The following is a 231,820-nucleotide window of genomic DNA, read 5'->3' on the forward strand; positions in this document are numbered from 1 at the left end:
CAAACTCAAAGGGAACACAGAAACTTATATATTAAAGTTAACAAGGTGACAGCTCAACCTAACTAATAACAGTAACCGAGGAAACTAAAGAGCATCGGTAATCTAAAGAAAGGCACACATGTGACAAATAAAAACAAATTGGAAGTCCACGAAAACTTAAATTAACTGAACATAACAGTGACACAAGGACTGTAAATGTACTGTATAAAAACCATGGGTAACACTTCATTTTCGATAGTCTACTTTAGACATTCTACTAACTATAAGTAACTTTGCAACTACTGTATATGTCAACTTATTCTACTAACCCTAACCCAACAGTCTACTAATAATGAGAGTTATTTGACATGTAGTTGCAAAGTTACTCATAGTTGGTAGATTGCCTAAAGTGGACTGTCAAAATAAAGTGTAATTAAACTGTGTATAAAGGGACTGATATTATTTTACAAAAAATAATATCAATTATTTTACATAATAGTCACAAATATTATTTATACTCATAGTATATATTATGTGTATGTATTATAATTAATAATTAATTTATATATATATATATAGGCTATATATATATATATACTGTATATATATATATATGTATATATATATATATATATATATATATATATATATATATGTAGGCTGTGTGCATGTGTGTATGTGTGCTGTATAAGCTACCAACAAATACATGTTTAAATCCTCTTGGTATGCTCCTATTAAAGCCTCTTCAACAAATTGTTTTCCACAGGAGAAAATGCAGCAGTTGAGGGCAACAATCATCAGCAACAGAGAGGATGATGAAAGTGTCTATGGTAGGTTTATTCTACGCTCATCTGTTCAATAAATTTGAGATACATCGCTCATACAAAGTCTGATACAAGGCCCCAAATTTCTATTTGATTCCAAGAGTTTTCATAAAGGTGTTTTTATAAGTTCTGATTGGATAGACATCAAAAGACTGTTTCTCTGCTTGTGTTGATCATTCTGCACAATGATTAATCAATCTCAAAATATCTCATGGATCAGCGAGAAATGCTGTAAAGATTAAAGCGAGAATATGACAGATACAATAAAGTCACTGTGGGTGAGCAAGACGAAATGGAAATATATAGTACTGTATGTCAGTTAACAGGCATCTTTTCTCTCCATCAGATAAAATCAGCATTATTCATCACACGCCAAGTAAGTGCCCTGTCATGAAAGCAAGAAAACTTTCTCTGTTGCTGTTACATCTCTCTATCTGTATCTGTGGCAATGCAGCTTTTTTGTTTGTCTCAGGGGAACTGTTAGCGAGAAGAATGGCTTTTACATAAGGGTTTCAGACTCTGTGTTGGGGTAAAATGGTCTTTGAGAAGACATAGTACCTTTTATACACTTCTGTTAGTGTCTCTGCGATTTATGTGACTGTCAACGTACCAATATAGAGCCAGCTACCCTTTACTAAGCTCTGTATAGACCATTTCACAAGATGTAAACAACACTGGTCCAGAAACACTTCCTGTTTCAGTTTGTAACTGTTTTCTTTATTTCACATGTAAAGAAAACATCTTAAAGATGCTTGTTTAACTTTTTGATTCAATTTTAAATGTTCTGTTGGTTGTATTTTATCCCAGCTTTTATGAAGTGTTAAAAAACTGAAACAGTAAGTGCTTCTGGACCAGTGTTGGTTACATCTTGTGAAATGGTCTATACTCGTGAAAAAAGTGTCTGATAGTTTATTGAAGGGATGAGGTGAGGATGTTTCCCTGTAGTGCTAAATGTGTATATGTATTCTGTGTAGCTGCACCTGCAAATGAGTGTCGAAGATCAAGTCAGCAACTGGACACAGAGTTCTACAGTAAACCACTTAAAGGACAGAATGTGAGTTTATGAGGGACGTTTTGTACAAGTACTGTTCCTCAAGAATTCTATATTACTTGGCCTGCAGATTGTTTTAACCAGTTAGTAGTCTTATTTATTATCTATTCTTTTTTTCTAGTCAAATTTCTTGAAGAAGGCAGACAAGCAGTAAAAGTAAGTAACAAACAAACCATTTATCATTTTCTTTAAATAAAAATGTGCACAGTGATTTTGTAAGTTGTAATGATTGAGCCAAAGCATAACACATATTTAATGCAGTACGTGCCACAATATGTTGTCACCATTATGTCAAATGAATGAATTAATTTATTTTGTCTTATTTCAGTCATCCTGTTTGAGGATTTAAAATGCTGCTCTGAAGAAAAGCATTACACAGGAACTGATACATTGTAGGTTATATCAACACAGTACAATATATCGCGGAAATTTGTAGCCAAACTGTGTTTTTTTTTTAGCGAAGTGGTGGCTAATTTGTATGAATTCGTACAATCCCAAATTTGTTAGGGTTAGGGGTGGAACTTCATGCTTCCTTTCTTTGTTTACTTTTTTTAAATCATGTTTTCATATGAATCACTTCACATTCATACAAAAGTGCCATCAAGTAAAATATTTTTTTTTTCTGATGAGATTAGGTTAGTTGTATTAAAAAAAAATGACCATAATGAATCTTATCATATCCCACTATTTACTATTTTACTATCCCACTATTTGTTTCTTGTTTATATTTTCCTTAATGCTTCATAACATGTGATTGACTTCTGTAGACTTTAGAACCACTGCTCACTTTTACTTTTATTACAAAAATATATTATTTGGACAACACATTTATCATTTCTTTAAAATGTCAAATGTATTATTTATATCCAATAAAGAGCATTAAATGTGAGACTCCACTATAATTTGATGTCTTTTTAATGTTTTCGGTTTCATTGTTTTAAGGGAATTTTAGTTACATTGCATGTTCTGGTCCTAAGGGGGTGCTGTGCTACTAAGCATGGCGATTGGATTTCTCATGTTGTATGGACAGGCATTTTGATAGATGAAAACAAAGCCATTGCACATCCCATTCTCCCAGTGGACCTCTCAGTACCATACGGATCACTGATTATAAGTAAGGACACAAACAAGCGTCTGGGAGAAAGCATCTACAGAAGTGAGGTCTTCCCACACGCCACTTCTGTGTCAGGGGACACAGATCTAATGCGGATCTGCGATTCGAGGCAAAACCCCGGGAGCGGCGCTGCTAACCCGCTCTGCCTGCCAACCCTAGCAGCTGGACACATTTGCATTATCAATCATGCTCTTTGTGAATAATATGTATTAAAGCCTCGCTGCTCTGTAGTGCTTGGATGAGCCAGTTCTGCCTCCAGAGATGATTCGGCTCCTGCAGCCTTGGTGGCATTTGTGCCGTGTGTTTGCCTGTCACCTGCTGCTCTGGGAAAGAGATGGGCTTTCTGATCTTGGGCTGGATCAATCTTCGACATTCCTTCTTCAACTATGAGAGTGTTGAATCCAGTATGAAAGAGCACCAGCCTGAACAAGATAGGGAAGCACACAGGCCCTCCATCTTATATGAGCATTCAGTTCACATGCAAGAGAAATATCAATCGGCAGCATCTAATCACCACTGTTAGTTGCCAAAATAAATATGATCATTTATATCACTAGTCCTTTGCCTCTTATGGAAATTACCATCAGGAGCTCTCACTTTTCTCAAGCTGGAAGAGAGATGATAAACCCTACACAAAGGATTAAGTCTTCCCTGAAGTATAGAGCTTTATCAGGGGGAGTGAAGGGCAGGATTAGGATTCAAATGCACCAACAATACTCTCATAATACCACAAACTGATAGAGATCCAACCCAGCTGAGGCTCACAGTCGACTGCAAAACTAACACAGTCTTATCCCAAGAAGTCATATAACTGACGTCTTGGGACGTCTTTTGACCATACAGTACGTCAACATCCGCCTTTTTAGGGTACCCTTAAACGTCGGTTACATGACGATCCCGGGCCGTCATACAACTGACGCTTTACCTTTAACATCGGTAAGGTGACAGGGTAGGTCAACCCATTCTCATCCTTTAGCGCAACGCATTCTCACACCAAGGCGTCACCTTTGACCATGCTTCAATATTTGACGCTGTACCCGCCCTTTAGCGTCAGTTACATGACGCGATCCTACGGCATCATCTAACTGACGCTAAAGGAAAGCGTCAGTTAGATGACGCGGTTAGGTTTGGGTCTGGGGTGGGGGTAGGGTTACACTCGATCCTAGGGCGTCATCTAACTGACGCTAAAGGGTGCCTAAAGCGTCAGATATTGAAGCATGGTCAAAATGCTTCCCAAGGAGTCATTTAGGTGACTCCTTGGGGGTGAGAATGGGCTGTTTAGCGTGGGGTAGGTTAGGGTAGTCTCATATTACGCTAAATGATTTATGATGCCTTGGGTTCGCGTGAATATTAACGATAAAAGGTGCCATGTGCGTAGTATAGCGCCGTTTTGTCATATAGCGTTCTATGTGACGCTAAAGGATGAGAATGGGCTGGTTTAGTGGTAGGTTTAGGTCTGGGGTAGGGTTAGGATCCGATAACGTCATCTAACCGACGTTTAAGGGTACCCTAAAAAGGCGGATGTTGACGTATGGTCAAAAAACATTCCAAGACGTCAGCAAAACCTATGGTAAATCCAGACAATAACTCTGCCATATATCAGCAATTTCCTTTTTATGATTTAGACTTCATTGGATTTTATTTTATTTAAACTAACCTTTCCAAATTTCTGTGGTAAAAAGGCTCTTGCGCAGATATGTAAAATTATAGTTCCCACAGTTTTTTTTTCTTTTTTTTTTTGCATAACAGATGCCCACGGGTCTACGAAAACACAATTGCACACAAAAATGTATTCTAGTCCCTGTCCCTGGGATTAATACCCAGAATTATACACAGCTGCTTTCCCTTTGCACCCTAATAAAAATCACGCAATTTCACAGCCAGTGGCATTCTCTCATCCCATAATCCCCCTGCATGTGTACAGTACATGTGGCCCTCCTCAACAAGGGCCAAGGTCACTGTCGGGGTACCTCCGGTTGATAAGAAGAGCTTTGATTTGGGGTTCCTGCCTGGGAAGAACCAGGCCGTTAAATGGAGTCCACCACAGTAGGATCCCCCCACCCCTAGCCCCCCATTCTGCCTTTACGCTCACCAGTGTCCTTATGAGCAGCCTGAAGCAATGCCAAAGTGTTTGACATTAACTGAAATGCATTGAAATGAGTCACATAGAAATATGTTTTCAGAGTTAAACCTGGCTTTAAATGAGCCACAAACCTTGCACCGATTCTCAGTCACCACGCAGCTCTTATTAGTGTAAATGGCACTCTTCATTAACATGTTGCTAATGGCTTGTCCTCTTAATGATGAGTGTTTGTAATGCTAAGGACAATGCATGGAGTGATTGCGAATCAGCAGATACAAGAGCCAGGTGTCCTCTGAGTGTGTTATTGCTGACTGCACCTCAACAGATGTTTAACAAAAGACTTTGTTGGAATACTGGCAGGAGAAAATCATCAAGCATGAGGCACTGACCTAACTTTTCACTTGTTATTTTAATGCAATGCGTATAACGTATTTGATATTTACAAACTCCCACAATGGGCTTGTTATAACAGCTATGTTATTAAGTGCCTAGTCATCTGTTATGTAAAAGACCTGCAAATCACCTTTTTTCAAAGTAAACTAGAGGCGCTTAAGACGTACACTTGGCAAAATAAAGACAGCATTAATCAAGCATAGAAGAGGAGAAATCAAAATCCCTGTGGCTGAATGTGTTTTGAGAGATACTGGAAAACCTGGATACAGCTGGGCACAACTGTCTCTCCTCCTAAAAATAAAATATCTGGCTAAAGAAGAAAAACAAGATAACCATCAATTTACAGTACATATTCTGGAGATAGAAGTAGTTCTGAACAGAATTCTGTTGTGATTTAATCCCTCAACCTTTCCCCTGGGTGTTCCAGCTGGGCTTTTAATCTCTGCCTGTGCTTTCTTTTGTAAACCTTTCACAGGCACAGCAGAAGCAGGGACTATAATTCAGTAAGTCCTTCGCAAGCACTTTCTAAAATGCCATCCGCCCCCCAGCGGAACGTTTCAATCCTCCATCTCCTCTCGCCTTGGTTCTGGTGTTTTGGTGCCCCCTTCCAGAGCTACTTCATTCCCCAAAGGGCCCAACAGCATCTGGTGCAAGGGCAAAGGTACACAGGACAGCACAGCCCCTGCCGACCCCTCGCCTGTCTGATCAGGGGCCAAAAGAGACCCCTGGAGTGTGGCTGTACCCCTGAGTCTGTGGCTAAAAGCCCCTGTGCTGGAGCTTTGGGTAGATTAACAGCACTGTTCCCCAATGCAGGGCCTTTGTGCAGCAGCGCCCAGGCGAGGCCAAGCTGTCTGCGGCCACAGGGATGCAGTAATTCCACCGCAGGTCAGCGGCTCTGCATTTTTAAGCAGCCCCTAAAAAGGTCACTTCCGCTGAGGCGAAGCCAGAAGACTGTCTCTAGGAAGCCCGGTGACTTGCGTTCCCCACCAAAGTCGCTCACAGATTGAATCAAAGGCTACGATGATAAACAGGGATGGCTAAAGGCTTTATCTTTTATTTGCGCTCCGCTTCTTCTAAGAGGGAGTTGAGTCTTTGAAGCTGATGGTTGTGTTTTTGCAAGGATGTTTTGGCTGCTTGATGTCCTCATGAAGGGCTGTGGTATGTTGGGGAGGTTTGATTTAGTGTGTTTTTATAAGAGTTTTAGTGGTTGAACAAATACTGTAAAGCATGAAAGGACTGATTGCAGAACATATTTATATTTAATAAATGCTTGGACCATTTCCAGACCTTGTGGATGCATTCTGCATGCAATGAATGTAGACTTAAAGTTTACTTGGCTTTTTAATATTTATACTCTTTTCAGCTTACCCTACCCAAATGTCAAGGTGCTACAGACTATTCTTAAAGCTAGGGTGTGCAGTTAGTTCCGTAGAGGCTAGCAATAGCAAGCTAGTTTTGAAAGCAAAAACTCACACCCTCTCACATGAACGTCAAAGCAGAATCTGCAAAGTGTCACCCCAGACAGCAAACTGACATTGAATCAACGTGGAAACGACGTCTCTCATGACATTGAAACAACGTTGATTTTGCTCATCGAATTAACGTTGAACCAACGTCAGACCCGGCATTCTTCAAAGCTAAATGAAAATTCGAAAATTGGTTTGCTTTCATAACGTTGAAACAACGCGTTGATTTCAAGTTGATTTTCCGTTAGTTTTGAAAGAATGACGCGTCTGACGTTGGTTCAACGTTAATTCGATGAGCAAAACAATGTCAGATCAACGTTGTTTCGATGTCATGTTTCCACGCTGATTCAATGTCAGTTTGCTATCTGGGACAAGAGGCTGTGTTAAATTATCTCATGTCTCATATATATACTGTATATATACTATTTAAAACACTTCTATTATTGATTGTTATCAAAACAGTAGAATTAAGCATCCAAGTTGATTGTACTTAAAAATTTAAGGCAGCAACTTTTTTTTTTTTTGCTGTATATACTCAAATGAATAGTGTTGAAGCTAAGCTAAGCTACGGTGGCCGAGAGAGCTCACCGCGCTGCAACCTGATGAAGACGCATGCAAATACAAAAAAAAAAACTTGTGCAAATATAAAAACGCATGCAAATACAAAAAAACATCCACAAATTAAGAAAAACATCTTCATCAGTTCCACAACACACGTGTGCTCCAAGTACTCACAACACCACCAAATACAGAAACGCTGCAAGTAACACGTCCACAACGGAAATGTTTCCGGGGAACCAAATAAGTGAACTCAACTGCAAAAAAGTCAGAATTGCTAAATATAAACTTAAATGATATTGATGTTGCACAGTTTTTGAGTGTGCGTCTGCTATTTTTACAATTTTGTAAAAGTCTGGATTGTGAGAAAGTAGCAATTATCTATTTTTTTCTGTAGCGGAAACAAGCTTCCATATCCATCACAATCTCATAGTAATTCTGAACTATTTTTACATTTTGATAAATTGGTGGCCAATTCATGAAAATTTGCATAATCTCATTTGTACATTTGCGCAAAATCCGCTTATGGCTCGTTGACAATGATTTATGGATGGACCTTCATGCTGTTTCATACAAATTCATAAGAAATCTGCATCTCGAAAAATAGTTAGGCTTTGCACTAAATTAACTGCTTTTGTTCAGAAAATAAGTTCAAATGATCATAGAATGAGATTATGACAGAAGCAGTCTTGCATTGACATACTGTAGTGAGGTGTTTAACAAATAAGAGCATCAACATCACAACAAAAGCTTGTTTAATATATACTGTATACACACACACACACACACACACACATACATATATATATATATATATATATATATTTGCATTTATATTTATATTCTGAACGTATAAACTATATAAATATATCACACAGTCCTCATAACTTAAACAACCAATAATTTACAGAGTGAGGTAGGGTAGGAAGGGAGTGGGTTGTGATGTCATGAGCAGAACAGAAAATGGGCGGGTTCTCGGATCACCAGTATGGATGTTGTCATTGACAATGTATATTGACATGTAAACCAATGCAAAACCCAATCATCAGCCTTAAGTGCTCGGGACACGGCAGAAGGTTCCACACAAGCCTGATACTCGCGGCAGCCCGGGGAAGCATAGCTCTGGACCAAACTCGTTATGCTAGCACATCCGGGGACAGCAGCACAGTCGAGCCATCTTCTCTAGAGGACTCCAGCTCACCTTGTGATGCGGCGATATACATGATTTCATCAGCCGGGGGACCGAATGAGGCCATGGGCCCGCGGGCAGGCCGGCGAACTCACTCGGGACCACGCGGGTTGCAATGTGAAAGACGGGGTGTGGACCGTCTTAGGTCACCCTAGCCACTAGCCGAAGTATTATCTCACGTGGAGAAAAATAGATCGGGGTGTTGATGAGGGGACTCTCACTCTATTGAGCTCACCGAGTCTAGACCGCAACTTGTTTTTCGAAAATCATATTTCATATGTAACAAGAACAGCCTTTTTCCACCTTAGAAACAATGATAAGCCACGTAACATGCTATCAGTTTCTGATGCAGAAAAGTTAGTTTATGCATTCATGACCTCGAGACTACATTACTATAATGCTTTATTAGCCGGTTGTCGTGCATCCTCAATAAACAAGCTACAGTTGCAAAAGTTCTTACTAGGTCAAGAGGATATGATCATAACACCGATTTTATCATCTCTACACTGGTTACCTATTAAGTTCTGTATCAATTACAAAGTACTACTAACCTATAAAGCCCTAAATGGTTTAGCTCAGCGCAGTCTCATCCCAAGACGTCATACTACTGACGCTTTTGACCATACGCCAACATCCGCCGTTTTAGGGTACCCTTAAACGTCGGTTAGAAGATGTTATCTAATCCTAACCCTACCCCAGACCTAAACCTACCCCGTCACCTAACTGATGTTAAAGGTAAAGCGTCAGTTGGATGACGCCCCAGGATCGTCATCTAACCGACGTTTAAGGGTACCCAAAAACGGCGGATGTTGACATATGGTCAAAAGCGTCAGTTGTATGATGTCTTGGGATGAGACTGTGTTATTTAGCTCCTGTGTATTTAATGGACCTTCTATCGCCCTACAATCCATCACATTCTTTAAGATCACTAAATTCGAGGCTTCTGGTCATTCCTAGGATATCTAAGTCCACAAAATGAGGGAGGGCACAAAAGGAGGGAACAAAGACAGTGGGGCTCGACAGCCTTAGTCAAACGGGTTGGCTCGTATGGTTGGGTTGCGGAGAGATTGTGTTTTTTAGCATCTACTCCTGTGTAATGGAAATCATTATGAATATCAGCTCTGCTAATTATTTCCCATCTGCCTTTCTGCTGTTATTTTTGAATGCTGCCAAAAAATTTTACAATTCTACAACATATTTTTTACAGCTCAAAATCACCTTAAATTATAACACAGTGGATATTTACTAATCAGAATCATCCCTATCACTATCAGAGGCATCATCCCATGTAGGTCTTTCTTGTTTCCTGTGAAATATTTGCACAATTTTGGCACCAACATAAATCAGTACAAGGCAGTCTTGCGGACATACAGGAACATCGTCCAGTCTCACATTTGCTATGCTTGTAACTGCAGTGGACTGCCTGCAACACACTTTCAGGGGCAGGATTTCTAGTCATCCAGGTCACTGTTAACTCTCCATCCTCGAGGTGCCATCCATTGCCAACAGGTGAAGGGGCACACATAGCTTTCAGAGAAGGTCTCATTATGGCTGCTTGATAGTTTGCCCTTTTGCAGTGTTGGTACAGGGGGTCACTTTATCGGGGGCATGGATAGTTCTGGATGACGCCATGCAGAATGCTTTGCATCTTGCATTGTTCACACTTTTGGCAGATGACTGGCCATACAGGTGGGACACATATGTGCAAAGCAGCTTAAAGGTCACTGGTCTTGGTTACCCAGCTTTGTAAATGCAGTCAGATATTCCTCTTTCTCACAAGCAATAGAAAATGCCTTTATTTTGCCTTTGCCATAAAAGGCACTTGTAGAGTCACAACCTGAGAAGGTATGGATCCCAATAAGTGCCAAACACACACGTGTGCCAAGAGCTGACGACACCTTAGCCAAGTCAATGAGCCTTGTTTTGTTGCCAACCTCCGTGGAAAAAAAATACAACCTACATGGTAAATATGGCTGCAGACTTAAAGAGTAACTAAACACTAAACACTAAAACTTTTTTTAGTTAATGATCTGTAAGAATGGATATTTATTAATACCAGTCATTGATTCAAGTAACTTTTTTGACATTTGTTTATAAAGTGTTTTATTTCTACAATATATAGTGTAAAAACGTCTTACTGCTGCCCTCTTCAGGTTGAACAGTGGCTACTGCAGTTGAATTTTCCTATTGGATGTTCCGCACTTCGTGACGTACCCAGGTTTCAGCTCACCACGCGACCTACGCCTTTGGAAGCATAAAAACTATCTTGTGTCGTCAAAAGCACTGTAGGAAGTCAGGAATTGGAATTGTGAGTATTGAAAATGATCAGGACAGAGTGTTTTAGCGTCTATTTTGTCCCCTCTATCTCCACTGGGGTCTGCCCACTTTTTCAGCATTTTCAAATATTGCCAGTGGGTGGAGTCAGGCTCTTACCAGGGGTTTAGTTACCCTTTAAAGGGGTCATAAACTGGCTTTTTAAATTTTATTATATTGTTGTCTGAGGTCAACTTATGACGTTCGCTTGGTTTTTGCATTTGAAAACTTCAAAATTAATAAGTAATAGGTTATTTTGTACCCTAGTTTTGAGCCTATAGTTGAAAAACGCTCGTTTTTTTTGGCCGTCTCGCACTGAAGACTTGGAAGTAAATGCCCACTGCTGTGAGTGGATAAAAGTTTTGCATATTATAATGAGTTTCAACTCACCTGTTGATGCACTTGGGGGAAATTGTTTTGAAAATGTCCAATGTTGTAAAATGGTAACCGGAATGATTCGCCCATACATGTTCGACCCAGAGTCTGTGTGTTGCACAATTCCTGTCAGATCCAATATAGACGGCGCAGCACCGTTCTTTAATCTTAATCAGTCTGAAATGAAGCAAACAGACGGACAATGTTTTATCTCATCAGCTGGAACGTCATTAAAAATAAAGTTGATCCATGCAGGCCTATTGGAATCCAGAGGAAGCATATGCAGCGACTGTCTTCTTCCACTGTCTTCTAGGCCAATGTTTTTGCATGTAGCTATGTGTGTAATGGGTGGGCGGGGCTAAACCTGCCGTGTTGAAGTAGGCGTTGATCTTCTTCTGCGGGGGTGGTGTTTCTGTTTTATCCTCTTTGACGTCATAGTTCCCCACTTTGAAAAACGAGTCGTTTGCTGAGGCTGGTGTCAATAAAAGCAATGTTTGATTTCTCAGTTCATCACCCCTAAGCAATCACTGCCACATCAGTATCAGTGCTCTTGATGACTGCAGTTTGATGTTCCTTGTGCATGTAAAAACAGCCTGGTGTCACATTCCCCATGGTCACATGTCAGATCGTCAACCGCACTGGGAGTTTGTAAACCCTCTATTACAGTCAGTCACACAGTGACACAGGTCTCCATGTGCTATGTACAAGCTTAAGTCCTTGCCCACAGTGGTAAGATCAGCCTCTCGCCACACAACATAGAGGAACTCTGTCAGTGCTTCTTTGTTTGTTCCATATGATTGTGTTGTTGTCTTCTGATCTCGTCCATAAATTTTCACCAGTTGTGTACCACCAGCAACTCTATGTGACCTTTCTAGATTTTTAATACTCATTTTCGGATACTGGTCAATCACAAAGTCTATCTGTGTACAGTTGTGTTTCAGATCAAGCTTGACTATGTACTACACTATAGTGTCTGCAAGCTCTCCTAAGGTACTTGGTATGGACCGTATGGTTTGAATGACTGCCATGCCATCAAAGAGAATAGCTCCATTTACCTTTGATTTCCAATAAAACCATAAGAGCTAACAACGTTTCTGCCTGTGAGAGATGGTCCTTCTGGCGTTTGCCTCCGAAAGTAATGTACTTGTCCGTTTTCTTACAAATTAAACACGAGGCAGGAAGCAAAGGACCAGCAAAGGCTACTGGCAGGCCGGTCCTGGACCTAAATTTCTTTGTCGGATATTCAACTGTAGCGATACTAACGTTACTACCTGATGTCACAGAATGGCCTTGATTTTGAGGGATGCTGTGTAGCGCGTTTCTTGGCCGCATCCAAAGGCTTTTTGTCAATGAAATGTCTGAAGAAAGTAGAGTGAAACCCAGTGTCTTCGGGAACATTGTGAAACTCGACTTCTAGACAATGTTTGTATGTTTCTGCTATTCTATGATTCTCACCTTGCAAACCAAGCTACCATTTGACGCAGTTTCTGAATGTACTGTATCCCACTGTGTGCGTGTAAAATCCTTTGTTTCTTCTTTCTTTATGGACATGAGATGCATGTACTGTAGCATTGTTTAAAATACTCTTTATGGACTTTTGAAGGAGGTTTGGGTATAATTTCCTCTTCTTCGCTACTTGATATTGACAAGAAGGACGCAGACATATTGGACTAATGTTTACCTGTTGTCCCAAAAAAAAAAAAAAGACCACCTTATTGGTCTAGCGAGAAGCACATGATGATTGTTCCCCGAAGCCAAAATATGATTACGCGAGCAAAGAACTATTACCGATTTAAACAGTAATAAAAAATAAACTGAAGGATTACACATGGAGAACAGTCATTCGTTCATCAAGTAACGTACAATGCATACATTCTACCGGTGTGTTTATTTTAATGTCTTTATATTAATATGGTTTAGGAGAAAATATTGTGAAATTGAAAAAAATGTCACACATTACCTCAATAAGAATAAATAAAAAACAACTCTCCTTGTGTTAATTCATCAATTTCTTCATTACTACTCTTGGATGAAAAATAGGAAAAATAGGAAAGAGGCCACACTATGCATAAAGTCACTAATGTTTCAAACAGTCAGTTAATAAAAGACAACAACTGTTAAACATATAACAAATGAACATACAAAGCACATATTAGTGTTCCGTTTATAAGAAACAACTTACTCTTGGATGAAACAATGAAACACTGCAATGCAAAAATTACTACAACACAAAAGCCTCTTAACAAAATGGTGGCAAAATCACCCATATTTCAAAACCAGACCCCCACTACTATTGGGTCTCATCAGAATTAGCTGCTCTCCTCAGCAACGAAAGAGATTAATTGTCCCACCCACCACATGTGCAATAATAGCTTGACTCCATGCCCAACCAATCGAGTGCGCAATGGCAGTCCACAGAGTAATTGAGGTGATTTGGCAAGCTCTTCCTCGCATACATCGTTCCATAAAGACATCCTATGTCACATGAGGACTGCCCACATATCGCCTCAAGGAGACCTGTGCCAAGGATGTGGTGTAAACATGAACTGGGGCATTGGGAAACCAATGTGTACAAAACAAATGTGTATGTGAATGGTCTCCATCAGCATTGTGACTCTGACTGGGCTGTAGGCAATGTGCTGATTCTCAGTGGGTGTAAATATTGCCTCTGGTCTAAAATTAGACATTTGTCCATGTAAGAGATTGCAACGATGTCCTGACACCTGCCCACAACAGTTTCAGGAGGCACATATTCATTTTTTATCTCATATGATACTCATGCTGTCAATACAGTAAATGAAACTTGAATAGGGAACCATAGGAAACTTGATACTTAATATTCGCTCAATCTAATTTTATGCCATGGAATAAATGAAAGGAATAAAATGACTGGGAAATTTTCCCAGTTTCTCTCAGCCTGAGGCGGCTTTAATGGCTTTTCTCCACTTGGATGCAGGTGAGGGGGATTTGATTCCAGCTGAATCATGTAAGAGCCTCCCCCCTGCCTCTCTTCATCCAGGTGTTCAGCCAATCCCTTTGCTTTCTGCCACTGGACGATCGCCATATTCTTATTAAATCCTGCAGGCAGGCTGAGCACAGCCTTGACACGCTGCCCTCCATTTTACAGAACCACTGCACAGCGTTTGTACATGCTCATCTGAAAAGCAGGGAGGAACGGAGGTGAACATGCACATCAACGTGCATATGGATCGTTATTTATGCATTTGGGAAACATTTTGTGAAATTTAGGAAAGGGAAATGTAATTCCTTCGAATGAATGAACAACTTTTAGACTTGTTATCAATGAATATAAAATGTATGCCCCACAGCATTAGAACAGGTCCCTCTTCCCATCTCATGACCACCCAGAGCAGTGTCTAGCTTCAACCTGTCAGACTCCACAACAACCTACAATTTCCAAACAGACTAAAGTGTAATTGTTGAGGCATTGACTTTACGATCTTTACAAACTCTTTAAACTGTGACATTTTGTAGACAACCCCTTGAGTTTTACAATATATGGTTTAGAGCTGAATTTATCGTTTCCTAACTGCCAAAAACACGTTTGGCTGGTTTCTCTGGAGAAACTATAATTTGTCCTTTTTCTCACACTTAGCCTGTAATGAGAAAAATAATTTGACTTAGGACTTAAAATAAATCTCAGAGTTTGTCTCTATTTAGATTCTATCACCATGCTTATATACCCGGGGTGCCAGCTTTTACTGCATTAGTTTTGATAAGCTGAGCTTTTCTTACCTGCAGTCAGTGACACCGCACACTTCCACTAGGCCCCATATGCAAATTATTATTAATGGTGATTAATTTACTTGGCATCCTGTGCTAAGCCTGGTTATTAGAAAACGAGAGTGAGAAGAGTGAAAAATACTCCCAGGTTGCGTTTTTTAAGTCCCACCCCCAACCCAGCTTCCAGTGTTGCTATAGAAACTCCCAATCAGTGACTGTTGTGCCCATGCGCTTGGCGTGGGTTTCGGTGGCGCAGGTGGAATGCATATGGAACAATGGCCCATCTGGGTGTGCCAGTGGCGCCCATTTTAATCACACCGTTTCCACTGTGCTGGCTGATGGAGACATTGAGTGGGCTGTTGGGAAGCCGCCAGAGCTCATCTACGGTGGGCAGAAATGGACCATAGAAGGAAGGTTGCTTCAGATTTGCTCACATGCAGACTTTTGAAGGATTAAGTCCATTGGTCAGCCAACAAATCATCTTATACTTGATTATTGTAGTTTGTCTGCTCTCTGTATTTATTTCTTGTATTTATAGTTTTCTTATTTGAAGGTGCACCTTAGGCAAACATCTATTTTCAAACGGTTTCTTGAAAATAAAATAGATGCTACTGAACCCACATCTTTCTGTAAGTATGCTCACCCAAACCATTATAACCAAACTGTAATGCAAATGCTAAATATTGCAGTGGACATGGGGGTGTATGCTTAATGAATCATTCAGAGCACCTTATCAATTGAAGCACATTTAGAACACTGAGCATAACTAGAGCAGGTTAATTAAAAGACAAAAGCCAAGGGGGTGCCTGGCAACTCTCCTGGTCCAAACCTATTTATGCCATGCTGGGCGGATGGGGATTTTGGGGCTAGGAATTTAATATTGAGTTCCTCAATATTGAAACCCAGCAACATTGCTTCTACAGATACATAAATAAGTCAAGACCGCACCATTCTTTGTACCTGTCCTATTTATAATGGTGCTATCAAAGACGCAGGAGACATAAAACTTGATTGCTAAATCGCATAGTGCAAATGTTTTTTGTAAGAAATCAGAGAGTGTGTAATCTGTGTGATATGATGAAACTAATTCGTCATTTTCATGAGCTTTCTTTTGAGATTTAAAGTGCTCTCAACAATCAAAAAAAAAGTTTTACAGATGGCCTCCAAATGTTTGAAACTGAAGGGGCTTAATGCTTTGAGACTGCAGAGTTGTTTAGTTTAGTTTAGTTTAGTTTAGTTTAGTTTGATTTTTGGTGCCCTAGGATTTGAAATTGAATTTATCTTGGCATAGTTAAATAACAAGAGTTTAGTACATGGACTCGTATTTGAAAAACACCCCTGAAAAATAGGCAAATCTCCAACCAACACCGACTGTGACGCAACAGTCACGATCATTAATATGTGCACCTCCAAAACTCTGCATGCCAGCCCATGTTCAATGACAGGCAGAACTGCGAAGCAGCCGAATCATCTGAAGTTCTGCGGGTGAAGAGACAAGCAAGGATCATAGGGAAAATGGCAGGTGATGGAGACAAATGTTATGTTTCAGGGAGTGCAGGGGATGTGAGGGCTTTTCATACCCTTCCCACAGAAAACAAATGTTGGTAACACTTCCTTTTACAGTCCAGTTACCCAATGTAAATACTATGTACTTATTTTAAGGGTAACACTTTACTTGAAGCGGTGTGCATAAGACTAACATGACACCTTCATAATCATGACATGAAGGAAGTTTTATGTATGTTTGTGACAACTGTCATTGCTCCGTAAGGACATTTTTAATGCAAAAAATGACATTGTTTGAGATGTCTTTGTTATGACACCTTGACATAAACCAATACATTATAGCCTGTCAGTGTCTTTGTCATGACAGCTTGATATTACTAAGACAACACATCCTGTCATAAACATGACATAACAGATAAATTATCAAACTTAACCACATGACAGTTTAACTTCATTTTATGTCAAGTTGTCATAACAAAGACACTGACAGGTTATGATGTATTGGTTTATGTCAAGGTGTCATAACAAAAACACCTATGACAATGTCAAATTGGCATTCAAAATGTCATTATTGAGCGAAAGACTCGTAATGACAGTTGTCATAAACATGCATGACATATGTCATGTCATGGTTATGAAGGTGTCATGTCAGTCTTATGCTCACCCCTTCAAGTAAAGTGTTACCTGTTTTAGTAACTACAATTACTGGGTAATTACTAGTACTAATCCTGAACCTACTCCTAACTAAACCTACCCCTGTTCCATGTAATTACCTTATATTAGCCAGTACTTTAGGTAAGTACACTGTAAGTACTGTACTGTAAAAGGAAGCGTTACCCAAATGTCAACAGGCGTGGTTGATCTTTATCTGTAATCGGATACCGGTATGCAACAGTTTAATTGAAAGTAACAATTATACATAACTAAATAGTATGCCAAAGTATTTATACTGAGGTTATTTTTTCTTGCCTGGGTTGTCATATAAATTTACAAAATAATACTGTAGATATATTTGTAAATTCCCTTTTGTCAAATAATTTTACTTTCGCCTATTTCATCAACAGCACATTAAGGGCTAACTACGTTAGTTTAGTTGCTCACAGATAATGTTAGCTCACTCAATCCTTCTAGCTAATGTCACATTCTCCACCAAATAAGTTGAAGCTATTTATTTGACAAGGCATCTAACGTTCATTTGTTAGTAGTCCATTGGTAGTCCATAGTCCATTTGTTAAAGGGGTAATGAACTGGCTTTTTATTTTTTTTATATCAACTTTTTTTTCTGAGGTCAACTTACGACGTTCGATTGGTTTTTACATTAAAAAACATTAAAATGAATAAGCAATAGGCTATTTTCTACCCTAGTTTTGAGCCCAGCTCAATAACGCTTTTTTTTTTAATGGGCGTCTGCAAGTAAATATCCACTGAAGTGCCCACTGAAATGCCCATTGAAGACTTGAAAGTAAATGCCCACTGCTGTGAGTGAACAACAGTTTTGCATATTGTAATGAGTTTCACTCTCGACCTGGTTTGTCATCACGAGGTAGGCAGGCCTAAACTGGCCATGTTGAAGTAGACGTTGATCTTCTTCTGCGGGAATGATGTTTTATTCTCTTTTTCGTCATAGTTCCCCACTTTGAAAAACGAGTCGTTTGCTGGGGCTGGTGTCAATTAAGCTTTTATTGGACTAACAAGGACGTTTTCAGTTCTGAAACTTACAGGATATTGTTATAATATGATGACCTCTTAGAAGTCAAAAGCTCAAGGAAAATTTGATTTCTCAGTTCATCACCACTTTAAAATGTTTTATTTTTTGAAAACTGACGTATGATTATTTTGCACACTTGTATTTCAGAATGTGTGAAGAGAAACAGTGAAACAGCCAGAGCAGAACTCCTCATTACTATTCATGACCCTTCCAAATAAGGTAAAAACAGACCATTTCATTCTAGGGCCAATTTCTAGAGTTGAAAATGGACCTGTAAAGCAGTATCAGTATCACCATTTGCCTCACGTAGTGCAATACATCTCATTCGCATAGAGTTTATCAGGTTGTTGATTGTGGCTTGTGGAATGTTGGTCCACTCCTCTTCAATGGCTGTGTGAAGTTGCTGGATATTGGCAGGACCTGGAACACGCTGTAGTATACACCAATCCAGAGCATCCCAAACATGTTTAATGGGTGACATGTCTGGTGAGAATGTTGGTCATGCAAGAGCTGGGATGTTTTCAGCTTCCAGGAATTGTGTACAGATCCTTGCAACATGGGGCCATGCATTATAATGCTGCAACATGAGGTGATGGTCATAGATGAATGGCACACGGGATATCTGTGCATTCAAAATGCCATCAATAAAATGCACCTGTGTTCATTGTCCATAACATAAGCCTGCCCATACCATAACCCCACAGCCACCATGGGCCAATCGATTCACAACGTTGACCTACATGCATGCACTCTGCCATATGCTCTGTACAGAGAAACCGGGATTCATCTGTGAAGAGAACACCTCTCTAAAGTGCCAGACACCATTGAATGTGAGCATTTGCCCACTCTAGTCGGTTATGGCGACGAACTGCTGAAATGGTCGAGACCCCGATGAGGACAATGAGCATGCAGATGAGCTTCCGTGAGATGGTTTCTGACAGTTTGTACAGAAATTCTTTGGTAATGCAAACCAATTGTTGCAGCTGCTGTCCGGGTGGCTGGCCTCAGACGATCTTGGAGGTGATCTGTGGTTGTGAGGCCGGTTAGAAGTACAGGCCAATCCTCTTAAACGCCTTTGGAGATGGCTTATGGTAGGGAAATGAACATTCAATTCATGGGCAACATCTCTGGAGGACATTCCTGCAGTCAGCATGTGAATTGCATGCTACCTCAAAACTTGCAACATCTGTGGCATTGTGCTGTGTGATAAAACTGCACATTTTCAACGCATTCTCACCCCAAGGCATCACCTTTTGACCATGCTTCAATATTTGACGCTTTAGGCGCCCTTTAGCGTCAGTTCAATGACGCGATCCTACGGCGTCATCTAACTGTCGCTAAAGGAAAAGCGTCAGTTAGATGACGCAGGGAGGTTTAGGTCTGGGGTGGGGGTAGGGTTACACGCGATCCTAGGGCGTCATCTTACTGACGCTAAAGGGCGCCTAAAGCGTCAGATATTGAAGCATGGTCAAAATGCTTGGGGGTGAGAATGGGCTGACATTTTAGAGTGGCCTTTTATTGTGGCCAGCCAAAGGCACACATGTGCAATAATCATGCTGTCTAAACAGATCTGGATTATCTCAACAAAGGGGAAGTGCTCATTAACACAGATTTAGACAGATTTGTGAACAATATTTGAGAGAATTTTGTGTACATAGAAAAAGTCTTAGATTTTTGAGTTCATCTCATGAAAAATAAGGGCAAAAACAAGTGTTGCGTTTATAATTTTGTTCAGTGTATATATACTGTATATTATTATTATTAGTAGTAGCAGTAGTAGTCGTAGTAGTATTTGTTGACATTTTATGTTAAAGGGTTAGTTCACCCAAAAATGAAAATTAAGTCATTAATTACTCACCCCCATGCTGTTCCAACCCCGGAAGACCTTCGTTCATCTTCGGAACACAAATAAAGATATTTTTGATTGAATCTGAGAGCTGGATCACTCTTCCATTGGCTTCCTAAGGAACTGGCTCTTGACGGCCCATAAAGTCTTTAAAGAAAATGTTTAAATGTTCCATGTGCCTACAGCGGCTCAATTATAAGTTTATCAAGCGACGAGACTACTTTTTGTGCGAAAAAAACATAAATAACGGCTTTATTCGACTATTCCATTACTTCCTTATTGGCACATGCGCGAGAACTGAGACGAGGACGTTCTCATTCGACCACTTCTTGTTACCGGCTGCTCACCGCTTACGAGTTTTACCGCCCCCTACCGTATAAGATGATGATAAGGCACACTGTCGTTTTTTGAGAAGATTAGGCTTTTAAGTGCACCTTGTAGTGCGGAAAATACGCTAATTGAAAAGCGTATGTACAGCGCGCATCTTCCTCTGCTTGTAAACAGAAAGTTTTGCACTTCCAGCTATATCAGCACATCATCTTATACGGTAGGGGGCGGTAAAACTCCTAAGCGGTGAGCAGCCGGTAATAAGTCGAAGGAGAACGTCCTCGTCTCAGTTCTCGCTCATGCGCGCCAATTAATAAGGAAGTAATGGAATAGTCAAATAAAGCCGTTATTTATGTTTTTTTTGCACAAAAAGTAGTCTCGTCGCTTGATAAACTTATAAATGAGCCGCTGTAGGCACATGGAACATTTAAACATTTTCTTTGATGACTTTATGGGCCGTCAAGAGCCAGTCCCTTAGGAAGCCAATGGAAGAGTGATCCAGCTCTCAGATTAAATCAAAAATATCTTTATTTGTGTTCCGAAGATGAACGAAGGTCTTACGGGGTTGGAATAGCATGGGGGTGAGTAATTAATGACTTAATTTTCATTTTTGGGTGAACTAACCCTTTAATGTAGTCAAGCATGTACACTTTCATCCCAAGCAGGATTATCTTTACAGACAGTTGTTAGTAGTTATTTTTCATTTCATCCAGAGACTTTGATTGCGTCCATTTCAATACAACTGGAAATCACTATGATAAATCAATCTTTCGTTTTACTGTTTGACTAAGCAATTTATGTTAACAGTACCAAATGCAAGATGCAAGAGACGTACTGTATACACATTTAAGCATGTAAAAAGACGCATTTAATCCAGCAAGAAACCATATGTAGAAACTCTGATGTGTGTGCATAAGAGTCCCTGGAGACACTGTTGTGTGTGTTTAGACGCAGGGGGTTGCAAACTGCTCAAGTTTTAATTAAGTCGCTACTCTTGGCACAGCATAGTGGGACAACCACTGAGCTTCATCAGACATAAGCAATTACATTAAAAAAAAAAAAAAAACCCAGAAGATTTTAGCTGGTAATATCACTACCTGAAGGCCATAAAGATATTGCATGCTGCTTAGAACAAACTATAAGAAAAAATAAATAAAAAAATCAGTAGAAAAATGTAAAAGGTTCTGGTAATGTTCTGCCAGTAGATTACCCGCTAAGGATCACAACACAATGTGATGTGCTATTCAAAACAAGGGTAAACATTTGTGAAAAATTCTTTCATATTCCATCATAATGGGAAAAGCACTGAGCCTCATCGAACATAAGCAAATAAACCCTCGAAGATTTCAGCTGGTAATATCACTACCCAAACAGTAGGGTTTAATAAAATGTCTGTAAAAAATCAGAATGGAAAATTTCTTATATTAACAGGACATTGTGCCCTATTTTTCGTTTTTATAAGTGAATGCAGCTAAAAAGTGAAGTGTCTCAATAACCTCTAACATTTCTGTCAAGATTAACATGTTAAACCCACACTGCCCTTATGAATAATAACTGTGTGATGGATGCTAATGTAGGTGAGATGGACTGAGAATGTATGTTCTCATGCCACTGTGATCTCAGTGTGTGTACGGTTATGCCCCGTTTGCCATCTGCAGCGGAGGGGTGGAGGGCGTAGCAGTACAGTTAAGGTATTGTGTGTGCTCTGACAAGAAGGGGGATGAATCTTTTTCTTGTCTGAAATAGAGGAATGGGAGATGTGGTGAGAGCCAAGTCGAGTACAACTCAAGAGCTTAAGAACTGTTTTTATTTTCAAAGGTGTCATGAAATACATTGAAACTGTTGCTGAGAGAATTTTAAAAGTAATTGTGTTTAAATTTAAGTTTAAAATTGTCTAAAATCCCTACGCAGTCAAGACTGACTGCCAGCGAGGCTCATTTGTTACAATCTTGGCTCAACATTAGACAGATCCACCTACGGATTTGCTGTCACAAAGAAAAGAACATTCCGGAAATATGTGTGAAAAAAATGACATTGCCGCCAAAGGTTTAGGATTAATATTAAGAATCTGGTTTCTCCCTGCCTTCAGACATGAGGGAGTCATATTAATCATTCGTTACTGATAAAGCGATCTTCATTCAATGAAACTACAATAATAATTTAGTATTATTCATTTTCTTGAAACAAACTTCATGCTTGTCTGACATGAAGGAAATATGATTAGCTTCTAATCAAGGAAAGAGTTACTACATTTTAGCTTGTTGGGATTTTGGACAATACTTAATAAATATACTTCACATATAACGCTCTCTCCTAATTGTTCAAGTAGGCTGTAAACAAAATTAGCGTGAGATAAGATACTTAACTTCAATCTTTATTAGCTGTACAGTAAACACACAATGCAGAGTTTTTCTTTTAAACAACTTTTAGTTGGAGTGGTGAAGAGAGCACACTGTTGGCTGGGAATGAGCTTTTAAAGCCATTTCCTGTGAGCTACGTCCATCATTGCTCTCCATTTCGCTGCGTTCCCCTTGTCAACCATTATTCATCACTGTAATGTTGTGCTGGGCAGAGCCCCAAAACCTCAACTCACAATGGGGAAAGAAATGGAGAGAGACCAAACACCCGACACAAACGCATATCATACTAAACGTCGCCCTGGAAGGGATACTGATACTACTGAGTGCAGGTTGAGCCACCTTCATAGGTTTTGCCATCTTTGGAAAGTTTCAATATGTTCAGTGCTAGTTTCAGTTGAAAGTCAATGCGTACATTGGGTTAAAAACTAAATGCTGCTTATAATCCATTAGACATAACATATTTGTTTTAATAACAGTTTAAGTGTGATTTTGAATCCCTCTAAAGTATTTGGCAAAAACTATTAAAGGCAAAAAGTTGGGTTTTAACTGGGAAACATATATGTAGTTTTAAAACTCTTCACCATTCCACTCCAGATTTTCTCAACAGCCATAGGCCGGTTCTGTATGGGCCTCTGGGGCTCGGGTAGGGAGAGGTCCTGTTGGGATGGAGATATGGGATTGATGTTGATTGTTTTAGCATGTGAGACTGCAGGGGAGGACAGGCACCGCTGCAGACTGCCTGCTTGTACTGAGGTTAGATAAGGTGAGAGCTCAAGGGCTGGAATGGTTCTTCTGGCCTCACGCCCACCTGTAAATAAAGTCATACTCACACAGGATCGTCTGTACGAGACCTTGTTTTGCAGTATTTCGAAAGTGTGAATGCAAAATTTACTCTTGCAGAGTGGATAGATTTTTTTTTCCCCCCATTTGATATTATCAGGGTTTTTCGTACATCAGAATGAAAACTTCTGCTGCCTAAACCTAGTAAACAAAGAGATATTAAGCAAAGCACAACACGCGTGCCTTCACCATAAACCACAAGTCTGTCTTATCTGCCGCTGAACTGCTGCCAGTGATTCCATTCACATAATTGACATGCGCCACAAACCCATCCAAATGAATTTTTGTCCCCTCATAATGCACTCTTTCCTCATTATTCATAATTAGCCATATAGTCTTTCTGTTACAATTGAAGAGGTACTGATAATGATTATGGCAATGATTATGTGTTTTTGCTTTTGTTGTTTGGTGTGTTTCAAAATGAGTTGTTGAACCCAGAATAGATGCAAATCAGCTGTATTGTTGTTCAGCATCAAAACTGCCCAAAACCTTCATAAATTGATGTTCACACATATAATTATATATCATTTGCGCATAATATCTCATGTGCTCACTGTGTGCTGCTTATGAACACTTTGTGTATGCACCTGAAACTGCGGTTCGACTATGAAGTATTTTGACACTTAAAAATATCTGATTTTAGTCCTAGACTAAAATGGCAATTGAGCTGTTTTAACTTAAAGCAACTTGCACCGATATATATCTTAGAATATGTCAGTGCCATTGTTTTGTCTCGATGCACAGGAATACTGTTTTTTTTTTTTTTTTTTTTTCAGAGGCATGTTTATAAACGCCAATTACAAATCCTAATTAAACTAGGATAAGAGGTCTATCTCTTGCTTTATCTCTTGAAGGTAATTTTTATGTTTACAGTCAGATTTAAGACTACTTAAGTTTGACAAAGACAAAAAAAAAACACACACATCAGTACGACATACACAAGTTAGAACATTTTTTATGAATATCCTGGGTAGTGATGCCAACAAGTTGCTAACTTTTTATTGCACAGATATGATAATTATTTGTGTTGACCGATATTTAACTGATATTTCAATTCACATTTATTTGTACAGCACTTCTTTTATTTGTACATAAATGTGTTATCAGATGTGACTGTCAAAGTGATGCCCCGTATGTCAGAAATGTGCATTTCTAAAGTTAAAAGAAAAGGTTCTATATAGAACCTTAAAAGGTTCTTAAGTGCTATATATACGTATTTGGAACCCCTAAAATGCAATGCATGTGAATGATCACAAAATTCAAGATATGGGGGTTAAAAAATGCAATTAATCAATATCACATGAAGAGTGCCATTTCAGTTTTCATCCTCCAAAAATCAGCATGATTAAAATGTGATATTAAGTTACTACAACAGTTTAAGAAACAATAATTTAATTACAACTCCAAAATGTTGCAGAATAATGTAATATATGACTGAATAATAGCCTATAAAGAACTTCTGTGCTAAAAGGGTTCTTTCAGTTCATTGTCATCTTTTTTGCATAAAAAGTCCTTTGCAGTTGAGTAAAGAACCCTATGCTATATAGAACCCTTTTTTAAGAGTGCACATTATGTATTCATTTTCAGCATAAAAAAATGTAGCAGTTGTGAACATATTGATTAAAATATAAATAAAAAAATTCCAGTTTTGTGTGTTGATTCAGAGTTGGCATCAGTTGGCATATGAGAATAGTACATTTAAAGGGATAGTTCACCCAAAAATGAAAATGAAGTCATTAATTACTCACCCCCATGCTGTACCAACCCCCTAAGACCTTCGACATTCGTAATTTTTGATTAAATTTGAGAGCTGAATCACTACCACATAGGCACCCATAGGGGATTGAAACTTGACGGCACAGAAAGTCATCGAAGAAAACGTTTAAATATTACATGTGACTGCAGTGGCTCAACTTTAAGTTTATCAAGCGACGAGAATACTTTTTGTGCGAAAAAAAACAACAACAACAAATATAACGACTTTATTTGACTATTCTTTTTCTTTGTTCTGGGCCTGAGGCAAGAGTTCAAGAGATTTCCACGACGCATGCACGAGAACTGAACAAGAAGTCGTAGAAAAATATCGTAGTTCTCGCACATGAGTAATTAATGACTCAATTTTCATTTTTGGGTGAACTAACCCTTAAGTATAGAGTCATCAACAATCAGCACTTATAAAAGCAACATGTCTGACATCTCTGATGTGTTGTAAAATAAACATAATGCAACTAATCTCTGTATTCTGCTTTAGTTGTGTATGCACATGTCACTCTCTGACTTTATAGTATATCACCCTCAAATCCCACTTTTCCCTGGTGAGCTTCCATGGGTGAAAAAAAAAAAAAAAATCTCTGCCTGGTTACAGGCGCTCACACAAACTCTCCCCCAACCTTTGCTTTCTTATCTGATAATCCACCGGTCACGACAAGACTTCCACATTACAATGGAGACCAGCTGAAGTGGAGATGCCCCTCAGGTTTTCTATGCTAATCTGAATATGCAAGATGAGGAAGACTGGCACTACTGCCAGTTTGACAGATGGACAATTAATCTGAGCTAATATGGCATCTTAGCCTGAATAAAAATTGCAGGATTGAGAGCTGGACCAGCAACAAACCACAGCTATGTTTCACAAGGAAACCTAGCTTTAAGAAATGAGGCAGAGAGATGAAATGGCCATGGCTGTTCATTCATATGGGTAGTTTTAATCACTCTCAGATCAAGTCCAGTAATCACATTAATATCATACATAATAACCTGCGATTTACTGATTGATTTCCAAATATTAGATTACAGATTGTCACACTTTATGGTATACGCTTCAGGCTTTAATTGTACAATTGACCCAAAGGAATGTTCTTTTGGTAATTAAAAAAAATCAGTAGCTTTATAACTAGGAAGTACAATGAATAAATGCACAATTAGTAGTATTTGATTAAAAATGCACAATGACTCATTAAGATCATTAAAAGTTCATGACCTCCATCTGTCCATTTTTAAAACGGTTGGGAATGCGTCAACTATAGGCTGCACCCAATACTTGTACTGCAGACACAAATTCCACATCCAAAAGAGTTGAAAAAATTGGTGGTTATTAAAAGATGTTCTCTAATTATAACTAGAGTTTAGAAAGCACTGGAAGCAAGGAAACACCAATATCAGTAGAAATAGATTATCCGAAACAAAGACTGATTGACAACCAAAGGGGCAATCTATGGAATTGCTGTAGTAGTGAAAATAATGTGTTTCTGAATTTGCAAAATTATTTCCTGAAGGGAATATAAGTTGTTTGAATATTGCTTTTTCTCACATCTGGAGGGCATATACTGGAATATACTGGAAGGGATGATTTCAATCACTTTAGTGTGGTTATGGTGTTATTTAGCCACTAGAGGGCGATGGTTTGATCAGCCTTGTGACCCTGCAGGTATGTTCTGTAACAGTGACCCGCCTGCACTGCACTCTGCATCATTTAATTTTTATTTGCCCTTATGCATCCTCATCTCATTTTAGAGAATTCCAAAGCTTAAATTTAACATGTTTTTGAATAAAACACCTTTCTGCTTTCCTCCCACAACATTTCTCTACAGCATTAGCCTAAAAAGATGTGGGAATGTGCTGTATCTTTTACTTTAAAACACTGAAACTGAGACTGACATCATTTCCTTTGAATACCATGGTATATATTTGAAATCACTGACCCTTTTTATTGACGATGTAATAGATGAGATCACTATCAGTAAAGCCTAGCAAACACAGGTGCAGAATTCTCTGCTTCCCACCCCATTTTTTTAAAGTTAATTAGCGATTTGTTCTATGGATATGACAAAAGGATTATTCTCACTTGCCCTGCTGTTAATCAGGACTTTCAAAGCATATTTTTACTCCAAATTCGAGTTATTTTTCCAAACCCTAATCTCGCCTTCCAGATGGTCCGAGTCTGTCTCTAATATAATTGGCTATAAATCTGGTGTGAGTTACAGCCTAACACATTGGAAAGACAGGTGCACGTTTCTATTTTCCCTTTTTTCTAGAGGCCCTGAGTTTCTGTGAAACTACTATGATAACACATGTCCATTGTGAAGTGAGAACGTACAAAAAATCAATTGACACGTTCTCTCCCTGTCCAGATCCCCATTTTGAGGAAGCTCTAGCCTTGAATTATGAAATTCTCAATGGCTTGAGTAATGCAGACACATGTGTCCTTGTACGTGTGTTATTGCACCAGAGTTTTCCACATTTTCTGATAACATAGGACCTATCAGGAGGTGAAAGCAAAGCAACGCGACACGTTTGAGGTGTCTGTAGTGTTTGGGGAGATCTGCAAAGAAAAAAGAGGGCAAGCAAGCGAGGCTACTTGAAGGGATTGAATGAGATAACTCAGGGGAACACTGAACATCAAGCTTGACCCCATACTCGTTCTCCACACTTGCTCCGCTCAGTGTGTGATTCCTCGCCGAAGCCATCTGGCCCTCTCTCTCCCATTCCCACTCAACATATTGTCATTCCCTCCCCCCATCCCACTCACACACACCATCACACCAATCTGTCCATTACCTACGCCAGCCTCGCAAGTGAGCCCACGCTCCTCCATTTAAGATCCCTTAAACGCTCCCAGTTGCCCTTTTCCCTCTTCAGTCGCTTCAAGGCTGATATCTTCCCTTCAGCTCTGAATGGCCAAGGACCCCATCCAGCAATCATACGGAGACGTCGGGAGGGGGGCGTCTTCTCAATAGCAGCCCCCCACTGGGGATAAAGTTCCTCTCCTGTCTACACATGAAAGAGCGTGTGAAATACTTGTGAGTTCCAAGACGTCCTAACATGCGTTGAGGTGGGAGGAAAGGGATCATAGTCCTTAAATTCTCACTTTCCTTTTCAGCTAGTTTGACCGTTGACTCTCACTGCGTGCGGTGCGCACATCTTTGTGATAGTTACTGTTTGGTGTCTAGATTGATTTGATATGGAGAATTATACCTAAATACGGAAAGGATTTACCTCTCTAGCCCTATTGTTGACACAGAAAATACAATTTTTAAGGACCAAATGTTGTCCTTCAAGAGGTCAAGTACATTCAATGATCTCACTTTTCCTAAATAATCAGCTTTCAATGGCAATTTGTATTTAAGAATGCATATCATGAATGACAATAGGTCCTCGCTGGAACTCATCTCTGATGGACCTTAGCAAAGGTCCGCTGCTAAGCTATTCATTTCCCTCTTCCCCATTTGCCTGTCCGTCCTTTAACCTCTTATATCATTTGGTAATGAATGGCCTATCACATCCTATCAGAAGTGTAGGAAAGCAGCCAATCGGAGGGAAGTGTTTCATGTGCCCTCTTGCACCAGTTCACCCACATGGACAGCCTGTGCCACCTTCTGTCTTTGTGTGAATGAGTGAGAGACATTCAGGTATCGCTGGCCAGCAGCTGTGGTGAGATAAATAAAAAAAAAGAAAGTGTTTGCCAAGAACAAGAATGTATGTAAATGAAACCCACAGACAGGCCAGATGAAACAGCAATGCATGTCTCCTCACATGGCAGGGTTGTAAGCTGTATTTGGGATAAAACATTTTCAGAGCTAAAGTAATTAATAAGCTTTGTTTGTGAAACATGGACTACATTTGAATTTTATTTTTAAGCAAGAACCAAAAGGACAATTATATATATTTTTCCTTAGCTTGGTTTACTGAAATATTTCTCTATGCAAAGGGAATAATATATTTAATAGTATATAGTATAATATATAGAATAATACAGTATGTGGGTCAGTAACATGAAGCTCATCTTTATAATTTATTGAAGCTTTCCTTATTGTTTGTATTGTTTGTATGTAACTGCTGACTCAACAAAACGTGATTTTAGTTGGATCTGTTTGTCTGTCTTTAATTTCGCAGTGTTACTGTTATATATGAATTATCATGTTAGGCTTGTAATGTAATAATGTAACGTAATGTAGCCAATGTTAGCAGTGAAGCATCTGGACAGGGGACAGCCCGATTTAGCTTTTATATGCTTGTTTACGTTACAGACACCACCACTATGCTAGCATACTATACGAAACCACGAAACATGTATTTTTTCTGCTTCCCGGCATGACGTTGCCGAGAAATCCATGTATACAGCATGCCATTTCAGAATTATTCCACTCCTATTTTTAAGTCACTTATTTGTATGCTATGGTTGGTCCAAAAGCCTTTGGAAACTGAATTAGCTTGTGCTGTTACACATGCATATACCATAGTGAAAAATATATACTAAAATGTATTTGAAATACATTTATTTTGTGCTACAAAGTGTACTACAAATACATTTAAATATTTATGTACTTAATATAAGTACCATGCAACTGTCCTTTTAGTATACTAAATTGGTAAGTTTGCTAAATTGGAACAACTAATTTTATACTTAATGCACTTAAGTTTTCCAGAAATGAGCATTGTGCAATAAAGACGTACTCCAAATAAAGTTCATGTAATATTCAAATCAATAACTTTCAAGTGATATGCCAGTAAATATGTGAATGGATTCGTGGTAATAGTATGAAATAAATGTATGTTAATTACATTTTGGTATAGACTTTTCCCCCCTAGGGCATTTAGCCCATGCATGTGCTAAAGTTGAGTAGCAAATATGGCTAAACCAAAAGAGCCCTCCTCTTGTAATAGAGGACAAATTCTTTTATTTCATTAGAAAGTCTATGACTACAAGAAGATTTCCAAAATATTAAAAGTTCCCAGAGACACAGCTGGCACCCTTATTCATAAGTTTAAAATTCATCCCAGAAAACCTTTGAGGGTGTTGAAGAAAAAGCTCTGTATCATTAAGGGGAATAAAATGTTTGATCAGAGCAACTGAGACTCTCAGTTTACTGCCGAAAGACTTGTAAGATGACCTGATGAAAGGAGGAAAAACAGAGTAAAAAACAGAGTCAGAGAATAAGAAGAACACTAAACATCTTTCCGAATGCCACTCTTGGCCAAGAAGAATATTAAAGGCCGACTTGAATATGCTAAAATTAATTGGAATAGACCTGTGGAGTTCTGAAAGAATGTTTTATGGAGTGATATGACTAAACAGGAATGTTTTGCACCAATGGACCAGTGGTGCACAAAAGGTAGAGCTTATGAGCCGAAGAACAGAATATAAATTGTATGGTGCAAGATATTGTATTTTCCACGGTATTCATGGTGTAAGATATTAAGTTTTTACTTGATGGTTACACAAAAGGCAAGAGTCATTATTGAAAATTTTCTTGACACTTTTTTGTTTGTTTGTTTTGTTTTTCATATTATTATAAGACACCAACACACACACAAAGAGTATATTTCTAAGAACTTGGCACAGTTTTTTTTATTTTATTTTTCATGGTCATACTTTCTGTGTCATTAAGCCAAATTAACTGTGCTGTGTTATTCCTGTAGACTTTTATTTGAACACATCCAACTTCTCCCCTCCACTCTTGGAGATCTCAGATAGCCAAAACACCATGCCAGCGCCTCTTTCAATGTCATCAGCCACTGAGCTGGGACCGGGTGCCCGCTCTGCCCACTCCGGAGAGTCTGTGTGTGACTTTTGAATGTTGCCAGGCAACGATTTTGAACCTTAATTATAAACAGAAAGCTGGACTAGACACAATAGTGACCCCTCTTGGGCAGAAGTCATTTCAGTCGAGGATTATTTAATATTTGCATACAAGTATATCAGGTTTGTTTCAGCACTTGGTTTAAAATCTGTAAGTCACAATTATTTGATTTAATCACACAGACAAAACAAATTAACCTCTGTGGATCACTGTACCCGGGTCCAGGCATTACTTAAGGGGATACTTCACCTCTGATGAATGTGTATTTAAAATGGGTAATTTATATATAAGAAATATGAAATCATTTTTGAATTTTGAGCTTTCTAGACTGAGAAAAGCCAGAAAATTTATTTTTGGCTTATGTGGATGAAAGACAACAACTCCCAGAATTCATTTGCTTCGCTGCCCTAAGAGGCCACGCCTACCGGCAAAAGAGCGCTGTAGTTAAACAACAAGTCTAGTCTACTAGCAATAAGTTTAGGCTACTAGCTATTAGCCACTGTGATGAGTCTGCCCGGGATTTCGAGATCCCAAAATGTCAGGGATTCGGCTTTTGCGTTTTACAGTCGCCATTCATTATGTTTACTGTGGCAAACAAGAGTGAGGGCCGCGGGAGAACAGAGCGAGGTTACCGACGAGCGACACCTGTGAGCCGCACCGGTCTCGTTTCTCACAAAGGTGCGGGAATTTTCTTAGCAATACTAAAACGCACAACAACCGATCACTTGTTTAGCTTTCATGTAAAGACTACTGTGGTAAGCAGGACGGCAGAGGGACATGAGAGAAGCCAGCAGTCATCCGAGGGGGGCTGCTGGCCGGTAGTTATGTTTTATTTGTGTAGCCAGCAGTTCCGTGAGTGACTGCTGGCAGGTATTTTGTTTGTTTATTTCATTTAAATAAAGTTTTTTTTTTTATTATTGTTATCCGGTTTCTGCCTCCTTCTTCCCTGAAGCTTGCTACAACTACATTCAGATTCACCAATCGGAATGAATTTAGTTAGATTGAAACAAAAGCTGTACATGTAAACAGTGAATGGCGACTGCAGAAAGCAAAAGCTGAATCCTGGACATCTCGATGGCCGGACATGTCAAGGAAAAAGACGATGGTCACTCCACTACTCAGCTTTCTCTTACTAATTTACTCAGCTTTCCCCACAGAACAAGAGCCTGCTACCTTAGCCTCCAAAAATAGATGGCTGACACTATGTGTTCATTCTGTGAGTGAGACCCCACCCACTATGGGCGGGTTGAAAACATGCGCAACAGCTCCTTCTACTGGCTGTAGTCTTTAGTCTCTGGCCAAAGAATCCTCCGATGACGCAAAATGACAATTTTTGCGTCATCAGAGGATTTTTTCCAGACAAAAAATACATAAATCTCTTGTCTTAGGGGGATATGAGGGTGGAAAGCATGGTAATTTGAAAATACTACAGGTTTTCTACTAATACAAAGCTTAACGCTAAATCCTGAAGTATCCCTTAAAACCCACTCTCATAAAACCTTCTCATGAACCACTTCAAGTGATAGCTCATCTAAAAATGAAAAACAATTACTCACCCTCATGTCGGTCATCATTTCCATTACATGAGAGTAGATGTTAAAACTTCATGCTGATTTGTACATGGCTTTCACCAAGATAAGCACAAACTAAGACGTAGCTTTACAGTAAACTATGCTTCTCCATCCATTTACGCTGTTACGATGTGAATCTTGTTCTGTCCGGCGTTGGCTGCAGTGTACTTGGCACGTCAGCACACACGATGGCTGTAACTACAGTGTGTTCTCCCCAGTGGACCAACATGACGACCTTCTGGATTGAGCCGAGCAGGGGACATCTCTAGGGTCTTCAAGGGGGCACCTTCCGTCCTCAGTGTTTTGTCGACTAGCCTACCGCAAAACACAATATCTGCCCAAACACCACCCCTCGTTCATGCAATATACACAGGAACATAATAACTGTAATTACTATGCAAACTATACTATTCAAGTTTTTCAAGAATTCTAATAAACCGTAGCGTGGCGACCTGTACACAGCCAGCTGTAATCTTTCCGTCTCAACCACAGCAAGTTGCTGCTCCTCTCTGCTGCTTCTTATAAGTTCTTTACTTTGCGACGCAACTCTTGGCCACTAAATCCGACGTCTCTGAGGAACCGGGTTGTAGAGTGTGCCACAAATCCCTGACAACCCACTTCCACTGGATAAACCTGGACTCTCCATCCTCGCTGTTATGCTTCAGTGGCCAGATCAGCATACCACAGTTTCTTTCTCTCATATGCCTCATCTACAGCATCCTCCCGTGGCATTGTCAACTGTATCAGTTGAACAGTGTGTGCTGATCCAGACCACAAAACAATATTTGGTTGGAGGTTAGTGGTGGCAATATCAGGTGGAAAAATAAACACAAAGAACAAGAGGGATCCTCTCCTACCCAGAGGTTTAGGTTCTGTGGAGATGGGAGAACATCATATGTTGACCTGTTAAGGAAACTGATCCTACACTCTTCCATTGACTAAAGGTCTTGCCAGCCCATCATGCGTTGTTCCAGACTCTCCCTGCTTGGCCTGGGAAATGGTCTTCATATACTTTATACACCTATCCTCCTGCTTTTGCACCTCGTTGACTACTAGCTTCCTCCTTTGAGCTGGGCCTGCCTTGTGTCATTTAAAAAAATCCTTTTCCACCAAAGCATTTTGAGAGCCGGTTCGGAGCCGGTGCCTACGCGCGAACCAGTTCTTTGTGTTTTGACAGCCAAAGAACCGGTTCGCGGCCGGGAAAACTGGTTCCAAAGCGACACCAACTCTTTGCTGCACTAGAACCGTTTTTTTTTAGCACGTCATGTTTACGTCGGGGGCTGGGGCGGGTTTAGATGTGTTCTAAGCATATTTTCTGACCATTGCAAAGCCAGGAGAAACTGCAGAAACATGCAAGCGTTTTTATTTATTTATTTTTTTTATTTGAAACAAAACCAAAGAAGAAAACAGTCACGATATGGAACAAATAAATGGAAAGAAAAAAAGACACAAGACAGGGGTACATAACTTATCAGAAAAGATTACATATCAAACGAAAATATTAAAAGACTTACATATTTCAATTGTTTTTAAAGTTTACACGAGTTAGAGATAATCCCAAAGAAATGTACTTGCAAGCGTTTCTAGCAACGTGCACAGTGACGTAACGACGTCGTTCCCTGGGCGCTCTAGTCAGTGGAAAAACAAACAGGTTCTGAACGGGTTCGCAAGTTGAACCAACTCCGAAACAACTTTGAAGCAGCACCAGTTCCGAACCAGTTTTTTTTTTTCGGTGGAAAGGAGGTATAACTAACTCGGTAACACTTTAGAATACGGTTTCTTCGTTAATGAATAACTACACAAGAACTAATGAGTAACACAATATTAACAATCTAGTAACTATTATTAACTAACAAGAAACTCTGATTAACGAACTAGTAAGTAATAGCGCACAGACGGAAGTGGTAGTTCACTATTAAGTAATCAATAACTACTATTTTTTTAATACTTCCCAGAGAACTACTGAAAAAGTTTATTAACAATCTAGTAACTACTATTAACTAAAATAAATTCTTATTAACGAATTAGTAAGTAATAGCTCACAGATGAAAGTGTTACTAGATACTTCTGTGGGAATTAATAATTATTTGGATTCGTATTATAAAGTGAAGATCATTGGAACTAACTAATAATTACTCAAGTGTTACTAAAGACATTTTCTAAAAGTGTACTAAAGTTCACCAAAAATCTCAAATGTTTGCACAAATCATGACTAGATCATGTAGTAACACTTGAGTAATTATTAGTTAGTTCCAATGATCTTCACTTTATAATACGGATCCAAATAATTAGTAATTCCCACAGAACTATCTAGTAACACTTTCATCTGTGAGCTATTACTTACTAATTATTTGGATCCGTATTATAAAGTGAAGATCATTGGAACTAACTAGTAATGACTCAAGTGTTACTACATGATCTAGTCATGATTTGTGCAAACGTTTGAGATTTTTGGTGAACTTTAGTATACTTTTAGAAAATGTCTTTAGTAACACTTGAGTAATTACTAGTTAGTTCTAATCATCTTCACTTTATAATACGAATCCAAATAATTAGTAATTTCCACAGAACTATCTAGTAACACTTTCATCTGTGAGCTATTACTTACTAATTCGTTAATAAGAATTTATTTTAGTTAATAGTAGTTACTAGATTGTTAATAAACTTTTTCAGTAGTTCTCTGGGAAGTATTAAAAAATAGTAGTTATTGATTACTTAATAGTGAACTACCACTTCCGTCTATGCGCTATTACTTACTAGTTCGTTAATCAGAGTTTCTTGTTAGTTAATAATAGTTACTAGATTGTTAATATTGTGTTACTCATTAGTTCTTGTGTAGTTATTCATTAACGAAGGAACCGTATTCTAAAGTGTTACCACTAACTCTTCAATGTTCTGCTGCCACCTAGACATTTTAGGAGTAGTTTACTTTTTCCTTCGTTTTTTCCACACCAAACCTCTCACTTCCATTTGCGTAAATGATGTCCCCAAATTTATCCAGCTTCTTTTCAACTGTAGTTAATATTTCCAATGCAAAGCATAAATCTGTAATTACTGTGTCCCATGAAGTTTACTCACAAGCTAGGCCATCTAACTCCAGGCCTATGCCCGTTGAGGTTCTTTTCTCTCTTATGCTGGTTAGTTTGAACGGGTTCACAAGTATCAATAGGTTCATCACTAACTGTGCAAACCCTCCTGTCCTCTATGACAAGGGGGCTGATAACCTGCGAGCTTTGGTTTGCTTCCTGTCGCTGGATTTCATTCGACTGACTTGACTGACTTCGTAATGCGAGGCCCTTGTCCCTTCCCCAAGCATGTAATCCAGTAACCAGTAAGAAATTCGTTCATGTTCGAAAAAAATGAAGATATTTAGGTAACACTTTACAATAAGGTTCATTAGTTAACATTAGTTAACTACATTAGTTAACATGTACAATATGTGAACAATACTTCTTCAGCATTTATTAATCTTAGTTAATGTTAATTCCAACATTTACTAATACGTTATTAAAATCAAAGGTTGTATTAGTTAACATTAGTTAATGGACTGTGAACTAACATGAACGCACAATGAACAGCTGTACTTGTATTAACTAACATTAACAAAGATTAATAAACACTGTAACTAATGCATTGCTCATCGTTAGTTCATGTTAGTTAATGCATTTACTAATGTTAACTAATGAACCTTATTGTAAAGTGTTACCGATATTTATAACTGCACGCTATTAATCATTTGTAAAGCATGAGTAAACAGTTAATTCATCATTTATAAAGCATTAATAGACATTAATAAGCAGTTTATAAATACAGCTATAAATGCTTTCTTCTTGATTTAAAAGCATATCTATAATGCGTTTAATAATTGTATTTTCACTTTGTTAATGATCAATTAATAATTTCTAAATGAAGTATAGCATTAATTACAAACCAAATATTTAAGAGTTGTCAGTCATTCATAAGATCACTTAGAAAGTGTAAGTAAATGTAGTAAATACAGGTAGTTATAAAGCATTTAGTAGTGGTCAGTTAACTATGTTTGTGAGCTCATCAAAAGTGAGGACTATTTATGCCTTGTAAAGCATTTAAAGACGATCGTCAATCTCCTAAACAGTAAAATGTAACTTACACAAAGAAATATTTAACAGCCTTTAAATCTCCTTTATAAATGGTTTACAAGGCATAAATACTCCTCACTTTAGATGAGCTCACAAACATAGTTAACTGACCACTACTAAATGCTTTATAACTACCTGAATTAACCCTGAATTACAGCATAAATACATGTCAGTAAAGCATTTAAACACACTCAGTAACCATCACTATATGTCTGAATAATAAGATGTATGAATGTACATTTAAATGGTTTATTAATCATTTACTTACATGTTCTAAGTAATCTTATGAACCACTGAAAACTCTTAAATAACTGGTTTATAAAAAATGCAATTCTTCATTTAGAAATGATAAATTGATCATTAATAAAGGAAGAAAATACAATTATTAAACAAATTATAGATATGCTTTTAAATCAAGAAGAAAGCATTTATAGATGTATTTATAAACTGCTTATTAATGTCTATTAATGCTTTATGAATGATGAATTAACTGTTTACTCATGCTTAACTAATCATTATTAAGGTGTAGTTATTATAAAGTGTTACCAGATATTTTAATGAAACTACCATTTGTCGTTTCATATAGTTCATGAACGATCTGTACAACGATTCCATATGAATCGAGCATTTTAGTCCAATTTTTCTGAAGAGAAACTATCACTTTGTATGATGAACAGATTGAATGTAGGTTCATAAACATAAACACATGTAAACATTGATCCACAAACGTTAAAAGAAGCTCATATGTACTTGCTTGATGCACAAGAACAAACCTCATTGGTTCTTGCGGAAGCTCAAATGCTGCATAACAAAAGAATGAATATCATTGGTTCTCGCACAACAAAGAAGCATGCTTGATCCGTTTAGCATATTGGATCTGATGTGTTCATTGATTAATGTTTAGATGTGAATAAATGCCTTAATTAAATCTCTTCATCATATGCGATCAAGTCTCTTCGGGAAATTTCTACTAACCTTGATCACTGTGGTTTAGTTTTACGACCTCTTTATGAACTTTTTGAATGCGTCAAATTTGAAAATTCTGTTATTATTAATATTTTAAGTTGTGTTTCGATGATGAACGACTGAAATGGGTTTGGAATGACATGAGGGTACGTAAACAATGACAGAATTTTCCTTTTTAAGGCACTAAACCACTAAGTGCATTCAATTTATTCTCCAGGTTGGGTAGATGACAGCTGGTGGGAATATTGGGTATCATTATGAGTTCCGAGCTGTACCCGTGCGCTCCCAGGCTTTGAGGTCCAAGACTAATCACTCAACCTTGTGAGAGTCAAGATTCCCAGGCCTTCAAGAGACCCAAACGCAGCCGCTGTCCCACACACACAGATACCCCCCCTTGGTCCTCCCCTCTGTGCGAACGCACTCTCATCTTAATGAGCGTAGAATTGGAAATCAGGCCTGATTGTTCTTCGAGCGCCTGCCTGGAGGCACGTTAGCGCTGGATGGAGGACTTGGGCCCTGAGAAGTCATACGTTTCTCTCTTGTTTTATTGTGAGCAGATCAGGCTCCACAAAGGGCTCGTTAGCTGGTCCCCCTCCTCTTCTGTCTCTCTCTCTCTTTCCTCTTCACCAAGCGGCAGCTGATTATGAATATGGGCTTTGGGTTCTAATTGAAGAGCTCTTTGGTGATGGGACGTGCTATGCCATGGGTTGGAGTTGTAGTGCTTCCAGTGGCTCGTCCCTTCACCATGGTTCAGGATCAAATGCTTAATAATACAATGGCGTCTAGGAGGGTTTGGTTAAGGGGGTGGGAATCTGCAGGCACCTGACATCAATGTTATATCTCTGGGTCATGATACAAAAATATAGTGATTCTTTATTGGATCTGCATTATACAAATAATTTTGACTGCAATGACGTAATGCGTTTTGTCTTCTTGTTCTGTATGCTAGTTAACCTCCTCTTTCTCAAAGGTATTAATGTAAAAATGAACCTCAAATATTTATCTTATTTTACTATATACTGATAGAGTATATTGAAGTAAAATATCGCAAAATGTTAAAATATAGATTTTCCCCCCACACCTCATTTAGTCAATGGTGTGGAAAAGGATTGTTTACCCAAAAAGTAAAAGTCTGTATCACTTACCCTCATGTAGTTCCAAACATATACATTATTACTTCATTTCTTTAGTGGAAAATATGAATATTTGAATATATCTGTCTCATTTTTTTAATGGATGTGAATGAGTACTGGGTCTGTAAAAAAAAAAAAAAAAGAAAAAAATATGCAAAAGCACCATTAAAGGTCTCATAAAAACTGGTTAAAATTCACTAAATTCCAAGTATTCTGAAACCATGATATGTTTTGTGTGATGAACAGAGCAAGTCACTATTCAAAACACTGCCATTGTGACCTAATTAGCAGTCAGTTGACCTCAGTGACAGGATCAAAATGATAAGTGACTAAATCATTCATGGAAAAGATTTGACTCAAATAAAGGATTTGCTGACAAATCTAGTTCTGTCATGTGCGTTCTAGAGTGGAAGTCAATATTTTCTGCAAATACCTGTAGTCAATAAATAAAGTTATAACGGTGAGTAAAATGAAGACAGAATTTTATTTTTGGGGGGAACTACTCGCTTGTAAAGGTCAAGAAATTGATTCAATTGATACAATTAATTAAAAGGTCTCTGAGACGAACCTGCATTGAGGCACAGTTATTCAACTCTGTAATTTAAAATGTGCCATTCATTTTAGAGGAGAGAGAGGTGTAGAGACCTCAATGGCCAGATTTATGCCAGTTCTAATGTGTCTGTCCTTTCTGTCCTTGAGAAGTGCTCAGTCACACTGTCAGCATCTCTAACACTGCGCTCAGGAGCCAAACCCCAGCATGCCAAAATCTGAGCTCACCGCATGAATATCACCAACTCAGTCGCAGTGCTGGAAAAATGAACAATGTTTGGAGCAATGCATTCAATGGAAGTGTGTGAACATGATATGACATAAAAGAAATACTGTCCATACAATTTCCTGCACAGTTTTATATGCACAGTTACATTCAAAATTGAATACTTCTGTTGACGAATAGGCTACTTCTCATCATAGTAAATCAGCTTAAGGTTGTGTAATAGATTGAGATTTCCCAGTTGTGTTTGTGGCACGGTAGAGATTAGTGTACAAATGCAAAAATATCCCAGAACCTCCCAAAGTCTCTCTGAACTGTATTATTAGATAAGCCTCTTTAAATACCCAGTGCAGACATCACAAGTCTACATACTTTATTCCAGCAGAGGGCAGTCCCCATCTCTACATACAAAGTAGCTACACTTGGCACTGCACAACTCACTGACATTGTTTTTGTGTCCAGTGAGTAGGTGAGATGCGGATAAATTTAAATACTAAGAGCTAATAAGCTAATTTGAGACCTGCGGTTGTCTTTTGCTGCCCTGTTCTCAAGCTCTCACTGGCGCTTCAGCACAGCTTGTGTGTGCCGTTGTAAGGTGTTTGATTTATGAGCTGATAATGTTATGAGGTCAGAACATCTTTTATTTTTTGACACTATATGGTTCTTTTCTAATTACCAGAATTAGACGTGTCAGATTGTTTATTTTTGTCTACAGACATTTTTGTGCTAAGGAATGTAGCCTAAGAGTTACAGTAATTTTGTGCTGCTCAAAAGTATGCCTAGACATTTGATTATTACTCGTAGCCATACAGCACTTGATTATGATCCCAAAGGGGGATTTTGTCCTTACACTTTGGAGAAACACTAGTTCAACACATTTAAGCATTTATGCACTGTAAAAAAAAAATATTTTTTCATGATTTGTCATCACAACATTTTTTTTTCTTTTGTCAAATCAACTTAAATAATTAATGTCGTTCAGATACCATAATTTTGAGTTTCTGAAGATTAAATCAATCTCCTTCATTCTATTAACTCAATTTTTCCATTTCAAAGAACTTAAAATTTTAAGGCAACCAGGTTACTTAATTTTAGTTAAACCAAAAATTTTTACATTGTGGTTGAATTCATTTTGTAAATACAGGTAGATACAGTATGTATTGCTAGAAGAGAAACAAAAAAATACAAAAACTTTTATGCTTGGTTTCGAGACATCAGCTTGTAAGCTCTCAGCAGAATAGGAATTCTTATTACAGTTTTTTTCGATTGCTAAACGACAGTGAGCACGACTGGAGCTAAATGTGCAAAACTCTAACTACAGTCTGCATTACCAACAGTCACCTGAGCACAACTCTTAACATATGGCTCAAAACAGGCTCAGTGTGCACAACACTATGCACAACCCTCACTGAGATAACACACACTGTCACTCAGAACACACTGAGAGGAAAAACAGTAGCATCAAACACCAATGCAGAAAATCCAAACTTTTCATCTTTGCAGTTTCAACAATTTCAGACTTCATACAAAGTAATATTTTCTTCAAAGAAAACAGTGCCATTTTTTCATTTGATATTTTGACATTTGTAGAACATAACAATTGAAAATTAGCAGTTTGCTTCAATAGTCTGTAGTAATTTACAGAATTACGGTAATGAGAAAAAAAGGTAGAATCTAAATGTACATACTGTAATATTGTAACCCTGCCTCTCTCAAGCATTAGGCCACAAGTTTTCATCCTTTCAGCTGAAATTGTTTGAAAGTCAGCAGTGTGTGAAAGGCACAAGGCTGAAATTTATTCTGTTTTGAATGAGTGGTTCACAGTTTTGACAGCAGTGTGTTCAACCCGGTCTCATCCCAAATCGTCATATAACTGACGTTTTGGGACGTCTTTTGACCATACGTCAATATTCGCCTTTTTAGGGCCCCCTTAAACGTCGGTAGATGAGGTTATGGGATCCTAACTCTACCCCATACCTAAACTTAACCCTAAACCTAACCCGTCACCTAACTGACGTTAAAGGTAAAGCGTCAGTTGTATGACGGCCCGGGATCGCCATCTACCGACGTTTAAGGGGGCCCTAAAAAGGCGGATATTGACGTATGGTCAAAATACGTCCCAAAACGTCAGTTATATGACGATTTGGGATGAGACTGTGTTAGTGTGTTAGCATTTGAACAAAGTGCTGTACATCCACAGTGTTGTGCAGGTTGTGGTTAAAGTCATGGGATAAGTGTGTAGAGTTTTGAAAACTGTGTTCAAGCAATGAAAAACGATCTAGAGTTTGGTCCACATGAACTGCTGCTGTGCAGACCAACCCGGTCTCATCCCAAATCGTCATATAACTGACGTTTTGGGACGTCTTTTGACCATACGTCAATATTCGCCTTTTTAGGGCCCCCTTAAACGTCGGTAGATGAGGTTATGGGATCCTAACTCTACCCCATACCTAAACTTAACCCTAAACCTAACCCGTCACCTAACTGACGTTAAAGGTAAAGCGTCAGTTGTATGACGGCCCGGGATCGCCATCTACCGACGTTTAAGGGGGCCCTAAAAAGGCGGATATTGACGTATGGTCAAAATACGTCCCAAAACGTCAGTTATATGACGATTTGGGATGAGACTGTGTTATGCAGACTGTAGAGTTTTGCACATGTAGCTCCAGTTGTGCTCCACTGTGGTTTAGCAATCGAAAAAAACTGTAATACCAGTTGTTAACATTTAAAGTTTTTGTTTTGTTGTTTGAGGGTGGTCTGACAAATAAAAACACAACACTGTTTAGGCCTACATGAATACAAATAAATAAACATGTTTATTTGTTCACTCTGAAGACATATCACTCATAAACAGTCTAATAAAGCCTTTCAGTGCAATATAGCAGGACCCACTGACCACAAAAATTCAAAATATGAAAAAGGTGCTATTTGAAATTGTATAAATTGTGTTATTCAGTTTTTAAAGCTCTACAGATTTATACACAAGTGAAACAGCCAGCATTCATGAAGTTCTACACGTATTTTTACGTTTTTTTATTATTTTATTTTGACTAATTTGATTATGATTTTAGCTAAGAATATCTCTCATCTCCATTTAACACATTTCACGACGTTTAAATCCATTCCTCTGATTTTCCCAAAAATCAGTCGTAGGTTCCATCTGGACCTGCTTACAAGAAGTGGAAAATAGGCTCCATCAAAACTTTGAAACACAAAAAGATGTCCCCACATGTCTCTGAGTTTGTGTAGGTCTCTCGGTCTCTCTCTCTTTCTCACGGGGATAGTAGCAGTGGTGGGGAGGGGTTTAGGTAGGTCAGAGTTCGGCATCACTGGAAGCCTTCTACGTTCAGTAATGAATTCCCCAGGTCGGAATCCTGGGTTCTCCCGTTAAGATAAACAATGATTACACCTGGAGGGGAGAGTGTGGGAGCGAGTCTGTGTGAGTGTGTGTATGTGTGCTTGTGAGTGTGTTTAAATCAGTGGCAGGTGCAGCAGCAGATCAGGCCTCATTAGCAGCACCTTCTGCCACAACAGGCCTTCAGCAGATGGGAGTTCCACCCTCGTACACTACCTCACCTCATATGGCATGGGCGTTTGTGTGCGTGTAGGGAGGGGGTATTGAAATCAGCCTTTATAATAGTTGCGTTACAGCAGCGCAGTGGATCCGCTGGCTGATCCTGACTTTCATGTGTGCGTGATCTGTTTTTACTCAACGCTTGTGTTGCGGCATTTAAATCAGAACGCCTGAAAGGAGAGAGAACATTCCATCTGTTGACATGTGGAACGACCAAACAGCTGATCTTCTTAAAGACCTTCACAAAAAGATCAGCATGTACAGGAGCAACAGCATGAAAATCCACAAGCACACAGAAGCTTAAATATATTTGTCTGAATTTTATTTTCAATGTAGGATTAATAATCTATTGCAAACAATAGGAAATCCCAGGCTGTTTAAATTTATGTTTAAAATAGCAAATGTCTTGATCATTTATTTTCTGTGAGAGATTAGTTTCATGAATTTTTTTTTTCATAAATCCTCCTCCCTGGATTCATATATGTTTCACCATCGGCCATTCATACTGCATCTAATACCTTCTTGCAAAGCGACATAGAGCGTGTATTAAATGGAAAGATTATCTTTCATTATTATAATAATTTTTGATAGCATAACCAGAAATGGGACAGTTGTTGATTCACTCTGATGTCTATACTTCTGGCCAGTGATTAAACAAGCACAAGAACAAGAAATGTAAATGTGAGTCAGCTCTAAGATGTACAAAAATGAAGGAAGATTAAAAAAAAATAAAATAAAAAATGTGTACAGAGAATCCCAACCCACGTAGATCACCTGCCTTGGTGATGGATGCATCAAAGAGGGGCCAAAAATGTACAAACAGGCAGAATATAACTTGTTAATATGTTCTTTAAAGGGACTATGTGTAGCTTTTTATGTAATTTATTATTATTTAAAATCAATATTTTTATCCATAAATATGTCCTCCATGGTGTACAAATACCTACCAATTATCTGACTTATCCTCGTAAACGAAGAATTCATTATCTTTATATACATGGGAGACTTCCATGTTGTTCCGCCATCTTGAAAAAACATAATAGCAGAGAGGGACAAAAAGTACTAGGCCAACGCGTTTCCACAACGCGTTTTTGTTCATGACGTGACTGAACGCATCAGAAGCGGAGGAGCAGAGCAGTGAGAGAGTGAGAGGCGTTTGTCTCTGCCCCGGCAAGTTCAAAAGGCTGCATTGCAAATCCTCGTCCCCAGAAAAGTAAAAAAAAAAATTGATCGTAAATGGAAACGTGACCGGAGATTACAAAAAACACAAGTTAATGTCGGAATAGCTTTTTCCATGTGGATAGAGCTAATGCAGGAGAAAGAATTCAAAAAAGACTCCTGCTTTTTTGGTACATAATGGTTACCGTAGATGCAACGCGCATTTGAAAAAGTAGGCGCTGGAGGGCACAATTTCGTTTGAATGCAAAATACATTTTCACCGCTAAATGGCAACAATTCCTACACAATGTCCCTTTAAAAGTGAATTCAAGGTGTCATAATTATTACTTTGCTTTTAATGAGTTTAAGAAAGACAAGTGTGACAAACTCAAACTGTAGTCAACTAAATTATATATCAAAATACAAAAACTCCTACAATTGAATTTCTTTTAGCTTGTGTGTGTGAGTCAGTTCATTGTGCTCAGCCTTATGTGCTAAAACACACTGACAGCAGTACCAGTTGAAATGGAAGGTCTCATCGCATACGGCCATACTACACACATATTTTCTCCAGTGTCATTGTGCACTTGATAGTGGTCTTTTATTTAGAACTGGCTAACGCCAGCCCACGTATCATTGAAAATGAAACGTGGTCTGGAAACCACATGTACATTTTACACATTAGTACATGTATTTGAGGCGTGTGAATTATAAATGCCCAGAGCCGTATATTGGGTTCTACGAATGTCTGTCAAATGCGCCTGTATGTCTATCAAATGTGCCTGTGCTACCTCCCTGTTCTGTGATTGGTTCCCTATTTCAGGGGAAAATTTGGTTCATGGTATCCAGACTGCCTAGCAGCGCGAATAAAATCGCGCTGCGGCAAGGCAGAATGGGGAAACCCAGGCTAGGTTTACCTTTCTAGTGGAAAGTTCTATTAGCAATAACAAAATACTTTCCTCGCATGCTAATCTTCTAAAATTGTATTGCATTGAATGATCAGCTGCAGATTTTTTTTTTTTTTTTTAACTGAAACATGTATAGGCTATTCAAAGATTGTTTTTTTTATCTTCTGTTCAGAGAACACTGTTTCAATATGGCTGTAAAGCAAAAATCTTTTGCTAAAAGAAAATGAAGAGTTCAATTATTTCCACTTCAATGTCACAAAACAACAGAATACATTAAGAATCAACACATTGTTAAATTGCACCTGCAAAGCTGAATAACATGAAACAGATTGCCAGTTATCAGTAGCTATAGCAATCTTTCTGGCAATTACACTTGAATGTGAGTTTGCAGTGCAATGAGCTCTGGAGGCCATTAGTTTCAGCACAACAAAATCATTTCATGTATAAGAATCTGAAGTAATGACAGCACCAAAGACAAAACTAAAAAAAAAACAAACAAAAAAAAAACATACATACATACATACATACGTAGACAAAAAAAAATACATCAGCAAAAAGGAACAGTAGATGCAATATGATCTTGCTAATTTTTTATTCATTTCTCAAAAAACTATTTATCTTAAAGGGATAGTTTTACTTTCACTGTGAAGATCCAAACATATTCAGATATATCGAAATTGGCTTCTACTGCGATTTCCTGTATATCTATAAATATGTTTAGTGAAAGGTAAAACTCTGTGTAAACAATGAGTGACGTACACATGCAAGCGATCACTTCCGGCGCATGCGCAGACCGAAGCCCCCGTGCCTTTGGATCAGTTGGACATGGCTGTGGGTACACGAGGTAAAAACGATATAAATACTGTTTGTTTTCTCACACAAACCGCTCGTTTCATGTCTTAGGCCATCGATGTGTACTTACATTTATGAGTCATTAAATCATGTTTAATTTGGACTTCTCTGTGCATGGTCTTTGAGGTGCACCAAGTGTGGACCCCCTAAACCTGCATTATACAATATGACGGATAGACAACAACGGTTTGACTGAAAAATATCAAAAATGAAAATACTGTTGAAAAAAAAGACACCTACATCTTGGATGCCCTTGAGGTAAGTTAAACATATCAAAAAATAATTTCAAAGTGAACTATCAATTTAAATTGTTCAGACAACCAGAATGTAACATGATGGGCTCTATGCACAGCGTTATTTCCGGTGAAGGATTATGGATGCTCGATAACTTCCGCCGATCATAGAGTCCAATGCAATACCGAGAATTTATATTGAATTTTATACTCCATGGTTATACTAATGAAACGTTAGTCACGAAAACAGATAAAACAGACACCCCTCGTTGTGTTTATGCTTCTTTTTAAAATTATATTAAATAAACATAACTATATATAAAATTACATCTAAACGTACTGTATGTACGTTTCGTTTCAAAGACGGGAGGACAGTAAATATTGAAGACTCTGCCATAATCCCGTTTTCTCCGGTTTTCCTCCGCTTTAATCTACACAACCGGAAATGGACGAGCATCCTTACGTCAAATGCGGAACTTATGCGTGCATATAGCCCATTCTGTTACAGTCACCAGCTCAGTAACCTGTCAACACTACATTTCCCAGCATCCCTCCTGGTCCCCACCTGCACTCAATCAGCCATCACCACCGGCTTCAGATAATCACCCAAACACAGATTCACTGCACCTGCACTCCCTCATCAACACACCCTATAGACGAATCCGACGAGCGTTCTGTGTAGGCTGCCATCTTGTGGCGACGCCATTACTGAGCTGTTACACAGGCATATAGACATGCACCGGTATGTAAACAAACCTCGGTGATAACGCGAACTCACCCTCGATGACAGCTACAGCCAGGCAGAATGACTTGTTGGTTTGATCTGTGACTGCAGTGGCCTCCAGTCACAGATGAAGGTACAAACGATCTTACAGATTAACGTTATTTATGAAAATAGCTTGGCAAGCTAGCTAGGCTAACGTTTGCTAACGAGGAAACTATAAAAAGATCTGTCCATTTGGCAACAATAAATAAATAAATAAATGAAATTAAATAAACAAATTCATGTTTTTCATTTGTGTCCATTATTTATCTCATTTTCACATTGCAACAGGCAAGGGTAAGGTAACGTTACAGCTAGAAAGTATACATAATATCGACCAATTAGTGTTTTTAAACCATGGAAAGAGGTCAATATAACAGCAGGAAAACAATTATGTCACATAACGTTACATTTAGCTCAGGAAAGCCATTTAATGACCATAGCATGTTAATTGAATAGAAAAAATAGCAAGAGAGGAGATTTTGCTGATCACTATATGACATATTTATTATATTTTTTTTACTTATGTCATTAAATAATTGTTATTATACGCGAATGTCCACGTCTTGTACTCGCCCAGGAAATCTGTAAACCGTACGGCACCAGACAGGGGCACTCGACCCGGGGTTTTCACAATGTTTTCTCTTCAAAATCGAAATTTTACTGCCACCATTGAAACAATTTATAACGGAAACTGTTTACCCACTCGACATTATACAAGGGATAACGTTGTAACGTTAGTGACAGTCGTAAATCGCGGGCTGTTTATTCCAGTGGACGAAAGTTGCAACTAAAACAATAGGAGGCAATGGAGCAACGCTACCCAGCAACAGCTCAGTAATGGCGCCCCGCTTACTTCCGGTAGTTTCGCCGGATTCGTCTATATCTACCATCATCCCCCTCACATCATTGTCTGACCTGAAGATGCACTGACTACCCGCCCTACTTACCTCGCCTACTCACCTGCCCTACTCACCTGTCCTGCTCACCTCCCCTACTCACCAGCCATACTCACCTGTCCTGCTCACCTCCCCTACTCACCTGCCATACTCACCAGCCCTACTCACCTGCCCTACTCACCTGCCATACTCAACTCCCCTACTCACCTGCCATATTCACCTGATGTCGGCAATTCGCGTGTTCTGTCATCCTCTGTCCAGATCCTGCTCGTCAACTTTCGAATATCTTCCTCAATCTGCAAAGAGACAATCATCCATTAGCATCATGCTAAGTCACCATTTGATAATTCCTGCTGTCATAGACTCACCATTACCTGGTTTCCACTATCGTACCCTCTACTGAAATAAACATCCCATAATCCACTTACCTGTCTGTTTCATTCTGTTGTGTGACCGATTTAAAGAACAGTTCTACTGCTTCGGTCTTTGATATTCATCTTTGATATTATTTTAAATATGTACTTTATTTCATTGTTGTTATAAATGAATGATTAGTTTTATATTATAGCAGGATTATAAGAAACAGGAGTGCCACATGGTAACCAGACACCTGCATTCAAATATAATAGTGTTTGGCTTTGTCTCTAAAACATTCTCTCTATATTGGTATAATAAAAACCTGCATTTGACACCAGCCATGCCAATATAGTTTAATGTCAAAAAATGGCAATAATGTTAATACTGATGTTGTACATCCCTGTGTGTACCCCGTTGGGATGTTGAAGAAACCGAATCCTCTTTGCAATGTGAGGAACTTTATTTTATATCATAAACTGTCAGATTCAGTCAAGCAAAAGTTTAACTATTTGTGGATAAACAAACCTTTTTGAAATGGAAACCTGTGCTTGATAATTGTAAACACGGCTGGTCGCACCGACTGAAAACCTATTAGTTACTCTGTTGATAATCTGTCCTTTGTGAGTATGGCCAGGGCATTTTTCTAATCCAGCCCTACTCACAGCTCAGATCTGGCTATATGACGCAACAGTGTGGAATTGTTCAAATGGATCAGCTCTCTATGGCTCAAACCATTGGTTTTAGCACAACACTTCTGTAGATTTTGGTTTAAAGTCGGCCATTCCTGACTGAGTCAGAGATTTTGTGTGTAAATGTGTTTCTTAGTGTGCAATTGCTGAGCCCAGGAGTTCCCTTTAATCAAAGATGACCAACATTTCCACTAAATGCTTTGAATACACCGCGGACACAACCTCCTAAATGTGGCTAGACATGTTTGTTTTAACTTTTTTTTAACCTTATTTACTTAATTTATTTTCCTTATTTTGTGCAGTTCATTCATGCATTGATTAAAATAGTGTTTGAATCATAATTTATCTTCTTTAATGGAAATATAATAACTTACTATGCATCTGGAAAAAGAAAAACCCCTCCTTGGCTGATGCAATATCACTTTTTGAACCCCTCCTCTCCAATCACCTGGCCTCAGTGTGGTATGTTATGTAAAGCCAACCTTTTTTGATTCAATCAGTTCCCAAATTTATTTTAGGCCCTTGAAACATTAATTACAGTGGTATGAATAAGTTTTGGCACCCATGCTAAAGTTGCCTAAAAAGAGGAATACAAAATCATCTTTTGGATATTGATCTTAATGCCTTAATTAGAAAAATGAGGAAAAGTCCAACCTTTAAGGACACCAATTTTCTTTGTGAATGAATAATGTATCATAAATAAATAAATGTTTTTCCTTAAAATACAGGGTGCATAAGTCAGGCAAATTCAGACAAATTCCCATAGAGTCAGGCAGATTTTTATTTTTAAAAGCCAGTTATTTCATGGATCCAGGATAATATGCATCCTGATAAAGTTCCCTTGGCCTTTGGAATTAAAATATCCCCACATCACCACACACCTTCCACCACACCTAGAGATTAGCATGGGGTACTTTCCAGAAGATCATCTTTCAATGCAAATCAAACCAGCTATTAGGCTAACTGAAGTAAAACCATGCCAATCTCTAGGTGTGGTGGAAGGTGTGTGATGATGTGGGGATAGTTTAATTCCAAAGGCCAAGGGAACTTTATCAGGATGCATATTATCCTGGATCCATGAAATAACTGGCTTTTAAAAATAAAAATCTGCCTGACTCTATGGGAATTTAATATAGGGGTGCCCTGACTTATGCACCCTGTATTTTAAGGAAACACATTTATTTATTTATGATACATTATTCATTCACAAAGAAAATTGGTGTCCTTAAAGGTTGGACTTTTCCTCATTTTTCTAAGATCAATATCCAAAAGATGATTTTTTATTCCTCTTTTTAGGCAACTCATGGGTGCCAAAACTTATTCATACCACTGTAAATGTTAAAATAGTAATTTTTAAATTTACACACAATTCATTTTATTCTTTATCCTGATTTCTAAAGTGGTAAAATAAAAATAATGAGATTAAAAAGATAATGTTATTAAATAATTGTGATTTATTTTATTGTATTGACAGAAAAAAAACAATGTCAATGTTGTTTATCTCCTTCCTTTCTACATGTGTGTTTCAAAAATAGTTGCTTTTGTTGTATTTATGTTTAGTCTCACCAATGTCCTTTAGCTACCTTAGGGTTGTAAGTGTAAATAGCAAAAATAAATAAATAAATAAAAAAATTGCTATAAGCTCAAATAGTATTAATTAGCAGTATTTTTTGTACTTAGTGTAAATAGTTATTATGAGTGTTCCTGCTCTGTAAACAAAGTGCAAAAGAGGAGGGAGGGTTATCAAGGCAGAGCCGGATGGACAAGGGAGCCCGGTGAAGTCCCAAGAATGGTGGTATCTGGTGGAGCAGAGGGAGGGAGGAGCCAAAGTGAAGTAGTCAGGTCGACACACCGAGTTGGAATGATGGGATCAGCGGCTGGAGGCAAAGCCGGGGGATCCTCATGGCTATGTGAAGAGTGAAGACTGAGGCAAATCCACACAATATAGTTGCGTAAGAGGAGTAGACAAGGGGTTGAAGTGAACTAGCAGAGACGGGCTGACGGATTGGCTGACTTTTGAAGAGGAGGTGGGAGAGAGAGGCTGGGTGGGAACTCTGGAGAAACAGAAGACATCGGGCTGGGCGGAACCAGCAGGGACACAGGAGATTCTGAACTGGACTGAACCAGTGGGCACGTGAGGTAATCATCTTCTATTAAGTCATAAAGACAGTTTACACAGGTCAGCTTCAGCTCTTCCTCAGTGGTGGGAGGTTGGATGTGATCTTCCTCCATTCCATCATACTCCACTAGCTGTCCCATGATGACTCACAGTGTTGCCGGTGTTGTGCTGAATTTTACGGCCTATGTTTGGGAGGAGGAGGAGGAGATGTACTGCTATTGAGTCCATTATTTCCTTTTTTATTCTTAATTAGAGGGTCTTCTAATATTCTATAATGGTTAGTCTCACAGAGAATGCACAGACACTATTTGCACTTCAGTTTATAGTACATTTTAAAATGATATCCAATATTATCACATACAATGTAAATTATTCAATTTATAAAGATCATAAATGGATGCTGCCTCATGACCCCAAATCCCTCCCCTACACTTTTACCCATTAAACATTTTGTTCCTACTATTATATACCAGTTTGGCAATTTATTTCCACTTTTCTTTTCTTTTTTTTTCTTTTTTAAATAAATGCTGCTTCGAGCTGATTTGCTAATGGAAAAATGGAGAATAATGAGAAGGGAAAAGGGGATTTGAACTTGGGTCGGTAGCACCAAAAGCTGAATCTTTTTACCAATTAAATTTTTTTTGTAATTTTGGTAGGCGGAGATTAGTGCAAATTGCATATGCCAACACTATGGGCAACACTATACCATAAATCTTAGCAAACCCATAGGTTTCTGTCAAAGATGTGTACATGAAAACATGTTGCTGCCATCTTTTAATGCATGTTTTATCATTTAAAGGGTTAGTTCACCCAAAAATGAAAATTAAGTCATTAATTACTCACCCCCATGCTGTTCCAACCCCGTAAGACCTTCGTTCATCTTCGGAACACAAATAAAGATATTTTTGATTGAATCTGAGAGCTGGATCAGTCCTACATAGACTGCCTAAGGGACTGGCTCTTGACGGCCCATAAAGTAATTCAAGAAAAGGTTTAAATATTCCATGTGCCTACAGCAGCTCAATTATAAGTTTATCAAGCAACGAGACTACTTTTTGTGCGAAAAAAAACATAAATAACGACTTTATTTGACTATTCCATTACTTCCTTATTGGCGCATGCGCAAGAACTGAGACGAGGACGTTCTCATTCGACCACTTCTTGTTACCGGCTGCTCACCGCTTAGGAGTTTTACCGCCCCCTACCGTATAAGATGATGTGCTGATATAGCTGGAATCGCAAAACTTTCTGTTTACAAGCAGAGGAAGATGCGCGCTGTACATACGCTTTTCAATTAGCGTATTTTCCGCACTATAAGGTGCACTTAAAAGCCTAATCTTCTCAAAAAACGACAGTGTTCCTTATAATCCAGAGCGCCTTATATATGGATCATCATTTTATACGGTAGGTGGCGGTAAAACTCCTAAGCGGTGAGCAGCCGGTAACAAGAAGTAGACGAAGGAGAACGTCCTCGTCTCAGTTCTCGCGCATGCGCCCATAAGGAAGTAATAGTCGAATAAAGTCGTTATTTATGTTTTTTCACATAAAAAGTATTCTCGTCGCTTGATAAACTTATAATTGAGCCGCTGTAGGCACATGGAATATTTAAACCTTTTCTTTAATGACTTTATGGGCCGTCAAGAGCCAGTCCCTCAGGCAGTCTATGGAGGACTGATCCAGCTCTCAGATTCAATCAAAAATATCTTTATTTGTGTTCCGAAGATGAACGAAGGTCTTACGGGGTTGGAACAGAATGGGGGTGAGTAATTAATGACTTAATTTTCATTTTTGGGTGAACTAACCCTTTAAGAAGGGGTTAAGCACAAGAGGATAATCATATTCCCTCTAATCATATTAATCATATAACAATCATAGATTGTTTAACCTATTCCACGCTGATGTCCTGTCTGTGTTACAAACAGGGAAATTGTTCAAAAAAAGAAGAAAAGAAAAAAGCATATAGCTGCACCAAAGGCATGGACGAGACTGAGGAAGTGTCAATAAATTCTTTCCTTTTACTGTTTTACTTTCTTTTTCTTTCATTTTTCTCTGACCATGACCACATTGGTCAGAGCCTTGGGCTGACAGGATTAATGTATAATCTGCACAACCTCCAGATTATAGTGCTACTTAGAGCTTGAATCCAACAGTCTTTTCCTCCAGAGTTAAATACAATGAGCAGGACAAAATGTCTGCTAGCACTTTGGAAGTTCCACTTGAATTTTAGCCTTCTATTAGTAAATTTATGAGCCTCCCGACCACAGAGCTCTTTCAGTAAGTGCACGGTGACAGATTGAGCAGTGCCTTTTGTCCTCCACTGTGTGGTTTTTGAAGAGCCCCTTAGGGGTTTTTCAGAATGTGATTGGAGATGTGGTCATATGAGGATTGGCTAATTGATTGTGGTCTGGCACCGGCCAGAGGGCATATCTAACTATTTATGGATTAAGTGTTATGGTATAGCCTGACTTCGTCATACTCATATTCTAGTCAGAATATTCTGACATATTCTAGTCATATGAGTCTGATACCGCTCCGTAGGGCTTTGATTATGAGGCGTGTCTTAACCAGACCAGGAAAAACAAAAACTCTGCACTCAATTGGATAGTCGGTAGACCTACAACCAATCAGAGCAACGCAGTAAGTCAGCTCCTTTGCATTGCGCAGTTTTCAACTATAGAACTTACTTATTTCAGAAATAAAATAACGAGTGTTGCTTCTTTTACTTACTTCTCCATGAGAGCGACCAAAGGAGAAACCACAACGACCACAGGCTTTTCATTACGTCCCATCTTCTTAGCGACCGTCAGAGCCAGCTGATAAGTTACACTTTTGCCGAATCATGTTGGAAGGGTGGCAAAAAATTCTTTCCTTTCGACAAATGCCTTGATTGCAGTTTTCTGTTCGTCTATTAAAATGAATGCGCTGTAAATTTATTTTACAACAGAAGCGACAGTGGAATCTATACATCTCAATTCTCCAGCTGCAGTCATCTCTCTTTGGTAACGTGATGATTATGTCCATCATCGTATAAAGCCCGCCCTGGCAATCTGATTGGCCCGTTCATTTTTTGACTGATCATAATTTCTCCTCAATGGATCGAGTCCAGACCGAACTTCCCGACCAAAAAATGTTGTGGGCGGGGTTCGGGCTGGCATCCAGGCTAGTCATGGTAGGGAGAAAAGGTCAAACTGTACAGTTCAGTGAATATCTTAAAGGGTTAGTTCACCCAAAAATGAAAATTATGTCATTAATGACTCACCTTCATGTCGTTCCAAGCCAGTAAGACCTCTGTTCATCTGCGGAACAGAGTTTAAGAAATTTTACATTTAGTCCGAGAGTTTTCTATCCCTCCATTGAAAATGTATGTATTCTTTGTATGTATTCTTTATTTATTTACGAAGGGACCATGCACAATTTTTAACATAAAATTACCATTTCATGTATTGTACCGGATTTAGCCAGAGGCTATTTTTCATCCGTAGTCCCCCAGACAAGACAAAGCTAACAAAACATTACACAGACAATACCAATACCAATAAATGTACGGTATATTGTACTGTCCTTGTCGAGTTCATGTGACATTTGTGGGTTAGTTAGAATGTTTTGAAGCATCGAAAATACATTTAGGTCCAAAAACAACAAAAACTATGATTTTATTAAACATTGTATTGTCTTCCGGTTTTGTCCGTACATAGAGATAAACAGAGAGACTAATATTAGTGTAGATGTCATTCTTCTTATGATGTAACGAGTACACCAGGCTTCATGGGGAGTGTTCCGGAGTGGTCCTCCCGGTTCCTGGGAGAGTTCTTCGGCTGACCTAATCTATGAATCTACAGTATGCTGCCTAACATTGAATTATATACGTTTATGTGTATGCTAGGTCAACTAGATATGTTTTTAGTCTAGATTTGAACTGACAGAGTGTTTCTGATTCCTGGACAATGTTTGGAAGATTGTTCCAGAGATTGGTGATAAATAGGAAAAGGATCTACCGCCAAGAGTCTATTTTGATAATCTAGGTATTATCAACTGGCCGGAATTTTGAGATTGCAATTGATGCGAAGGACTATAATGAGTTAAGAGTTTGCTCAAGTACTGGGGAGCTAAACCATTTAGTGCTTTCAGTAATCAGCAATATTTTAAAATTGATACGATGTTTAATAGGCAGCCAATGCAGTGTTGACAGAACCAGGCTAATATGGTCAAACTTCCTGGTTCTAGTAAGCACTCGAGCTGCTGTGTTTTAGACCAGCTGTAGTTTATTTATTAAGTGTGCAGGGCAACCACCCATAAGAGCATTATAATAATAGCCTTGATGTCATGAATGCACAAACTAATTGTTCCGCATTTGTCATTGAGAGCAAATTATGTAATTTCAATATTTTTTTTTAAGTTGGAAGAATGAGATTTTACTAGAAACGTGACTTTCAAAAGAAAGATTAATATCAAAGAGCACACCCAGGTTCCTAACCAACAACAAATGTTCACAGCACATCGGCAGAAATTGAGTAATTACTGTCACAATGTGTAGTGAACCAGGGTTCTTGCCAGTGCCTTTGTGTATGTGTCTCAAATCAGCTCTCTAGCTTCCGAGGTTGTGAATCAGTCTATCGTGTACACTAATTCGGGCACTGGTAAGGACAGTGAGGACAAAAAGTCATGAGGGTCCCTCTTTTCCAGTAAGGAAATGTCCTAATGTGTAGTGAGCCAATCACTACACCTTGGGACACTGATGACTCTCTTTCACAATGTCTACATTGTACAACATCACTACTGTTAGCTAGATTATGTTCATTAGATGTCTAGCGATGCACGTTTATGCTGAAATATAATTAGGTTAGTATTTAAAAAAAAAACATCTACCGTATGTCATTCTGTGTAGTGAGTTGGCTCAGAACTTCCATAGAGAACATAGTGAGCATAGTGAGCAATGAGCATCAATGCTCCCTGGTTCCCTTTCGTAGTCACTTCGAGTTACGTCAGAAGTGACGGAGATTGGGGGTTTCGCATAGAAAGCCAATCCTCTTCGAGTATTTAAACACGAGCCAATGGCATGCAATGCCTTGGGGCTGCGGAATTTTGCATAGCGTACTCCGCCCTACTCCGTGAGTATAAAAGGAGGAAGTGAACGCAACCGCAGTATGTTTTCGCTTCGGAGCCAAGAGAACCTCTTCACTCCTGAAAGCACTGTTCAAGACTCTTCGAGACGAGCGTCCTCTTCAGTGTTGGTGTGACGGCGGTACCCAGCGAGATTCTGCATCGCCTGCGATCTGAGCAGTGGTCTGCCAGACTTTGCGCTTCTCCCTGGTCGCTTCAGCGCTGAAAGAGTGAATTTCCTCCTCTCATTGAAAGAGCTGCACGCGCACGTCTTTTTAAAGACGGTTCGCCCGTGCTCTTCTGGGTGTGATTGATTTCTGTCGTCATCTGATGGTCACGATCGCTGCTTTGTATGCCTGGGCATTTCAGCATGCAGCAGCAGCGTTCGTGGATGACTCATTTTCCTTCTGTGGGAACATGACCATCTCTACACTGAGGTCGAGACTCAATGATCTCACTTGAGTGAGAGTCCCGGTCCCCCCCGCTCGATCGGTTTCCTCCATAGGGGGCCCGTCGACCCGGGGACCTGGTGATTTTACGGTGATGGTGTGGGATAAAGCCCCGACGATTCCTCGGGCCACACCTCCCGCCTCAGTGCGAGAGCCAGCGAGCGTTAGTTCGATTCAGTCGGTTGCTTCTTCGGTGGCACCGGCTGCTTCGGGCAGCGCTCCAGATGATGATGCGATGTCGATCACAGCATCACTAGGCGGGCTTGACTCCTCGGGAAGTGAGGATGCGGCCGCGTTGCCTCCCTCGGGAGCGTCAGCGCCGCCGTGTCTGATCCCGCGATGATGGCCGTGCTATCTCGGGCGTCCGTGAGCATCGGGTGGGGGTGGAACTCCGCCCCATCCCGATCTCTCGCGGCTGAATAATTGGTTTTTGGGTAACGCTGCCGCCTTACGGCCACGGCCAACCCCAATTTCCTTTTTTCCCCGAGTTGCATGCGGAACTGACACGCACTAAAAAATAAATAAATAAATAAAAAAAATAAAAATAAAAAAGCGTGCTTAGTTCCCCGCCCTTCCTCCCCTCGGCGATGCGGCTGTCTGTGGGTACGCTGGGGCTCCCCCGGTCAACCGGCGGTTGCTCTCAGATGCCCCTCCAAAGCCTATGGGTTCTCGTCGTCTATGGCGGCGCGATTCTGTAGAGCGGCGGGACAGGCAGCCTCCGCCCTGCATATGATGAGCACCTACAAAGCTAGCTGCTCAGGAATGTGCACGAGGAGGTGACGGACCAAGCGAGCTGCGAGCCTGTCGCCTACCTTGTCCTTAAACGGGTCACGGAGGCGGTCGCTCGCTCCCTTGGTCAGGTGATGCCCACCGCTGTGGTCCAGGAGCATCATAATGTTCGGCGGTGCGGTCCAGGACTTTGCCCAGCACTTCTCGACCGCCTAGGAGCAGACGAAGGCGGTTTCTCTGCCCCGACGGCCAGCTGCTGCCTCCAACCAGCCGTCGGCTCGGACGCCTCCGCCAGCTCGCCGCCGAGGACGCCCCCCTGCGGCTCCCTTCCCTCCCACGCGGCCCCAGCAGCAGCCTTCAGCCGGTTCGCGTCGCGGAGGAGGCCACAGGTAAGCGTCCCAAGAAAAGAGCCCCCCCTCAGGCCGCGTGCCCCGCTAGACGCCAGGCGAAGCGATGTTCCTGAGGTGGGCCGCTCAGTGATAGTGTCATGGTTTTTCTCAGGAGGCGGTGGCAGGGCCCCTCCTTCCCCGGTGGAGGGCCGGTGGAGAATCTTTTGTTCTAGCTAGCTCCCTGAGCTGGTTGAGGAAAAGCTGACACTGTCATTGAGCACACAGACTGGAATGAGCGCGCACGACGTCCAGTGCGTCGCCCCGTTCATTCCTCTCTGTCTCGGAGGGCGCGGAAGGGTGCGTGTGTCGTCCCCGGGCTACGCCAATCCCTTCCCCCTCTGTCGCCAGACCCCCGGCAGAACAGACCCCCGTGGAACGCTCTGCCTTCCCTGGTCTCTTCTGTCGGGGAGCGGGTTTCGACGGTGCATCCGGACGGGGTAACTCCTGCACGCATGCCGGTCGACCCGCCTCGCCGCCCCTCCGGGGGGACGTCTGTGGTTCGCATGACCCCGTTTGCTCACTTCCTGGAAGCCTGGCTAGCGCTTCCCGGGATTCCCGCTGGGTCATCAGAACGATCGGATTCGGCTACGCGATTCAGTTCGCACGGTCTCTTCCCCGCTTCAGGGGAGTTCGCTCCACGATGGTTGGTGGCAATGCCCCAGTCTTGAGAGCGGAGATTGCGACCCTGCTGGCGAAGGGTGCAATCGAGACGGTCCCTCCAGCCGAGGTGAGGTCCGGGCTTTACAGCCCCTACTTCATTGTCCCCAAGAAAGACCGGTGGGTTACGACCGATCCTGGACCTGCGCATTTTGAACCGTTCTCTCCATCGACTACCGTTCAAAATGCTCACGGCCAAACGCATTTTCGAATGTGTTCGGTATCAGGATTGGTTTGCAGCGATCGACCTGAAGGACGCGTACTTCCATGTCTCCATTCTCCCTCGACACAGACCGTTTCTTCGGTTTGCCTTCGAGGGCCAGGCATACCAGTACGCCGTTCTCCCATTCGGGTTAGCTCTGTCCCCTCGCGTCTTCACGAAGATCGTCGAGGCAGCCCTTGTTCCCCTTCGCGAACACGGGGTTCGCATCCTGAACTATCTCGACGACTGGCTGTTACTAGCACACTCTCGAGCTCAGGTTTGCGAACACAGAGACCTGGTGCTACGGCACCTAGCCCGTCTGGGCCTTCGGGTCAACCGGGAAAAGAGCAAACTTTGCCCCGTGCAGAGGATCTCTTTTCTCGGCATGGAGATAGACTCGGTCGCCATGTCCGCGCAGCTCACGAACGAGCGCGCGCACTCACTGCTGGCTTGTCTTCGACAGTTCGAGGGCAAGAGTGCGGTTCCACTGAAACTATTTCAGAGGCTCCTGGGGCATATGGCATCCGCGGCCGCGGCAACGCCGCTCGGTTTGCTTCATATGAGACCGCTTCAGCTGTGGCTTCGCGATCGAGTCCCGAGGTGGGCATGGCATCGCGGCTCGCTCCGAGTTCCAGTGACTCCGACGTGCCGCCGATCCTTCTTCCCGTGGTCGAACCTCAGCTTTTTACGGACAGGGTCCCTATTCAGCGAGTTTCCAGGCATCTCGTTGTCTCCACGGATGCGTCTACCACGGGTTGGGGTGCCATGTGCAATGGGCATGCAGCCGCCGGTTCCTGGACAGGAGCCCAGCGCCTCATGCACATCAATTGCCTCGAGCTGTTGGCAGTACGGCTCGCCCGGCACCGCTTCCGAGCGTGCTCTAGGGCCAGCATGTGCTTGTCAGCTCAGACAACACTACGGCAGTAGCGTACATCAACCACCAGGGGGGGTCTACGCTCGCGCCGGTTGTCGCAGCTCGCCCGCCACCTCTTGATATGGAGTCAGAAGCACCTGAGGTCCCTTCGTGCAGTTACATTCCTGGAGACCGGAACCGGGCAGCCGACGAGCTGTCCCGGGCCCGTCCCATCTCCGGCGAATGGCGACTCCATCCCCAGTCGGTCCAGCTGATTTGGGACCAGTTCGGGGAGGCACAGTTAGACCTGTTCGCCTCTCGGGACTCGTCCCACTGCGCCCAGTTTATTCTCTGACCCGCGGCTCTCTCGGCTCGGATGCGCTGGCGCACAGCTGGCCACGGGGCCCACGCAAGTGTGCGTTCCCCCAGTGAGCCTCCTTGCACGGGTGTTGTGCAAGATCAAGGAGGACGAGGAGCAGGTCTTGCTGGTAGCCCCCTACTGGCCCACCAAGACGTGGTTCTCCGAACTCTTGCTCCTCGCGACAGCACCTCCTTGGCCTATTCCTCTGAGACCGGACCTACTCTCTCAGAGACGGGGCACTCTGTGGCACCCTCGTCCCGATCTTGGAGGCTGCACGTGTGGCTCCAGGACGGGACGAGGCAGGTTTGAGTTCGCTGCCACCTGCGGTGGCGGCAACCATCACTTCCGCAAGAGCGTCGTCCACGTGACACCTTTATGCGTTGAAGTGAAACCTCTTCGTCAATTGGTGTTCTTCTCGCTGAGAAGACCCCCGGAGATGTTCGATCGGAGTCATGCTTCCTTCCTGCAAGAGGGGTTGGAGCGCAGGCTGTCGCCCTCCACCCTTTGGATTTATGTCGCGGCCATTGCCGCGTCTCATGATGCAGTGAAAGGTAAGTCTATGGGAAGCATGACCTGGTCATCAGGTTCCTGAGGGGAGTGAGGGGGCTAAATCCGCCTCCCTCCCCTCCTGCCCTCTGGGGACCTCTCAGTAGACCTGGGTGCTCTGCAGAGGCCTCCCCTGGAGCCTTTGCAGTCGGTAGAGTTTTTGCCCTGTCCTATGTGACAGCACTCCTGATTGCATTGGTATCCATCAGGAGAGTAAGGGACCTGCACGCACTCTCTGTTGACGAAGTGTGCCTGGAGTTCGGGCCGGCTTACTCTCACGTATTCCTGAGACCCCGGCCTGGATATATGCCCAAGGTTCCTACCACTCCCCTCCGGGACCTGGTGGTGAACCTGCAAGCGCTGCCCCTGGAGGAGGCAGACCCAGCCTTGGCACTGCTCTGTCCGGTACGTGCTCTCCGCACCTATGTCGACAGAACGCAGTGTTTCAGGACCTCAGACCAGCTCTTTGTCTGTCATGGGGGGAGCCAGAAGGGAAGGGCTCTCTCAAAGCAACGGCTGTCCCACTGGATAGTGGATGCCATTGCTTTGTCTTACCAGCAGCAAGGCCTTCCGTGCCCCCTTGGTGTGACGGCCCATTCCACTCGGAGTGTAGCCTCCTCTTGGGCTTTAGCGCACGGCGCCTCGCTAACAGACATCTGCAGAGCTGCAGGCTGGGCGACACCCAACACCTTCGCCAGATTCTATAATCTGCGAATTGAGCCGGTATCCTCTCACGTACTCGTTTCGGCCAGTTCTGGATCCGCTCAGGTGTCTTCGCTTGCTCGCCACTCCACTCCCCGGACTGGATAAGTGCGATATTTCCTCAGTTCTTCCATTGAAGTCTTGAGTCCTCCAGCACCGACGATGCGGGCACCACTGCTGTTGCTCTGGATGCTGGCTAGGTGCCTCCATGCGCACGGTTCCCCTTGGTAACCGTCTCATGTGTATTATCCACTGTAAGCCTCTCTGAGCATGTGTCTTCCCTTGGCAAGCCATCTGCCACCCCTGGAGTTGAAATTAGTAGCCACCTGCGGTTGGTACTCCAGTGTTCCATATGTGTTCCTATGTGGCCATATGTGTTCGTAAGTCCTCCCTTCGGTAGGCAGCTAGTAGCATGTCCCTTCCGGGATATGTTTCCCAGTGTACCTTGGTAATCCTGTGTCAAAGTCGGATCCCCCCAAAAAAAAAAAAAAAAAAAAAAAGAGGTAAGGCTCGGGGGTCCAGACTTTCGCAGGGCACTGGAAGACAGCTGAAGATGGCGTGATGGCACTGACCCCCAATCTCCGTCACTTCTGACGTAACTCGAAGTGACTACGAAAGGGAACGTCTCGGTTACGTATGTAACCCTCGTTCCCTGAGTAGGGAACGGAGACGTTACGTCTCCCTGCCACTTCTGCTGTATCGCTGGGTAGACGCCGAGTTCAGTCTTGGCTCCTCAGGGAAGACATACTGCGGTTGCGTTCACTTCCTCCTTTTATACTCACGGAGTAGGGCGGAGTACGCTATGCAAAATTCCGCAGCCCCAAGGCATTGCATGCCATTGGCTCGTGTTTAAATACTCGAAGAGGATTGGCTTTCTATGCGAAACCCCCAATCTCCGTCACTTCTGACGTAACGTCTCCGTTCCCTACTCAGGGAACGAGGGTTACATACGTAACCGAGACGTTTTCACTGTGTAATGTGAGACTTTTTAAGGAGCGAATGTATCCGTGCACTGGAAGGATTTTGCTATTGAGGCAACCCTTAAATGTCCGACTCCCTGATCAGTGCCCTGACCGAACCAGGGTGCAGATTTAGTTTGAGACGCACCCAAAACTCATGCACTTACATTGAGCTTCTTCTTTTCTTTTTAATGTTGGCTGGTAAACTCATTTGAGGGTGCATACACAGCTTATGTAAAAATAAATAAATAAATAAATAAATAAATAAATAAAAGAATCAAGCTTAGGATCAGTTCAGTTAAAAAAAAAAAAAAAAACAGCCCGATACAGATTTATATTTAGGTAATTGAATTTGTTTAAATTAGGCCACTTACCTTAATTCACTCTACTTTGTAAACAAATATATTATTATGTAAAACACCACTGCATGCATGTTCTTTAATTGTGTCGACAAGATACAGAAGGCATGGAATCTATTTGATAAAATTTCTCTAATCTATATTTTCTTTATGGTAATACATGAGAGGAAACGCAAGACGTCAAATTCACAGAAGATGGGCTTCTGTTGGGTTTGGAAGCAAATGAAAAGAAACAGACACACATATGGGAGGTTTTTTTAGTTCTCAAACATGCGCTTAAGCCAGATTCGCACACCATATGGGAGTGGGTGAGAGTGTGGAAGCTCCTAACGCATTCTGAACACTCTGTCCAAGAGCCCAGGAGTGAGCCAAGATCCCACTGGTCTGGCTCCGGTTCTGCCGTGAGCTCATGAAAGCCAAGGTTACACTCCACAGCTGCCTCAGAACACTGCTGTGTTGCTTTATCTTTTTTTAGGGATTGCATCTTGAGTGGGTATACGCTCAGCTGTCCACAATGAAGATGGAACATAGATGGAACATAGACTCGAAATGTTATGAGTGTAATATACAATATGGCTTGCGTTATTGCTGTTACGAGGCATAATATATGATGTTGCTTGAGTGTGTATATTTGGATGGCTGTTTAAGTTAAATTCAAAGGGAAAGTCTGGATATTCTCCAGAATCACTGAAGCCTGATATAGCTAAGCGAACTGGACAAGAGATGGGTCGTCACACATCACTCTGAAGCTAAACTTGTTTCCGTCCGCCTCTGAAAACTTTTTTGGGGGGTTGCAAAGTGTATTTAAATGATGGAGTCATTTAAAGTCAGTCATCTGAAGGGAGGGACCACTGACCTTCACAATGTTATGATGCAGCGCAGCTCGCTGGAGACCGTTCCAGGTTTCTGGAACCAATTATGAGCCAATGTGAAAGAGAGAACGAGAGAGAGAGAGAGTCAGAGTTGGTTTAAGGTGAACTGTGATAGATAAGAATAACTTTGCAGCACAGAGAATCATGGGAATTGTCTAAGGTGGATCTAAGCGGTGATAAGACTACCTTTAGTAGAGGTATGTTGCGAATTATATAAGAATATGAAAAAGTCCACAGCATACTTAAGTAGAAAGAGTCCCTAACACTTCCAACAAGACTGAACACAGTGATACCTCTCTTTCGCCCAGAGGTTTCTTTTGGAGAGTATGTAATCAGTGGTTTTCTATTTGTGGTTTTCTAGGCATGGGTGAGCAGTCGTCCTAACGCCTCGACCCCTCAGTATTAATATCACATGCATGGTGGCGAACGAACTTCTGCAGGCATCTCTCATCCTCTATTGCGCTGTGGGAACAAGACGCCATCCTGTGAACCCCACAGTCTGACAGCCGCAATGAGGGGGCCTTCGAGGTCCAACATGTGGCTACGTTTGCAGGCGTGCTCCATTCCCTCTTTTTCGTTTCCTTTCTCCATTCTTCTCTCTCCCTACACCCATATGCAGAATTAATGCAGACCATTACGAAATAACCTCCGCTATAGGGGGAAGCAAAGTGAGGCTTAGCTACATGGGATTTGTTGAAGTTCCCCAGAGGAAAGTAGGAAATAAGACACAAGAATGGTTTCCATTCTGGTCTACGGCTTCACATCTCCAGAGATGCATGACATGTAAGTGTATGGCCTCTCTTGTGCTGTTACTCAAATTTACTGTAATCCAAAGGGTATCTAGTAACATAGTGTTTCACATCCATAAAATGAAAGAACTGATCTTTAAAATTCAATACAGCCATCATGTTATTACTGTATGTGTGCTTGGGTTGTTTTGTTTCATTTGAGAGGGGAATCAAAGAGATGACGTGGTAGTGCAGCAGAAGTTTGTACATATAAGGGCAATGTGTGTTTACACCCACATCTTTTCAGTAACGGGCAGAGTGATGGATGACACCACGCAGCAGGGCCGTGATGGGAACGGACAGCCAACACTAGAGGCGAGCCAGAGAGGCCTGACTGCTGGCTACCACACTCACTGTCTTTGTGCCATGTGTTCCACTCTCTGCTCCCTGCTTTCAATTACAACACAGACAAAACAAGCATGGAACAAATGTCATTTCTCACGGTAGACCGAAAACAGAAGTTTTTAGCACTGGCAGTCTATTTTTTTTTTTTTTTACCCTGGTTCATATGGTATAGTATGAGTTTGTTGTTCTATCTCAGTATTGAACATCTTTATATACTTATGGTTATTAAGGGACTGGTTCAAGTGTGGTTCAGGATAATTAAGCATGAAATATATAAATATGAAACGAGGGTAAAATAATACGAAAAACAAGGTGATAAAGCATGTATGCATGAAACTGTAAACATTACAGCAGCTACATCGGGTACGTGTCCTAATATGTGAAGAATTTTTCCATAGTTTTGCATTTTTTGAAGTGAAGCTAATGCCTTATGTCATTAATGACTCACCCTCATGTCATTCCAAGCCATTAAGACCTCCGTTCATCTATGGAACACAGTTTAAGATATTTTAGATTTAGCCTGAGAGTTTTCTGTCCCTCCATTGAAAATGTAGACAAGGTATACTGTCCTTGTCCAGAAAGGAAATACAGACATTGTCAAAGTAGTCCATGTGACATCAGTGGGTTAGTTAGAATGTTTTGAAGCATCGAAAATACATTTTGGTCCAAAAATATAACAAAAACTACGACTTTATTCAGCATTGTATTGTTTTCCGGTTCGGTTGTCAGGCCGCGTTCAGTGATGCTGTTGACGTAAGACGCTGCTGACATGTTATCTGGTGCGCCCGAGCTTTGTTTACAGTCTGAGGGAGATGCGCACGCTGTAAACAAAACAATCTGCGCAAACACGTCAAACATGAATTTTTTGCCCAGCCATATTTATTTGAACCCAAACAGACAACAGAACCAGAAGAGAATACAATGCTGAATAAAGTTGTAGTTTTTGTTATTTTTGGACTAAAATGTATTTGCAATGTTACAACACATTCTAACTAACAAACTGATGTCACATGGACTACTTTGATCATGATGTCTTTACTTCTTTTCTGGACAAGGACAGTAGCTATACCGTACATACTTTTTCAATGGAGGGACAGAAAGTTCTTGGACTAAATCTAAAATATATTAAACTGCGTTCCGAAGATAAATGGAGGTCTTGGGATGACATGAGGGTGAGTCATTAATGACATCATTTTCATTTTTGGGTGAACTAACCCTTTAAATGTAAATACAAAGGTCATCTATGTTTTTAATTTTCGGACAAAGTTTTGAATTCACTTCAGTTTTTCCCTATTAAAGCTTGTAGTATTTATATTACCATCTTGACATAATTTGTAAAGTACAAATTGACTTTTCTTCTTGATTTTTTTTTTTTTAATGAATGAAGAAGGGTAATAACATTAAAGGGTTAGTTCACCCAAAAATGGAAAATTCTGTCAGTATTTACTCACCCTTATGTTGTTCCAAACCTCTATGTGTTTATTTGATCTGCTGAACACAAAGGAAGATATTTGGAAGAATGTTTTAATCAAACAGATCTCAATCCCCATTGACTACCATAGTATACCAGTGGCGTAGCATTTACATGTCCGGTCCCCTCAGATTTCTGATTGCTTAAAAAAAAAAAAAGTTGTTTTATTAGGATTGATAGATTGACCAATCAAAATTCTGCGTGGTAAAATGCAGCTTATTTTCAAACTTGATTTGTTTATATAACGTGTTGCGCGTAACGTACGCTGTCATCTTCATCTTTGCCGTGACAATGGCAGGCGCTCAAACTCGAAGTACATATTACACTTTTTTAAAAAAGCACGGAAAGATCAACTTGATATACAGTATATATAAATACAGCCCATTCTCACTCCCAAGGCGTCACCTAACTGACGCCTTGGGAAGCATTTGGACATGCTTCAATATCTGACGCTTTAGGCGCCCTTTAGCGTCAGTTAGATGACGCCCTAGGATCGCGTGTACCCTACCCCCACCCCACACCTAAACCTAACCGCGTCCTCTAACTGACGCTTTCCTTTAGCGTCAGTTAGATGACGCCGTAGGATCGCGTCATGTAAGTGACGCTAAAGGGCGCCTAAAACGTCAAATATTGAAGCATGGTCAAAGGTGACGCCTTGGGGTGAGAATGCGTTGATAAATAATGTTGCCCCCTCATTTAAAGACGGGACCCCCCCCCCCCCCCCAATTCTGGCTACGCACCTGTAGTATACTGATCTGTTTGATTACAACATTCTTCCAAATATCTTCCTTTGTGTTCAGCAGAACAATTAAACTCATAGAGGTTTGGAACAACATGAGGGTGAGTAAATACTGACAGAATTTTCATTTTTGGATGAACTAACCCTTTAACGAATCAACACATATGACGAATTCTCATAAAATGTTATCATACAATTCTGTCAATATCAAGATCACCATAAAACATAAAGTCTAAAATGAAAATATATGTATGAATATAATTCTAAAATAAAATTTTTGTTATTAATATGTATGTGAAAAGCCTCTTCTTGATCTAAACTTTGACCTTGTTTTGTGTGTAATTTCAAAATGCCACTTTTTAACATTGATAATACTAATAATAGATGTTGTCACTCATCAACATCATTGTTTTCATACTTTTGACATCAATACATGCTTTCATCAATACATCATCGTGCCAAAACCAAACGAGGTGTTTCAAAAAAACACATAATAAATGTTGATCACCATATTAATTAATTTCTCTGTATACCTCAGCACCAGCAGCTGTGACTCCAATGAGATGAACATGTCTAGGTGCACATGTGCACACTGACAATCTTTCTGTTCTGACCACAGATGCATTGTTGAGCTTTATAATAAACGGCTGTTTAAACCTGCCAGAAAGGGTCCTCTTATACTTTCTGCTTCATGGATGGCCATAAGGACACCTGGGCTTCAATTTACATGGTATAGAAATTTTTGCAGGCATTTGACAGATGATTGGACAGGGCCAAAGTTATTAGGTTGGTGCATGTCTTTAAAATGACCGAAAATTACATTAATAAAATATTGTCTTGAGGTTTATTACACTGGAGAACTTACAGGTAGCTCAGCATGTGCCATGTTCCTAACCTTTCTTAACACTTTGAGATACACTAAAAATATCACTAATTTCACCTCTAAACATAATTAATGATGCTATCTAATTGGTTTATTTGCTTAATCTGTGGCAAGACCAACAATTACTCTTCAATTATTTCACACAGCACCATGACAATGTCAGTCGACAGATAGAGACCGATCACAGGTGCGTGTTTTGCCCCTCAATTGAATGCGTCTGACATCTGGCACAGGGTTGTAGTATTAGAGCCAGAGGCACCTGTGCATGCGTCAGGGACACCGGAGCAGCAATCATGTGTCAGTGTCTCTTCAGAGACAAAGATTTTTGTGGTGAAAGACAGAGAACTGGAAAACTGTCAAGTGTTTTCACATGTGGGCTTCCAATCGGGTATTGAAAAATATTCAAAAGTACCGGCAGATTCATCCTAAACTTTCAGCCTCCATATTGGCTCACACTCGCAGAACTACATGGGTATTCTGCTAAAGACATACAAGGACTACTGACTACTGAAGATACACCATTTATTTTTTCATGTCAAGCATCAAATGTATTCTTAAATTCCCACAGGCTTATTACATATCAAGGTCAAAAGAGGCAAATAAGTTCAAGTCCATTGTGGTTCTTTAAAGGGTGCTGCACACGCACAGCTACAAAAGGAGACATGGTTTTGGAATATATAATGATGGTGATAGTCATTAATATCTAATTTACAATTCTGGTCATTTTTGTAAAGTAAATCCATTCTCAAATGTATTCAACTTTTCTGGAGCTTGAATCCAACTCAGACTTCCTTAATTGCATACTGGAAAAGCAAGCATCATATGAAAAATTAATATTTAGGGGCTGTTTGCACAACTACGTTTTTAACTTAAAATGGTTAGGGTATAATGAAATCAGACTTTTGTAGTGGCGGCATTTTTTCTAGGATGATAAACATGAAGGAAATACACTTGATGTGCATCATTTTGGAGTTTCTCTGGCTTTTTAAAGAAACCAAATGGTGTTTTGTATCTGTAATAATGATGAAAACTGGCTTAAACTTCAATTTTCAGTCTAAAATCCTTACTTCAGCACAAGCGATTGTAATTGTCCAAAACGCAACACCCCAGTTTGTCTTCTGAAAGGCTTAATTGTATGAAAGCAGAAGTTGGCCGCCTAACATAAACCATAATTACTGAACAGATTCTTCACCATCGAGGCAATCAGAGGTAAACGCAATATGTGGGTGACAGTGTCTATAACTCGAGTTATTCATCAAGCAATTAGGTGGACGTGAACGTCAATTTCCTCTTTATCAACTGTCACATTTTACAACTCTTACTGTGTTGCCTCTAAAAGTGCGTCTCCTAAATCATTTTCCTGCTGCGAAACGCCAGTGCGGTAATTAAAGCAGAATAATAAAAAAATAAGCAGTACGCGAGCCAATCAACGAAAGAAAAGAGAAATGTTTAGGGTGGAATAATTTTTATTTATTTATTTATTTTTTCCATGGGGATCTTAATGTTTTGGAGGAAACACTCTTAGAAGAAATGGTTCTATTTAGAACCAGAAATGGTTCCATCCCCCACTTCATATATGGAACTCCATTTGTTCTGGTAAAGGGTTCTATTGGCCAAGTATGGAACCCCAGGGTTCTATTGAGAATGAGGAGTTGACGTCATTTTACCGAGCCCTTCCCCTCTCCGCCATGTTGGTTGGTTTCCCACGACAAAACAGTATTGATTACGTGTGTTTTTAGCTCGGTAGTAGAGGAGTTTCTCGCAATACCGCACTGTTTTACCATGCCTTGAAGTAACTGCTGCGTTAAAAACTCCTCCAGTAACTCACACGATACATTTGGAAAACATAGGAACAATGGAATTAAGTTTTTGGGGTTACAGAAATTGACACAGCAGGGAGAGTCTGATCTAAGGAGGAGACGCCAGATTGCTGGGTTTGCTGATGCCTTTATTATACGATTTTCACTGTTTGCTGTGCCTTAACGAACATATGCAAAAGTGTTGTTTGAGTGCCTTGTTCATTACTTTTTTATTTCATTGAAATAAATGTTTGAAACAACTTGATATGGCTTAACAATATTTATTGAGAACTGAAATAGGCTATTTGGACATCATAAGTTTCATGGACAACATAAGTAATAATAATAAAATAATAATACTGTTATTAGTGCAAAAGAATATATTGATGCTGCTTCTCCAAATACAGCTGTTTTGCACTTTGTGTGAGTTTGTTCATGTAAGGTCCCTTTTCTTTTGCCTTATCTTTTAGCATTGCTTTACTTTCTTCCTTTTTTTCTCATATTCTTAGATCCGTCTCTGTCCTGCCAAAATAATAAATGCGCGAAAATTTAAGAGCTCTTGAATGTTTAGTCGCGTCTATGGGTTCTAAAGGGGTTGCCCCTGGTAACCGATAGCGTCTCCTACCATCATGACCGACCGGCTCAGACCCCGCCCAAATAGGCACGTGACTCCTCATTCTCAATATAGAACAAACGAACCCTTTTTTTTTTAGAGTGTGGAACCTTTTAGGGGTTCCAAATATGTAGCGCTGATAGAACCTTTTCATAAGAGTGAAGGGAGTAAACGCGCGTAAAGCGCTGAGCTGTTTTTAACAGTTTTTTTTTTTTCCCCCAGTTTTTTGCCCACTCTCGCTGACGCCAAACAACAAACAGCAGGTGACCCTCGCGCCACTCAGCTCTGACCAGCGCGAGCACCTGCAGCTCATTATGCTGCCTGAGGTACTTAATGCATCGCAGGTGGGAAAGAGTTGCAGGCTGCGGCTTGGGAGAAAAAAAATTCAGATAACAAATCCAAACACGCACCTGTCGACACGTAGATATGGATTAATTGAAACACTCTTCGTCATTTTTAAATCCACACCTTCATGAGAAATATTAATATAATGCTCAGAACATAAACGCAGAGCCATAAACACATGACAGGCTATCTCTCCTTTCACTTCAGTTAGACTAAGTAGTGATGGTTTTAAGCTATGTCCAAAGTGGCCCAATTGACAAACAGAGGTTAACCAATGATGTGCTCCTCATTCAAATAATAGCTCCCACATACTCACACATTCAATGCAGCTTGTTCTCCCCATGTCTCGCTACAGACCCGGGCTATAGTTCAACTAGATCTAGGAGTGCATTTAGCACTTATGCAGCCTGCAATCTCAGTTGGAGCACCTAAAGCACATTTGACAACGGTAAAGTAGAAAACAATTAGTTGATCTATTGTTTCTTTTCACCAGTAGACAATGATTTGTGCTTAAATATTCTGTTTTTGTATTATTAGGTTTAGGGGTGGAAATTATTTTTTTAAGCATACATTTCTGTATGAATCCCATTATATGAATTCATACAGTTAACCAGGTCATAAAATAATTACTCATGAAATTTTCTCATGAAATTAGGTTGATGGAGCTATCAAAATATTAATTTGCCTACAACTGTTCATTGTCTATGTGCTATTGTAGCACTATTGTACAACATCCTTGAGCTTTGGAAAGGTGCTATAAGCACTGAACTACAACATGAAGTGAAAAACATTTTTTCTAATACTTATTTCACTACAATGCACCTTTCATGGGGTATACTGTATTAGACAACAAGTGAACAGTCAGTTCTTGAATTCCTTGTGTTGCAATCAGGAAAAAAAATTGACAAGGGTCAAATAGTAATGGCTGGACCAACAAATCCAATCCAATCCATGGAGGCCCCCGCGTATTTCAGTTAATTTCACTACACTTCAACAAATGAACCTATATGAGTCGAATTTTCACTTGTTTTTACTCCAAGAATTCTGACCGAACACTAACACATAATTATGATTTACATTATAGAATCTCTGTACTCTGTATACTCTATATCATGGAATGATCAAACATTTAATGAACCATATTTTTTCTTTTTTAATTTAATTTTGAATTATTTAATTTTTATTTACATTTGCACATTTATTTACATTTGTGGAGCCTGGGTTGTCTGCATAGACTGTGTTTTTTTTACAGTTTGTTTAGGGGACAGGCAGCTACCGGATAGTGAGATGTTTGCTGTATGTGACAAAAAATGTTTGGGCTTAAAAAACGTGTGACATTGCTTAGAGCACATTTAAAATGTGATTAATCGTGCAGCCCTATCTTTGACCTAGCATACACATAACACATTATAGACTTTCAGGCAGCATAGATTAGGTCAGCCGTAACATGGAACACTTCCCATAAATTCCATATGGTACATCATGAAAATAGGCATCTACGCTAATATTAATCTCTTTGTTTATCCCGAGGTTTACCGCAGTCCGCCGGATCCAGGCCGTATCTGATGAAGCACCTGAGTCTGGACGCCGCGACAACGCAGTCCTGAAGTGTCAACAAGTCTCTCCCCTGTGAAGGCCTTCTTCCCTCTTCCCTTTGTACAGATAATCATTGTCAGGATAATTCAGTTCATGTGGCTACGCTGAAGCTATAAAATTCTTTATTATAAATTTTAAGGCCAGACAAGTAGTTTGTTGAGGGTTGTTTTTTTTAGGGAAGGACTACATGCCTGCACACATGTATTCAAATGCGCATACCTATAGAATTAACTCTTAATATGAATGTGTACGCTATCAGCATTCTCACAGGTTTGTGTTTTTAAAGTTTGCGTAGAGAGAACTTAAGAGTTTTCCATTAAAACGGTGTCGTTTTAGCGGCCCCCAAGTTATTAACTAATGATCATTTCAACGGAAATGAGTCAAGTAAAACTAACATTAACTGGAAGATAACTTTATTCTAGAGCTGCTATAAAGCCAAAACAATGTGTTACTTGAATGTGCTCTTATCACCGTGAAGCCGCTTTGGAACAATCTACATTGTTAAAAGCATTATATAAATGAAGGTGACTTGACACGGTTTAAAATTGCTGGTGTTCCTTGCGTCACAAACTATTGTGGTAGTTCAACCCATGATAGTTTTTGAACAAACTCAGGGTTTGCAGGATTAGTTTCGAGTTGACAAAACCAAACTAATCCAACCAGGCTTTGTTGGTAGCATGATGCTGATCAACTTTTCTGTCAACTCAAGCTTTGATCCTGAGTTTAGAAGTTTAGGTGTGACATCAGTAGCGAACAGCCAATCAGCTGAGAACGAGTGAAACTGCAATTCATTTCTTGCGAGAGAAGCACCGCAATTCACTTAGAAAAGTATTAAAATATAAAGAATTTAAACAAATTTACATAGCAAGAAGAGAATAGCTGTCTATGAAAGAGGACAACTAAAAGAAAGTCTTGCTGTATGCCAAGGATATGCTCATAGATTTTAGGAGAAAACAACCTGGTTCTCCTCTACCCACCTATATAAAAGAAATCAGCATGGAGGTGCAAGAGCAGTTTAAATATCTGGGTACTGTGATAGACAGTAAACTCAGATTTGACATAAACAGAGATCATCTGCAAAAAAGGACAACAACGATTGTACTTCATAAGAGAGCTTAACTCTTTTAATGTTGATAAGGTTATCCTGTCTTTATTTTATAAATCTTTTATTGAATCCGTCCTTACATTTGCTTTTTTTGCCTGGTATGGGGGCAGTAGCCTGAGGGGGGGAAATAACCTCAGCCATATTGTGAAGGTGGCTGGTAAGTTAATAGGCTGTCCACAGTTGTGCCTGACAAATATTAATGAGAGACAAGTTATGAGGAAAGCAGATGCCATATTTCACTATGTAAATTACCCCTTCATTGTTTTTTTTTTTTAGGTCCTCCCTTCAGGTCAGAGATTTAAAGTCCCTTGTTTGAAGTCCAATAGGACAAAGAACTCTTTTATACCAATTGCAATTCGGTTGCTAAATTTTTTATTTATTTATTTATTTAATTTTTTGTTAAAGTTAGATGAGTAGTGTAATTTGTGTTGTTCATTTGTATGTGTATGTGGTGTTTACCTGTTGTGTTACCTGTATGTTTAACTGTCGAACATTTATGTGGTGTTTATCTGTTGTGTTTACCTATTGAACATTTAAGCTCACATGTAGTCATTTCATAGCTTCATTGATTCTAAAGTGTATTTATATTACCTTTTATATATTTATTCATTAAACTCTGCATAATAATAATTGATGAATTAAAATTGCACATGTGTGATCGATTAAAAGGGTGGTTGGTTATGATTTCACTTTTCTAACAAAAAGGTGCATTTTTGCTAATCCTCAAAAAGTGACTTGCTAAAGAACTTTAACATGCTATTTTTAAAAAAAAAATCTGTGGGGTATTTTGATCTAAAACTTCACATACACACTGTGGGGACACAACGCATTCTCATCCTTTAGCGTCATATAGAACGCTATATGACAAAACGGCGCTATACTATGCACATGGCACCCTTTATCATTAATATGACAAGCGCTGTGATGGGTAGGTTTAGGTGTGGGGTAGGGTAGTCTCATATTACGCTAAAGGATAAATGAGATCTTGGGTTCGCGTGTTATATTAACGATAAAGCGTGCCATGTGCGTGGTATAGAGCCGTTTTGTCATATAACGTTCAATGTGACGCTAAAGGATGAGAACGGGCTGGGGGACACCAGAGATTTATTTTACATTTTGTGAAAAGGGCATTATACCAAGGTTTTGATATTAATAAGAAGAGAGTACACAAAAAAAGAAGACCCTCTATAGTTTATAATCATGTATCGATTTTATTTATATGACCATCAATGATGGAGTATTTTAAGTCTATGTTGCAGCTGTGTGAAAAAAAAACAAACAATCAAACCGCGGGGACAGGATTTTTAGTTTTTACAATAACCACGCATAAACAATATTCTCTCAAAAATACAAACATGTACAAACATGTTGCCCATATGGTTGCCCTGTTTCTGCTAAATATAGTGTAATTTCACCTGTGCCATTAATATGTTTATAAGCAGCTGAAAGAAAAACACAGATGTCAGGGCATGTCAGAACCTCTCTAGGACCCCAAATACACCTTGGTCCCCAGGGGGTTAAGGGTATAATAATTACATAAATCATCGCTGTAAAAAAAAAATATATATATATATATATATATATATATTGTTGGTTTAACTTAAAAAAGTAAGTAACCTGGTTGTCTTAAAAATTAAAGTTGATTGAACTGGAAAAAAGTGAGTTAATGCAATGAAGGAGATTCATATAATCATCAGAAACTCAAAATAATAAGTTATCTCAACTAAATAAATTATTTAAGCTGATTTAACAAAAGAAAAAATGTTGTGATAACAAATCTTGAAAATATATATATATTTTTTTTACAGTGTACAAATGTATTATTTGAAATAAGCATTACTAAAAGCCTGGGCCCATATTCATAAAGAATCTTAATGCAGTCTTAATCTTAATCCATTTAAGAGTGGCTCCTGGTGACAAAATTCTAAGAAAATTTTTAGAAATGGCTGTTTTCTCTAAATATTCAAGAAAAAAAACCTAGTAAAACCTAGTTAAAAAGAGGTCTTAAGGTCAAAATTGTTAGGAGTACGGATGAGGACTTTTAAGAGACTTAAAAGTTTCTTTAGCAGAGGAGAAAATGGCAGAAATATGAAGAAGGAGAAAAAAATCTGTTTCAGACAATAGATTACAGTGATTTAATAAGACGCTATATGAGATTGTGCAGGGATCATGTTTGTGACTGATCTTATTAGAGACACGCTAATATCTCCGACACTGCGCAGGAATGCCATAACGCCAGAAATTTAAGTAATCACTTAATATATTTGGCAAATGGGAAAATACAACAAAGCAGCAGTGATTTTGGTCTGTCACAACCTTCTGTAAGCAGTGATCACACAAACAATTACAACACTTTCAAAACCTCTTATTGTGTCGCTGTTCATTTAGTTTCCACTGGACAGTCCCACCTTGCATGCTCAAAAAACTGCATTTATGAATATAGCAGGTTTCCCTGGTGCGCACAAGCAGGGCAATGAACTATTTGCGCTATAAGCTCCCACATCCAACGTCTGCTTCTTGCCCCGTGCTGTGACACCCGGCCTAGTGTTCATCACTAACTGGGCTAACAGTAAACACTGTTCCTCTGTCCAGTCAGGCTTTCTCGTCTTTCTCATTTTTTTATTCCATGTTTGCTATATTAAAACCAACATTCAAATCACCACTTAAATTGACAGCAATCAGTGTAACTGGAAAGAGTGGAACATTTTTTGTCATTCTAAGCCAATCAAATTCCTTTTTTTTCCTTCTTGGACAACCAACCAATCACAGTCTTCAAAAGATTGTGTCACACATAGCAACGGTATCAACCCCGCCTCCTGACTAAGATGAAAGTTTTTGTCTTTTCCTTACTCAGAGTTGCGCTCAGATCGGTCCCGAATCGCTCTTAAGCTAAGACTCCTACGTAAAAGTTTTTTTAGCTAAATTAAGAGTTTTCTGAGAGGATTTAGAATCTTTATGAATACGGGTCCAGATGATTTTGTCTTTAAAGGGGTCATGAACTGGCTTTAATTATGTTTTTTATATATATGTATATATATATATATATATATATATATATATATTGTTGTCTGAGGTCAACTTATGACGTTCGTTTGGTTTTTACATTAAATTTGAGCCCAGCTCAAAAACGCTCGGTTTTTATGGGCATCTCACATACCTATTTTCCATCAAAAAAGAACTGGTTCGGAACTGGTGCTGGTTCAAAGTTGGTTCGGAGTTGGTTCAACTTGCGAACCCCTTCAGAACCTGTTTGTTTTTCCACTGACTAGAGCGCCCAGGGAACGACGTCGTTACGTCACTGTGTACGTCGCCATAAGTCTTTGCTAGAAACGCTTGCAAGTACAACATTACTTTTATTTTATTTTTATTTTATTTTATTATTTTATTTTGGATTATCTCTAACTCGTGTACCAAGAAGGCTTTAAAAACAATTGAAATATGTAAGTCTTTTAATCTTTTAGTTTGATATGTAATCTTTTCTGATAAGTTATGTACCCCTCTCTTGTGTCTTTTTTTCTTTCCATTTATTTGTTCTATATTGTGACTGTTCTCTTACGAGAGGTTCTCTCGTATTGCGTAAGCTAGCTTACGCTACGGGAAAGATTCATCTTTGCTGAGAAGTTGAAGCCAAAAAATTATTCCATAATTTTGTAATCATTGTCAACGCAGTCTCTCCTGAGGCAGACCATGAGCGGGCTAGCTAGCGGCTCATTGGTTCGCTCAGGGAGAATGCACGAAACCTATGGGAGAGCGGCGCTGAGTCCGCGCCCAATGAGCGGACGGCGCTCGCTCACTGCGTCACAGCCCGCCAAAAGGGGCGTGGCTACAGTGTATAAAGGTCGCTCTCCCAGCTCGTTCGTTGATTCTTTTTCATTCAGCGAGCTACACGCATCCGCTGTCCTGGGAAGAAGCCGCCGTCGTCGAGAAGGCAACCTCTAGCGAGCTCCGGAGTCTGAAGAAGCCGGCCGTCTGCCACCTTCAGCCGCCCAGCAAGCTAGCGCCATCCGACGCGTATCCTTTCTTTATTCCATACTCCTAAAAGAGCCGAGCGTCTTTTTAAAGATGCCTCGTAATTCCTGCGGCTCATGCCGCTCTCCACTCGACGAAGGAGACCGCCACCCCATCTGCGCTCTCTGCCTCGGAGTGGAACACGCAGAGCTCGCCCTCGCCAACGGAGGATGCGACCACTGCGAGGACCTGCCTCTGTCTTCCCTGCGGGCTCGACTACAGGCGGTCAAAACCGCTCCAGCGCCGCCTCTCACTTCGCCGCGGAAGAAAAAAACGCCGCTCCCAGAGGCCGCCGGAGCCCCCTGCGGATCCATGTGGGCCGCCGCCGCCGCCCACCGACCGCTCTCCCTCTCCGCCCCTGCCGGACTTACAGTTGCCGCCGAGTGGCTGCTCTGTCGCCTCCGATGACACCGCGGATGAGAAGGACTCTTGTTCGCTGCACGCTTCTGACAGCGAGGATTGGTCGTCGATCGGCTCATCGACGAGAGAGTCTGCGGGGACCCGCGCCGGCATTGAAGAGGAACTAACGCGCCTCCTTTCACAGGCCGTTAGCCGCCTGGGTCTCGAGTGGTCTCCTCCCCCTGAGCAACCACCGAACCGCATGGATGGGAAGTTCCTGCACCGGCGCCCGGCCCCCGCCTGCAGCCGGGCTGCACCATTCCTGCCTGAGCTTCACAACGAGCTCACTAAATCCTGGAATGCTCCTCTTTCGGCTCGTAATCGCTCCGATGTGTCCGCTTCGCTGCGCTCAGTGGACGGAGCCGCCGAGAAGGGTTATACTGCCATGCCGCCCGTCGAGGACTCGGTCGCCGCTCATCTCTGCCCGCCCTCTGCTAGATGGCTTTCTTCTCATACGCTTCCCTCTAAAGCGTGCAGAGCGACCTCTAACTTCCATGCCCGCGCCTATTCCGCCGCCGGTCAGGCCGCTTCAGCGCTGCATTCTATGTCTGTCCTCCAGGTGCTCCAGAGCGACATCTTGTGCGAAATGGCGAGCAGCGGGAGGAACCCGCCCAGCCTTTCGGATTTGAGGAGCACTACGGATCTTTCCCTTCGCGCCACAAAAGCCGCCGCACAAGCCCTGGGGAAATGCATGGCCGCCCTCTGTGTCGCTGAGAGACACTTATGGCTCACGCTTACCGATATGGGAGAGTCAGAACGCGCCGTGTTCCTCAACGCGCCTATATCTCCCACCGGGCTCTTCGGATCTGCCGTCACGGGCATCGTTGACCGCTTCTCCGAGGTACAGAAAGCGACTCAGGCCATGAACTTGTTCCTGCCCCGCCGCTCTAGCTCTTCGACGGGCCGCTCTCACGAGCCGCCTGCCAGAACACCACAGCAGCGCCCGCCTCAGCAAGCTCAGCAGCCCCAGCGTAGACAGGGCGGCCGCCCTCGCTCTCGCTCAGACAGCCGCCGCAGACAGCCTCCTCCCCGGGGGCCTCAACCCAAGATCGCGCTGAAGCCCGATCAACAGAAGTCTGCCTAGCACAGCTGAGAAAAAGACGGCTTTCTCCCGCTGCGGCCGGACCGCCGTCAAAGCTTCGCCCACTGTTAGTCCCCGTCTCACCGCTGACTGCAGTAGTGTTTACCGCCACAAACAAGCCGGTTTCCCTGCCCGCTTGCGAGCGACTAAAAGCCGTTTTCACGGCTACCCAGAGAGTTCACAAAAAGAGCATAAAAGCCTCAAGTGTAAAAAATGTGCCCACAAGCATGTGCTCACGTACACACACAAGCACCTTATGCCCAGGGTCTCTCACAGAGCCCATTCTCACGGAGCGAGCACTATCCGCTCCAGTAGCAGAGATCATAAGCACGCCCACGAGCCCGTGCGCGTGTCCCCCCTCTGCCCGCTCTGTCTCAAGGCCCTTAAACTCCTCTCTGAGTGTAAATCCCGTTGCCACCGACATTATAAGCGTGCCCACACCCAGTGTCCAGCCCGCTATGTGCAGCAATCAGGGCGAAATCGCCATTCAACCGCTAGCCGCATGCTACGAAGCGTGGGAAGCCATCCCCGGCATCTCCCCGTGGGTTTTAAGCATAATAAAGAATGGTTATCGATTACAGTTTCATCGCCGCCCGCCACGCTCGCGCGTGCGGCTCGAATCCACTGTCAGCCCGGCTGCTATGAACACGCTTCGCTTAGAAATAGCCAAGCTACTGCAGAAGGGCGCTATAGAGAGAGTCCCGCCATCTATGACCGAGTCGGGGTTTTACGGCCGTTATTTTCTGGTTCCCAAGAAAGACGGCGGCCTCAGGCCGATCTTAGATCTCAGGGCTTTGAACAAAGCGCTCATGAAGAGACCGTTCAAAATGCTCACAGTCAGGAAACTCCTTGCGCACGTCCGCCAGGGGGACTGGTTCATCTCTCTAGACCTGAAAGACGCCTATTTTCAGATCCAGATAAGCCCTCATCACAGGCCATTCCTACGTTTCGCCTTCGAGGGCCAAGTTTACCAGTATGCCGTTCTCCCGTTCGGCCTATCCTTAGCACCACGTACGTTCACGAAGTGCATGGATACAGCGCTCGCCCCCCTGCGAAGTCAGGGGCTGCGCATACTGAATTATCTGGACGACTGGCTGATTCTAGCAGATTCCCAGACGGAGCTGCTGTCGCACCGCACAGTTCTCCTCAACCATCTGGAAGCGCTGGGACTCTCTGTCAACTGGACAAAGAGCTCTCTCCAGCCCAGTCAAACTATTTCATTCCTTGGAATAGATTTGAACTCTATCATTATGACGGCTCGCTTATCCACACAGCGCGCGCGCCGTGTTCAGCGCCTAGCCGCCTCTTTTCAGATGGGTACCCTTACATCCCTGAAATCGTTTCAGAGGATGCTGGGTCATATGGCTTCAGCCTCCGCTGTGCTACAGCTGGGTCTTCTGCACATTCGCCCCCTTCAACTCTGGTTAAAGAGCCGAGTATCCCACCGCGAGTGGACGACGGGCCGCCAGATGATCAAGATTACTCAGACATGTATCACTGCACTGCAGCCATGGTCAGTAATCGAGTGGTTTCAGAGGGGCGTTACCATGGGGACTTTTTCTCGCCGGAAAGTCATCTCGACAGACGCATCCAACTCGGGTTGGGGTGCGGTTTGCGAGGGCTCACCGGCCGCCGGCCAGTGGTCGAGCCACGAGAGTTCCCTACACATAAACTGTCTGGAAATGATCGCGGTCGAGAACGCGCTGCTGTTTTTCCTCCCGCGCATACACGGTCACCACGTCCTGATTCGCTCCGACAATATGGCCGTGGTATCATACATCAACCGTCAGGGCGGCGTCAGATCCAAGAATCTCTTTCATCTGACACGCCGCATCCTATTGTGGTCCCAGAGTCACCTGCTCTCGCTCAGAGCGACGCACGTACCGGGCCACCTGAACGACGGCCCAGACATGCTGTCCAGGAACCTGGTCTCCCCCGGAGAATGGTCCCTGCACACTCAAACAGTCCAAACACTGTGGCGCCTATTCGGCAGAGCGGAGATAGATCTTTTCGCGTCAGAAGAGAACGCTCACTGCCCAATATTCTTTTCAAGGAGCGAGGACGCGCTAGCCCAGGATTGGCCCCGCCGCCCGCTCTATGCTTTTCCCCCGATTTCCCTGCTTCCGCAGGTCATTCAGAGAATCAGAGACTCACGCCACTCGGTGCTCCTCATAGCCCCGCGCTGGGAGAATCAGATTTGGTTCCCGGAGCTAACGCGGCTGTCACAGACAGCCCCGTGGCCCATTCCAATCAGAGCAGATCTCCTCACTCAAGCCCGCGGCTCGATTTGGCATCCCCATCCACAGCGCTGGGCGCTTCATGCATGGGTGACCAACGACTACGCGTTGAATTGCCAGAAGGGGTTATGAACACGATCAAACACGCCAGAGCGGATTCTACCAGAAAGCTCTATGCTGCAAAATGGTCTGTGTTCTCCAAATGGTGCACCGACATAAATTTGGACCCACGGACGTGCGAGGTTTCGTCTTTGCTAGTGTTCCTTCAGGAGATGCTGGATAAGGGCAGGTCCCCATCCACTCTTAAGGTTTACGTGGCAGCCGTCGCGGCGTTCGTTGAACCCCGGCGCGCCCAGTCTCTGGGCAAAGACGAGCTAATCATCCGCTTCCTCAGGGGAGCCAGAAGGATTAACCCCCCTCGCCCCCCTACGGTGCCGGTCTGGGATCTTTCTATAGTTATAGAAGCTCTGAAAGCCCCACCGTTTGAACCACTTGAGTCCGTGGAGCTAAAATACCTCTCGTTAAAAACCGTTCTTCTGACGGCACTCGCCTCAGTAAAACGTGTGGGGGACATTCACGCGCTGTCTTCGAGCGCCGCGTGCCTAGAGTTTGGACCGAATGATTCCATAGTCATTCTAAAACCTAGACACGGTTATGTTCCAAAAGCGATTGGTACCCCTTTCAGGGCGCACGTGATCTCTCTATCGGCGCTGCCTGCATCCGATAGCGAATGTGACGCTGACCGCCTCTGCCCGGTTCGGGCTCTCAGAGTGTACACTACACGCGTTGCCGCGTTCAGACGCTCGGAGCAGCTGTTTGTGTCTTTTGGTGGCCGCACCAAGGGACTAGCCGCCTCGAAACAGACTCTATCCAGGTGGATAGTAGACGCGATTGCCTCTGCTTATGCCGCTAAAGACCTGCCTTGCCCTCTGGGCATCAGGGCTCATTCCACCAGAGGCATGGCCTCATCGTGGGCATGGTCCTGCGGGATTTCCATTCACCACATTTGTGTGGCTGCGGGATGGGCCTCCCCCTCCACTTTTGTCAGATTTTATAACTTGGAAGTTCCAGCCTTACAGGCTAAAATTCTGGCGGTCTAGTACTCATAGCTCTCCTATAGAAGCCGCACTATCGGGAGTTCCATCACAACCGGCTCACCCCTTGTGTTCCCCTATGTGCTTATGCATTAGCCTACACATCAAGGCCCGCTTCGCCGGCCGCCTTTGGGCGTTTTGCACTAGATGATAACGGCCGCTATGCTGGCCGCCTTATTATCTTCATCCACTTAAAGATTCCCCCGGTGTTTCCCCCTGGGATGCTTAGTGGTTACTTAGCGCGCACGGCGTTGACCAGGTGTTCCCGTAGCGTAAGCTAGCTGACGCAATACGAGAGAACCTCTCGTAAGAGAACGAATCGGTTACCTAACGTAACCTCGGTTCTCTCTAGATGAGGGAACGAGTATTGCGTTCCCGGCCGTGCTTGCGCCACTAGCGTTTCGCTTCATGCTACAGAATCAACGAACGAGCTGGGAGAGCGACCTTTATACACTGTAGCCACGCCCCTTTTGGCGGGCTGTGACGCAGTGAGCGAGCGCCGTCCGCTCATTGGGCGCGGACTCAGCGCCGCTCTCCCATAGGTTCGTGCATTCTCCCTGAGCGAACCAATGAGCCGCTAGCTAGCCCGCTCATGGTCTGCCTCAGGAGAGACTGCGTTGACAATGATTACAAAATTATGGAATAATTTTTTGGCTTCAACTTCTCAGCAAAGATGAATCTTTCCCATAGCGTAAGCTAGCTTACGCAATACTCGTTCCCTCATCTAGAGAGAACCGAGGTTACGTTAGGTAACCGATTCGTTTTCTTCTTTGCTTTTTAATGTTTTCAATAAAAAAAAAAATAGAAACGCTTGCGCCAACTTTGTAAAAGTATAACAATTACAAAGGCGGACTCCATCGTGTTTCTGCAAATGTTTCTCCTGGTTTTGCGATCCTATTTAATGGTCGATGTTAAGATACATAATAAAGATGTTAAGAACACATCTAAACCCGCCCCAGCCCCCGACGTAAGCATGATGTGGCAAAAGAATGGTTCTAGTCCAGCAAAGAGTTAGTGCCGCTTTGGAACCAGTTTTCCCGGCCGAGAACCGGTTCTTTGGCTGTCGAAACACAAAGAACTGGTGCGCGGGCACCGGCTCCGAACCAGCTCTCAAAATGCTTTGGTGGAAAAGGGGCTACATTGAAGATTTGGAAGTAAACACCCACTGCTGTGAGTGGATAACAGTTTTGCATATTATAATGAGTTTCACTCTCGAGTTTGTCAACGCATTCTCACCCCAAGGCGTCACCTTTGACCATGCTTCAATATTTGACGTTTTAGGCGGCCTTTAGCGACTTAAGGCCGTTAGATAGTCAACGCATCGGTACGCATACGCGTCCGCAAGGCATCGCTACGCTTTGGCCGCCATTATGCGTCGATGCGTAGGCAAATGTGTCGTCCTAGTTTTTGATACGCGACGCACTGATGCGCGCAATACTATGCGTTATCGGTTGGAGGCGACATTGCAAGAATTGTACATTAATTCAAATATATCATGTTAACAGAAGAAGAAGGGTTGAATACAATGGCGGGCGAGGAGGAAAAATTATACGAGCTTATATACGCGTTCATCCGCATACGACAGTTCATCAAGTTGTACACTCAAATAAAACTGCGCTGGAAAATGCCTGGAGAGAGGTTGCAATTGTGATGGGAAAGACAGAATCAGGTGAAAACGGACTGGAAAAGTGCCCGTGACAAATTTACCAGCCTGGTTATATGAATTAATGGTTTATGGATATGAATTAATGAATTAAAATACCAAATTAGATAAAATGTTTTTAGTGGTTTTTACAATTTAAATAATACCAAATTATAAAAAATGTGTAATGGTTTTCACATAATACCAAATAAGTTAAAATGTGTAAAGTGTTAAATAATAATAAAAAAACTCATGCTTCAAATCGAACTTTTATCAATTTATTTGTCAGTGCTACCCAATCGTAGCACATTGTATTGGTGGGGAAACACGCCAGCATCTGATAAAAAGTAATCAGCCAGCTGCTCCCTGACAAGTGCCGCTCTCCGGGAGGGTCTGCTGCTGCCGACCGAAAACCGTGGTCCGTCGACCATGTTCTGTTCCCCCACAACGTGCTGCCTCCACTCCACTCTCCAGGCTGGACCTCTCCGGTGTCAGACGACGCATCCACAAAGGCGGCGGGCATCTGGCACGTTCAGTGGATGCCAGAAAGTTGTGGAGAGCCACGCACGCCTTCACGAGCTTCACCGCTTTTTCAGGTTTGCAGTGAAAAATCTACTACCCCCTGTTGCGTGACCGGTGTATTGCATTTTATGCATCGTCCGTGACGCTTGCGTCTGCTTTAAAACTATGAAAGGGAGCGTGTCGCTCGCGTCACTCGCGTTGTTTTCTCGCGTAGCTCGCGTTGACTATGTAACGGCCCTTACATGACGCGATCCTACGGCGTCATCTAACTAACGCTAAAGGAAAGCGTCAGTTAGAGGACGCGGTTAGGTTTAGGTGTGGGGTGGGGGTAGGGTACACGCGATCCTAGGGCGTCATCTGACTGACGCTAAAGGGCGCCTAAAGCGTCAGATATTGAAGCATGTCCAAATGCTTCCCAAGGCGTCAGTTAAGTGACGCCTTGGGGGTGAGAATGGGCTGGGTTTGTCATCACGAGGTAGGCATCTATGTTCTTTAGCTATGTAATGCGCGAATCGGTGGGCGGGGCTAAACCGGCCGTGTTGAAGTAGGCGTCGATCTTCTTCTGCAGGGGTGGTGTTTTATCCTCTTTGTCGTCATAGTTCCCCACTTTTAAAAACGAGTCGTTTGCTGGGGCTGGTGTCAATAAAAGCTTTTATGGACTAACAAGGATGTTTTCAGTTCTGAAAATTACAGGATATTCTTATAGTATGAAGACCTCTTTGATGTCAAAAGCTCAGAGAAAATTTTATTTCTCAGTTCATCACCCCTTTAAAATAATTTGCTATGTAGTGACCTTTAATTTGCAGTAGAAATAGGTGGAGTGACTTTATCGTATCAGACATGTCACTTTGCTCACAGCTGATTGGTCCAAGTTCGGTTTGCAACCTCTTACCTGGAACATAACCTGGCCCGGACCAGGTTAGCTGTGGAATTTAAGCTATTATGGCGATGAACACTGAAGTCAAACCACTTTCATGTGTGCCTAAAACCCAGGGTTGGCGCAAACTAAACTGAAACACACCTGGCTAGCCCAAACTGGCTTCATGGTATAGGCATGTGAGTCAGTGGAGGTGTGGCTTATTTGGAGATTCATTGATCTGAAGCCAGGATAGTTGCATTCAAGCTATTTTAAGCAGTCCAGCCTGTGTTGGCATTTTAAGGCATTTAAAAAAATCACTGTAAAAAAACTTTAAATATGTCATTTTGGTGATCAGAGATGAGTTTTACAACAGTTTGAAGCTGACAAAGTCTGAATACTTGTCGATGACACAGCATGCCAATAAAATGCGACTTCCACCACAGCGAACTTAATGTGTGTGTTTGCAGAAGTGGTCATCACGTCAGCCTTACAATGATAAACTGAAATCATCCACTGCATGCCTCCATATTTTTCCACTAAAGACGCAGTGAGCCATGCAAAGCCAGGACAATAAGCTTTCAGAGAATTGCTGCTCTTCAGCACTGTAATAACAGACTTTATGGTGACATCTGCTTTAACTTAGACCCCAAAAGCCCAGCACTTAATAAAGCAGTATCAGTGTTGTATTGGGGAAGAGAAAATAAATGTCTGTTGGAAGGAGTGGGGGAGGAATTTCTTCACCATGTGAACCGCCTTCGAGAAGATCTCTCAGATGTGGGAAAGAAGAGTGAGAGTCACAACACTGCCTGTTTTACATTTGTTAATGGATGAAAATCTACAACAAATCTAACAGCCAAAAAGCCCTAGACAAAAAGCCCTTTCCTACTCATCGCATACACAAACATAATTGAAAGATCAGCCACGTATGTCTGTCACTGCAGACACAAGCAGACGGTTGTCTGGTTTTGGCTCTCACATACATTTGTCTTGGAGGTCTAAACATAGCCTCACTGATCTACTTTTATTTAGCCCATTGAGTGGCTAAGATGTACTGTAGCAATATATGGTTGGAACTTGACAAAACCCGGCTTGTTCTGTGCCTATTGTGTTGTGATTCCATTATAATGTCTCAATCGATTCAATTCAGCCCAACTGCCCTGTCTCTGAGGTGGATTAGTCATGTCTGAGGAAGATAAAGATAGTCTGCGACTCGTAGTGCTGAGCAATGAATACTTAATCTCTTAAAGAAAAAAAAAATGTAAATATGAATATTATTATTATAAATTCATATTATAAACATTGATATTATCATACACTAAAATAAATCCTACCACCCCAAATCTGTTGAACTGTAATGGTTTTAAAAGAAGTTCTTTATGCTCATTAAGGCTGCATTTATTTGATCAAAAGTAAAATAGTGATATTGTGAAATATCACAGTTGAACCCTTTTCTATTTTAATATAAAACATTTAAACATTCATTTGAAACACACGTTTTGTAGCATTATACATGTATTTACTGTAACTTCTGATTAATAAATTCACCCTTGCAGAATAAAAATACATTTATTCGCTGACTCCAAATTTTTGAACAGTACACGTATACTGTATTTTGAAGATTATATACACAATGAAAGTCAGCTGTAGGCTATATATAGTTATACAATAAAAGTATCTTCATGTTTCACAGAAGCAAATGAAAGGGTGAATGAAAGATGACAATCCTATTCTTCCCTCTCCTAAGTGATGTCTTCATGCCAAAATGATGTTTCCCTGAAGAAAAGAGGAACAGTGCTGTCTGGAAACTTATGTTTCTGGTTTTGAATTGAATTCATTATTGGTTAGAATACTAATTTGCATTGAAATTCAATATTCCTTTTTCGGCAAAGAGTCCTAATCCTTATGCGCCGAGACATAAACTCCTTACTTGAGACATCACTCTTACTCCACACAGGTAACCTAATCCACAGCCATTTCCCAGCACACCCCAGCTGCTTGCTTTCTCCTTCCCTGTCATCACAGTGAGCTCAGTCAGGGCCCATTTACAATGTGATTTATGGGCTAAAATGGCTGCTCTGATTTGCGACTGTAAATCTGGCATGTCTTGCTTTTTTGTGACTAGCAAAGTATTGATGGGACAGTGAACGCGGGCTGCAGAAATCTAACAGCACCACTGTGTATTTAATTTATTATCAAATAATCGTCTTTATTAAAGGATCTTTACAGTTCACCCTAAAAAGGAAAGTATGTCACTATTTACTCACCTCATGACTTACTTTCTTCTGTGCAACATAAAAGTAGATATTTTAAAAAAAGGTGTCTGTGCTTTTTTTGTCCATACAATGGAAGTAGTCAACAAAACATGTTTTGGTATTAAACATTTTTTTTAAAGCTTCAGTCCGTAGTTTTTCCTCTCTGTCGCCATCTTCGTTCGAAATATGCAATTGCAGTTCTTCGCGGAATTATCAACTTTGCGTGGGTCGTGCCTTGGCATGACTCACCGCAGATGCATCCAATGATTTGAGGAGAATGTGCGGCTGTCAGTCATTCAGAATCACAGAGGCTGTGTCCGAAATCTCCACTCAACCCCTATGTGGGTGGGTGGTAGGGAGTAGAGCACTATATAGTGAGCTCACCAGCATAATAGAAACACCATTTTCAGACACTACTCGATCGTCTCTCGGCGCTGTTGATTACGTCATTGATGTTGCACTATTTAAACGCATGTGTGTGATTACATACAATTTATACATGTCTGAGAAAAATGTAAAACTACTACATATCATAAGTTAAACAAGACAGAACATAACTGACAAATTTGTATTGTCGCGCTGCTCCCCTTGTCGTCTGTCCACCATTTTTACGGTCAGCGCAATGCATGATGGTATGTAGGGCTTGGGTTAGTGACCATTTGGTTGTATACTACTTTTCAAAATGCATTCTGGGATACATTGAGTGGACTATATAGGGTATAATAATCATCACTACACATTCGGACAGCACTACAAAATGGCGAGCTCACTATATAGTCCACTATATAGTGAGTAATGGTAGATTTCGGACACAGCCAGATAATACTTTTTGAAAGTGTGACCAACATAAGAATTTTCACCGGAAAATGTCTTCTGAACAAGTAACATCCACTTTTGTTCTGACCAACTAAGGGGGAAAAAAAACATGCTGATTAAATCTAACGATCGCTTATCATATCACAAATTATAATTTGTTCTCAATTTTTTTTTTATGTTAACAACATCAGCATTGTGTGATATTTAATGTGTATTAGGGCTACCTGTAGTTCAGTTTCCATTTCTGTGCAGTCTAATTTCTAATTGTCATACCAACAAAATAATGTTCCTTAGAACTGGTTCTCCTTGAAATACCAACACACGTATCTGTAATCAGATATATATTTAATATAATCAAATTCAGTCGCATATATGTCATCATTACCATCATTACCGTCTCTGTCTCTTTAACCTCTTCAAAACACAGTTCACTTTCAAAAGCCCTTCTGATATTATCATTGTTTTCACATGGATCCGGTTGCAGTCTCTTTTTTTCTGTAGCCACTCCGAAGTCTTGTGCATTTTACAGCGGGTGAATCTCAAGATGTCACTGGTGATTGTCGTTTGAACCTTTCTGGATCTGCCATCAAATTGATAAGTTTAATTATATCAATAAATGCTGTGAGAAAATGCTATAGATCTCCACCTCCAGTATCCTCACACGTAATATAGCCGACTAGCCGAGACTCCTTCTTTATGTGTACAGATGTGATGTAATGACACAAATACATGCTCGGATCTCCCTTGAAAATCCACCAGCTTACCTTTTTGAATTGAGCTAAGCAGATAGTTTTGAACATTTACAAAACATTTATTTTGGATATTTTTTTAACCCAAAAAAGGTATGGACAGCAGCTTTAAATATCATTCTTTAAAATAAGATGTTGGGTCGACTATTACTTTAAAAGAGAAAATAAAGTTTCAGACACACAAATATGCACACAAAAGCTACAACAAGAGGCCTATCTTATTTTATTGTGTCCTACATGTGTTTACTATAGTAATAACAGTATATTTTGCATAATTACAAGCGACTAACACTGAAACAAACCCTAACCCTATAGTGCATGTTGTTACTCAATATGGCTCAGTACTTATTTGTGTAATTACACCGTAACAAGGAAACTTGCAAATAAAGTGTGAACGGCTCAACAATATAAACATTTAATATGTCCTCAGGTTTAGTTTCCATGTGGATGTTTACCTCAATCCATCTGTTTCCGCTGAAAGGAATGTCTTTGGGTTTTGTAAGAATGGAAGCTTATATTTAATTGATCTGAATTAAATTGACGTTTGCGCGTACTTGAATTTCTTAATAGCGACAAAACATGTCAGTAACAACAAAACAAGGTGTGCATCCCAACAGATGTATTAATCTTCTATTTTTCACTGCAGATGTCTCTAGGTACTGTAGACAGCCAACACAATTATCAGGTAAAACCTCAAAATCCATTTAATATACCTCAATTTACTCTCCTCCTTCCCTCGCACATCTTGATGGTAATTCATCCATTTTGAGTGGGAATTATTCCCTCATCCATTGCACAGTTTCTTCAAGGGGGCGCTGATGAAAGCTCTTAGAGCTCTGGATCAGCATAAGGCCCCTTGTATATTTACAGGGGCTCATGACAGCTGCATTAGCAAATCTAGCAGTTGCTATCAAGAGCAATACCCTTGCCATCTCCTTGCTCCACTAACAACTAAACGTTCTTGACTGAGGCTGCGGAATATCTCAGGAATCATAAATCAAGGCCTTGATAGAAACTTGGCCGCCACAGCAGTGATCCGTTGTCATGTTACAGTAGATTGGACTGTTTAAAAGTTACTAGACAGTTCAGGGATTAAGCACGGAGGGACAATTGGGTTTAATTATAATTTGAGAACGGCCCTCCTTGTCACGGCGACCACTGTGAAAGCCCGATCCAGAGAGCCGGTCCACATTCCTGAAGTAGATAATTACTGTGATCATCGTGGGGATGCGCACATCTTACCATGTCTATGATCTATAAGTCACTTGCTGTGCTACACCTCAAGCAGACACACACCATACAGAAATCCCCTTCCCAACAAAGCATCCCTGCTTGATCCAAGGCTGTGTGAGAATGATGCTGTGGGAGTGGGTGAGATCTATTGAACAGCCAGTCACGGCTCAATATGAAGTTTGTTTGTTGCCTCCCTTGTCTGTGGCATATGCAAATCAGTCGAGTGGGAGGGGTGTGTGTGTGTGTGTGTGTGTGTGTGTTTAGCGGGGTCAGTCTGTGGGAAAGTGAAGGAGCTAATCCTGAGTGTTTCACAGGGGAGGAGAGGACCATTCAGTCGCCCTCCCCTCCCGTGAGCCCACCCCACCACTACAACTCATTGCATGCCACTTCTCAAGACAAGGACGTTGTGTTTTCTCTTTGTATCAAAGTCCCCTCTCCCCCCCCCCCCCCCCCCCGTATACACACAAACACTTTAATGCTGAACACCTGTTTCTGTACACACACATCCCGCTGATGCAGAGACATGATAAAATCCCACGCTCCCATCTACCGTGGATCACAAAAAGACCTTAAGCATCCAAACTGTGGATAATCACAGAATTTGATATCAAATGGTATCAATCTTAACTGTCAATCTTTTTATGCATTTTACATTAATTGTTCAGTACGAACATTTGCAATTTACTTCTAAAATGATTGCATAACTATTTTCATAACTGCCTTCAAGTGAATGGGAAGCTCCTGCTTGAGTTATGGAATCACACATTCAAGTCATTACATTTCGTTGTCCTGCATACTGAGCCTGGTTTCTCCTAAAGTTTTTTTTTCTTCTCCATTCTGTCACCCGATGAAGTGTCGGTTCCTTGCCTCTGACTTGCTGAGTTGGGGACGCTTAATATCCATTAATATTATTGACTTGACTGCATTTACAACATTATAAGAACTGAACTGAGCTGGACGATGACATCACAGTTTTGCTGCAGAAATGCTTTATAGGTGAAATTAATTTCATTATGTATTATCTTTAAACTGGAACTGAATTAATACTGAACTGACTTCAGCTAAGCAATGACAACTTTCTTTGAGAGCTGTTGTATGGACTAAATTTACTTTTTCATTTACCTGTTATCACAGTAAAGCTGCTTTGAAACAATGTATTGTATAAAGCACTGTACAAATAAAAGTGACATATTTGTATAAAGCTAATTGTCAAAGTGAGTGATCAACTTTTTATTAGTTGTCTATTAAGTTATTCATACAAAGCGCCTTAAAATTACAGTACATAAAATGAAAATAATAGTATTTGATCAAAACAGTTTTCTAATGTTTTTTAACTGTTAAGTGTCACCCCATTTTTTTTAATAGACATGGAAATGCACATTTCAAACTGCTTTGGAATATAGACGTAAGATTGGTTTTGTTTTAAAGAAGACATTTGGCAGATTTTTGTAGAAGTGAAAAAAAGTAAAAAAAAAAAAAAAGTTTATGGAAATGTAAAATGTAAAAAACAATAATTATTCATATTTTATATAAAATATATATATATTCAAAACCTGGGCTACTCTAAAACTGCAGAAAAATCAAAGCCAAAAAATTGAAAAAGTTGTGTTTAAAATTTTAGGTTGATATCTCAAAAAATGAGCTTTCAGTAAGATTTTGTTTGGGCGCAGTACCAAACTTTTTCAATAGGGTACAAACAGACTCCATTACTGCCCATATAAGGGTGCCTCCATTTCCATGTGTTTCTGAGTGATATGAACCATTATTTCCACAATTTTCATATTATGAAGTAGACATCCTATTTCAGTAGAATATAGACATCCATAGAAGACATCATATTCATCCAATTCCTATTTCAATTTTCAATTTATGAAGTAGACATCCTATTCAGAAGTAGTCTGGGAAGTTTGGCAGATTTTGATATGAATTCAACCTCTAAGAAACACATACAAAGAACACACATGTGTGCTATATACCTGCCACATCACAAATGGTGAATTTATTGTGTTTTTTTCCTTTATATTTAAAAGTAATTGAATGGAAGCAATCTTTTAAACTTGGCATGAAAACAAACTGAGGTTTCTAAAAAATTTTCATGATTTTTCATGTTCATCACTATTTCAAAATAAAGGTCTGAACACGCCTTATACATGGCATGTGAAACTATTCTTGTTGCAAATTGATAAATTATAGCTTCTCTGTAATTTATTTTGAAAACCAGAAACTGGAGATTTTAAGCTTTCAAATTATATTTAGTTTGTCAATATTATCAGGTAATACTCTTATGATACAAAAATACACCAGGAATATTCATTAAAAAGCTTTGAATGGCAAAATCTACAGCGTTGGATAGTTTTTTTCAATACAATATTGTCCACTTGAAGACCTCCCGATCCCCACTTGCGTGTTCCAGGCCGTTCCATGCGTTTAGTGTTTCATGATGGTGTTCACTTCACCCAAAGTTATGCTGCCCCTTATCTGAAAACAAAGCCAATCACCCAGAATCCTGCTGTGCCTCTGCCCCACCAAACATTATCGGTCTTTAACGTCATCAAATCACCAACAGCAGTCAATGATAGGAAAGAAAAAAAAAAGTCTTGGAAAATATGTGGGACACTCCATGAGCCAAAACCCAATACAGACTTCAGCCGCACTATTGAAGCCAGATGTTTACTTAACTGGCCAATTTTGATAAATGGCGTAATGATAACCATTATGCATTGGGGTAATTTTATATCTGCACAGCACCACATTGTTTTTGTTTCACAGCCAAACAAACTGTTTGTGCCCACGGCCAGGTGCTGGTTTCGACCTAATTGATAAGCAGACAGCAGGACTGTGGTTTTCATGTTCTTCCAACATGGCATCCACAAAGACCTAATGTGCCTTATTCTCCGCCCTTACTGAACTATAGCATTAGAGATGCTTTGCTATGTGTAGTCAGTGCTTATGGCTTATCAAACGGACACAGTGTTGTGTAAGCTATTTGAGCTACAAGATATCCATAAAACTCTACAAAAAGAATGTTGTCCACGTTATATTGTAGTCTTTACCCAACATACCAAGATTTGCCTCTGGCATAACTCATGTTTCGTCGACGCATTTGCTTGTGGGGAGAGTGTAGAAAACCACACAATTAACTTTTTTCCTATGTTCAGTGTGATTACGTTTCCCACTCGAAGCAATATGCAATTTTACTCACCTACAAACAATATTCGGTTTTCATAGCTGGTCATTGATATATCACTTGTGCAAGAAAAACATACTAAAGATCCGCAATGGAAAAGCAATGAGTCCAAACAACAGTTGCTTTGTAGCATAGCTCATTTTATTGTTTAAACAGTTTTGCATAGGAAATATATCCACTTCCAGTAATTGACTGCAGTAAAAACAGCTGCTAGCAGTATAGGCTGGATATAACAGTAACAATCACAAAAAAGTCAAGCGTTATTTACACTCATTTGTAATCTTGTGGCATTTTTAGCCCCCGCACCAAATTCAACCAACTCGAAGGCAAGGCAATGCCTACTGTTTATAGCTGTGAAAATGAAAAAAGTCAAAATCGACAGTAAATAAAAAAAGGCCTTCACTATACAGCTTCTTTAACTGTGAGTAAAAACACAAAAACTTGATAAAGTGATTCTATAATGTACATTCAGAACATACAGTAATATTTGCATACAACTGTTGTTTCCACAATCACTACTAAAAACTGTTACGACTTAATAACATTTGTTGGTGTTAGTGTTGTTGTTGTCATGTTATAAACCCACTTAACACAATACAACTGAATTTGTAACGGGCATAAAAGTGCCACAAGACCCCCTCCCCCCTTTAAAAAAGCAAAGGAAAAAAAAAAAATAAACAACTTTGCTGTGGAGCTGGCATTTTTTTTTTTTTTTTGATCTGACATTTTTTTGTCATCTATTGTAGTACTAAGTGTAGCCTAGAGAAACACACTGCCCAACTATTACTTGATCTCCGTGAAATAGAGACTGGGGTATCCCATTTGACTAAATTATTCAAAATTGAAGAAAGCACAAAAGCACAAAACACAGGACCAGGACAAAAAAAAAGAAAAAAAAAAAAGAAACGTTTGCTGGATAAAAAACATGGGAAGAGGCATCCCATAGAATCTATTTTGATTGAAGAATTTTTTTTGTATTCCCTAAAGAAAATTCCTTGTTTTTATATTTACAAGGGAAAGTCCACTGAGACTTTGAGCTGAAACAGGCACTGCTTGAAATATTTTTTCCTTTATTTATTTTTTTTTTTTGGTAAACGTCTCATAATATGCTGGTTTTTATGTTCCTGTTTATGTCAATGATCACTCATGCTGTTGTAAATGCCCTAGAAATGGAAATATGAGAGTAGATGTCCTGCCGTTTCCCTGCACTGACACACAGAAGAGCTGAAAATAGACATTGCATGAGTTCCACTGGTCCTCCTTGCATAAGTTATAAACATGTGGCTTCTCTAGGGCCATGGACCATGGCTTTCACAACTTGACCAGGCCATCATCTTACTGCTTTCAATATCTGAATTCTGCAACAAAAACTATTTTCAAAAAGATCAGCCCTTTGAAAAATGAAACTACTCTATACAGCTACTTCTAGCCAGAAATAAGGTTTAATCTGATCGTTGTATAAGCCTGGTGACATTGTTTGCTGTGGTGAGGGGAAGTGCTCCGAGCTCCCGTGACAACATTCGGTCCGACTAGATACAAACACTATCTAATTGTAGCTCCGAGGCTAATCGGAGCATCATCGCTAGCTAGACGTAATCCAAACAACAAACAAATGTGCCAATGAAAGGGGTAGTGGGAACTGCAGAAAGTGCAAATGCTCAGCTGTTTTCCTCAGTGATGGCAACATGAAAAAGACATCTGTGGGTGCACACAAAGGCTTCTGGGAGTACCGAGCCTGCCCTGAAAACTATGCAGCATTCATCCCTGCCCATGGCGGACACATGTAAACACTGCAGAATGGAGGTGCCTACGTGCAGCAGAAAAATCTCAGACTTTCGGATGGCAAATTCTGTACATGGTGTGGTGGGTCAGCCTCTATTGACGCGGGGGAAATAATGCATGCTCTATTTTTCACAAGACAGCAGAACAATCTGTGATGTCGTGTAACGACATTACCCTGGTAGTTGTTGTTGGGAGACTCAAATCTGGTGCCTTGCTTCTAAAGTGACTAGGAGTTCCCAAACGGTTCAAAAGAACAAATAACGACCCTATTTAGCACAAATTTGAACATTATTTCTTGTCTCATTTTCAATATCACATAATCACATCACACACACACACACACTCTATGGCCACACTAACAAACCAACACTTCAAACATTTATGAAATGTCTCAAGGATCCAAGTTAATCAACACGAAATACAACAAAAGACCTTCATCATTTTGTTTAAAACATTTACAGTCCCATACGGGAATTCACTCCACTTTATAAGTACAGGAAAATAAAAATAAACAATTACATATTCAACCTCTTATGTATCGGACAGCCGTTGAGTCGTAACACAAATCTGAACTCAAGACAGGTTCGAATTTTTTGTTTGTTTTTTTTTTGTTTCACTAAAAAATATGGACATCACTAAAATTCACGAATACACGTCAAAAGTTTTTCTTTTTTACAAATGGGGAGAAGAAATAAATTTACAGTGTACACACTTTTGTCAAAAAGGCAGGCATTTCAATAGAAGACCCTCATGTACTCTCCTCTCGTAGTGTCAGAGTCATCTTGAAACACGCACTCTGACGTATTCATCCACACACACACACACACACACACACACACACACACACACACACACACACACACACACACACACACACACACACACACACACGCGCAGTTCACATAGCTGCCAGAGCAGATTTTAACCCATAATGACTACTACCGAAAACTATTGCTATTACGATGGCCATCGAGATGACCCCTACCTACGCCCTCCTTCACGGTTTCGAACACAAGAATGACTCTATGACCCTGACACTCCCACCACTTCAGGAGGAAATGCACAATGCACTTCAGTGGCATCGCCAACGGTCAGAAGGCTGCAAAGCACTTTTTTTTTCTTTTTTTTTTTTTTGCAAATCAAAAACAACAAAATGACGGAACAGTGCACATTGAACGGGGTGACTCTAGCTTACTGTATATATAAACATCTTGGATGGAGGAGGAGAGTTCAGCTTGACTTGAGGTCTCAGAAAAAGACTGAATAGTGATTAACGCAAGAGCTACAATTCTTAACCATGGTGATGTGAGGGGGATTTAATTGTTATTATTAATTGCTGGTAATGCCCTGTGAAGCAAAACGCCTGAGTTTTTGTTGTTCTGTATTTAATTGAAAGACACTATGGGTGGATGATTGCCTATATGCTGTAGGTGCAAACCCATTTTTTTCCCCCTTGATCCTCACGACCATAAGAGCATTAAATTATTCCCTTTCACCGAAGTCTATAACAACTCGAACATAATTATAAAAACATGAGATAACTATAAAAACCGATTCTCCCCATGGGGGTTTTTGTTTTACAGACTACAACCTCAATAAGGCTGTAAATTTGAGCACTTCAAAAGGGAAGAATAAGAAACACTGATATTTCCTGATTGTGACAGATTTAACACGCAGCAACTTGCGTGACCGTGATTGTAGCGCATTTTATAACAAGTCACTTGTTTGTAAAAATTTAAGGCATCTACTTGGGAATTGCATATAGCTATGTTTTTTTTTTTTTTTTTTTTACTGGACGGGGGGAACGGGGTGGTGAACATAAAGGATGCCAGCATTTAATACTTTTCCTTAGTGTGCGTAATTCGCCTGTGATTGTCACTCCCAAGTCAAGCTGTCTCCTCTATGAACGTTGTCTTCTACTAAAGGTCAAACTAGCACCCCAGGTGGGAAGTTTAGAAGGAGATTTTTAGTCACAGTAGACAAATTGCAGCCGTATTAGACCAAATGGTGCCTTCTTTGCAGACATGCTTCAATGTGTGGGAAAAAAGTCCTCCCTTTATAGAGAATACGAAACAAAGGTTTCTCGCGCGCACTTCTCTGCCTTTAGGTACACTCAAGGGAAATAAGACTTTGCCGCACACTGCATAGAAAGCAGTTCCCACTTTGGTCAAATACGAAAAAAAATAAAAAATAAGGAAAATAACAACAACAACGTCAGCAACAGCAACAACAACAACAACAACATCAACAAAATAAATGTTTACACTATTTGTATTTCTGTACTAGCTTCTAATAATCCACATAGCTAAAAGCACTACCTACATAGGCAAAACTTGGTATTGCATAATTCTTAAAAGTCTGGACCCGCCCTCCCCAATAATGACTGGAAGATGGAGAAACAAATGATTAAAACAGAATCAAAAAAATGACAACCACCAAAAATACGGAAAACAAAAAATTGCTGGTTGATTATAAACTTTAGAACGGCAACTATACACAGCCTTGATACGCACTGTAAATGTGAGATAAAGTAGTAAATGAAGCTAAAAATCAACAATGTCACAATTTCATCCAGAGTACAAAATATTTCTTATCATAAAAATGTTACTTTTTCCCAAAAACGATAATAAATGCAGCAAAAACAAGTGTAGTGATGTTTTCTCTAAAGTCGAAGGCAAGGCACGTAATGTGGACTATATATTTTCGTGCAAATTAAGATTATTGGAAAGATTGATTATATAAATATGTCTGATTGGAGAGGCAATGGCATTGTGAATGCCGGGAGCAATCGACGATTTCTGGGACCGCGTCTGTTGGGGACTACCAAAGTGGGTTTGAAATAAGCACCTTGAGACCTCGCCTCAACCTGCAGGTTAGTGTTGAAATGAGTACAGCTTTTCACACATACACAATTTGTTTACATTAAATTACTCAGCGTTCCTCTTGTTTCTCATGATATCAAAGTGTAAACAGTAGCTTTACAAGCTAACGGCCGACTAAACATGCATACTAGATCTGTGAGTATTATGTCAAAATACGCCATTTAACACACGCTGTGTCTGAGTCTTTTCCCCCAAAGTTTAACTTTAAGTTTTCATTTTAATAAATTAAAAAAAAAAAAAAAAAAAAAAAACTACCCGCATGTTTGGGTACGGCTCAAAATAAGTGCTGTCTTGTTCGTGTTCAGTTCTGTTCACGTAAACGTTCACTGTTAATCCCACTCTTCTCTTCCACCCTTCGTTTCCCTAGTTTCCCAAATCAAGGATGTGATTTTTATTTCATTTTTCTTTTTTTTTTTTTATGTTTTAAAGTTCACCTAAAAACATTTACTCCCCATTCCTTTAGAGTCTTAGGGCAGACAGACTATGATAGCTTCCCTTCAGTAAAATCATTTAAATTGCACTTGCCTCTTATGAGATATTGTCTTATTTTTCTCAAAATCCTTTTCAAAGGAAATATATATAAAAAAAAAAATGAAAATGAAAAAAGGGGTTGTATTTCTTAACTACTATTATAGGTTTTTTCTTTCATTGAAGGAAAAAAAAAAAAAAGGTTTTCAGAGTTCTCAACTCTGGAGAGTAAATTCCAACCTTTACCTTTAAAGGAAATTAGTACAGGACTGACAAGATTACAGATTCAAACGATTTTCCACCGTAGGTACATTACATGTTGAGGGTAATATGAAAATAGAAACATTCAGTTCATTGAAAATTGTTCCTATGTTTACGTTACGAATACGATAAACCTCTGTTTGCTGAAAGTTTGTTCGAAATGCAGCCCGCTTTACAAACCATCCAGCCAGCCAGCCCTTGTGTGGCCAGCCCCCTCTAAAATCGTTTCGTAAACCAAGACTAGCAATCGTGACATAAGAACAAGAGAAACACTAACAAGAGAGACTAGCATGTCATGCATATACAGTAAGGCATCTAAAGTTTTGTATGGTAAAGATCACAGTATCTCAGTTCAGGGGCCTCCTTACACAATGACTGACTGGTTTGGAGAGGCTCATGTCAGAAGAGAACACTTTGACCCGACTCACTCTACTGCTCTAAGCCAATGTCCTTGAGAGGGTGGGACAAAGGTCCATGTCGATTGTATAAGTGCTGTTAGCTGGTTTGTCCGAGGACCTGTCTCTCCGGGGTCCAGTTCAATTGCTTGATTCTGCCTGGAGGAGGGGCTCACCAATGATGTTTATGCTGTAATTCTGGACATTTGTTGGCAGAATCGGAGTCCCGTTCGACACTTGGAATGGAATTAAGCTCGCCCAGGTACCAGGACTGCAGAAACACAGGGGAAAGATAGATTGTGGGAGATATTATAATCACATTATTACATACATATAAATAAATAATTGATAACACTTGATATTAAAGGAGAACTCCGGCGAACAATGAACCTTTGGTCTAATAAAACGTCGGTGCCTAACCAACCATTCTCTGAGATTTGTTTTCATGATAATCGAATGTAAAGAGTTTTATCTCTAAAAACTGTTTAGCGTATAATGCTAGTAATGGGGGCATTGAGTAAGTAAAAAGAAATCGCTAGTTTATACCACTAACAAGGCTCAAAATAGCCCCACACTCACACAGTAACATAATGAGGGTCCCTACATGCAAAACGAAGCATTGAGAACTTTGTAAGTGTACAGTCCGTTTAATAAGAAGATACTTTATGAAGACAGTTCACTTCGCGTATACAGACAGGAGCCATCTTAAAAAATAGTCTCGATAAGTCGATCCCCGAACGCCATTCATACAGTTCAGAAGTTCGTTGAACTTCATAGAGTTCAGATCACTCAGCACGACGTTCGTGGTTCGACTTATCGAGACTATTATTTAAGATGGCTCCTGTCTGTATACGCGAAGTGAACTGTCTTTATAAAATATCTTCTTATTAAACGGTCTGTACACGTATAAAGTTCTCAATGCTTCGTTTTGCATGTATGGAGCCTCATTATGTTACTGCGTTAGTGTGGGGCTATTTTGAGCCTTGTTAGTGGTATAAACTAGCGATTTGTTTTTACTTAGTCAATGCCCCCATTACTAGCATTATATGCTAAACAGTTTTTAGAGATAAAACTCTTTACATTCGATTATCATGAAAACAAATCTCAGAGAATGGTTGACTAGGTACCGATGTTTTATTAGACCAAAGGTTCATTGTTCGCCGGAGTTCTCCTTTAAGGTATACTTAAAGCATTAGATATAACGAAAGAGTCATGAACACTACTTTTATAGCATTTATTGTTCTTGGTTCGTGTTAAATTCTACAATTTAAAACATTTATCAAGTTGTATAAATGGTTCCAAAGGTATTGTGCGCAATATCAAGAGTACTACATCTATATATATATAGAGAGAGACACATTCAGTAATATATTACGTTTTAAAATATTGTATTAATACATTTTAGTTTTAATTCAAGTTAGAACATCTTTAAATTCTTTAAATCTAAATCAGTTAATGAAAGAGACATATCAGGTCTAGACTTTCTCCCACCCTCTTTTGAAAACTACCCCTTTGCTTCCCATTTAAATACACACAGAGAGAGAGAGACACACACACACACACACACAATAATCGGTTCGGCATAGTGTCAGGGAACAGGATATCCCAGAGAAACAAAGCACCCTTAGTGCACATGCACGGGGGAAGTTTCCCCAAGAGCACGCATCCATCTCAGCCCCCTGCAGCTGACACCCACTTTTGGATCAATGGGGTTAAGTCAGCGGGACCGTCTACAGACCTTTCCTATCTGCATTCAGCACATGTTAACGGCACAACAACACGAGACTGTTAATTGCGAGCTGTGGTGCGAATCTCACATGCAAACGCACCAGGGTACACAAACAGCATGTTGTTCCCTTGGGGGAGGATAGGGGGGCTGAATGGTGCGTACATGTGTCGAATAATTAGGCAGGCCAGAAACCAGAGCCCTGGTATGCCCCCCCGCCTCCCTTCTCCCGCCTCCGTCTGAAATACCTGTCTCACCCAATCGCCGAACACAATCTTTCTGCTCACAGATTACAGGCCGTACTCCTGCTCTGTCAACAGTGCCCGGCGCACACAGCCACCTCTTTGTTTTTCCCCCCTCTCGTTTCTTTTTTTTTTTTTTTTGGCCCCTAAAAAGAAAGGGCACATGCTCGAGGAGGGGTGGAGGGTGGTGGGCTGATTGAAGGAGAAGGAAAGACACTGTTGTGTGCAAAGACATTTCCATGGGTTCACTGCTTTGGATGCAGGTGCAAAGCTTTAGTGGGCTTTTCTTTTGGAGTTTGTTGTTTGTTTTCCGAGGGGGAGACGAGGGCTAAAGCCAGTGGCTGGTGAAGGACAGGGACCCAGCGGATGTGGAACAGTGACTTTATTCTTCCTGAGGTAGCCCGGGGTGATACGGCTGCCTGTCGCCCTGAATGCAGCTAATGATTCAGTCTGAGTTGTATACAAATCACCCGTAGCCAAAAGCCTGAAATCTTGTTTGAAAAAAAAAAAAGAAAGAAAAAAAAAGTCGTATTTTATGATTCTAGTGCGCACTTTAAGGAGGAAGAGTCAGAAAGAGAGTCACAAAGTTGTGTGAATAGAAACTAAATCAAATGTGCACTAAACTCTCTTTAAAAAGGCTTTAATATATCATACTGTATGAAGAACTAACTGGGCTCTGTCTCTCCTCCCTCCTGCTGCCCCTTTTCATCTCTCTCTCTCTCTCTCTCTCTGCCGTTCTAGCCTGCTAGAAATCATCTAACAGGAAATGAGGGATTACGTGTTTCAGAGATGTGGACTGGAGACTTTGGGGCTCACATCAGACTCAAGTCACTATTTGGTGGATTTACGACTTGATAAATATTAAAGTACTTGAGCCTTGATTTTGACTTTGTTGCAATTACCTGTGAGTTGAGCTGATGACAAGAGACCCGTCATTTCCTATGAAAATCCAATTACATAACAATTGCAATTCCCATAATTCATTTTATTTTATTATTATTATTTTTTTTTTTAAATAAATCAAATAAATCATAAATAAAATCAGAAAAAAAAAAATCAAGCCGTAGATATTAAGTAGTGATATCATCTACAAATATAGACTGGAGTAATGGTTCCTGAATTTTCACAGGAATAATTTACATTTTAAAATATATTCAAACTGAAAAACAGTTATTTGAAATTGTAAAAAATTGTCACGGAATTACTGGATTTAATGTATTTTTGATCAAATAAATGCAGCCATGATGAGACCTCATTTAAAAAAAAAGATTTAATTTGTTAACAATAGATAACTACTTCATTTACTAACAATGAACAATACTTCTACATTATTTAATAATCTTTGTTAAAAAATAATTTCAACATGAAATATTTTTTTTTCTAATTAACCTTGCTAAAAAGACTAAACTACTTTCATTGCCATACTTTTCACTTTTTTTTTATTATTTTATTATTATTATTTTTTTTTTTATCAACCAGTATGGTATTTTTTTAAAAGATCAAGAGCATAGAAATCTTGCTGGTTACATTAGTTAAGAAGTTCATTAAGAATCTAGCTTTTATGCTATGTTGGAGACCAGGATTCAAAACAACATAATGTGTGCTGGTATCTTTAACAGGGAAATGCAGCACAAAGGAACTGCGATGTAGTTCTTCTCTTGTTTTCTGCTTCTTTCCCTGAACACGTACATCGATCAGCTCCAATAAAGGATTACTAATGGGACAGCAAAAACAGACTACCACCCATCAAGCTCGTAAATTGTCTCATGTACCACTGCCCTAAACTTTGCCTTTGCAGAGCATCAATAAACAGTATCTGATTGATTGCCATGGGGTGGGGTACTACCCCTTGTTTCTCAAGTTCAAGGTTCAGTGTGGTGTTTCCTACGGCCTGGTTTCCACAGTTACCAGACAAGTGCAGATGTGACGGCCCCCTTCACATGGGAGATTGGTGTTATGTGGGATAAAAGGGAGATGAACACACAACTCAGCTCCCTTTTCAGATTCTTGCTTTTCATGAGCCACTTACAGGTCTTTCATTCTAAACGTCCACCCTCTTCCAGGAGCAAGGACAGGCCTGTTTCGTTTTGGAATCAGACGCTAAATTAAACCATCTAATGCCATCTTAATTGATTGCTGACCCATTTCCTAAAGGATGGCAACAAACAAGCCTGGCTTGATTCAATTTCAATTTGGGTTGAGCAGTGGACTGGCATGCATCACACTGCGGCACTGCAGCTTTGCAAGTGCATGCAAGCAACAAATCACATTTCCATGTCAGTGACCTGAAGTCAACTCTTCAGCTGCATCAGCCTTCATCTGCAGCACATTGCCTTGCTTTCAAATCACGTTCTGTCAGACAGAAAGCTTATTTTTTGCAGTTGACAGAATCATGGTAATTAGTAAACGTTTAATGAATATTTTAAATGTAACACCTGGGCTTGGTTTTTAAATGCTCAATAATATTCAAGCCTGTGCCCCTATATTAAAATCTCTGTAAGTAATTGTTGGAGAAACAATAAAGGGTGAGCCACTGCTTGAGAACCTATTTCCCCTCATACTCCGTGTGGTCTAGCCAGAAAAGGGACTGAAATGAAAGCAGAGGCCTGTAGCACTGATGCCTACAGAAGGAAGTGAAAGTGTGTTCAGTGCGACTCCACTTTTCCACACATTTACTGCAGTGAGGAAGTGCTGAGTATGGCCTTTCCCACTGCAGGGAGCTGGAAAGACTAAATAAGTGGATGAGAGAGAGGATATAGCTCAAGGACATTTAGCACACACTTAGCCCAGCTTACACAGGGATTCGGTCAAACATGCCAGCAGTGACTGCTTTAAGAATATTTAGAAGCACAGCTTTACCTTAAAATGCAATGCCATATGACGTTTATGTACATATAAACAATTTGTACATATATAGAATTTAACTACAATGACAAAAAATAAGATAGAACTTTTAATATAAGTATTGAAATTTACAACATTTGAAATTTTGATAAGATGCATTATATTGTTTTATCATCTTTGAGATGTTTCTAAACATTCACTCGAGTAAATATGTGGCAAATTTAATTGGACATGATTTAGAAAGACAAACCTGTCATGTACGTAAGTTCTAAGAGCTGAAAATGCATATCAAATGAACTGCCTGCAGAGCTCAGAAACGAATCTGAGGAAGGCTACAAAAATAAAAATCTGTTGCATTGAAGGGTCCCAAGAGCTCAGGATGGAAGACGTTTGGAAAAGCCAGGAGTCTTCTAAGAACTGGCCTACTGGCCAAACTGAGCCATCGGGGAGAAATGTTTTTGTGAGAGAGGTGACCATGAACCTTAAGGTCACACTGTCAGTCTCCACACATTATCTCTGGAGCTCAACCAGAGCGTGCAGATGGACAAACAGCACTGCAACACTGAGCTTTATGGCAGAGTGGCCAGAAGCCTCTCTTGCACTGCATGACATATGAAAGTCTGCATAAAATGAGCAAAAAAGCTCCTAAAGGACTCTCAGACTGTGAGCAACAAAATTCTCTGTCCTAATGAACTGAATGGTCTGTAAAAATCCAGGCACCACTCATCCCCTGTGCAATACCATCCCAATGGTAAGGTGGTGGTGGTGGTAGCATCATGCTGTCGAGGGTGTTTCCATCGACATGGACTTGGGAAATGGTCAGGGTAGACAGAAAAATGAAAGTAACAAAATACAGGGATGTGCTTAAAGGCGGGCATACACTGTGCGATGTCTGTGCGATTTCAGCAAGGTACCTACTCACACTCAACGAGTAAATCGCATGCGATGAAAAGCCAAAGTTCAGGATTTATGTGCTCACACTGTACGGTCCGATCGTCGAGCTGCGACTTCACTGCTCACACTATGCGTGTAATATCTGCGATAACCCCCTGGATTGCGCCTATTTACGTGTATGTATCCAGGGATATTGTCAAAACAAGCATCTGCTATCAGTATCAAGATGATTTAGCATTTTCAGTTTATGCATTTAATTAGTATTAGTATTAGTATTATTGTAGGCTATTATCATTATTAGGGGAGGCCTATAGGCTAATTTTATTATTAAATTGATCCGCTATTATAATTAATTTGCCACGCAATATTTTCACAGCACATAACCAACGTGCTGTGAGGATAATAAAATATTACATAATCTTACTCCTCATGGTCTAAAACATTTAGGTCGATTACAATGAATGATAGGCATATAAAATAACTATTAACAGTCTATAATATGTCCGAACATTGCCATAGTTAATCATCAATAAAAAATTAAAAACAGGTTTATTTCAAAAACATTGTTTGACAAATTAATAAAAGAGGTGTTACATCGCAGGTGGCTTGGAAGACAGTGGGTAATATTATCCATTTTGCAACACGAACTGGAGGTAAGCAACAGTAATTTGTCGCTAGTTTGAACTACAGAACTTAAAGATCTCCCTCTTTTCGTTTTTATTTTAATTAAATTTTTCCTGCAGATGAAATAGTTAAACTTCTGTTTTTGCGCAGGTGCAGTGAGGAAAAAAACACTTTTAGGGCAGTTTAGGGCACTTTAGGGAGTTTAGGGCAATCGGTTCGTAGCGTTGCTTCAACTGTGCGATATAGTCACGAGGAGCGACCAAAATTTCTGACATGCCAGAAATTCATCCGACCATCTGATTGTCGATCGTGAGAGGTTAATCGCCTCTCGTTTCTCCCTGTACACTGCACGAACACTGCACGACAAACGACGCACGACAAAGCTGAAAATCGGTCCGACACGAAAAAGAGTCGCACAAGTCAGAATTCGGCTCAAAATCGGATGAAAATCACACAGTGTATGCCCACTTTAATCACACAGTGTACGCCCGCCTTAAGGAAAACCTGGTCAAGAGCACTCAGGACATCAGACTGTGTCAAAAGTTCACTTAGGGTGGCTTAGGGTGGACTCTGTGAATGTCATTGATTGCCCCAAACCCAATCAAACATCTCTGGAGAGACCTGAAAATGGCTGTCCATTGACAGTGCCCAGCCAACCTGACAAAGCTTGAGAGAATCTGCGGAGAAGAATGGCAGAAAATCCACAAATCCAGGAGTGCAAAGCATATCTGCAGCTGATGTTTCAGCTAAGGGTCTGAATATTTATGTAATGTGATGTTTATTTTATTTTGAATAAAGTTGCAAAATTAAATTATAATTCTGTTTTTCATCATGGGGTATGGAATGTAGATTTATGTGAACAAAAAGATATTTTAAATTACTTTGCATAAGGCTGCAGTTTAACAAAATGTGTAAAAATGTTAGGTTCTGCATTTTTTAAAACCATATTATAATTGTTGATGTTGCATAAATTGTGTTGGTTTTGTTACTATGGAAAAAATGCATTTCTGCACTTGTGAGAGAGAGAGAGAGAGAGAGAGAGAGAGAGAGAGAGAGAGAGAGAGAGAGAGAGATTTTTTTATGATATCATAAAATATTGTTTGATATTGTATGTTTGATATTGTTTGATATTGTTTGATATTGATATTGATTTGATATTGTACAACATCATATGATATTGTTTTATGATATCAGTTTTAATATTTTGTGTACTAAATGTTCCAAATCATTTTCTATGTTGTTTTGACGCTTTGGCAATACAAAATGTATTTTTTGTCATGCCAATAAAGCTTTCTGAATTGAATTGAATTGAGAGAGAGAGAGAGAGAGAGAGAGAGAGAGAGAGAGAGAGAGAGAGAGAGAGAGAGAGAGAGAGAGAGAGAGAGAGAGAGAGAGAGAGAGAGAGAGAGAGAGAGAGAGAGAGAGAGAGAGAGAAGCTTTGCTTGATGCATAATAGCATTACCAAAAAGCATCTGGAGAGAAGATACAAGAATTGTAAATCTTGATTTCACTGTCAGATATTTATGAAAATATTTTTTCAGAGAACAGTGTAAAGCTTTAATGCAGAGGGGAGGGTGAGGGGCTTTAAAAAGAGCAAACAGTCTTGACTGCCTCAGCTCTGAAACTCCAAGCTTAGCGATGACCTTTGTAAATATGCAGCTCTCAGTGAGCCTCAGACAGATTCTGCTGCACTAGTGCAGGAGTTCTTCTCTTTCCCAGCAGTAATCATCTTCCTAACTTCCATTCGTTCGTTCAGGGAGATAAGGATGTTAACCATTAATTGCTCTGATTTTCTTTACGGAAAAATCATCAGAGGTCATTTTGTGCTGAGACTCCTATAGTCTCATTCCAGAGGTCTAACTGACCATGAATATCAAGGGAGGCTGACCAAGTTTGACTTGTCATGTATATTGAAACAAAGTCTTAGAACAACATTCATGGGGAAATCATAAACACTGTTGTCTCCAAGATGGGCAATCTGGTAACGATAGATCAGTATGATTGTCTAAAATCTTACCAATCTTTTTTTATCAAATATGTTGCATTGATTTTAAGTGAATGAATCAAGAGATTCAACATCTTGGAGATGGTTCTAGAGTGGTATGCTAACATTAAAAAAAAAAAAAATTGCTGGATGCCAGTATATCAAAACCTCTAAGAAGTTGCATCTCTAATTTCATCCAAATGTAGCACCTACAACCAACAAATCCACCACTTTCAACGTTAAAGGGATAGTTCACCCAAAAATGAAAATTAGCCCATGATTTACTCACCCTCAAGTCATCCTTTGCATTAGTATATGACATTCTTCTTTCAGACGAATACAATCAAGAGTTATATTAAAAAAGCTTCTAAGCTTTATAATGGCAGTAAATGGCTGTTTCTGTTTTGAAGTCCATAAAAGTGCATCCATCCATTTTAAAAGTTCTCCACACAGCTCCAGGGGGTTAATAAAGGCCTTCTGAAGTGAAGCGATGAGTTTGTGTAAGAAAAATATTCATATTTAACATTTAATAGCCATACTCAGTCTACTTATGACTAATGCGCAACTTGTGACATCGGAAGTTGCGCAGTGGCCATGGCGTAGCGTAAATATCAGCAGTACACTTAGACTTAAGTCGAATCTGAATGTGCTTTTGGCCAGAAGCTAGTTATTTTACTTTATACAGTTTTAAATATAGATACTTTTCTTACACAAGCGCATCGCTTTGCTTCAAGAAGGCCTTTATTAACTCCCTGGAGCTGTGTGGAGGACTTTTATGATGGATATATGCACTGCCATTATTAAGCTTGGAAGAGCCAGGACAATTTTTAATATAACTCCGATTGTATTCGGCAGAAAGAGGAATGTCATGTACACTTAGGATGACTTAGTTGAGGGTTTGTAAATCATAGGCACATTTTTGTGTGAACTATTCCTTTAAATTTTCTCAAGGTAATGCACTGTAATGAGTGAAGATTGTATGAATTTGGCTGCAGATTGCTCATCCAGATGTGCACAGCCTGAAAAAGGTTTGTGAAGTTCCACTTATTACACTTTGAGAAACCAAAGTTTATTGAACATCAAAGGAGATGGACCTAAAACATTTGGAAATATAGTTAGAAGTCAAAATGCAAATTAAAACATGAAATGTTCTATCATGTTGTTTGACTATCTTTATCTTTCATGATATAGTTAGCCATTACAAGAATGAGTGATGCATTCATGGCCTTACAGACGAATACATGAACACAATTCATCACAAATACACTTTTGCGATGAGTGCAAAAACACAGAAAAGGGGGGCTTGATCTGGACTGGGTTGGAGGGGGTGTTGTACTATTGCAGATATAAGTTGTACATAGTAATATTTAATGGAGAGGTGGGTTAAAAATAAAGGAAACGTTTACCTTTGCCAAGAAATCCCCAAAGCCTCCTCTGAGCCATATGACCTGATGTTTTGATTCACGGGCCAGTCACAAATCCTCAGCTGTCAATCAAACACCTCTCAGTCAGACAACTGGGCTAGCACAACGGCACTAACACACATTTAGCATGCAACAAGACCTGGAGCAAGACCTAAGCTTATCTCAACACATATTCTTACATTTATCTGATGTTAATCTTACATTACTAGAATAGGAAAACACCCTCACTAATGGTCATATTAGGTCTTAAATCTTCTGTTCTAGGCCTAAAATTATGCCTAATTTAAATTACAATTCAAATTGCCATCAAAAATGTACACAAAACAAAAGGCAATTGTCACATGTGGCATGCAATACCATTAGGGTTCTAATAACCGTCCTGAAAGCAAAAGAAGAGGTTAGTATACAAAAATGGGAGCTGGGTTACATGGAGGTTATTCATCTATCCCAGAATGCACTCGAATGGGAGGAAGCACATGCATTCCAAATGGTGCATGCAGTTACGGTCACTTCACTGCTGTTAGATATTGTAAAAGCAGCCTGTTTTCACTGAAGCATAACATGAAACATGCTATGTGAGAGACTAATCTTGTCCTTGGTCACAATTTACAAAGCACCAATTTTTTTTTTTTTTTTTTTTTTAAATGTCAGTATACATGAGAGGGAAAAATAAACAACTGGTCACATTTACACACAAACATGCAACAAATTGTATGCATGAAAGTGTGAGAAGCCATCAACAAACAACAACATAAGAGAAAATCATGACACTTTTGCTAATGAAAGACACACAAGTGCTATATGAGCCTTCATCAGGTATATTCGCTCTCTGAATATCCAATGCTACTCTGTCAATAGTTCCCGCTATAACTGGAAAGGACCCCAAATCAAATCCATTTCCATGACAATAAATCTAGGAGGGTGAATAATTGATTTTCTATATTTACTTCAAAGATGCTTTAGTGCTCACCCCGGAGACTTTTGGGTGGCTCAAACACACATTTCCCAGAGTAAAAGCCACATAAATTAGGTGAGAAGTGCTAACATGGAACAGGAACTTCACCAGAAGCATGGAGGTCCTGTCACGGGTGCTGTGGATATATATTAAATTATATATATTCAGAAAGGAAAACAAAATTATAATGTTGTGTAAATACACTTTTAACTACTTGAACTTAATTAAATTCATATTATACAGTGCTGCTCAAAAGTTTGGGGACAGTGAGATTTTTTTTAAGGTTTATGAAAAATTCTTTAAGCATTAATTTGATCAAGTAACGTCAATGTTGAAAATAGTTGTGCTGTTAAATAGCTTTTGTGGAAAAAATGGAAACTAGTTTTGTAGAGTCTTTTTTTACAATGTAGAGTAACAATGTAGAGGTCTGTCACTTTTGATAATTTAATGCATCCTTGCCGAATAAAAGTTAACTTATTCAAATTGTTATATATATATATATATATATATATATATATATATATAACAATTTTAATAAGTTAACTTTTATTCGGCAAGGATGCATTAAATTATCAAAAGTATATATATATATATAAAAATCGGACACTTACATTTTGAGGGAAAAATAGAAGTGCCATTAAGCTGAACATTCAGAGTGACTAATAGTGAAATATGTGAGGTATTTTCACATTGCTATGTGCGGATATCCACAGAGAGAGAGAGAGAGTGTGTGTGTGTGTTCTCGAGTGACCTGTAGCCAGAAAACAATGGCACTGGGGCAAAGTCTGAGGTCAGCTATCAGACTGTTTTGGTAGTGCACATTCATTCATCCTGTTTTGGTCGACCCCACACATTGAAAAAACACACACTCATACAATATGCTGATGAGGGGTTGCACTGCATGTATCTTTAGTGTCTAATATCTCTGGAATTAAGAGAGAGGATTTCAGGTGTTCAGATTTGGTTAATTAAACAGACCAAAAACACAAACCACACTAACCACACAATACTAGAATATATCAAAAAAATAAATAAATAAATAAAATAAAATACTCTAGTTGTTAAAAAAGGTTTCTTAAAATGTTGGCACTTAGGTCTCTAGCTCCAAAAATAAACAAGGAAGAAGAAAAAAAAATGAATAAAATAAAATATAAAAATAAATAGATTAAAATTCTCCCTACCTTGAATTTTAATCAAAGCACAAGTGCTATTTTAGTGCTGAACAAAACGGTCTTATCTACAATGAAACAATTAAAGTGCCACAATGAGGTATAAAATGCCACAGTATATTGGCTTCAAAAACATAATAGCGAGACACAAGCTCTAGGCTTGAGGTCAACAGTTATCTGATCACGGGTGCCATCTGTCACTGGCACCAGTGGATCACAGAGTTACGCTACAGCAGCGCTAGCACCTTCACAGCTGTGAGTGGTGGTTGCTTTAACATGTTTGCATTAGATAAAGCCAAATAAGATTGTGATCACTGGTCGAGAGAGAGAACGGAGGGAGAACAGAAATGCTGAAAGAGAAAGGGAAGAACCCCTGGGGAAGGCGGCTAATGAAATCTTCTCATCACTGGTGTTTTCACAAACAAATTACTCAGGGGTATCAGTCTAGAGCAGGTGCTGTTGGATTGTGTGCACGAATGCTCATCTGTCATTCTCCCCTGTGTGTTTTGAGGGGTTTGAGTAAGTTGTGAATGAGCTTGATTTAACAACAGGGCCATTGTGATACTTTAAGGCAGGTGGGGAAATCTCTGGCCCTCAAGATCCACTCGGATGGATAGATCTCGAGGGCCAGAATTGCCCACCCCTGCTATAAGGAAATCCGTCAATAACTGGTATTATCTATTGTCTGTCTAATGCATTATATATAGAAATAAGCATACAGTATATAGCTCTACAAATGTAATACCAACAAACCATTAGACAAAACATTAAACTGCAACGTTTATACTTTCAATATAGTATATTCATGGTTGCTAAGTTGGGAGAAAAAGCATTTCAGAAAAATTCAATATTTAAAAAGAAAAGGCTCTGATTTTTTTAAGCTACCTCTTATGCTCGCCAAGGCTGCATTTATTTGGTCAAAAATAGTCAAAACTATAGTAATATATTTAAAAATGTAATTTAATCGCTATACTGCAACATTGCTGAATAAAAATATGAATTCCTGTAAAAATCTTTTTTACCGTCCCTAATGGTTTTTACACGAAACATTTGACAAAAAAAAGTTTACAGTAATAATTGTATTTAAAGATTAACTTTAAGTGAGCATCAGAACATGTCAAAGGTAGTCTAAATGTAAAGAACAATAAAATCTCTAAAATCAGTCAATAATGGATTGTGAATACCCAACCCTTGATCAGTAAATGGACACAGTTATCGTCCAAAGCAGATATTCTCAAAATGGCCAAATAATAGTTTATAACTAACTCAATTATTGTGTTCATTTAATTTTTAGATGCATATCATGAGCATTATGACTATCGGCAGGAGTGCTTTCGAGATAACACTGTGAAACACCAATGCAGATGACCAGTAAAGTTTTCTTTTACTGATCCAATAAACACACGTCCACGGCTCTATGCGACACTGTCCGTACTCCAGATGAATCGTCTGTCCATTACTCTAATGGTTGCCATCCCAAAGCTGCCACTATCATACAATGTATGCGTGCTGCGACAACGGACGACAAGCATATTATCTGAAGGACCCGGGGCCACAAATCACAAGCAGCTACGTCTCAACATCTTACATAGGGGTTATAAGCATACAGATGGTTCTTGTAAATGAAATAAGCTCAAACAGTTGCTATGGGACCAATAGGAGGAGTGATTATGTATGTATGGACACACCCGCTTGATTTACTGACTCCAGTAAACGGAGACTAAAGACACGGCATGACTGCTTATGTAATGGAGTCATTATAGCGAGGGTGTGTTTGAGCCTATACAGAGAGCCTCTCGATGCTAGGCCCTACGAGAGGGATCGAAAGAGAGAAAAAGAAAGAAACACAAAATGAGGTAAAGAGAGAGGGGGAAAAAGCTTAGATTTGAGTGAACAGTGAAAGAATGAGAGGAGGCATTAAGGAACAGAGAGAGAAAGAAAGCGTCCCGCTGAGCGTCTGGAGCTTTCTCAGTTTCCAGACGGCCCGGCTGAGCTGAAGGCAGCACCCTGCCCCACAGCATGCTGGGAAAGGAGCGCTAAGGGTCTGTAAGGTGACGCCACGGCGACGGCTGTAATCCATACGCCCCACGCGTCACACCGCATGCTCGTACAAAAGCTCAGCAGGGGAACACAGGTGTCAATACATCTCATAATATCCTATGATAAATCACTCAGAATAAAGGCTGCTGTGTACGGAAGACATTATTTACCCAGCAAAAGCGCCAGCTCAATGGCCGCAGGTTAACTCGGGTCAGGACTGGCTATGCAATGCTCACTTCTGAAGACAAACAAAAGCTCCGGCTCATATAAACATGATAGATGGTTGATATATTATCCTGTCTACATCTGATCCCTCTGCCTGTTAAGCGAACTACAGCTAAAACAAAAGGCATTAAGCCGTATGCGACACTACAGCAGCTGCGGTGCCTGCATGCGATACCTGCTAAAAGATAATATAATCACTCATTCACCCAGCTCACACACTGAATCGCTGTTATCAATATCAGTCCTTTCATTATATCCAGTTACACCATCTATCCGTCCGTTCGACTTCTGATTCTTTATACAATAATTATTACCATGTTTTTTTTAAATAAGGCCTGCAGCACTGTCCCTGTTGGTGAGCTGTACATTTCTTGGCCCCGTCCAAGTATGCAAAACCAGAGAGCAATAAAAGCGAGGCTTGCCATTACTGTAACTCAGGAGCAGGGCAAGAGAAAACCACTAATTATGATGTCGCCGCGTGCAGATGAATTCAATTAGAGGAGGGTGGAAAATACTGGCCTCGGACCAGCCCTTTCATGCTGCAGAGGGCCATCGCACACACGCACAAGACTATTACTCTTTATACAATACTGAGTGTTTTGCCAAAAACGATCATTTCACTAAATAACTTTCTAAGTACTGAGGCCTGACGTAAACCAATATCGATCATGTTAAGTACTGCATTTAGTCATACATCATTTTGTCCATCTGAAGACAATGCTAACTTTTGTTGCACAGTAGTTTTAACACTAAGACAAGATGTGGGATGTGATAGCAATAAAAAAAAAAAAAAATCAAGTCCAACAAACATCCCCTGCTGTGTATAAATGCATCAATTACTTTTTAACATGAACATAAACCAAATGATAGAAAAACGGAATTGGACAGTCTGAAACTACTTGATTTCAATAAGTATAAACATTAATGTTTGTCTAAATTCTACAGTGGCCCCAACAAGTATTTTGACACTTAAAGAACACTTAACTTAGAGTCTTATATTTTAAAGAAATAGTGAACGTTTAAACAGCAGAATGTTTAAACGGTTTAAAAAAGTGAAGTGAGTTTGAACACTTGCTGGTTGTCAAATGTTAATCGGATATGTCCGTAGCTAATGTGAGGATATACACCTGTGGTCACTTTGCTAGGACACCTAAGTGTAATCACACTGAAATCAGTGTTAACTGTAATTTTTTTTTTTTTTTTTTTAAAGTAGTTCTGAGAATTGGTTTGATGTTTTGCAAAGATATGTATACACAAATATGGCTTACTTGTCCACCTAACTTTTGGGGGCCACTGTATTTATTTGCAGGGTACTTAACAGAAAATTCATTGGTTTAGTCTTAGCTTATTTATAAAAATGTGGACTCTGTATGTATGAATTTATGGAAACCAACGGATTCTTCATAAAAGTGACATTCACCCACACTTGCAAAAACCATAAACCTCTAAACGTGACCGTGGTTATAGAGCAAGTGGAAAGATGTGCTCAATAACTGTGAGCAACAGAGGAGAACTTGCCAGGAGTGTCAATGGCATTAAATGCTTTATAAATATAATTATCCTACACAGTGTCTTACTCAAATCAAACTACACAGTATATGTAATCAAACCAATAGGTGCATTCAATTAACAAATGTTGACAAACAAATGTCAAAAGTTTCCTCCTCATTTTGTCTCAACAGCCCCCTATCTCCACAACAGTGCCTACAATTCATGACCAGATTATTTGATGTGCTACCTGTCTGACACCTGTTGGGAATATAGAACAGCTGGATGGGGATTTGAGAGAGAACAGGGGGAAAAAAGAGAATGGTAAAAAGGGTGGGTCATATCTCACCTGTTGCTGGTGAAGAAAGGCTGGGTCTCTGGAGCTCAGTCCCACAAAACGGTTGGCAGTGGGGGTGCCTGGAGCCGAATAACCTAAATATACATTCAAGTATATTAATACAGCTGGTGTAGACACAAGTAATACACTACACTGTTCTAAAGTTTGGGCTCAGTAAAGTTTTTTTTTATTAATTAATAATTGTTTTCATCAAGGACACACATTTAGTTTATTAAAAGGGACAGTAAAGACATGTATGATTTTAAAGATTTCTATTTCAAACAAATGCTGTACTTTTGAACTTTCTATTCATCAAAGAATTCTGAGAAAAAAGTATAACCATATCCACAAAAATAACAACTGTTTTCAACTGTGATAATAAGAAATGTTGTAACAACTTGTTTCTGAATTATCATGTAACACTAAAGACTGGCATAAATGCTGCTGAAAATACAGCTTTACCATCACAAAAATCAACTATTCAAATATATTACAATAGAAGACAGATTTTTGCAATAAAATGTACTATAGTGTTTTTTTTTTTTTTAAACAAATTACCTTCTGATGATGTGGTGATTGGCTTGGTGTCAGCCATCGAGAGAGAAACTGGTCTGACCGTGCCGTGGTGGGGCGAGGGGGCCAGTACTGGCGTGAAGTGACCGGGCACTTTCCCCAGTACCTGACCACTGCTGTTCGGCTGTGACATACAGAGAAAAAAAGGTAGTCTGTTAGCATATCAGGCCACATGGCTACATGTTGTTGTTCCCTATCGAGGGAACTCAACACTGCGTCGATAAAATCGACTCTTTGGGGACGCTCCCTAAGCGTGCGCCTCTGAAGTATGAATGAAACTAATCCAATCCTGATTGGTGTTGCGTCGTGACGTAACATGTGACGGCATACCCGGAAGTATAAAAGTGACGCTGTCACAACACACACTAGCTTTCGCTCTTCAGCAAGCGCTTTATGTTGAAACTGTCTGTCTTATTTGGTGTTGTTTGTCTTATTATTGAAAGAAAGTATGGCCAGTGAACAATTCAAGAGGTGTGTGCATCCCTGCCCTCGTTTCATCACGGGTGGGGACGCACACTCTCTATGTGTGTATTGTTTGGGAGTGCAGCACGCACGGGCAGCTCTCGAGGGGGCTGCTTGTGAAATGTGTGAGGCTTTGCCTATTAGAGTGCTGCGCTCCCGGCTGGCGTGCTTTGACGAGCACGGTCAGGCTCGCGTTCCCCAGGGTTCCGGTCCCGCATATGTCGAGGCGATGCGGCGACTGAGATCCTGGGGTTCGCAGCGGGATCTGGCGGAGGAGAGTGAGAATGCTGAGGCATTTTCTCGCTCGCCATCGGCTGGTCCCGCAGCCTCTGAGAGTGGTGTGGGAGCCCGCGCTGCGGTTTCTCCTACCCGCGATCAGGTCCCGGTGCTTGAGCTGTCTACTTCTGAGGAAGGGGACGTGCTCAGCATCGATGCGGACGACCGTGATCTCAGCACGCCATCACGCGGCCTGGGTTATGAGGAGCTGGTGGAGGTTGTGACACGCGCTGTGGCCAGACTAAACATCAGCTGGCCACAACATGAGCAGGAAACGCAAGTCACCAGTAAAATGGACGAGCGTTACCTGCAGCGCAGGTCACAGCCTCACCGCCGGGGTCTGCCGTTTTTCCCTGATCTCCATAAAGAGATCTCGAGAACGTGGGAAAGACCGCATTCGTCCCGTATTTCGAGTCCCAATGTAATAGATTACAGCAATGTTATGGGGGCTCGAGATATGGGATATGGGAAGATGCCGAAGGTGGAGGAGGCTTTAGCGAGCTATCTCTCTCCCGAATCGGCGTCTTCCCTAAAGACCCCGGTGTTGCCTAGTAAGCCCTGCAGAGAGACATCTGCATTGGTGGGCAGGGCTTACATGGCGGCGGGTCGGGCTGGTTCGTGTCTGCACTCAATGGCGATTTTGCAGGCATACCAGGCCGACCTCCTGAAAGATTTGGATGAGGGGGAGGGGCCTACTCCTGAAGATGTCGCGGAGTTGAGGAAGGCCGCAGATTTGTCTCTCCGGGCCACTAGGGAAGCGGCCAGCGCTATTGGCCGCTCTATGGCGGCCATGGTGGCCACGGAGAGGCATCTGTGGCTGAACTTATCCGGAATTAAAGAAAAGGATAGGTCCTTCCTGCTGGATGCGCCGCTTTCGGCTTCTGGCCTGTTCGGCGACGCCGTTAATTCGGTTGTCGACAGGTTTCAGGAGTCGAGAAAACAATCTGCGGCGTTCCAGCAGTACCTCCCCCGGAAAGCGAAGGCCAAATCTAGTAGGGGGGGGCAAAGCAATCAGCCCCAGCCATCAGCCAGCTCCTCCCACAGGGCAGAGCAGAAGGAGAGCGTTTCCTCTAGAGCCCCCCCTCCGGGGTCTTGGCAACAGAGGAAACGCTCCCAAAAACCGAAGTCCTCCAGCCAGAGGGGCGACCTGAGGGACGTCATTCAGGCTAAGAGGACTTCGGAAAAGAGGTCCTAGCCAAGGCAGGACTTCAGAGGGCTGCCCCCTCCGCAGTGAGACAACCGAGGTTGTTCTCACAACGGGGCCCTCTAGGAAAAGATGCAGGTCCGCCGTTAACAGCGCTTCGGGCCGCATCAATTTCCAGCGAAAAGACACCAGAGGCCAGCCTCGAGAGGCTGGTACCCTTAGCAGATTTTGTAGAGGGATGGTATCATCTTCCCAACATATCTCCATGGGTCCTGCAGATAATACGAGTTGGGTACAGACTGCAGTTCGCGCACCGCCCCCCCAAGTTCTCTGGGGTGGTGCTCACTGCGGTGGTCCCAGAGCAGGCTCAGGTGTTGGAACAAGAAGTACAGACTCTGCTGTCGAAAGGAGCCATAGAACGTGTTCTTCCGGTAGACAGGGAGTCCGGGTTTTACAGCCGGTACTTTATAGTTCCAAAGAAGGATGGGGGGTTAAGGCCAATTTTGGATCTCAGGGTGTTGAACCGGTCTCTGAGAAGGTTCAAATTCAGAATGTTGACCATTCCAACAATCGTGAGTCAAATCAGATCCGAGGACTGGTTTGTCACGATAGATCTGAAAGACGCCTATTTTCACATCTCCATCCTTCCTTGTCACAGGAGATACCTGAGGTTCGCTTTCGGGGGCGAAGCATACCAATATCGGGTTCTTCCGTTCGGCCTAGCACTCTCTCCCCGCACATTTACCAAGTGTATGGACGTGGCCCTTGCTCCACTGAGACTTCAGGGGATTCGCGTATTGAATTATCTCGACGACTGGCTTATTTTGGCCCAGTCTCGGGAGATGGCAGTTCGGCATCGAGATGTCGTTCTTGGCCATATTCAAAAATTGGGGTTAAGACTCAATTTGAAGAAGAGTGTGCTAGAACCGTCCCAGGGCACGACCTTTTTGGGAGTCGTGTGGAACTCGATTACAATGCAGGCACGTATGTCTCCCGCACGTATCGAGTCAATTCTGGCGATGGTGTCCAGGGTGAGGCTAGGTCAGGCCGTCACTGTGAAACACTTTCAAAGGATGCTGGGCCTCATGGCAGCGGCATCCAACATTATTCCTCTGGGCCTCCTTCACATGAGGCTCCTCCAGTGGTGGTTGAAGACCAAGGGGTTCTCACCCAAAGGAAATCCGTTCCGTATGATCAGAGTAACGCGCAAGTGCCTTCAGTCTCTGCAAATATGGAAGAAGCCTTGGTTCCTATCCCAAGGGCCAGTGTTGGGGGTGTCATGTCGCCGGGAAACCGTTTCGACAGACGCCTCCCTTACGGGCTGGGGCGCGGTCATGGACGGCCGCTTTACCAGGGGTCTGTGGCAGGACCATCATCGCACTTGGCATATAAATTGCCTGGAGATGATGGCGGTATTCAAGGCTTTGAGGAGCTTCCTCCCAGACATCGAGGGTCGCCACGTCCTTATACGGACAGACAATACGTCAGTGGTGGCCTATCTGAACCGACAGGGGGGACTCAGATCGCGCCCTCTGTGCAAACTGGCGCATCAGATTATCCTTTGGTCCCAGGGAAAGATATTGTCAATAAGGGCAATGTATATCCCAGGGGTTCAGAATCGGGGAGCAGACATCCTGTCGAGGCAGGGGCTGAGGCCCGGGGAATGGAGACTTCATCCGGATGTGGTGAAGTCGATATGGGAGAGGTTCGGACCGATGGAAGTGGATCTGTTTGCGTCTCGAGAGACGTCCCACTGTCCACTTTGGTTCTCCCTCTCACATCCAGCCCCACTGGGGTTGGATGCCATGGTACAGGCTTGGCCGAGGCTTCGCCTGTATGCTTTCCCCCCGATCGCTCTGCTCCCAGGGGTCCTGGAGAGGGTCCGTCAAGAGGGCATCAGTCTACTTCTGGTTGCCCCGAGATGGCCGACACGAGTATGGTTCTCGGATATAATATCACTCCTCATAGCTCCGCCATGGCCGATTCCTCTGAGGAGGGATCTATTGTCTCAGGCGGAGGGCACAATCTTCCACCCTCGCCCAGAGTTGTGGAAGCTGTGGGTCTGGCCTCTGAGGGGGTTCAGTACCTAAATGCTGGCTTATCAGCTGAGGTGGTTGAAACCATACTTAGCTCTAGGGCCCCATCTACCAGGAGATTATATGGCCTCAAGTGGAAGGTGTTTCACACTTGGTGTGGAGAACGAAGGTTGGATCCAGTAAACTGCCCAGTGGCTTCAGTTCTGGAATTCCTTCAGGATCGTTTCTCTGCGGGTCTCTCCCCGTCCACTCTTAAGGTGTACGTGGCTGCCGTTTCGGCTTTCCACGCGCCAGTAGATGGTGGACCTCTGGGGAGGCACCAGTTGGTCATTAGGTTTCTCCGTGGTGCTTGGAGGATGAGGCCGGCGATCAGGTCCAGGGTGCCTGCCTGGGATCTGGCAATAGTTCTGGAAGGGTTGTCCCTCGCTCCCTTCGAACCTTTAGAGTCGGCTTCGCCTAAGGACTTAACGTTGAAAATGGTCTTTCTCTTAGCGATTACCTCTCTTAAGAGGGTGGGAGATCTCCAGGCCCTGGCGGTAACGCCAGCTTGCTTGGAGTTTGCCCCTGGCAAAGTAAAGGCCTTTTTGCACCCGAGTCCGGGCTACGTGCCTAAAGTTCCTTCGAGTACGGCTCGCTCTGTAGTCCTTCAGGCATTCCATCCTCCACCTCATGTGTCGGCGGGAGAAGAGAGGCTTCACTTGCTCTGCCCCGTCAGAGCTTTGAGTGTATACTTGGAAAAGTCTGCTTCTTGGAGAAGATCTGACCAGTTGTTAGTATGCTTTGGGTCACCTAAGAGGGGGCTCCCGGCGACCAAACAAACTATAAGTAACTGGATTGTCCAGGCTATTACTGAGGCTTACAAGGTGCGTGGGGTTCCTTCACCTTTGGCCTTAAGGGCTCACTCGACTAGAGGCATGGCTTCCTCTAGGGCCCTTCTGTCGGGAGTACCTCTGCAGGAGATTTGTGAGGCAGCCGGCTGGGCTACCCCGCATACTTTCATCAGGTTTTACAGTCTCAGCCTTCCCAGTACGCCCGGTGCACACGTACTCGGCCCTTGCTGAGTGCCTAATCAGTTTCACTCTGGGGCGGGTCTGTTCGGTGCGTGGCCTAGTGGGTACTCGTTCCCCAAAGAGTCGATTTTATCGACGCAGTGTTGAGTTCCCTCGATAGGGAACGTCTCGGGTTATGACTATAACCCTTGTTCCCTGAGAAGGGAACGAGACACTGCGTCGTGTTGCCACGCCCCCTTTTCAGACCCTTGAGCGTCTTGCTTCATCGCGAGGCTAGTGTGTGTTGTGACAGCGTCACTTTTATACTTCCGGGTATGCCGTCACATGTTACGTCACGACGCAACACCAATCAGGATTGGATTAGTTTCATTCATACTTCAGAGGCGCACGCTTAGGGAGCGTCCCCAAAGAGTCGATTTTATCGACGCAGTGTCTCGTTCCCTTCTCAGGGAACAAGGGTTATAGTCATAACCCGAGACGTTTTTTTTAATGATGCTAATGATCATGGTCATTTGTTTTTGTTGTCTGTGATTATGGGCAGATTAACACATCTTTTGATCTTCTCCCATCTTCTTCTGGCATTGGCGCTAGACAGCTGAGTGTGCACTTTTCATGACTTAGTTGATACACAAACCAGAAAAAGAGGGGGTTGAGGGAACACAGGATTCAGACGCAGACACGGAGCGAGCGTCTACCTCCTTATACTCGGGACTGCAGGAGACAGACTCGACTGAATTCACATAGCGGGGCCCTAAGTTCAAAACTCAAACAGGCCTTTTATGAAAGAGAATGGTGTCCATGGGGTTCCCCAAAGTGAATAGAATGTTTAATTAGGGTGTAATATAATCTGCGTTAAAGCAAGCATAAAAACATCCTGGCTCCCATCCACCCGATTATATGCCCCATGTTATTTGCAGAGCGATCTCCGCTCACCAAGCTGCAGACCCCGGCAACGGCAAATATTTACGACCTTTATCGTTCCCTGTGGTTTCTCCCAAGTAACAGTTCCAGCGTGCTATGCCTCGTCCAGTCTAAGAGCCCTTTGTTTACTGTTTGAGCGGCGGCGGGGATATAAAACTCTGTCATATCGAGACCTCGCTTCAATCACACAGAAAAAGAAGAAATCCCTCAGACAATCAGCGCTGTGTTTTCCAACGTATCAAATCACAGCAGATATTTCTTACACTAGTTTTGCTTTTTTAAATTCTTAATACATTGTTTTAAACAAAACTCATTCCACCCCCCCAATCAGGTTAAAAAAAATGAGGGAGATTGTGTGGTTATACCACTGAATTACCCACTCTAACTTTACCTCTTTTTTTGGTGTTGTTATTGACTTTCCACACTTCAAATATCAATATCTTCAAGCAAAAGGGAACTGTAAGTGTTAACCAAACGCAAAATAATCCAAAATAAAGTTTAAATTTCCCATTATCAAAATGTTTAGAGAGGCTTAGCCTTTAAAAAAAAATTGTGGTACTAATTAAGATGAGTGGGACAGTCTGAGCTGCTTGGCAGAGATGCAGAAAGTTCAATTCAACAAGAGCCCCATCCATCACCTGCTAAGGAGGAGGAGTCAAAACATTCAAGTCCTTCAATTAACAGGAATGAGGTATTTTTTTTCATATAACAATGAAGACATAATGGCCTATATTAAAGTATACGATAAATCGTAATTCAAACTTTAGGGAAGTAGTTTTCATTGAGTTGGAGACACATTGAGTGCATGTGTGTTTGTGCTAACGCGCAGTGGCTGCCATGGTTGGAGTGTTTATTGACTTGCTTTTGTTGTTGCGTTTTTTCCTCTCTCTCTTTTCATTCCCTTTCGCTTCATTTACGCCGCTGCTGGTAAACAGTCGCCACAGCGATGGAGAGGCCGTCGTTTGGCTTCGCGCTCGGCTCTGAGCTGATTTAGACAAGGCGCCGACAGAGAAAACCACTAATGATTTTGTGTTCGTTAGCTAAACTGGGTCAATTACCGTGCTGAAACAATGTGGCCTGTTAATCAAACTTGAGTCCGATGCACTGGGAACAACCGGAGACACCAAGACAGACAGGCAACGAGAGGTAGAGGCAGAAAAAGAAGAAAACTGCGCTAAAGTACCTTTGTGTTTACAGCATGTGCTCTTACAATGAGGGTCTCATTAGTTTTAGGGGGTAGAGCGCCTTTAGCTCACGGTATGGTTAACATATGTGACAACATGATGATTGGAGAATTTACGGTACACGTGATGCATGTTATTTCAAGTTTTTTTTTTTTTAAATGTGAATCTGTTCTTGTGTGTCTCAGGAAAGGGAATATTTCAACTGAGACGTTAAACCAACACCCTATTTTTACAGCTGGCATCTATTATGTATTGTGGACAATGCACACACAGTCGTGAGATTTAAAGGCTCTGTTCTAGTACAGATGAACTGTACTAATTATGTATGATTGCATTAGGGTCTGGGTTAATGCGCGTGTACGTTAGTCTTTGTGCGTGTACGTGAGTACTCCATACATACCTGGCTGCTCTGTGGGCTGGACGGGTCGTAAGACTGCATGTAGTTCTTGAGGGAGTCGGGTGGGTTGAGGTGCGGTGGGTAGCGGATGGCGCCATGAGAGATGTAGGGCGCTGAGGGGTGGATGCCAGGGCCGGAAAACTGCAGCGGAGAATGCGGAGGTGGACTCCTAGTGGAAATTACTGCACATGCAGAGAAAACAACTACTTTACTAATAGATTTTAATTTGACTACATGTAAATTCAATGAAAGTTTTGCTCATGGGTAATTATCAAGAAGCCATACCACACAAAAAACATAAAACCCGTTCAAGTCATGTCGGAAATGAATATATTTAAGGGCTGAGAGCATGAACATCACCCATAAAGTCATGTCTACCAGTGAGAAATTTGGAATTTTGTTTTTAAGCCCCGAAAGTCGTGTCATTTAAAGAATTATGGTGGAAACAAAATTGTATTTCTCATAAACAGTTACAGTGGTACTGATGATAATCAAATACTATTGTCTCAAATATATAAAATTAATATAAATATCACGTTAACACATAACATGCAAAATCTTGTAAATCATGCTGGATATACTGTACACTCCAACATAGTAGGTGGTGATATTTCACCGTAACCTGGTTGTTGTGATAAAAATTTAAAAAAAAAAAGAAGATGAATCAGTGTGTAGCTACTACTGCCGCACAAAATCATATCATATATGACAGATGTACATAAAGACAGTGAAACATTTGCGCCTGAAAAAGTTAGCTCGCCAGTGTGGGAATTTTGTGGATTCCTTTAAACGACGGCCTGTTAGAGAGCTCAGTCTAAAGGAAGTGCAAATCATCAGTTAGATTTTGGCTCATTGTATATGTTACAATTTCTCTCTGCCTTGCATTTTGAGTTTGATTCATGCTTGTATTTTACTAGGCCTAACATTATTTTAGGAGAAATTGAAACAGAAAGACAATGAAATTGCCCATTTAAGATTACAATAAAAATACAACAATCGAACTCATACAGTAAGTAGAAAACTTTGAGGAGAGCTTTAATAGCGTTCAAAATGTTCAGTGGTTGTAAGAAGGTTTGCTTGAATCAGGGAAGGATTGTGAGAAGTATTTTTTAGAAAAGTAATACCACTATGGCCAACGGTGGTCAGTCCTGGGTGGTGGTGCTGGGGGAAGGTGCTGAGTCGAGGTGAAGAGTCCTGTGGAGATGTGGGACTGAATAATGTCTTCTCTGGCTTCTTCATGCTGGGAGAGGACATGTCTGCTGAAGAAAAAATGTTAAAAAAAATAGACAGGGGATGTCAGATATTAACAATGTAAGAAAGTATTAACAATGTAAGAAATCAAAATCTGGGATGAGCAGAAAAAAAAAAAAACTTAATTGACTAGGCGACTAAATCTTTACCAAAATTACTGAACTGAGCATTCAAAAAAAGTCAACAACATAAGAACACACTCTTTTGACATTTTCACGTTTTCTTATGCTGTTTCTCTTTCACGTCCCCTCTCAGTAGTGCGATGCAGTGTATCATCTATCTTGTTGGATTGTTCAAGAAAAAAGATTAACTTCATATCTAATTCCAAGAGACAAAAAAACAAAAGTCTCTTCATCAGCAGACATGGAGGAGACATAGTGCTTGGCCTGTATGTCTATGGCGCTCCTCCCTGACAATCATAGATGAGATGAGAAAACGGAAAAGAAAGGGAGGCAGACGCAATAAAAAATGAAATTAGGAAAAGTGAGGGAGGTGGAAGAAAAGAGAACAGCTAGCTAATGACATATCTGCAAACACTTCTCATGATGTGTATTCTGTCTTGAGATTCTGTTTGGATATGCACAGTTGCTTTAGATGAATAAATCAATCACGACTACGTCTCTATATTTAACTTCATAATGCTCTCTCTCTCTCTCTCTCTCTCTCTCTCTCTCTCTCTCTCTCTCTCTCTCTCTCTCTCTCTCTCTCTCTCTCTCTCGAAGGCAGGAAAAAGGTAAATGATCTTGACTCAAATAACACAAAGGCATTGGAATGTAGGGGGATTCCATGTGTCTGTGTGTCCTATTCAGGGTCCCAAATTTCCTAAATGACTGTTTACCGCTACTGCCAATGACAAGACAATTGAGAACATTGTGCTGCCAAAGATTTCCTAACCATACAATGTAATTTTGCAGTATTTTTTTTTTAATCTATTTAATTGCATTTTAAAATATTCAAATATATACAGTATAAAAAAAGACACATTAGGGTTGTGAATTGTTGAACAAGGCACTCATAAATCATTTTTATAAACCGATATGATCAAAAAGAAAGTTTACACAGAAAAACCTAACATGACTCCACAACTATACTGTAAATAGGTATTGCAATAGTTTTATAGACAGAATCTATAGATAAACCTTTCAGTAATAGTCTAGCTTTATATGCTATGGTTTTGAAACATGAATTATTTTTTCTTAAACACATTTTTGACTGCATTTTCCTGTTTCAACATGTCTGTATTTAGCATATGGCTTTCGAATAATATTTTGTCATCACACCTGTTGCAACAGAACATTGAAAAAAGAGGAAGAAAAAAAAGCTGTTAGAAGGCAGGATTGTTCTCCCTCAGGAAAATCTATGCGTGTGTTTAAGGAAAGAGGGAAGGAAGGAAGAAGAGAATGAAGGTGGGTGGGATATAGAGAGTAAGAAGGTGACAGGAGGAGAATTTGCTCTCCCAAAAGCCTTAAAAAAGCACAGAAAAAAAAGGCATGTTTTGTATGTATGCATTTACCAGGGAATGACTACACACACATCTGAAGAACACAAATTGATATATTCATTTTTTTCAAGCATACCAGAGAAAAAGAAATGGAGAGAGTGAGAGACTTGCAACTTTATCGAGGCAGTGGCCATACAATGACATTGTCTTTTCACAAAGTTGATTTGATATGAAATTATGAAGGTATTTTACTGGCGAGAGTGTGTGTGTGTTTCTGTGCACATGAGGAGTAGGCTTTGGCTGAGACAGTTTCCTTTTGTCAAGACCTCATATGGCTTTAATATTCATGCTTCGCTCCTTCTGATATGGCTTTTACAAAACAAACCATTTTCTCATGAGCTCTATTCTACCCCATCCCCCTCTTCACTCCATCTTTCACAACAGCACATCAGCAAAAGTCCGCGTCGGGGGGGTAGTAATAATAAATCGACCAGAAAATCGACCAAATTAAGATCATTTTTTAGTCATTATTTAGACACAGACTTGAGGCTCTAATTTTGTATCATATTATTTGTTTCCAAAAGAACCAAACTAAATTAACCTATTAAATTGACAGCCCTAACACAAGAAACAAAAACGAGTGCATGACAAGAAAATAAGACATAACATTTATGTACAGTGGAATGTGTCCAGCTGAATGAGTATGGAAAGTAATTACAATTAAAGACTTTTTTTTGTTGTTGTTGTTGAAATAGCTGAGTGTTGTATTTTTTAGTGCTCAAATTCTCCCTTTCCCTCTTATACTGGCCACCTGTTGGTCGTCAAGGGACAAGCTCAAACAGACGCTGTCACACCTGCCTGTTTCTCTCTCTCTTAACACACACACTGTACAAAAACTCTCTAGACTACATGCTAAAATCTACATTTTTCACACGGAAAGTATTTTTTATATCTATTAAAACTAAAATATTTTAGCTAAGATCTGAACCGAATGCTGGGTGACAGTCATGTGAGCGAATGAGTAACAAGGGTAACTAATGGTGCGAACAGAAGATCTCTCCTTTCATTCCTTGCCACACACCCCTCCCCCCTCCATCCCATCTGGGTCTGGTGTCTGAACTGAAAGGTCACAACCCTGCTCTGACCTTTAACACACCCATTTTAGAGATCAGGTCAAGTTCAATAGTTGCCACACGCCAGACAAATCCCCCTTTCTGAAGGAGGAAACATGCCTAATCAAATACCAATGCAGACAGGAAACCAGGCTAGTCTAATCTACATCTGACAGATTTAAACAGATTTATTGTTTTTTTTTCTTTGCTAAAATTACGAAAACTATCGTGGGGATTTTGTCTAAAACATTTGTAAAATGTATTTAAAGTACTTTAAGTTGTTAATAGATTTAATGTCTATTAACTTAGGCTAAAAACATTAAATTAGGCTAAAAAACAGTCCTTTAGACGTAGCTATTAAACTACAAAAGGATGAAACCAGACCCAATACTAACACACACATTTTGCCCACACAAAACAAGACTGAACAGTTCCACCCTGTGAAAATGTGACACTTCTCCTTAATAAATGATGTCTTATCGAAGGTTCCAATCAAAATATACAGCAGGACAACCTGCTCTTTCTTTCTAGTTAAACTGCATAGCGCACAGGAATGAAAATCTTCACCAAAACCTAAAATTTATGGACACATGAGGCTCAACTAATGCAAAAAGTTGAGATTACATTCTATTTACTCATTGTGTGACTTTACAAAAAAAATATTGCGTTATGCTTCCATAAATTAAAGGAGAAAAATAAATAAACGCCAGTGAAGTGAAATTTTGTACCACTAAAATGTTCAAATGGTCATATTTCAGAACATCATTATTGTTGCAGAAGTGTTAGAAAGACAGCCGAGGTTATGAGAATGCCACAGGCTGATGCTGACTGATGTGTTTTGCTCAGTTTTGCATGAAGACTGAGTTCACGAAGTGCTGCAAGAATGAAGACCAGTTTATCAACATCACACTTTACTGAGAACTGAAGAAAGGGGAAAATCACACTGAAAAGATCTTCACACAGAGGACATAGAGAGAGGGAGGGTTAAAAGAGAGAAACAGTGCTGAATAGCTCTTAGTAGTGCATAAATAGAGAAAATGAGCTTAATGCTCACATGGTAATGAAATCAGAGCAAGTCTTGACCATGAACAGTCTCTCTCACCTTGGTCTCTCTCATGCCAGGGTCTGCTGGCCGGTGAACTGGGGGATGGGTAGAAGTCTGGTCCGGTGGGACTAGTCTCCATACTGTCCTCTTGGATGGTCTTAGGCCGCTTACTGCAGAGGACAGAAGAACATGCATTCATCTGACTGATCTACACCAATCTGTGCCGTGACATTGATTAAAATATAACCAATATATTGCCTTTAAGGGATATTTTAATGAACTTTGACGCAAGCTAACTCTAAATGTAACATATTGTGGGGCAAAATTTAATTAATAGATTTAAACATAGCATACACAGACAAAACTGTTTTAATTTAGCTTTAGAATAGTGTTTTTCTTCAAATATTTTCTTAAAATAAAAACACTGCTTTTGTTGTCTTTGTTTAGCTGATCTTTTGTGAAGCTGATCTTACACTGAAGACAACAAACAGGTTTAATAATGTATGTGTTTGAACATGCATGCTAACCTGCCAGGAGGAGATGAGAGGGACCGGTGTAAACTCACTCCTGAGTTCAGTTCTTGATAATATGGCTGACTTGGCATGTCAGCCATAGGGAAGTTCACTCCTGAACCCTGTGTGATAGGAGCTGGTGAGACGTAAAAGAAAGAGAGACAGTGTTTAGGGATAGGTAGAAATGTCGAGTAACTAACGTCATTTTGGCATAAAGAGTCAATCAACTAAATCACGTTTAACGCACTCTTTCTGGCTCTCAGTTAGAAGCTGTTATTCAGGGCAGAATTTGCATGAAGGCAAACCCAAACATGTAGCTGTAACTCAATCTAAGAGAGAACAGCCGTAGGGGCTGTAACAGTATGAAGTGTGTCAGAGATATCATATCTACAGAGAAACCACAAGAGCCAGAGCACCGTTCAGCGGTCTAACCTCTGTCACTAGCCTCTTTGTTTACATACAATAGCATGACAATGCTAGTTTGGTCTTTCATGAACAGATACTGTAGCTCTAAACCTACTATTCCTTAAAAATATAAACATACCTTTCATAATATGCTGGTGATTTATAAGCTGGCTAATGTACACTGTAGCACCGAAGCACACCTACAGTATCATTGGCAGTATCTGTGTTTATAAGGCAGTGGTTTTGGTTTCAAGGGAGCACATGTACTGATAACATACATTTCATGTTATAAGCTATAAGTTGCTCTGAATACAAATATATGCCAAATGCAAAAAAGTACATTTTATATTACATTACTATGGAAGCTTGTTTCCGCCACTGAATAAAAAAATAAAATAAATAATTGCGACTTTTTTTCTCACAATTGCGAGATAAAAAGTCCGAATTGCGTGGTATAAAGTCGCAATTGCGAGATAAAAAGTCAGAATTGCGAGATATAAAGTCGCAATTGCGAGTTATAAAGTCAGAATTGCGAGATAAAAAGTCAGAATTGCGTGATATAAAGTCGCAATTGCGAGTTATAAAGTCAGAATTGCGAGACATAAAGTCAGAATTGCGTGATATAAAGTCGCAAAGCGAGTTATAAAGTCAGAATTGCGTGATATAAAGTCGCAATTGCGAGTTATAAAGTCAGAATTGCATGATATAAAGTCAGAATTGTGAGATTTAAACTATTCTGATGGGGGAAAAAGAATTGGCCTAATAAGTCGCAATTGCGAGTTTATATCTCACAATTCTGAGAAAAGATGTCAGAATTTCGACATATAAACTCGCAATTATGTGTTATAAAGTCATAATTGCGAGATGTAAACTCGCAATTGTGAGAAAAAAAGTCACACTTCTGTCTTTTTTTCTCAGAATTGCGACTTTATATCACACAATTCTGACTTTATATCTCGCAATTCTGACTTTATATCTCGCAATTCTGACTTTATAACACACAATTCTGACTTTATATCTCTCAATTCTGACTTTATATCTCGCAATTCTGACTTTATAACACACAATTCTGACTTTATAACTCGCAATTGCGACTTTATATCACGCAATTCTGAGAAATAAAGTCAGAATTGTGAGATATAAACTCGCAATTGTGAGAAAAAAAGTCAGAATTGTGAGAAAAAAAGTCAGAATTGTAAGATAAAAAGTCACAATTCTTTATTTTATTTTTTTATTCAGTGGCGGAAACAAGCTTCCATACATTACATTATCTATTATATTATTGTATTTAAGTTTAGAAATGTGATATTATTTCCAATCATTAATCTGGAAGATTCTGTTTAGGGGCGGTGTTACAGTAGTAGATAGAAAATATAATTAGCTTTGTAAAAAAAAAAAAAAAAAAAGCATTAGTCCTGTGTACAGTCCTGATAAGGATTGGTGTACAAACTGGCTGTTGTATAACATATGTATGTATATATTATAAAACCACAAACACATGGCTAAAAAATATTCTTACTGAATTAATATGCAAGGCTTGTGTTTAGTGTTAATTTCATATACACTATATACGAAGAGTTCAGATGCAAAAGCCTCTAAATGCCATTTGAAATTTTCTTCTTTAATGATGATTTTTTTTAAAACTTGTATATTTAAGTTCAGTAATTTCACTTAAATAACAATTAATAGGTAATCTTCATTGCCATTTAAGTGAAATCACTGAACTTAAATATACAAGCTTGATAAAAATCATCATTAAAGAAGAAAATTTCAAATGGCATTTAGAGGCTTTTGCATCTGAACTCTTCATATATATATATATATATATATATATATATACATTTAAAAATGTCTCTTTTGCAGTAGTTTAAGGAGATGTGTCATGAAGTTTTAGCAGAGTTTGTCTTTTCATGTATGACATGATATGACCTGAGGCTCTGAGGTGCAGGAAACACATAAAAAATGGTTGTCAGTCTCTGCTGGCACTGCGCCAAAGACCAGCTGCCACCACATGAATGCAGGTGAGCAGGTATGACATTTGTTCTAGTTAATATGAGCACCCACAACAATATATACAGTGTTCACTTTAACCTCATCTGAACTGCATTACAGAGCAACACAATGCTCATTAAATTATCCATTTTAAACCCTAAGTGTGCAATAAACTGTCAGTGTGTTCAAGTGTTGACAGACCTTCCATTGTTCTGCTGTTTTTTGGTACGTGCCGTATACTTCAGGTAAGTCGTATATATGGCTGTAGGATCATAGAGGCCACAATGATGGCAGTGTGTGTGTATGTGGGACAGATCGAGAGCGTCGTGTTACATTTAGGTGTGACATGGATCAGTTACAGCGTCACCAAGTGCATCATACACCCTTATGGTGAATATGAGTGTCTTTGTGTGTGTGTGTATATGTGTGGAGGGTAAATGTGAGTGTGTTTTTCAGACCCTGATAAACCCTATGGCAATTAGTACAAATCTTGCCTGAGGGCAAAATTGTCCTCAGCTATCAAAGAGAGGTTCTTTTTTGGAACATCTGTCATCCTCTCTGATGAGAACAGGCATGTCTACACAAACTACTGTATGCTTGTGCACCAAAACTTGTGAACACACACACACAAGACCCACTAGACTGGATTTTCCACAGATGTTCTGGGCAAGTCCCTCCCTTGCTAAATCAGGAATGCCTCAGCATAGACATAGAGCATGCTGGTTTTGTTGCTCTGTATGTTTACTTAGCTATACTTGTGGGTTGAAGCTGACGCAAGAAGTTAGAAAAAAATCCCCTTGGAGACAACCTCCCTAAATTCATTTGTAGAATATATATAAATGCAAAGAAATATAATCCTAACACTCATTTAAACATTCAGATCCCTTCTAAAAACGCTAAATATTTTATTTTTTAAACTAGGTTATGGGTTTAGTAGATTCATATTTATACTAGTAAAAACTAAAGTCCATGGTGTGCCCTCATTTATTAAGATAAATGTGTTTTTATAGGTTTAGCTATATTTTAAGACCCATTTTTTTTTTAAAATGTCCCAACACATTTAGTGAAACTTTTCAAATAATCTACTTGCCAGGACATATGAAGTGGTTCACACTATTTGAAGGCCATGTTTACATAAAATCTACTGATTTCAACAGATTTATCTAATGAGTAGGTTCAGAGGCAGATCTACTGTACAGAGGTGGTATGGGATGGCAACTGGCATCCTAAAAAAAAAAATTGTCACCCAATCTGGCACCCAGTATAAAATATAAACATAAGCAATTTCCTGTACTGCTTTTCAGTAGTGCAGCAGCATTTGATGAAAAAAAAAAAAAAAAAAAAAAAAAGTGTACCACAAAATAATGGGAAGAAAACAAATTTTTCTATAAACTGTCCCTGTGGGTTGCACACACATGGACCATTCCCTGTGTAGACAGCTTCATTAAAAATGACTCTTATGAATCAGTTCTTAGTGAGTCAGAAACACACATCGCAACCAGTGTAGCCCTGTTTATCCATTTGTTCATGAATCTGAAGATGTATGCTTCTTGGCAGAGGTTTTCTGAGAATCTAATCTTGTCCATATATGACGTGAGTGAATTATATAAATGCCCGTTTCACTTTTATAATGAATATAGACTTTTTTGCCATCTGATAATAAAATTAAATTAAATCAATAAGGAGATCCCAATCATGGAAACTGACAGCAGAGTTGGGTAAGAATCTAATCTTAATTAACTAGATTGAAAAGTTTAAAAGACACATTTGTTGTTGGCTTGCCTTTTTTTATTATTAAAAATAGTTTGAAGTTAGGTCAGAATAGATACATAGATGATCTGAGTGTTCAAGTGTTGCTGTTGTTCAATTGTGCAATTCGACCTAAATAACTTTTAGACAGAATAGATTTCACATAGCAACCATTTCACATATTCATGAAAATAAATGTCTATGTCAGGCCAAAAATCTACAATAACTATGCAAGGATATTTGCTTTGGTGTTGCTGCCTAATAGTCCTCATGCTACTCATTAATATTTTTTCTAGATCCTTCCAGAGTAGGTTTATGCATTTGCAGTATCTTTACCTGTATAAAATATAAATCCATGTACTTGTTTAAAATTGTATAAAACCCTGCGTCTACGAGATGCCCTCACTAACATACAGTAGTGAAACCAGTTTGTGTATGTGTGTGAGTGTGTGTGTGCGCATGTTTAGAGAGAGAGAGACTTACTTCTGGATACTCTCACCAGCTCCGAAACACTAAAGACCCCTGATTTAATAAAGCTCTCTTCCAAGTAAACTGTGGGAGACAAAAGCATTTTCTTCAGACACATGTCCTTACTTAACACATACACATGAGGACATTTCAAATGCTGTGTGTTTGGTAAGCAGGCATCAGAAAACATTTTAGTTTCCACATAGATTAAACAAATCTTTAGTCCTCGTCTCAATCTATTTTTTAGTTTCAGGGACTGTAACAAAACTAACTGTGACTTGTATTATGTACAGACTAGAGATAGATTAGGGTCAGAGAAAGCCAACTAGTACATAACACTGCATTCCAGACTTGAGCCAAAAAAAGGCCAGCCCCACAGGGTCAGCCTCCTAGAGCATGCCAGGAAAATTCAAATCTTTCCCACAATGCATTGCAAAGCCCAACAGGATGGCTTGTGTTATATTAATGGCCATTTCTGCTTTTTTCTTGCAAAAATCACAGACATGAAATGGTTGGCTTTCATATTCTTATCAAGTAAGCCTGTTTTGGTATAATTTCTCTAAAAAAGCAAAAGAGTTCAACTAGAAGACAGGGTAGGTTTTTTTGTGGTACTGGAAAGGAAAATTAAAAAATAAAGGAAAGTTTAGCTTTAATTCACAGCTGCTAATTAATTACATGACATATATTTATAGTATAGTATAGTATAGTATATATATAGTAGTATATATTATAGTATAGTTTATTTGAGACCTGGTTTGGTTTGAACTGATCAGTAGTTGTACAGTAAGTTGTTTCAGTGGCAAATGACAAGATAAATATCCGTTTCTCTTCTCTGAATATGAGTTATAGGCCTACAAGTACAGCTTATTTCAATTTACAAATATATGTACACAAAAACACATACATCTCACAAACTCATGGGTCCCACACCTTTTGATAATTTAATTTTCATTATGTTTTTTTTCTAGTCATTTGTGAATGATTACTAGATTAGATTTTCATGAATTTGTTATTTAAATTAAATAAAACGTTTTTATCATTGTATAATTACTACTCTACATTTCTAGCTGATGAAATAATTCAAAGGTGCCCTAGAATGTGAAATTGAATTTATTTTGGCATAGTTCAATAACAAGAGTTCAGTACATGGACATGACATACAGTGAGTGTCAAACACCATTGTTTTCTCCTTCTTATTTAAATCTCGTTTTTGAAAAACACCCCTGAAAAATAGGCGAATCTCTAAACAACACCGACTATGATGCAACAGTCGGGATCATTAATATGTGCGCCTCCAAACATTTGCATATGCCAGCCCATGTTCAATGCCAGGTAGAACTGCGCAGCCGAAGCATAGCAGTTGCTCAATGTTTGGATGTACACATGAACACAAAAGTATTTTTTAGTTCCCTTCATCTGAGCCTCTGATGAAACAATGGCTTAATTTTATTTTCTCTGGAAATGCGCCGAAACATTTCACCGACGACTGTTTCCTCAACTTGGGCCAACACAGAGCTGGCCTCGATGAACGTCTGAAAATAAATCGGTCGAGCTACCAAGCAACAATTTCTGATATGGAAATGTAACAATTTCTGATGTGCAGATACTAAATCTTTCTCTCAAAATCATTCAAATACTGTTTTTGCATCAGTAAGTCAAGCTAGTGACTAAAATATCAACTTCACATCGTTTCTTTTAGTAGGAAGAAAAAAACGTATTTTAATTGTGAATAAATTATATAAAGAAAGAGTTCAAAGAACAATCTTTCCACACAGCGTGAGTTTATCTGGACACTTGCCAAATCAATGACGCACGTTACACTGCACAACGAAGCTCTTACTGTACATACTCATCTTGTTTGCATTGGTGACAGCATTAGAGAGAGTGCAGAAACTGTATTGCAATGATAAGATCTTCTGCTGTCATCTGCTTGATCAATGGCCATCACAGCAACATTTTATGTGATGGGAGAGATCTAAATACTTTAAAAACTTCTCACGATTCGTTAATCTTTATAGCTGTAATAGTAAAAACATATAATAGCTGTAATAAAAGTATTCGACAAAGTTTCACATTTGCAAGCATGTCGACCAATCACAGCCATGGCCGGTTACACTGAATCCCACAGCAGACACTCCCCTTCAAACAGAGCGTTCAAATCAGAGACTAAAATCAGGCTGGAAAAATGCCTTTTATTTCTAAATTATGACTATTTTTGATTAAAAAATACTAACATTATAAGGGCAACCCAGAAAACATTATAAAATAATAGAATAGCCCCATTAAGGCACCTTTAAGAAGTGAGCATAACTCAAAATATTTTTAGATTGTCCATGTCTTTGGGAACCCTAAAACAATATAATCAAAATGAAATAAACAACCATCTAACATAGAAGTCATACAGGATTTATCTGTCTTTATGGGGTGTCATTATTATGGGTACACCAGAACCTGGTAATAGTTTTATGTGCATTTGTGCATTAATGTATTACGTTGACATACCTGGAGGGTTCTTGCCAGGCTCATTGTTGCTTGGACTTCCTGACTGTTGAGAGTCTGAAAAGACAAATAAAGTTGGTGGATTAAAACACAAACCCCAGAAAGAACAGTAGGACTACAGATGACAGTACTGCACTTCACTCTAATTTATCATCCACTTGGCAGTGTTTTCCAAAGTTTGTTTAGCTGCTTTGGTTTTGTTGACATTAGGAAATGAGGAAAATTCAGGAAAAAAAAAAAATCAAACAACAAACAATAGGATCCAAAAGACCACATTTTACATTTTAACCTGGAAAAAAAAATTGGAAAACTTTAAGATTTTACAACATGGAACATCACTGGTATAAACTGAGAAAAAATGATTTCCGTTTCTGCAAATTTGTGACCATGTGTGAACTCTTTGTAAAAAAATGGTCAGATGCTCTTTGGATCATCACAAAGCATGCTGAAGAACATGATCATCAGGTTTTATACATCATGCAGATTGATTAAAGCAAATAGGCAACAAACCCAACACAAAGAAATAACTTGGTACAGGAAACACCCTGAAAAGGAAACTACAGTTTCTGGGTCCTGACAGGACAGGCCAGATGTGTGCAGTTACATGCTTGTTTCTTTCAGTGAGAGGGGACGGGAGAAGAAAAGAGGAAGGAAAAAGAAGGATTTAGGAACAGGTAAAGGCAAAGCTGAAACGTGCCTCAAAAGTAAAATGGAGATACAATACACACCCCACCTTGAAGAGCATGAGCAAAGAAGAGGAGTAGGGGAGGAAAAGACTCATTCCTGCCATTGATGTGTGCTTTAAGTGTTGACATAATTAATGATGTTACCTTACAAAACCTTTAGGAAGACCCTTCCTTGATCCTACAGTGCTTGCATTATCCTAGTCTTTTCAGGAAGTCATTTAATAATCTGCTTATTTCAAGATCCCACCAAGCAACATATTAGGGATTTGTTGCTATAAAAATTCTGGACGATAACAATAAACCGATAAATATAATCATGTTATAGACGATTTTAATATCCTATGCGATTTAATTAATAAAACCCAATGAAATCAATAGCTTTAAATTGAATTTAGGTATTGCAACATTCTATTGTATAGGAGGAAAATGCTTTTTTATATTACATTTAGATTGCTTTTGCTGTCATCTAACATTTATTTAAATGTAAAAAAAAGAATAAATGAGGTTGTGCAAATAAATATCTACCAGATGATCTATATATTCAATATGGATTGATATTTATAATAATCAAGCAATCATATAGGCCGATAACCAATATAATACTAAAACATCCCACATGCTTAAACAATAAGGCATTTCTGTTTTATTGTTTTGTTTTTTTACCTAAAAGTTGCAATAAAACTCCTTTTAGTTAACCCACCAACTCAACACTGAAATCGGACAATGCAATTATGATGGCTAAATATATTGGCTTTTAGTAAATAAATGTGGGGGAAAATAGAGAAAATTAGCTGGAACATTACTCTTGTTCCTTCCTAAGCTTCATTTCAGAAGTGAAAGTTAAAAGGGGAGAGAAAGAGATAGAGAGATGGGAATAAATCCCACCCCCCTCAGAAATGACCATTAAACAGAGCTGCAAAAATGGAATGTTCTTGGCTTCAGCTCAACAATGACAAAGAAAGGGAGGGAACACCATATATTAAGAAGAAAAAAGTCTGGAGAAAATTAAGATAGAGCCAGAGGAGGAGAAAAATCCCCACTCATGGTTTGTCCTGTGCATTTGTTAGAAATTAAGAGTTATTTCTGCATTAAGCTCCGACTATTTTTTCCCCCCCACATAATAAGTAGTGTTTGAATCATGAAAGCGTATTGGACCATTGGCCAACAGCTGAGTTTTTGATTGGACAGAAGCAGGTTGGCATTGTGACAGTGCCCGTTCCTATGCCAACTACCCTCCCCCTACAATTTACAAGCAAGTTCTACACCATCCATCAGTCTGCTGACATCCAAAACATCTACTATACCGATGTTCCAAGAGAGAAAACAGAAATGGAGAGAGGTAAAGGAATAATTTGCATCTCTAAGTACAATCTTGCATGGATGTTGAGTGATTAAACACAGGTCACATCAATAGAGCAGATAGCACACACTTTTAAACAGCTCCAGACACACTGCTACGGCACACAAAGAAATAAAGAAACCATGGCTAATTTCAGGAGGATATTCAATATTTTTGTAATAAATATAAAATAAAGTTTACATTTTTCCATAATACGTAATACCACATCTACAAGCGCCAGCTCTTTTGTAAAGTTTAATATGGCATATATTGTACACTCACTGGCCACTGACTTTATTTAGACTCACTGGTATACCTTGTTCAACTGCTCATTAATACAAACATCTAATCATCCAATGGCAGCAACTCAATTCATTTAGGCATGTAGACAAGATGATAGGTCAAGACTATCTGCTGAAGTTCAAACTAAGCATCACAATGGAGAAGAAAGGTGATTTAAGTGACTTTCAACATGGCATGGTTGTTGGTGCCAGACGAAAATGCTTCCTTGATGCCAGAGAATGTCCAGACTAGTTTAAGCTGATAGAAAGACAATTTTAACTAAAATAGCCACTCGTTACAAACGAGGTATGCAGAAGAGTATATCTGAACACACAACGTGTCGAAACCTTGAAGTAGATGTGCTACTGAAGCCACTCTAGGGGGGAAAAAACAGGAAACTGAGGCTACAATTAAAAACTGGATAATAGAGGAGTGTAAAAACATTGACTGGTCTGATGAGTCTTGATTTCTGCTGCGACATTCAGATGGTAGGATCAGAATTAAACAACATAAAAGCATGGAGTAAACATGTATCAACGGTTCAGGCTGCTGCTGGTGGTGTATTGGTGTAGAGCATATTTTCTTGGCCCACTTTGGGCTCCTTAGTACCAATTGAGCATTGTTTAAATGCCACAGCTTACTTGAGAATTGTTGCTGACCATGTCTATTTCTTTATGACCACAGTGTAACCAGCAGATTAACGCACCACAACGCGTCACAAAGCTCAAATGATCTCAAACTGGTTTCTTGAAGATGGCAATGAGTTCACTATACTCAAATGGCCTCCACAGTCACCAGATCTCAATCCAGTAGAGCACCTTTGTGATATGGTGTAATGGAAGATTTGCATCATAAACCGTTTTTCTACCGTTGGGCCGAATGGTTCTAAAAACAGTAAGGAACAGTTCCAGTTATGTTTCCACTTGAAGGGCACGATTACAAACCATTCTCCACCTGAAATTCTCAGCAGGGTTAGCTAACCATGCTGGTAGAATGCGTGTTGTGAGGTTACCACTCAGGATTGGTCACATGTCTGTTTTTTTTTTTTTTTGCCAACCAGTTTCTCTGTAGCTGACTATTTGAGCAACGTAAACACAAATTAATAATAAATTAAAAGAAATATCTGATCATCCTCCATGAAGTAATAGTTTTCTTATATCATCAGTAAACCTTTGCATTACCAAGGCAACGACTGACACATTTGTATTACAATCCAAAGAGCTCCGTTATCAGCCCCAGTGGAAAATGAAACCATATCCGTGCCGGCAGGGCCGGATCGGCACGGAATGGAATAATTAAGCAAAGAGAAAGGTTTCACCCAACAGTAGAAAAGTGGCAAAAAATGTACAGATGACAAATCTGCAGGTACTAAATGATGCAAAGAATTAAGGCAGTTCTGAAGGCAAAAGAAGGCCCAACCTGGAACTAGTAAGATGATAATAATGTGTGTGTGTGTGTGGCTGTGTATGTGCGGCTGTGCTTTACACATGGTGGGGCGTTTGAATAAGCAACCGATGGTTCGCTCTGAAAATAAATATCTATAAGCCACACATCACACATTTAAACAGTTTGGCCAGGGCAGTGCTGTATATGTGTGTGCGCGCTTGTGTATAAGAGAGAGACAGCTCCCAGAAACACTCTGAGCTTCTCCAAACACAACAACCCTTGGCACCCAACATCCCTGCCACTTGTTTAAACAAACAAACTGTCCGAGGAGAGAACATGGAAGAGAGAGGGCAGACTGAGGAGGGGAAAATGAATCTTTCCTTTCTTTGTGCAGTTGCCCATGAAGAAAGTATGGTATAACAATTTTTATCTGATGAAAATGTAGACTGTGTGCCCATGCTATACTCTTTCCCATCATGATAGGGTGCCCTTGAGTAGTTGCTAGAGCATTGCAATACAGTTCCTAAGGTCTTCTGAGTGGTCTGTAGCATGTTAATATACTGTTGTTAAGGTATTCTTAGTGTTTGCCAGCGCATTTCTATCTGGCCCCCTAAGAGTCCACTTCCAAATCCAATGACATTCTGCACTCTAAAACCCTATGGGATATTTAAACCGATTTTATCATTCGCCAGGTGAGAATCAAAAGTCTGATGGTAAGAAAAGCAGTAGCAGAGTTCTCCTTAAAGGCTGTGACACACAGAGCCAACATCAACAAACTAGTAGCAACAAAAGCCATCTGTGTTGTCGCTTTGTGTAGTCTGTTTTTGGGCCAAAAAAATCATTTTCGAATACACCACAAAGACTACAGCCAACGGCCAACTAGCACATGTTCCGTTAAAAGAAATAACTTTCCATAACAGTAGGTGGCGGTAGTCTATATACGTTATTCAAAAAGGGAAACTAGGACTGTGGATTTTGAATATGAAACATGTTGTTCAGTTGGTCTTCACTTTCTTCGTTCTGGCACCAATTCAACATGCTCAATTGGCCGAAAAGTTGCAGACGGTGAACGACTAGTGCCAATGCTGCGGGACACACAGCAAAAACTGGGCCGATAGACCCTAAATGATGGCACTGGCTGGTGGCCGAATGTTAGATTGGTGTGTCACGACCATAAAATGCCACACAATCTGAGCTCATGTAACTTCAAATAGGGACAGTTCACCCCAAAAAAATTCAATTCTGTCAATATTCACTCACCCTCAAGTCATTCCAAAAGTGTATGTCATTGTGTCTGCTGTGTAATATAAGATGATATATAAAAATGGCTCTTTTTTCCTATACAATGGAAGTCAAAGGGCACATTTTAATAATGTAAATGATGACAGAATTTTCATTTTATGGGTGAACTACATTAAGCAACATTATGCTTTTCTTGGTGACTAAAAATCTAAGACGAAGACATTCGATCTAAGATCATATCCACATGAATAAAAGCAAGATGAGCTCATCGCGGATCGCTTGAACTTCATAAATATGATGCCCTAATGTATCCTCGTGCCACCTAATCTACTGGATAGCATCCATACAGCTGTCACAATTATACCCTCAGCACTTCTGCCACCTGCAATGTAACGTGATGTTATTCTGCGGGAAGAATACCTCCAATACCTGAATCTGGGATCTATGAACCCAAGCACACACACTCACACTTGGCTCCGTCCCCATGTAACCCAAGCAGCCTCTTGTCTTTGTTTTGAGCGTGGTTGAGAGCTATCACATACTTCAGCAACTTTAATTCACTGTATCACACCCCCACCCCGCACGCGCAAACGCACACGCAAACAGACCTGCCGCGTGCACACCGTCGACATTTCAGGAGGAGGCGTCTGGCAGCCATTTTAGAAAGCTGCACACATATACTGTCATACTTGCCAAAGAAACCAGGCCCGAGCCAAGAACGCTCTCTCTCTTTCACTCTATCCTGAATCCTGAGCCAAGCAGAGGGAGGGAGAGTGAGAAAAAGAGAGAGAGAGAGAGAGAGATAGGCAGCAGAGAGAACCAGAGAGGTAGACATATCTTCTAATTATGGGCAGTCCTGGCCCAAATGTTTTGAACTGTACAGCTGCAATTGAGTAAATATTGTGTGTGGCTGAGTGACACCCAGCGATTGAATGTGTGTTTGTGTGTGCTAGTCACTGACCCGCTCTTATGACCTCACGGTATGGCTGACATCAGCATGCATACCCAAAAAGTGCACAGAGAAGGATCTTTGTGTATACTTCTACTTATACTTAACATTTCTCTTCTGTTTTTTTTTTTTCTTAATGTCTTTAAATCAATCTTTCAGATACATATCTCTCACTACTTGTTTCACTTTTCCCTCTATTCATTATGGCAATTGTTGATAAATCACAGCTCTTTATCAAAGTTTGTTGTAACCCAAACATAGATATAGTGAGCAGCGTGCCAGCTCTAGAGATAGAGAGTGAATGTCAGATGAGGCTTGTGTAAATAGGCATCTCTTCTCTGAAAGGACATTAGTATATGGGCGTATATACTGCATATATGATATATGTCATTTCATAGTGCATAGTTCTGTAAATGTAACCATTTAATTAACAAATATCAACTCAATAAAAATACTGAAATATAAAAATATGGTAATTATGCATGCTAAACATAATGTGTTTATGCCAAAGTATTTAATCAATGCTACATATATTAGATGCTACAATGATTCATATTATACAAAAATTTTAAAAGCAAATAAATAAATAAATAATAAACAAATAAATAGCTCAAATATTAATTATTGCACACTGGGACACTTAAGTCTGATTGGTCAATCACATCATTCTGTGATCTTTATGACTGCAAAACTGTACATTTAACTTTGACCCACTGATTTCCCACATCTGACATCTGAAACATTTCTTATTATTATCATAGTGAAAATGGTTGTGCTTTTTGTGGAAACTTGTATATGTCTGAATTAATATTGTAAATGTCCTTACTGCCACTCTAACTGAGCCCAAACTTAGTGGTAGTGTATTATACAAATGAATATTTATTTAAATATTTGTTTAAAGATTAAAAATTCAGGTTAAGTAAATATAATATACTCATTGCTTGAATGGTTGAAAATGTTGGTTTTCTGTATTGGACAATCTTTAGATTGTCCAATAATCCATTAGATTGTCCATTAGATTGTCCAATAATATAGGACACATCTTTAGATCTCTAATTGTGCCAAGACTGTTTTTATTAAGGACACTGATTAGATTACAACTCCAGTTTTCTTCTATCGAGTATCCTAAGGGGCTGCATGTCACAGATCAGACTACACACAGACTGAGACAAACACTGACCCTCTCTCAGACACAGTCTATCCACACATACACAGACAGACATGGTGTGAAAATGGGACTAAAGCTCCTAGTGACAGACACTTACCACACTATCCCCCCTCACCAAAAAAAAAAAAAAAAAAAAAAAAAGTTTCTCCCCAGCCACACATCCTCACATTAAACACTGGCCTCAGTTTCCAGCCTGATTTCAAGCACTTGATTGCAGACATGAAGAGGGGAGGCTAAAGTCAGAATCTCCAGGAATTAATTAGAGATTGAGAAGAACAAGAAAGGGGGTGGGAAAGAGAGATAGAGTTGAAAAGAGGAACCAAACAATGGTAGAGACAGGACGGGGCTATTAAAAAAGAGTGGGGTGTATAGGAGAGAGAGAGAGAGAGAGAGAGAGAGAGAGAGAGAGAGAGAGAGAGAGAGAGAGAGAGAGAGAGAGAGAGAGAGAGAGCAAGACTGAAACAAAAGAGAAATTGTGTGATTCAGACTGCCTTCTGTGGCTAAAAAAGTGCAAATAAAAGAAGTGTCTGGGAAAACAAGTCACTCAGGGCATCACACACACACACACACACACACAATGTGTAACTTCAGGCACACGTCTTCACAATATCACACTGTGTTAATAAAGACATACAAGCATATAGCGCACACAATGGCTGAGACGCACACTGCATCACGCAGCGAGCACCGATGTACACATGTTCCCATGTCAGCACAACACTGAACCCAGGGTGGCTCATCTGTCAAATTAAAAATGACTGGACCACTGTGACAGCACTGTGTGTGTGTGTCTGTTTTCCACCTAAGTAACAAAAGGAAGCCTATAGAGGGCACATCAAAAAACTCGCTCACAACTGCTCCGTCTGGCCTTGCAAACTTTAGTCACACGTTCGTTCCAAAGGGGCCTCAGATCCTAGTCGTCATAACACACATCAATAAGTTGACAAGTGTAGACCAAACCTCTCCAAAATCTCCCCCTGACAGCGTATCGCTTCTGCTCGTATTGTTGTTAGATTGGCCAAGTGAACGGTCCATTTGTATGAGTGTGCGTGGAGTCGTGGGATGCCACCATCGGCCTGATCCATCCATGGCCGTGGCAAATGTCCAAGCCTTTTTGTAGCCGTCAGACGTGAGGAAAGGAGGAATGAAGGGAAAGAGGGAGGGAGGGAGGGATGAAGAGACTGAGACTATAGATTCAATTATGCATGCACATTTCCCCATTCATGGAGGCTTCTACGGATCAGGATGGGGGAGGCGGAAGGGGGGAACCAATGACATTCTGCCGTATGTAGCTCCTGTCGAGAGGAACACTAATGAGGTGACACTCAGTGGCTGGAACCAAGCCAAAACAGTCCATTAACTCCGCACAAGTAGTTAAGAGGAGGAGAGATGGGGACGCGAATGGATTGAGAGAAATGGAGGAGAAGAGAGAGAGAGAGAGCATTGTGAGTTGTGAATGACACGCCAGGAGGCCAATTCCTCTGTGGAGTATGTTGATCAGTAGCAGTATAGTGTGTGTGAAAATTAGCAATGTAAGTGCAAAATGACTTATTTTCAAATTTGACAAAATGTATGTATGCAATGGAAGGTGTCTCGAGATTCAGGTTAACAAAACTATTCTTTCAGAATGTGTCGTCTAACTCGGTGCAAGGATTAACCTATCATATGCTATACAGATAACAATTCTCAATGTCTTATCTTCAGACTACAAAAAAAAAACACCTAAAGCAATATTTTATGCTTATCCTTTTAGTTGCATGCTCACCTGCTATCACAAGTTAAAGACTTGTACAGTCAATATAGCATTGCCTACACATCTAAGCATGCATACTTGCACACTTACAGAAATCCTTCCAGTGTCAGGACGTCATAAAAAGTGTATATTTCTTGTACACAATGTAAAGTTCCTCTCCTTCAAGCTAGATTTGCATAAATAAAATAATTACAGTACATGTCAAGAAATGCCAATTCAGACAATGTAGAAGTTATGGAGCAGGAATGTTAGGAATGAGCTCCATCAATTATTCTATAGCTAAACTGACTTCAGCTGAACAACAGCCAAAGTACATTTTCCTGGTATCATTGTAAATCTGCTTTGAAACAGCCGGTATCATAAAGAGCTATATAAATAAAGGTTCAGTTTAAGATAGCAGTGTAGGTGACGTGGTGACATTTGCATATTGTAGCAATAAAGCAGGTTAGTCAGAATCTACACCAGCATGCCTAAGATTTCTGTGGTTTATTAAAGCTGTATTGTTTAGATTTGTAAAAAAGTGAGAAACATGTGTGGCTTTGACTTTAAATTCAAATGAACTCCACAACTAATATTGCTTCTTTATGATTGACAATGATACCAATTATTTATAAGCGTATACTATATTTTTAAGTTACTTTACCAATGTGACCAAGTTGCATCACGTGTCAAACCCAAAGTTTATTGTGAATATTCGTAAAGAAAAACGGTAAAGAAAATTGGTAAAGATAGTGTCTTGCTAATACAAACCCAATTCTTAGGTACTGATTGCGTTGACATGTAGCTAGGACTGTCACGATAACAAATTTTGCTGGACGATAAATTGTCCAAGAAATTGTTGTGATAAACGATAATATTTACATCTAAATAATGTTAATGGCTTAATAACGCGGGTACACCTTTTCAAAGATCAATAAACCTTTATAAAGACTATTTAACACTGAAAATGGAAAACATTTTAAATATCCACAATAAATGAATAAAACAACCAAAAACAATAAAAGCAATGGACTCAGTCTCTGAACAAAAAATGCAGAAAGCGGTGAGGGGAGTGGCTTCTGATTGGCCATTGCATTCAAGAAATCAACACATATGTCTGTGATTGGCTACATTGCTCAATGCTGAAAACATATGAATGAAATTGAATTTCATTCATATGAATAGAAACCCTGGAAGCTCTGTTTTATTTGTTCATGTTGCTTTTCTGCAACAGATGAATACAAATCTATTTGTTTTTATATGTTTTATTCATAGATATTTCTAGTTTGCGGGAGTCCCACAAATCGTTTTATTCTACAAACCGAATTCCATAAAAGTTGGGACACTGTACAAATTGTGAATAAAAACGGAATGCAATGATGTGGAAGTTTCAAATTTCAATATTATATTTAGAATACAACATAGATGACATATCAAATGTTTAAACTGAGAAAATGCATAATTTTAAGGGCAAAATAAGTTGATTTTAAATTTCATGGCATCAACACATCTCAAAAAAGTTGGGACAAGGCCATTTTTACCACTGTGTGGCATCCCCTCTTCTTTTAATAACAGTCTGCAAACGTCTGGGGACTGAGGAGACAAGTTGCTCAAGTTTAGGAATAGGAATGTTGTCCCATTCTTGTCTAATAAAGGCTTCTAGCTGCTCAACTGTCTTAGGTCTTCTTTGTTGCATCTTTCTCTTTATGATGCGCCAAATGTTTTCTATGGGTGAAAGATCTGGACTGCAGGCTGGCCATTTCAGTACCCGGATACTTCTTCTACGCAGCCATGATGTTGTAATTGATGCAGTATGTGGTTTGGCATTGTCTTGTTGGAAAATACAAGGTCTTCCCTGAAAGAGACGATGTCTGGATGGGAGCATATGTTGTTCTAGAACTTGGATATACCTTTCAGCATTGATGGTGCCTTTCCAGATGTGTAAGCTGCCCATGCCACACGCACTCATGCAACCCCATACCATCAGAGATGAAGGCTTCTGAACTGAGCGCTGATAACAACTTGGGTTGTCCTTGTCCTCTTTAGTCCGGATGACATGGCGTCCCAGTTTTCCAAAAAGAACTTCAAATTTTGATTCGTCTGACCACAGAACAGTTTTCCACTTTGCTGGAGTCCACTTTAAATGAGCCTTGGCCCAGAGAAAACGCCTGCGCTTCTGGTTCCCATTTAGATATGGCTTCTTTTTTGACCTATAGAGCTTTAGCCGGCAACGGTGAATGGCACGGTGGATTGTGTTCACTGACAATGTTTTCTGGAAGTATTCTTGAGCCCATGTTGCGATTTCCATTACAGTAGCATTCCTGTGTGTGATGCAGTGCCGTCTAAGGGCCCGAAGATCACGGGCATTCAGTATGGTTTTCCGGCCTTGACCCTTATGCACAGAGATTTTTCCAGATTCTCTAAATCTTTGGATGATATTATGCACTGTTGATGATGATAACTTCAAACTCTTTGCAATTTTTCTCTGAGAAACTCCTTTCTGATATTGCTCCACTATTTTTTGCCTCAGCATTGGGGGAATTGGTGATCCTCTGCCCATCTTGACTTCTGAGAGACACTGCCACTCTGAGAGGCTCTTTTTATACCCAATCATGTTGCCAATTGACATAATAAGTTGCAAATTGGTCCTCCAGCTATTCCTTATATGTACATTTAAATTTTCTGGCCTCTTATTGCTACCTGTCCCAACTTTTTTGGAATTTGTAGCTCTCATGAAATCCAAAAGGAGCCAATATTTGGCATGGCAATTCAAAATGTCTCACTTTCAACATTTGATATATCATCTATGTTGTATTCTAAATATAATATTGAAATTTGAAACTTACACATAATTGCATTCTGTTTTTATTCACAATTTGCACAGTGTCCCAACTTTTAGGGAATTGGGTTTATATCTAATATATATTAGGGTTATATCTAACCCTATAACCCTGACCCAAAGCACTACCACCTTTCACATACCATGACATAGTCAATTACCTGTTTATGGTATCAGGGCCAAACGTTACTGCCTACACGATGGAAGAGTTCAGAAGCTTTAAGTCATTAGAAGCTTCTGAACAACTCTTCTGCAGCTGGGTGCAAGACTTAGAAACCCCCAAACCTGTAACGTTAAACTGCGAGTGTTCAGTCATACCTGAACACCTCATTCATATGTGTAAATTAATCTGATATGAATCAGATACGTGCATTTGCACCTGCCGTGCAAAGTTAAGCCTACAGATCGGACATTCCCCTGTCAATGTGAGGCGTACGTCATTAACAAAAGTGTCTTTTTAAAACATTTCACGGTACAGATATATCTATAACAAAATAAACCCTTTTACTTGAATAACAGAGTACATTTTGTTTGTTTGTGTTAAACAAAAGGCGAACTGTGCTGAAATGCGTTCCTTTTGAAATCATGCTTTGCTCGCTGTTGCTGCTGTAAGTTTATTGACAAGCTGTTTCTCTAAATAAAGCTGGCTAGCATTGTTATTTAGTCTCATTTGTCTTCCTTCTCCATATCTTCCAAAGAAACTGCGGCGTATTGCTAAAATGTAAACAAATACTAAGCTGCGCTGTCTCTCTTTCGCTATTTCTGTAATGTTTAGTTGTGCCTCTGCGAAGTTCTGAAGGCGTTGCCCCTGGCAACCGATAGTGTCACCTACCATCATGGCCGACCGGCTCAGACCCCGCCCATATCAACCCAAATCGGCACATGACTCTTCACTCTCAATTGCGTTGGCAGTGCACGTCTCTCAAGGGCCCGGCACGAGGATAGTGTCGGGAAATGTCGGGAAATATCGGGTCAAGGTTGGGTCAAGTTCGGGCTAGAGCAGAGAATCTAAGCTCAAGTTCACTCCTCCTACGCTAAGGAACCGAGAGTTAACATCCAGTCTCTTTGGTAAAGAGAGAGACGAGGAAAACAAACAAGCATGCAAATGGGAATTATCACGCCTGAAAACTGTCATCTTTTGGGTTATTGCAATTCTAAGCAGACAAGGATAAAAGTATGCCTTGTGAAGAAGATACAAGACAAGGAAGAAATGCAAACAGTGTCACTTTTTTTATAAATCATATGTGGTAGACTAAGAGTTACAGCAGGCATTCCTGCATAGTGTGGCAACAACCACCCTCCCTCGCTTTAAGCCTAGTTCACACTACATGATTTTAAAATGTCGGGCTGAACTGTGCAGTTTACACTACATGACTTGCTCTCAGTGAAATCATGAGTGTTCAAGTTGTTTAGCTGTTCACACCACACAACACAACGTGATTGATCCAAGTTCGGGATAGAGCAGAGAATCTAAGCTCAAGTTCACTCCTCCTACGCTAAGGAACCGAGAGTTAACATCCAGTCTCTTTGGTAAAGAGAGAGACGAGGAAAACAAACAAGCATGCAAATGGGAATTATCACGGGCAGAAAAATTATCGAGCTATTTTTTTTTTTCGTGCGATTAATTGATTTATTGACTATTGCGGCAGGCCTACATGTAGCTAAATTGGTTACCTTAAAAACCTGTCACGACTTTAATCGCTTGATCACTGACATTCAAGGGGTTGCAGACAATATCAACATATACAATTTCAAAATACTATGATCCAGGTAGTGCTAAATCTAATCTCACATACTATTTAGAATGGACAATATGTAAATTGTAATGCAGAATGGAAAAAAAAGTCTACAGATCAGAATCCCTTATGCAACTGTATTTCCTTCAGCTGGAAGACATCACAGTGCCAACCTAAGGTGATAGCCAAGCTTCCATTTGTGGTGAGGGCCAATGGGGTGTCAGCTCAAGCATGAGGAGGCGGGGCAATGTGCCAACACAGTAGAGAAGTAGTACCCAAGTATGGCCTCACTCCAGCTGGGCCAGAGGCGACAGACAGCCACTGTTTAGCACCCATACACACACACACACACACACACAACCTAATTAGGATGTTGAGGGAATTATTGGATCATATAATGCCACATCTAAGACGAGATCTTGGCCTGAAACAGACAAAGGAACAAAGCACACACTCATTTAGACAGCTCCACTGGCACACACTTCTGGAACAAGATGGGGGGAACACTGAGTTTAATGTGTCATTACAAACATAAAAACTGACTCCCAACATAGCCAACAGATGTCTGAGCACTTTTATAGTGCTATGACACCACTAATTTCAGTGCACACAGAAAAAAGAAAAAAAAAAACTCAGCCAGGGCTAAAATAGATGCTGCAGGTGTCTCTTGGTGTAACAGCATTACCTACTAGTGCTATCTCTATAGCCATTCTGTGCCTTGTCCCACCTTCATAAATTGCTGAATTATGAGTCCTTGCTAGTCTAGTCAGATGGTCTTTTAATTAATGGGCAACATGTTTCTGGTGTTCGAAGCCAATATAAATTGAGGGATAGAAGTCAGAAAAGAAAATGTATCATTGATTAGTCGGTTGTGCCTATAAAAGGTGAGTCCTTTATTATGTCATTCAGCTTTTTGAGAAAGCGCTCATATTTACAACAAAAACCTACAATTTCCTTTTTTTGGCAAATGTAGCAAGTGTGTAAAACCGATTGTAGAGGCAAGATAGTGTTCCCCAGACAAAGACGTTCCTTTAAAGTGTGTCAAAAAGCCAGTGATGATTAATACAAGTGCAAGTCCTTTCACTCTGAATAGTGCTCACGACCACTGCAAGGTCAACAAACAGGCCAATTGACATGTCTTGCCGCAGCAACTGTCCAACTGCCTCAAAGAACTCAAGCTAGCCCACCAGAAAGGAGTGATGCAACCCATTATTCACGTGGCAGGATCCCTCGTCCCTGGCAGATGCTCAGGCAGGCAAATCCTCCATGTGCTTCTTTGGCTTGCCGGGGTGGCCTTGGGCTTCAACAGTAACATGTGGTTTGGCTCCAGTTCTCAGTTTATATGGCCGATTGTGAGAGGAGGAACCGCTAAATGAATTTCAGATTATGTTGTTCTAAAACCATAAACAATTTTACACAAAGACTGGCATTAAGAAACGGGGTCCTGGCGCAAAATGAGAAATGCTTCCAATAACAAACAGCTTTGTCTTCATTCTTCCCTAACCTGTAAATCTTCCTAAAAAAAATAAGGACACATCTACTTGTAGTGAAATGTCTTAATGGACGTCTCACTGAAAGTATGTTCAGCAGATTATTTGACAGCACCATTTGAGAAATTTCAATAAAGAAAAGATTGTGCATTAATATCATGTGCCGTCTGTTTATTTTGATGCCTGAAAACTGTCATCTTTTGGGTTATTGCAATTCTAAGCAGACAAGGATAAAAGTATGCCTTGTGAAGAAGATAAAAAGACAAGGAAGAAATGCAAACAGTGTCACTTTTTTTATGAATCATATGTGGTAGACTAAGAGTTACAGCAGGCATTCCTGCATAGTGTGGCAACAACCACCCTCCCTCGCTTTAGGGGATAGAATGCAAAAGGTCTTTGCGTGCAGTTCCGTTTTTTTTTTTTTTTTTTTGGCTGCCAAAACACTAAAATGATATGAAGAACAATGCCAAGCTGTCATGCAGCTGAATTCAGGAGGCCTGTTAATTCGCCTTCACCTACAAAGGTGGCATTTCTTAACAAGCCTCCAAGTAGACACACTCTCAGAGGTAAAAGAAGCTGAGGAAGGCTTAGGAGAAAGGAAGGAGGGTGCAAGCCAGCGTTGGGAGGCCTGAGATGTTAGTTCACTGTTTTTGTTCTCTTGACCTCAAAAGGCAAGTTCACATGTTAATCACATAAGAGCTCTTTTGTGCAAACGAACGATGTAGCCTCTCCTTTATAAGAATGAAGTGGCGGATGGGACTCTTAGTCCCAACAGTCAGCTTTTCCAAGAGCCAACTCAGGAATTTCCCGTCCGACATTATTTCTTCTCCTGTTGTTTTTTTCTGTCACTTCCTCTGTTTTTTGCAACCGTCTACTTGACCTAACCTCAGGGGACTTTTTTGCCTTGACAGCCAAACCTGTCACCTTCCATCGTCTGAGTTTCTGTTTGTTTACAAGGCTGATTAATTGGTCAAAGGCGAGCGCTTCGTCACACATGGGAAGTGGCTTATACTTCTCATGCATAGCTCAAAAAGACAAACAACGTGAAGGAGAGTGGGGCCTTCTTGTTTGTGTTTTGTGGGACAAGTTTCTCAGAGGCAGGGCTTAAGGAAATAAGTTAAGGAAGGGAAGGAGAAGGAAGAAGAGGAAAACAGCACTTTTCTCTCACTGTATGTGATGTGATCTGATCTAGTTTTTCAACAAATAGCAAGCACCCCTCCAGCGCACCCCTGAAGACCTTCAGTGCACAAACACATTGCCACTGTTCTAGACAACACACACATTGTTCCCATTCAGTCATTGCTGCACATTGGGAGATCAGGGCTAAGAGGCACACCCTGTCTTCTTTACCTCAAGAAGAATTCTAAGGACCAGAACACTTTTAAGCTCTTTTTACAGCCCAGGTATGCTACCATCGTGAGCATTAATTATTATTGCCTGGAGCAATTTTCCATCGTCTGAGGAAAAACCCAGCTACATTTTTACTACCTTTTTTTTTTTTTTTTTTGCCCTGTGTGGCGCTGCCATAAACATGTAAACGTTTGATCATCTACCTTTTCATTTCATTATAGAGTAAAACTGCATACTGCACAAACATATTGGCATGGTCAGGGTTGGATACATCATTTTAACATTAATGCTTCTCAATCAAAATATAAAATATAATGACTTGCTCAAAGTATCAATTATAATCCAGAAATTAAATGCATGTTTATAGATGAATTTAAGATTATGTACGAATCACAATTATTTATTATTAAATTATTAGATTCAGACAAAAAAATAAATAAATAAAATAAATTAGGCTACATCTTGTCGTTGACCCAAAAGACAATCTTTAGTTTGTGGTGACATCAATAAATCTGGGACCAAAGCAAGAATGAACAGTTTTACAAAGACATCGGCAAGTTCTCTAACTCATGATGCTTTCCTAACTTATAATGTGTGGGAATAAACTGTCCATTTGTTTCTAACCAATCACCATGGCTTTTGCTAACCGAAATAGACGGTAACCAATGTAAGCATCAACAGTCCAGAAATGTGTTTCCCTCAAAATAAATTGTGTTGCTTTACAACATTAGAGGCCTATGATAAAGTGATACTCCCCTAGCACTCGGATAGGCTTTCCTGCCAATGCTTCAAAATTGTATCTGCATCAGGCCTGGATATGCCATTGCATAATGGGAACTGGAGCGGATATCAAAGAGCCACCATTAGATCGACACAATAATCCACACTCTTGGCAACTGTTTGCATGTACGTATGCCCCCAACCTTCAATACTGGACTACTTTTCTCAGAGAGGGACTTTTTCCAAATGCTCTCTAGAAGGAAGGCCAATCCCATTGCTGACACCAGTGGCAGGCGTAAGGCAGCAGGGCTTCGGCCGCAGTCCCAGGCGGTTGGCAGAGGTGCTGCAACATTTCCCATGCGTGGCCTGGGGCCCCAATCCAAGCCACTCGAATTTTGGCACGCCTCACCTGGAACACCCCAAGCTTTCATTTGTAAACATTCGCTATGGCAAACCAAGGCGGCCATATTTTCACACTGCTAAAAGTACAGTAAAACAGATCCTCCGCAATGCAAAAGCAGAGACAGAAGGAAACGCTGGGGGAAGGGCCTTTATAGACACTTTTCATGCCGAGCGCACCAAAAGCAGGGCATGCAAGGTGGGTTTTTTATCATTTGAAGGAATTATACAGATCGTATGTCATCATATGGAATTCCTTTTACACATAATGCATTTCCTTCATGGAGACAGTCTGTGAGAGGCCATATAGCATGTCTACAGGGAGAACTTTTTTAGGGCAGAGAAAACTTTCAGTGCACGTGGGGTGGGGGTGGGGGCCTCCAGCAGGGGCGGTCTCTACTCGCTGAAGAGAAATATGCCATATGCACTCGATGAACTGGGGCCTGTGCAGGCTCCTCTCAAGGTTATTAGAAAATCCTGCACACAAAGTAGCCAGTGCAAAAACAAACAGTACAGAAGCGAACTTCAAGAAAGTTATGCCATGGTCTGTGACTTGCTGGGAACTTTCAAGTAGTCCTATAGAGTCAACCAAACATTTCTATGATGATTTGCATAGAATTAATCATTCACTTAGTTTGTTTTATCGGACACCTCGCAATGGCAGTGATTTGTCTCTGCCCTAGATAGCAGAGCTGCTGCCTTTGACACTGAGCTTCCTTCCCCTTCAAAGCGGCAAGCGCCAGGGCTGTGCATCCGCTGCCGCACCCCTGGGCCCTCGTCCACACAAAGGTAGGAAACGACAGCCACAGCGGTTCGCATTGTGACCAGGTCTCTAAATCACATCTTGTTTCATGCACCGCTCTTCATGCATGTTTCAAATGAGGACATTATAAATACAACAGTGGCTTATAAAAGTTTCTGCCCAAAGTCATTAGAGCACTCTAAAAAAAACAGGCAACTAATTGAGTAACGCCATGGCTTATTGCGGTGGCATTGAGTTACAGTGTGCTGTAAACAAAGACGCAGATCTACAGGGAAAAAAAAAGTCTCTAGAAAAAGTAAATGGATACTATCCGGGATAAGACAGCAGAATCACAGACAAATTTAGGCAGTGCTACTCGTACAGAGTGCGCAACAGCTAAAAGTTTATTAAGGATTAATCATTGGTTAAAACAGAAATGTCTAAGATAAAACAATGTGGTACAGTAGAAATTGTTTGATGATATTCCCAGCTTACATGTATTGGTAAGCAGGAAAGTATATGAACTGCTGGGAGATTTCTATCAGCCTGCTCTCGTTAGGGGGTGGTTAACCTGTCAACATTCCTCTCGTGGTCTGAATAGAGGCCTGCCTCCATAGGCAGTAAATAAACAAGCAGGTAGATGAATTGGTTCCTTTGCATTAACAGACCATTAGCACCTCGTAAAGAACCTATTTTCTGTTTTACTACAGATTAACCCCCGTCTTCATAAAACTAGGCCCAGGAACTCATCTGCCGCAGGTATCTAGACCTCACAGTGGGAGAAGGGCTTGATGACATCAGCTTAAAGAATCTCTGATTTCTCCAGAACTACAGATAGTAAAAGAGTTGGACGGGACATGAAGGGTCATTTGTCTTTACGCATTCATTCACCATGTCATTAATTCTTGTACGGAGCAGAACGATAGAGAAGCGAGAACCCCTGATCCCTGGTACAGGTCTTTGGCTCACATGGTCTTGAGGTAAGAGCACACAACAGAATGAAGCTGCTGCCTTTCAGGTTCACTAGCTCATAAATATGATGACGAAACACAAATGCATTCCAATTACAGTAAAGGTACCTCGGTCTGCAACACAGAAGCGAATATGCATTATATGTCACGGGATGAACTGGTCAATTTCACAAGAGAGCCTTTTTTAAGGCAATGTGGGTGACTGCTAACTCCTTGGATAGGCTCTGGTTTTATTAACATGCCATCTCTGGCCGCTCTTTGACAAATTTGCCAGTGTTATTAAAAGTTCTTGAATGCTTCGCTGAAAGGGGAGGGTTGAAACAAAGGCAATAACTAATCTTTTTTTATTGGAAGCTGCAATCACTCCATTCGCTGGACTGACTGATAATATGCCACTAACATAACTTACACAACTATCTGAAGTGGGCAGACTTAATGACAAACCTGCCAAACTTGATGGAGCATTTCAGCAAGTAAACGATTTGCTATCACCTTATTTAACCTTGGCAGCTGCAACTAAAGCTCAGTGGAAGACGTCTGGAGTGTTAACCCTTAGTGCACATGAGGTAAAATCCCTGACCTGCTGTATACTCTAATCAGCACTTCATAAAACCCTGGCCTGGGTTATGGGAATGAGTGCTTTAAAAGACCAAAATAGTTTCACTTAAAAAAACATGACTACAGGATTGAAATAGTGATATTTAAAATAGCATTTAGCGGTGCTCCATAGAGCTCTTTTGAGGGATTTCAGTGGGTTTTTTTTTTTTTGGTTTTTTGTTTTATGTGTGTGTGCCAAAAAAAATTGACAGAAAAATTACTTTAAAAGATAAAATCACATCCCCCAGAGTAGTTAACAGGTATTGAGCAGCCTCAACACTATACACATGCAAGTTTGTTTTTTTATTTTATTTTGTTTTTTAACTGTGGTAGATGGCCTGTGACATATTAACTGTTTCCTGTCATGTAGAAAAGTGACAGTGGTAGCAAGAACATTTTATGCTGAGCCGCATATTTTTGACCTGCCTGTGTCCCTTCTGCTGGGTCTCTAACCATACACCTGCACAACATAGATAACTTTGTTTTCTTTTTAACTAGGGATGCTGCTATCAATTCTAATTATTGATTATTCAACAAATTAGATAAAGAAAAAACACTTCACTGCTGTGTATACCTTTGTCTGAGGTGACTGTATAACTTAAAGTGACATTATGTGGTTTGGGGGTGGGCAAAATACCGGTAGACACGATAAACAACAACAAATTCTCCTCCTCGTCTTATATTTAGAACAATATGGTTATATCGTCTATCTCTAAAAGAGCTTAAACCAAATAGGGCTCAAACACTTCTAACAATTGTACACTATCCTTTTCCTGCAACTCAGCCACACATCATAATAAATTAAAACCAAAAACAAATAGACAATGTTTCCTTATAGTATGACAATTTCAAAGTTCTTTGGCAAAACAAGCAGTTTCACTTTTTACTGGTGCAAGAGTAATGGTAATACTGGTAATATGAGCAGTCACGATCTAACACTAACCTAACTCTCAAAAGCAGTCGATCATGTCTAAATAGGAAAAATTCTAATGGAGGACGTGGAAGTCACTATAGGCTTGGTTTACATTCTGTCTTAGTGGTTTCTACTGTGTGGAAAGAGGATAAGCATCACCCTTGCTTTATCTCTTCAGCAACACTCTATAGAAGACATAAACATTTGTGTAATCTGGCCTTAGAGGCCTCTGTTGGAAAAGGGGTGAAAATATGCCATCAAGAAAAAAAGTTCATTACAGGAGGCTCCACTCCAAGCTAATAAAAAAAGGTCCACATTTATAGCCATTTCTCTAAAAATGTTAAATATTATAACCTCCGCTTATTCCACATCCTCTCCACACACACAAAAAAAAAAAAAACAGTTTTAAAATGATGACCAATTCAGATTCAGTAAGCATCATATATCCCAAACAATGCTGTGCCTCTTTCAGGGGATTGGGGGAATGAAAGACCTCTCTGTTATACCTGGCAGATGACAGAGGTATGTATGCGAGATATGTCTACTCATTCAAGTGTAACGCTCAGCACAGCTCTCAATGTAATGCTTATTACAGTGCAACTGTACAAGTAACTTTAAAAAGCAATCAAAATGTAATAAGCATTGTGACCGAAACTACAAAAGGAACACAAATACAATACAGAAGCACTGCTGGTAATACTTTACAACTAGTTTAATTGTTAATATTCGATTAATGCATTAAGAATAATTAACAATGAAAAGCAATATACTATTGTTCATTGTTGAACAATACTATGTTGCTTTCCATAGTATATTGGTTGAAATATTCTTAATGATATCAATCCACAATCTGACTTGTGATGCAGCGTGGAATCATAATCACAACACATACATTAATTTACCCCAACTGAGCCCGATTTCTCCATTTTTGTCACCTCTGGATACCAGTTGGGGACACTAGTAATATTATTGATTTGACTGCACTGACACTGCTGGATGTATGAGAACAAGACACAAACTGGAATGAGCTAGACGATGACACCAAGGTTTTCTGCAGAGCTATAGATTATTCAATTATTCAATGTTGCAAAATTTACCAATATGAAACTGTTATTGAGCTGAACTGAATCAACAATGAACTGACCCTGAGTGAATAGCAACACTGTCTACTGTAGAGCTGTTTATAGGTGAACTGAACTCAAATCACAACATTTATTTCCATTCAAGAACTTTACACAATTATAGAAATGAATTGTATCAGCACTATTGATAATGAATAATGGCACTATTTTTAGAGCTGCTTCACAGAAGAATTGAAGTTTTTTGCATCATCTTCCTGATTATCACTGTAAATTAAATAAATGAAATTAAATTAATTAATGCATTTATAAATGAATTTATAAAATTTGCTAAAAAATTAAGAAATAAATGTTCAAATGTATTTGTAGTAAATAACATTAAATAATATGAATAAATTCTGTAAAATTATTGTTTATTGTTAGTTAATACCTGGTGCATTTACTAACATTAAAGGGATACTCCACTTTTTTTTTGGAAATAGGCTCATTTTGCAACTGCCCCAGAGTTAAACAGTTGAGTTTCACCGTTTTACTGATATTGTTCTAAATATCAGAAAATCGGCTGAATGTATTTGAAAACGGTGGAACTCAACTGTTTAACTCTGTGGGAGTTGTAAAATGAGCCTATTTCCAAAAAAAAAGTGGAGTATCCCTTTAACAAATTAAACCATATTATTTATGTTACCACAGAACTTTATTTACAACAATGCTGTGATTGCCTGCAGCACTTGGCCTACAAAATATTCAATAAAACAGCCGTCTGTCTTGTGTAATATTGTTTAATTATGTCATGCATGTTTCGCATGTCCTACAACAATCACGTTTTGCCAGCATAAACACACTGACTCCTAACCAAATTCCTGAGTATGTGTATGCTGACTAACATAAGACAGCAACAGTGCCTCAAATGGGGCTAAACAAGTCACCATGTTCTCAATCATCTCATTACCAACAGAGCGAACACAGCCAAGAATCACATCATGCACACTGTAGTCTATGTAATGCAATAACTTGAACTAATAGGTTCAGTACATGCTCTTCTACATGCTGGGTCTTATTGGGTAACAAGAAACCACTAAAAATGCTAAAAAAATAAAAATAAATAAATAACTTAAAAATTAAAAAGCCAGATGAATCCTACACTCCTCCCCTTATGTAACAAAATATATGGGAATATACTGCAAAATATAATGAAATATATTATATAAAACGTTTCCGTATATAGAATGGTATATGGAAATATATATGGAAAACTACTGCTTATATTTTTCAACATACTGCAATGTATGCATTGACCATGTATGGCTATATTTTGATATAAAACTATTTAGATAGGAAGACAAAAACTAGCATTAAATGTATTCATAAATATATATTAGCCTATTTATTATACACATATATTGCACATACATGTAAATGTGAACATATACACACTTATATATACATTCACAGCAGATGTTCTCAGTATGCTTTGCTTGGGACTGTTAAAGGACAGTTTCTGGTATGTCTGAGTTTTTGGGGTTACCATTGTGCAGAAGAGTTAATCTGTGGTAGAGATGTGGTAAGGTTGACGATTGGCCAAATCCCATTAAGACTATATGTTACTTTATTTAAAAAGTGCATTCTTCAGCTCAGTGATAAGTCTCTTTACATAAATTCTTTAGCACATGCAGGTGTGCTTTCACTACTGTACGCAACCAGTCCCATGTCTTGTAAACATGAGTAAGTGGACGTTTGTTGGAGTATTTAGTTCATTGTTCCAACACATGGTTGGTACATGGTACCAACAATAAAAAGAGAGGGCAGAAAGAGTTAAACGCTGTGAGTCTCTGAAGCTTGACAGTCATGTATACAGTGCAGCTTACAGCTATTCAGCAGGTGACTCTCAACCCCTGTGCCTGGTATGCAGCTCATTTCCTGATTACAAGTACATGCAAGTGAAGCTGTAGGAGAAAGAAAGGTTGAGTGAAATGGCGGGAGAGCAGTGTTTGGTTAGTGGCGGAATACATTAACTTAGCTTTCAGTGCTTTAAAGGAACACGCGTACCAAGCCCTCTGGACACACATCCCAGCGGAGCTAGTGGGATTTAACGGCTTCTAAGAATAAACACAAGTATTACAATAGACTCTTTAGGAATCAAATATAGGTGTGGTCACTAATTTACAGATCATGGACACGGAACTTAAACCTAACTGGAAGACTAACTGTATAATTGGGCTAGTTTTAGGTTCATCTGGCCCTGATCTGACTCATTTCTTTCCTGTGGTAAAGGATGAATTGCATGGGTATGAAACCAAATGCAAGATGCATTTCATTTTATTTTATTTTTTTTAAAATGCAACTGTGGTGGTGAGATGTTAACAGTGTTGATCTATGTATCATACAGGACCAGATTCTGTATTGTAAAAGTACAACTATGTCCTCCTCTCTGCTTTTAATTTGAAGCCTGGAAAGCCATTTTTGTGGTTGGCTGAAGCATATGGTGTGTGGTAGCGTGTGGGTTCCACGCTCGGGTGAGAGGAGAAGATTGTGAGATTTATTTCTGCAAAGTTACAACAATAGCGCTGGTTTCTATTAGTGCCTGATTTGAGTAGACCAGCATCAGCCACCAGAACATGAGACATGTATCCCCTGCGGAAGGGTCACACATCACTGGGCCACATGTTAAACATCATGTAGTGGAAATAATGATCTAGTAAAAATAATAATAATAATAGCAAATTTCACTAATGTTTATTGTTAGTTTAACTGGTAAAAATACAACAGACTTTTCACACTATTGCTAGTTCCTTGTCTGGGCTTAGAGATACACAAAATATCAGGTTATCATATGACTACTGGCCAATACTTATGTGTTATTTTTATCTCTTTGTTAGTTATTCGTATTCTGACCAGGCCAAAACTGGACGTAGATACTATTGTTTCCAATTTAAATAGTGTACTTCTTTTCTGGAACAGTACAGATTTATTATTTTAAGTTGTGATAAAACCAAAGTAGTGACAGATTTTCTTCTGTATTGTGATGCACATCCAAATTAATCGATTATCAATAAAGAAAAAAAATTGAATTATTGATCTGTCTGTGCCCTATCAATTGTAAAAGTAATATTCCTGATCATTACTTCTCCCACACTTTCTGTAACATAACTGCACACCACCTTCTGTATGCAACTACAAACCTGTTCCTGTTCCAATTACTCAGATTAGACCGAATATAAGCACTGCCCTTTCCCACCAGAGCAATTTTCACTCAAATAAGGAGTGTAATTACTATCCTTTATATCTAAAATATGTTCTCTGCACCACATGCCTTTTCACCTGTGTTCAGAAGACTGTGCTTGACTGCTTGTAGAACTTATCGGTTGCTTTTGCTTGGCTTCCTCCTTATCAGTCCCCCTTGTGAGCTAATCTCTCCTAGGAAAGCTCTCCATTTTGTGTTCCTTTCTAGAGATACTGTTACATGCTGCCCAGAAACAACTTGCAGGACCAGGGTGGGGTGGAGAAACAGAGCAGGGCTGATTAGCGGACTTCCGCCCTCCTCAGTATGCGATACATGTGCAGTCCGTTTACTCCCTCAGTGTGCGTTTTCTGCCATACCACCGGAAGTTTGGAGGAGATGATGTCATTTGGCGGGAATGCAGATGGCCGGTGGAGTCGCACAAGGTGGACACAAGCTCTTGTGGACTCATAAAAATATCATTGTTCTCTTTTTTTGCTAAATGGTTGTTTATGGTATACCTTACAAAGCAGGCCAATATGCAAAAGCAATGCTTGCATAAATGGCCAGTGGTCAGTGTAGATAGATGTTGCTCTTATATGGTTTTTATATTAGCAAAATCATCAAAGGCACGCACAGTAATAGCACAATAAATCTGATGTTTGACTGTGCATAGTGTGTGCATAGTAGAGCAATCACCGACAATGATTTTGGGCGGGAATTTTTTTTTTTTTTTTTTTGATTACTCAACGACTGAGAGCACAACTGGAGCTACATGTACTACATAACTCTAACTACAGTCTGCACTACCAACAGTCACCTGAGCTAAACAGTTCACATCACCTGCAAAACTCATTCCAAGCAAACACAATTCTTAACACACGGCTTAAAGGGTTAGTTCACCCAAAAATTAAAATTCTGTCAGTATTTACTCACCCTCATGTTGTTCCAACCCCGTAAGACCTTCGTTCATCTTCGGAACACAAATTAAGATATTTAAGATATTAAGATCGCTCCTGCATTCAGTCCATAGGCTTCTTGAGGGACTGGCTCTTGCTGTCCCCGAAAAGTCATTAAAGACATCGTTAAAATAGTCCAAGTGACTACAGTGGCTCAATCTTAAGTTTATCAAACGACGAGAACACTTTTGTGCGCAAAAAAACAACAAAAATAACGACTTTATTTCAACTATTCGTTTATTTCTCCCTCTGCGCGAGTCAGGTTACTAGTTTAATAGCGTAAGCTTCTGTTATTGTACGTCACACGCATCACACACACATGACCAGCGTCGGTCAATAGTGAGCCTACGTGTGATGTAGCTCTACGCAATCACACTACGTTAACTGACTACTGGCGCATGGAGAAGGAAGTGAATAGTTGAAATAAAGTCGTTATTTTTGTTGTTTTTTTTGCGCAAAAAAGTGTTCTCGTCGTTTGATAAACTTAAGATTGAGCCCCATGTAGTCACTTGGACTATTTTAACAATGTCTTTAATGACTTTTCGGGGACAGCAAGAGCCAGTCCCTCAAGAAGCCTATGGACTGTATGCAGGAGCGATCTTAATATCTTAAATATCTTAATTTGTGTTGCGAAGATGAACGAAGGTCTTACGGGGTTGGAACAACATGAGGGTGAGTAAATACTGACAGAATTTTCATTTTTGGGTGAACTAACCCTTTAAAACAGGCTCAGCCAAACACTATGCACAACCCTCACTGATATAACACACACTGTCACTCAGAACACACTGAGAGGAAAAACACCAGCATCAAACACCAATCCAGAAAATAAAAACTTTTCATCTTTACAGATTGAACAATTTCAATGACATCATACAAAGTGATATTTTCTTCAAAGAAAAGAGTGACATTCTTTCACATGATTTATTACTTTTTTTAGAACATAATTCTTTAAGGTAAATGAAAATGAGCAGTTTGGTTCAATAGTCTGTAGTAATTTATGGGTAATTACAGTAATGAGGAAAATAAGGTAGAAACTAAAAGTAAATACTGTAATTCAAACAAAAAATTGAGGGGCTAATCCTGCCTCTCTCAAGCATCAGGCCAAAGTTTTCCAGCCTTTCAGCTGAAATTGCAATCAGCAGTGTGTGAAAGGCACAAGGCTGAAATCTATTTTATCTGTTTTGAATATGTGGTTCAGTTTTGACAGCAGTGTGCTAGCATTTGAACAAAGTGCTATAAATCCACAGTGTTGTGCAGATTGTGGTTAAAGTCATGGGATAAGGGTGTAGAGAAAATTGTGTTCAAGCAATGAAAAACGAACTAGAGATTGGTCTACATGAACTGCTGCTTTGCAGAGTTTTGCACATGTAGCTCCAGTTGTGCTCACTGTCGTTTAGCAAATTAAAATTTAATGTAAACACAGATATCGGATATACCAGTCATGTCTAAAATAAATGTAAACTGGTGTGCCAAAAAAAAAAAATCGGATATGGTCAAAAGATTGGATCTTTGCATTAAGTCTTGCAGCCAAAGTGAATCGGAAGTATCTACAAGCATTCAATTCATTTCCCACATACGCAGCCCTCTGTATGTGTACAGTTCCAGTAGATGGTTATCAACAAGACTGAGGGGACTTATCTCAAACGCAATTGTGCTATGATCTTATCTGGCCTATGTGTGTTGTTTATCACTGTTGACATGGAGGCCTGGAGTGGAGTGTGAGGGTTTGGAGTTCCCCTGCACTAAAAATCTCTTGAAGTAAAACGGCCAAATGTGTGTGTGTTAGTTGGAGATGTTTCGAGGAGCTTGATTTGTCACACACACACACTTCCCAGAGAACATGTGCGCACATGTATGCTCCTTCTAGACAACCTCTCAGGTGACCACTGGCCTCAGGGTCATTCTGCGTATCTTCATGCTTCTTTCTTAGAAAAAGACAAGGGGGAAGAAAGGGGAAATTTTCTAATGCGCAAGGAAGGGAGAGACGAGAGAGACCCCCACACAGCGAGATGGTATGGAAGACAGCACAAAAGAGTGAGTGAGAAAGGGAAAGCTGACAGAATCTTTTCCTCAGAGGAGAGAAGTGATAGGCCCTGTGTTTACACAGGTGTTTTACGAGCCTGGCAGGTTGAGCCGCGCGTTCCGTAGCATCTTACTATAAATACTGCAGTGCACAGACATGTACTGCAGATCCAAACCACAAAACACACATCTTAAATGTTCAGAAACTGAATCTGTTTGACTTTAAAATGGAAAAATAATGTCCTCTGAAAACAAAATGGCTATTGTTATTGGGCTTATGACACCTCTTGCAATCTTTTTACTGTAGTTGAGAGTACTGTACATTGTACAATCATCTAAAAGAAAGAAGGGGCACTTTTATATTCTTTGACTATGGCTATGACAAAAGTAAATGAGAATGTCTGAATGCACTGTTATTTTATTATTTTAACTCTTTAGATGACAAAACCAACACAACCAAAGCTTTATAATCTCATAACACACCATTATGACCTCTGAATCTCTTAATACTGTAGATGGCATATTTGATGTTACCAGAACCTGTTTACACAATATACTGTATGTACTGCTTATAAACCGTGTTAGCGGTCTGTCAAGATCAGAGGTGTTTGAGATAGACACAGTGAAAAAAACTAATATATGTATGGTCCAGGGTTTTCGTTGTCCGGTAATTACCGTAATAATCCCGCCCACGTAACACAATATGCCTAAAATCAAAATGTATGAAGCAAAACACCGACCTTTGGCTAATCCGTGCACTCATTGGCTACGTATGTTCATCAGTAGTTACAGCCTATATCAGGCAGGGACACGTTTGTGTGCATTTTATTTTGTGATTTCACAGGAATGAATAGATTCTCCGCAACTGCGATAGACTGAAACGTGCGTCCGAGTAGCAACTAATAACAGTGGACACACACGAGTGCTCCGCTTGATTTTAAAAACAACAGGTTTTAGCGCTAGATCTCTTATTTAATAACGAACTAAATGAATGATCTTCTAGTTGACTGGAGATGTTTTATTTATTTGTATTAGGTACATCCATGCCTCAATGTTTCAAAAAGTGAATGTGTGTGAAACCATAGTAAAAAAACAATTGGTGTTGATTGACGGAAATCGGACATTCATGGTTTCTTTCCGTCTATTTGAAAGTCAGGCTAATAATAACATGTTGCATTCTATACGGCCTGATTATGTCATTTTTAAGTTACATGGCCTGCCTCCAGTTTTCCTCAACTTGACTAATTAAGAGCCGATATTTGACCGGCATATATCAAAATGTCCGTAAAACAAAACCTCTGCTAGTCACTATGACTGGCACCATTTTTTTTATAGCAGGAACTCTGGTGTGGTCACTGTGTGGGGCTTGAGGTCAGACTGAAGGAGCGTTATCTTGGCAGTCAGGGTTTGTGATCAGGGTTTATGGGGAGGGGATTAGTGGAAAATCATCCAATTAGCTGCCTTCACTGCTCAGTTAAAGCAGATTGCTCCAAAAACTTTAAGCTCCAAGCCACTATGAAACCCACTCTACAAACAACCATTGAGAGGGCTCTGAAAATGATTTACAGTGCTACTTAATACTAGGGCTGTAAAGGTACATGTATTCATCCCAAACCATATGGTATTCACTGCATGCAGTCACACGACGAATACAGTCAGTCACAAAAAATCCAGAAGGCGCTGTGTAACACTGTTTTCTACCAGTAAAGCTCTGAAGAAGGAAAAAAATAGACGATCAATCTCCTAACATTTCTCAACAAGTGTTTCAACTGCAGAAAGTTATCAATAAACAGCTTGAGAATAATTTGTCACGTAGCATTGGCATTTACCTCAGGCGTTTAGTGTGGACAGCAGGTTAGTTCGCAAGATAAATTAACTCTAGAGAGGAGCATTTTGTATACATGCACTATATTAGCCTATTCATTATATTTACATAACCTGTTAGTAAGTCTTGACTATTTAATGTATGTTTAAATAAATTTGTCATGAAAACAAGTTATGACAGGCACTGTGTAAATAATTATATATAAAATTTACTTTATAATTAGGTTTAGAAGTTAATACAAACCCCGACTTATGTGCAATTTACTATATATATATATATATATATATATATATATATATACAGTATATATATGTATATATATATATATATATATATATATTTTTTTTTTTTTTCTAAAGTAACAACTGATAATAAATAGCAACTGAATTTAATAATTTGGGCTATGTTGTTAATTGTAACCTTTAATATTGTAGTAACGTTTAAGTAAGGGTTGCCTATTTAGTTTACAGCATTAGCCAAGATAGAATTTTTTAAATTATAATAGATTATATTTAAACACAGAGACACATTTGTTAAAAAAAAAAAAACTGTTACATTACACCCCTACTTAATACTCTTAGTGATACTATGGTCCATCTCTCGCCATGAGAGCACGAGACTGTCCTTGAATCCAGGTCACCAGGTCTTTCCACAAAAACCTCCTCATTTCATGGCTTGGGACTCACACACACATTCACACGTATAGACAATTTTTAGTGTCTCCAATTCACCTATACAGCATGTTTTTGAATTGTGGGTAAAACCTGAGCACCCAGAGGAAATCCACACAGACACAGGGAGAACATGCAAACTTCAGACAAAAAAGGCCTCCAGGCTCAGCACACACACACACACACACACAATATATAATCACATTTAAATATTGATATTAACAATATTAAACTATTTATACTTCATAATACTTCATATAAATCTAAAATATCCCAAGTTAATTTAGGTCATAGGGCTTAACCAGCCAGGGGTGCGTTTCCCGCAAGCATTGTTAGCCAACTATGGTCGCAAGTTCCGACGTTATTAGCATAGTTCAACGATTCGGTGTTCCCCGAAACCATCGTTCCAACGAACATTCGCAAACAGCATCGCAAAGTTGTGTGGTTTGAACGACAGCTCTCGACCTATGGTTAGAAGCATCGTTTCTATATTGCAACACATTTGGAGGTTATAAATCCTTATCTTGAGCACAATGAGCAAGCTGACATTCAGTACAACCGGTGCCTTTTATTTAGAATACATACAAATGGATTTTACGTCTTTTAGTTTGTCAAGAGATTTGAAGTAACGTGTTTGAAAAGTGCGCATGTGCGAACGTGCTCCACTATGTAAGAACGAGCCAAATATTGAGTCTGGTAATAAAGCAAAACAACTGAGAACAATTAGAAATAGTCCTCAGATCACATGTCTGTAATTTATATAAAACAAATCTAGCGTTAATTGGATCTCAAACAGTTTCATTAAAAGCAGTCATTACTCCACCACGTGCGAAACCAACGTGGTTGAACGATACTTTGCGACAGTGGTTTTCGGGAAACAGTCGTGACTAGCTAGTTGATTTTTCCAACGATGCATCGTACTATGGTAGTGAAGCAGTGAACTACGTCGTTGTACGGGAAACGCACCCCTGGTCAACAAAAGTTGTGCTCCACTGGTTGACAGCAAAGCTCCTTTTTTGGCACTGAATTGCAAAGGAATTTCAAAGGCTTCCCGCCATTTTGCAGGCATGGCATTCAGCGTCAGCAGCTTACCTCACAGCCAGAGGAATGCAGCTGTGGCTTCACCCACCGTATGATTCTGCTGCCTCTGCGAGACGAACTGAAGGCACATAGTGACCACGTTCACCTCGACAACAAGCCAAAACTACAACTGTGAGTAAGCTCACTGAGGTAATTGTTCCAAACACTTGGCACTGACAGATTTCAACACAATAAAGCATCAATGCCAAGCAAAACACATGCATCCTTTAGACTTGAGCTGGAGTTTGTGTGTAACAAGTGAAAGCGTTTGGAACAAACAAAGTTATAAATGTCAACTAATAAACTTGTCACTGTTCTCTTATGTACAAGAAATAACAGTGTGTGTGTGTGTGTATGTGTAAATGGTACAAGCAATGCTAGTAAAAAGTGGAGTCTTTTAAGTTAAATGAAAATATTTTAGGTCACTTCAGCTAAGATGTTTGAGCAGCTCATTCAACTCCTTGGTGGAAAGAGCATCGGAGGCCCCAAGAAGGGTGAATGTGTCCTTCTACAAGCTAAACAAGCTTAGGCTCACACACACAGTCATAACACACACTCCATAAATACACATAGAACGGCCCATATAGTCTGTATCTTAACTGCATAGAGCTTTACCTTACTCAAACACACTGCAAATACAATTATAGCACTCCCACAAGCAGTAGGAGACTAGTAAAAGATGACTGAAGACTGAAACCAATATGGACACTAAAAACAGAGCTAAGTTTCCAAGTTTCCTTTGGTCTTGTACACACTGCAAAGAGTTGACACTGGTCGTGACCCCCACATTTAAATAACACTAGGGCTGGATATCGATACAGATTCCCTGAATTGATTAAATTATGATTCAGTTGGGAGTAAGAGTATCTTTTAAGCAGTTCTTTCTCTTATCATTCTGTAAAAAAATATAATAATAAAATAAAATACAGGGCAATGATTTCAGACTGATTCACACCTGAAATTCCTCTACAATCTACACTGCTTATGCGGGATGTTTTCGATTCACTAAACGAACCGCTCCAAAGAATAATTTGTTTGTGAATGAAACCATTTTGATCTCGTTGTTTTTTTGTGTGCATTCCCAAAAGACATACCTCTGTTTGTATCCCTGTGTTGACTAATTTGAATGGAATCACAGTTGGATCACAGATCTACAAATTTGAAATGCATTTTCTGTCCCTCTCTTTCATTCTCAAACCTCTTTAGTGGCTCTGCACACCTATAAGTACCGGCAGGCCGACAGACAAGTGCCTGGCACTCGAGCTGTTTCAGATACACACACCCACACACAGACAGACTGTAAACAGTCTTTAAGGGGACATGAGGCCCTATACAAACACAGCAAGCCTCTATTGAGCTCTCTATTGAGACGACTGCTGAACAATAGCAGGCCAGAATGTCCAGCCGCAGATGTGTGTGTGTTTCTTGCAGACAGTGTGAGTAAAATCCAATTATCAAGGCTACGGCATTAACATTCCTGCAGTCTGGCAGGTGACGGCAGAGCCTTTTCAGGCAGTAGGGCCGCCACACCCTGACAAAGGCCGGCGATGAAGATGTATAGATGCGGTGCGGAGGTCCCGCAGGGGTGCTCTCACAAACACAAGGCCATTGTTAAGGAATTCATAGCTTTTGTTGGTGGAGTAAAACAAGACTGTCTGTGTCATTTGACTACATGGCAGCTTAGGGTGAGAGATGGAGTTTCCCTGTGAAGACACCGTGGTCCAGACAGGGGAGGACTTTTAGTACTGGGAAGTCAAATTCCATTACAAAAATAAACTACTACCAACCCTGTAGGGGGAAATCACAAATGAGATCTTAAAACTTAAAGTCCCCCTGTAGTCAGTAATTTATCCTTAACTCATCTTTGAGCACCAAAATTACATATTTAAAGTTTTATCTTGTGATTTTTTTTTTAAATAGCTTGAATGTAAATCTACTCTACACCCTTGCTTCATTTAGTAAACACGGATCATGAATATGCAAATTAGCTCCGCCTCCACTCACTCAAACCAGCTCCGAATTCCTGAAACACTCGGTCAACTTTACTGTAGTAAATGCTGCACAGTGGCAATCGAAAATACTGGTTTAACTTTAATTAAGCCATATATGTTTAAATCACAAACTGATTCAGAAGAAGAAGTGGAAGAGTTAATTATCAAGTCTCGTACACAAGTTGATGTCTCTGAATGGTAATGCGTTTATGCATCACCCAAACTACAGTATGTTCCATTCACCATTTCAGAGTCAGACAGCTGCCTTCTAAAAATCAGCATCCAAACACTTTGAAAAATGTAGACCGCTCAGAAAGGCATATACTTCATCATAACATTGTAATATACATTATAATTCATAATATTGCTAAATATTTTTATATCATGAAATATAACGGGATAACCTGGCTTCTTTTGAAACTCCCTTGCTTCACAGTATAATTATGAAATGTAAAGCCCACCGGCACGTTGCCGTGATTGGTAGTTTTGTGACGTCAGGAAGTTTTTGAGAGCGTTTTTTTTTTTTTTTTTTTAACTGAGGAGAAAAAACTCAGCATGGTGTTGACTTGTGAAATTGTAAATGGTTTGTCTTGATATTAAAAACACCACATAGATATATAAACATTAAAAACTTGATTTTCACCACAAGGGGTCTTTAACTGTTTCTCCTAGACAGTAACTAGATAAAATGAAGTAAATTAGCAAAAGTGTTCTGCTTCTCAGATCTCTAGAGAACAAGACCCACAAAATCACACGAGAATTTTATTTTAACAACAAAACTAAATTATCGGAACATGCTATTCAAATTAATTAAACAAATTTTTAGAGATGCATAATATAAGTTATAGACTGATTTTTTTTCTTTAGCATTTTCTAATGCACACTTAAAAGGTAATCATTATAAACATACTGTATAGAGCATTATAAAGTTGCAATGTGTAAATTCACTTTAAAAGACTGATTTTATGTTAATTTAGAATAAATACTACAAAACTTTAATATTAATTTGTCAGCACATATGTTTGAGGGACAAGTTGACAGTTTATGTCAAGTCTACGCTTAAACCAGGGTGAAGTACTTAAACATCAGTGTTATTCACCAATCATTACCCTCTGATTTTAAGGAAAAGTTATGGTTAGGTTTAGGGATGGAGATTGGGTAAGGACTACATTATGGGACAGGAATGCTGAACCAGGATCAACAAAATCACGGTGACCCAAAAAACACACAATATACTTCAGCACAAGCATCTCAGACCCAGCTGATACTTAAATTAAACATATGCATAATATTGTCTGAGCTTTGAAAAAATATTTCCCCACCCAGAGAAAAATTTTGTATTTTATGACTTTTTATTAAATGTTTCATTAAATGTCATGTTCCCTATATGGTGGACATTAGTTTAGTGGGCTGTGTAACTAATGTGAATTATACTGAGGTTGTCAGAGTGAGTCTGCGTGACTAAGGGTGTCACATGCAACATGTCAGTCTGTGTCCTGCCCTGAACTCAAGTATATATATATACACACTGTATATAATATATAAACAGAAACACACTCTCTATCAGCATGCTTAATATTTTAAAGAGATTTTGTGTTCCACATGCAAGCCATAACATAACTTTAATATTCTGTGATTTAGCAGTTGCTGACACAGCCTCAAACTCACACATTTGCACAGACGCACACACTCACACAGACACACTCTTTCAACGTGATCTGATCTCCTTGGGAGATGCCAGACAAGCACAGTAGCAGAATGATTGGCGGTGGCCCTTTGTACTTTGTGAATCCGCAGGTGCAGCGGATCCCTTACTGAGAAGAGCGAGTGTGTGTGTGTGTCGTCACAAAGCCCTGTGCTGTTCTGCTTTCTGCACGCACACATAAGCTCATATAAGATCAGATCCTTCTTTAAGAGCACCAGCCTTACCAGCTTCCAGCCAAACCGCAGCATTAAGCAGAGCTGAGTGTCCAAATCCCACAAGATAACACGAGTGAAAGAGAGAAACAACAAGTGCGAGAGCTTTCCTCACAATGCTGAGGACTAGAAGTTGCACTGGATCAGCATTGCTCTCTTGAAAAGGTGAATAAGATAAAAACGGATGCAAGGATATCCTTGTGTAAATGTTATTCAAAACCTTTAACTTGTCCGATTCACTTCAATTCAATGGGATCACTTTTCAAAACACAAGCCAAAATAGATTTGTATGCTTTCTAGAGAAAATGTGAGTGGTGTTTAGAGTAAATATAAGTGGTGTTTGCCTGTGTAATATTCACCACCACAGGTTGTTTAGGTGGTTTCCAGGGCAGTGCTGTGGTTGCTAAGGTGTGTAAGGAATGTCCTTAAATGCATTGCTAAGGAGTTGCTAAGTGATTGCTTACTAGTCAATCCCAAAGACAAGTAGAAAACCTCTCCATAATCAATCAATCAATCTGATCTGTGTATTGTGTGCATCGTGGGGGCTTTTCACTAGTAATGCACCTATCATGGCTTTTTATTGCAGATTAACAGATTACGATTCCTTTAAAAGCAAATTGGAAGATTCTGATGATAAACAAATGTATTAGTTGTTTATTTGCTCTATAACATGCCAAACTGACCATAAAAAAATAAAAAATAACATATACACACATTTTAAATTAGAGACAAACACTTCATTTGATCATGATACAAAACAAAAATGCTACACATAGCATGAGCAGTTGTTTTCGATTAGATTGTATAGTTTCAGGATTTAAGACTTTAAGACTTTAGATTTGTGGATTTTTTTTTTTTTAGATAAGATACACCTGCACAAAACGAAAACAGCAGATAGACTAAATAAAAATGCAAATTCACTCTCCATTAGTAAGTGGCACTTACTGAACAGCAGTGATATAGTTTTTCCTTGGTTACCGCTGTAACTGTTCTCTTTTTCCATTGGCCACAAGATTGTTAAACTTGAGTGCAAAGGACACAAGTGTGTGATTGTTACTGATGCAAGTATCTTGTTACATGGCTTATCTGTATTGCCCAAAACAAATTTCCCTTTAGAAGGACAAATAAAGTATTATCATCATACACCAAGCAGCGCTAGGCTTATAAACAGGCATTATACAGAGGTAAGAGGAACCTGTAATGCCATCAAAACTTTCCTGATGACAGTCGGTTCCATTTACGAACCCCCATAAAACCCCATTTAGGAACCCAATTCAATATTTTTATTGTCTTTCAATGTTTCTGGCATCGCAAACAGTGAGCTTCCTGTCCCTGGTACAGTATTTTCTCTCTGTTCTCCTTTTTTCGTCCGTCTTCAGTGTGTTCCGTCTCTGGCCTATGTTAACATGTTTACAAATTACATTTTGGGAAATTATTACAATTACGCAAGTCCAGAATAGAGATAGGCCAAAATAAAACAAACAAACAAAAAGCTATCATGTGTTTGAGGCAAAATTCGGTTCCGATTTAAGGCTGCTCGACTGGTTACTAGTTTAATAGCGTATGATCTGTTGTTGTACATCACATGCATCACATACATGACCAGCGTGGGCCAATAGTGAGCCTACGTGTGACGTAGCTCTACGCTAGCACACTGTTAACTGACTAGAGGCCCATAGAGAAGTAAATGAATAGTTGAAATAAAGTTGTTATTTTTGTTTGTTTTGCACACAAAAAGTATTCTCATCATTTGATAAAGTTAAGATTGAGCCACTGTAGTCACTTGGACTATTTTAACCATGTCTTTAATAACTTTTCGAGGCCGGCAAGTTTCAATTCCTCAAGAAGCCTATGGACTAGTATGCAGGAGAGATCCAGCTCTCAGATTTCATCAGAAATATCTTAATTTGTGTTCCGAAGATGAACGAAGGTCTTACGGGGTTGGAACAACATGAGGGTGAGTAAATACTGACAGAATTTTTATTTTTGGGTGAACTATCTCTTTAACAATTTATCCTGATATTACACTGTACATTAAGAATGAAGGTTGGTATGAAACTGTCTCTTCTTCACTTTAACTGATGCAAAGTATGAAACATTACCAGGGGTTAAAAGCAGGGTTTAGAACAATGATGACCCGAGGTTAAGCGCAGTGTGAAAAGCCCTATGTGTAGGCTAGTAAACAGATGCTTTGTTGAGGTACTGTATATCAACCATAAAGAAAAATAAACATATCACTATTCTTTTTAATGTTTTTTAGAAAAATATTATGCATGTGAGTTATATATGAAGGGAGGAAAAAAATTAGGTCACTCACGTTGAAGAGTCATGAAACCCCAAAACATTTTTTTTTTCCAACACTGAAAACACTAAAAGCTGGTTCATTTTGCATTTGTCAGAGCAATTTGGTTCTTCTGGGTTGAAAAGCAAAGTCAAAGTACCATCTCAGAATCTGAGATAGAAGCGTGCATCCGGAGTATGTGATTGCCTGCCGGGGCAGGAGAGCACGATTCTACGTCATCCGCTTCTGAGCTCTTCTCTACATTTCTTTTACGAGAAAGAGCTTATCAATCAAATCACTGTGCCGTAGTTTTCATGAGATCGCATTACAGTGGAGAATTCAAACATCACGAAAGACCATTTCAGCACTGTTCCTTTAGCTCTGCCTGTTCAGCATTGCGTTGCAAATAAGGACACTGATACATCGGTACGTCTGATTATGAATGCGCACACACGATGGATTATTCTGATAGACATGTAGGCCGAAAAATAGAAGAACAATGGACAAAAAAAGAAACTGTTCTGTGTTAAACTGAAGTGTGTCATTTGTTGACAGACTGTAGTGCTCTTAAATGTAATGAAAATATAATAAGACCTTTTTAATGTCCTTCCGTGTTTCTCCCTTGTTTTTGGAAATTAGTTGTCTTGATATATTTTTAAAATGCATCAAGGTGCACTCAACTCTGTGTTGTTGGTCTTCTTTTTGTTTTCTCTGTGGTCATATTTTAATAATGTCTGTTTACATAAATAGAGTGTTGCAGGTCTGTGTTTTATTGGTTATCGTCTCCCCTTTCCAGGAGACCTTTTCAACCTAGATGTGTGAATGGCCAGGCTAAAACAGGAGGGGTTTCATGACACTTTAATGTAGTTCTGCGGAAACGGCAGCAAAAAATGTTAAGTAACATCTAACTGGTAAGTTGTCTTACAATGGGAAATGTTCATAACCACAATACCATGCATTAAAATGTGACCCATCAAATGAGGCTGGTGTTTATCCTAATCCTTTAACATAAAGGATAATGTTTTAATCTCTAAAACATGCTTGACATGAAAGCTTAAAAGTGTGTGTGTGTGTGTGTGTGTGTGTGTGTATGGGTTAGCATGGGGCTGGTCACTACTCTTGCCAGTTCTGGTTACATCTTCCCCACACTCTTACAAACCTTCCCTCTCACTTCAATAACTCTGTGGCTTTGTCCACAGCCAGAGGGACTGAGCTTAATTATTCTTGGATTCAGCATAGGAAAAAAAAGTCAACCCTTTTTCTCATTCAGTTTTTCATTCATGCGCTGTGATACTACGCAGCCATTTCAAGCCTGGTATAGTGGAACACCTTTTCCTTATAATCGCTCCGCCGTTCATTTCCTATTCCATATTTAATGCCACGATATACTACTGACCAACTTCCCATGCATGATTGTCCAAACTAAAAGGTCTCAACAAAACGGTGACCCTCTTATTCTATAGTTTCCAAATGGCTCAATTCCAAAACATACAGTAACTCTTAGTTAGGATCCATTTCAGTTGTGATGCTCCCTTAGAAGTAAGCAAGGCAAAACTGAAAAGGATCCTAACTAAGTAAGATTTATGTTTTGGAACAATCCATTTTTATTTGATACAACTATTTTATCACAATTTTTGGGAATTTAATTAAACGTGTTGTTTTTTAAATAAAATCTCATATGCCATATCGAATGAATTTTTGCTTATCCTGATTGTGGAATGGTAAGAGACTGGTCTCTTGAAGGGTTTGTTGAGTTAAGTTGAGTCGAGCCGACAGTGACCACTGCAACATACACTTCATCATTACAAACCCAGTGGGAATGTAGCCCCTGACAAGCCACTTCCCGCCACACGTACACACAAGCAAACTCCAGCAGCTGTGTAAGTGTGCGTGCATGCACAAGCGTCTTTTGGCCACATATAGTGACCTAAATACCTTAACTATTTCTATTCATAAACACTGTACATCTGTGAATGCTATATGCACAAAAGCACACTCATATTGACCTACACAATCCCAGATTTGATTGACCTGGTCACGCCAAGCTAACGTCAGCTCAATAAAAACACATCAAGCACTTTAAGACATTTCTCCACACATACACATGCAGAGATTTGCTAGGCCAGCGGGAGTAGGGGCAGGTTGGCGAGCTGTGGATTACAGTCTGACAGTGGCCCATTGTTAATTGAATGCCATGTGTGAAAGCTACAGAGAGATTAGTTTGTACAGCTGCTGCCATTTGTCATAACTGCCCTTAACAAGACACACATGGTGGGTTTTGGTTCAAGTCATAAGAGTCCTGGCTTCTCCCCTGTTCACTGCCCAATACCTTCGGCATTAGCTCATGAAGATGTACCAAATACCAAAACACATTATTGTCCTTGTCCTTGAAAAACGGTTGTTGTTTTACTCTTTATTGCTGGGTTTAAATGATCAACTTACTTGAATAATTAATTGACAAACTACCCTGATTAGGCTGGTTGGGATTCACCTGACACTGATAGAACAGACAAGAGATGTGCTTGTGTAATTATTCCCACATTGTAAAAAAAAAAAAACATTTTTTCTTTTGTCAAATCAACTTAAATAATTTATGTGTTTCAGATAACATAATATTTCGAGTTTCCGATGATTAAATCAATCTCCTTCATTGTATTAACTCACTTTTTCCATTTCAATGAACTTAAAATTTTAAGGCAACCAGGTTACTTCATTTTTTTAAGTTTTTTTTTTTATATATATATAGTGCATGAATAACCTCCCTTCATTATACACAAAAATGCATTATTAAGAAACTGAAGTTTAGCAATCCTGCATTTGCCAATGTAAGGGAAAGGCTAAATATGATACATCCTCTCTGGAGAACAATGGTCAACTTTCCTCTAATCCTTCTTAACGCAGAATTAAAAGTTCAAGTCTGTGTCTGAGCAAAGGTGGCATTGTTCTGGTGCTCGGAAAAGACACTACAAAACATTGTAATGCAGCTCCACTGATGGCAAATGAATGAGCTGGAGGAAATTCCAGCTGGCAGTTATGGATTGGGATGTTTTCAGTTTAGGGGTAAATGTGGTCAAGTGGGTATCACAAAACAATGGCCACAGTGAAGCCAGGACCCAGTAATAAAAAAAGCCTACTTTGACCTATAAAATGTCCCTTTCCTTGCCTATTTGTCACAGGTCACCACAATCTGTTCATTTTTAACTGTTTGTACATTGCCTTACTGACCATGGGTGAAAAGTAAAAGTGCAATGTGTACACTTTTGACCAAGCACAGCTGTAGTAATGTGCATTCTCTGTCATAGAAAACTTTATTGGACTGCGTAATTACTTTATTATTTTTGGGAAAAGCATAAATGTAGTGTGGGTTAAGGGCCTATGCACATGTAACATCCTTAATTACAAACTTCCACGGCTGACCTCGGGAACCAAATTTGAAGTACTTGCATACAAAAATATACTGGCAGTACTGACAAATGCCATGGCAGAGCTGCGGTTATCAAAGCTGTATGCCTGATTTTGTCTAAGTGCAGGCTTTAGGAACTGAAGTGTGGGCGAGCGTGTGTGTTTCTGCATGTGTGTGTGTGTGAGAGTATGTGTGTGGGTGGGTGCATGTTCTACAAAAGTCAGAGAGGCACATCGGGGGAGAAGGAGAGAGGGAAAAAAACAGCAGCTAGATTCCTGGGCCAGCAGAAAGGCAGGCCAATTTAAGAAAAATTCCAGTAATCCGGAGCCAATGCGTATATCCTTTCAGTGCAGGCTCTCATAATGAGGCACATACGTAGCTGTTAAAGCCCTGTATTCATTAGCGGCCCCGTTACCGGCAGAGTGCGTTTAATCACCGCAGCCCAACTGCTAGTTCCGCAGCTCTCTGAGTTTAACACACCAACTTCCCAGAACCCTCAGCCCTGAACTGTCACCGGATAGGGCAAGTAACAGGAACAAACTTCTTCAGAAACGAAGAGCTGAAAGGAGCAACAAGTTCACTATCGGTGACAGGTGGATGCTAGGGTTGGGTATCGTTTGAATTTGAACGATTCTGATTCCGATTCCGATTCCTTGTTTCGATTCCGGTTCCTAACGATTCTCGATTCTGATTCTTTTAAGAGGCAGGGTCAAAAAATTTTAGCTAACCTTGCTAACCAACGGCTTTTCTGAAGGAAATGATCCTTTCTGAAGGAAATACTCCTTCTGTAAAAATACTCCTTTTGTCACAAATTTTGCATTTTGCCGAGATTTCGTTATTTTTAGAAAAGTGAAGCCACACTTTGGATCGCCGACGTAAGGTACTCATGTTCGACTCGCGTGGTTATGCCAACACTTCCGGTAGACGCTTCTTCGTTGGTGTTGTTCAGCGGTTTCTTGTTCCGCTCGGCGGACTGTGAATATGGAAACTAGGAATCGAAATTTTAACTTTTGAACGATTCCGGGAAAAACGAAAAGTTAGTCTCGGTTCCAATCGATACTCGATTCTCGATACCCAACCCTAGTGGATGCACACTGAGGATGTCAAAAATAGCAGTATTTCATTGACGAGTCGAAGACTTTTAAACCAAGATTCAAATTATGGAACGATAAACAACAGTTATAAAAACTAATAGCCTAAAAGACCAATTACATTGAAACTCACCCATTGATTATTAATTGCAACTATACAGTATGTTTCACCTATAAGTTGGAATCAAACTTGAACTGAGAATTGTGAAATCACACTTGTATTAGTTTTGACAGTTGAAAAAGTGGTATCATGCAAACACTAACACAGAAACTACTATTGTCTGTTTAATTTTACTTAAATTACTTTTATCACAAACCAAGTAATAAAGAGATTAACAAAGTTTGGTGTATATTTGCTCTGTAGGTGGATTACTAGTGAAATTAAAGAAACTAACTCCCAAACCTCCGTAAAGATTCCCTTAAAAATGGTCTTTGTGGTATCTGAACTCACTAGCTATATTTTTAACTGATTAGACAACTTCGTTATTTGTACTATCAGGTCTATCAACTATAATTAAACTAATTCAACTCACTTCTCTTGTTCTCTCCTTCTCTTTCTTTCTTTTTTACCGAAATCTGCCCTTATACAATGAAGCCGTGTGAAAACAGGATGCTATTATCACTGGGGGAAAGCGACTGGAGAAGTATGTTTTGACATCTGTCGTTCCCATGATTGCCGCAGGTTAGTTTTTATGTTGACCCACCACACAGGATGTCCATACAGGATTCACTGGTCACTCAGCTACAGAGAAATAGTACTTGAGGGACTAGAACTAAATGCAGATCTAGACAGAATATTTATTTATTTTTATTTTATTTATTTATTTATTTATTTCACAATAACTCAGTACATTTTACTTCAACAAAAGCAGTAAAATGCAGAAGCGAACTTATTGTTGCAAACTTATTCATAGGTTGGTAAAATGTTGCTCTAGACTCTTGATATAGCTTGTGACTCTTCTTCAAAGTAAGTAGATGCAGTTTTTTTACCTGTTTACCACCATTCCGGTTACAACTGTCAGCTTCATTGAAGAGTGAAGTAATTCTAAAGGTAGGCGTGACTGATAGGCTTTATTAAAGAAGCAGTTTCCTCTAAGCAACCAATCAGTGCTAAGACTAGACAAAATGCTTAAAAGGAAAAGTTAGGGCAGATAAAGAGCGTGTGACATGTTGCACTATAGATGATGCTTCTGCAGAAACTTAACCCCATACAAAGTCATTCATAATGTGTTTTACGTCTTGGGGGTCATCTTTTTGACAGACTTGACCCCATTGTTGCTTCCCAACCCTTCCACACTGTTACCTCTGGGTTGTCTGTCTCAGCAACGGGAGGTACTGTAGCAGACAACACAAAAGAAGAGACGGCCATCACTCTGAATCCTGTCTGCCATGAAAAGACTTTAACTGTGGGCTGAGGGGGGAGAAGTCACTGTCTCCCATGGCAACCTCCTCGATTGTCTCTGGCCTTCTCTGCCAGCTATTCATCGGGCCGGTCCGCCTAATGAAGGACGCCCATCAGCATAGAGATGTGAAAGACACTGACTGTCCCACCACGGAGGAATCCAGACTCTCTCTCTCTCCACGTCTGTCTTGTGCCCTCTTCAGCTCCCCAGGTCTCAATATGGGTTTCTCAGCTACCTTAACCCTAAGCCCCCTATGTCTTTCCCTTTTGTCTGCTTCTCTCTGGATGATCTCCATTGACATAGATGCACGATTAGCACGTTTGCTTGATGGCATAGAGAAGAAGAGGCCATTATGGGGTGGGACTGGTCCAGTCTGGGGGAAAAGACCCAGACACCCCATACAGTGAGATACTGTAAGGGAGGATTGAAGCCATCCTTCTTCATTTTGAGGGAAGGAGAGGTCGGTGCTGGTCCTCTTGTAAGAGGGCCCCAGGGATCACCAATGCATTATGGGTTCTCACAAAGCCTCCATCTACACCAATGATGTGAGGTTGTGTGGAAGCGGCTTTGAGTAACACAAGATAAGTCTTTAGAAAAAAAAAAAAAAGCCAAGAGCCAAAGCAGGAAAGTCTGTGACCCCTGAAAAGAGAGTTCATTTTCCAACATACTTTCCCATTTTTTCATGATAGTAGACTCTGGCATTTAAGTCAACATTCATGATAGGCTGATCTCCCACCACTTTTGATACAACATTCCAAAGGGAATATCCCTTCTCCCGACCACACACTCAGACACCCACTCAAAGACGGGGTGAAGCAGCACCCACACTTTAGCAAAGACCCATTCACACTCCTCATAACTACAAACATTTATGTACACATTACAGTGTGTGAAAGAAGGCGAGGGAGGTTGTAGTGTGCTTGAGCCTGAGGGTATTCAGTCAACAAAGAGTCCCGGAGATAGCGTACACAAACACACTCTCCAACACATACATAAACTCATGAGGCCTGTTTATAAAATCTAGAATGCGGCACCTAAGAGGGAAATTGTGAGGTGTAAAAGCAATGAACAGCAAAATAAATAAATAAATAAAAAGAAAGAATGCATAGAACTTAAGAACAAGTAAAAACTAAAAGAAAAAAATCAATATTTCTTTTTGAGAACTTTTTTGTTCACAAGCAAAAAAACAAGAAAGAACAAAAAAAATATTCTTCGAAAGAAAGAAAGAAAGAATCAACAGGCAACAAGTTAGAAGAGAAACAAAGTGCAGAATGTAAGACAGCACGACAGAAAGTAGAGAGGGAGAGAGAGAACAAATGAAAGGGTGGGGGAGATTTCCTTTGCGGCAGCATGTGGAGTAACAGTACACCACTGAATTGAACCAACAGCGGGCTAAGAGGAGAGACTGAGGACAGGGGTTGGGGGGGGGGGGGGGATCAATAAGGGAGGCCAGAGAGCTGGAGGGAGCTCTAAATGGATTAGACTAAGGGAATGTGTTCGATAGGTTATGGCTTTTGCATGAGCTAGTCACCGCGGGCCATGCAGAATACTAATCAGTACTGCAGCCTCTGCTTCAGAGACCTCACTGCATGCTCAGCATAAACGCACTGCGACCTCATCCCACTCTCCGCTCCAGCTCAGAGATCACAGACGCATCTGTAGATTTGTACGGCAGATTTGTCCGCAGTATTGCTGTGGATCTGAATGTTTTCCAGTGACATTCCTGTTATGCTTACATCATAAACTGATCCAGTGGGATGCGATCAGATGGCCTTGTACCATAGAAGGGGATCATGTTCCTCCACAGAAAACCAAATGGATGGAGAAGGTTAAATAAGGCCAGCGTATGACAGTCTTTACCTCTGCTCTGGTATTCAACATACTGCAAAAACTGCTCTACATACAGTATATGCCGCCATAAAATTGCAGCTTAAATACTATCAAATGCATTAGTAGCTGAAGCAAAGGGTGTTTCTGGAATAAAAACAACTTAATATGCCTTTTAGTAGCGATTTCTTTTAAAAGCTAAAATAAACAGAGATGCAAAGAAATGTTTGAATGTGTGTTTTAGTCAATCAGACTCTTTAATCGGAGGAAACTCAGCAGAAAAGCACTCACAACACCCACAGGCCACTAAGATTATCGTCTAGATTGAAGTCGTAGTGGCAAATCCTTTCACTGCTCCTCCGCCGCCCCCCTCCTTCATTTTCTTTCCCTCTTTATGTTTAATGTGGCGGTACACCAGTGTACTAAAACATCAAACAGAAGCTATTGCCTTTCATTTCCACAACTGAAACCAAGTCGTGCGTTGTAGTTCTTTTTTGAAAGCAAAGCACCAACAAATGCGTGGTTTCAGAGAAGAAACCGAGAGCAGGGGAGAGAGAAAGAGGGAGCGGAAAAATGAACCATCTGTACTGATTTTTAGGAGCGAGTCAGTAGCTGCGGGCCATCAAGTGGATGTGCTGAACACTTTATGTCTCTCTCCAAAGGACAAGCTCATGACTGCCTCCGCCACAAAGGCTCACTGGAAACAATTAGCAAATAAATAAATAAATGGCTAAACAAAAACAAATGCTGTGGCCCTGTTGCATTCCATGCACTTGTAAATTCTGTTTTGGTTTTCCTTCAAGTTTCTGTTATGGTCCCAAATTGTAAATGGGGTTGTGTGTGTTTCGTCCCAGCCAGCTGTCCTTTTAATTCACATTAATACAGCACACTGACTGGAGTTTACAGTATATTGCATCAGTAAACGCTCCCAATGAGGACAATGTGTCCGTCCCATAAAGGGAAATCGAAAGGGTTTGGAAATGCAGAGCTTCGTACAGAAGATGATCGTAAAAGAAATTACTAGTCTCAGTTAATTATATTAATGATTAATTTCATCTGTTTTTTGTGACAGTTGAATTTCTTTTTAATTAATATCAAAAAAAGGTGCGTTTATCCAGACGATTCAGAGTCTATTTAGATGTGGCATAAATACAAGCCAATTACAGGCCTTAACTATATACTAAACAATACTAAAACAAAAATATGGTAAAATATTTTTTAACTTATTCTTTATAAAATATTTCTCATGATGTCCTCATTTAATAGTATAGATTTAAGGGTGTACTCGCACTAGTCGATCTGAACCATGGCCGAGCGTGTTTCACCCCCCAAGTCTGGTTTGTTTGACTAACGTGATCGCTCCGTTTTACGTTTACCCGACCCTGGCCTGCTTGGAAGAGGTGGGCCAGGGCACAGTTCGATTGGGCTCGGGCATGTTACGCATGCAGTCTGATCATTAACTGCGCCGGATCACGGAACAGCGGTGCACCACTGTCATAACTACGACAGCAAACACCCGAATCCAATCTGCTGTATTTCGGCTTTAATTCAAATCTTTCCATAACCCTAAAATACCCCTTACACTTATACAATAAAATTACACAATCCGTCCATCATTGTTTTCTCTAGTGCCCATAATCAGGAAGAGCAATCACACGGTGGTTTCAAGAATACTTCTGGTCTAACTTCCCATGTATGTGGCCATCAGGGACAGTGTGAATTGGATAGGAGGAGACAGACAGGAAGAAAAAAGTGAAAGTGGAGAAACCACAAGCTGTACTTAGTCACTGACAGGGGTGATGACCTCTAGGTCACGCTGGCTAGTCCTGACCCTGTCGTATACTCAGTCAGCTGGAAAACTAGCCACAAACAGCTCCTCTACAGAGCACACACACACTGCTAATAAAGGCCCAATAGGGAACTCAGTGTGTGTGTGTGTGTGTGTGTGTGTGTTGGGGGTTTTGGCAAGTTGAGAGAGGGAGTTTGATGAATGACCAGCTCTTCTGAAGGAGTTGGCAACCGCTCCGCTGACCCAGACATCTAGAGGTCATGAGTCAGCTGGGGGTCCAGGTGCCCCCCGAAACGACACCCTGGCCTGCCCCCACGCGCCACAGGTCGCCACCTTGTTTTCAAAGATTTGTTGTGCTCAATTAAACTTCACATGACACCTTCCACATCTTTAGTGAGGTCTTGACACGGGGGCAAAAGCTAAGTCCTGCAGTCGTAAAACAGACCTCTTTAACATGCTAGAACAAATGAGAAATAATCCATCCAACACCAGAAAAGCGGCCAATAAAACACTGTCTACTTCACAGGGAACCAAAATAAACTAGAGAGTTTGGGCAGGAAATCGCAACACCTTCACACTGTAACTGATATGTTGAGCTCTTGCGATTGTGTAACACCTTCTAGTTGTTGAGTAACGCTGGCTGTTCCTGCACAAAACATGACGGTTTCTTGTTGGTGTTTGACGACTTAGGTGAAATTGTCTTATTAATTGATAATCCGTTTTATTTAGCTTTACACAAGGCCAGCTAGATATTTGAAACAAACCAACTGCCAGATAAATGTAAATATTTATGAAAGGCTTGAACCGGCACTTAATTTACACTTGCATTTTTGGGGTTTTGTGTTTATTTGAAAAATTATGTCATGTGTTTAGGATAATGTAAACCCTGAGATAAAGGTTGTGAACATATTCCAAATAAATATTTTGGGTTAAAATGAAAAATGCCTTTTTGATATAAACCGGCTGGCCCAATCTATTTCTGCTTAGTCACTGTTCTTGTATAAAAAGCCTATACCAATATTTCCCTCACCGTTTAAAATGCAGCAGACACACACAAACACAAAAAAACAAAACAAAGATACAATAATGAAACATGTCATCAACCATATAATACAAATTATTAGCATACTTTCCTTGACTGAAAGAGGGCCTGGCAATTGAGATTTATGATTTATGAGTTCTGAGGTAAAATGAGCATCACTTCACATGTACAGACTTGACTTACATGTACAAAGCCAATGTGGAATCAGAAAGTTGCAACAGCTGAAACAGTCCAAGCAACTTCAGCTGAAAAAGTTTCAAAGCGTGGATAATAACAGCTAATTAAAATAGATCTTCAAAAAATATATTTATTTGAAAAATGTATAAAGTACTTTAAAAAAAGACTACAAAACAGAAATGAGCCAATCACACAAAACAGAATCTAAGTATCTTGTCTTTTGTTTTCTCATTTGCTGGAAATGTGATTGTTCGGAATTCTGTTTTCATAGAGAATAACTGTGATCTAGATGATGTTGTAATCATTTTACGAGAGAATGAAGCAGAATAGCGCACGTACAGACACAGGCACTGGCGGCATGGCCAGACTTGGTGAAGTGCAGAGGCAGGGCATGGCACGATGCCCACCAACAAGCTTGCCGCCCCTCATTCTTGTCCTCTTCACCACTTTTCAATGGGGATACAGCTGGGCATTTACTAAGGTGCTATCGCAAACACTGGCGAGTCTGCTAAGCCTTCTTCCAGAAACCCGAGGCAAACTGTTTGATGCCCCTATGGATGCCAGGTGCTGCGGACAGCAATTTAAACACCTTTAAATTTAAACCAGACCATGAGATGAAATACAAAGAGTGCACACACAACACTAGTTGTGTTGGAGTGTGAAAATACTTACAATTATACTGTGAGTATTAAAAGTACAATTTTCTATGAAATAAATAAAACAAACGTAGTAATGGCTTCCTTACAAAAGGACCCTTTGCTGGCATTTGGACGTCAAAATCAGCAAAGCAGTGAACACGATTTACCTTTTCAATTCACAGCCACAGACCACAACCACAATTTCCTTATGATGCGAGTAAAGATTCCCTTTTGCTTTACATTTGGTTTTATTTAGCTGGAAGTGAATAACTCCCATTCCACCGCTTTCAGGAAACTTTCCTCCATGCCTACTGCATTGCGGATGCCAATTAACGAATCAAAGGCATGCAGTAAGCAGACAAAGAGGGTTTGATATCAATGGCCATCCTCAGTCACTGGCACTCTTCCTACCACTCTCCTGGCACAACGCTAACAAAATGGCCGCCCTGGGTGCACTGGCATAATGTGAGGGCATTGTCTAGAAATGGGCACTGGATGCTAAAGGAAAAAAACTCCGCACTGCCACGGTAAGCCCTTAACAGAGAACCCTATATTCATTTGGTGACAGTACTTTCTTCTGTTTTTTTGTTTGTTTGTTTTTTCAGATTATATAAAAGGTCAGAAATATTTTTAGAGAATAACATTTATAACAAGAGTCAGCCACTCCGATTATGCTACACAGACATTAAAATATTTTTAAAATACATCAAATTACTGTTAGAATTTATATATACATATTATTTCATATGTTATTTGTAAATAAGAGTGGAGACCAAGGTCCATTCAGAGAGGAAAACGAGAGATTTAGGCTGCCGTGTGTGTGCCAACAGGCGAATGCACGCCATCTTACAAAGACACAAAAGAGAGTCTGATGCCAACCATGGTGCCAGTGGCAACCATTATTGTCCCTCCGCTCTGCCTTCTGCTTACCCTGGCACTTCAGTTTCACAAAATGGAGGTGCCATGCCTGACGTTAATGAAAACATTTACATACTCACAAAAGCAACACTTCTATAAAATTATTTTTTGTCGTGTAGTGATTCTTATTTGTTGCACACTGGAAAATATGGATAATGTCCAAATTTATACTTTTCAAACAGAAAACTTAAAATGGAAATAAAAAAGGAATAGTTTATGTTGAAGCTTTCCTTGTTTTTAAGTCATTTTGGATAAAAGTACATGTTAAATGAATAAATGTGAAGGTACATGTAAGTGTGCAGAGAAGTTTAGACCTTTTTCCTTAACTTTGCAAAAAAAAAAAAAAAAAAATGAACAAATAACTAAAAATAACTGAAAATTACCAGACCCTATCTAGTCATTAAAAACAAATGAGGGGAGAAATTAAAAAAAATATATATATATAATTATAATAGAATAGTTTGTAATTGTGCCATTCGCACAAATTCTCATTATGTAACACATTTTTTGCATGTATTTATACAATGATATAATGGGTATTTGTATGTCGTTATACTGTTATACTATTATTATAACTTTATATTATTATTCTTTTGATTTTCTGATGTCAATTTTGAATTGTATTCTGATACTGACCTCATCGTAACAAAAAGTGCTGCTTGAGATTCTCATTTTTACAAATGCATGTGATTCCAGCACAAGCAACACACTTTTGTCACTCATTCTTTTTTTTGTACGCAACTAATCAGTAAAATGTAAAATTTTTTTTTTACAAAAATACAAATCATTTTAATACTACTTAAACGTACCAAAATAGATCAGTTTGAAACTTTTTGTGTGTAAAACAAAAAATGTACTGTATGTCCTTACTCTTATATCCATAACAATTGGAAATTATATTCATTTTATTTTGGCTACATCCTTGAGCCTGCGAGTTAAAGTAGCACACTTAAATCAAGTCAAGAAATCTCCCAACCTTCCCTCACACTTACCTTGGTCCTGGACATAGTATGCCAGAAACAAGTCCAGCTCTTTCACAGAGACAGTGATGTGGTGGGGCTGGACGCAGAGTCCCGGGTTGGTGCAGTGCGGGGACTTGACCAGACGCTCCCCATCTGTGCTCTCCAGCGGAATACCTTTGAACAGGATGACCATCACCAGGTCCAGCCGCCACACTTTATCAGCCTGCCTCAAGCAGTCGATTCGGCGGATCTTGCCCTTCTGGTCGGGGTTGGAGAGAACACAGCACGGGTGCTTCTTGCCCGTTACGCTGAGCACAAAGTCCTCCCGGTACTCCTGCCGGATGTCCTTGCGCAGCTTGGCCAGGAGACGAGATGCCCACTTCTGCTTGATTTCAGGCTTCTCGCTGAGAAGCTCGTCTTTCACAGCCCGTTCCTCATCCTTGGACATCCGCTTTTCATGCTTCTTAAAGTACTTGCGCTTTCGTGCCTGCAGGTTGAACCAGGTGTAGGCTATGGCACGGACATGAGGGAGCAGCGCCTCGATGAAGGGATGAAACTCATCCTGAGAGAAGAGAGAGAGGGGAAAAGGAGAAAAATTGAGCAGGAGCAGAAGTGACCTTTTGGCATGGGTTCTTGTCTGAATTAGCCAAGAGCCAGTGCAGCCAAAAAAAAAAAAAAAAAAAAAGATAGCCGGTTTAGAAAACATTGCAGATAAAGGCCATTTATAAGACGCAAAAGTTATACAAATGACTATTTAATGGTCCAGAAAAGCATTACAGGGTTACAGTTACAAATATCAGTCAGCAGCAACAAATCTAGTCTTCGGTTTCCTGCTTTTAGAGAACTTTTAAGCACTTAAGTTGTTTAAAATGATATTTTAAAATATCAGCATGAAACATTCATCTACCATTTCCACTGCGACTGCAGGCAGCGTTGGCCTGCCTGCAGGTGTCGGAGGCACGCAGAAAAAGGATGCCACTGTTTACCGCGTCTGCCCGCGCCGTGCCAGTGAAGAGCCGACAGTTCCAGAATCACCAATCTCTCACTCCCCTTCTCTCTCTCTCTCTACCCCCCTTCTCTCGCTCGTTCGCTCGCTCTCCGTCTCCAGCAACGCTCAAAGCACCAGTCCGTGTGTTGGCACAAGAGAGCAAGCACCCCCCATACTTCCAGATCTCTTATCAAAGCGCCCTGCATTCCTGAAACAGCCCTTACCACAGAGACCCACAGAACCTCACGGAATCCTGGAAAACTCAAAAGATAGTCTCTAAATGCCTTGGACAAGGACAGCTGAGGGCATGATTATCAACCACACTTGCAAAGAAAGCAAGACAAATGTGGACATGTCTAAAATGACAGTGCAATCTTTCCCAAGACCAGAAGTACTAGGTAAGGCTTTTAACTAAACATGGAAGAGTGAAGAAAAGCAGGGAGTGAGAAATCAATTTTACACCTTGAGCTTTTACTCTTGACTATGAGGTGTTTGCGCTCTTTGGGAATCATTTCATTTGTTAGCATTAATGTACCGCAATTATTCCAAGGCCCTTCGAAAATCAAATCTAGATGGACAATGAAAATGACATCTTGGCACAATGGCCACATTCTTCGGGCCTCAGAGCAGTTTGGTAAGGGTGGCATTAAAATGCTAAACCAAAACTAAAGCGCCCTGCCTCCTCAAATAAGCAGCACTGTTAATTCACACTTGTGAATTATTGAGCGCAAGGCTTTTTTTGTTTTGTTTTGTTTTCATATGCCTGAACTTGCTATGTAGCTTTACACTACAAACTTAAACTGAGTAAACTCAGTTGCCAATTTTACAGACCTCTGAGTGACATTTTTCCCCACACATATAATCTCATCACCTCAGCAAGTGAAATTGATTCAATATTGTCAAGAAAATTCAATTATGGTTTAAAACATAAAATAGAACACCAGGAGAATGTGTGACACCATTTACTAAAACACAAACACTACCACTATCTGAAGCCTCCCTTTATCATTTTTCAGTTCAACAAAATATAAGTTAATTATATTCTTTTTTTTTTTTTAGTCAAAAGATCAATAAGCACTGCAAATTCTTAGCAATGGATGAGGTTTATGAAAATAAAAAGTAAAAAGACAATGAAAGCAAGAGTGCGAGAATCTTAACATAATGAAAAAGACCATCTTATACGCACACACACACTGACTCTGCAAACTTCTATGCATTTTTTTTTCACCGCCACATTGAAAAATGAACAAGGACTGCAGCGAATTGATCGGAGAAGAGTTAAACCACATATTGTTCTGTGTGCAGGCGGGCGGCAGCTCTTTAGGAAACCACAAGCAGCGCACCACTTCTGCCTATATTTCTGTGACAGCCCCCCACACACAGCCCACACTCCAGCACTGTATAAATACCATACAAACTACACAATTTAGGAATGCAAGTGCAATCCTTCATGCAACAATGTTGCACAAGAAATATATAACTCGCAAAAGAGTGTGAGTTTTCGCACTATGCGGTGTAGTCTTGGAATGTATAAAAACTTAAGTTCATTCAAAGTGCTGATTTTCATTTAAAAAATATCACATCAGATGATAGATGATTTAATTATTTTTAAATTATAGCTAGCATCATATTTTCTTTAGTCACAACTACATGCAACCTATAATTGTCCACAACTCCACTCCACAAATTATGCATTGATATCGAAATTACTATACAGATAGTATACAAAAAGGATCTCTATCAAATAAATTTTTTCTGCTATAAATTTAATGAACCTATTGACCACAAAGAAGGTGATTCTTGCCATAATGAATTTAAATAAATACATAAGGCCTTGCAATATCACACATTGTTGTATCCCTACAACATAAAATTTAAATAAATCTAAATGTATTGTGACAAAAAATGTAAATGTATTGTAACAATATAACAATATTGTAATAAAAAATGTATTGATATTTTTGTCTTGGCAGCTGTTATGCAAATGTATATAATATCACAATGTTAAGGAATGTCCTTGAACCAAAAAAAATAAAATACAATTAAAAATAAAATTTAAAAAAAATCACACAAATTTCTATTTTTAATAGTTCAAAGTGTAGCACGAGGTTGTTGGCTGCGCAGGCTCGAGGTCCTCTTGTAGGCTACTGACCATATCTCAGTCAATCACTCTCTGATGCCAAGGAAAATATAAACAGTAAAATTGTGTCAGCCAAAGCCGGCGGACTCTGTCCAACCGCTGAATCAACCTTATCATTGTTTTCATCTTAATTCACTCTGTGAGAGAATCTCCAAGTACAAACTAAAGCAAGTTTCCTCAAAGAAAGGTTAGGATAAAACGGTGAGCTCTCAAAAAGGGAACTCAAAGTCACTGCCTTAACCTCGCGCTTGAAATTGCAAAGAGATGAAGATGAACTTCTCCCTGTTGTTAACCTCATATATATTGCCTTGTTTAATCAGGTTTTACATTTACAAAGGCCATGAAATTGGATTTGAGTAAACACTGATCTGTTCATTGATTAGGAATAAACATCTTCGCTCATGTGATGAGCGCAGTGAGTTGACTACATTCTATCACAGATATAGGCTACATCGAGTTAGATGTCCGTCGGATTTTTTATAAGTCCTAATTCCTTAAAAACGCTTTAAAATTAAAATCGATTGCAGTCTTAAAAAAAAGGTTATTCAACGTATCTTCGAAGAAACAACTTATTAAGGACCATTTATATTTCTACACAGTCCTTGAGTTGGTCATATTTCTTTGAAGATTAAAAAAGTTACCAGCCATAGTTTTGTCAGATTAAGGTATTTGGTTTTGGGTACTATAAAGTACCAGTAAAAAGAACTAGAGAATGAAAGGTAATTTGATGAATTTAAAAATGACTTCTTCCTTCTAAATTGATTTATTTTCTTGATTGATTTTAAAGGTTTCTGTTAGCCTATGTTTAAATGAATCGATTTTCTCACGTGCCTTTTGTGAAACACGACGTCGTAGAAGTTATTCAAATACGATATTGAACTTTAAAATGACAAGAGGGAAGTGTAGGCTACAATAAATGCGTAATAGCCTATCTACAGCAATCTTTAAATGAACCAAAAGCACATGCAGTGAATGTAGCTAAACAAGTACCAAAGGAATTGCCTAGTAGCCTACTCAGTGATAATACAAACAAATATAAAATATACCTGTGTGAGACAAATCGGCGAATACATCGTAGATCGCGCGGTTATCAAAGTCCTGAAGGGTATCAGATGATTGATATTATCGCTTCATTCTTCAGAGCCCGTGCTGCTCCGTGCACGTTTGAGTAAGACCTGATATCCTCATTCAAAAAAAACACGCTCTTATCCGGCAACAAAGAACAACTGGAGATCCCACACTTTGCATTTAACCGATCCCGACGTCTATTTAAGAGCACAAAAGATTGTAAACGGAGTGAATCTAGACGCATCCACAGCGCGTGAGGTGAACCCACCACTGAGTAAAAAGCTAAGGAATCTGAGAGTCCAGTTTCAAATAGGAATCTTGAATAATACAGCCTATCGCACCTGCAATAAGAAAACTTGAAGGCGCATAATTTCTGATCGCTTTTCAAACTTGATATAATATGGGCCGGTAACACCCTCTAGTCTGCTGGAGCCTAACAAATCAGTCTGAAGATTTTTTTTTCGCCTTTAATTACACAGTCATACTCCTCCTCTTCCAGCAAGCGCATAACCCATATATCCAGCCCACCTCGATTGCACCTCCGTGACATTGACAAAGATTTAAGCCATTTCCTACTTTTTATCCAAATGTCATTTTTATGTGGTGAGGACTTTGGGAAGGCATGTAAAACTATGAAACACGATGAAGCGAGCCCTATAGCCTTTTGCTGGCTTCGTCAATTGCAAATGAAAACAATTCATGAATTGATTTCAACTTTGATTAAACAAAGTGTCTTCTTTGTCAGGCGTCGTTAATAAAAACAAAATATGATGCTTGGATATAAACACATTTTGACTAGCCTACTTTGTCTATTTTCGTTGGTTAAGTTTACTTTTAGACTACAAATCAATACTGAGATATGGCATTAGCCTACTTATAAAACATAAAGGCTTTAGTGTTATATCAAACGCTTGGAAAAGCACGATTTATTAGCTAATAATGCAAATGTAAGTGTGGGCCTGTAGCGTTTATTATGCAAAATATCTCCAAACTGAATAGTTTATTTCTGTGCTTTTTAAAAGAGCAGTAGCCAACATGACAACGGTTTAAATTTTGCGAGAAAAGAGAGAAATCAACAGTAAAATACTGCATACGGTTCTATCACGTATCCCAGTGAGAGAAGAGCACAGGGCCAGTCTGTGGACAGATAGCCTAATGATTCCCTTCGCGTTACATCGGCATGACGGCATCTTGTGTCGAAGTCAAAGCCCACCCCTCCGTCCAACTCATACGTCCACAAGGCTCAACAAAGACTTTATGAAGGACACCGAGTCCATTACTGAAATGTAACTACAATGGATCGCAAGAAAAGCGCAACGCAACAAAGTTCAATGTCCATGGTAAAACAACCGGTGTATGGACGTGCAAACAAACATACGTGTGCATAACGTAATGTTTTAAAGTGTCAAAGAACAAAGTTACAGAGTGAAAGTGTCAATGCAAGTGTCGCTACGTAAAACAGCCTCAGACAAGCATTTAAATGACAGTGAGAGTAAATATCAACACGGCTTGTCCAGGTATTCACGCCGCTGCTCCGTGCCAGAAGCGCAAGGCTATTCAATAGGGGAGAGTTTGAGCTAACACAGGATGCATGCCAAGAGGCACAAACTCGACTTCTGACACATTATGACCCATATAGGACGTCTGCCAATGCATGACATAAACAATCCAACATTACGATATTTTTTTCTGCAGTTTTAAAGTGTCGTGTTCAGTTAAATATTGAAGCGTAAAGCTAGTGCTCAGTTGAAGTTACATTCGCGCAACACAGCAACTCGAGACAAATATTCACAAATGTTAGTAAGACAGTGTTTTCCATCATAACGTACCATTGCACTGTATTGCATGGAATTGAAGGGGATTCCTGGAGGCCGGATGAAATTGAAGCCGGTACGCTCACATGTCTCAAGTTCAAAAATTTGTGTTTTTTTGTTTTTTTCTCTCTTTTCGTTTCACGTTGTAGTGCTTACAAAAATGAACACCGGAAGCGAATTCTTGGCACACAGGCGGCAAAATCAAGTCAGCGAGCACCTCAGATTTTTTTTATCTTCCTTCCTCTGCAAGTCAGTCTTTTGGATAGCTTTTGGTGGTTGAGTTGAACGCGGTCCAGAATAGGCTGAGTTATTTGCAAGTGGGTAGGTCTGCGCCTTCACTTTCTCTGTCTGTCGTCGCTGTTGCTCGCTGGCAGCAGCCAAACGTAGCTGCGCATTTGGAATTACATCCTCGTTTCTGATTGGCTGGCGCACCGGTGGAGCTCGGCTCGCCGTTCCATGCCCTAGGCCCCTCACTTCCGCTCGGCAGACAGTGTCACTATTTGCATATTAACATTGGACAAGTCCAATCAAAGCGAGACTGAGCGCAATTTAGACTAGTGGCTGAAGATAGGTCAAATTCCTCTGTGCATTTTGCCCTTGGGGATTAAGAATCTTTCCTTAAGTACAGGCATGAAAGCAATTAAATCCCTACTAAATGAGTAGCTATATTTTAATGAAATTAGGCCTATATTTTAAATAAATTAATAATAACGATTTTCATTCTAATTCCCCCTCATACAGTGTGTGCTCGATTTTGACAATCTTAAACCACATTGTTTAGCATTGATAAACATTAATGACTTATTAATGATGGCTAAACAATCTTTAAATCGGTAGAAATATATAGGCTACTGTCTATAGGCTGTATTAGTAAACCATTGTTAAGATTTTGAATGATATAGCAGAGAAAGTCACCACTGTTAGAGAGCACAATGATGGCATTGATCCAGACCAGAACACCAGAGCGCCTGGCGCGCGCGCGCACGCACACACACACACACACACACACACACACACAGGACTCCAACAACATGGATGAAACACGCATTAATTTGAGCGTGTTTACCGGTGCCATTAAATGAGACACTGTCAAAAGTTAGTAATGAAACGGTTTATGATTATTCACGTCACCTGTAAATAAAAAAAAGTGTAGGCTAATCAACAGAGAGCAATGAATCCGAATGAATTGCAATTCTGACTTATATATAATATAATATATAAGACATGCTATTCAGTGGTGATCTCAACAAAATAGTTTGGTCTTTTATTTAGGTCGTTACAATTTTTTACATTTAAGTCTATCGAGCTAAGCAGAAGTAGGCTACGCCTCACTTATCAGATTCATATAGCCTAATATGACAAATAAATTGTTTAATCGTTCGTAATTTTGTTAATAACATTTTTGCCTGTTTTTTCTATCATTTCTACTGAATAAATTTCATTAGGCTATCATACAATCTATATTTATCTTGTCGATAGACAAACATTATATAACAGTTTTCGTATAGCCTGGATTGTCATCTTTGCTCCTCACGAGACAAGTTGTCACGTAGAAAAGTTCGTTTTGGTTGTGACTGCACTCGTGGCTTACTACATGTTTCTGTCAAGATAAACGACGTATATAGAATGAATCGTTTATTCTATGCGCTGTCACACTTTTAAAGACAAACAAACAAGCCCTGTGTTTGAAACAACAAACACCAGTGCTTGTTGGAGCATTATATCGAGTAGGTGGAGTGTGATACGAAACGAAGCGAAAGGGCTCCAAATTCTTAGACGTAAACTTTGGCAATTTCAGTGGCGAGTGGAGGACAGGGATTCATTATTAACATGTAGAAACAGTCGGTGTCCTGAAGATTTGAGAGATTTGTTCATTTTTGCCTGTCAAGTTTAACATGAGTTTGGATAGCCATGTGTGCGCGCAGCGAGCCTCGATACTGCCTCCGTAAGTTCACTACATTTCATGAAGGCTAGATAGGCTAATCTATTCTCTCAACTCTAGACGCTCAAAGCCAAACTTTTATTAATTATCGATTTACTTAGTCTAAGTTCTGTAGCTATAGCTGGTGCACCAGGGTTGCTGTAACAAGGCGATATTTCGTTTCTAATATCTTTAGAAAATATCAAAAAGATTCCGTTCCTTTCGATTAAAAACGTGTTTTCATGTTTTCACAGGTTAGGAAAGTTATATATTGCTTTTCATTAGTAGGCATTCAAGTCCTATACGAGTGAATATTATTTGGTTATTACTTATACTACATCGATTATATTGTTTTAAAATATCGTTGCTTTAACGTGTAAATAGATTTTTTTTAACTGGTAAACGGTTAAGTGGCGTTTGCATATAATGCAAAATGATGACCTGCTGCTTTTGCATAAACGGCACCACCTTTTTTTAAGTCGACCATAAGACTACCGGGTAGCAAAGAGACACACGTGCTTCAAATAACGGTTTGAAGATGACCCATATGATTCCATGATCCCATATTATATTGATCCCAGCTTTTTACGTCATAGTTGCAAGATATGTTCTTTTTTATTATTGTAAAGTAACTATATAGCCTAATAGCACATGATTTCCATTTTAGCATTTCAATCCGAGACAAAACCTATAAGAGCTTATTTCCCATGAATTAGCAGGTTTTCTGTATTATAATATTAATGAATGACACATTTATTCAAGTACTTCGATTTGTTTTAGCCAGAATTAAAATGTTCTAGGCTACATTAATCAATAGGTCTAATTAATAATAATAATAATAATTAAAAAATGTTATTTTTTTTTTAATATCAATTAGATATTTTCAGGCAAGGCACATGGCAGTCTGGACATATACTGTTTTTCTTTTTATAAGAATGAAAAACACAATTCACGTTTGTTTATTGATTTATTAGGCTACTATTATTATTATTATTATTATTATTATTTAATAGCCCACCTCTCTAACAGTGTCATGATGGGCTTGGATGTTGGTTTTGTGTTAAAGAATTACACCTGGGTTTCACTGAGCAATTAAAAACTACACTAATTTGTATTTATAAAACTATATTAGGTTTTCCATTATTTTATCAATTTTGTGAACATACTTCTCATGTCAGATTCACAGGAGTAGGCCTAGCCTATAGGCTTATGAAATTAGGCTAAATCATATTTGCTCAGGCTCCTCATCAGGTGAATGATGTAGCTAACTTTAATTTTAACAAGATGATTGTGTGGAATGAGAAACATGTGAGAACTAAAAAATATATTTTGAGAACAATTGATGACCATTCAAATGCAGGATATAATTTCATTTAGGCGAATATTTTGTATGTATCGACCAAGCTAAATTCAACATCATTTTTGGCTCGGTGCAAAATTGCAAACAAAGCGTGTGTCGAATATTCTGCTATTGGTAGCATATTTACTGAGTCTTCTTTTAGTGTCTTTGCTTTTAAGTGGACAGATAGCCTACAAATATCTAGGATTATAATAAATTAGCCAGTGTCGGAACGCTATTCATATTGCGCCACAACGCATAGGCTATCAGTTGGCCTAGATTGCAAGCGGAGTGATGTGAAACAAATTATTGTGACGGCTGAACACTTTCTCAAGACGCATTTTGATAATACAAAATATAACCTCAGTAAACTGCATCCTCCTCAAACGTAAGACTGCAGGAGCTGTGACACACTCACATAGGAGCACGCGCCAGTGACCTCGCTCTGCTCTGTTCAAGCTAAATTCATTCACTCGTTCCAAAAAACATTTCCTTATAATGGCGTAGAAACCTGTAACTCTTACCTTGTAACAGCTGTTTTGACAATTTATTCGCTTTATTTTTGCGGTGCTATAGGCATATTTTAAAAACAAAATCACTGAGTGCCAACATCATAGCCAGACCTGAAATATTAAGTCAAGTCCGCACATTTTGACATATGTAATGCCGTCTCATCATCATACCGACATGTTTGTTCGGAGATATCCTAACATTCATACTGTAGTAATAACAATGTCCCTGTTCTGTTATTATATTGTTACAGTGTAGTCTTAAAACGTAGTCTAGTGTGACTCCTGATTGCTATAAGCTTACTACTGTCATAGCTCGCCGTGATCGTATAGTGGTTAGTACTCTGCGTTGTGGCCGCAGCAACCCCGGTTCGAATCCGGGTCACGGCAGGAAAATAAATGATACAGTGTGTCTTTTACACTTGTAAGTGATTTATAGTGATAGTAAAAGCCGCATCGTGTCAGGTAGGCCTACGCCTACATCTGGCTGGTGACATATTGTTAGAGAACATTGTGATTGTCGGTCTATCTACAGCCTACAGTCAAACTGACATCCTACATTAACCTGGATAACCTTCACTGAAAAGAAATTTCAAATTTCAACTTTTAAACAGCACTAAAAATGCTGGTTATTGTTTTTGATTATATAAAACGAAAACAGAATAAAATAGGCCTATTTGCTCTTTGTCGATTTTACAATTTGCAAATAGCCTCGTTTGTCGAAGGTAGGATACAGCGATAACGATTTAGGTAACCAAAGTCATAGAAGTTATATTGGGAAGTGTAGGCTACACAGCGCAGTTTCGATTCAGTCCACAAGGATGCGATAATGAACTGTCGGTCGACTGGCGTACCATAACTGTGCCGTGATCGTATAGTGGTTAGTACTCTGCGTTGTGGCCGCAGCAACCCCGGTTCGAATCCGGGTCACGGCAGATCTTTATGCACTAGGTTGTAGCCTACTTTTAAGAGGCAAAATTATGTGCTCATGAAAACGCTAAAAAGAATCTATGTAAATCACCTAAAATATCACATTATTTAGTCTAGCAGCTAATGTCTTCGTCTTGGTAACATTCTACACTTCACTATATATTTAAAATAATTCGTGCCCATTCATATACTTGTATCTCAAAATAATCTCTGTTTTCTTTTCATTTCACAGTGATGGCAAAGTGGACAATAAAAGCATAACCAACATCTGCTTGCCCTATATGTTTTAATATGTTTCTGCACCCGATGATTTAAGCACCAGAGGGCAGCAAACGACTATGTAACCACTGCCTACAAATGGATCAAGGAAAACTTGGCAGAGATGAAGACTGATTAATTACCTTACTGTGTTCGTTTGAGACTACTGCACCTGTAGTAATTCTAGACACTGCTATTCCGACTGTTACTGAGATGGCAGACAGTAAAAGGGCCAGATAATGTTATTCAGTAGAAATGCTGTGAAAATGAATACATAATTACCCAAACCAATTGAAGTATTCACTGTAAAAAATATTTTCAAGATTTGTTATCACAACATTTTTTCTTTTGTCAAATCAACTTAAATAATTTATTTAGTTCAGATAACTTATTATTTTAAGTTTTTGATGTTTCACACAAAATCTTTTTTAAGGCAACCAGGTTACTTTTTTGTTAAGTTAAACCAACAATATTTTTTTACAGTTGCTTAATTATTATTTTTTAATACATTTTTTTTTCTCTTTTACACATTCACCTACTGAAATGTAGTGACAATGTCCTTTGTTCCAATGTTAAATTTATTTAATGTTAGTTTTCTTGTTTCCTTTCTCTTTGCCTCATGATCCAGTCTTGAAAGAAAATCACACACTACATATAAGAATAAATCACACTCAAAAACAGCCCTTATGCACCTGTAACCATGAAAGACTGTCCTTGTTCCTCGCCACCACAAACCACCAACCAAGAACAAGAGCAACAAAGAGATGCACACTCAAATAAACAAGGAGAAAGCTTATAGTAAACATGGAATCCTGCCAAAACCATTGCGTTCCATTCACACTCAAACACACACACACACAAACACACACACACACACACACACACACACACACACACACACACACACACACACACACACACACACACACCCGTGCATGCATTGCAAATCCTTCAGCTTTGAGAAAGAAGCAGCAGGCCTCCACAGAAGATTCAGGCAAAACTGCTGTGTACTTGCTTTCTCTCTCTATGTGCATCTGTCTCACTCCTCACTTCAATGGGTCTTGATTGACAGGACAAGCATGCACCTATGTCGCATGAAATGTGCATCCCTGCAGGCCTTTGTCTGGTCTCTGAACACATGTTCCTGTAATAATGTGCATCTTCATTAGCCACAATTATAAAAGCTTTTGCGGTCTGATTTTTGATCTTTCGTTTTCACTAAACAGGGTTTCCTCCCCAAACAGCCTCAAAAATAATGACTAAAGTTGTTTGCTTGTGGTCACACTACATTAAAAGTCTGTTAAAGAGTATGAAGGACTACCAATAATTTCGACATGTGTAATATCGAGTACTTTATAAGTACTCCACGAAATTGGAGCAGAGACGTGCAATCAACATTTAATAGTAGTCCTACAGAAGTTAGATTTTCTGTAGAGGTGATGAAAATCCGACCAGTTAACATAACAATTATGGTATTTAAAGGAGTAGTTCACTCAAGGTCCAAATGAGAGTTTCAGTGCAGCTTCAAAGGGCTTTAAACGACACCAGACGATGAATAAAGGTCTTATCTAGGACCCTTCGAGTCATGACTCTAAAAAAGATTTGTTCATTTTGATGAACGAGTTTGAACAGGAGAGTCACAAACGCGCATCACAGAACAGAGCAAGGTGCATTTGTGCTTATAAAACTTAAACTTTTAAAAAAAAAAATTTAAATGAGCGATCGTTTCACTAAGACCCTTATTCATCGTCTGGTGTCGTTTAAAGCCCTCTGAAGCTGCACTGAAACTCTCATTTGGACCTTGAACCATTTGGTTCCCATTGAAGTACATTATATTATTACATTATATACATTATAGACCATTTCACAAGATGTTTTTTTGTTGTATCATTTTAGCATCGTTAAAACAGTCCGTTGACATTAAAATGTTTAACTCTTCTATCTGTAGATAAGATGACTGTGTATATTTCAATATTTTATTAGTTGGCACTGGATAGTTGAGCACTGAAGCATATAAATGAAGTTAAGCAGCTACAGCAAGATTACAGTATTAAACATAAAATATTTAAAGCCTCAGTTTATATATATATATATATATATATATATATATATATATATATAATCCCTCTGATGGTCCTCGGTCACTTCTGACTGAATAATTCATCGGAAGGTTATGATACTTGGTGACTTTAGTTTTTTGGCATTTGGTATGTGAATACAAAAAAAAATTGAGGTCATGATCCGAGCATGCTAAGTGGTCGTAAAAAAAAAAATAGTCACACTTGTGGTCTTCGTTCAGAAATGACTGACCCATAGGAAATGAATGGGAAATTTACAAAAAAAAAAAAAAAAATTATCTGAATCTACTATCTACAAATCAGCCACGATTCTTAAAAGTACCGCAGTAAAGGGGTGACACTCTACAACATCAAGAGTGCAAAAAATTTACACCCAACCACACACACACACACACACACACACATATTCAAACACACTTTTATACACACACACACCAATAAATTCAATGAATTTTTAAAAATCACATCTTCATTGGAATGTTACGAAACTTGGTGACATGTCTGGCATTGGGTATGTGAACACACAAAAAAAAAATGAGTTCATGATCCGAGCATGCTAAGTGGTTGTAAAAAAATTAGCCATGATTTTGGTCTTTGGTCAAAAATGACCCCCATAGGAAATGAATGGGAAATTGACAAAAACACAAAAATTCACAATTTTTATTTATATATATATATATATTAATAAGAAATAGTATTTGATATTGTTTCAATTATATATTCAAATCCACAAAAAAAAAAGTGTTCATAAACAGCTGGGGAATTCACATGCCTCGCCATAGAGAGCTGCATGCCATCTAGTGGTTACACCATGATTCTACACTTTTTCTCTATACTGTAACCAGATGGTGCTAATTTTCTTCAAAATATTTTTTTTTTTCTGAAGGCATAGACTCTATATTAAACAAAAATACTGCAATAATAATTAAAATATATATATATATATATATATATATATATATATATATATATATGAAGAGTTCAGATGCAAAAGCCTCTAAATGCCATTTGAAATTTTCTTCTTTAATGATGATTTTTATCAAACTTGTATATTTAAGTTCTGTAATTTCACTTACAGTAAATAACAATTAATAGGTAATTATCATTGCCATTTAAGTGAAATTACTGAACTTAAATATACAAGTTTGATAAAAATCATCATTAAAGAAGAAAATTTCAAATGGCATTTAGAGGCTTTTGCATGCATCTGAACTCTTCATATATTTCCATTGAAAAAATGGACCATAAATATCGCATAAATATTAATAAATTCAATAAAATTGTCTCAAAATACTAAATTAAAAAGAATAAATAATATAAAACAAAAACAAATTGCATTGGTTTTACTGGGATGGAATAAGTTTCATTTTTAGGCCTCCGGTCACTTCTGACCGGGAAGGCCCAGGACGTGACTCATGAAGGAAGACCATCAGAGAGTTAATTAACGATAGCCCTGTCTAGAGTTGTGACTCATGACTCTTCTCATGTAACAGTTTATGGAAAATGCCACAGGTACAATAAACAACAAATAATCATTATTTCCACAGGTCTCAGAAAGGCATTTAGATCTGTAAGCAAGCGTAAATTTAATGAATTAGTGACTTTTTCTAATATATTTTTTTGTTGATCCTTCATCTTAATGAGCTTTAAAAAAAACACTGTCTTGACCTGAACAACGAAGATGACTCCAACTCCTGTGAGATGCACCAATACTAAATTTCTAAATCATTATGTTGATAACTTCAACATAATGAAGTTCAATGAGCTCATTGTTTCTGCCTTAAAGGTAAATACCTTTTTAGCTAACTGCATGATTTGTATGTGAACCATGCGTAAGTACATTATTTGGACACAATCACCTCTGATTACAGATCACTCTAAATTGTAATGTTGACATGCAAAGCTGCTTTGAAACGATATGTAGCTATTGTGAAAAGCACTATACAAATAAATGTAAATTGAATTGAATTGATCTAACGGAAATCAAGCATAGTGTCAGTTCTGGCAGGTTACATTAGTCAAGCTCGCATCAGCTGACTCTCAGCTGATCCACATCTACCAATAGGAATACGACGCCTGTCACTGTATTCGAATGTTCCTTCAGAATTATCCAAATAGACGTCTCTGCGGAACAACAAGAAGGCGTTTCCCAATTAGTGGGCGTTTTCAAACCCGTCTAGGCATTTTCCAACCATCCAATCAAAACGTACGGAACGGATCCGGAAGCCCTTTCATATTTCTCGTTTTCTTGATTTTTACTATTATGTCTATATCGCGACAACATTTCACAAAATAATATACAGTCTACAGTTACCTATTTTCTTTAAAATAGAAATTCTTTCACAAACCAAATTTCACGTTTTTATAAGATAGGCGTTACAGATCTTGTATAATAGCCTGTGTGTATTTATAATATTCTCTCCAACCTACATGTAATTTGTCTCTAAATGTAAACCTTAAAAGGTTTACATTTAAAAACAAGTATTAAAAAATACGTTGTTACTCAACTATTTATAATTACATAGTTTTAATTTCGTTTTGCGTGTGTGAACACAACATAAATCAAGTTGTAACGGTGATTAAAAAGGTAAATTAATAGCAATTTCCAATAATGATATCAAATCATACTGTAAAGCAATGGTGAAAATGATTGTACCCTATTGGTCTGTCTCACCTGTATTTTTCAAAATATGTTTATATGTAATGACTGATATTTAAGTGATATTTGTAACTTACATTAAATTACATATAAAACATATTGACCTTTAAAATAAGGTAAAATGTGTTTACTTAGAATAATGACTCCGAAAACATTAGCATCACTTTATTGACCAATATGATGAAAAACTGTATTGATAAATGCAGCATTCTCTACTGATAAACAATACATGTGGCAAGTTTAAACATGAGGAACACATTGTATATGGCAAGCCGTTTTAACATTTTATAATTTTAACCTACAGTCTCTATTTTCATGCTACTAGTACTTATTTTTTAGATACTATCTATTCCAATAAGTACTAGTACTTATTCAATAGCTACTAGTGCCTTTTCTTTAGATACTAGTGTTTATTCTTTAGGTACTAGAACATTATTAAAGATACTAGTACTTATTCATTAGATGCTAGTCCTTATTTATTAGATACCAATGCCTATTCATTAGTTACTAGTACTTATTCATTAGATAGTAGTACTTATTCATTAGATACCAGTACCCGTACCTATTAAATAGACACTAGTACTTATTCATTATACTAGTACTTATTTCAATAGTGACTAGTAACTTTTCTTTTGTTACTCGTAACATTTTTTTTTTTTTTTTTTTTGCCATTGACTTCTATGGGGATCTGTCATTCAGATATCAACTGTTCAATTCTGAGTAGTATGTATTCCAATTGTGACTAGTACATACTACTAGTAAGAATTTTTATTTTACCAGTAAGAGTTTTAATTGAACTCACAGTGGCCGTTCTGACTAGTCATAACATAAGACTAGTAAAAAAGCAGTTGTGACTAGTAAAATAAAACATTTGGAATAAATACTAGTATCTAATAAATAGGTACTAGTATCTATTGAATACGTACTAGTATCTAATAATAGGTACCGACATCTAATGAATAAGTACTAATACTAGTATCTAAAAAATAAGTACTAGTACCTAATGAATAACTACTAGTATCTAGGTACTAGTCACAATTGGAATACATACCAGTCAGAACTGAACAGTTGATATCTGAATGACAGATCCCCATAGAAGTCACTGGCAAAAAATTAAATTTGTTACTAGTCACTATCGAAATAAGTACTAGTATCTAATTGAATAAGTACTAGTATCTATTTAATAGGAAATAGTATCTAATGAATATGTATAGAATCAAATAATAAGTACTGGTATCTAATGAATAATACTAGTATCTAATGAATAAGCACTAGTAACTAATAAATAAGCACTATATAATAAATAGGGACTAGTATCTAATGAATAAGTACAAGTATCTAATAAATAAGGACTAGTATCTAATGAATAAGCACTAGTATTTTAAAAAAGTGCTAGTACCTAAAGAATAAGCATCTAAAGAAAAGGCCCTAGTATCTATTGAATAAGTAGTATCTAATAAATAAGGACTGGTAACTAATGAATAATACTAGTATCTAATGAATAAGCACTAGTAACTAATAAATAAACACTATATCTAATAAATAGGGACTAGTATCTAATGAATAAGTACTAGTATCTAAAGAAAAGGCACTAGTATCTAAAGAATAAGCACTATTTGATAAGTACTAGTACTTTATGGAATAGATACTAGTATCTCAAAAATAAGTACTAGCTTGAAAATAGAGACTATTAGCAGGTTTAAATGATTAAATGTTAAAACGGCTTGCCTGAAACATTAGATGCTTCCTCCAGCCTCATAGAAACAGTTGTCTCCGCAGTATCCTTGGAAGTCATCAGAACCCCTGCAATACACCTCTTTACCCTGTTCCTCTGTAGCCTTTGCCACAACAGTCTTTGTCAGTCTCATGACACCTGAAAAATGTTATCATTCATCCATTATGTTAGTCTATAGGTTTGACTACACATGTGAGGTATTAATGCCTGCACTGATATAATGAAGAGTGTTGAACATTGACTACTGAGCTGATCTCACTGCTAAAAAGGGTCAAATCATGTTTCTATTTAAATCTAATGATCTGCAGAGGTTTTTGTTAGGGTTATGACTGAGATATAATATAAATAACAGAAAAAATATAAATTTTATATTAATATTGATATATTGATATGAAAAATAATAAACTTAACAAGCAATGATTTTTCAGCTTTTCTTGTTTTCTTACAGCGCACCACACACTCAAACACCATTTCATATACAGTATGAAGGGAGTGGGTTCTGGACTGAACGAAAACATAGGCTAATTTCTCCAAAATATTATAGTTTTTAATAATTTTTTAATAAGATACAATTTTCAGTTAGATTAATGTGCACAACACTTTCCTTAAAATATATTTATAGTTATTCTTTTTTATTATTGAATTAATAGTACATATTAGTAGGCTACCTATACCCCTGGTTTCACAAACAATTTGAAAGGCTAGTCCTAGACCAAAATGTAAGTCTGTTCCAACTGAATCAACTTGCACTGACTGATCTTAAAATATATCACTGCCGTTGTTTTGTCTCAAGATGAACACCAGTAATGTTTTTTTTATTCTAAGCATGTTTATGAAAATTATTTAAATGTCCTAATTATTTTAATTCCTTCTATATAAAGCACTTTGAATTACCGTTGTGTATGAAATGTGCTATATAAATAAACTTGCCTTGTCTAATTGAACTATGGACAATCTGGTTTAGGCTAAACCCTGTCCCTGTCTGTGAAACCGGGCCATAATGTCCTGGACATAAATGGCACATATTCGGTGAAATAGCCCATTAACATTTGTTTACATCTATTGTTTTCTAGTCTGACAAGCTAACTTTAACTTTTTTTTTTATATTAGAATACGCAGACTGGGAAAAAAAATAGGAAAGCAAACTACCAATATCAACACTAATGTAACAAACTTATGCTAATAATGGGTAGCGATAGATTGTAAGTGGCAGACCTCTTGGAGCTTTTCTTAATCATGTAACAACATCACGTTGCAAGCAAATTTGCACAAACTAATTAACGTTAACAGACGTAAATTGAAAGTTTACACAAATCCACTTACATCCATACAGGTGACCTCTCTCATTTCACTGCTTTCTCGCTTTATCACTCATATCTGATGGGAAAAGCGTATTCAAGGGAATCGCGCGTCCCACTCAAGTTTTAGCGAACCAGGCAGAGAGGTTGTAAAACGCCTACCCGGTTGTAAAACGCCCCCAAATTGAGGCACGCCCCTTGTTGTTCTGCAGAGACCTCCTTCTCGAATTATCAGCAGCTGTCGCATTTCTTTGGAGCCCTCCTCCATCCCCAGCTCCTCCTATCATCAGTCAGGATTTGGTATTCTGATTCCCCTCGAATCAGAATCAATTCTGGAAGTATGTTTTACTTTAAAATCTCGAATTAATGATATCTCCAGGCTACATGTTTCTGTTGTGTTTACCCTAAGAGAGGTTATTGCTGCTCTGCCTGCCCAGATAGCAAACTGACATTGAATCAACGTGGAAATATGACATCGAAACAACGTTGATCTGACATTGTTTTGCTCATCGAATTAACGTTGAACCAACGTCAGATGCGTCATTTTTTTAAAACTAACGGAAAATCAACTTGAAATCAACGCGTTGTTTCAACGTTATGAAAGCAAACCAATTTTCGATTTCATTTAGCTTTGAAGAATGCCGCGTCTGACGTTGGTTCAACGTTAATTCGATGAGCAAATCAACGTTGTTTCAATGTCATGAGAGACGTCGTTTCCACGTTGATTCAATGTCAGTTTGCTGTCTGGGTGCTCTTATCCATGCTAGGCTGCATGGATCTGCAGGAAGTTTTCGCCCAGAACAGGACCATACCAGCAGTCCAAACTGTATGCAATCAATATCGTATTTGACGATAGTGGTCCTGACAGAATTAAACTCTTAAAACTCTTAAAAGCCTTTAGTAAACATTTATTATTGATGACCTTAATTCATGATCTTAATTTATGCTCTGAGATTAGTTAATATAAGTGGGTAAGTTACATCTATACACCATTCCTCCGTGCAGCAGTTCTGGCCCATACCTTGACGCTTCTCTTTTTACTCTCTCAAGCCTTCTTTCTTTCTTAACGTCCCCTCATCGCCCCCCCAAACCCCGTTCAGAACAAAGAGGCCTTTTGTTTCCTAATTGCCCTAAGCAGATATTTGTCAGGCATGGCTACACATCGCTGTAGCAGTTAAAGAACCCCTGGTCGATCATTCTCTTCAAAATGCTCCACATCTGATCTCTAAAAGATAAGTGAACTGCTAGTGCATACCCATATAAGCCTTTTCAAAGCTTTTTAAAAATAGTCCGCACGTGTACATGCTCTTACCATATTCAATTGCCCAGTGTTCCCAAACGACTGAAAGTATGATCTCCTTCTCTCAACAGTCTTAAAGGTATCATCAGGTTGCATTCTGAATATGCATACTTTTATATAGAAGTAGAAGAAAAACAGTATGTAAAAAGAGAATGATGTCCAAATTCACAGAATTCATAAAACAGTAAGTGGAAAATACCCAGATGACTTTTTACTTCTGACAAGATTCTAAAGTACACATCCAATAGACAATTTCCGGAAGTAAAAATCCCATTCATTTTCTCCATAAGGGAATTGATTTATTAAAAGATAACTTGCAAGCTTACTTAGCTATGAGTTTGTTAATCAATGAAATATGCTTTAGCCGAACCTGTCAGTAATCGTATTTAACAGCGGAAGTCCTGGGGAAACTCTTACCCAGGCTGCTGAAAAGAAATCTCCACCAATAAGACAAACGACAAGCAAATTGTTCCAAAATTATTTTTAGCACCTGCCCACTCCCATGAAGCACTGCAAATTATGTAATTGAGTCAGTGTCGCTACACTTTTAAACTACTTAAATATTTGTGTATATAAAGATGATACAGTTGGGGGCGCCATATCTTCTTGCGAGATGCAGGAATTCATTTAGCAAAACTCTCATAGTGCTTCATACACTGTAAAAAAAATATTTTCAAGATTTGTTATAACAACATTTTTTCTTTTGTCAAATCAACTTAAATAATTTATTTAGTTAGTATTGAGTTTCTTATGATTAAATCAATCTCCTTCATAGTATTAAAGGACAAGTTCGGTGTTTTACAATTAAAGCCCTGTTTTAAGATCGTCCCTGATGAAATAGAATAGTTAAGATTGTTTTTTAGACAGATGCTAACACAGAATCCAAAAATTCTCGTGACAGGAGCATCTGTCTAAAAAACGTCTCGGTTACGTATGTAACCCTCGTTCCCTGAGTAGGGAACGGAGACGTTACGTCAGAAGTGACGGAGATTGGGGTTTCGCATAGAAAGCCAATCCTCTTCGAGTATTAAAACACGAGCCAATGGCATGCAATGCCTTGGGGCTGCGGAAATTTGCATAGCGTACTCCGCCCTACTCCGTGAGTATAAAAGGAGGAAGTGAACGCAACCGCAGTATGTCTTCGCTGAGGAGCCAAGACTGAACTCGGCCTCTACCCAGCGATACAGCAGAAGTGGCAGGGAGACGTAACGTCTCCGTTCCCTACTCAGGGAACGAGGGTTACATACGTAACCGAGACGTTCCCTATCGTAGTCACTTCGAGTTACGTCAGAAGTGACGGAGATTGGGGGTCTGTGCCATCACGCCATCTTCAAGCTGTCTTCCAGTGCCCTGCGAAAGACTGAACCCCCGAGCCTTACCTCTTTTTTTTTTTTTTTTTTTTTTTTTTTTGGGGATCCGACTTTGACACAGGATTACCAAGGTACACTGGGAAACATATCCCGAAGGGGACATGCTACCAGCTGCCTACCGAAGGGAGGACTTAAGAATACACATATGGCCACATAGGAACGCATATGGAACACTGGAGTACCAACCGCAGGTGGCTACTGATTTAAACTCCAGGGGTGGCAGATGGCTTGCCAAGGGAAGACACATGCTCAGAGAGGCTTACAGTGGATAATACACATGAGACGGTTACCATGGGGAACCGTGCACATGGAGGCACCTAGCTAGCATCCAGAGCAACGCAGTGGTGCCCGCATCGTCGGTGCTGGAGGACTCAAGACTTCAATGGAAGAACTGAGGAAATATCGCACTTATCCAGTCCGGGGAGTGGAGTGGCGAGCAAGCGAAGACACCTGAGCGGATCCAGAACTGGCCGAAACGAGTACGTGAGAGGATACCGGCTCAATTCGCAGATTATAGAATCTGGCGAAGGTGTTGGGTGTCGCCCAGCCTGCAGCTCTGCAGATGTCTGTTAGCGAGGCGCCGTGCGCTAAGCCCAAGAGGAGGCTACACTCCGAGTGGAATGGGCCGTCACACCAAGGGGGCACGGAAGGCCTTGCTGCTGGTAAGACAAAGCAATGGCATCCACTATCCAGTGGGACAGCCGTTGCTTTGAGAGAGCCCTTCCCTTCTGGCTCCCCCCATGACAGACAAAGAGCTGGTCTGAGGTCCTGAAACACTGTGTTCTGTCGACATAGGTGCGGAGAGCACGTACCGGACAGAGCAGTGCCAAGGCTGGGTCTGCCTCCTCCAGGGGCAGCGCTTGCAGGTTCACCACCAGGTCCCAGAGGGGAGTGGTAGGAACCTTGGGCATATATCCAGGCCGGGGTCTCAGGAATACGTGAGAGTAAGCCGGCCCGAACTCCAGGCACACTTCGTCAACAGAGAGTGCGTGCAGGTCCCTTACTCTCCTGATGGATACCAATGCAATCAGGAGTGCTGTCACATAGGACAGGGCAAAAACTCTACCGACTGCAAAGGCTCCAGGGGAGGCCTCTGCAGAGCACCCAGGTCTACTGAGAGGTCCCCAGAGGGCAGGAGGGGAGGGAGGCGGATTTAGCCCCCTCACTCCCCTCAGGAACCTGATGACCAGGTCATGCTTCCCATAGACTTACCTTTCACTGCATCATGACACGCGGCAATGGCCGCGACATAATCCAAAGGGTGAAGGGCGACAGCCTGCGCTCCAACCCCTCTTGCAGGAAGGAAGCATGACTCCGATCGAACATCTCCGGGGGTCTTCTCAGCGAGAAGAACACCAATTGACGAAGAGGTTTCACTTCAACGCATAAAGGTGTCACGTGGACGACGCTCTTGCGGACGTGATGGTTGCCGCCACCGCAGGTGGCAGCGAACTCAAACCTGCCTCGTCCCGTCCTGGAGCCACACGTGCAGCCTCCAAGATCGGGACGAGGGTGCCACAGAGTGCCCCGTCTCTGAGAGAGTAGGTCCGGTCTCAGAGGAATAGGCCAAGGAGGTGCTGTCGCGAGGAGCAAGAGTTCGGAGAACCACGTCTTGGTGGGCCAGTAGGGGGCTACCAGCAAGACCTGCTCCTCGTCCTCCTTGATCTTGCACAACACCCGTGCAAGGAGGCTCACTGGGGGAACGCACACTTGCGTGGGCCCCGTGGCCAGCTGTGCGCCAGCGCATCCGAGCCGAGAGAGCCGCGGGTCAGAGAATAACTGGGCGCAGTGGGACGAGTCCCGAGAGGCGAACAGGTCTAACTGTGCCTCCCCGAACTGGTCCCAAATCAGCTGGACCGACTGGGGATGGAGTCGCCATTCGCCGGAGATGGGACGGGCCCGGGACAGCTCGCGGCTGCCCGGTTCCGGTCTCCAGGAATGTAACTGCACGAAGGGACCTCAGGTGCTTCTGACTCCATATCAAGAGGTGGCGGGCGAGCTGCGACAACCGGCGCGAGCGTAGACCCCCCCTGGTGGTTGATGTACGCTACTGCCGTAGTGTTGTCTGAGCGGACAAGCACATGCTGGCCCTAGAGCACGCTCGGAAGCGGTGCCGGGCGAGCCGTACTGCCAACAGCTCGAGGCAATTGATGTGCATGAGGCGCTGGGCTCCTGTCCAGGAACCGGCGGCTGCATGCCCATTGCACATGGCACCCCAACCCGTGGTAGACGCATCCGTGGAGACAACGAGATGCCTGGAAACTCGCTGAATAGGGACCCTGTCCGTAAAAAGCTGAGGTTCGACCACGGGAAGAAGGATCGGCGGCACGTCGGAGTCACTGGAACTCGGAGCGAGCCGCGATGCCATGCCCACCTCGGGACTCGATCGCGAAGCCACAGCTGAAGCGGTCTCATATGAAGCAAACCGAGCGGCGTTGCCGCGGCCGCGGATGCCATATGCCCCAGGAGCCTCTGAAATAGTTTCAGTGGAACCGCACTCTTGCCCTCGAACTGTCGAAGACAAGCCAGCAGTGAGTGCGCGCGCTCGTTCGTGAGCTGTGCGGACATGGCGACCGAGTCTATCTCCATGCCGAGAAAAGAGATCCTCTGCACGGGGCAAAGTTTGCTCTTTTCCCGGTTGACCCGAAGGCCCAGACGGGCTAGGTGCCGTAGCACCAGGTCTCTGTGTTCGCAAACCTGAGCTCGAGAGTGTGCTAGTAACAGCCAGTCGTCGAGATAGTTCAGGATGCGAACCCCGTGTTCGCGAAGGGGAACAAGGGCTGCCTCGACGATCTTCGTGAAGACGCGAGGGGACAGAGCTAACCCGAATGGGAGAACGGCGTACTGGTATGCCTGGCCCTCGAAGGCAAACCGAAGAAACGGTCTGTGTCGAGGGAGAATGGAGACATGGAAGTACGCGTCCTTCAGGTCGATCGCTGCAAACCAATCCTGATACCGAACACATTCGAAAATGCGTTTGGCCGTGAGCATTTTGAACGGTAGTCGATGGAGAGAACGGTTCAAAATGCGCAGGTCCAGGATCGGTCGTAACCCACCGGTCTTTCTTGGGGACAATGAAGTAGGGGCTGTAAAGCCCGGACCTCACCTCGGCTGGAGGGACCGTCTCGATTGCACCCTTCGCCAGCAGGGTCGCAATCTCCGCTCTCAAGACTGGGGCATTGCCACCAACCATCGTGGAGCGAACTCCCCTGAAGCGGGGAAGAGACCGTGCGAACTGAATCGCGTAGCCGAATCCGATCGTTCTGATGACCCAGCGGGAACCCCGGGAAGCGCTAGCCAGGCTTCCAGGAAGTGAGCCAACGGGGTCATGCGAACCACAGACGTCCCCCCGGAGGGGCAGCGAGGCGGGTCGACCGGCATGCGTGCAGGAGTTACCCCGTCCGGATGCACCGTCGAAACCCGCTCCCCGACAGAAGAGACCAGGGAAGGCAGAGCGTTCCACGGGGGTCTGTTCTGCCGGGGGTCTGGCGACAGAGGGGGAAGGGATTGGCGTAGCCCGGGGACGACACACGCACCCTTCCGCGCCCTCCGAGACAGAGAGGAATGAACGGGGCGACGCACTGGACGTCGTGCGCGCTCATTCCAGTCTGTGTGCTCAATGACAGTGTCAGCTTTTCCTCAACCAGCTCAGGGAGCTAGCTAGAACAAAAGATTCTCCACCGGCCCTCCACCGGGGAAGGAGGGGCCCTGCCACCGCCTCCTGAGAAAAACCATGACACTATCACTGAGCGGCCCGCCTCAGGAACATCGCTTCGCCTGGCATCTAGCGGGGCACGCGGCCTGAGGGGGGGCTCTTTTCTTGGGACGCTTACCTGTGGCCTCCTCCGCGACGCGAACCGGCTGAAGGCTGCTGCTGGGGCCGCGTGGGAGGGAAGGGAGCCGCAGGGGGGCGTCCCCGGCGGCGAGCTGGCGGAGGCGTCCGAGCCGACGGCTGGTTGGAGGCAGCAGCTGGCCGTCGGGGCAGAGAAACCGCCTTCGTCTGCTCCTAGGCGGTCGAGAAGTGCTGGGCAAAGTCCTGGACCGCACCGCCGAACATTATGATGCTCCTGGACCACAGCGGTGGGCATCACCTGACCAAGGGAGCGAGCGACCGCCTCCGTGACCCGTTTAAGGACAAGGTAGGCGACAGGCTCGCAGCTCGCTTGGTCCGTCACCTCCTCGTGCACATTCCTGAGCAGCTAGCTTTGTAGGTGCTCATCATATGCAGGGCGGAGGCTGCCTGTCCCGCCGCTCTACAGAATCGCGCCGCCATAGACGACGAGAACCCATAGGCTTTGGAGGGGCATCTGAGAGCAACCGCCACAGACAGCCGCATCGCCGAGGGGAGGAAGGGCGGGGAACTAAGCACGCTTTTTTTTTTTTTTTTATTTATCTATTTTTTTTTTATTTATTTATTTTTTAGTGCGTGTCAGTTCCGCATGCAACTCGGGGAAAAAAGGAAATTGGGGTTGGCCGTGGCCGTAAGGCGGCAGCGTTACCCAAAAACCAATTATTCAGCCGCGAGAGATCGGGGAGGGGCGGAGTTCCACCCCCACCCGATGCTCACGGACGCCCGAGATAGCACGGCCATCATCGCGGGATCAGACACGGCGGCGCTGACGCTCCCGAGGGAGGCAACGCGGCCGCATCCTCACTTCCCGAGGAGTCAAGCCCGCCTAGTGATGCTGTGATCGACATCGCATCATCATCTGGAGCGCTGCCCGAAGCAGCCGGTGCCACCGAAGAAGCTACCGACTGAATCGAACTAACGCTCGCTGGCTCTCGCACTGAGGCGGGAGGTGTGGCCCGAGGAATCGTCGGGGCTTATCCCACACCATCACCGTAAATCACCAGGTCCCCGGGTCGACGGGCCCCCTATGGAGGAAACCGATCGAGCGGGGGGGACCGGGACTCTCACTCAAGTGAGATCATTGAGTCTCGACCTCAGTGTAGAGATGGTCATGTTCCCACAGAAGGAAAATGAGTCATCCACGAACGCTGCTGCTGCATGCTGAAATGCCCAGGCATACAAAGCAGCGATCGTGACCATCAGATGACGACAGAAATCAATCACACCCAGAAGAGCACGGGCGAACCGTCTTTAAAAAGACGTGCGCGTGCAGCTCTTTCAATGAGAGGAGAAAATTCACTCTTTCAGCGCTGAAGCGACCAGGGAGAAGCGCAAAGTCTGGCAGACCACTGCTCAGATCGCAGGCGATGCAGAATCTCGCTGGGTACCGCCGTCACACCAACACTGAAGAGGACGCTCGTCTCGAAGAGTCTTGAACAGTGCTTTCAGGAGTGAAGAGGTTCTCTTGGCTCCGAAGCGAAAAAACATACTGCGGTTGCGTTCACTTCCTCCTTTTATACTCACGGAGTAGGGCGGAGTACGCTATGCAAATTTCCGCAGCCCCAAGGCATTGCATGCCATTGGCTCGTGTTTTAATACTCGAAGAGGATTGGCTTTCTATGCGAAACCCCAATCTCCGTCACTTCTGACGTAACTCGAAGTGACTACGATAGGGAACAATCTTAACCATTCTATTTCATCAGGGACGATCTTAAAACAGGGCTTTAATTGTAAAACACCGAACTTGTCCCTTAACTCACTTTTTCCAGTTCAATCAACTTAAAATTTTAAGGCAACCAGGTTACTTATTTTTTTAAGGGTTAGTTCACCCAAAAATGAAAATTCTGTCAGTATTTACTCACCCTCATGTTGTTCCAAACCTCTATGTGTTTATTTGTTCTGCTGTACACAAAGGAAGATATTTGGAAGAATGTTCCATCAAACAGATCTCATTCCCCATTGACTAGTATGTATTTTTTCCTACTATGGTAGTCAATGGGGAATGAGATCTGTTTGATTAAAACATTCTTCCAAAAATCTTCCTTTGTGTTCAGCAGAACAAATAAACACATAGAGGTTTGGAACAACATGAGGGTGAGGAAATACTGACAGAATTTTCAGTTTTGGGTGAACTAACCCTTTAAGTTAAACCAACAATATTTTTTGCTGTGTAGGTATTCTCTTGCCATTGAGCATACATCAGTTGTAGGCTACACTCGTTATTGCGGTGCATTGTGGGATTGAATGAGTGCACTCAATAACGTCCACTATGGTTTCAGACACCACTACAAATGGCTGTACCCTTAAATAGTGGTCTATTGTGTGCCTGTTTGTTACCATAGTAACCTAGTGTGTTAACCTATCTCTGGTTAATACAATAATTTAGGGTTAGTTTCCGTTGAGTTTTCTGTGTACAGACAATTGTCCATTGTCAAAAGGATCCTCATTCAGATATCAGCAAAAATGACTAAAAATGCTGTATTCTTCTGCCAGGACATTAGATTGCGAAGAAAACCCTATAGATTGAACATAAATTTTCAAATGTGAGTCCTGTATTTACCAAAGCCAATAAAAGGCAAACCAACAAGGTTAGCACAAAAACACGTGTAACGCCTGCTAACGATGGAAGGAAAGGAGACCAGTGGCGAGTTGCAGAAACTGCTAAGAATAGTCTTACAAGTTTGTCATCCAATTTTTTTCTTTAAAACTCTTCATAACTTTTTAAAGTTAGTTACATAAAAACATACATTTGTCTAATTTGATACTGAACAGCAAGACTGATTGCCCCTAACTAACTCCTAGTTTGTCAATAGTTCTTAAGACACTGTCTGAACATAATGGCTATGTTTATGCAACTGGCCCCAGAGGCCATTTTTTTCATGGATGACAATGAAGGAGAGGCTTTACTACCCTGAATACACTGCTTTTGTGTGAAAACGGCTTACCATTTAATTAATTGACAGCCCTTCTGCTAATCTTCAACAGCTCTTAAACATTCATTTTTGATTGATATATTTTTAGAGTTTACACCAAAAAAAGAAATGCTGTTTTATAGGAACTCACGGATAATTGTGTGACAGGTATCTTTCGTTTCTATGGGATCGACTATTTCACAACTCTGAATGAAAACCAAATACGTCAAGGCTGTAATGTGTTTGGTTGTCAAGGCACACGATCCAAGTAAGCTGTTATGCTTCTCTAATGGTAGAGCCATGAACCCTTGTATCTCCCAATAATGAGACATTCTCTATTTATACCTCCTATTGAGTTCAGTCGGTTATTGTCTATTTTATGGTGCTCTATATTAATGTTCTTCTTGAAACCTTGGCTTTATATTATTGTAGAAGTTTAGTTTCGTAAATAAATTAAGATTTCTGCCTTGGACCCAACCCAGTGTTCTTTCTGTGCTTGCATACCTTATAGTGATGGGAGAAACAAATCTTTTCAAAGCTTCTAATGAATTGAACCAATTGCTTTGCCAAATGATTCACTGTTTCAAAGCGTTCTACACAACACACACTGGTGATGCCTGCTGGTCAAAACAGTTTAAATGCAACAAAAACCCAAACATGCATGAAAACTATATATTTATAAATGTATATTTTTATAAATCGATTCCAAATATTTGATTGAAAGTATAATCTATCAGATGCAATTAACTAATTATCCAATATCATTAAATATTTAGTGTCTGTATATGTGTTCTTTTAGCAATTTCCAGGGCTTGTTTTTTTTTTTTTTTTTTTTTTTTGCATGGCTCAGCTTAACTAAGAGCTAAGAGACTATTATTTACTACTATTATTATTTTTTAATTATACAAACTTCTTAATAAAACATCTACAGATGTTTGAAACTTGATCAGAGATCAGGTAAAAACCATAGATATTTTTAATGGTTCGCCGCATGGGGGCTGATCTCAGTAAATCTGTATTAGTCATGGATTCACAGAGCAATGAACCATCAATGAACCATTGAAATTTTGAAACATTTTGAAACAGTTGCGATGTAATAATGCCTCATTTACTGAAATCACGTGACTTTAGTAGTTTTGTTCCAAACCACTGATTCGAAACAAAATATTTGTAAAGATTTTGAAGCTTCATGAGGCAGTGTTTTGAAAGTGCCCATCACTAACATACCATAACAGAACAACTGACCTAGAGAAGCTTTAATAGATCCATCAGCAGTTCCTCTCTAAATCAAAGACCTACAGGTCTTCCTCTCATGATCTCATCTCAAGATGACTGTCCCCTGGAAGACTGACTTTTTTAAATCACATTAAAAACAACTTTTCTGTGCACGTGCTTTGGATGTGTTTGCAGCACAGAAAACAGGGTGAGGGTCTTCTTGCGCTTGAATGGTTTAAATAACATTAAAATCACATTCTCCTGTGTGTGCTTTTGGTGTGTGTGTAGCACAGATAACCTTATGCGGGTCTTCATGTGCATAAATAATTTAAAACCACAAATAACTTTCTGTTCACACGTTTTCTATGTGTGTGCAGCAAAGAAAACAGAGTGCGGGTCTTCTTGCTCTTCAATGATTTAAAGTCATGTTAATATGCACACAAATCAATTGAAAAGAGGAATCAAAATGTGTCTTATCGAATCCCCGTTTTTTGGAATTCTTAATCTGGTTCTAAAATAGAACCAGTTCTCGATACCAACCCTACTCAAGACAGCCAGTTCCTTGTCCTGGAGGCCAAGGCGGAGCCACGGTGAAGAGTGACCAAGGTGGAGCCAGGGTGCTGGAGGACTGAGACCCTCCCTGGTTTCCTTCAGTCCTTCGGCTTCTTCTCAGTTGGCTCCAACCAGTAACTTGGATACGGTATATTATTCAGTAAATTGGGTCTCCTGCGTTTCTGCTGGTTCTGCCCAGCTCCAAGTTTTCTGCGCCTCCTTTGGTCCCTCCCAGCTCCAAGTCTCCTGCATCTCCACTGATCCCGTGCAACTTCAAGTCTCCTGTGTCTCTGCTGGTCCCGCCCAGCTCCAAGTGTCCAGCATCTCTGCTGGTCCCGCCCAGCTCCAAGTTTCCAGTGTCTCTGCTTGTCCTGCCCAGCTCCAAGTGTCCTGCATCTCCACTGGTCCCGCCGAGCTCCAAGTCTCCATGGTCTCTGCTGGTTCCCTACAGCTCTGAGTCTCCTGTATCTCTGCTGGTCCCACCCAGCTCCAAGTCTCCAGCGTCTCTGCTGGTCCCACCCAGCTCCTATTCTCCAGCATCTCTGCTGGTCCCGCCCAGCTCCAAGTCTCCAGTGTCTCTGCTTGTCCTGCCCAGCTCCAAGTGTCCTGCATCTCCACTGGTCCCGCCGAGCTCCAAGTCTCCATGGTCTCTGCTGGTTGCGTACAGCTCTGAGTCTTCTGTATCTCTGCTGGTCCCACCCAGCTCCAAGTCTCCAGCGTTTCTGCTGGTCCCACCCAGCTCCTATTCTCCAGCATCTCTGCTGGTCCCGCCCAGCTCCAAGTCTCCAGCGCCTCTGCTGGTCCCGCCCAGCTCCAAGTCTCCTGCGTATCTGCTAATCCCGCCCAGCTCCGAGTCTACTCCTGAACTCAAGACAGCCAGTTCCTCGGCCCTTCCTCCGCTGATTCCTTTTTGCCTTCCTCAGTTGACTACCAGCAACTCAGATCTGCTTTGGGTCTTCCAGTCTCCATTGGCAAGGGGATCCCCTGGCTCAGCCTCTGGCCACCGACCCCATCACTCCACCTCAGCCCAATAACCAGCCATTCATCTGGTCTTAAGTATAGGGTACTGTTATTATTATGGATTGCCCGTGCACAAAGATCTTTATAACCTCCATTATAGCTCTGTTAAATAAATGATTGTGATATCACAATTTTACATCGATGTGAAGACCTCTGTTTGTCTATAGTCTCTTCCTTCTATGTCTTCTAAAAATTTTAAATAAAAATTCTGCTGATGGCATTGATTTTGCTGTTGTCAGTTGTATTTTGTAAAGTACTTTTGTATTTTTGATGTTTGTTTTTATTTGTCATTTGGTGTTGGTCATGACCGAAGGGTACCAGACACAAAATAATTTCCGAAAGGTCAATTGTAGCAAGGTTCAGGCAGAAACCAGATAACAATCAAAAAATTAAACTTTATTTAAATGAAATAAACAAACAAAATACCTGCCAGCAGTCCCTCATGGAACTGCTGTCTACCGAAAATAAAACATAACTACCGGCCAACAGCCCCTCGTGGATGACTGCTGGCTTACCAAATAAAATATAAAATACAAACAAAATCAGGCCTGTTCCTCTCTCGATCATCCACTCCGTCGCTCCCCCTTTATGCCTCCACTCCTCCGTGAGAGATGCTCATTAGCAATCGCACCACCGGCCTCGCGACTTTCTCTCACGTCCCTCGACCATCCTGCTCACCACAATAATTCACTTAAAACTTAACTTAACTCCACCTTGGCTCCTCCCTCCCTCAGCTCCATCTGGGAGCTCCATATCCCTTTTCCTGAGAGCCAGTTTGGAGCCGGTGCCTACTCACAAACTTGTTCTTTGTGTTTCGGCAGCCAAAGAACAGGTACTCGGCCAGAAAAATTGGTTCAAAAGTGGCACCAACTCTTTGCTGGACTGGAACTGTTCTTTTACCATGTCATGCTTATGTCGGGGGCTGGGGAGACCGGGTTATTGTGACCAACAACACAACGGGAATGGGAAAGCTCAGACCTATGGCAACATACACAGTGAAGTAACAATGCCGTTCACTAGGCTCTCTAGTCAGTGGAAAAACAAACAGGTTCTAAGAAGGTTTGCAAGTTGAACCAACTTTGAACCAGCACTAGTTCCGAACCAGTTCTTTTTAAAAGGAAACGAGGTAATAGCTTCACCGGGCTCCCTCGACCCTCTGGCTCCACATTGTCAAAACAATCCCCATTCACATGGATCCACAAAAACGACTGAAAATGCTGTAATCTGCTGCCAGGCCATTGGATGGCAATGAAACACTAACTGATCACGTAATATGCATGTGCATGACGTCATCGATTTCAGAGATTCACGTTTTTGTACAGTAGTTTACACAGAGCCTTTTGATACCCATTGGCTACATGCACGCATAAGTTCCGCATTTTACGCAAGGATGCTCTTCAGTTTCCGGTTGGGAAGAATAAAGTGGAGGAAAACCTAGGGAAACGGGATAATGGCAGAGTCTTTAAAATTTACTGTCCTCCCGTCTTTGAAACGAAACTTTCATACGTTTAGATAATTTTATATATAGTTATGTTTATTTAATATAATTTTTAAAAGAAGCATAAACACAACGTGTCTGTTTTGTCTGTCTTTGTGACTAACGTTTCTTTAGTATAACCATGGAGTATAAAATTCAATATAAATTCTCAGTATTGCATTGGACTCTACGATCGGCGGAGGTTATCAAGCATCCTTACACCTTCACCGGAAATACCGCCGTGCATAGATAGACCATTTTCAAAAGTTTCCGTTTTCAGGCACCCAAAACGCTGTTGTCGTGTAAATCAATGGCCAAAACACATAAAAAGTTTTTAGTTGAAAATGTTGTAGTGTAAACAACCCCTTATGCCGAGTTCAGACTGCATGATTTTAGCCACGATTTTGGCTCGCCGACAGGTTTTGAGAAATCGCCGACAAATGCCCGAAATCACAGGCAAATCGGCGCTCGTTCACGCGAGTGACAATCACGCAGTGTGAATGAACAAAGACGCGAACTGAGAGAATCACCGACGAGTCGCCGACGCCCGTGAGATATTTGGCATGCTAAATATCTGGACCTGTCGGCGATTCAAAATCCTGCTGTGTGAAAAGTGTTTTGACTGAAAACTACATCGGCGATCACCGGCAGCCAGTGAGAGAGCAAGATACAGAGCAGCAGGGAGTTCGGGGAGGAGTTATAGATCACATATCAACATGATATGGCATTGTTTCAACAAAAAAAGCTTCTTCTCGGTCTATTTGGACACAATAAATGGAAGAAAAATTAGTAGAAATTTGGCAGGAGCACTCGTGTCTGTTTCACCAGCTGTACCACAACCGGGTCGAAAAAAAAAATCTCACGTGAGAACTCCGGTCTTGCACGTGTGGTGTCGCGCGTTGTTAAATTTTCATATCTCACGCGTGTTTGTTGTGAAATGTAGTTTGCGTGCAGCGTGCTAGACAGAGTCTGTCGGCGATTTTTCTAAAGTCATGCAGTGTGAAACCTTCTGTCGCCGATCCATCGTCCAGTGTGAACACAGCAGCGACTGAATGCTGGCCAAGATAGTCATGCAGTGTGAAAAGAGCAGCGACCTGACTACTTTGAAAATCGTGCAGTCTGAAAGAGCCATTACTCGTGTATTTATACCCCCATTTGGGTTCAGTTACTTGTTCAGATATTGTCTATGTTATGCTGCTCTACATTTATGTCTTATTGAGATGAGATCTTTGCTTTTTATTATTGTAGAAGTTCAGTTTTGTAAATAAAGATTGGTTACCTGGATCCAAGCCCCTGCTCTCTCTGTGCTTGGATACCACTTTAGACTTTCTACTAACTATAACTTTTCAACTGCATGTCAACTACCAGTCTTTAGTAGACCGTCTGCTTATCAGCTAACACTTGGCCCCCCAACAGACATTCTAATGACTATGAAAAACTTTGCAACTACAAGTAAACTTATTCTACTTAACCCTAACCTAACAGTCTACTAATACTCTAATGAGAGTTAGTTGACATGTATTTGCAAATTGATGATAGTTAACTTACATGTGGTTGTTGAATACTTAGAAAAATGCTTAAAATGGACTATCGAAATAAAATGTAACCTTTTTCTTCTCTGTAGTAATATAACTATCCTTAAGCTTGGGGAAGGCACTATATGAATATTAATTGTCATTAAATGTTTTACACAAGAAGAAACCAATTGTACTGTTTAATTTAATACTATTATTATTATTACTACTACTTGTAGTAGTATTTTATTTTATGTTTCTTAGAATACTATTTGTTGCTTTATGTGTAAAACATTTTATGAGAATAAAAATCTGAGTGCACATTTAGTGGATGTTTATTGTGGTCCTAGTGTTAGGTAAATGGTGAGATGATGGTGGCAGAAACTCTAAACATGCTACTCTAATAATACAGTGTCTGCAGAAAGCATTTAAAAGAAGTTGAGCTTGATCCCTATGATAATGATCAAACAAACCTGAGGTGTGCCCAAAATCCGGAATAATTAAAGAGCATCATAGCATTTGAAATGTTCCTATTTTTGTTTTAGGAGTTCCCAAAAACAGTTTAACATGCATGCAAAGATAAACACTTTATTTGTCTTATAATATGCATTTATTTTTAACGGATTTGCTCACCGATTCCCAAATGATTCGTACAACGACTCATTTTTCTAAACCACTCCTTTACGTGACGCTAATCGGCGGTGATTGGTCAGATGACAGACCCAGTCAGTTATTGTTTGTTAGCATAACGCATAAACATATTGATAAAGCACTGCAGTACTACAAGACGCTCTATTCTTTATGACAACTCCAGTAACAGCGACAAACATTTCACATTTTAAAAAAAAATTGACATTGGAGACCTAGAAGCTGCGCTGAGCGTAACTTACACACACACACACATACGCATACACACATACTGATCGCGCCTTCCCTCCTTGCGCCCGACGCTACAAAACCGCTCAAAACCCATAAAAGCAACAATAATTAATAATACTTACAGGTTGTGATTCATAGGAGGAAGCTGATCCATATACACTGGGTAAGTAAGTTACTGAGCCCTCCTTCAGGAACAACCGCTTGCGAATCCGCATTTGAATTCATTTATGTTTTTGAACGATTCGTAATTAAAATGATGAGAACACAATCGGGCTATTCTGTTGCGGTATCGTTGCAAATATGAACTCTAACCCCTGATTCTTCACATGCTCATCCCTGGTAAATGAAAACAAAGTGGCTGAACTATCTTTGCATTGTAGAACACAGCGTCTTCTCGACATGATGCTATATGATGAAGTATTTGAATGTGTAGACTTCAAGTTTACACTTCCGTCTGCGCGCGCAGTAACTGGCCGCGGCCAATATGTCTCTACGTCACGATGTAACAGCTAATGACTCGTTTCAAAAACAATTCATTTCATAGACTCAGAGTCGACTCTCACTTTTGAAAGACAATAACTTTATATACGGTGCACTTTCAGATATAAATCTTTGCAGGATGTTTTCATTCCCTTAGAGCTATATTCCACACCATAACAAAAATACATGATAGGGGCTCTTTAACAATGTGATTATGGAGAGAGTTTAGCTTCCAGACGAACTAAACCATTTACTAGAGAGATCGGTTTCACTTTATTATAAGTAACGTTGCACCTACAACTCTTCTAACTCTCACTAGAGTGTTTGTAGAGTATTAGTAGACTGGTAGAGTTGGGGATAGAATATGTTGACGTAGTTGCAAAGAAAGTTACTTACAGTCAGTAGATTGTCTGTTGGAGGAGCATGCATCACAATAAAGTGTTAGCAGATATTAAGCAGACAGTCTACTACTCTAATGACAGTTAGCTGACATGTAGTTATATATTATTATTATTATATGTAGTTATATATTGTTTGTATTTTTAAGTTACATAGTCAGCAGAATTTTTAAAAGGCACCATCAAAATAAAGTTTTACCGATAGATCAGTGCAGGGATTTGAGTCTAAATCAAAAGGACTAAGGTGACCCATCTAAAAGTCATATGTCAGCTGACACTAATCCCGTGTTGTGATCAGTTTACATGCTGGTCACTGAAGAGTTAAACGCTAAGCATCTCAAAGTTCTTTACCAAAAACTTGTTTATGTACATACATTTAATTAGTAGCCTACATATTTAGACATTCACAGAATACAGTCACAATACCTGGCATAAAACAGACAATCATTAGTTAAAGTTCCAAAATAAGCAGGGCTACTTTGTCTGCCCATTATAAGCGGTCAACGTGTTCTCATCATCTGGCCAACAGTCCTGACGAGCATCAGATCCCAGTGGTCATCCAATCAATATCATAAACACAGTGGTCATAGAATTTCCTCATTTATTTCTTCCCCTAGTGCTAATCCTTTTAATTACTGCCTTTCTCAATGCTAATGTTATTCACGATTAGTTGGTATTATGCTAATCTTCGACCCACATTCGGCAGGAGAGCAGGAGTACCGTCTGAAGGCCAGATTGCTGGGAGGCTGCATGCAGACTGACATCAGTCTCCCAGCTGCACAAAGCAAGCCAGACAGAGAGACTCTTGCAGGAAAAAAAAAGACCCTCAATAAACAAAAAAGGGGGGGCCGTAGTGTATACCTTAATGAACAACTGTTGGCCACAGGGATTAGTGATAAATGCTGCTTTCCTCTCGGCGTAGCTCACCCCAGCATCTGTGACAGTGCTGACATTTTGCACCAGTTTCTTAGTGGTTAGCATTTCAAACGGAACCATGTCTGGACCTTGTCCTTGTTTAGATGCTTAAGTCCATCTGCAGGTGAGTCAATGCCAGATCCAAGGTGTTTTATATGAATTTGTTGTGCCACATGTTTCTTTTTCTACCATTATGAAAAATATTTAGAAATCTGCTATGTTCCCAATTCGTGATTAAACTCAGATATTACATTGGACAGTGGTTGGGAAGGATGAAAACATCCCATCTGTCAAAATGAAACTAAAGCCAGGGAGAATGTGTGTCTGTTTTTATTATTTTCCATAAATAGAGAGAATATCTAGTGGTAAACTCATGACATGTTTTTATTCCTTATTAATGTACACATAGGTACTGTACAACATTCATGTATACTGTAATATCTGTCTTGAAAATTATTAAATGTAAAGGTAGTCCCTTATTTTTTTTTTTTTTAATTTAATAATTTTCAGTAAAAAGGTATTTTAAAAAATCTGCATAATATAACAAATTACAACTTAAAAAAAACACATAGTATGAGTGTGTAATCCTAACCCTAATTTATCTACAACCAGAACAGACAAACGTTAACTCTTGTGAAAAGCAAAGAAAGATGGTTATTGCAGTTGTCCTTCAAAAAACAGCTACATAAAAAGAAATGCAAGTTTAAATTATGTATACTAACTATACAATTTAATCTTTATTTGTTATATTTGTTATTTATTTTTTCTGAGTACCCGGGTTAACATTTAATGTCTCAGACAGGATCCACAGGTTTACACAAAAATTCTGAAAATACACAAGTGTATATGTGAATTACTGACACAATTGTGTCCAAATGAGTAAAGTACGTTACCACTAAATTTCTGACTTTGTCTGGAGAGAAAAAGATGATTCATTTCAAAACATCTTTGCAGTAATGAAACATAACAGTGGCTTAGAGCCATCCTTTTACACCCTAATTATTGTCACTGTCCTGTGAAATAACCCAATGATAAATTGTTAATTCACAAGACAGCTGGCAGAAGGAAAAAGGTATGACTTTCGATGTAAAATTAACAGTCATAGCGGAATGAGAACCAGACGTATCTGTAGCTTCATTGAAACTGACGCTCAAACAAGAGGCTTTTGTCTGCCAGGAGGAAACATAGACAAACAGAGAGAAAAATGTCAACAAGTGCAGAGCAAAACCACATCTTGAGTGACAGTGTTCATAAACGGCATGGCCAAAACCAGGGAAATATCAACGGAGCAGCGGCTACAAGAAATATCATCCAGAATAATTGATTTCTTATAACACTTTAAAACTTAATTTTCATCTGAAGGGCTCCCTGATCATCGCTGACAAACTGTCAAAATCCCAAAGAATTGGAACGGACACTTTAAACTTAATTAAAAGCAGGCTATGACCTAGTATAGATCGGAGTATACAAACAGAAGAAAAAAAAAAACCTTGACCTCCTGACAGTCAAGCGCAGGCTCCTGACCTCACGTGACATCAGTGACATCCCTATACAACACACACTTTAGTCAATATCAACAGATTAGAAGACTGGGTGTAAAGCTGGATTACAAACAGCAATATGCTTAAATAAATGTAAAAGAAATAGAAGTACAGCAGTAAAACAATTATTTACTAGAAGAGAGTTTTTACTCTTTTACAGTAATCACCAAAAGTTTCTGTAAATAACCTGTAAATATCTCAGTTAAATTTTTCAAATGATAAAACACATATTTCAAATTCAAACAACTGCTCGCGCAAAACATTTTCTCTAAGACACGCTATGAATCGCACTGAAGGAGGAGTTACGTCACTCAAAAATTGGTGGGAAAAAAGTGAAGAAAAAAAAAAAAGCTCCAAAAAGCACCAAACTTACCATCCACCAGGTCCTGGCTGTCATGTCATAACATAGCTGCCATTTGATGGAGCTGTCTGCCGTTTTCCCAGCCATTCTCCCGTCAGTAGCTTTCATCAGGAGCAGCTCAGGAGTAGATAACACACTAATCAAGCCTTCATCAGACGCCACTCTCTCAGCCCCATGTAGGCCAATCCTTATCACACTGCATTATGGGAGAAAAAAAGTGCACACACACACACACACACACATGCACGCACATAGCCCTGTGCTCTAGCGATGACTCCAGCCTGCAGTGCTGCCTATAATGACAGGATCAGGATCTGAATCCCTCACACACACACACACACAGAGCCCCCCACCTCAGCCAGGGCTTTAATTTTATAAGCTGTGCAGAACAGGAGCATGGATCTCTTCTTTTTTTCTTCTTTTTTTTTTGGCATCTTGAGCTGTACAACAAGTGGGCAACCAATGAGGTGCCTGTGTGCATGGAAGCTTTTTAAAGTTTATTTGCATTTTCATCAGTTCTATATTGTTGATTTGTGGGTTTTGGAATCCCCCCACCGACCTTAAAGCCATAAATACACACACACACACACATTTTGCCCCCCTCCCCTGAACACTCCTCATTCTGTGTCGATGAGGGGAGGCCCAAATGGGAATTATATTCCCCAAACAAAGACTGGGGAGTTTCATAGACATGAGAGCCGGGCACGGTTCAGATATCACAGACTTATACAGCAAATGAGGGAGGGAAGGAGAGAGAGAGAGGGAGAGGGAGAGAGAGGGAAGCAAGAGAGAAAGAGAGGCGCAAACACTGACAGGTATTCCAAGTCCATTCACTTACTAGCCTGCTGAACTTACTTCACCGAGCTTTGAACGACAGCAAACTGCAAGACTGCATTAACTGTGGTGCAGTTAAGAAAATAAATGTTGTTTTTTTTTGCTGTCAATAATAAATTCATACAAATTTAGTTACTCTGTCACATTCTCTCAAAGCATAAAGTTAAAAACGATTTATAAATAACACTGATGTTGACTTGGGAGTGCAGGTTAATTGTTCTGACATTTTCTCACTATCACTGAACATTAGCATTAGCATGCTAAGAAAGTCAAAAAATAATTTGAACTCAGAGTCAGTTAACAGAGTTCAGTTTTGTTATTAAACCACAAACGTGTTTTTTCCCTCTCATTACATTGAGTGGAGATAAAATAAACACTGAAACCAAGTTCTAATTTATAGTAAAAAAACACTACATGGTTGGCCACTGATCTTATTTATATTTTTGTTACATTTTCGACAGTTGATGAGAGTTTTAAGAATTAGCAGTCTGACGACAACATTTGCAGTCTGCTTCCTTAAATATTTGCTAGAAACCTTAGAAAATACCACAATTTATTATTATCATTTATTACATTTGTATTACATTTAGTCCACTCTTGACGCTTTTTTGTTTCAGGAATTAAATGTCCTCAAATGAACATGATGAAACACATTCCATTTTAAACCTGATCTGTGAGCTACACGTGACACAAAGTTCATTTATTTACAGATTCAAATTGTGCTAGCATGATAATAATAATGGACAACATGCAGTATATAGATGCCATGTAAAACCAACAGCAGCTTCTGGACTGCTGAAGAAGCTGATTTGATTCTAGAAGGTTTTAAAACATTCAAGCAATCAGAATTTCCTAGAAGCAAGTGCAAAGACATCAGCTAGCATGTAATAACTGGCTTGCATTAATAGCATTAGCACAGCTTTAGCTGTTTAAAGCAATGCAAAGCAGGCTTTGATGACATTAACCAATTATAAGGATTCTCTTGCATTGGAAGGCATAAAGATGCAAGTGTCATCCAATGGATGTGCTAGAGCCACTGGTTAACAGTTCCTCCCCAAGCACAACAACCTCATGTTTGAGGCTTGTAAAACATGCTCACATCCCACTCCTTCAGAATTATGTTTAATACACATACATGCAAACAAATCGTGCTTTTGACATTTGCAGAATTACGCATCAACCTGACACTCGGCAGTGAGTTGTGGGGTTTAACGCTGAATGCCAGCTTTGTTCCATGTTTGGGACTCTCTTTGTAACCTATCCAGACCTTTTTCCCTCGGCAGTGCATTCCCAACCTCCACCTCCTCACAGAATGTTCCCGCCTGCAGCTGCTTCCCTCCACGTGAATTGTGGGATTGTGTGAGAACGTCCCGCGAGTCAGGGCACAGCGCGTCTGGCATTCAGGGGCCGAGGTGGCATTTCAGAAGCACCATGGCTAGAAGAATACCTAGAGTGTTGTTTATCCTCCTCGCTTTTTTTGCGTTGTGTGTTTCCATTCATTTCCGAAACCTTTCCCACATTTCCACACAGGGTCCCAAAGAGATTATTCTGTTTTCTTACACTTTGGATTTCAGGGGTCATCTTAAATACATTCTGTTCCATATAATCGCCCAATGTAAGCATTAGTTGAATAATTAAAATAATTTGCTAAATAATAATAAACCAAAGTACAAGGTTATAAATCCATAAATGCTAACTGAAAGAAAACCAAGAACAACCCAAATATTGTGAGCTGCTTTCACTGTTTTCTGAATATGCTAAAACATTCTCTTGACATTTCACTTGAATTTCCCTCCCGTGTGCAGTATTGATTTTGACTCTGCAGATCAATACATTTTCTCGCCATGATTGGATTAAGATTACCTTTTCAGACTAGTTTTAATTGGATTTCTACTTTCTTTCAGTCAAGTGTTTGTAAGATTTACATGAAAAAAAAATCAATGGGCAAATCAATAATTCGAGAGGCCGGAAAGTGAAGACTGTTGAATTGATCCAAGTAATGTGAACACCTGCTACAGACACTCTGTGTATGTGCTCAGACAGTCTGTGTATGTGCTATCTACTTACTGCAAATCATAACAGTTGGAAGACATACATAATTAAGTATTTTTGTCAACTGATGTATATACACACACACACACACACACACACACACACACACACACACACACATATATATATATATATATATATATATATATATATTATCGATTCAGGACGTAACCTCATAATGCTTCTAAAAATGTCATGTGTACCTAATTGTAGTCAAATTTCACATGTAGCAAATACAGCAGTCACGGCTGAGGGTCATTTCAATTTTATTTATGTACAGACTAGTTAATGCGGACCCATATGGACTGGGATGTCAGGCAATTAGGAAAAAAGAGCACTTGTCTGTTACTAATTGATGATTACAAATGTCCAGAGATGCTTCTTAATCCTTGTCCAAACCACATTGAAATTATAATACCTTCAATCACATAGATGCGTAAAAGAGATATCATCCCAAATATCACTCCTCTAGACACCCTATTAGGTTTTAAGTTTTATTTCCATAATTCCCTCTTTTGTTTAACCAGATGTCCACTCCTAGAACAATAACAGGTGGCCATTTGTTAAATTAGGCCAGTTTACTTAGTAGGCCAGACACATGGGCAAGCAGAAAATTACAATTCCGCATAAATATGATATACATTCAATATACACCATTCAAATACACTCATTTAGATTGGTTTTATTTTTTTACGCAATGAACAGTGATTGACTGTAATTGGCGCCATTTTTTTTTTCAGAACAAAACAGGACATTAATAAACAGTAATTAATGCCAGAACAGACAATGATTGACAGTAATGGAGTAATCTTGGCAAAAAAAAAAAAAAGTAATTACAAAACCTAGTTTAATTTGTTCACAAATGACCACCTGTTGCTCCACAGAAGAAATGATGCCTGCTTCAGGACAATGGAGAGACTTAAACTTAAGTTAAATATAAGAGTCAGTTCTTCAATAATATAACCATTTAGATTTCGGTATCGCCTATTCATGCAGAGTTTTGGCTTTATTTCTTATAATATTTCCCTGAGATAGAAAAAGATATACATAAAAAAATGCGTTAAAGTTATTTGCAAATATAATTTATAGTACATTTCAGTAGACTGAAAAAACAAAGAGAATATTTCTGTTGCTCTCAAATAGTTGAGCATGGCACTAGCAACATCAAGGGGATGGGTTTGACTCACAGGGACTGCATGAACTGATAATACGTATCAAAGTGGCTTTGGATAATAAAAGGAGAAAACAAGCAGCTTCCCATAAAATACCCTAATGAAAAGCGATTCGATTCCAGTGGAGTTATAAATGCAATATGTCCAATGATTAATTTTGGCTGAGAGGAGCGACACATGCGAACACTTGCTCAGAGGTCATGACTCAGTTTCTCAGTGAGAGAGCGACATTAAAGAGTCCCAGCCAAGATGTTTTTTCTCTCTGGGATGAGGTGGTCCTGCCATCACACAGGCAATCTTTTAGGATAATTCAAGGGAGGTACTATCTGCTGTCACTCAAGTGAAGAATGCCGAACGCCGGGGAGCCAGTCACAGCTGACAGGGGCCGTCATTCACACCACCACACAGTGCAGGACACACGCCGGGCCAATCAACAGAGGCCCCAACTGGGAATGGACAGCATCAGGGCAGGAGGCATCCAACCGTGGCAGGGAGAGAGAGAGAGGGTGGGAGCGAGTGGGCGTGGGACCTTCTGGGACAATGCCAAAGTTCAACATGAGTTAATGGAAGCAACTAAACAACCACTAGGATAAGGGGTTAAGATACAGATTAGTTAAATTAAAGGCCTTGACATTGAATCATTGAGCACAATGACTAAATAATTCTCCTATTATATGAAGAGTCCTGGGGGGAAAAAAATCATCAAATTATTGTGAAAAATAAAACAAAAGCATTGCATTCAACTTATTATGCTTATGTTGACCTAAATTAACCAGAAACTGATCAAATTGCACAGGAAGTGAAAACGACTGCTTCAGGCAGAGGTTCAAACAAGGTGGGCAAAGGATGGAGTAGAGCTAGTTTTTACTGGCCTAGACACCACCTTTCAGCAGGGCACAACACACACACACACACACACACACACACACACACATTTCGCTGATTCAATGAATTGTTCTTTATCCGACACACCATCCAAACCCTCTCTAAAAGACGTCTCCTCGCAACCGTCCCCTGTGCCGCAGTATTAGACCTGCCAGCCTAGAGGAAGTACATAAGGAGCCCTTTGTTAGGTTACACTGGAGGGACATTGTGTAAAATACAGTGCCTGCCTAAGATAAAAGGCTTGCCTTTCCTCTCATCTGAACTAAGTTTATCCTCCCTGAAGTCTCTCCTTTCTGCCCAGCACACAAAGGGATGACTTTAGTCTTAGGATAAGCAACCTATACGTTTATCTTTCTAAGAGAAGAAAATCATTGGAAAAACTTGTCAGAAATTGTTGAATGTGGGAATGTGGGTTTATACACAAAAAGGGGCAAATGACCCCTTAGTAAACTAAACAAAGTACCCACAGAAAGTAAGCCCAAACTTCTCTAACTGAACATTGTTTTGCTCTTTGTTTAGGGCACAAAACCCATTTCAAAACATCTCATTAGACATTACAGGTAAATTCTTCACAGGATTAAACTCTGCAAATTGAGTCTTGGCTATCAGGTGATCTGTGGAGAGCAGTAGGAAGCAGAAGTCTCCCATTCGTGACTCAGGTAACTGAGTTTTTTGGTGTAACACTGAGCCCTGAAAGGAAAGGACAACGACAAACAGGAAACACACTGTGCATTTCCATGGCAACAAACTTCCATGGTAGCCAGAGACCCTGCATTGCTGAAGATCCTGACAAACAATTGGCAACAAAATTACCAGACATTAAGGATGAATTATAATACTGATAATTATAATATGTTTTAACTTCAAATTTGAGAATTTAAAATATAGCAACAACAGCATGTTTTGGTCTTAAAATTTGATTGGTTGAGTGGTGTTCCAAATGGCTTGAAATTTAATCCAGTACAGAGCCTGTCGCGAACTTCTCAGAGACACGAATGTTGAGGACCCAAATGCAGTTTTATTGAAAGGGAAATCCACAATCGTAGTCAAAAACAGACAAAGGTCATAAACACCGGGTAATCAGTCCAAACAAAACCAAACACTACAAGGCAGGCAACACGGGTAAAAGAGTAATCCACAGACAGGCAAGAAATCCAAAAACCAAGCGACATGAAACCAGGGAGAATCCTCGGAACTGCAGTGTAACACTAAACAAAACTTCGCAGTGAGTGATGGGGTGAACCAGGCTTATATGGGGTGAGCTAGATAGCTAAATCTAGATTAGCTGGGGTGAGCTAGGTGAACAAGATAATAAGATACAGATGAATGTGATAATGGATGAAAAGTCCGGGCAGTAAGTTTTGGGAAATGTAGTTTGTGGGGGAATAACAATAATCTGATGTGGAGTGCCCTCTAGTGGCTCTCAAGGGCACTCCAGCTGGTAACCATTACAAACCACACCCTCAAAGGAGTGGCTTCCAGATGCTCCTAAAATTGTCCAGGAGGGAGGTGGAGCAGAGGGGAACCCAGGGGTGGGACTGAGGCCCAGGTCTGTGGAGCGTAAGAGGATCGGGAGACTAAGGTGGAGCAGGCTGAATGGGTGTACAGGGCGGAGTAGGCCGGGCAGGTGTCCAGGGTAAAGCATGCGTCCAGGGCGGAGGAGGCCATGCGGCGGACCAGGGCGACGCCGACAGTGCAAGGGGCCAGGGTGGATCTGACGCTATCTTGTCTGAAGACACATGCGTAGAGGTTGCCATCTTATCCGAAGATACCGCCGCAGACACATGCGTAGAATCTGCCATCTTTCCCAAAGACACAGGCGTAGATGCTGCCATCTTGTCCGAAGACATAGGCGAGGTGGCGGCCCACTTATTTGAAGACACAGGCGTGGCGCGGCCATCTTGTCTGAAGCCACAAGCATGGCAACGGCCATCTTGGGACGAGATTCTGGAATGGTGGCGGCCATCTTGGGACAAGACCCTGGAATGATGGCG

The 231,820-nt window shown here is 40.2% G+C and overlaps 2 protein-coding genes, 1 long non-coding RNA gene and 2 other non-coding genes across 13 annotated transcripts in view; 4 read left to right on the forward strand and 1 right to left on the reverse strand.

Moving 5' to 3' along the window:
* The window catches only part of LOC120477884 (B-cell scaffold protein with ankyrin repeats), a 105,882-nt gene extending 103,139 nt beyond the window's left edge, over positions 1-2,743 (forward strand). For both annotated transcript variants that reach the window (XM_089128342.1, XM_039669812.2), the window contains 5 exons: positions 746-809; positions 1,150-1,179; positions 1,778-1,857; positions 1,976-2,010; positions 2,183-2,743. In XM_089128342.1, coding sequence (XP_088984468.1) covers positions 746-809; positions 1,150-1,179; positions 1,778-1,857; positions 1,976-2,008 — 207 coding nt within the window. In that variant the 3' untranslated portion in view covers positions 2,009-2,010; positions 2,183-2,743. The remainder of the gene's footprint in view (positions 1-745; positions 810-1,149; positions 1,180-1,777; positions 1,858-1,975; positions 2,011-2,182) is intronic.
* A 90,685-nt stretch (positions 2,744-93,428) lies between these two features.
* LOC120477912 (nuclear factor 1 B-type-like) lies at positions 93,429-225,084 on the reverse strand. 8 transcript variants are annotated; one of them, XM_089128348.1, is made up of 12 exons: positions 224,896-225,084; positions 186,393-186,924; positions 135,530-135,583; positions 133,043-133,111; positions 128,429-128,549; positions 127,959-128,071; positions 124,180-124,311; positions 123,056-123,234; positions 115,608-115,746; positions 115,062-115,144; positions 108,818-108,897; positions 93,429-99,368 (listed from the first exon to the last, which is right to left on the reverse strand). In XM_089128348.1, the coding sequence occupies exons 1-12, from the start codon at positions 224,989-224,991 to the stop codon at positions 99,239-99,241; spliced, it is 1,728 nt and encodes a 575-aa protein (XP_088984474.1). In that variant the 5' UTR covers positions 224,992-225,084; the 3' UTR covers positions 93,429-99,238. The 8 variants fall into 8 exon arrangements, with proteins under 8 accessions (XP_088984474.1, XP_088984470.1, XP_088984469.1 ...); XM_089128344.1 differs by having other exon boundaries at positions 124,177-124,308; positions 224,896-225,081; XM_089128343.1 differs by having other exon boundaries at positions 124,177-124,311; positions 224,896-225,080.
* LOC148998397 (uncharacterized) lies at positions 193,931-198,524 on the forward strand. Its single transcript, XR_016155286.1, has 2 exons — positions 193,931-194,317; positions 197,304-198,524. It is a non-coding gene; the product is annotated as an uncharacterized LOC148998397 (long non-coding RNA).
* On the forward strand, positions 196,460-196,531 carry trnah-gug (transfer RNA histidin (anticodon GUG)). The gene has a single exon. It is a non-coding gene; the product is annotated as a tRNA-His (tRNA).
* trnah-gug (transfer RNA histidin (anticodon GUG)) lies at positions 197,005-197,076 on the forward strand. Its single transcript has one exon. It is a non-coding gene; the product is annotated as a tRNA-His (tRNA).
* Positions 225,085-231,820: the final 6,736 nt, after the last annotated feature.

This window comes from Pimephales promelas, chromosome 1, assembly GCF_988280905.1.
Source record: "Pimephales promelas chromosome 1, fPimPro1.hap1.1, whole genome shotgun sequence".
Taxonomy (NCBI): domain Eukaryota; kingdom Metazoa; phylum Chordata; class Actinopteri; order Cypriniformes; family Leuciscidae; genus Pimephales; species Pimephales promelas.

What these genes read in the sequence shown, in the direction of transcription:
- LOC120477912 (XM_089128343.1), bottom strand. Translation starts at nt 224,991, where the DNA reads ATGAAAGCTACTGACGGGAGAATGGCTGGGAAAACGGCAGACAGCTCC. An exon ending in CAGCCAGGACCTGGTGGATG is followed by an intron (nt 186,925 to 224,895) that starts GTAAGTTTGGTG and finishes CTCTTCTCTCAG; the next exon opens with GATGAGTTTCATCCCTTCAT. An exon ending in GCTGGTGAGAGTATCCAGAA is followed by an intron (nt 128,550 to 133,042) that starts GTAAGTCTCTCT and finishes ACGTCTCACCAG; the next exon opens with CTCCTATCACACAGGGTTCA.